General features: G+C 39.9%; 7 protein-coding genes across 15 annotated transcripts in view; 5 read left to right on the top strand and 2 right to left on the bottom strand.

The window, feature by feature from the left end:
- rimkla (ribosomal modification protein rimK-like family member A) overlaps window positions 1-3,428 on the bottom strand; it is a 26,147-nt gene extending 22,719 nt beyond the window's left edge. The window contains exon 1 of the mRNA XM_077586024.1: window positions 2,714-3,428. Within this exon, the coding sequence (XP_077442150.1) occupies window positions 2,714-2,876 (163 nt within the window). The 5' untranslated portion in view covers window positions 2,877-3,428. The remainder of the gene's footprint in view (window positions 1-2,713) is intronic.
- A 5,435-nt stretch (window positions 3,429-8,863) lies between these two features.
- On the top strand, window positions 8,864-86,325 carry LOC144063919 (forkhead box protein J3-like). Of its 3 annotated transcripts, XM_077585926.1 has the most exons (13): window positions 8,865-9,176; window positions 24,510-24,606; window positions 27,909-28,411; window positions 51,627-51,701; window positions 53,214-53,297; window positions 62,662-62,767; window positions 65,490-65,632; window positions 67,335-67,545; window positions 70,307-70,531; window positions 71,783-71,884; window positions 82,027-82,281; window positions 82,603-82,731; window positions 84,107-86,325. In XM_077585926.1, the coding sequence occupies exons 3-13, from the start codon at window positions 28,025-28,027 to the stop codon at window positions 84,223-84,225; spliced, it is 1,836 nt and encodes a 611-aa protein (XP_077442052.1). In that variant the 5' UTR covers window positions 8,865-9,176; window positions 24,510-24,606; window positions 27,909-28,024; the 3' UTR covers window positions 84,226-86,325. The 3 variants fall into 3 exon arrangements, with proteins under 3 accessions (XP_077442062.1, XP_077442052.1, XP_077442042.1); XM_077585916.1 differs by lacking the exon at window positions 24,510-24,606; XM_077585936.1 differs by lacking the exons at window positions 24,510-24,606; window positions 51,627-51,701; window positions 53,214-53,297 and having other exon boundaries at window positions 8,864-9,176.
- A 1,760-nt stretch (window positions 86,326-88,085) lies between these two features.
- On the top strand, window positions 88,086-104,798 carry pdpn (podoplanin). The gene is made up of 4 exons (XM_077552913.1): window positions 88,086-88,830; window positions 98,779-99,177; window positions 100,816-100,924; window positions 102,287-104,798. Exons 1-4 carry the CDS (start codon window positions 88,779-88,781, stop codon window positions 102,291-102,293), a joined length of 567 nt encoding a protein of 188 aa, XP_077409039.1. The 5' UTR covers window positions 88,086-88,778; the 3' UTR covers window positions 102,294-104,798.
- Window positions 104,799-112,137: 7,339 nt separating this feature from the next.
- On the top strand, window positions 112,138-120,921 carry prdm2a (PR domain containing 2, with ZNF domain a). 2 transcript variants are annotated; one of them, XM_077585867.1, is made up of 4 exons: window positions 112,138-112,236; window positions 113,260-113,319; window positions 113,854-118,267; window positions 119,221-120,921. In XM_077585867.1, exon 3 carries the CDS (start codon window positions 113,911-113,913, stop codon window positions 118,243-118,245), a length of 4,335 nt encoding a protein of 1,444 aa, XP_077441993.1. In that variant the 5' UTR covers window positions 112,138-112,236; window positions 113,260-113,319; window positions 113,854-113,910; the 3' UTR covers window positions 118,246-118,267; window positions 119,221-120,921. The 2 variants fall into 2 exon arrangements, with proteins under 2 accessions (XP_077441993.1, XP_077442003.1); XM_077585877.1 differs by having other exon boundaries at window positions 112,210-112,297.
- Window positions 120,922-125,285: 4,364 nt separating this feature from the next.
- On the top strand, window positions 125,286-263,417 carry kazna (kazrin, periplakin interacting protein a). Of its 5 annotated transcripts, none has more exons than XM_077585802.1 (18): window positions 125,286-125,606; window positions 151,177-151,337; window positions 174,413-174,602; window positions 218,521-218,628; window positions 237,754-237,945; window positions 245,073-245,209; window positions 246,480-246,650; window positions 247,067-247,150; window positions 248,360-248,549; window positions 249,693-249,829; window positions 250,700-250,823; window positions 256,355-256,563; window positions 258,041-258,159; window positions 259,013-259,244; window positions 259,336-259,437; window positions 259,531-259,697; window positions 259,810-259,951; window positions 261,437-262,056. In XM_077585802.1, exons 1-18 carry the CDS (start codon window positions 125,531-125,533, stop codon window positions 261,470-261,472), a joined length of 2,577 nt encoding a protein of 858 aa, XP_077441928.1. In that variant the 5' UTR covers window positions 125,286-125,530; the 3' UTR covers window positions 261,473-262,056. The 5 variants fall into 5 exon arrangements, with proteins under 5 accessions (XP_077441928.1, XP_077441912.1, XP_077441920.1 ...); XM_077585786.1 differs by lacking the exon at window positions 261,437-262,056 and adding an exon at window positions 262,070-263,417 and having other exon boundaries at window positions 125,287-125,606; XM_077585794.1 differs by lacking the exons at window positions 247,067-247,150; window positions 261,437-262,056 and adding an exon at window positions 262,070-263,417 and having other exon boundaries at window positions 125,288-125,606.
- Window positions 263,418-266,276: 2,859 nt separating this feature from the next.
- Window positions 266,277-276,773, top strand: tmem51a (transmembrane protein 51a). Of its 2 annotated transcripts, none has more exons than XM_077585834.1 (4): window positions 266,277-266,435; window positions 269,874-269,975; window positions 270,498-270,981; window positions 274,281-276,773. In XM_077585834.1, the coding sequence occupies exons 3-4, from the start codon at window positions 270,551-270,553 to the stop codon at window positions 274,669-274,671; spliced, it is 822 nt and encodes a 273-aa protein (XP_077441960.1). In that variant the 5' UTR covers window positions 266,277-266,435; window positions 269,874-269,975; window positions 270,498-270,550; the 3' UTR covers window positions 274,672-276,773. The 2 variants fall into 2 exon arrangements, with proteins under 2 accessions (XP_077441960.1, XP_077441969.1); XM_077585843.1 differs by lacking the exon at window positions 266,277-266,435 and adding an exon at window positions 267,282-267,534.
- A 328-nt stretch (window positions 276,774-277,101) lies between these two features.
- LOC144063890 (chymotrypsin-like elastase family member 2A) lies at window positions 277,102-281,721 on the bottom strand. Its single transcript, XM_077585855.1, has 8 exons — window positions 281,682-281,721; window positions 281,453-281,541; window positions 281,175-281,272; window positions 279,624-279,746; window positions 279,339-279,475; window positions 277,874-278,019; window positions 277,629-277,781; window positions 277,102-277,119 (listed from the first exon to the last, which is right to left on the bottom strand). Exons 1-8 carry the CDS (start codon window positions 281,719-281,721, stop codon window positions 277,102-277,104), a joined length of 804 nt encoding a protein of 267 aa, XP_077441981.1.
- Between the last annotated feature and the right edge of the window lie 6,637 nt (window positions 281,722-288,358).

Here is a 288,358-nt window from a genome sequence, read left to right as displayed (position 1 = left end):
TTGGTCACTATTGATAGATATTATAACATTTTTAATTCTTCATTTCATATATTAACCATTGTTACACATTATTAACATTTTAATTCTTTATATTAACCTTGTCAAGATGTTTTGTGTCCTGTGCAGATCAGATGGTGTTGATTTCGGTATAATCTGACCTTAAGCTGGGACATACTATGTAGTCTAAAAAAGTTCCTTCTCAGCGCTTTGTGCGAAAACACATTTGGTCCTTGAGAACAGAATCTGTTTCGAACACGCACTCCTGACTCTGTTTTCGCCATCGCTCATGTAAAAGTACCCAGAGAGTATGTTTTGTCTACAAATGAAAGAGAGGCGGTCGGTTTTAACTATAAGAAGCCATTTTACACGCGGAAGAGACACATTTCGACGCTCTGAATCCCACCTGTTTAAGTGATGAATTAGAGGCTGTTTGAGTGTCCAGAGATCTCTGTTAGATAAAATCATTTTTGCAAAGGTGTTTTTTCTTGCATTAAATCTGTCTTCAAGTTTTGGAACACGCAAAGAGGACAAATATTTTTATTCCTCTTTCACTATTTAAATCAATATTTATAAAATTTTCTTACCAATCTAGTGACATTTTTTAAAAGCTGATTAGTACATTTAAATTTCGCTAAAAACAGACAACAGGAATGGAAAATGTTTCACATTATTTTCCCTGTGATGAGAAAAGAACCCGTTGGAAGGCAACCACAGAGTAAACTGTGCTAAACATTTCCAAGCACATAGTGCTCAGTTGCAAAAGCAGTGATTTATGACATGCCTGAAAATTTGGACCTGAAGCATGTGCTTCAAATTCACTAATATTTTGCAGACAGCTGTACAACTCATACAGTAAAATGAGCATGAGAAAGACGTGTTGTGCATATTCAGGAATGTCAGATTGATGTTATATGTCATGATCATCAGGGCCCAGTTGTTCAAAATGAGTAATCTCAATCAAAATTATTTGGATTTTGGATTCCATTTGGGCTATCCATCTTAAATATGTCCCACTTGATTAAATCAATTTGAATGGGGTCAGTCTGTTCCGGATACAAACTTTTTAAAATGACCAAATCTGGATAATGACTGCTATAAATTAGACTTAATATCACATGGAAGGGTACTTACTGTCAGGTGTTTGTTTTTTTAAATGGTAGACTAGCTATCACTCAAAGATTATTAGATGACATAAAAAGCGCAGAAAATATCCAATTTCTGACATTTATCTCACAAAAAACAACTTAAGCAAATATATATCCCATGTCCTTCAAATATTAACGTGAATTTTTGACCTTGAAAGATACAAAAAATAGTAATAGTTGAGGCACTTTGCATGTCTCAACAAAAAGTATTTTATTTCATTCCTACTTTTAATGGTCTGTAGAGTTAACTATCTTAGAATTTCAACTGTATGGTTTGAAAAACAGTTGAAAAATATCAACACAAATATGTAGCTACTGCATTATAAATTTATTTATTTGACCAAATATAATTTGATTTAAAACAATCATTATTACTAGTGGTGTTAGAAAAAATCGATTCGGCAATATATCACTTTATTACAGCGCGCAATTCTCGAATCGATTCAATATGCGGGGAATCGATTTTTAAACATCAATTCTTCTATGGGAATATTCAACAAAACGTCTTGCTTAGGGTTAGGATTTACACATTAAGCATGGAAGAATAAATTATATTAATGGAACATTAAGCCTTAATCTTTGATTTCAGTGCTGTTCAAACATGAATTTTCAGATTAATATATTTTCATACAAATCTTACAGTGTACATGTACAAGTTTACTGATTTGTGTTTTCTAAATTTCAGTTAAAAAATCACATTAATCGATTTATAGATTCGTATCGGGATTAATCGGTATCGAATCTAATTGTGACCTATGAATCGTGATACGAATCGAATCGCCAGGTGCTAGGCAATTGACACCCCAAATTATTACTGAAACTCATCCATCCATCTGAACCAGACCCTAAATCCACCTAACTGCTGTGATCAGAATAATCCAGATTTTCAGGATCAAAGAAGATACTCCAGTCCTACTAAAAACACAAACTGAACCACATCTAATCCGATTTCAGAATCCAAATTTGGTTTTGAACAAGATATTTTCAATAATTGAGCTGATCCATTATCCAAAATCCGTTCAGATTACCCCTGAAAAACCTAACATCAGATCTTTTAATTAACAGGCCGCCCCAAAACAAGTATTTCTTTCAAATGACGGTTCGCGGACCCCAGTTTGAGAACCACTATCTAGAAAATGGATGGATGGAGAGTCAGCTGCCTGTCGTCGTGGACTTGGAGGCAAAGCAATCAAGTGTCCGCCCCTTCTCCTCCCCGATTTCTCACAGCACAATAAATACCGTACTTAAACCACCGCGAATTTCAACAACGCGACGTACAACAAAATGACACTTGTGGTTTGATTCATTAAGGCCTTTGTTCCGAGTCACGGCTAGAAGAAATCTTATTAGCTACAGCCAGCATCCCCTCGGTGACGAGGCGCTGGGAAAAGTAGGTTAGGCGGTCACACATTTGCTTTCATTCCGCCTCCTCTCTAGCAGGCGTACAATGCTAGCCCGCGACCCCCCCGGACACCAAACAACTGTTAGCAATTAGCATCGACCTGAAGTAACCGCTTGAAACAAACAATCACAACTGAATATTACAACAATGTTTTAAGTGCATTTACCTAATTGTCCCTCGCTGATGGTGAGGACGATCTGATCCATGAGAAGAGAACGGAATTCCACATCCTCCTCCGCGCAGCGTTCTTTCAATGCACGGAGGATCTGAATTTGGGGGTACTCCTGGCTGATACGTCGGTCGGTCACGAACCAAAGGCGGGAGCACATTACGGAAGGCTCGTGGTCTCTCCCCCCCCCCCTCCCCAAATAAAAGTAAGTCCAAAAGAGTTGTAGCTGCTGCGCTGGCGGGGAGGAGGGAGGCGGGGGACGCCGGGGGTTGGGCAGCAGTGGAAAATAGCACTGAGATGCTCACACAATGGAGACCTGGCGCGGTTAGAATCACGACCAACCAGCTAGGATGAAGACTCTTTATCACCTCTGCTTCTCTTCATTTGCAGCCATTCAGCAACGCCAAGACCGCAAATACCGCTCGCGTAAACTTGCCCTTTTAACCGAGCTACGGCCTTGTGGCACGGAACAAGCTCGCCACACGGTGTTTCCGGAGCCTCAGCCGAGTGATGAACTTTCCCCGAAAACGTAGCCTACGGCGCCGCGACTCGCACGTCGGATACCCCTCCCGGGCTGGCCACCGCGGTGCTCCGTGGGCTGCTATCCACACAGTACTAGTGCTGAAAGTGCACGCCGCTTTATTGTCGTGTAGACAACCCGAACGCGAGGTGTATACAACTCCGCTCCTCCTCGTGCACAGCCAGGGCTGGTCCCAAAATAAATATGATGGAGAGGCCATCAACCAATCACAAGCCGCATCTAGCGTCCTTGGTCAACGGTACGCGGGAAGTGTGGGCGTGGTGATGCTATTCAGACCAATGAGATGTGTTTGCATCACAAGGAGGCCGAGCCTAGTTGAGGGCGCGCAACGTTAAGGCGTCAATCAGTGCGTGAAGGCTCCGACGCGCGCTCCACCTCCAGAACCGGTTCAGACCAGACATTGCGGTCAGGCGAGGATTTGCCGAAAGAATCGACGATGCCTCCGCCGCCACAGGCAGGAAATCAAAATGCCGTCGACGTAATGCGCATTTGCCCAGGTCGTTGCCTGTTGAAGCCAAGATCTTCAAATGATATTTTAAGGGCGTTTGCATGTAAGCATGCGGAGAAGGCAAACGGGCTGGACTTTTTATTTATTTATTTATTTGTTCGACCGTGAACACCCCCAAAACAGTAGCTATACGGAAGTCAAAGCGGCCAAAACGGTTTGTCATCATGCTGGTCAATAACCGCCGCGGAGGAGAGGTGGGGGATGGACCAAGCGATGCACACTCATTCTTTCTACAAAAATTTGCTGCAGGTGCAACTGCCCGTCATCTTTGTTGTGTCATCGAAATAACGACCACGTATTGTATATAGCTTATGCTTCCGTCAAGTTAATGATACATGTTTTGGTTCTATTGAGGGACTAAGTGGTATGCGAATTGCACTGCACGACACCAACGTAAAAAAAAAAAGTACGCTCATCATACGTCGTTTTCCTATGAAGCACATCGTTACGTTTGTAACATTTCAAAAAGTGTCCCAGCCGTTACGACCATAGATGTTGCAACGGTTTTGTTTCAGACTACAGCGTCCTCTGGTGGTTATTTTACAATTTACAACAGTTGCATGCAGCCGTGAGAAAGTATTTCCATTCTTCTCACATTCTTACTTTTTTTTTTTTGCAGTTTCCCCACTTTATTGTTTAGATCACACAAAAAAAATCTAAATGCTATCAACAGCATCACACATCTGGTCAGCAAACACCTAGACGGCCCTAAAGCTTATGCACGTGTATTGTTCGTTGACTTAAGCTCAGCGTTCAGCACAATGCAGCCACACCTGCTTTTGGGTAAACTGAAGGAGATGAATGTGAACCCGTACATCTCGAGGTGGTATCACTCCTTCCTGACACAGCGCACACAGCAAGTCAGGGTCAACAGCTCCCTCTCGGAACCCAGATTGATAAGCACAGGCGCCCCACAGGGCTGCGTCAGCTCCCCGGTCCTCTTCACGTTGTACACAAATGATTGTGTGACATCACACCCAGAGAACTTTATCATTAAGTTCTCTGATGACACAGCTATCGTCAGCTTGCGGTAGCCCACTGGACTATTTCTCAGAAATAGAGAAATTTGTCCAGTGGTGTGACCTGAATCATCTTGTGCTCAATGTGGGGAAGACAGAGGAGGTGATATTTGATCCAAAAACTGTTGGTGACCACGGGCCAGTCGTCATTAAAGGCAATCACATCAGCCAGGTGGGTTCATACAGGTATCTGGGGGTCCACATTGACAACACACTCAGCTGGAGGGTACACGTTGGAAGTCTCTGCTCCAAACTCCAACAGCGTCTCTATTTCCTACGCAGACTGAGGGTCTATGGAGTGGAGCAGAGGATCATGCTGCTGTTCTACCGGGCTGCATTGGAAAGTATCATCAGATATGGCATTGCGGCCTGGTGCGGCAACCTGACTGTGCAGTTAAGGTCACAGATTGCCGGTCTGGTGCGGACTGCCATGAAGATCATGGGGGTCAGGAATCATCCTTCCCTACAGATGCTTTATGAGCGGTCCGTCACCAGACTGGCACAGAAAATTGTTACTGACCCGACTCACATTCTGCATGAGTTCCAGCTACTGCCTTCCGGCAGGAGATTCAGGGCCCCAAGAACCAGGCTGAACCGCTACAAGAACTCATTCCTGCCGACATTAACTCAGTACAATAAGATATATGGTGCAATGTTGTGTGTGTGGAATATATGCAGCTGTGCTGTACATACTCATGTGTATATATATATATATATATATATATATATATATATATATATATATATATATATATAGGAGTGTGTGTGTGTATATGGGTGTGTGCAGTCATCATGTATGTACTACACATGTATACTTCTGTGAAGACTTCTGGGAAGTCTTCTACTTATTGCTGCACTTCTTATTTAATTTTAATTTTATCTCTTTCTATTCTGTCTGTTGTTTTCTCTTTACTGTAAACAGCAGCTGGACGGAGTCCAGGAAAAAGTTCCCCACGGGGAAAATAAAAGTGTAACGTATCGTATCGTATCGTATCGTATCGTATCGTAAATATTAGACAAAGATGACCCAAGTAAACATATTAATGTAATATTTAAATGGTGATTATTTATATAGAACAAAATATTCAAAGCTTCCTGGCCCTGTGTGAAAAAGAACTTGCCTCTTAAATATAATACTGTAACTGGTTGGGTCACCCCCAGCAGCAACAACTGAAATCAAGTGTTTTCTATAATTGGCAAGAGCCATTCACATCTCTGTGGGGACACAGCATTTTGGCCCACTCTCTTTCCAGAATTGATTTATATCAGCAACACTGGAAGGCTTTCAAGCATGAATGGCTTTTTTATGGTCATGCCACAGCATTTTGATCAGATTCAAGTCGAGACTTTACCAATATCGTAATTTTTATTTATTTATTTTTAACATATTCAGATGTTGACTACTTGGTGTCTTCGTGGACCGTTGACCTGATGCAGAAGCCAAATGTGCCAAATTGTCACAAACTTCTGGCCAAACATTCTCCCTCAGGATTTTCTGGTAAAAAGCATAATTCATGGTTAAATCAACCACAGCAAGTCATCCTGAAGTAGAAAAGTAGTCCCAAATCATTATAATACCGCCGTCCGCCACCATGTTTGACTTATAATGTTCTTTTTCTGAAAAGTTGTGTTGTATTTACGACACCTGAACTGCATTGTTTTTGTTATTTTAATCAAGGGCATTGAAGTTTAATGATCCGGTTAAATATAAAATAGCTAAAATTGTGTATAACACAAGGCACAACTTGCTTCCAGGAAATATCCTAAAAATGTTTGTTAATATTATGATGGAAGGAAACTTTAAAAAGCCAGTTTTCCATAGCACATTGAAAAGCAGGTGCGTATCAGTTTATGGAGTGAAAATCATCAGTGGCCAATGAAGAAAGTAAATGTTGACCATTTAAAAAGAAGGTTCAAGAATGGAATGCATGTTAGTCCTGTCAAAGATAAAGCTTTAATTTAAAGCTTTATCTTTGACAGCACTAATAAATCTTGCCGTCAAAATTAATGTGTTAACGCTGGAGATTAATTTAAATGCTTTAAAGTGTGGAAAAAATAATTAATTTAGTTAAAATGGATGGATGAACTCAGTTTTATATACTTCCTGCCGTGATCTATAACCTACGTGTGCACCCAAACTTGGAGGAATCACTAGCGGGAAGATGCATAAAATACATATTTGTTTGACTTGCTTGACGCTTGTTGAATAATTCTTGAGAATTTTTTTTTAGAATTGTTTCTATGAGAATAATATAAGTAAGATGCTTGTAAAGCTTTTGATTGTTTTGTTCAATAGTTGTATTTTACATGGAAAGTGTTCTTTTCAATGCTAAATTTGTTTTTAAATTAAATACTTTTTATTATTCAAAGAGTTTTTGAATGTAAATATACTTTCTATTTGATGATTTTACATTAATTCCATAGCCTTTGCAAATGTCCCTATGATCCAGTAGAGGGCAATACCGAGTTGTCTTAAACACACGCACGCACGCGCACGCACTAAGTATTATCGTTGATCTCTTATTAAGTAAACGACAGCCATACTGCTAAAATAATTGGTGCTCTTGGGTTGGGGTTTGGGTTCCACAATAGACAAAAGCTGGAAAGAAGGAAAATAATGTAAATATGATATGTTTTGTGTATCATAACAGCACAGTTTCCGACCGATTTACTTCAGGTAGAATAAACTGTATAATGGTGTATATGCCACGGAGGAGGCGGGACTTCCGACTTCCGTAAATCACATACCTATGGTGTTTCCGATTACTGTTGCGACATATAGGCCACGTTCCAATACTTGCACTTCCACCCTTGTGCCCCTCAATTGCACATTCCCATTAATAGGTTGTGTAGTGAGTCTCAGTTCTCCGAGTGCGTCTCAGAGTGCTTCGGAGAACTGAGACTCACTACATACTCACACCCATCAACTAGGGATGCACGATAAGTGTTTTATTCCACCGATATTGATAACAGATAACTTCCTGCTCCTCCTCACCGATACGATAACTTTTTTCTATTCTTTTTTTTTGGGGGGGGGGGGGTCCAAATATATCTGATGTTACATCTTAAAAAAAACTGATAGCTCATTACAAAAAGCTAATTACTGCAATTGATAGGTAAATGCGATTAGATTAAAATAAAGACAGACAGAACTGTATAGATGTATCAAAGAATCAATGACCAAAAAAGCACATCAACTTAATACACAAACTACTAGGGGTGTTAGAAAAAAATCGATTCGGCAATACAGTATATCGCGATATTACAGCGCGCAATTTTTGAATCGATTCGATATGCGGCCGAATCGATTTTTAAACATAATTTTTTTATGGGAATATTCAACAAAAACGTCTTACTTAGGGTTAGGATTCACACATTAAGCATGGAAGAATGTTATATTAATGGGACATTAAGCCTTATATATTTTATTTCAGTGCTGTTCAAACATGAAACAGACTGCAACCTGTTTGTTAAATGTTAATTTTCAGATAAATACATTTCCATACAAATCTTACAGTGTACATGTACAAGTTTACTGATTAGTATTTTCTAAATTTGAGTAACCCCCACAATAATCAATTGATCAAATCCCCCACAATAATCAATTTTGGAATCGTGACCTATGAATCGTGATACAAATCGAATCGCCAGGTACTGGGCAATTCACACCACTACAAACTACATACATGCATTACTATCATTTCGATCATATTATGTACTATACAATATTAAACGAGTGGCTGACGATTGAGGCCATGTCATAGGAGTAAGCTAGTAGCCAATGTTAACAGGTTTACTGTTAAAGTTGCAGTGAAACATTGAGATGATACTGATGATTATTTATAATAATAATAAAAATACATAATATTACTTATTATTACTATTTTTTTTATTATTATTGTATAAAAATAATAAAAACAAATATTATGTATAATAATAGTAATAACAATAATACTTATTATTATTATAATTTCTATCATTACAGACGTGTGATGAATATTAGGGACTATATATTTTGCCATCATCTTTCCCATGGAGGTGTATGAATTCCTCCAGTGCGTTCTTCGGCTGGCGTTGCAAGTAGTTCCGGTGAATTAGCCGCGGAGTGAAGTCAGGAAAGCGGGTCTCCTCGGGTCTTACCAGCAGATTCGAGTCAGACGCGGACCTAGGGCCGAGGCGTCGGTCATGACAGTCGGATGACCACAGCAGCGGTTAGTGACACGCCTGCCGAGCACCGAGCATGCAGCCCCGGTGCTGACAGCAGAGAGCAGACGCCGACCGGGAGCTTTTGTCAACGAGTCACGCTGGGAAGTGAAGTGCAGTACCGCCACAGTCTGGAGCCTCGGAGCCGGCGTGCTTTAATTAAAACCCGGTTCGTCTTCACTTATCACGGTGAGTAGTGTGCGTTGCCAGTTAGAAATATGGCAGGGGCAAGTAATGATCACATCTGATTTTAGCGTGTCGGGAATACGGCGAGGTTTTAGCAAATTACATGTCACAACATGCATACATACATGCATGCAAATCATCGTATCATCCTTTTTAACCAAATACATGTTTGTTAAAGTAAACTTCTATACGCTTGCTGTAGTAACCTTTCAGCATTCCAGTTGTGTGCCTTTGCAGGTCTGCTTATTCAAACAATTGTCCATGTGGCGAATTGAAGTGCATGTGAACACAGCCTGCACAGTGCAGTGTGCTTCGAGGCGACCGCTTCTTTTCCTCATGACATCCAGCACGCTTGCTAGACGTGACCTTTGCGAATTCATATGGGGGAAAGTTACAACAGAAAGGTGAATAAGTCTGAATCACTCACACGCTTGTGCTTGTGATTTGATTTTTCAATATGCTAATTCAGATTTAAGCAATACTTTAATATATTGTTGAAACGTGTAAATAATGAAATAAGAATAAAGCCTTTTAGTTTCAATTTAGCAATGGCAGCAGGTGTTTGCTATTGATTTCCCCCTTGTAAGTCTGTGTAAGTGTGGCAGCAATACACCCACTGGGTCAAGACTGCCAGGGGTGCTTCGTACATTTAGGCAGGTGTAGCAAAATGAACGCCTTGGTAGTTACAATATGTAAGGTTTCTGGGTGAATATGACTACCGAGTTCTTATATTGCTTATATAGCTCAGTATACAATCATGGCTACTTTTAATAGTATAACTTGTACTTGTGTAGTAACTTAGTAATAACTGCATAGTAATCACAAAGTAGCAATGTAATGAGTAATGATATACCCATTCTATAGTGATTACAGTATGCTTGCGCAATAGCATGAGTACTTGTGTAGTCATCTAAACCGAAGTCTTGTCGTAATGACCACTTGGGCCACTGGGTGCTGTGATGACCAGTTCTGGTGCAATACTAGTCATAACACGTGGCCACAATTATTGATTACTCATTCAATGGAGCAATAGTTAATAGCATTTAATTGTAAATGGGTACTAGTGTAGCAACTGCAAAGACAGGCGAATACCTGTACGATAATAATCCCTGAAGCCTAATGACCGTGCATACTCTTGCAATAACATTGTAGTGACTGGCTTATTACTTGCTCGATAGTGTGGTAACGACTACTATATGTACTCATGCGGATGTTGTGATGATTTCTGGATAGTAGTGCAATAGTGTGGTAATTAAAAGTTAGTACCAGGACAACACCCAACTGCTTGTGCAAATGGATGGTAATGGAGTAATAGTGTAATAACGTGTAGTAATTACTGAGTTCTTAAGTGTGTAATAATTCCTGAGCACTTACACAGTAACGTAGTAATGACTACTTTCAACTTGTCTATATAATTGGGGGGGGGGGTGTGATAGCTGTTGAGTACTTGTGCTATATAGTAAAGACTACTGAGTACTGTACTTGTCTAAAAATGTACGGAACGTAACAACTATTACGTAACCGTCTAATGTGTTATAATAACGCTGGACTACTTGTGGTAGTAACATAGTAACTACTGCTTAGTGCTCATCTAGTAATGTGTAAGAACTCCTGAGGAGCTATGTTCAGAGATGTTTTGAAATCAAATAATCTCTAAGACATTTATGTTTAATGATCATTTAAACTATTAATTCATTTAATGTTGTGGACGTTTATAGTCGTCAACTAGAATTTAGCTGTTTATTGCCACAGACATATATATTCGTCAAGTACAATTGTCAATTGGTAGGCGTGGAAGAGGGTCATGTTTGTAAAATTCATGTTGGTAAACCAAGTCAAGACAATTTGTACAGCCCTTAATCATAAAAGAGTCTCAAAAGGATTTCACAAGACCACAGTTGATAAATATTCAGTGTTTCCCACACCATGTTAATACTTGGGCGGGCCATCCAAGTAAACTGGCCACCACCCAAGTAGATAAAAAAAAAAATGTAATAAAAAAATCAAATAAAAATTATATATATATATATATATATATATATATATATATATATAATTTTTTATTTTATTTTTATAAAATAATTTAATATTAAAATATTTTTATGTATATATATATATATATTATTTATTCATTTTTATTTTTAGTTTTTTTAATTTGAATTTATATATATATATATATATATATATATATATATATATATATATATATATATATATATATATCCTGTTACTACATCTCCTCTAGCCTCACGATCCACAAAGTGACGGCGAACTAACGTTACATACGGTATATCTGGTCAAGGCATGTTTTAATTTTTTTTATTTTTAATACATTTTCTTGAAAACTACAGTTTACTTGGGTGGCCCGCCCAAGTATTAACATTTTGTGGAAAACACATGATGCATTGCTTTGGATTTGATATCATACATTTTTTTGAGTAGAAGATAAAAATTAGGCGGTGAATTGCGGCTTGTCAAGTTGATTATGAAGGAGTGAATTGCCAATAGGTTGGAAGTCGAACAAGTTTAGGCACCTCACACTCAAACACAGTACAAGCTTGTGTCGCGTTAGGTAGAAGGGAGTGTATGACAATTGTGAGAAGAAAATGAAGAAAATGGGGCTGAAGTTCTTGGAGCGAATGATGAATGGCAAGAAAGCTACTGATGCTCAACTCGAGCTGTGAGATGGGTCAATGTCACACACGGCGTAGTTCCTAGTTGTACATCTGTAAATAAATAATAGATACAATAAATAAAAAAATAAAATGAATTATTTTGCAAACAAAGGCCCTTTCTCAGTCTTGTTTTATAGATGGAGGGGTCGCAAATGTAAAAAAAAGGGTCAAATTCACTTCAATGTTTCTTTTCACACAAAGACGATTTTGGTTCAGAAAATTATGTTTTTGGCGAAACAAATCCATGTGCCCAAAAATTTGATTCTCATAAGAATCGCGATTCTCATTTCGTACGATTCACAATTGATTTTAAATGTCCCAAAATCGATTTTATCTAAATAATTTTTTACCGTCTTGCCCTTGTTTGTGTGTGCCTTTATTGGGAGCGCTGTTCATGTTGTACACGATTTGGCCACTTACGGGCAGTGTGGTTTCCGCACAATCGCGACTGTTAAGTTGTAGCCACATTAGAGAGTAGTGGGAAAAAGTCACAATTACGTTATTCCAATAGAAGTAGTTTTTTTTGCAGCGTAGGAAGAGCGTATCCCGGTGAGTAATGTTAAGATGATTCTCTGTATACATTCCTGAAGTGTTTTGTATGTTCTTTTGAGTGATAAAAGTGCCACGAGTAGCGCGCTAATTAGCATTAGCGAGTCAGACTGGAGTAGATCATGAGGATTCTTTGCTCATCTATAAATTGAAGCAGAAATCATTGTTAATCAAATCATTTTGAATCAAAAATCGTTCTGAATCGAAAGTCGATTCTGAATCGAATCGCAGACCCAAAAATTGGAATTGAATCGAATCGTAAGACAATCAAAGATTTCATCCCCACTGATGAATAAAGAACAGAAAATATAGAAACAAACCTTTTTTTCTGGTGAAAAAAAGAAATTTGCTGTCTTGTATTTGGACGACACTTGTTCATTGTGCTGTTATCACCCCCCCCCCCCACACACACACACACACACACACACTCATATGTGTTGATGTAATGTGGTTACAAAGAGGGGTCTACAACCTCACTGTAGACAATGACAAACACTGCTAAAGAGTCATTGCCGTAAATCTTGTTGCAGCATGGAGATGGAGCTAATGCATCACGCTTTCATATCTGGAAGAGAAAAAAAAACACAGACAAGGTGAAGTGTGTGTGCCCGTCCGTGTGTGTATGTTTGTGTGTGACAGCGTTTAAGAGCGCGCCACGTTCTGGGTTTGGATGCGTCTCTAATTCCTATCAAGATGAGAGCTGTCTGAACAGATCTCTCTCATCATTATTTGCTCTGAGATTTACTTGCGCTCGTAAATGGTGTTGATTGAGGGTAATTTGGCTTTTTAATTGCTCAACAGCTGCCACACTCTCTGCTGATTGCCATTGTAGACTTTCTCAGTAGATCACTCTTAGACCCCCTAAATGCCTCATTAAAACATTATGCAGAATTGCGTGAAACGTGAAGAGAAGGAACCCTCATAATGTTTTACTGATTTGTGTTTTATCATCGGAAAGGTCGTGGTAATTATCGTGGATGTCAGTAAATGCTGTGTGCTAATGACTTTTTCAAAGTTGAATTAAGGGCTATTTGTGGATCCGCTACATGCGTCTCGTTTTCTTCGCTAAAGATGAACTCGGTATGAAACTCTCAATCTGTCACGCCTGTCAAGATATTCCTTTGTCTCCTTACTTATTCATTCTGACTTGCAAAATCATTTTAGGTGACTTTGCTTTTAAGGAAACGGAAACATGTTTGCGTTAGGACAACAAACTATCCATAAATGTCTTTTGGAGAGAAACTATTTCTGGGCAAACATATATTTGATCTATTTATTTACAACTCTGATCTTTTGCTGATATATGCATGCAATTTCAAAATGTTATATTTAGACATGTAGACATTTGAACGCCGTGTAGTACTGTGGCATGTTTTTTCTCTTTCCACTGCATCTTGAAGCTTCTGCTTGGTGTGTATCATCTCCTAATTAAAAGCCCAAAATAGACATGTGTTTGATGTGGGTAACTGCCTTAACCACTGCGCTGACCCATATATCGTACCGCTTGTATACTGTCCGCTGTATGTTCTCTTTTAAAGACCTTTTCATACTGCTACCATTTTCCTTAATTTGTGTATCATCTATTAGTAAGGCATCTGTCAACTGGGTAACATACTTAGGAAGAATATCCTTTTAGCATACACCCACACTCATAGTTGTGTTGCCTAATGCTGTGTTCTACGCTGTCCTTGAAAACAACACCGCCTTAGACCAGCTGCGGGAAAAAGTGACTAGTAGCTTTGCAGCTTCTAGGATAAGGGCAATTAAGTAAAATTTAAATGTGTATTGTTTGTTTGAATTGGAACCTCCAAAGTGGATGCCCAAGAAGTTTCATAATTCAGATTCCAATTTATTATTGGAAGGAAATACACATGTTTCGGTTCTGGCTGCTCAGCCCAATACTGCACAGTACAATTAAAGGGGCATTCATTAATTTCATATATTATATATATATATATATATATATATATATATATATATATATGTGTATATATATATATGTATATATATATATGTATATATATATATATGTATATATATATATGTATATATATATATATATATATATATATATATATGTATATATATATATGTATATATATATATGTATATATATATATATGTATATATATATATATGTATATATATATATGTATATATGTATATATATATATATATATATATATATTAGGGGTTTGAATTGCCCAGTACCTGGCGATTCGATTCATATCACGATTCATAGGTCACGATTTGATTCGATACAGATTAATCCCGATACAAATCTTTAAATTGATTATTGCGATTTTTTTAAACTCAAATTTAGAAAATACTAACCAGTAAACTTGTACATGTACACTGTAAGCTTTGTATGAAAATGTATTTATCTGAGAATTCAGGTTGCAATCTGTTTCATGTTTGAACAGCACTGAAGTCAAATATTAAGGCTTAATGTTCCATCAATATAACATTCTTCCATGCTTAATGTGTAAATCCTAACCCCTAAGTAAGACGTTTTGTTGAATATTCCCATAAAAAATTGATGTTTAAAAATCGATTCGGCCGCATTTTGAATCGATTCGAGAATTGCGCGCTGTAATATCGCAATATATTGCCGAGTCGATTTTTTTCTAACACCCCTAATATATATATATATATATATATATATATATATATATATATATATATATATATATATAAGCAATTCGTCATTGGCTTGAAGCGATGTTGTGAATGAACTGTAACCAATCACGTGAGTCACTGGCCGCATCGAGGATTGTGGGATTACTGTATGCAAATTGCATATGGCCATGATCCCCCCCCCCCATCATCCTCGTCATTGTCAATGTGGCAAACGGGGAGCGCGCACCTTGTAAAATTGTACCAGCAACATAAAATCGATTTATAAAGTTGGCCGGTTCAAGCTATGTCCCTTTGTCAATGTCTCGTCATGTTTTATCATGTATTCCTGTGCTTGTTCTCCCCATCCCTCGTGTTACCCAATCGGCTCCCAAAGCCACGTATGTCTTGTCCAGGTGTCTGTCGTTGTCTCGTTACTATGTGTATTTAGTTCCCTGCTTTCTTTCAACCCTGGTCGGGTCATTGTCATCATTTCCTTGCTTAGCTGTGTTCCTGTTTGGTTTGGTTATATATATATATATATATATATATATATATATATATATATATATATTAGGGAAAAAAGATTTAAAATAAAATGAATGGAATGCACTACAAAGTCAGCTCTGTTGATGTATAGAGGCTCACATGCAGGCAATAATCGTCTCTTCCAGTGTTTCTCAACCTTTAAGGAGTCAAGGCACATTTTTTTAACATTAGGAAATCTCACAGTACACCATCACCAACAGTATTACAGGTACTTTGTGCCATCTACTGGAAGATCATTTAATTGTTCTGCCTCTTACTATATGTTGCTGGCATAAATAAATGAAGATACATTATAGTAAATAAATAATCATCTCTGGGTCAATTAAGTGAAACTGGATAATTTCCTTCAGTGTTTCCCCCCTGTAGGTTTTAAAAACCAGCAGTTTACTTATTTTCTAAAGCACCATTTATGACGTTCACGCCCCTTCAGTAATCCCCTCCTGTCTTTCTTCCATGTTTGCGTCACCAAAGATGAGTCATTTTATTCTATTTGACCTATTCTTATTTTGAGTGTTAAGAACATTCTAGTTATCTGGTTACGTCATAATTGACTTTAAAGTTCTCATATTATTCAACTTTTCAACATACTAAAATAGTTCTCAAATGTGTAAAAGACACATCTGTGACATGCATTTGTCAAAATTGACTTTGGATCGAATATTTTTGCTGTCCATAAATCAGCCAAAAAGCGTTCTGTTCAAAACAGTTTTAGGGGCGTGTCACTTTTATGTAAATAGCTGCACCAGGCCACGCCTAGGCAATACCCTCTCGAAGGGGCAGTGTTTTGGGTCATGGTAGCCATGTGCTAATGTTGTGAATGGAAACGACTGGCCATGGCACCAGAAGAAAAGAAAAATACAGACATGTCTTTTACACATTTGAGAAATATTTTAACATGTAGAAAATTGGCATTACGTTTTACCATAAGAAAAAGTAGCATAACGTTACTACAGAGACTATGTTGTAGCGGTAGTTTGTGATTGTTTAGGCAATGGTTATTGTGCTGTAACCGGCAAATCTCCCGCAAACGTAATTTTGCCGTGAAAGTCTCCGATTTGCCGTGAAAGTCTCCAATTTGCCGTGAATGCTTGTAGACATTTACAACACAAATGTGCACATTTAGGCCACTGCGCGGTCGCAAAATGCAAGCCGTCTCATCAAGACCACTTAGCGGCCGGATAGCATCACAGAGTCATGTCAACTAAGTGGCGAGTTGCCAGTCATGGCAAATTAACCACCGCGGATTGTATCTTGGCAAAACAATACGCAAACGCTTCATATTATCCAACCACCGTCTGCTTTATCATATCTGACCTCTTGTAACCAAACAATTTCCACACGACAAATGTAGCTCCCACTTTAGGCACTAAAAATACACCAGTAATATGGTAGAAGGTGCACATCTCTTATTAGAAAGGATAGGAAGGAAGGCTAAATCAAAAATATTAAACTTACATCTTTCCCGTTTGCAGTCGTGTCACACTGTTGGGACTGATACATTATGTTTAAACGTGTTGCAAATCCAGCTCTGAACAGGCTTTCACTAACAAAACAGTCCTTTGAGAAATGATGTCGGAACACGTCCTTCAAAAATGAAAGTAATCCACGGTCTTCTCAAAGACTTGGGACAAAGGAAGCAACCATTTTTTTCCTGATCATTGTTTCCCCTCTCCACGGAGCATTTGCGAGCAGGGGGAGAAAAAGAAAGGAGCAGCCAGCTTCTCGAATTTCAGTGGGCGTGATAAACCTTTACCAGAGGTGGTGCCACTAACCCGAGGGGGCAGGTTCGAGTGCACTTCCGTGTCTTTTTGACGTAACCAAGTCACGGAAATCTGCCGGTTTGAATTTTAGAAAGGAAGAGAAAGCTAAAGAAGTTGCGGACTGACTTTTTTCATACCTGGTTGGATTGTAGACAGGCCGGGGATGCATATTATTGATAAAAAAGCCCACTAAAGTGCATTTTCATACTATGGGACCTTTAAATGTTCCACTTTATAGATGACACACAGAACATGTCTCAGAACATCTCTAGCAGAAAGATTCTTTCTTTCAACCAGCTCATCTGTATGCAATGATTGTGTGCTTGCCACAAAGTGAGTGCCTTCATGCCTTCCATACCTTTTTGAAGGAGCTGTTTAAGGCCCTTTGGCAAGTTTATTTATTTATTTGCTATCTGATGTTGCGTTAGAACATTAGAACACCATGTAAATGTTCAGTGTCTGTAATTTTGTCTCACGCTGAGGTAAAATACACAACATTTTAATTACAAAGCAGCAAAACCTTTTTCGTTGTAAACGATCCTCTTTGATTCTGCTTTGAAAGCATTGCTAGGTTTTATTTTATGGTAAGCGTGTCAAAGACAAGACAAGGTAAGAAAAACTGAACAAGGCAGGGCAGTGCAAATATTTCATCATGAGCCTGATGTACAGCCTGTGTAGAGTTTCTTAAACTTTGAGAGTGGTTGCACTCTGCTGGGTATGTTTTATTAAGTTGTGATTGTTGGAAATTTTGCATGTAAAACAATGTAATTCTAAACAACTACAAGAAAGCTGTTGTACTTCTAAAAAAAAAAATGGAAATGACTCTCCATTATAAAGCGCAACAAAAGCCAAGCAATGCCTTCGAGCCAGGGGCCTCTAGGTTTTGGATGCTTGCTTCCATTATTAATGCTATTCACAAGCCAAACTTTTTAGGTTGTTGCAGATGAGCGCTTTAATCTATTTTTGCTGTAAATTAATGAATTTTTAAAGAGGACTAGTCCTTGTTGAATATTGTTGGATGAGGGCTTGTAGTTAGAGCTGTGGCGACGCAGTGCAATAGCCCCCTTTACTGCGCTGCACCATTTCACAAACATCTCTCTCCTGGGACCTTCCGTTGGGGGAGTTTACTGAAATGCTGCATTCCTATGTTTTATTTATGACAAAATATGCCTTGTTAACTTTTTTCCATTTTTATCAAAATCTCAAATCACGATAGCTTCCCCCACAGCCCCAAGTCTGCTGTGGTAAATCTTCGGGGTCGGTAGTCCTTCTCTACCTCGGCAGATGTTTTCAGGTGTTATGCTCAGATCTTGGTGAGCTTTTAGTGACTTAAATGATTTATTCCAGGGCTTCAGAGGTTTACTTTTCTGCTCCCTCAATCAGCTTGTCTTCCAGCAATGATCCTGAGAAAAATGGCTAAGATTGTTTAGTACCTCGGCTAAGTGCAAAAGTGGTTTGTTTCCCACTCCTTGTTGTTTGGCTTGTGTGAGTTATTTAGTAGGTAAAATGTTGGCATACTTTGGAGCAAAATGTTTGTATGTGACTTTACATAGCTTTGATTGGAGCTCCCTTTTGTTATTGCAAAACACATTAATATCATTTTAATGGTGCTGATTATGATTTCACTATGAGGCTGTTCTTGACTGGTTAGTCTTAGACTTGACTTAGGTGTTTTCATTTCATTATTACAGTATAGAGACAGCAAACCTTTCCAATATTTCAATTACAATTGGGAGATACCTTCACAGTATTATATACAAATATCAATTTAGCTATCATACTTCACATTTTTCCTGTGTGTTGATATGCAGGCCGCACCTTATGAAAGAGCTGCCAGACGTTTAAATGTGGATGAATGATCTGCTACCTCTACTTATTTATTTCCCCTTTGGAGTATTGATATGCCTGACCATTTTCTTTAAGGACTATATCTGAAACATCACATCAATGGTCTTCTTTGAGAATAATGCTGACAGGAGCGGCTGATAATTACTCCACGTAGCCTCAGTTAGAAATGACTGAGCCGCCACCATAAGGGCAGCTTGATTTGCTTTCATGTACAAGCAGGGAACCTTTTCAGACTTACGTGTTTTGGCACTGAAGCAGAAAGTAATTAAAATGTTCAATACTGCTTTTTGGACTGCTTCTTTTGACACATTAGCCCAACCCCTCGCAAAGTGCTCCCTTCCCAGAGAAACCCCTTTTGCCAGACACGCTCCGGGTGGATATTTTGTCATTACTTCATTTTCCTCTGAAAATATTTTGATGCTCCTTCCTTTTGCCCCCACCCGCCGCTCCCCCCCCCTCACCCCCTGTCACTCCATTCAGAGTTCTCTCTATTAAAATGCAGAACTGTAAAACCTCTCAGTCTAAAAGCCTGCAAGCAGCAGGGGACTGTTAGCTGTTAGTGATGCATGCGGCTGAGTGAGTACATCACAACTACAAAGTCTAATGGGTGAATACATTCAATCACTCACACACCCTCAACTCTTCATAAAAGAAACAATGTTTTCGAGTTGGGTAAGCTCCAGCTACAGTATGGAGGGCAATCTACTGTATTTTGATTAGTAAGTGTAACATTATTACCTTTTCCTGAGATTCAAAGCCCAAATCCTTGCTTCCGTCTGGTGATTTATGCTTGTAATTATTCACAAGAATTAACAGCTAATGACTCACAACTGACAAGTTGCTAAAACTAACTTCTGAATAAGAAATATGAAATGCAATGTGACTTTCTTTTTGAGATATTCTCAACATGTTTGTATTCCTTACCTACTAATGCTTCACTACTGCAAAACATCCCGATCGCAGTCATCAACAACGGGAACATCCAACCAAAATGTTCGGTGTAATTACTTCTTGTGAAAAATGGCAACATTAAAAGAATTGTCATTACAAAACTAGAGAGGCGAAGGCAGGAACAAAGTGAAAGTTTTGGCTGCCAGCGAACTGATTGAGAGATCTTTCATCATTCAGCAGAGTACTGATCCAAAACATACCAAGGAATTAATCAGGGTAAGAAGTGGAAGGTTTTAAATTGGCCAAGGCAATCTCCAAACTCAAACCCTATGCAACATGCATTTTACCTGCTAAAGAGGAAACTGAAGAGCATTTACCTCAAAAACACACAACAGCAAAGCTACGGTAAAAGCCTGGAACAGCATCACAGCAAAGCAATTCAAGAATCCATTTCGGTATATACAGTATACACTTGAATTGATCTATATCATCATGGGTCACCAAACTTTTTGGGCTTCACAAGCCAACAGTTGACAAAGATTAGTTGTGATCCCCGATCTAAACCCTCAAAAACTCTAAACCCCATTTGATGAAAAAGAAACCTTGAAAATAGACCACAGATGGCGGGATTATCCCCTTCCCGGGTGACCAGACTGCAATGGATGCCACGTGGCATTTATTTAATAAATAGTATTGTTTGATACATTGTTAATAAATTGACAAAAAAGTCAATTTAGTGAAATGAAAAGTTATAGGTAGACACCTTCAAGGGAAGTGGCTTTTCCTCAGGTCGGTTGGTCTTAACACTAATGGTGGAAAATGTTTTGAAATTATTTATTTCGGTCTCATTTTCTTTAATGTCCCAAAAACCTGGCATTTGAACTGGGGTGTGTACACTTTTTATATCTGTTCTAAATGTATTTGTGTCATTGTTTGGCGAGTCCAGGGAGGAAAGTACAGTTGTAATTTCAAATTATGCTAGTGAATTTGTTTATGAAGATGATGCCAACAGAAGATTGGTGCAGCGGATCATCATTGATCTGTGGTCAGTTCGGATCAGGCCCGATTCATGGATTGGTTGGGAGGGGAGGGAGGCGGAGACAAAAAACAAAAACAACGAGCGCATTTACAGTCGAGTCACGTTTACCAAATACAGTACCATGGAGCCCTCAAGTTAAGGTGAAGTTCCGTTCCTACGCTGGCTTTAACGCTCCCCGTTAAAGTCAATATTTACGTCAAAATACTTTGTACAGTAATTTTAAAAAACTTATTTGCGCGACCCAGAAGAGCCGGAACCAATATTTTGTGTTTCCGCATGGACATTTATTGCTGACGAATGGCAGAGCGCCAGAGCGGAGCTAATTCAAACTTAAACATGGAAATGTGACACAACTTTAAATAACTTTAAAATGGCGTGATTACTGTGGGAAATTAACAAAAAAGAAGGTGCTACCAACGAAGCCCGGGCACCGAAACGACGTAGGCCGCGTACGACGTAACTCGAGGACTCCCTGTAATGCTTTGACTGCAATGCAAATAGCCTTAGCACACTTTTACTTTGAAATTCACCCACGTCGTGGCGTGATGGCTAGCTTGACTTCCCTTTTAGACGTTTCTTTATCGTAGATGATTGACATTGTAGTTGCGACCAACATCAACACAACTCAATCCCAAACTCATGTTCAATCGCTAATTTAGGATGCGAAGAAACCGCTAATTAATTACGTTGTAATTGTATGATACGACAGAAGTCTCCAACAGAAGTGGCTAGCGGCTAGCTGTTAGCATGACCAACAAGTGTCTGGCTGCCGGCTGCTAAGTAAGTTTGACAGCTGGTACCTGGCTTGCTTTAATTCTTTTTCAATATTCTGGACCAAGACTACTTTGTAATTCACTCTCCATGTTTAAAGGAAGGAAATGTGCCTTAAATTGCACATTGAGGTCTTTCCATTATTGAAAAAAAAAGATAAATACAACTTTGTCTTCATTTATTTTATAAAACACTTTTGCCCATTAAGAAAGAAAAACATTCAACTCAAAACGTCAAACTTAGCTGTTTAGATTATAGGAACACAACTTTAAGCCATTAATACCTTGTTATTTTAAACATAAACCATATAAAAAATAAGAAATTTTCTGCCTCATATTGCACTTAAAAGTTGTGTTCCTAAATCCTAAACGGCTATATTAGACATTTTTTATTGACTTTTTTTTTTATTTAATGGAAAAAGCGCATTACAAAATAAATGAAGACAAAGTACTATTTATCTTTTTTTATTTGTAGCTGATCCGAAAAACGATCCGATCCGTGACTCAAATCCGTGATCCGATCTGAGCCGTGAATTTTGTGATCCGTTGCACCACGAGAAGATTGTTTTTTTGCTGCCCCAAAATATAAACCTTTTGCATCTGTACACACAGTAGGGAACAGTGCAGTTATGAAGTCTTTGCAGAGCTGCACGATAAGATGGTGTCTGTGCACTGATAATTCTCCTCCCGTGAGCTCCTGAGGCTGTTGTGACACAGCAGGAAGAAAAAGGAGAAAAAAAGGCATGGCGTCTTTTTTTCTTGAGGTCAGTCCAGTCACAATGGGGCCAGTTGACTGAGTTGACTAGGTCATTGGTTACGTCTCGTTCATCCAGCAGGGCCCCTCTCCCTAGAAGTCAAGTCCACGCCCCTCCTCCGCTCATTATTTAACTCAACGACTGGTCAGCCATGCTGTGTGAATCGACACCGTGCCGCTTTTCAGACGGTTCCTGCTCACAACAAACCTCTTGATAACAACCACTGCAGCACAGCAGGTTTGTAGCTTGTGGTCGACTCATTTGTAGTTTGAGTCTCCTTTTAATGAGGAGAAGATCAGTACTTGTTGTGTCACTACCTCCTCGCAACCCATCACCGCTGCTAGCAATTTTACCTTTCCTCCAGCGGTGAAGGTTCATCAATTAAGATGACTTCCTGGGATGATATTTCGACCTGGACCTTGAGGATGAGCTTGGGGCTGTTGTTGTGCAGGTGGCCACATCGGCAGTTTCTTATGTGTTCTCTTTCTTTGCTATGGTCCCACTGCCTGGATTTATCTTACTGAGATGACTGCCAAATTATTATTATTATTTTTTTCCAATGTTATTTATTTATGTATTACATTTGCAATTAACAAGATTCTTGCTGGAAGTATTTCCCCTTTTCCCTCCTCCTGGTATATTGCCTCTCAAGGGGTATTGGATCAAAAGAGACACACGGTTGGTATTTCTCTGCCTAGGCAGGCTTACAGTATCTAAATTATCCAACCTTGGTCATATTCAGTGAGTATGAATGGGAAACGTGCGGACCAATGGGCTTTATGTTGTGCGCAAGGACACATGAATACTGTGTGGGATGCAAAATGAAGGTTCAGAGTACGTGTTGATATCCTTCAGAGGCTAATTGCTAATTATAAGGAGCGTTCTGTCTGTCTTTTGACCCACTCATTTGGCAGCATAATTTAGCTTTACCTGTACGCATCCATTGAAATTGAAGCCACAAATATTGATATTTCAATAGTGTAGTGAATGTGAGGTGTCAATATTTAAAAGGCAATTTTCCACAAAACGTTACAAGTGTGGTCAGTATGTCATACGGTTCTGATCCGTATGTCCTGATCGGGCTTATGTTTCCATTGTGGGATTTGTTGGTGGCAGTATAACAGGAGTGTCGCATTTTGCTGCCATGCAGTATTGTACAACCCGTTACATTGTTAATGCACGTTAAAATGCATACTATCTTGTGATTACCAGACGACCTTGGAAGATGATAAACAACTGGCTATGAAAAACAGTTTTTGTATAATTTAGTGTCAAAGTACAAAAAAATGGAGAGTACCGTAGGCCTATTAAAATTGGTATGGATACATCTTTAACTAACACAAACACTTGTAATTGTTTCTAAAAGAAAATATGCTTCAAATGGTATTTATTTGTAATTGTTTGTGCCTGTATAAGAAGAACATGTTTTTGTGTATTTTTCGGGAGGAGGGGTTCATAATAGTGGTGGTCAGCATAGACCTGACATAAGAATGAGGCACGTCAAACAAGTGGGGAATGGTGGGGTTTACGTATGGTAAAGGGGACGAGCTTCTCCATTCCTCCAGAGGCTTGGAATTCCTCCCGAGCTCCCCCCCCCCCTCCAACCCCCCACCCTCTCATTTGGCAGGCACTTGTGAAAACAATTCCCCAGCTTTTAGTCATTCGGCAGATCCAATTGCCATTTCCACTCTGGAGGCACCGAGAGTGAGAGGCAATCCAGATTGACAGAACACACAGCGAGACCGAGAGAAGAGTTGAAATCAGGTTGGACAGATGCCGAGGCTAGTTGAGCGCTTGCACAATATTAATATCTCATGAAGGCTGGGTGGCTGGCTGGCGGGGCGAGCTCACCGTCTTGTGTGGTTCTCTCTTTGTGCGTTGCAGCAGCACCAGGCATTGCAGAGGCTAAATGAAGGAGTCTACTTTTCACTTTGGTGACTTCCCCAGATGTTTTGGTCCTGCAAGAGGAAGATGCAAAGCCGTAAGACCTTTTGGTAGATAGTCCCAATTACGTCTTGCGTTAAAAAAATTTTGTCAATGGAATAGTCATTCCATCCATCCATTTTCCGAACCGCTTATCCTCATGAAGGTCGCCGGTTCAGGTTAAAAATCCAGGCATACATAAAGTCACCATTGAAAACAAATGGTTCAGTCATTAATTGGCTGGTAGTAGGGTTCCCTGTTTACCTTTTGGCAAGCCGACCACAGGCGGACCAATCACTATTCGCTACCCAGCCCAGAGACTTAACTGGCGGTGTATAAAACTATATTTTACAAACGTTGGGGTTTTAGCTAAACAATTTTATTGGGGAATCTACAAAAGGGATCTTTTTCCTATGTGCTATGTTTTCAAAAATTTAATTAATTAAATTAAATTAATCAAGATAACTGCAGGCTATGGACAAATCTCTCAGCTCATCCGATCGTCATAACTGCAACATACAGTTTGTTATGTGTCATTGTACAAGGGTTGGTAGATGAATAAATAAAAATAACACAGTTTAGTGTTGAAGAGATTTGCTCAAAATCTGCATGAGATGTTCTCTATAGACATGAATTAGTTCAAAACATTTGCCTGGAGAAAAGAAGCAGGGAAACTGGATGTTTCACATTTGAATACAATATTGCTTGTCTTCATTCTTACAGTAAGCCTGCCTGCTTCTGCATTATTAGTTATTGTTACCATCTATTGGGTGTTCAAAAGAATGATATGGTGGGCACATTAAAGTGCCATTTAACAGTGGCGGTCCACGTTGTCCATTTGATCAACTTGTGATGTCTTGTTCTTTTTGTTATTGGTACAAGGAATAACACAGCAACTCATTGGCATCCTAAAAATCCTGATTTGGTACATTCTGGAGCTAGCGTTTTGTTATGCATTAAGTACAAAGCTAACTGCTAAACCACCACCACAAGTTATGTATTTATTGCTGTTTTGTTTGTCAGTTTAGCTGATTTTAGTAGTTCCTTGAGTTCCGTGATACGGAAGTGGGGAACATGTGCTTAGGAACAACATTTTGGTTCAAACCCAGTAATGTTTTGTTGCTTTTGTTGACATGACAAGATTCCAGGCAGATTTTCTCAGTGAATAACGCATGAATTTAGACAGACCAGCAGCTTTGTCTCCCCAGGTTTTGTTCAGAACCCTCTATCCATTGCCCTCTGTCAATTTGGCGCGTAAAATCCATGCATCTTCATTAACCACAGTAGTAGTGCAACAAATTCTGTATTATATTGTTAATGAACTTGATAAAGTAAACATCAAAAACACATTTTGGTAGTGCACCATTCCAGGCATGTCCTGTTCCTGCATGGTAATCTGATTGATAGCGGAATGAACAAACTAAAAGAGACTACACAAAGTACATTTAGGTAGTTTTCAGTAATAAATTCTACTTTGTACATGTTTTATATAATATCTAAACTAATGGTGTCCCAACATTTTCCTTTAAATCATTCACTCCCATTGTGTTCTATTGCTATAAAAACATGGAACCTACCAAAAGAAAGATTAGAGTCTCTTCTTTCATCAGGAAAAAAGTATATTTCTATCAGTTTCCATTTTGCAGCAATTAGCATTGGAATATAGCTAAGTTTCATCATTATTCACAAATCTGTTTAGAACTGTGGGGAAATCAGCTTATTTGCAATATGGCCCTGGTTGATCTCTTAGGCCCCATCGACACGAAAGCCAGTTTCAATGTATCCTCACAAATTTCTTACCGTTTAGGCCGTTCGTCCACACGATGGCGCAATTTCATAGCATGAAACCGCTCACTTTTGAAACCAGGCTCCAGAGTGGAAAGATTTCAAAACGCGCCCCGTACGCGTTCGTCTGGACACCATATGAGGGACACTCCTCCAGTGATGCCGTAATGGTTGCAGCTTGATGGCGAGTCATTGTCGCAGATTGATGACGTATGCGCCAATTCTCGCGGGACTGCACGCGAACCGTCAGTCTGTCAACAGCAATGGCGGCTAGCCGTGTCGTAGTCGTTTTGCGCAGCCTCCTTAGCTTGCTTATGCTTTTGCAGCAAAATATTTTGCCACTTTATTTCCACGTTCAACAAGCGGTGTTGTACTTAAATCACCCGCCATTGTCACTTCTCCTGTGTTCATCTTTTTCCATGTTATTTTGATAAAGCCATGTTTGTTCTGTAGATTGCAATAAAGTTAGGGAAAAAAAGTGTTCGTCTTCTTCTCTGATTCTTCTTCTATGCTTTCCGTTAACTCCCTGTGGCTGAGCTACAGCGCCACTCCAGACTTGGCATATACATTACAGCCGTCCTCAGCGTCTTCTTTTGGACACATGCAAGTCTTGAAATGCTTCTGTGTGTACCAGATTTGTTTAAGGAACGAAGCCGGCTTTGCTTCCATCTGGACGGGCCTTATACTCTGCTGGCACCTGCTGACTGTTTTTGTAATAAGTACCATTGCTTCAACCATTCTCTGGAGCTGAGAGGCTGCATCAAAGCTGCTGTATGCTTTAGCATGAAAAACAACATTAAAAAAAATATATAAATATGTCTTTGGGACACTTAAAACATTTAAAATGGAACGTATTGATACGTTTTTGGGAGCAAATGAGTTAAGGACCATATACTGAAAAATCGAAGGGTGCAAGAGCCACCTTGACTTTATTAAAGCCAATAAGTCAAGCAATTATGTATTACAATTATTTTAGCATTTATTGTTGTTATTTTCATACCTATTTAAGGTGATAAGGCAAACAGTTTGGGATTTTTCATGATTTGGGGTATCCCACTAGAATAGCTCCGCCCCTGCCCTGAACAAAGCAAGGGTAATCAGTAATTAAGTGACAGTTTTTAAAGCAATGTTTACTTGAGGATTTTAGTTAATCATTAATGTATATGTTTACATAGAAAAAAGAAAGTGGTGGAAACAATTTTTGCTTCTGAAACTGAAATATCTTAATTCACGAGACAATATGAAGAGAAATACTGTATATTGTTACTATTTTAGTTGTAAATAGTTTATTTGGATATCTAGAAAAACTCTATAAATTTAATGTATTGTTATTAGTAGTTGTCAGGGCTAGGGGTGCCAGAAGTTAGTTTTTTATATATATGCTGAGTGCTGCAACAAAATTGATGGCGGGCCGCAAGTGGTCCCCGGGCTTTTATTTGGACACCACTGATCTCAAGAATATCACCCATTCCGAATGGAAGGGTATTATTTATGATCAAGGTTCTTACATTTATTTGACTGCCTTAAACATGGTCTGTATAACACGCAACACTGTTTTCTATTCTTATCATCCAGATGTGATGCAAGGTTGCAGCACCTCACCTATTCACTGAGCCCATCAGTAGAGTGCCCATAAAGCAACGTCGCTCAGCTGTTCACCTTATTCTTTGCCCTTTCGACCCCCGAACACCATGACCTCTGAACTGGAAAGTAGCCTGACATCAATGGACTGGCTTCCACAGCTTGGCATGAGGGCGACCATCCAGAAAACTGACAGAGATGTGGGGGGACTTCACCACGGTCACTATCATGGACATCACCACCCCCACCACCACCATCTTGGTCTCCATCATGGACATCACGGTCTGGGCAAGAAACTCACTCAGCTGGACCCAGGAACAACTTTGGACCAGGAGGAAAGTAGTCAACAAAGAGACGGTAAACCACCATACAGCTACGCAAGCCTCATCACCTTTGCCATCAATGGCTCGCCTCGCAAACGCATGACCCTCAGTGAGATCTACCAGTGGATCTGTGACAACTTCCCCTACTACAGAGAGGCAGGCAGTGGCTGGAAGGTAAGAAGGAACACAACTTTTTTATGAAAGAGGGGATAAAATGTGGTTGTTACAGCCACCGAGAAAGGGATATTTTCATTGCATGGTGTTGTCCTTGTTATTATTAGTTTGCTTGTGTGTGGCTGCTTTTTTCATGTATCCACCAGATATCATCTATTACATTTCAATGAGAATCTATGCGTTTCTTTGAAAATGTAAAGTTTAAAATGGGTGTCACTGTCATAATCAAATCAAAGATGAAATGTATGTGCGGCCAGGATCAGAAGCTCTGATCCCACACCAAGCTTCATGTGGATTTGATTCGAATCCACTTTCTATAGCGCTCGCTTGTCCTCATCAAGGTTGTGGGTGAGCTGGATCTCAGATGACTTTGGGCGACTGGCAGAACCCCCAATCAAATGCTGGGCACATATAAACAAACAAGCAGTCACACGGAATGTTTTCGATGAATGGAGCCTTACTATTGACTAGCAACCAGTGCGTGGTGTACACAACCACTCGCCCAAAGTCAGGTGGGATAGGCTCACTCACCTACTTCCCTAATCCCTAATGAAGACAAGCAGCAGAGTAAATGGATGGATGGCATGTTTTGGGAATATGGGAGGATACCGGAGTATGTAGAAAAAAAATCCAAGCACAGGGAGAACATACACACGACACACAGGAGTGATCTAATCTGATTCATTCGCTTAAGTTTAGCATGGGAAGTTTCATTTAACCCCTGGACGTTATTTTATTTTGAAATGGCTTGGTCAGAAGCAACAAAAAGCCAAAAAATGGTCAAATAACGCCCAGGGGTTAAAAGGACAGTGTGTAAATAAAAAATGTTTTCATTTTTTTTTTCATTTATTTAAAAAACACTTATTTTCAATAATATGAAAAAAACAAGTTCCATCCAACCTATGGAGAACCAAATGTGCCAAAATTAAATAAATGAATACACCAATAAGTAATTAAATAAATGTGTCATGAAATAATTAAATGTGTCATATAGTAATTAAATATGGAAATAAATAAACCAATAATTAAATAAATGTGTCTTTGATTAAATTACCTACATATATATATATATATATATATATATATATATAATTATTTCTGTATTTATTTATGTCATGTTCCTGTGTTGCAGTATTTCATGAATTTCTTTTATTTGTCAAACTCGCCCGTCAAAGTTAGTGGGAGGGGCTGATTCAGTCAAATTTTGTCGAATTGACTGCTTTGGCCTTAATAGGTTAGAAACATGGCAGCTAAGGTAATGGATTTTTTTGCTGATATAGATTGATCGAGGCTTGTTATTGTGCAAAACCAACATAAAAATAAAAGCGTTATTGCTACTATTTTGCTAAAGTACAGTTTTGACTTGTAGGTGTTTCCATTGAAGAGTGATTTGCTTCTGAGGCGCGAGATCTCGCAGTACTTGTAGGCGGTCACGTCACGCTAACGGCTCCTCATGAACGTCACGAGAATAAATCGTATGCGTGTATGGAGCCGCGGCGGCCTTGGCTCAATAAGACTTGTTGTCCCCTCAGGAAGCAATTCCAACACAAAAGCGAGTGGCCCTGTACTTCCAACTTCCTTTTCTTCCTTTTACCGGATGGGGTCACATGACTACAGGAAATGCGAAAAAAGTGACTTCCATTTCAACACGTCTCAAAAAGCACCTCATGAGAGCGTAAATCTGAGTCTAATGGTAACGCACCCATTGAGGTCAATAGCGCCACCCAGCCTATCAAATTGTGTTTACTAGCTACTCACTCTGCATCAATTTATTGTTCTGAAATGGGAGGTCCGACGCTGTCACAGCCGAGACGGGGACGGCCGCCAACCGGGAAAGGGCTTTGCACAGTCGTCCAATCAAAACGTGACGCTGGCACAGCTGTCCAATCAAAAACGTGGTGCTGGCACATTCGACGCTGCATTGTAAACAAAACATGCACCACCCAACACACACACACACACACACACATTCACTCGAGGGGAGCGCTGACGCTGGCGGGCCCTAGCAGAAATATAATCATTACTTTAACAGATGATTATATTTCTGTCAGATCTCATCAGATCACAATAGCATTTGTTGTGCTTAAAGCAACACTAAGGAACTTTCAAGTTTATGTTGATTATGGCGGCGCCATATGGACGAAAGCGGTAATGTTATGCCTGAAGGGAGACCACATTTCCAATGAGGACAAGCGCATTGCGTCGTTTTTTGGGGCGTCCACATTCAAATTGACTTCCGTCTTTGTAACGAATGGGTAAAGGGGGAAGTGACATATACCATAAAGCATTCAGCACATATGACATTTTGTGTGTGATAGTGTTCCTACCATCCTCCTCAAAGTTGCTTAGTGCCAGTAAAAATGATACAGACCCCTCAGGCCATGGCAAAGGTATCATTCAACTAGTTTTAAGTCAATGTTTCATCAAAACAGTTGTGAAAATATTTTATTAAGGTTGAAAAGTTCCTTAGTGCTACTTTAAGCTGGATTGTATTTCATTTTGTTCCTTTGAATCCAAAAGAGGCCACCGGTGACAGTTTAGTGGTTCATATAGCATACTTTTAAGCAGTTAAGTCATCCACTGGGATAGACTCCTTGCCCTGCCATGTGCCTGAGTAGAACAAGTGCTATAGAAATTGGATGGCTGGATAATTCCAGACAAAACTCTTATTTTCATTTAGAAACTATTAACTTCATAGATGTTTACAAAGATTTGGTTGATGTTGGCAGACGTTGGCAGTCCCTAAGTGCTCTTTTTGCTCTTTCACTATCACAGTGACTAACATTCTTGAATCCCAATTATACAAGATAGCAGGCTAATGAAGTAGCTAATTAACATCAATTCTGCAACCCGCTTGTCATAAGACAAAGAAACAGTCCTTACACTGAAAACTTTGGAGGTCATTAAGGCTGACAAGAAGTTAAGAAGTCGCAGTCTGCCGCCACGGTTTCTTATCGGCATTGTGAAGTGGGACCTCCACTTTTGGAGCAATTAGCTCTTGAGAAGGTGAGCAAAAGGAAGATGACACCAATTATATCATGCTTAAATTTCACATTGCAGATGCTCCAGTTGGTTTGTTTTTCAAGGTAGTAGCTACTTGAGATTGCATTGTAGTTGGAATTATTTCATACTATTTGTAGCAGTAACGTGTGTTAAGAGCTCAACTCTGATTAAATGATGTTTGTAATGCAGCCATATTTTTTAAGCGATATACTTTAGCTACTGTTATGCTTTCTGATGTGGGAAAGGAGAGCCACAGTCACTGATGGATGTTTCAGTCTTTTATTGAATGCAACAGTAGTAGCAGCCAATCGATCATTCTGTGGAGTCAGATCAGGTGGTCCTTGTCTGATTTTTTTTTCTTTGCATCCATCCTAATATCGAAATATTTTTTTTTCACTTGAGGCACGGTGCGTACCTCAGGTGACACTGAATTGACAGCCTGCAGGTGTCTTTTTTGTCATTGACTCACCAGTGGAAACACTTCGAAAAAGTGTTGTTAGCCTTGTTGTCTCCACCTCTCACACAAGCAAGAACCCCAGTTTTCACCACTGTAAAACTTGCTTTAGATTTTCAGGCCATTTCTCGCAACTTCAAGCCTCCTTGGTGAGTTTGATGATTTTGATGATTTCAGCAGATGATCTTTTGGAGGAAAATAGGGGCGTGTTTTATGCAGATTGCAGATTGCGCGCCTGTCAACTATAATTAATTCTAATTCGCTTTCTTTATTCAGGGAACTTGTGCCCCGAGTAACAACATTAAATGTGCATTGTGCAGTTTAAACAGGTAATATTAAAGCTTTTTCTACATCATGTATGCTCCATCAATGCCCAGATGATTACGAAGAGCCCTGACTGTTTTACTCTGACTGCACCTATCAGCTTTTATCTTCCCTTTATAGTAGAGTGTGCGGACCCTCACACTCACAGTTTCTTTGGGGAGGGGCGGAGTTTTTCTTACCTCGTTTGAAGTCAGGTCGTCGTTTGTCAACTGTGGCTGTCGCTTTAAGATGCACGTACGCACCATAAACTGACACAGATGTTGCAGTTCCGTTTTGGGCCAGAGGTGGTGGTCACGAGTAAAAAAAAGTGACTGCACAAAGATCCTGTAAGCTTACTCACACTCACAAGCAGATTCACTAACGGGACGTCACACGTGAGGCACCCGCCTCCAGAGGAAAAATCCAATTTCTATTGCAAATTATAGGTAAATACAAGTACAAAAAAAAGTAGGCAACAGGTGTGTATAGCTCTCTGCATATGTGATGTTGTCTGTCATACAGCAGGAAAAATAAACCTTATTAATGCATTGCCAAATAACATTATAATTTTTTTCCCAGTCGATGAAAGCAGGTAAATGCATACAGTCATTATTTGCATGAAATACTGTAATGTAGAGCTAAACTAACCTTCAATGTAGTCTTTCCACTGAGTTATGTTGACAAAGCTCTTTCCGAACGACCAACTAATTTATACATTTAGATGGAACCTTTTTTCCTCATTATTCCACCTGTCTTTCCCTGACATATCTCTTTTTTTTCTCCGTATGCTATTGCCAATTGTTCCTCGTCTGTAATCTTCAATGTGCTGTTTCCCGCCTGTGTGAAGATGCATGCCAGAAGTGGTGACACAAGCCAGGTTGACTTGGCACATCTTCTTACCTCCAATGCAGGATTCACTCAATTTGTTTCCTATTAAGCAAGTGAGGATAGAGCTTATTGAGACCTTTTAGGCTTTCTGTCAGTGCAGCTTATGACTTTCCCTTTTCTCCGATTGTATTCGGGTGCCAGAATGTTTTGGGATCCCATAATTACACCTCACTGATTTGCGTGCGAGGCTGCATTCTAGTAGCATCATTACAGCCACACACTCGTGGCGGATTTACTTTCACACGCTCTCGCATTCGCCAGTGAGATTGTTGCAGCAAATTTAAAGCAAGGAGCATAATAACCCATAGAGAGAGAGATGCTTTCCATTGAGGTCATTGCCATATAAATAATGCACATTACGTTTTTATGTTAGCATAGAATTAATAGAATATGCTGCTTAGAGTAGATTTAGAGATTTGTAAAGAGCTCCCGCTGTATTCACACTACTTGCTGTTGGTTTATAGTGGGAGAGGCAGTGTGGATGTTTTTTTTTTTTACTTTGGGTCGATTGCTGTGACTAGGAACCGTCTGAGAGAAAGTTATATAGAAAGTGTTATAGATTTGGCAGATGCATGTTTTTTTTTCTTCTTCTGGGTATACAAAATATAAGAATTATAAAATAAAGCTTATTCGTCTCTATTTGACCAGGGCTTTTTGAGTGTTACATCATTTATTTTTGGTGGTTAAATAAACACTAGTCAAATAATATGTTAAACAGTCAGTAAATAACATGGTGTAATCATAAAATGTATATTATACGCGCTTTTAAAATGCTAGTATCAATGCCGTGCAATACTTTTACAAACTTGGTCACAAACTACCCACAGCTATTGCAGTGCATTCTGGAACTTGTCATATAAGCGGTGTTTTGTACTGTACGTTAACTCGCTACATAATGCAGATGTCAAATGATATTTTGTGGTAAATATAAATCTACTTCTCAGTATTAGAAAACAGTGTAAGAAAATAATAACTCTTTTGAGTTACAGTAGAATGTTTCCTGCTACAGTATATTGCAGTTGTCCATTAAGCGCACACTATTATTCAAGCTGATTATTCAATGCTAGATACGAATATTCGTTTTCGGCCATAAGAACACTTCTGTATTAGTTGAAGTCCAAATTTGAAATTTAAATAAAATTAAGTGGTTTAGTTGGAAATTTTCAGTGAATCAGTCAACAATGTTAAATTCACTTTAATTTTATGTGTCAGTTTTGTATTAACTTTAACTGGGATTGACAGCTAAACAGCCTGATGCAAGAGAGTGTACAGAGTACAGCATCCCTGCCTCAGTGTTAATTCATAACCACTACAATATGTTAGTTGGGAGAATGTGTGACCAGGTGCTAAGGAAAACTATTAAGAATGTGTTTTGATACATTCAGGTCTGTGTTAATAAGTCTAAATGTGTTGAAAGCCTGTGAAATTCGTAATACTATACAACAAATGACGTGCTCGCTCTACTGTTCGTCACGGACTTTATTTCTCGCATGTGGATCTGGAACACATCTCAAAGTGGCTTCAATTTATTGCTATCACAAGTTGTGTGATGAAATTTAGGTCTTAAATACGCCCGAGCTAGTAAGTGACTCACCTCTGTTGATAGCAGACGTTCACACAGGCAGCAGTTTGCCATCATTGCTAATATATACACGTACGTACTGTATCAAAGTGGCACGCTAGTGGTTACCTTGAACTGTGATTTGATGCACTCTCTTTGTATGAAAAAAAAAAAGCCCAATAGAACAGGAGTGTAAAGAAGAGGCAAAGTGTTGTCAGGCAGCCTTGTCTTATACTAGCTAGTATGACCGTCGTTGGACGGTTACGTAAGTTTGGGTCATTCCAGTTCAGGTGATTGCTGTCAGCTGTATGCACACAAACACACACACATGGCTGGCATGTTGGCCAGACATCTTGAATTCACACTTGCGCACATGTAGAAAGACATGTTCTTAATGTACCAACTCAAGGCACGCACACTACACCACCCCCCCAAAACATACCACCACATGCTTTATTTGATTTTCACCCACTAAGTCATCCTCTTCTACACACACATGATTGTGCACCCGCCCAGGTAAGCAGAGTATACGTGTGTAGTCTGCAGATTACGCATGGGGAGCTCAGCAGGAGAGAGAAAATTGGGGCGGGGAGGAGCGGAGACTGTCAGTGAGTAGAGGAGACTTTTACTACCCAGCACACGCGCTCCGTCTGCTCTGTATGATAATGCGAGGGTGCAGGAGAGACAGAGTTGAAACCAGGACGACACACTCTCGCCACATACAAATTCATGTAATGGCCACTTGTGTTAGCTGTTATTACCATGACGCTTTACAAGGCCATGATATTTGATTTATAGGTGACGAATAAATTGGAAAAATGTTCTTTTTAGGCTGTGCTAACACTAGTACCCGCAACGGTGTGGCTGCTATGATCAGGTATGAACACAGCAACCAATTGTAACTGTCAAATGAACCAATCGTGTTTAACCCTCAATTACATGACACTGCCTTAACCACAGGTAGTAAACAGATGTAACCATCTTTGATTTACCATCCTGTTTGATAGCAGCATTTTGCCAGGACTGCACAAAAGGTCCTCTTGAAGTGCGCTCGGCTCTTTGCCAGCGCACGCCTGGTAGATTGTTCAGATAATTATTTAAATAATGATCATCGAAAAGAGCAATTATCCTTTTTTTTTTTTTGTAGCGCTGTTTCAGTTCCTTCTACAAACAGCAAATCATAATGTTTTCATTCCTGTGACCAATGAGAGAAGAGCGCATTGTGATGCATTTTGGCTTGCTGGATTTATTATTAATTTTATTTAAAAAAAAAAAATTAAGTAAAGAAACTGAAAGTGGGGAGGAAAGCAAACAGCAGTTTGGGACCAGAGAAAGAGAAAGGGTGTGGAAGCACCCTAAAAACAGCGTTTTTTTGCTAAGCCACAGCCTGAAAACACAGATTGGTCAGTCACACAGATGCATATCAGCTCTCTTTTCAATTTAACCATACTTTTTATTTTGGGGTCTTTTTTGTTGTTATTTTTGTTCATGTGATGTGCTAGAGGCACTTGCACAAGTGACACACATTATCTAGAGAGATTGGAAGGAAATGTTCTTTTTTGTAGTTCAGTTTCCAGAAATAAAAACAGTAGCCCATATAAATGCAAGCTCTAGATAAAGCTCGGATAAAGTATGTGGTTGACCCACATACTAGTTATGAGCATTCTTCAGAAATCCAGAGGCAAACCTTTTGTCTGCTTCAAGGTAGGCATTGTATCACATTCTGACGGTATGATAACTTTGAGCAAAAATAATGCGGTTTAACGGTATCACAATATTACAGCTGTGTGTTACATTTGAAATGTTTTAAACACACTCCTTAGGTACACCCTGTAGGTATATGTAAAAAGAAAATAAATAGATGAATTTTTCTAAATCCAATCGAACAGTAAAATTATCAATTGTTCAGAAAATAAGTAGCTACTTTTCTGCTACTTAGTGGAAACAAACTTATGTTAGCCATACTAGTTAGCTAGTAATCTTCCATACTACTTTTCCACTGGTCTCCCTGTCGCCATTTTCACACCCTGCACCTCCCACAATTTCCTATTTTAGGACAGTTCATTAATAGTAGGCACTAAATTAAGGCCAGACCAAAATAGATTTTTGAGGTTGCACCCAATATTTGGCAGAAAAATAACTGAATACAGATTAATCGGAAAATTAATAATAAAAAAAAAAATACATAGCACATTTTTTTCTAAAAAATGCATTTCAAAAGGCGTCAATTATATGGCAATTTTCACGATTCACGGGCGGGTCTGGTACCTATTCCCTGTGAATAGTGGGGGTCAACTGTAAATACTGTAGGTTGTGTAAAATAGTGACATCCAGGTCACTTCCTTGCACAACATGCTTTGCTAACCGAAACATTGCTTGTGTAAATTAGGATTTGCTTTGTTTTGAATGACAGGTTGATAGAGTGACCTTATCAATAAATGTCATTATAAATTTAGGGAAACAGTAGAACTCGTGAACAACTGCTGTAAATGGTTGGAGTACATCACGTTAAAAATAATCCTTCGGCTGATGACCGATTACTCGGTCGGGCCCTACACTAAAGTATAGATACATAGATAGATGGCACTCTTGAGCTACAGCATTAGCAAAAGCCTTATTTGTAGTCTCTGCTGACTAACCTGCTCTCGACCCACATCCTCCATCGCCTCAAACTAGCTTGCATGCAACCGGGTCTAATTGCCTGCAAATTAACATGAGCTAATGTTCTGTAGTAAAGGGTAGCGCTACCACAATGCCCTTTGGCCTTTGGCGGCGCGCGCAGCCTACGTCACTGCATCATCACCTGATATGAATCAGCAGCAAGGCATTATTTTGCCTGCCGTCCTCTCCTCGCGTCTCTGCGGGAGATCTGCGGTGGAGCACAGCGGAGGTCGGTGCACATTGTCAAGTGTACTCGCGTTTGGAGGAAGGCTGCTGGGAGTCATTGTGGCTCTTTAGCCGCACAAAGCCTCCTCGGGTCTCTTGAGCGCAACTAAAATATCATTGCTGCGTTGTTGTTCTGTGTTTCAACGGTATGCAGAGACAACAGTGCAATATGTAGAGAGCATGAGTGTGCATGTTTGTGTGCACGATGGCTATTGTCCTTAACACTGATTGCTTGCTGTAAGCTATTGACTATTGTTTCCTGCAATGTAGCCAGGGTACATGTCTATGGCTGACCGTGATTGGCCAGTATAAAGAAGAGTATAATAATAATAATAACATTAATAATATTAATAACATTAATAATAATAATAATGTGTCACTCAGTAATGTTCAGCTGGGTACTGAGTAAAACAGTGTCGCGTAAACTGAATTTGCATTCCTTTTGTTGTTTTGTTGTTGTTGTTGTCATCCATCATCATTATTAGCAATTAGCAAGTTTAGTGCCCACTCAATGATATTCCATACAAACCACTGCGAACGATAATGTTGAGGGACATATACGCATGTAGTCAATGCACTTACATGATCTAACCGGTTTAAATGTTGACTTGCGTGTGATGTCTTGTTCAAAATCACTATCAGAATTTAAAAAAAGCAGCACATACCACACTGCTTCATGCGCCAACATTCCTAGTCTATATGTCATGTTGGTAGTGTCTGTTGGCCAGATGTTTGAATGTGTGTGTGTGCTTGCAACCATGCTATGTGATTTACCTTTTAAAACGATGAGAGCAATGCAGCAAGTAGGCCAGTATCATTTAAGGCAAATGGGTAGCTGTCTTTTGTTGATAAACTGCTCCTTCAAAGTAGCCATGGCAACCTACATGAGCAAGCCCTTTAGTGCCAAACTGTTTTTTGAACAATTTTAGATATGCTGTGTAACAGTATAATGTATGACAGTGTTAAGGCGCGAATGGGTACTTTGGCAACCAGTTTGAAGTGGCTGCAGTTGTGATGGAGGCACTTAGAAAAAGTATTTGTCCACATTTTTTCCTACTACTGGCTATTTCGGGTTAAAAACGGAAAGCTTCCCATCATGTGGTGACATCATTAATAATGAGGCATCCATCAGGCGTTTTTTAAATATAAAACGGTAGATTCCCTTTGATGGACAAACTCCACATAGAGTCGCATGCATACATATACAGCAGCTAGTAATTATATTTCGACGTGAAACACTGTTAGAGTTTTTAATTACATACTAATCACTATTAGCAGTCTCGTCAGTTCTTAATTAAAACAGAGGAATTTTGAGTTATCTCCTAAAGGATTTGGCACCCATCCAACCCAGCATCTCCATCTTAAAGGAGCCATCCATATGGCTAATAATAGTCTAAGCCTGATATTTGCCGACCCGCGGGAATGCAACAATAATACTGCAGCTTATTAGCCATTGTTACTTTTATTTCTCTGGAAGCGTGACTGGTTAACGTCTTTTTCTACTTTTAGGATGTAACAATGTTAAAATATTTTCTTTTTAGTTCATAAACAATCACAAATACAGCGGTTTACACCTGTTTTAACCATTTGGCTTTTGTGCTTTAGGCAACCGTGTTATTCAAGATAATATTTGCCTTAAAGTGGATGTCAACACAAATATTTTCTTTATGACGTGTTGTTTGTGTCCCCACTAGTCTAAACACGGCATTCTGTTAATATGAGTTAAGCAGCAACATCCACCTGTTATTATCCATCTCAGGCGGAGGCCATTTAGTCACTTGCTGTCGACTGAAAATGACAAAATGGCTACCACCTATGATGGATAAAAACTAAGTTTGTGAAGTAGTTCTCCTTTGGGTATCCATAGCAGACAGATGGCGCCGAAACGTGTCAGGCTGCTGTAAGGCGCGTCGTGACCTATGCTATACTGTACAACTAAGCCAGGGGTGCTCAAGTTGGTTCCTCGTTAGCCCCTATCCAGCCTGTTTTCCATGTTTCCCTCCTGCAGCACTGCTGAATCTAATGATCAGCTAATCAGCAAGCTTTGCAAAAGCCTGATAACGATCCTGATCAGGAATCAGGTGTGTTAGTGGAGAGAAACATGTAAAACAGGCTGGATAGGGGCTCTCGAGTACCGAACTTGAGCACCCCTGAACTAAGCATTACTAGACTTACGGTTAAATATATAATTATTTAAAAAAAAAAAAATACTTTGTTTTTTCGCATACTATTGAAATTTCTAGTGGGTTTTTATGTGAATGATTTTCACTTCACCACTACATGGCACTAAATCCTACACATTGTCCTTTATGGCATATAATTCACCAATGCATTTTTTTCAAACGGAGCCATCAAAAAGTATTTTTTTTGTGTCGCCATTCGAGCCCTAAAGACATGTACATGATCAGCATTGTCAAATGAAATGTTGGTTGGCTTTCAGAGTTTCCTAAAAAGTTCCTCCATCTGACAGGTACGTAGGCAGGTTTTTATAGTCCTACTTACTTGGTTGATTTTGTTTATTTTTGCCAAATCTAGAAACAGCTTGTCTTTTGTAGTTCACAAACTCACTGTTGAATTGTCTTCATACTTTTATTCAATCTGAATGAAAGCCAAACCTGTCAGGCAGAGTTTTCGGGATGCAGAGTACAATCACACATCTCCGGTTCTCATCCTTCCTCCTCCCTTGCTCTCTCGCCTCCTCTTACGGTACGTTGCTGACAGAAGCTGTCACTTCTCCAGAGTGTTTTTGCTCGACACAACTATCAGCAGGAAGCGCGCCACCGTGACCTCTCGCTGCCCTGCAACCCAGATTGGTCCCGCTGTTATTTTGGAAAGACTGCGTTGGAATAAAGGCTGAGAGCATTTGTCTTTTTAAATCGGCTAAGCTGATGTGACACAAGCAGGATGGTTGCTAGCCTGTGAACTTCTTTCCAATTTTTGGCAGCACAAGACACTCGCTTCCAAGTAGGAAGGCTGCAGCCATGGAAGAGTTGCAAAAGAAATGTGAGGGCTTGTAAAATTAGTTCAAAATAATTATGTGCACAATTCCAAACTTTTTAATAGGACATTTCTCCTCAGCCCTTTAGAATTATTATTACGGAGTCTATTTGGTCCCTATCTAAATAGACACTACAGAATTTACTGTGTATGAGCTATTTTATTTTACAGTATTGTGACCTTTTTTTTTATTATATCACCAACCTCCCCACAATATTGTGATAATTATTGTATCATGACCTCCATATTGCGATAATATGGTATTGTGATGTTTATCGTATCGTTACATCCCTAACATTCAGCAGTGGGGGTGTGAATTCTTGAGCCAAAACGGTAGAACCACAAGTTTAGGTAACACGGTGGTGTCTTGAAATTCAAACACCTCAAAAGTTGAACAATTCAGATTTGACAACAATTTTGTTAATATTCCCCAAAGTTTACATTGTACAATTTTTGGACTGGGACTACCACAGTACAACACATTCCAGCCAGCATGTAGAGATGAGCTGCCTGTGGGTATATGTGTGTGTGGTTTTCCTTTTTCCTTTGGCTTTTTTTTATTTCTTGTCATTGTTTTTTTTTGTTTTCTTAAAAGTGGGATACAGTAGGGTGGTAAGAATAAAAGTGAATGAATGTGAGACACTGTGAAGATGAATATCCACTGACATTATCTTGAAATAAGATAATCTGAATTCAAACCAGAAAAGAGACTGGTAGTAAGTATTTTTGTCCACTATCACACCGGACCAAATAGTTGGTAATAACTTTTTGAGAGACCTGTATAACTTGTGGTCAGATCACTTCAATAAAAATAAAAGCACAATGTGACACCCAGCAAATGAGAAGGGGAGGCTTGCTGAGCCGTGTCACCTGTGTGCCCAGGTGAGCAAAGTGACTAATGAGGTGGGAGTGGCTGACTGGCAGAGTGGAGCAGTGGTGGGTAGTGATAATGACCACATGAAGCCACTTGGTTAAAAAAACTAAAAAGTTGACTTCTAAAGGCTTCACAGGCACAAAGACCCCCCTGCTCACCAAAACCTTGACTTTCATTGGAACATTTTCATTTCTGATGGACAATTCCATCGGAATATTTGCCAAAATTAGTCAATTTCTAAATAATGGGTGTAGCAATTAAATGAAATGACATAACATTTATCGAAACCAAGAGGACATGGCAAACCCTAAGTTATTTTTTTTTTTTCAGTTAAAAAGTATTTTCTTCTACGTTCTCGGACTCTCTTTGTCTTTGGAAATAATTTTTTCATATGATGCTCAGAAGGCAGAAACCCTGTACAGCTTGGATATATGATTGCGTAACTCTGCTTCTCCCGTTACTGTAGGAATCATCAATGACTTTTTTAATACATTTTTATTTATTGTACTCTAATATAATAAACAATTTTGCAAATAACTCGAAAACTGAATTGGAGCACGTCAAAATCTTAATGGCATATTCTGTTCAAGAGCCCTGACTTTTTTTCCTCCAACTGTGCCTATCAGCTTGTATCTTCTCTTCAGTGACTACGTTTACATGCAGGCAATCGGACAAGCACGTTTACATGCGCAAGTTGACAGAGTTACCCCCGTATACATGACGTTTGGAATAACCCGATGTAAGGGGGTGAAGGACGGACACCATCATGGCAGAAATAGACGTCATTTCCGCTTCTAACTTTAGACGGTCAATAAAATACATTATATTCATGTCACTTCCTACACTAAATAAAGTAGTCGGTTTCTTCCTTGCTCCAGAAGTGCCGTTCTTGTCACGCTAGAAGCACAGACTTACTTCATTTGGATAAAGTATTCTGGTTATGAAAGGAGTAACCCAAGGGGTGAATTCGGGTTTTTAGAAACCCGAATAAGAGCATATTTGGGTTATTGCACGTTTACTTGGTCTTTCAAAACCCGAATATTGCCAATATTTGGGTTTTAAAAGGGTTATTGCCTGCATGTAAACATAGTCAGTGTAGTTTCTTGAGTGGTGGAGGGGTGGAGTGGCACCATGCATGAGCTTAACACAGAGGCTGCAGTTACGCTTTAGGCCAAAGGTGGCAGTCACGAGTAAAAAGTGACCAACTCCACAATGCTACTTTAAGAAATGAAACCATAAATGAAATTATGTTAAATGTTACGATTTTTACTATGAACTGGACACCGTACAGATTAGTCTACTCTACAATAAGGTTGAGAGCTTGACATCAACTAGTATTCACTAACCACATGCTTTTGGCTTGCAGAGGAGCGCTGACTACTGAATAAAATGAGTCTGTCACCTGAATAGATTTCAATGGTTGTGAATGTGTAGCTTTGGTCAGTCAGTGATGAGAACCAGTAAAGAGGAACAAAATTATTAAAGTGGAAGGAAAGTCACTAATTATTCCAATGTACACAAAGAGGTCCTTGATTTCTAGAAACAAATTGTAACGGCGTCCTTTTAATGACGTCACGCTACAGGATTACCACACCAAGCAAGAGGATTTTTTTCCCCCAGTCTGAAAATATCATCACTCGACCCAGCCGAAGTCCTTGCTCTTGTATTTTATCATGAATGTTCCACTTATGAGCTGTATTGTCTGTGAACATTGATTATTGCAAAGAATTCCCTTCTTCTGTGATAAAAAAAAAAGCGTACTGAAAAAATATCAACGACGTCATTAGTGACTAGTCAACGATTAGTATCGACTTTAAAAAATCTGACAGTCCCAGCTGCTCATGATCAGTGCTTAACACGAGCGAGGCTATTCTGTCAGCTCTCGGGGATTTTTATGCACAAAAAATACTCTAGTAATATTTGCTTGTTTTTTGGCACCGCACACTTTGTTAAACCCCTACATATTGTGTTTTGTGCTTTGCTTACCAAATACAATAGCGTGGAACCACATGAAAACATTAGTTAAGTCAATGATTCATTCTTCTTTTCAAGCGCCTGACAACATCCTGAAAATGTCTACTGGGAAGCATCATGTTAATCTATAACCTTGTATTTTTAGTTCTTTTGTAAAGATGTGTTAATATATATCTATTGAACTGGACCTCATGAAACGGTGCATGTTATGACTAATTATTTCACACACCTGATTATGAACGTACAGATTTGTGATACACACACACACACACACACACACACACACACACACGCTAATGATATACATGTATTATGCAAATATTCCGGTTCTAAACACAAATGTATCTTATAAGAGGACTTCTGTGAAGGGAACAGGGGGACCTATTTCAATAATCTGAATATGTATTATACAAGCATGCTTCTCCGCAGTGAACCTGTCACTCTATCATTATTAGGGTATAATAAGGTGCCTGGGTGATGCTGAGAACCCTAGACACTGTGGCATGCAAGCTTTTTTTTCCCTTTATTGCACAATATCATGTGCAAACTAATTGTTTCGGCTCCTCTATCATTTCAGGTAATCCCACCCCTTTCCTACCACACAGAAATGATTAAAGGTTTATTCAAGGATCTTCTCGAAAAATAGAAGCCAAACGTCCGTTTGTCACTTTTGAAAAATGTGCATGCGGAAGACCATCCTACCAGTTCTGCTTGTCCGGGGGAAACACCTACGCTGTAAAATGGAGTGATATTTACTTAAAAAGGCCTAGTAAAGGTTGATACACGCCGACATTTTAAGTACATTTTACAAAGAGTTTATCTAGAAAATTTACTTTTTTACTTTTTTAAATTATCTTTTTTTCAAGTAAAGCCCGTCAGGAACGTGCAAGATCATCTTCATCTTCATCAGTCTCTGCAGCCGGCCTCACTTCATAGACGGATGTCCTCTTGCGGCTCTCAGCCATTTTCAAAGTATGCGCTGAGATTGGTGGAGCTACAACGATGATTGGCTGAATCCGAAGCTCAGCGCTACATGCTACAAACACTCGAAGTGCGCATGCGCAGCGAGGAACTAGCGTGCACGACCTCGTTACGACAGATTGGTTGACGTGATCAAGAACCAATCGTTACGATGACGCACCCGGAAGACGCAGCGACAAAAGATCTTTGAATACTTTGATAGTAATCACCTTTGACACACTTCAGCCTGGATACAGTACTTGCATTGATCACTTTCTTTAGCTGATCCACACGCAAAGCTCACAATCAAGCACACACACACACACACACACGCACACACACACTCCACCCCAAAGCGTGTCCCCCAAACCTGACTTTTTGTCACACATCACATTATATCACATTGCATTTTGTCAAAAAGTCAGCCATGCTTGTCAAACGTGCCTTATGTAACCAACCTCCTCAAGTCCAGGAGCCCGCACCCCTCAGCAAACCACATTAAGCAGCACCAGCACCCGCAACTTGCTATGCACACAGTCATCATTAATAGTGAGTGCTCTAGTTCCAAACGCAAGCTGCTGGACCTCTGATTTGTTTAAATTTGGAATCAATTTATTCACATAGGAAATAATCATAATTAATTTCAGTTATAAAACCTTTCACTGTACACACAATATCTTTGTTGTGGAGTAACAAATATACTCTGTTACTCTGGTTGAACTTTGATCTGCTTGTATTTTTCTTTTTACTGTTTCTATCCACTTGCATTGCATCAAAAGGGTTACTGACCTGATCTGTCAGATGGAGCTCCAACTGCTAGGCTGGAGTGGAATAGTATTGCTTTTTGCACAATTTCTCAATCTAACAAGTCAGCTTGTTATTTAGGATTGTTTGGCCAAGGCAGAGGTCTGTGCTCTACTCAGTGCTAATGCTGAGAAGCTCAACAGCTGCAGTTTTTTTTTCCTCATGGAGGAGCGTGTTATGGCACAGGTGGACCAGGCTGTTCTCTTCTACTCGATACAGAGGCTCAAACAAAGGCTGTGTGGAAGGAATAGGGAGATGTGGTGGAGAAATTCTTCTTCCTCCTCCCCAGTGGTATTAATTAGCAACAGCAGATGAGTGGAGAAAAGGAGCCTGAAGGGAGAACAGGTTCATGCAAGGTTAGCCTGCAATGATATGAGCCTTCTTTTTCTCTTTTTTTTTTGCACACCGATTATGAAATGTATCGATGCTTTGCCACAGAAATAGTGGAATAGTCCCTGTTTTCAAAGTTGTTCTTCCAGTGTTCCAAAAACCACCAAAAAGCCTCAGACACTGGTATCACATATGCCAAATTGTTTATCTAAAGCCTCCCACTCCATTGGTTGTACTTTTCAGTCACTTGTACGTAATTGTCAGGGCAAAACCAGACTGGTACAGTTGTGAATACCTGGATGAATGACAATATTAACTCATTCACTTCCAGCCGTTTTCACTGAAGCAGCCCCCTTTGCTCCCACCTGTTTTAATGGATTTTGACTGATTGCTATAAAAACATGGAACCTACCAAAAGAAAGATTAGTGTCTCTTCTTTCATCATGAAAAAAGTATATTTGTATCTGTTTGTGTTTTGCAGCGATTGTTAGTAGAATATAGAAAGGTTTCATCATTATTCACGAATCTGTTTAAAACACTGGGGAAAAGAGCTTTTTTGCAAAATAGCCCTGGTTGATCTCTTATATGCTGCTGCCACCTGCTGGCCATTTTTTGTAATAACTACCATTGCTTTAAGTGACTTCTTCAGGTCAGAGGATGCATTAAAACCTTCTGTAAACTCTAGCATAAAATAACATGAAAAACGTATAAATACGTTTTTGAGACCATGGTAATATTTAAAATAGAACGTTTTTATATGTTTTTGGGAGCAAATGAGTTAATTGGCATTTTACCTGCGCATGGCTGTGACCTATCGACCTTCAAGTGCTAAATTCTATGCACCCACGTCCCACAATATGTTTCACTTAATTTCAAATGCAAGCAGTGTAGATTAGAATTGCACTACGTAGAACTACACATAGGGCTCTATTTTCATAGACAGATGCACGTGCTAACTCGTTATGCCCACATTGATTGTTACAGAGCATAAAAATCAAGGGTCAGATTGCTGAAACAGTTTGAAAAACGGGCAAAAAGGATTAGTAAGTAGATCATTGTGATGTATGTTTGACAATCCGCCAATTGTTCTGTTGGTAGTCTCCAGTAAAGTAAAACTCATGCATGCGCAGTGGCCGCTAGCAATGAACTCATTTGCTCCCAGAAACGTAGAAAAACATTCTATTTTAAATATTGCCATGGTGCCAAAAACGTAAAAAATAAAAAAAAATAAAAAAAATAAATAAATATATATATATATAATGTTTTTTTTTTATATATATTTTTTATGCTAGAGCATAAAGAAGGCTTTGATGCAGCCACTAACCTGAATAGGTCGCTTACATACGACGCTTAGCGACATAATTGTTTTAAAAACCCAATGATCTCCGCCACCCTGACTGCTTGGTGGAAGGCATTAGAAATTACAAAAGCCCAAGTGGAGCCCTGTGGGCTTTCTCCCCTATGGCATAACCCTGACTTTCGAATTAACAACCAAACGTTTTATTTAGGTGTGTGGGAGCAGAAAGGAATCACACATCTTCACCATCTCTTCTCAGATAATATGTTTATATCATATACATCTTTGCTCCAAAAATACAAAATAACAAACGGAAATTTTTTACATTATCTGCAAGTTAAAAATATGATAAAGAAACAAATTCCAACACTTCAGGGTACGCTCCAACCGCCTGGCTTAGCTAAAGATATTACCAAGCTCTCTCCGACAACAACAAAAAAACTTTCAAAAATATATAAGTTACTTTCATATACGGATAAAATGTCTTTACCCATCTTAAAATGGGAGACAGACTTGTCTATAGCTCCGGAATCTGACTTTTGGATTCAAGTTTGTGAAAATGCATTTAAAATGACAAAACACACAAATTTACAACTTATCCAATACAAAATAATCCATAGAACATACATTACTCAATATATGATGAAGAAAATGGGCCTCTCCGACTCCGACATTTGTCTCCAGTGTTTACAAAACACTACAGACACTTATTTTCATGCTTTATGGTTATGCACCCCGGTTATGTATTTCTGGACTAAAGTCTTAGAAAAACTTTCCGCTATCTTGGACTATAGGATACCTTTATCTCCAAACTTGTGTTTGCTAGGTGACCTAACAACAACTGACCTACCACATAAACAATTTCAATCTACACTTGTAGCCCTTACTATCGCTAAAAAAACAATTCTTGTTAACTGGAAAAATAAACAAACTCTGAATATCGACCAATGGTCTAACCTCCTTATAAATCACATTTTAATGGAAAAAATATCGGCCTCAAATAAAAAACAAATATCAAAATTCATAGAAATATGGTCTACGTATATAGAATATTTTAACCTAATTCTGGTTATTTAATTCTGCCTGTTAGCGAGAGCCACCACATTGTGATAACTTACATTGATGTCTCTGCATTTGGCAGTTTGTTACTAATGGTTGTGTTTTTATAGTCAGGAACCCAGTTGCTGCCAACAGGATCGAACAGATTCACCTCCAATGGGCACTAAAGGCTAATATTCGGATTCACTGCATGCCAGGGGACTAACGCTACAGGTGCTGTCCCCCCTGGCTGGGCGTGGGCGGGTCTGCCCCTCTGTTGGCTGCTGGGTGGCGGCTGCGTCTTGGTCGTTCCCTGGGTCTCGTGGTGGGTGCTGTGTTGCGGGGCTCTCCCTGGTGTCCGGGGCGGCGCCGCCCCGGCGCGGTCCGTCGCTCTGGGTCCGGCGACGCGGGTCGGGGCCTGTGGGCCGCCGGGGTGCCCCGTGGTTCCCTCTCCCCTCCCCCTTCCTCCCCCTTGCTTCCTCTCCCTCTTCACCTCTCCCCGCCCGTCCTCCGCCTCCCTGTCCCTTCTCCCTCGTCGCCCTTCCTCCTCCTCTCCCCCTCTCTCTGCGGCCCTGCTGCTGCCTCCTGCCCTTCCTGTCGTCTCCTTCCCCCGTCCCCTCCCCCTCCCCTGTCCGCCCTCCTCCCCCTCCCCTAGGCCGGGGGTTCCGTCCGTGGCCCGGGTCTCGGCGCTCCGGGAGCCGGGGGAGTGGGCGGGATTGGTGTTGTGCCCGCCCCGCTCCGGTGGGCCTCCGGGCACTTCGGGCGGGCCCCGGTATCCGGGGGGCAAGCCCCGCCGGGGTCCCGGTGGGGTGGGTGGGGGTTTTGGTGGGCGGGTGCGCCTCCCCCCCCCCGCCCGGTTGGGGGGGGCCCAGCTGGTCGCTCCTCTTAACTCACTGCACTAGTTTTGCACAATACATTTTAGGGCACATAACACACTTTGGGGGGGAGTGGGGTGGGGTGGAGACACCGTCTCCGCCCTGCAGCTCCCCTCCAAATTTTAATGCACCACACAACTGGGGGGGGGGGGGCATCGGTTGGGGCGGCCGCGGTATGAAGCAGTGCTGCGGTCGCCTGTCCGTGTGCACCCCCCCCCCCCCATTAATTTATTTTAATGCACCACATACGCTCATTGACATGCCTGGGGGGCGGATGGATCGGAGCAGGGGGGGATATCATTTCCCTCTGCTCCGGTTCACCTGCCCCCAATTTTAATGCACCACACACACACACTTATGTATATACACTGGGTGGGGTCACACACACGGTTTAGGGGTAGAGTTCGCCAGTCGGCGAGCTGGCGAACTTAGTAACAGGGTTAGTTTTTCACTTTGATCGTTGGGGTGACGACCGGGGCCTCTCCCCGCTGGGCCTGGGGTTCGGGGATGCCGCCCGTCCTCCGGTGCCCCCATCTCCCCTTCTGCCCCTGGTGTTCCGTCCCTCCGCGTGGTGGGGTGGGCGCGGGTGCCCTCTCCGCTCCGCTGCCCGGCCCCCTCTTCGGCGCGGATGCCTGGGTGCGGTGTGTCCCCGGGGTCTGGGGTCGGGGGCTGGGGGGCTGTCGGTTGGTGGGGGTGGGGGCGGGGGGCGGGGGCGGCTTGGTTGGTGGGGGGGTGGTGGTGGGGGTGCCGGGGTGGGGGGTGCTGGGGTGGGGAGGGTGTCTGGGGATTTGGGGACCTGGGGGCGGTTGGGGCTGGGTTGGGGTGGGTGGCGGGGGTGGGGGGCGGGGGGGTCGCGGGGGGAGCGGGGGTTGTGGGCCGGTGGGGTGCCTGGTGGGCCTGCAGTGCCCCGTCCTGCTGCGTTGGGTTGGGGGCGCGGGCCGCGTTGGGGTGGGGGGCGCTCCTGCTCCGGGGTTTGCTCTCCGGCCGGTGGCCCCTGCGGGGCCCGGGGGTCGTCCTTTGGCGCGGCCGCGGCCTGGGGGGCCCTGAGGTGTTGCGCTTGCTCTGTCCTGGCGGAGGTCGACGGCTCCCCTCTTTGGTGGAGATTTTCATGCATGCTAGATCCACCACACCAGCATCTATCGAGACTCAGACACAATTTGTTTCTCCCTCAGGTCATTGATTCGGTGGAGGCTGGTGTCTGTGGATCTCACTCTGCTTCGTCTGTCCTTTCTACCTTTCCTCAGTTTTTCCTTTGGGCCCTTGAGGTTTCCCTGATTTGTTGGAGTTGGGATGTCTTTGGGGTTGGTGAAGGTTAGTGGCCCGGTGGGTGGTGTCTGGTCGGTGCTGGGCTTCGCTTTTCTTTCTTTTCTTTGGTCCCCCTTTGGGTCTCCTGGCGGCCCCACGACTCTGGCTGGATTTTGAAGTGTTCGGTTTAGGTGAACGGTATGGGAATTCTTATTTATTTTTATTTTTTTTCGCACGCACGCACGCACGCACGCACGCACACACACACGCACGCACACACGCACAAACACACATACAAAAAAAAAAAAAAAAAAAGGGAGAACAATGATGATGACATTTCAAATGATCAATACTGAGATCTCCCAAAAAAAAAAAAAAAAAAAAAAAAAAAAAAAAAATGAATAGGTCGCTTAAAGCAATTGTAGTTATTACAAAAAACAGCCAGCAGGTGGCAGCAGAGTATAAGAGATCAACCAGGGCCATGTTGGAAAAAAAAGCTCATTTTCCCAGTGTTTTCAACATATGTCTAAATAATAATGAAACTTAGCTATATTATATTGCTAATTGCTGCAAAACAGAAACAGATACAAATATACTTTTTTTCCCGATGAAAGAAGAGACTCTAATGTTTCTTTTGATAGGTTCCATGTTTTTCTAGCAATAGAGCACAATATTCTGTGGGCTTTGCAAAAGCAATCAAAATCCAGTAAAACAGCTGGGAGCGAAGGGAGTTGCTTCAGTGAAAATGGTTGGGAGTGAATGAGTTAAGTCTTTAGCGAATGACTCAAGACTAACCCTGATTGCCACTAGCCTTGACAGATTCACATCAGCAGCGAGGAACAAGGTTAGCGACACAAAGCGAAGCCAGATTATAATGTACAATAATGCACAGGCAAAAAACTCTGTGCTAACAAGAACTTTGATCATCATAGAATAACAAACACCATGCCGCTATATACTATATGTTGTAAATACTTAATTATCGGAATACACCGGCTTATTAAAGTGTTGGTATTGGTGAGTGATATTTTAAAACATTTACATGTCGATGCTTGAAAACATGTATGTGAAGGCTATGTGTGTGTTCATGTGCATGTGTGAATTGTTCATTGTTGTAAAGTCAGTGATAAGCAAATATTTTATTAATTGTATGATTAATTTGTTAATTATGTATGTATGTATGTATACTGCAATAACCGTCACATGCTCATTGCTCAGTCTCACGATATGCGTCTGGTGTAGCCTGCCTCAATTGTGACCCTGAACAGGATAAGCCTTTTTCTCACATCCCAAAATATGCTACAGGCACATTAAATGTGTTTTCAAAATTGCAATACTTTCTCTCTTCTAACCTCACAGATGCCTGCCTGGCTGTGTGGGTGGACCACACAAAAGCCAATGATGACTCAATGTTGGAGACATCTTGCGTCAATTTTGGTCAAGTGGCCTCGTCCCCAAATTTAATCCTCCGTTGAGATTGACGATATTGACCAGCCTCCTGAGTAACAAGGAAAATCACTTCTACACCTCCACAAGGAGGCTTAGAATTCTGTCACCCATTCGAGGTCATGCAATATTTTTACATCCGTCTCAGGGCAGCAAATGGAGTGAATGTAGTAACCTACAAGTGCAAATGTAATATGTATTGTGTTAATTATAAGAACTTTTTTCTCCCTGATGCTGGGTTACTTCTTTTCACAGCATTCTTTTCCCTCTCTCTCTGCAGAATTCAATACGACATAACCTGTCCTTGAACAAATGTTTTCTGAAAGTGCCTCGCTCCAAAGATGATCCCGGCAAAGTAAGTCAATCTCCAACATGGCTACCGTTACTTTTTACGTGTTTAGTCAACCTCGTGCCACATTTGTGCCCTCGTCAGGGGGTGCGCCATGCTGCTGGGATTTTGGGACCCTTGAAAAATGAATTAAGAAGGAAGAAGCTTTTAATAATTCAGAGTGAATCCTTGAGCTTGAGTGGAGGTCTGCAAAGACACAAAGCGAGCGGCTCCCCCTTGATTAGCCCGGCTTGGACCTGACCGGCACCTTAATTCACACCCCGGATCGAAGTGGTCGATAGCGCAACACGGTGGGAGAGAACTTGAACGTAACATGGGCTGTTTGAAGCCATTGAGGGAGGCGAGAAGCTAAATCATGCATGTGCTTACGTTAATTGGCTGTGTACTGTTCAGTGATGTGGGACTGAGAGACAGGGGGAGGAGAAAGATGGGGGAGTGGAAGGAAAAAGGGAGGGAGATGTGTGTGCGTCTAGATGTATGTGTGCGCGTCTGCTGCCTGGATCAACCTCCTGAAATTCCATGTCTGCTGCTCTGGACCTCTTTGGGAGTCAAGGAGAGAAAATGAAAGGGAGATTCCGGGAGGAAATCACAGAGCAAATTGATTTACTCCTCGCTCTCATTGTTTATTTGCGAGTATGTTGCCGGGCTTGAGTGTTGTTTATGAAGGATGGAAAAGGAACTTGGTTGCGGATATGGAAGAACAAGGCGCACACACTTTCCCCAGCATTTACACCCCAAAAAGAATACAATTTAGGAACACATATGTTACTCATTTTTTCATTGAAAGAGTTAATCACACAAACCTGTTAAAAAAAAAAATCCCCAAAAAGCTCTTCACTCTTGCATGTAAAATTTAATTAAAATATCACATGATTATATATTGCTAAAAATGTATGCAAAAGTGGTAATTGGAAGGAAGGAAGGAAATAAAGAAAGAAAAGGGAAGAATGAAAGGAAGACAGAAAGAGTACCAGATTGCCATTAGACCTTGAAAAGGGAAGTGCATCCATCAACCAACAAAAAATTCTTGCGATATGCTTTACGCAGTCCCACTATTCTAAACACGGTATGAAATATGACTCTAAACAGTAAAATCCACCCATTTTTATCCATCTCAGGGGGGCGGCCATTTTGTCACTTGCTGTTGACTGAAAATGACATCACAGTTGCTCAGTGCTCAGGTCACGGCTGTGCTTATGAACGTCTTATGACTAAACTCAGAAAACAGGTGAGCTGTGATTGGTTGTTAACTGAGCAACTGTGACATTTTCAGTTGACAGCAAGTGTCAAAATGTCCGCCCCCCTCCCCCCAAAATAGCTAAAAACACAAACAGCGTATTATAAATAAAAACATTTGTGTTGACTTTTCCTTTAATCTTATGCCATCCCTGGTGGGCACTCGAGCTCTCCAAGGGGCCCTGTAGAATTGAGATCAGGCCACTAATTGAGCCCCTGAACACAAATTTGACATAAAATGGCCATTAATCGTAACTTTCCTCTCCTGGCGTCCTCCCGCAGGGTTCCTACTGGGCCATAGACACCAACCCTAAAGATGACGCTGCACCCAGCAGGCCGAAGAAGAGGCCGCGCTCTGGAGAAAGGGTAAGTTGTGTTTTCACTTGCATATGATGGAATGCAAGCGCTGGGATTGTTTTTGTACAGAATACAACATCGGACCATAATCACCATTCACTCCACAAATGCAAATTTTGTATTACAAGTAACTGTACTGTTCATTGTCCTTGGCAGACTTGCTACAATGATACACTTGACGGTTAAGGTCACTGTGACCTCACATGCAACACATTTCTCATGAAGGTGTTATCTAAGAAACCTGAGGAGTTGAATTCCATTACATTTGGAAGCAGCTTTCCCCTCAAAGTAATTTTGTTCCTGGGTGCTTCATTTTTTCCCCAGCTTATGTTAAACAAGCAAGAGGTTGCATTTTTGGAATGAAGAAATGCCTTTATTAATCCGAGAGAAGGGATATTCAATTTTGCCGATTTTTTTACATTAACATGAACATGTTACGCTCACACACCTCAGTAATACAAACTAAATCGTCTCGAAAAAAAAAGAAAAACACAAAATGAAATTTTACAGACATTTTTTGATGTCTGAATGCACTTTAATATAATTGGTTTGAGTGACATTGACATCCCCACCTACACAAGTCAGCCACACGGAGCCAATGGAAGAACTTTAAAAACAACTCTATCTTGATAAAAGGTATTAATGTTCCTTTTTGATTGACACATTCCAAGGGCCTTTCATTGAACATTATGTTAATTTGTGAGGTTGTAGTTTACACTGGTGTCATTTTAGGTAGAAAACCAAGAAAATCACAATATTAGAAACAGCTCTTAGTATAACCGTGCATTTGAATACCTATGCAACAACCCAAATAATAAACATATACAGTACAAGTTCAATTTTAAATGACTACCTCTCTGTCTGTTGTAAAGGCAGATTTTAGGCCACAACTATTCTCTGGAACCCCTTTAGATTGTGTATGTAGTCAGAAGGCTGTTCTTGACTATATTGCACGCCCTCTAGCAAGCGTGGCATCTCATATGCACACCTTACTTGAGCGGCATGCTATTTTCTTTCAGATCAAGCAGGGTTGACCCAGATGTAAGTGTGCGCTAATTGCAGGCTGGTAGACTTGTTCCGTGCTCAAGACGCCACAGAAAACAGCAGGTACAAGCTTCTGAGTAGATGCAAGGGGGAATGAAAATGTTTTTTTGGGGGAAAGTGATTGACAGCAGCCGCGGTTATAAATATATGTAACCCTGCATCAACCCAGCAGACTGCGGCTGGTTGAGTCGTGAACTTGTGAATGTTAATACAAAGCAAGCAGAGCGAGCTCTCCATTCCAGACGTCACCTCGTTCTCTGGGTATGCTCTGATTATTGTATCTTGTAAAGAAGATTAGATGCGCTCCTCAGTGCACCAAAAGGCTCGATTTGATGTAGTGCAGTCAACTACGTGTAAAATTGGTATTCCTTTTCGACCACCTTCACAGAACTGTGATTGATGAGCTGAATATGAAGGGTCGCAATCAGTCAATTCCCTCTCTGAAAAAGTCCATTGATGTACCTTTAGGGCTATAAGGGCTTGTCATGTTGTTACTAATTATTATATATTTGTCTTTTTTTTTGAGAGAGAGTATAAAGTATTATATATTTGTGATGTAGTCTTCCATGGATTTCTAGCTAAATTCTGCCTTATCGTGTACAGTTGTGCATGTAAGTTTACGTACATTATGTGAGAGAAATGAGTGGTGAGAAAAATGCCCATAAAATCCAAAGTACTGGGGGAATTGTTTTGATATTTTCAGAGGTTGAAGTGGACATGAGTAGACTGGTGACGATTCATAGCATTTTTGTGTCATTAGGTGACGTTAAGCTTGTATTCATAGATTTTTTTTCCGGTCTTTACTGTGTTCAGTTTTTGGGTGCAGAAACTGTTGGAAAAAAACGTTTTTTTTTCAGTTAACTACTACCTTAAATTTGATGTACCACTTCTTTTGCGGATCAGTTAGGGCTGCAATCATGTCGCCATCGTAATGAGTGACCTGTGCAAACTCATTTTTCGCTGCTGCTTTTAAAATCCAATAATGCCACTTTTTTCTACACATTTGTGCAGGCTACATTGCTGCTACAGTTCACTTCCTCCCATATCCCAAGATAATGAGACATTTTGGGTGGGCATTACATTGGCCTATATGTGTACAACATCCGAGTGACTGCATTAATTGGCCCTGGGGTTGGTTGAAGTGGATGAGTGGTTGCGGGTTAGAAGACACTGTGGATGAATGGAGCCTTTTCAACACGGGCCAACGCTAGACATAAATGGTTGCACTGCTAGTAAAGCACATGACACAAAGCCTCACACACTCTTCTCTGTGCAAGGCGTCTGCGGTATAGGGCGATACAGAAATTAAACTTTAATCGGCCTGAAGAAAGTAACTGCGAGTCTTCATTGTATAATTGTCTTCAGTGATATGGCGCCACTTGAAATGGTGTCTCGAGTGAATTTTCCGTTCCGTTGCCTTTTGAGTGCGCTCACAGTGCCGAGTTTAAATTCTACTACTCTTGTCCTCATGCTGCCTTAAACAATTGCATTGTTAGACCATTGGTTCTCATTTTCTTTTTGTAGCTAAGACGTGACACACTTTAGTAGAAATTAAGAACAATTAAAGAAAAAGTACTGTTCAAGAATAACCTGTCAAAACCGATGTGCATCATATTTAGGGGTGCAGCTATTAACCGGTTTTACGATTACCGTGGTTTTTAAACATCAGGATTATATAACCACAACCGTTCAACAACACCGGGTATTTCCGCTCACAACAGTCCGTCAGTTTAAACTCACGTGAGGTGCAAAGTTCATAGTTCATAGCTCTTCTGTTTCCTCACGGCACATTTAGTGACCGCACAACGACACAGGGCTCAGCCATAGGCCGAGATTTTGAAGTGGGACTCCCATAAAACGTATCTTGGCATAGGCTATTTTAAAAGCCTATGTCTAATCTGTACGTATTCTGCTCGCGAGATGGGAGCAGAAGGGAAATACATACCATTAAGCGTATTATTTATGTTTGAAATGGCAGCTACTTTATATTTTATTATTATAGGTTTTTTTTCACTTGTTTAAAATAAACCTAAAGTTAAAAGCAATTTGAGCTTTTCAAATTCTGAAACTATATTTAATTGTTTTACTTATTTGTGTGCTGTATTTGTTTTAAAAGGCAGCAGCTTTTTAAAAATGTATTTCCAATTATTTATTGTTGTTAAAAATAAACATTTTCAAACAATGCTGATGTGATTTTTTTTTTAAATATCTATAAGAATAATCATAAAACCGCGTTTTTTTTAGACTATAATCGTACACCAAAATCTGAAACCGTTGCACTCCTAATATTTTAACTACGTATGCTTAGCTCCATGTTCAAAGAGCACCACAGAGCTTATTAAGAAACTGTTGACAACCTCAAATACAAAATGTATTCTTAACATCGATGTCTGTAATAATGAGATATCATATGTCTGATACTTTATCCAATGAGCGACATTTAAGTGTCACAACAACATTATACATAAACACCCACAGTCATTAATCATATAGTACAACTAATAAAGTTCAATATACTATTAACAGAAGGAGGGATTAACAGAAATTTTAATCTTAAGTAAACAAGAAAAAAAGTTTAACATTGCATGTTCATATATGGCAATTGATAAATAACGTCTAATTATGCTACAGCAATATTTTTACAGTAAGTGTAAAAAGGAAAGTACATTATTAATGATAATGATGAATTTATACACTGTGTATGAAACATTGGTTGATAGTTTCCCTGAATAGATGTGCAAGGGTGATGTGAAGGGAGGATATTTGGGGGTGCACTGCCCCATTAAACCCACTTTACTTAGGACGGGCTGGTTGTAGCCCTTAAATTGGGAGGCAAGGACAGAATGACATCACAACCAATTAGTGGTGCTGCAAGCAAGAGTGAGATTTTGTCCAATGATGTTAGAGGCGGATGGACAGGAAGGTGGGACAAGTCACAGTGCAACGGAAGAAGGCAGGAAATTAATTGCAGACTGGATGCTTTTTGTAAAATGTCAAAATTGGATAAGACCTGGTAAAAGAGGACATGTAGTCACCTTGAAACAACTGCGCTAGGGTACCTTCAGCATTGAAAAAACATAATCTCATGGCAGGCTAACGTTCATTACCTCACAGTGGTTTTAGTTCTGTATTATCAATGTCTGCCTGCCTAACACACACACAAGCACACACACACAAACACTGTCATTTCATTAAAGAAAACCATCCCTCTCTTTAATCATAGCAAGTCTTGTGCATTCTTTTCATCGTTTGTCTTTGTCTGTGTTGCTGAATCTTGATCATTATCTCTCGCTGTCTGTCTGCCTGTGTGTCTGTTTGTCTGTGTGTGCGTGTGTGTGTGTGTGTGTGTTTGGGCTGCATACCTGCCTGCTCGCATCTCCAGCGGGAGGCATTCAGGCTTCAGGCGGGATTGCAGTGACAAAATACGCAATCAGACTTTTTGAAGGTAAAAGACAGAGGAGGCAGGAGAAATGATGGGAAGGGGCGAAAGGAGAGCATCCAGAGAGAAATTAGACGATGAGACGGAGAGGAAAAAGTCACACTGCAAGGGGAACTAGATAACAAGGAGATGAGGGAGCGGAGGGAGAGTATTCCAGTCTTATGTTCCAGTTAATTACCACACAAGGCCTCAGGCTGCCGTTAGACATATTTTCTTCACCGGGGACTTTTTTTTCTTTTAAATTACAAACATTAATTAATTCCGAGGCTTGTCATCTCGTTTTATATGGATGGGCCCTTCGACCCCTTTTCTTACGCCTCGCTTACACCGCTGGCAGACACACCGCAGGCTGTCACATGGGCTGAGGGGAGGCAGGAGGGTTTTAAGTGCAAAGCGTTATCATCAGGAAAGGGGGAGAATAAAGGTCTGCTAAATACGTCTAGCTGTTTCTTTGCTTTAAGTCATCAGGATGCAGGGCTAAACAGCGGCTGTATGCATGCATTGTCTAAATGTGTAGACAGGCAGCCTACCTGCATCTCTCAGCTTAATCACGCTCTTTATTTGCTTCTCTCTGGGCCTGTCTGCCACCACTCAATTATCTCTCTTCCCTTCTTCCACTCCCCTCCGCATCCCGTCGCCGTCTGCTTTGTAACTGCCTCCACCAGGGAGACAGCATCCTGTTTCTTTGGGAGTTTATCATAAATTAAAGATTGCATTGTTACCAACCAATCCTCTTACTGTAAGCAGTTTGGGAAGGCAGCACAGAAAGCAGCCTTGAACCCTAAAAGGAGTCAGGCTCGAAAAAATATAATCCACCTTTTTATTTTTTCTGAGTGGCAAATTTTCCCCTCATTGATCTTTGGCTAGTTCCTTGTAGCCTCAAATTCCGTTAACCCCTCCGAGGACACAAAGCAATGAACTCTCCCAAATACATTCGCCACGCTTGAATAATGCATGAGGATGCCTTGATGCATCTCAGTGCGTGCGATGTGTCCACTTTGTGGGTCGCTTAAGTGTCCGGCAATTTAAATGAAGCGCGCCTCAAATAGTTCACACTGGTTGAAGCCGCGGGCACTCTGGTGATTCAGGAGGCTCCCGACGTAATCATAAATTTGCAACATTCAGACATTTCTTATAAGCAATGTCACATTTCATTTCTTCCCTCATTTTTACTCTCACCCTCCTCTGCATATTTCTAATTAACAGTGATCATATTTGACCTATTCTTTTATGTATGAGTAAACGGAAGAAACACACACCGGACTCATGCAAAGATCACGACCTCATACGAAACATGTACTATCAAGTTCTAAAACTCAAAATTTGGACCAAAATTGGGTGAAAAATATCCCCTGGAGTTCTATTTTCTGCGTTAGAACCATCATATTACCTCAATAGTGTCCAAACTACGGCCCGCCCACTGTCTTTTGGTGGCCTACGGCTTTCATTAAAAATAATATTTAACACGGCTCACAATGCTATTAAAAAAAAAGGGGGGGGGGTTAATTCATTCACTGCCATTGACAGCTATAGACGTCAAAAATTCATTTTAACTATTTTTATTAGTTTAACATTTTTGTTTCCATTTTTGTTAACAAGAGTATGAAAACCTAGATTTTTTTTTGTACAGATAGAAAATTTGTGATTAATCGTGAGTTAACTAGTGAAGTAATGCGATTAATTATGATTATAAATTTTAATCACCTGATGCCCCTAAGTTTTAATAACCTTTTCTTCATTTTTTTTTCTTTTATGTTTTTTTTTTTAAGAAAAAAAATATAAAAAATTAGGGGCGTTGGGAGATTACAATTTTTAAACGTAATTAATCACATGACTTCATTAGTTAACTCACGATTAATCACACATTTTATATCTGTTCTAATACAAAAAAAAATCTAGGTTTTTATACTTTTGTAAACCAAAGTAGGAAAAAATGTTAAACTAGAAATAGTTCAAATGAATTTTTGACGTCTATAGCCGTCAATGGCAGTGGATGAGTTAAAAGTGTGGCTGTCAAAAAATGTGCTTGGGGGATGTGCTTGATGGGGACTACAATGCCACATGAGGTGCAGAATTTTGACCCAAAAGCAGACAGGACAGGGGAGTCTTTAATCACCCCCCCCCCCCCCCCCCAAAAAAAATTCTTATGTGTTTACTTGAAAATGTTTTAAAGTTTTCTGTTAATGTGTTTAAACGTTAGTAGTTTTTGTAAGCTACTTTTGTTTTCTCTGATTTGCTTCTGAATGTCATTAACTGTTGTGCCTGTTGATGCTTGTAGGTGTTGTGTCTTTGCCTGTGTATGAAATGTACCATAGAAATAAAGCTGCCCTGCCTTTATATACAAAAATATCAAGTAACAACAAAGAGCAGGGCTGAATGCAGATCGTCTCGAAGAAAACACTTGACCAAGAAAACTTGACCAAGAAATCTCGGGCAGGTTGCAGAACACTTGGAAGCCAGACCTAGCCACTGGTGTGTGAATGTGTGTGTGAATGACTGAATGTTAGGCATTGTAAACACTTTGGACACCATATGGTGTAGTAAAAGCACTATATAAAGCAGTCCATTTACAGCTACATGGAGGAACCTCGACCTCCTGACAAACGTGTCACTGAGCAACTCCAGCCAGGGCAATGCACAGTTTTTTATGACAGAATAAAGGCATATATGACAAAATAAGGGTGACAAATACAAGACCATAGCAACTGCATAGTAACTGACAACATCACAATGACCCAATTATGGATCCAACCCAAAACCCAATCACAACACTCCTATTTTTAAAGATTTTCTAGATATGCAAGGACACATCTACTGTACAGCTAAAATATTAATGGAATCTCTGTGGAGAATAGTTTTAATTTCTTACAGATAATCACAGTGATATGATTCACAATTTTTATGTGATGGTAAATATTAATCAAAATATTTGCAGTACATGGCTGTGGAGGGCCTCATGAGTTTGCCCTGGGCCCCCAAATGACTAAATACACACCTGGTCTGGTCTGCATAACACGCAAGCTGCCAGCGCAAATTTACAAAACCTCATTCCAGCCAGAATCAAAGGATTAACTCTGCCTGTTATGAGCTTTTTCCTTTGGCTTTTTGTGGCGCTTATTCAAAATGAATGCCGGTGGTCTGAGAAGACAAACTTGATTAGAGGAGAGGAATACCCACTTGAAGTTAGCATAAAATAAGCAGACTCACGTTTGAAGCTAAAAAGTTTTGTTAGCAAGAGTTTCTGAGTCATGATAGTAAGATGGTCGATCACCAGTATTCGCAGAGGATTTGAGTAATATTGATTATGTGTATTGTTATTATTGGTTTTATTGTGTCGGGCGAAACTTCTTGCTTTTGCTTCATTGCCCATTTGGTTGAAAGGACTGCAACTCAAAATTTTTGTCAACTAAGGTCTTTCTTATTGATGTTTTGTGAATAGTGTCATGCATTTTAATCTAATGTACTGTTTAAGTGTTTTATGTGTGTGTTGTTTTTAAATGCTTTATGTTAATTACATTTAGGTTCCTCGTTCACACTGTATATTGTCTTTTTCCCCCCAACTATTGTTTTTTTTATCTTTTTTTATAGAAAACCAAAATTTACTGTAATGCCCTCGGATGTGGGAAATGAACCACAGTCGCCAATGCACTTTTTTAGCTGTTTGTTCAACACCGATTGAATAGAAAATAAAGTAAGGGCACTCACATCAAAGCTGCTTGTCAGCACAGATTTCCCACTTGGCAATGTCACATGCCAACCTAACAGGTCCCGCCTCTTAAATGAACATCATTGTACGCAGATACTACATTACGTCGTCATACAGTATAGGGGTACAGTCTTAGTATTAATAGTGTTTTTTGCTTGCAATTTGTTTGTTTTTTGTGTGTGTTCAGACATATTTGCAATGTGTTTAAAAATGGTGTTTCATAAATTGTATATAAGTTGATTGTTAAATATGGTCACTTGGGTCTCTATTTTCGTAGACAGCTTGGGCTTAAAAACAGACACATCTTGATTTTCGTGCTGGTGCCAGTCTAGTTCAGTGAATTTGGCAGACCGCACTGTATTCCGGTGGACCAAGGGGCGTTTTCCATTACACACCTCCGGCGCACGTGAGAGTTTGGTGGCAGAAACAAGACTAGTTCAGAATTTGAACATTAGCCATTAAAGTTGCTAAAGGATGGGGGTAATGTGATGGGAGGAGGAGCTTTATGTGATGACACATGCAACAGCGTCATGGACCAGTTGAAGCTTATGGAGGGACTTGCGAGGGAGACCAAAGAGGAGGGAGTTCCAGTAGTTAAGATGGGATGTGACAAGGCTGTGGACGAGGATAGAGGCGGTCAGGGCGGTCAGGGCGGTCAGGGCGGTGAAGGCGGGGCGGAGTCGGTTGATGCCTCGTTGGTGGAAGTAAGCTGCCTGGGTTATGTTATTGATCTGCGAATGGATGATAGTGAGCTGTTAAGGACGACAGTCATTAGCTCTCTGGTATCAAACTTGATGAAGGTTATAGCATAACTTATGAAGGAAACTGCTACATAGACTTGTAATTAAACATCCGTCGTGCGGTAGGGATAGGATACTACATTTAGCTAATTTTGAATGGGCTTTACCTCTCTCCTCGCAAAGTTTTTATTTTTATTTTTAATAATGTTTTTTTTTTTATTCTGTTCTAATACAAAAACAAATTCTAGTTTTTTATACTTTTGTTAACAAAAGTAGGAAGAAATGTTAAACTAGAAATAGTTCAAATGAATTTTTGACATCTACACCCGTCAATGGCAGTGAATGAGTTAAAAGTTGTGTATTTCCTTTAACTGAGTAGAGCTGCAATACACAACAGTTCTAATGATCGTTATGAAAAAGCAATTCTTCCTTCTGTCATTGCAGGCGTCAACCCCTTACAGCTTGGAGTCGGAGTCGCTGCGAATGGACTGTATCATGTCAGGTGGAGGATCGCCCACTCTGGCTATCAATGCGGTGACAAACAAGGTAGGTGTGTTTTTCAAATCTGGAAAAACAAGTGAACCGTTTTAAAAAGTACACACCACTGTGGTAACAAGTGATGATCTAAATGGTCATACTGGAGAAAAGTATCAGGGAACTGCCGAAGTCTTCCTGCTTTGATTATGACCAGCAAGAACCCTCACGTAATGCAATGAAGCACACAGTGTCAGAGAAGCTGACCTGGGTGAGGTCATGTTGTGTGTGCGTGTACGCGTGTGTCAGGGTCAGAGGACACTCAAGATTACGCACACCCATAGAAACACGCATGCAGTGACGGTGTGTGGTAAATGACACCTGACCTCGATCAAAGAGAGAATTTGTGCCGTAGCAGCAGCAGCTTTCACAGCACGTCGTGTGTTTGGACCTGTTGTGAGGGTCTTGACATTTTCCATCTTCTTCCACACGGGTCTTGACCAGTCTTTTTCGCTTAGGAAACACACCATTTCTCAACTATTAGGGTTAAAAGCCGAGTTTTATTTTTCTCAAGTGTTTAGACCCGATGTTATAATGCAAAATTATTTTCCTAATGAAAACACGCATTGGGAAAGGTTGAAAGGCAGGCTTGTAAACAGCAGTGGTGCTGATAATGCATATGTGAAAGGTTTTCTTGTCTTTATTTGTGCCCTGTAATTGACTGGCAACCAATCCAAGTAAGTTGTCTGCCCTTTGCTCAAAGTCAGCTCGGATAGGCTCCAACTTGCCACGACCCGCTATGGGATAAGAAAATAGACGAAGTGGAAGGGAATTTAATACATGCCAAGATGGATCGACAGACGTGCAGGGAGTGCTTACTTGCTGGTGTCTGAAAGCGGTGCACAACATTGCTCTCTTTTTTTATTTTTTATTTTTTATTTTGTATGTGCGTGAGTATGTGCATGTGTGCGTGCGTGTGAGTGTGTACTCATTAGTTCACCTAAAACCTATTAAAAATCCCATACCGTTCACCTAAACCGAATACTTCAGAATCCAGCTAGAGTCATGAGGTTGTCAGGAGACCCGAGGAAGGATCAAAGAAAAGAAAGGAAAGTGAAATCCAGCACCGGCCAGACATTACCTACGAGCCACCCAATTGGTGCACTTCTTAATTAACGTACTGCACCAGGTGATGACTACTTTGGAAAACTGAATCTTGTCCCTACAATTCTTTCACACCTCCAATTATCATTATTCGATTGACTTGAGTTAAATGGTTACACATCATGAAATTGAATGCCCTTACTGAATAAACTTTCTCCGAGTCAGTGATGAAACCTGACAATAATAAGCTCAGGTGAGAACCAGACAAAGATGTAAAAGCATGAAGAGATTATTGCTTCTCTTGAGCAGTTCAGTATGTCGCACAGCTGCCAATTCACAATGATCTTCAAGGACAGCTTGTCGTAGACGCTGACGCACTTTGCCGTGACAAGGATCCAGTGATTGGAAGGATGATGCCCACATCACTGGTCCCCTCCCTCATCCTGACAGACAGGTGGCCACGGACGTGTCACACATTCGTCAAGTGGCATTTGCATCTAAGACAATCTCTTACTACAGTTGCAGCAAATAAATATCAGTCAGTGCCTCATCCGCAGTAGCAGTTTTGGGTGTACCTCGACTCGCGCCATAAGTCGGCTGTATTGGCTGCAGCCCATCCCATGACCTTGAAAATCATCAGCAAAATAGACAGTGAATGGATTGATGGCATTCTGTTTCTATGCAAACCTGAAACGCCCTCATAAATCACTTGACTGTACATTCTTGCTGTGACAAGGCCCATACTTCAAAATACTTGACTGAGTGGCGCACTGCAACAGACTTTGATGTACTTGTTGTCTCACTCAGAGGCTTTGTCTCTCATTTGTCTGAACAATTAAATGTAGCTCGAAGGCTCCGCTGACGCTTGTTACACAACTCTGACAACGCAACGAAACAAGATTTGGGATTCAATGCAATCCTGAGCCGTTGGTTTTTAAAAGCTTTCTAATCGGTCCCCACCAGATAAATCAGAAACTGTAGAGTTAGCTGTGGTTAAGCATGTTAGAATACATCAGATGAATATAATATAATAGATATTCTGTACAGCAAGACAAGTCAGGGTAGGGCAGCTTTGTTGCATGCATTTCATACATAAGGTAAAGTGTAAGTGTACAGCTTTAAATGATTAAAAGTACATTTAAAAAGACATCTTACAAAGTACAGGCATAAGAGATAGCTTACTAAAATTACTCAAAGAATGTTAAATGCACGAAAAGTTTTCATTGATTTAAAATGTTTTAAACAACCTCAATCATAAGCATGATGGGGGAAATAAAGCAGTTTTTAACCAGGACTTAAAAACATTCATTCATTCCATTTGTGTGCAGCATAACAGCTAAATGCTGCTTCACCATGTTTGTGTTCAACTCTGGGCTACAGTAATTGAACTGAGTCTTCAGACCTCAGAGCCCTTCTAGGTTTATATCCCATCAACTCTTTCTTCAATGTAGTCAGGACTTAAACCATACAGTGATTTACGGACCAGTAGCCGAACTTTATAAAGACTTTAGAATTGCAGAATAAGGATCATCATTATCAGCTTTTTCACGTCAGGAATTGCCACTTCAAGTCACTTGAATGATATACGGTATTGGACAGTTTTTACACTGGAGGTCATTGATTGCCTGTGTAAATCCCTACATTGTAAAATAAGATGAAGACACCTGTTTATGTGTGCGTGTGTGTGCAGGTAGCACTGTACAGCCCAGAAGCGGATGACTGTGAGAGTCCCGGCAGCCTGAGCAACAGTCTGTCTGAGAAGAGCATGACATCCATCAACCTGAACAACATGAACTCTACTGTGAGCAGTGGCAGCAGCATGCACAGTTACACACCGGTAGGACATTATTCTTTGTTTGAGGATTACTGCAAAAGAGCATTTCCCTGTATTTGCTTTCTTTATTCAGTTCAAGCATGCAAAGTTGGATGCATGGAACGAGTCAATGCAGGCATCATTTGTGTTGGCCACCCCTTCAAACATACGTATAAACTTTTAAGTTTAAAAACATTTTCATCCTAAAGTTGATGCAGCGCTCAAGAAGAATATCTGTTAAGTTGCCTTTGCTTTGTAACAGTCACTCACCTTTTTACCATCTTTATCCGCTCACCTCCCACCTGCACGAGCACAGGTCAGTGCAATCTCATCTATCGCATTAACCTCTCATTCCACAAGGCCATATTTTGTATTCCACTACCCCTCCGCCCTGTTACCGTCCAACGCCATCTTTTCACACCTCATCTGTGGTCTGGCCGGACGGGCTCGGGGGTTAGTTGGGCCTCATTACCTGTCGTAGGTGATCCCCTTCTGGCTGACTGTGATTACTGATGGCAGAAAGCGTGCAGGCAACGATGTGCTTAAAGGAAAGTCCGCTATTATTGGCTGGAGATGGAATGCGAGCAGGATGCGTCATGATAAGTGGGTTTCAAATTGAAAAGGGATAAAAGCAAAGTGCTTTTGTAGAAGGGTTGATGTTGAGGAAGATGACAGCTGGGATGAGGGGAGTAAGTCAGCAGAAAGACAGTCTGTATTCAATTCAAGAACAAATGGCCTTTTTTTCAATAACCACTGAAATACAGCTCTTGACAGGGGATAGGACCGGGTCTGTCCCCGAATAGTGAAAATTTGTGAATATTTGACACCCACCAAAAAACGGTGGTAATATCCTGTGGATGACGTAAGACGGCAGCAAAGCACTTACAACAGAGATTGGTTTTCCATTTAAATTGGAATATTTACTGTGGTCTGTAATGACACAAAGAAGAAGAATCAGCAAGTATGAACACTAGGGGTGTTAGAAAAAAATTGATTTAGCAATATATCGCGAAATTACAGCACGCAATTCTCAAATCGATTCGATATGTGACCGAATTGATTTTTAAACATCTTTTTTTCATTTATATTTTATTTCAGTGCTGTTCAAACATGAAACAGACTGCAACCCGTTTGTTAAATGCAGTGGCTCAGTTATAAGCCTGAATTTTCAGATAAATAAATACATTTTCATATAAATCTTACAGTGTACATGTACAAGTTTACTTACTGATTTGTATTTTCTAAATTTGAGTTAAAAAAAAAATCGCAATAATCAATTTATAGATTTGCATCGGGATTAACCGGTATCGAATCGAATCGTGATAAAAATGGAATCGCCAGGTACTAGGCAATTCACACCCCTAATGAACACCATGCATCTATTCTAGCATGTACACAATCATGACCCCATGTTACATAAATCAACTCCATTCAGTTGTTCAGTTATTCAAATCAAACAAACCACTTTAACATGAGGCTCATCAGTAGTAATAATGAGCAAATTAGCCTACCGTAAATAACACAAAACTACCTTGTTCAATAGCTCAATCATCTGAAATCTATTCATTTTTAAAAAACAATGTATAGGCAATCATAAACATTTTTAGGGTGGCTCAATTACTCACATTGTTGCTGTTGCGTTACTCCATTAGTGGTAGTTTACTGGATAATTTTATAAAAATCTCTCCACCTATTAACTAACATTTTTTCCTGTAACCTCCCACAGGTCAATAGTCACTCTGAGCCTTCGTCCCAGTCCTTGAGTCTTCAGCAGCCTACCCAGCCCACGCGACCTCCTCCTCCTCCACACCCCCAGTACGCTCTGCCCGTGCCGGAGTCACGGGACAAGCACGTCTGCTTCTCGGACTTCGAGGACCTCAGCGCGTCTTTACGAAGCCTGTACAAGTGCGTCTTTGAGCAGTCGTTCACGCAGCAAGGTGGGTGTCAGCGATTTTCTTGTCGGCCGTCTACATTTTATCTGCTCGTGTTAGCCCGTCGGACGTCTGCACTTCAACTCGTTCGCAGAAGAAGAAGGCGAAGAAGGGGGCAAAAAACGCTGCATGTCAGGCTTCCAGCACATAATTAACTGTCAAGCTTAAGCTCTTGAAATTGATGTGCAACTTTAATATTGCTTTCACAGCACGGGAAGCGCTGCTGCATTAACCTCCCAGCACACACTACCCCTGCCTCTATTGTATTTTAATAAACAAACAATCTGCTGTTCCGCATATCTGCATTTTACGGCCCGCTCAGTCAAACGAGCAAAGGCAATTAAGAGCGAAGAATTCATCGGAAGGCGAGAAAAAGACAAACACATCTGCAGCTTTGATAGAAGCTAATTAGATAGCTTCTAAAGTTTGTGAAGCATCTCGCTAATTGCTTCCTGAAGCTATCAGGTCAGCCGGCCTCCTCCCACTTGGGCCTTCCCCGCATCCCAACACCCTCTGATCAACCTCCCCTTTCGCTCTCTACTTTTCTCCAGAGGCATGCATCCTCTTGTTCCGAGGAGAGTAATGCGCTCTGCTGGACTCACAATGACGTTTCTTTCCATTTCTGGCCTGAAATGCACATACAGGAAAGATGCGATGATATTCATGCACATCTAAGGAGTTCAAATATATGGATCTAAGCCAAATGTGGACAAAATGGCTCGAAGAAAGCAGTGACTATGTTAGACTAGAAATCCAATGCCTCATCGAAGACATTAATTGCATATCTCAAATCCACTGCTAAATTAAAAAAGGCATTTATTTGATCTTGAAAGCCGTAAGATGAAGACATAAAGCAAAGCAGTCAGAAAATACACAACAAAAGGTTTGGTAGTAAAAAAAAAAAGAAATGGATTAAAGGACATTAAAGCAACGGGCGAGTTGGCAGAGAGCAAAGAGGATAAAAGAGCGAAAAAAAGAAAAACACTTTTATAAGCAGGTAAAACGAAGCGACTCTCTGTGAACGTTCCCACTCGAGGACTCGTCACACTCCTCATGAACTGACGGTCGCAAAAGGAGCCGCCATCCTCTTGTTTCACTTCAGTGATCTTTGACGAGGTATGAGCTGTGCAGTTCAGACAACTGTCGTCAGCTCCGCGATGGGCGAGGACACCAGTCGACAACAGGTCGGCAAGGTGATGCTCATGTGTCAAGTGAGCCACATCTACAAAGATTTGATCATATTGAGGGCAGAATCACACAAAACATCATGAAATGGGTGTTGACGGATAAGCATTGATTGAAATATACTGTAAATTCCACTTTTGGTTGTGAGCAGTTTTATCGGAGCCCATCACTGTTCACAATGTATGGCACAATCTGAAAAGGTCAACTTCTGATACTTTATACTATACATGCATATTTTCGTAAGATCAAAAACGTAAATTAATGAATTTTGCATATAGGATTTAAGTTAAGTAAACTTTTGAGTTTTATCTTTTTGGGGTATATTTTCTAAATCGTTTCTCTTGAATCTAAATCTGAATTTCAGTTTAGATCACTGATATCAATCTTAGACAAGTTTGATAATTAGTTTCCCAGACGAGCCTACATCAAGGTAGGGTGAGTTCTTCATGCAAGGCTGCGCACAGTAAAGAGGAGGCAGAGTGATGATTGGAGCTGGAATAATGCCAAGTGAGATGGTAGGCACCTTTAGGAGGCTAGAAGGTATCACAATGATCCAATTACAGACCATGTCTTATCATGGTATAAAAAGGAGAACCATTTAATTTGGGAAAATGAACAAAAACATAAATTATAGCTTGGAAAAGATAATATACTTATAAGTAGGGATGTTCGATAACACTTTTTCTCAGATTTGTGCTCAACTCGTGTAGTCATCAATAGTACCAATACCAAGTACCGATACCACTAATACTTTTGACAAATACCCCCCAAAATGCATTGACAGATGATAATTAAAAAAAAAAAAAAAAAAAAGACCTACATGTGCCAATATATTTTCCCTTAAAAAAAGTGTGAAATTTTTAGTTTCTAGTTTTTGATCGTAAAAAATGACCACAAGCGGTATCGGCTGCCGTCTCGGGTACAAGTATTTGTACTCGCCCATCCCTACTTACAAGAGCCCTTAAAAACTTGATGAGAGCCTCCTTTGGAGACATCACAAGTAAAGTTGAACAGTATAAGCAGTAGCAGATTAAATATGATGACATTTTTACAGGGTTAGTTTAGCTTGACTTGGTTTACTTAGCTGACCTAGCTTGTATTTGTGCGCATATTTGTGCAATATTCACAGAGAAAATAAAGGAAAGAAAGAAAGAAAGTCAGTCTAACAAATCATCTTTAATGGCCCAAAAGAGAGCACGTACCTCCGACCAATTTGGATCCAAACCAAATTGCAAAATGTATCTTCTGTGCTGAGAGTACCCTCGTTCTCACCCATTGTTTTCTGCCTGTGACTGATGCATACAATGCATTGTTGTTATCTGCGTTTCTCACAGTACCAATTTGAAGAATAGGTCGAGCCGGTATTGCGCCGTGGAAACACATCTGCAGTCATTGCAAGTCATTCAACATGTTTTGACAGTTCTTTTCAGTCCTGATTTAATTTCCCTCAAAAGAACCAATATCAGTAGAAACTCTATCTAGGTGTCATTTTATGATTCATCATGATTAGAACACAGTATTTTCAGGTGTTTGTTGGCGATGTCATTGTCATCCTGAATATGTTGTTTGCTGTTCCTGACAGCTTTGATGGGTATGCCCGGCGACTCGAACCATTCGACTCGGACAGCCTGCTCTTATCAACACTCACCCGGAGCAGGGAATGGCAGCGGCGGCACGGGGAGTGGCAGCCACCATCATCAACACAACCATCACCACGCCCACCACCCTCAGCATCATCTGGCCACCCATGGCCGGCACCCGTCCCTCTCCCACCAGAGTCACAGTGGACAGAGCTGCGCCACGACAGGTGAGGCGGACAAGGTTTAGCTTTCTGTCTGTCTGCTTTATTGTTACATTTGAGTGTCGCCAGCTGGAAAGTAGACAAGTAAACAAACATGATAATATTAGCTTAGTGCAGTTGTGGATGCTTTGGTATTCTACACTTTTCTTCACCAGTGCCTTTTCATTATGCCACCTTGAATCAAATACAGCTCCTCTCTATGGTCCTCTGTATGAGTATATATTTAATGCTCAAGAGAAAAACTGTACCACAAAAGTATAAGGAATACAAAGACTTCTATTTAGAGAGGCTGACATGCATGTCAAATGTCGTCCAACCTGGCTGGGTAAAATGCAACTCTGCACATCACTTTTTTCCCCACTATTGTCAGTTTCACATCTTTCACAGCGAAAATAAAAATAAACTGGAACCGCACTGTGGAGTTTGTTTCTCTCCATATCTTTTTACTGATTCTTGTAAAAGCAACACTGCCTGCCAGTGCACATTATCGACTATGTTTCATATTTAATAAATATTGATGCCACTCAGTGCCAAGCAGTAATTCTACCCTTATTCCAATGCCACTGTGTGGTTCATGTTATCTCTAAGTGTGTCTTTCTGCACGCGTTCATTGCTTTTAGATTGCTCTCCTCTCTTTGTCTCATCTCACAGAGGTTCATATAACTGGGATGCGTACGAGTGAGGCTTTCACCAACATGTTTCCTTCTCAAATCGTTCCTGCTTTTCTGCATCACCTCATTCTGTGCACGTGTGTCTGCATGTGGGTGTGTTATCAATAAAGCTCTTTGACGGGCACATTGGCAACTATTCGCACATTATATATAAATCTCAGTTGGCGGTTTTCTCCTCTAAGCTGAGGATGAATGTGAGCTATCCGCCCGTCTTTGCTATGAGGCCTGAGCATCTATTGTTTTGTTTGTGGTTGTGGGAAGCAGCTTCACCTTTTTATTTTGCACAAAGGCACAGAGCTGTGACTGGAATATTTCTGTGTGGAGCTGCGCCTCCTTGTGGTTTACTCTGGAACTGATGTCAGAACATGACTGTGAAAAGATAAGGATAAACATATAAACAATATGCGGTTTCCACAAAATGGGGGAAATGGGAGAAAACACCAGATAAACAAAAAATGTTTTTAATTGAAAAAATACTGAAAACAATGGGGCGTGATGGGTAATCTACGATTATGGGAATCCGCAGGTGCTTAACCGCAAATATTTTGAACATACTCACATGTATTTATCTTGGCCTTTCTTCCAGGCATGACTTCAGATTGGTACCCAAATCTGGACTGGCTGAAGGAAAGCTGCCGCATCGCAACCAGTTACAATTGGGCAGATGTCGACCTCTCTCCATTTCAAGGTAAACACACTCTTACTAACAGGATTACAGAATAGGAATATTCAGTATGGTAATAGCATACCAGCAAAACTACTGCAATCTCTTCTATTCTCCAATGTGCTTTTACTTCAAATTTCATCATCAGAATTGTTCGTATTGTTTTCCATAGACACTTTGCACGTTGTTGGTCCAAAAAAGTACATCAGGTTCAATTGGATACAGTCGGGATGGGGATTGGGCCGGCCTATGAATGGCAAAAATCATTGAATAATTGACGGCAATTGAAATACATTGGGGAGAAAAGTAAATACATTTAAAAAAAAAAAAACAGCCCTAGGGTGTACCCCATCTACTGCTCGAAGCTTGGATATATATATATATATATATATATGTGTGTGTGTGTGTGTGCGTGTGTGCGGGGGGTATTTTAATCCGGGAACATGGAAATCCACAGGTGCCGAACCGCAAGTACTATTACAAACAAAAAAAGCAAAACAAAAAACAATGAAACTGATAAAATGTCACTTTACTTAATAACTTCTGCGAAAATAAAATGAATTATGGCTCAGTCAGTGAAAAGAAAATCTATTTACTTTATAGGAAGTGATAGAGGGAGTAGATAGGTGTCTGCTAAGCAATACTGACACCTAATGGCCACTGTATGTATAAGGTAAAGGTTTTCAAATTCAAATTCCACTGATTGTCACACCCATCTAAGTGGGGGCGAAATTCGTTCTCCGCTTTTGACCCATCCCCTGAGGGAGCGGTGAGCAGCAATGATTGCGCTCGGGAATCACATGGTGATCTAACCCCCCAATTCCAAGCCTTTATACTGAGTGTCAAGCAGGGAGGCAATGGGTCCCATTTTTATAGTCTTTGGTATGACCCGGCCGGGGATTGAAAGCACAACCTCTCAGTCTTAGGGCGGACACTCTACCACAAGGCCACTGAGTTGGTGATAACTGGTTGGTGAAATATAGTACAGTATGAGACAGTATGGACTACTTTAGTAGGCTACTTACTGTACATGCTTAGCTGTAAGCCATTTGTTTTAATGTTAATATTGTAAAATGAGTTTGAAATGATATATTTTGGGATCTTAGTTGGGAGTATATTTAGATTTAGAGCATAAAAGGGATTTAGAGCTTAAACTACTTATATAGGAAATTGTAAAAAAAAAAAAAAAAAAATTGGGAGGGAAGTATACTATTTGTGATTTTAAATTGTTTTTTATATGCTATGTTACAGCCTCATTACAAAATTGAATAAATATTTGTTTTGCCCCTCAGAGCTCTACGCACAAAACCCCATAATTACAATGTGAGAAAAGAAAAGAAAAAAAATAGTTTTTTTTGTGCAAATTTATTGCAAATAATTTAAAAAGAAATCACATGTACATAATTATCAATTAAATGTGGATTTCAAATAATTTAAATTGTAATTATTAATAGAATGTGGAAAAAGTGATGTGATGTGAGTACTTGATTTGCTGAAGTTTTTGGTGACGTATGATGAATAGTTTCCCTGACATTTTAGGTTCCACTCCAAATACTATTACTTTGGATGGGTTCAACTAACTAATGAGAGGTTGTTGTTTTTTTTTACTGCATCCGCATTTAGAATTGGTTTACTTCTTATGAATCTCGTTAGTTATTGTGATTTTACTATGATGATGTCTCCATAAAATCTGGCCCTTGAGGCACAATATTATAACAATGTAATGGTGCTGGCCTAATAAAGGTTATTAGCCTGTGTCTGAGAGGTTGCTACCCCCTGTCCACACACACACACAGACATACACATCCACACACACACACACACACATCAAGTCCACCTCTCTTTCGCTCTCTCAGTTGTGCGATGTAAATAATCTAATTAAGGCCGTCTCAGTAACAGCCTCTTATCCTGGTCAGTGCACAAAGCCGGCAACATCCACGCACGACTGGGTGATGACAGCTGGTCCCATAACACCCGGCCGGCCTCCTTCCATCATCTCTCTTTCCTGCTGCGCTTGACCCCACTCACACTACCGTCGCGCCATCCGGCAAGCCTGTATATAAACCTTGTGGAGCAGGAAGCACCGATGGGACCAAGCATGAGCACTTTACAATAAGCGTGTGTGTAGTGGAAAAATAAGACCTCAGTGAGGGCTTGTCTGTGTTGGGAATATGAGCCGCTCCATCAATTTTAATGAGAAATCTGAGTGATCAACATGATTGGGGTTTAGTAATGAGGTTATACTTTAATCCACTTTATTTCCACATGCCATTCATTCTTAAAGACGTAATCAAATCAACAGCCATTTTTGTTGACCTGCTCAATTGAGTTTAAGTTCACGGTTATGTTCTCAAGTCAAGTCAAGTTTATTCATATAGCCCTTAATCACACAAGAGTCTCAAAGGGCTTCACATGCCCTCAGTTGACAAATAGCAATGACATCCCCTAATCGAACCACAAGAGGGCATGGAAAAACTAAAAAAAAGTACTTGAGAAGGGACCGCAAATGTGGTAATCCCCCTTCCAAGATGATTAGGTTCCAAAGGGCAACAATTTACATAGTTTGCGATACTCAACATTATTAACTAGAATAGTGCGAAAGCCCATTGAGGAAGTTGAAGCATAGCAAGAAGACGTCAGGGAAGTGGGTCCTCATCCAAATCCAGCCCGGTTGGTCGAAGCAGCTATCTCCATGGCGGCATCTTCAAGGTGATGCTCCGCCCCGGATCGCATCCTGGTCAACCAGCGCAGAACCCGTAAAGCAGCATCCAAATCGGTCAATAACACCTAACTCCCTCTCCAAGCCGTGGAAAAGGGAGGAAAAGAAAGAGGCGGCAGTCACCAGGTACACATCATTCAGCTAAATGAAAGAGTATAAAAATGAGTCTTAAGACGCGATTTAAACGTTTCTGCAGAAGTAGCCACTCTTACCTCCGATGGTAGGGCATTCCAGAGCACTGAATTCCGAATCGAAAACGCTCTAGAACCCGCGGACCTCTTTTTGGCTCTTGGAATTACCAAAAGACCTGGATGTTGCAAACGAAAAGTTTTGTGTGGGAACATACTGTACTATTAAATTGGCAAGATAGGAAGGCGATAAGCCATGTAAAATTTTATATGTAAGTAACAGAACCTTGAAATTGTATTGCAAGTGGACCGGAAGCCAATGCAAGTTGGCTAGTATTGGGGTTATATGATCAAACTTTCTCGTCCGCGTCAAAAGTCGAGCTGAAGCATTTTGTCCTAACTGCAGACTTTTAAGACTGGTCATGGGAAGACCAGAGAGTAATACTTTACAGTAGTCGAGGCGAGACATAACAATCACATGAATTATAATTTCTGCATCACCATTGGACAAAATAGGATGAATTTTAGCATTATTACGAACGTGGAAAAAAGCAGTTCTAGTAATATTTTTAATGCACATTTGAAAAGAGAGAGTTGGGTCGAATTTATCAAGGTTTAAAGAGGTATTTGTAAACAAATGCCGATAACAGGCGGGCCTGACAATCAACGTCTCGGTTTTATCTGGGTTAAGGAGCAAAAACGACATCCATTGTCTCCAGGGTTAATGTCGGCGAGGCACAGCAGTTGTGCGGATTTGTTATTTGTAGCGGGAAATATAATTTGTCATCATAACAGTGAAAGTTGATGTTATATTTACGTTTAATATCACCAAGCCGAAGCATATAAATGTTAAACAAGAGGGCCAAGTACCAATCCTTGTGGGACTCCATACGTAACATTACATAGCTGAGATTGCCTGTGCGTTCTCTCTGAGAGGTAAGAACAAAATCACAAGAGTGCTAAGCCTGAGGCCATGTATACACGTAGCTGGGTTTTTTGCAAAAGGGAGATATTAATTCTGTGGCTTGCCCTGTCATCCACACGTCCGCGGGGATTTTTTTTTCATTAAAAACAAAGGTTTCTAAAAACTCCGGCCAAAGTGAAGACTTGCGTATTTCTCCGGCTCCGCGGTCACGTGTGCCCGTCAGTAAACAAAGTTTTACGTAGTCCTCTACACACGTCACTCAATCACATACCTCAAATTGTTTAAAAAAAAAAAAAAAAAAAGAAAAAGAAGACGGCATCATCGGCGAATACGATGTTTGTATGTGTGTGTGGTGAGTGAGTGAGTAGGATAAAAAGTTGTCTAAAAAAGACAAGTGAAGCTTTTTAAGATTTTGTATTAATCCTCTTTGTTTTCCTCTATGCTCCGTTTATGACATTGTGGCAGTAGTAAGGAGCGTAAACGACTGACTGGAAACATGTCTTTATTCACAACTGCCAACAACAGAATGGCGAATATTGCGCCAAAAACCATTATATCAAACACACCCCCTGCTGTATGCCTACTGGGTGAGAGGCATGGTCCTAAAGTCCACCACACAGACCCCCCCCCCGAACACCCAGAAGAGCACTCAAAAGGAAAACCTCACAGGGGGCTTCACCAGCCTGCCACTTCGACTACGCAGCCCATCTCCCGGTGGAGCAGGTGAAACCTGTTGACCAGGGGGGGCAGGCGAAAAAGGAGCAGGAGAACACTCCACATCATCGTGCGGAAACGAGGCTGGGGGCTTCGAAGGACGACCACAGCGAGGGACCCGAGCTGGCAACGGCACATCGCCCACAACCAAATGAGCTGGTTTGAGCCTATCCAACGAAACAGACTCCCTACGCCCACCCATATCAAGCACAAAATATTTAACCCCATGCTCAAGCACCCGAAACGGGCCGTCATACGGTGGCATGAGGGGCGACCGGTGGGCATCGTGGCGCACAAAAACAAAACGGGCAGACATGAGTGTCGACGGTACAAAAACCTTAGGAACACAGTGGTGAACCGGTGCAGGAGTCAGGGGCATCCCCGACAGAAAGGGCCGCGCGTCGGGACCTTTGGGCAGAAATTCACCCGGGACGCGAAGAGGCTGACCGAACACCAACTTGGCCGGGGCGGCGTTAAGATCCTCTTTCGGAGCCGAACGCAACCCGAGCAAAACCCAAGGAAGACGATCGACCCAGTTACCGTCGGAAAGCGCAGCCCGCAGCGCGGCTTTAAGCGACCGGTTAAAACGTTCACACAACCCGTTAGCCTGTGGGTGGTAGGCAGTAGTGCGGTGTACCTGCACACCCAAGGACTCCGCTAAAGCAGACCAAAGTCCCGACACAAACTGGGGCCCCCTATCCGAGGTGATATCGGACGGCGTGCCAAAACGCGCAACCCAAGACGACAGGAACGCGCGGGCTACGTCCACCGAAGTTGTGGAGGACAGGGGGACAGCTTCCGGCCACCTCGTTGTCCGATCTACCATAGTGAGCAGATGCGTAAAACCCTGCGACGGAGGGAGGGAGCCTACCAGATCAACGTGCATGTGGTCGAAACGCCTAGCTGGAATTGGAAAAGGTTCGAGGTCCGCCCTGGTGTGCCGGTGAACTTTGGCACGCTGACAAGCCACGCACGGCGCCGCCCACTCCCTGACATCCCTACGCAGTCCAGGCCAGACAAACTTGACACCAACCAGCTTGGCCGACGCCCGGACGCCAGGGTGTGAGAGGGAGTGAATAGAGTCAAAAATTTTCCGACGCCACCCCAAAGGAACCACAGGCCGAGGGCGGCCTGTGGACACATCGCAGAGGAGAGCGGGATCGCCTTCGCGCATCACCACATCTTCAAGTTTAAGAGCCGTACCTGCCTCTTTGAGGTTGCGGATGTCAGGGTCGTTGGACTGTTCTGCAGCCATCTCGGAAAAATTAACCCCGAGCTGGACCGAACATACAATCGCGCGCGATAAACAATCCGCCACAGAGTTACACTTACCGGCCACATGCCGAACGTCTGTCGTAAATTCGGAAATGGCCGCCAAGTGGCGCTGCTGGCGGGCCGACCACAGTTCAGTAACCTTTGACATCGCAAACGTAAGCGGCCCATGATCCACATAAGCCGTGAAACGGCGCCCTTCAAGAAGGAAACGAAAATGTCGCATCGCGAGATACAGCGCCAGCAACTCCCTGTCAAAAATGCTATACTTGCGTTCATTATCCCGCAACTTACGACTGAAAAACGCAAGGGGCTGCCACACATTCGCCACGAGTTGCTCAACCACTCCCCCTACAGCTATATCGGACGCATCTGTAGTCAAGGCCACCTGCGCAGTGGAGATCGGATGGACGAGAAGGGCCGCGCTCGCGAGGGCGTCCTTAGCTTGCTGAAACGCCTGTGCCCGTTGCGGAGAGCACTCGAGGGGGTCTTTAGCCTTTTTGTTCCTCAAGGCACTGTAAAGAGGCTGCAGGAGGTGGGCTGCACGCGGAAGGAAGCGTTTATAAAAATTAACCATGCCAAAGAACTCCTGCAGCGCCTTAACCAAGGCTGGGCGGGGGGAAACAATCACTGCCTGTACCTTGGCAGGTAAGGGAACTGCACCCTGCGCCGATATACAGTGTCCCATAAAATCAATCTCAGTAAGACCGAATTGACACTTAGCCGGATTGACGATTAGGCCATGTGAATAGAGGCGCTTGAAAACCTGCGTTAAGTGCGACAGATGCACCTCCGGTGAAGGACTGGCCACTAAAATGTCATCAAGATAGACGAACACGAAGTCGAGGTCGCGCAAAACACAGTCCATCAATCTTTGGAAAGTCTGTGCTGCCCCTTTCAGGCCAAAAGGCATGCGCAGAAATTCGAAAAGCCCAAACGGCGTTATCACTACCGTTTTGGGCACGTCTACCGGCTGCACAGGCACCTGATGATAGCCACGGACCAAGTCCACTTTAGAAAAAATTGTGGTACCCGCCAGACGCGCGGAAAAATCTTGAATGTGTGGAATGGGGTAACGGTCATGAGTAGTAACACTGTTTAGCCGACGAAAATCACCGCAAGGCCACCAGGAACCATCGCTTTTAGGCACCATGTGTAAAGGCGAAGCCCACGGGCTGTTAGAACGCATCACAATCCCCAAACGCTCCATTGTAGCAAACTCCTCCCTCGCAATTGCCAATTTGGCCGCGTCAACTTGGCGTGCGTGGGCAAAAACTGGCGGGCCAACGGTGGGGATGAAATGCTCCACCCCGTGCTTAGTATCGGCGGTGGAAAAGGCGGAAATCGTCAATGACGGAAAATCAGACAGCAAACGCCGATAAACATCGCCCGATGCCCAAAAATTTGCGTGTGCTAATGGTCCGAGTCCCCCAGCCTCACATGGGAAAGTGGCGAAAGAAACAGCGTCAATCAAACGGCCGTTAGCAACATCAACAAGCAGTCCATTTGCACACAGAAAATCCGCGCCAATAATTGGAACCGTGATTGAAGCAACAATAAAGTTCCACTGAAAATCACGTCCATGGAAGCACACAGTCACCAGCCTGGAACCAAAACTGATAATGGGTGAGCCGTTAGCTGCACACAGTGAAGGTCCGCTGCTACTGGCCGCCTTGTCGGCGCCGGTGAGTGTAAGCAGGCTAACTTGCGACCCGCAGTCCACCAGGAAACGTCTCCCTGATGACGAGTCTGTGATGAAGAGCAGCTTGCTTTCGTTGCCGGCGCCCACAGCCGCTATGGAACACCGACGTTGGAGTTTCCCGGAGCCTCGAAGGTGCAGGGGGGAACACAACACAACGCCTAGCCTTGACGCCGAACCGCTGGTGGAAGAAACAGAGAGCCTTACCGCGCCGCTTCCGTGTCACCACGCCGGCCACCACCGTCGGGCCCGCGTCCTGCGTCTCCTCCAGGAGGTGATCGGCTGCCACACTTTGCACGGCGAGTCGTCTCGTAGCCAGCAACACTCGATCCGCTTCTTCGGCCAAGGCCCGATAATCGCGGGACGCCAGGCAAACGGAGTTAGCCAACACCACGCGTACCGTAGGCGGTAGCTGTCGGAGGAAAATGTGCGGGAAAACGAATCCGCCTTCATCCGAGCCTAACAACGACAGCATCTTGTCCATGAGGACCACTGCTGTGCCATCGCCCAACCCGGGCAGGGAAAGGAGTCTGTCTGCTCTCTCCGAGTCCGACAAACTGAACCTCCTGAGCAGAAGTTGTTTGAGCGCGGCGTATTTCCCTCTCTGCGGAGGCGCGCGCAATAGCTGCATAGCACGACGTGTAGTCAGTTGGTCGAGGGCCGCCACGACCATGTAATACCTTGGCTCATCAGCGGTGATTCCTCGTAAGTGGAAAAGCGCTTCAACATGCTGAAACCAAGAGGCCGGGTCGCTCTGCCAGAACTCCGGCAGCCTCGCGGTAGCGGCGACGGCTGCAAGTTGCGGGAGTTGGGGCGACATGGCCGAGGAGGACACCTCTTCATCCGCTGTTCGAAACATTTTCAACGTCGGGGTCACCAATGTGGCAGTAATAAGGAGCGTAAACGACCTACTGTCTTTATTCACAACTGCCAACAACAGAATGGCGAATATTGCGCCAAAAACCATTATATCAAACACGCCCCCTGCTGTATGCCTACTGGGTGAGAGGCATGGTCCTAAAGTCCACCACAATATACTCATTGACTGTTTACAAGTATTTTTTTTAATGAATAAAAAAACAGTATTGTGTGCCTTGACAGCACTGATCCGCATATATACAGATCAGCGGCTGATAGTCCGTGCTTGTGTGATGTATGGTGAAGTGTCGTCAAGAGACGAGCAGTATTTGTCTAACTACTGCCACCTAGAGGCTTGGCATGCATCTCATTGTAGGCCCAATTTGTGAAAGTGGCGTGGCCAGACGCAGGCGTACTCTGATTGGATAGGATTTGGGGAACTGTTGCCACCGTTTCTGGCATTGTTGTGAACGTCCTTAAAACGCATTCATGCAGTTAGCTTTTCTACAAACGTGGTGGTGTGGACGCTATTTTTTTCTACACTGTGAGGAAGGAAATATTCTTTTTTTTTTTTTTATACCCTGCTACGTGTGTACATGGCCTGAAACACCAATACATGTTTGGAGACGTTCTAATAGTATGTTGTGATCGACGGTATCGAAAGCGGCGCTTAGATTGAGTAATAATAATATTGACGAGGTATTGGAGTCCATTGCTAGGAGAAGATCATTTGTCACTTTAGCAAGGGCTTTCTCAGTTGAGTGAACGGACCTGAATCCTGACGGAAAAGGTTCATATTGATTGTTAGCGGCCATGTAATAATTCAGCTGTTGCACAACAACTTTTTCAAGTATTTTTGCAATAAACGGTAAATTTGATATCAGCATATAATTACAGAGACTTTCTGGGTCGTTTAAGTAGAGGTTGAATAACAGCAGTTTTAAAAGCTACTGGATCAGTGCCAATAGAAAGTGATAAATGTATAATATTTAAAACAGGAGGTCCCAAAATAGTAAACAATTCATTAAAGTTTGCCCGGGAGAGGGTCACGAAAGAAAGTTGTTTGTTTCGCTGCACTAACCAGACGTGTAAGGATTTCAAGCGATATTTCATTGAAATAAGAGAGCGTCGTCGGACAGTTATTAGCTAGGCTGTTATTAGCCATGTCAAGTAATAAACTGAGCAATACAATAAAACATTTTGAACTGTGACATTAATCCATCCATTTTCTAATCCCTGCCACTTGTCCTTGTTAGGGGTTGTGAGCACGCTGGAGCCTATCCCAGCTGACTTTGGGTTGAATACTTTTATATTACATTTTAACTCATTCACTCCCAGCCTGAAGCAACCCCCTTCGCTCCCAGCTGTTTTACTGGATTTTGACTGGTTTTGCAAGGCCCACAGAATATTGTGTTCTATTGCTATAAAAACATGGAACCTACCAAAAGAAAGATTAGAGTCTCTTTTTTCATCAGGAGAAATTTTATTTGTATCTGTTTCCATTTTGCAGCAATTAGTATTAGAATATATTTAAGTTTCATCCATTTTTACATTCCTGGTGAGAACAACGAGGCCCTGGCTGATCGTTTAGACTCTGCTGCCACCTGCTGGCCATTTAAAAAAAAATAACATACCATTGCTTTAAGCCACCTCTTCACGTCAGAAGCTGCATCGAATTCTGTATGCTCGTGCATAACAAAAACACAACAAAAAAAAAACGTGTAAACACGTTTATGGGAGTGAAGGACAAAGTAAAAGTTTTTACATATTTTTGGTATTGAATGAGATAAATAATTGGATAATTGTTTCGATTTGGATTTCCTTCTCACCCTTTCTGTCCATCTGAGGCAGGCCTGAAGGAGAGCATGCGTCAGGCCCAGCTCAACAACTGGTCCCTGGATGCCTCTCAGATAGCCGACCTGTGTTCGTCCGTCAACCAGTTCTTCACGGCCACGGGCGTCATCCCCCCTCAGGGCGCTGCCCTCTCCCAACCTCAGGTCGCACACCCAGCAGCGCCCCGGGCACCGCAGCACCCGGCTCAGCCGCACGGCGCCATGCACCCCAAGGCCAGCCAGCACACTCAGCACGGGCAAATCATCCGAACAGGTTGGTACAAAAACAGGTGAGGGCTCGAAAATTGTCTATTGGTGCTGTTCCACATGTGACCATGGACGCCAAGCTCGTTTTTCTGGAGTTGAGGCCCTGAAGTTGAATTACAATCACGTCTTGCTGTGTGCCATTGTGACCGTGTTACACATTCACCAGGGAGTTGGGCAAACTATTACTCACAGTTGACTGCTGGGAAATTATGGCAGCGGAATCTTTCAGCATACACAATAAATGTGTGTCTGTGTATGTGTGTTCTGCTCAAAGCAGAATGCTAATATAAGTGTTAGTCATTGGGCCTTATTGTGTGTACTCCCACAGGGAACATGTACATGGACTCCAGACAGAACATTCCGTCTCTGATGGGCCCACCTGGATACCCCCACATGCCTCCCATTAGCAGCACAGCTCCCACAATGACGGTGGACTCCTCCATTACACTCTTACCAGGTGTGTGTGATTGGTGTTGCATGGTTTTGAGGAATAAGATAACAAATCAATTACATTCAATAAATAGTCACTATGATCGTAAAGCATCGGTAAAGTATAACCCGTTCTATTCTTTAATCTGGCCCACCAAGCATTACATGGTCAAAAATTTAGTAATATTGTAATTAACTCATTCACTGCCATTGACGGCTATAGACGTCAAAAATTCATTTGAACTATTTCTATTAGTTTAACTTTTTTCACTTTTGTTAACAAGAGTATGAAAACCTAGAAAAAAATTATTGTACATTTAGAACAGATGTAAAATTTGTGATTAATCGTGAGGTAACTATTGAAGTCATGCGAATAATTACAATTACAAATTTTAATCACCTGACGCTCCTAAATTTTAATAATCTTTTCTTTAAAAAAAAAAAGTCTGGGTTTTCATACTCTTGTTAAGAAAATAAGAAAAAAAAGTTTAACTAATAGAAATACAGACGCTCCCCACCTTACGAACGAGTTACGTTCCGGAGGATCGTTCGTAAGGTGAATTTGTTCGTAAGTTGCTTCAGTGCTATATTTTGTATTATAATTTATGTTTAAAGCCTATATAAGTATATTGAAGGTTTATATAAGTATGTTTAAGGCTTGTACAAGTAACCTGCATTGGTTTGTACTGAAAAAAACTTTTAATAAAATGGAGAGAATACGTACAGTACTGTACTGTACTACGTATGTTAGAGAGAGAGAGCGAAAGACACACACACAGTATGTACATGTACGTAATAAGATAAATAAAATGAAGTTTAACTTACTTTTGGAAGATGTACTCGATGCTTAAGGAGATGATGGAGGAGGAGGAAGAGGAGGATTTTATATCATGAGAGATTCTTCGTCGTCGCTGGAATCGGCTTCAAAAGTTATTTCCTGCTTCATGGGGACCGGCGTTTCTTCCTCCTCCTCCTCGCCACGTTGCTCAGCCTCCAATGAGCTCTCACAGCGCCAATCGTCGGTATTAGCGGCGGAAAGAAGCACTGCGCGCAATACAAAATCGAACTTACAGCATTTCTTTCCGAACATTTTTCGACATACTGTACGCGCAAAAATGTTCGTATGTACCGTTGTTCGTAACTCGAATGTTCATAAGTAGGGGAGCGTCTGTAGTTCAAATGAATTTTTGACGTTTATAGCCATCAATGGCAGTGAATGAGTTAATATTATAATGTAAATTTCCCCCAAAATTGAGTAATTATGATTAAAATATATTTTGTCATTATTAAAATCAAAAAGAAGCAACAAACTGTGGTGTTTATATAGATAAAAAAAATATATAGAATTTTACAACTTAATCACTACTCTGTATTAAATGTAAAATGACTATCTTCTTGTCCAGGCCATCACAGCCAACTGAGCCAGCTGCAGCAGATGTTGCCTCCAGGACACTTCCAGGTAAGACGCATGCTGGCTACCGACGACATCCAGGACGACTTCGACTGGGACTCCATCGTTTGAACAGGAGGTCAGAGACAAACAGTGATGGCGGCAACGCAGGTACGAGACTAGCCTATCAAAAACTCTGAAGACAATCCAAAAGAATGGAGTATTTTTTTTGGGTTGGGGGACAGAACTAGAGACAATCAGTTACCAAGTGGACCAAGTTGTAAAACGACACTGATCAAATTGTCTTATCATGAGTCACCCCTCTCTTGTGTTGACATGGGTGACAAAGGTTTAAAACTGTCAAAATATCATCTGTGAAACGTTTGCTTTTGTTTTCACCTTTTTTTTTTAACAAGGAGTATTTGGGCCACACTGAAACCAAACAACAACAAAAAACTGACAGATGCTCCATATACAGGGAGGAATTTTAATAATAATAATAATAATATATATATATATAAATATATATATATAATAATATAATAATATATTCTAATTATATTGTCATTTTCTTTGCCTTGCCTTTTTTTGTTAAAAAAAATAAGATTCTAGAAAAAAGATTCTAGAAAAAAAAAGTAATCTTTCTCATAACATCACATATACACCCCACCCCCCTAAAATATGTATTCCTGGGATAAAAATAAAAAACAAAAAATTATTTTACAAAATCCTACTTATTAAACCGATAACTCTTCTCATAATATGAGTGTTGTAGAGGAAGAACAAAAATATTGAAAAGATACCACTTTATTCTCTGAACTGTGTTTTCGTACGCCTTGACATTTTTTCAAGGTGAAGAATTCTATTCTTGGGGGGAAAAAAAGACAAATATATTCCTTGTAAAAATACAATTTCATTCTCATAATATGACATGTTTTTGTCTGTAAAGAATAAAACTAAAGACTTTGCATATTTTTCCCCATTTATTTTTTCCTTGTACGATTACTACTTCAATTTAAAGTATACAGTAATTGTTTTTTCCTTTCAGTGTGGCCCAAATACATCTTCATAGTTTCCAGCTGCAACTCTTGAACATATTTTCCTTAGCAGAAGGATATTTATTTATCCCCTCTTTCAAAATCAACTACTTGAAATGTTTTTCTTGTTTGTAATTTCTCTGTCATGAATCTATTACCTGGTATCTTTATGAAGACACATTTATGGCTTGGGCGCCACCTCCTGGTCAAAAGGAGCATCACAACACATCGTCTCACAATTATTATATGCATCAGTTCTCCGTTCCAAAGCACTCATGAATTTTAGTTTTTTGGTCGTTTTTGTCTTATTGTTTGTTTGTAATAGCTGTCATGTTCTCAGGGTAGTTCAATGATTCATCATTTCAAGCCATTATTGTGTCGTAAAGTGACTGCAACATTCAGTTCTTGATGGCCCCTGACAACTGTGACATTTGTCATCTTAAAAACAAAACAAATGCAGTGTAATAAGCTCATGCAACACTCGACAGCATCTAATTCATGTTTTTTGTTTGTTTGATTTTTCTAATGGTCAAATTATTCGTGCTTATTTATGACAAAGGCCAGACATGACTTATTTAGGTGAAGACATGCATTTTTTTGCACAAATATACAGTAATGTTAAGCATCTTGCAGGATAATAATGAAACAAAAAAAAAAACGGATGATGACTATTCTGATCAGGTTGTAGGGAAACAGAAGTTTTTTTTTCTTTTTGTTTTTCTTCCTCCATTGTGATTTAGTCGGTGTGAAAAAGTGTTTTTCTTGAGTGTACAGCTCCACGTTGCTAAAAAGAAATGAAGTATCCGTACCAGTCTGAGGGGAAAATGCGAAGCAAAAAGTCAAACTAGTGTTTAGAGGGGGAACAGAAAAAAAGCTGAATCTTTAATATTGTCATTATTGCCATTGATGCTGTATTACAGTGACCAGCATTATATAACTTGTATGTGTGTACGTTGTTGTCTTCTTGTAAATAGCACTAAGTTTCTTCTCTGTTTTCCCGTATGAAAAAGAAAGAAAAATGTAGACTGGTGAAAAGAACAAAGTATTTTTGTTATTTGTCCTTGAAGGAGACACTGTGTGTAAATATCGTCATATTGTACATATGTGATTTTGGTGTGTCATAAATAATAATCTGTGTATGCTTCAACGGTTGCACATCTGTTTCAGTGTTTATTAAAATACTGCCCGAACCTTGTTTCTGCTATTGCTACTTTGCTTAATTTTCATTGCTGTGGGGATATATATATTTTTTTTAATTACAGGTATATAACAGTATTTGCTGATTAATTATAGATACACATAGATTAAAAAAAACACAATAAATGATGTGCAAACAGAAACATTTAGTAACATATTTAAAACAGCAGAATATATGCTGGGAATTCTTAAAAATTGACCTCCAACGTAACATATATTATAGTAGGCTACCCCCCCCCCCCCAATGTATTTATTTACTTTACTTTAGTAACTCTACAGTATTAATATATATTTATTTAAGTAGGCTTTTTGTTTATTTTCCATATAAAGAGAAAAAATCTCACTCGTGCACACATTTAGAGCTGATGTGATTGCTCTTGCTGGGTATGAGACAAAACCCAATCAGGCCCAGTGTGTATTTCAACAGGTGTCAGCCTCGTGCCAAGCAATGCTATTGTCTGCCCCCCCCCTTTAGCATAATATGTGCCGACCACCCGTGCTTTTTTTGCCTGTGAGAAAGTTACACCGTGTCCTAACTGTGTTTACGGCTGCTTTTCATGGGGCTGGGGGGGATTCAAGACCTGACTGCTGCTTCTGTCTGCAGCAAGAAGACTTCTAGTCATTTCTATTTGGATATACAGACTATACTGTTCAAAAGGTTAGGGTCATTTAGAAAAATTCTTATTTTATTGTTGTTTGTATTTTTAAATCTTTTTTTCATGAGCATTTAATTAAATCAGCCCATGATTTGAGAGATTGATTATGTCGTTAAAAAACTACTGTTGTTGTTGTTGTTGTTGCTTTTAATAAGTCCATTTATAAATTATAAGTGACACACAAATCTTTGAATGGTAGACTGAAATTGTAAATACCACACACACACACACACACACACACACAGTGGGTTTACATGTCTAGTGGGGACATCTCATTGACATAATGCATTTCCTAGACCCTTACCCTAACCCCAACCATCAAAAATGATTGCCTACCCCCATTCCTTACCCCAACCTCAACCATAACCCAATTCAAACCTAAACTCTAAAACCAAGTTTTGACCCTCAAAAAGAGGTTTGGACTCATGGAGACCACCAAAATGTCCCCACAATGACACGTGGTCCCCACATTGATGGTAAAAACCCAGAAAATAGTCCCCGTGATGTCATATAAACCCGCACACACACACACACACACACACACACACACACACACACACACACACACACACACACACACACACACACACACAATTAATCGCATGACTTCAAAAGTTAACGATTAATCACAAAGATTATATCTGTCCGAAATGTACAATAAAATGTACAATATAATATTTTTTCCCCTAAGTTTTCATACTCTTGTTAACATAAAAGTGGGGAAAAAAATTAACTCATAGAAATGTGGTTGCATCTTTTAGCCGTTGATACAGTAATTTCATAATAATTCATAAAATTCCGTTAAAATAAAAAAGACGTACTGTATTGTAAAAAACGAGTGTGATATTGATTTGTGTTGAGGTCATTTTTCTGCCACTAGATGGCATAATTGAATTTGTAAGACGTTGGTGACAGCTCAGTGCATTTTTCTTTTCATATTAAGAGCTATCTAATCTTTAACATAAAGCAACTTGTGAAATTCTGCACATTTTTAAAATTGTAAAATACAACTTGACCCCAGTCTCTACAAATATATGCATTATTATTAAATTTATTACTGTTAAATTTTGACATGGATGTGTCTGCTGCGTTGCGACTGGAATTCCCCCAGTACAGGCTTTCCAAGTAAGGTCATTAATCGTGTGTCAAAATAAAAAATAGTGGCGTTAAAGGAACTTTTAATTAACTCAAAATAAAAAATAAAAATAAACTGCAACTTTACAAAAGCTAAAGGTCACTTATTGACACCAAAATGCTATGAACCAAAATTCACACTCACATCTCTACTCATGTGTAACTCCAACCTCTGAAAATACCCTTGACACCAACGGCAGGTGTGTTTTCACTGTCCCCATGGCTCATCATATTTTTCTTCCACTTGTCCTTTCAGAAACATCTAAGAAAAAACCCGAAGAGTGTGCGTGCGTGCGTGTGTGTGTGTGCTTGAAGCACCTCTTAACAGTCAGCCTCCTCCCAACACAAACCTGCCCCCTGACAAAAACCCACCCAGCACACGACCAGTGCCCACACCCCTCCTCCACTCTCAGCTCACAGTCTCCCTCTTTCTTTCTCTGTCTGCTGTGGACCAGCCTCTCTCCTCGCCCTCCTTCACTTCCACACTGCACCTCTCTTATCCCCACTTCAAGGGTTTCCATCTGGATCGCAGCACTTTTTTTTGTTGTTGTTGTATTTGTGGAGGGGGTCCCTCTGGAAAAGCGGCTTCTGCGTTTGACGCTGCGAGGACATCCAGTTGTCGGGCCGTCATCGTTAAACCAAGGAACCAGACTTGACCGCCATGAATGTCCAGCTGCTGCTCCTGTTGGCCTTCTGTGCCTTCACACATGCAAGTGAGTAAACTTGTCTCCTCTCTCTCTCATAAAAAAAAAAAAAGTTGAGTCGCCATCCTGCCGTGAGCACGCCGTGTCCACTCTTGCTGCCTCCATGTGCCCACGCTGCCTCTTTGTCTGTTTGAATCCCTCGTTTTGCCAGTCTAGTGTGCTAACACTTCACAATAGGGCGACCCTTATGATCTCCTTATAATTGGATACTTGCTAGATCAAGATTTTATAAAGTCTTTCAAAAAAGTCATTGTATGAGATATGTTAATTTGCCTCTTAGATGTATAATTAAGGCAATAGTGAGCCTGCATTTATTATTAAAAATGGTCACTAATAACAAAGAGCTCATTATTAACCTAATCAAGTATAGAATTTCTCAACTCAGTATGATGCTTAAAACTTCTGCCTCACAGTCAACAGGTCCCTGGTTTGAATCCCTGCTAAGACCTTCCCCGTGCTTATTGGTTAATTGTACATAGGTGTTAATATGAGTGTGAGCGCTTGTATGTCTACATGTCTTGTGATTTACTGGCCACCAGACCCTGGTGAACTCCGCCTCTCACCATAAAACAGCTGGGATAGGCTCCAGCAAACCTGTAGTCATAATAGGGACAAGTGCTACTAAAAATCGATGAATTTGTAAAGTCTTTCTAAGTTTTCCCGTCTGTCATAGAATTTTGATATTTATTCAAATCAAGTCATTAGCTATGGCGAGAAATACCTATTAGCCAAATAGTGAGTCTGCACAGACCATTGAAAAGTATGTTGCAAAAAAAACTCAATATTTACTTGTTTATAGACAAAATGGGAAGGAGGGAGGGAGAGAGAGAGAGAAAGAGAGAAGGAGGGAGAGAATGATGTAATGAGAGGAGTTCTGCTGCCTCATTTGAGCCCCCTCTAATAATACAGGATCATATACAGTACATATAGGCTTATGTGTGGGTATGGAGGGAGAGCATACGGTCCACGATGGGCTCCAAAAGGGCAGCCTGCCCTCCTTTAACCACTAGGCATTCCTTGGCCTGTCAAAATGCTGTTAGCCTGTGTTATTTTAAGGTTAGAAGGTTAGTCTGTCTGTCTGACTGTTTGTCTGTCTGTCTATCTATCTATCTATCTATCTATCTATCTGATGTCGATTTTGCCCTCCCAAATCGAGGAAACAAAGAAAGCAGCTCATGATCCACACAATTCATCGTTTTAGTGTAAACGCCAGCGCCTGTGCATCCCATAAAAGCCCACCTCCGCCGCCTGCCTCCCTCCTCTAGTCTCCTTCTTAATGAGTTTTGTCTGCCTCTGCGGGCTAATAACATGGTCGTCACATCTGGCTGCTGAAGGAAGAGGTCAGCGGCCCCTTTGGTCAGCGGCCCACTTTTAGAAATGACTCAAATGTGGAGCTCATACTCCAAATATGAGGCTGGCACAGAAGCTCCATGTGGGAGAAAACACCAATTACTACTTTTCTATTAGCCAGGGCTTCGGCACATTTTTTTGTGGCAGCTTAGGGCTTTCCAGAAAGAGCACCAAAACACAGTTCAGAAAAAATGCATCAGTATTTGTGTACCCCACTTGATTTAGGCTTAGTTTCACAGTGTTTATCGACCACTACTCAATTGGTAAGTCGATGAAGACCAAAGAAGGAGCGTTGAATAGATTTACACGACTGACCACAGCTGTATGTCTCATGTGTCTGGCACGTCCTGTGCGTGTGCTGCTGGGTGAGGCATAGAGTAAGGAAAAAAAAAAAAAAAGAGCCGCTGACTCAGGAACACATTACTCAATTGGGTGGGCATTGTACGCCGCATGTGATGCTGGAGTTTGGATTAGAAATGGATTAAGAAGCTTGATTTAAATCTGTTGTTTTCTTGAAACTTATTTTTTCATCTGATCAAAACCTTTTGGGCAATTGTATGCTTCCAACATTGTGACGGCTGATTTAGGAAAAGTCTTTTTTTAAGTTCTGTCTTCCTGCTTCCTGACCAGACCAGAGCCATGTCAGATAATTATACAGTAGCAGCAAGATTTGACCTGATTCAGTGTGTGTGGGTGCGAGTCATTAAATGCAGATGATGCAGACTATTTTGAATCGTTGAGGGAATTGCAGATTACAGCACACATCCCGAAATTTTTACAATAGCATACAAACAATCTATGATGTATCACAGTCTACCGTATGAAACGAAAGGAAAATGGTGACTGAAATATGACATGAAATATCTTCAGAAATCTTCCATTAAAATAAAGTCTGATGAATTCCAAAGTAAATGTTGTTTTTAGCAGCGGCAGCATAGCGATGACGTGGTTATCAAAATTGCTTCACAGTCCTGAGGTTTGGGGTTCAAGTCCCAGCTCTGTTAAAGTGTCGTCTCTTTTCTGTTTCTGGTGCTAATGCTAATAAAACATGATAACAGTATATGAGAGATATTCATGTACGTTAAAAGTTTGCATTGTTTGAAGTTGGGTGCCTTGTTCAAGGACACATCAACAATACTGTAGACCAGCATCTCCAACAACTAGATTCAATTAGTTTTTGTCCGCAGCAAGACTTGAACCTTGATGCGGCTGTAATTGTAATTCACAGTTGTTGTTTTTTTTATAGACTATAACAAGCATATGAGGCAACTTACTACATCTTTGTAGCTATAATAAAACAAATAGTTGCTGTTTGTTTTGTAAAAAAAAAATAATAATAATAAGTACCAACGTTTAGTGCAGAGTAGGCCTATTCAAATCCTATCATTTGAAATCTGCTGTTTTGGCATTGTCTTGTTTAAAGGTCCTTGACTGTAAGTATTTTAGTCATGGGAATAGGTAGAAGTTCTTTCCAAAGGGGTGGAAACTCCATGTATTATTTTACGTTTCCTGTATGTGTCATGTCCAGGGGTACTAGTACTTGTTTTTATAAGTGTTAGTCAGAAGTTAAAAGGCCTGTTGTATCTGCTGCCAGCTGGAATGAAGCGCATCCAGATGGGACATCTTAGGACCTTCATTGTGTTGTGATTACACCAAGGCTGAGAATATTTCACCCGTGGGTTCAAATCACATCTGCGGTGCATGGTACGACCTGGTATCCCGTCTAACACCTACTGTATTAGTATATGTGGGGTGTCTATCTCGACCAGCACCCTAAAAACATTCCTGAGGTTAGACGCACACACTCCCTCACACCTCTCAGACAACACTGTGACTTATGAGTGCACACATACACATCAGGCGGGGGCCTCAGTGACAGCTGATTGTAATGGATGCAGACTGTTATACTCCCTTCTCTCATGTTTTTACCGATATATTATCTCATCCTCCCAGCGAGTGTCAAACTTAAGGGCAATGATTGATGTGGTCTACGAAAGCCGTTGCATTCTAGTTTTTTTCATTATGGCAGAAAATTTCACCAGCAATTGCAATTTTTCCTCACTTGGATGCAACAAGAGATTACAAGGAAATTACACCTTCACCTGCCCTTGGCTGCCGCCCAACCCACTATGCAACCCTTTGGCCCCTCCCACCGGTGGTGAGCCCATGGGATGGGGGACCCACGTTGCCTCTTTGAGCTGTGCCCGGCCGGGCCCCTTGGGTGCAGGCCCGGCCACCAGGCGCTCGCCAAAGAGCCCCACCTCTGGGCCTGGCTCTAGAGGGGGGGACCCGGTGACCCGTGTAAGGGGCAAGGGAAACGTGTGCTGCTGACCTCGACTCAGGACGTTGTGAATCGGTGGGTAGAATACTTAGAAGACCTCCTCAATTCCACCAACACATCTTCCTTTGAGGAAGCAGAATCTGGGGACTCCGAGGTGGGCTCTCCTATCTCTGGGGACGAAGTCACTGAGGTGGTTGGAAAGCTCCTCAGTGGCAAGGCTCCGGGGGTAGATGTGATCCACCCGGAGTTCCTAAAGGCTCTGGATATTGTGGGGCTGTCGCGGTTGACACGCCTCTACAACATCACGTGGACATCAGGGACAGTGTTCCTGGATTGGCGACCATGGTGGTGGTCCCCGTGGTGGAGGGTGTGCTCCAACTATAGAGGGATCACACTCCTTAGCCTCCCTTGTAAGGTCTATTCAGGGGTGCTGGAGAGGAGGGTCCATCGGGAAGTCGAATCTGGAATTCCGGAGGAGCAATGTGGTTTTTGTCCCGGCCGTGGAACAGTAGACCAGCTTTACACCCTCGGCAGGGTCCTCGATGGTGCGTGGGAGTTCGCCCAACCAGTCTACATGTGTTTTGTGGATTTGGAGAAGGCATTTGACCATGTCCTGTGGGGGGGCTTCGGGAGTACGGGGTACCGAGCCCCCTGGTACAGGCTGTTTGGCCCCTGTACGACCGATGTCAGAGTTTGGTCCGCATTGCCGGCAGTAAGTCGGATTTCTTCCCAGTGAGGGTTGGACTCCGCCAAGGTTGCCCTTTGTCACGATTCTGTTCATAGCTTTTATGGACAGAATTTCTAGACGCAGCCGAAGCGTTGAGGGGGTCCGGTTTGGTGGCCTCAATATAGCATCTCTGCTTTTTGCAGATGATGTGGTGCTGTTGGCTTCATCAAGTCGTGATCTCCAACTCCCACTGGAGCGGTTCGCACCCGATTGTGAAGCGGTTGGGATGAGGATCAGGACCTCCAAATCCGAGACCAAGGTCCTCAGTCGGAAAAGGGTGGTGTGCTCTATCCGGGTCGGGGAAGAGATCCTGCCCCAAGTGGAGGAGTTCAAGTATCTTGGGGTCCTGTTCACGTGTGAGGACAGGAGGGAGCGGGAGATTGACAGGCGGATCGGTGCAGCGTCTGCAGTTATGTGGGCTCTGTATCGGTCCGTTGTGGTGAAGAAGGAGCTGAGCCAAAAGACGAAGCTCTCGATTTACCGGTCGATCTACGTTCCTACCCTCACCTATGGTCACGAGCTGTGAGTCATGATCGAAAGAACAAGATCCCGGATACAAGCGGTCAAAATGAGTTTCCTCTGTAGGGTGCCAGGGCTCTCCTTTAGTGGAGGCCCCGAGGCCCACCCAGGACACGCTGGAGAGACTATGTCTCTCGGCTGGCCTGGGAACGCCTTGGGATCCCGTCTGAGGATCGGTCCATTTTCTATCCATAATTGGGTTACTTTTGACCCAACTGTGTAAGTATATGACTTATGTCCAGTCTAGTTTGTAATTTTCTTTTGGTCTGTTGCAGAAAATCCCTCTCAAAGATGGGATGTTGGAAATGGAAGGATATTCAAGGCTTTTTTGGCAGTTTTTAAGGCTTCATTGCCTCATTTAGGAGCCTGTGCTATTTTGCAGAGCAGGCTTGATTCCGGAGAGTCACCTACTGTAGATAGTGAAGAAAACAAATTCTATTTCAAGTGAGGCTGCTAGAAGCAACTCTTCGTGCAGAATAATTTTTCTTGGAAGTTGGAGGCTCTTCTCTCTCATCATTTTGGGCTTTTCCTTTTTCAGAAGAAGTTTTCCACTTGCTTTTATTAACATATCCTGTGACCAAGATGAGCAGTTCCACATTTAAAAATGATTTTAAAACGTCTTTTAGAATGGTGATGAAGAAAATATTCTGTGTTGCTAGAAACACTTCTGCCTGTTTCCATGCTCCTGGTCAATTACCTCCGCCTGCTTTTATGTCTGCTTGAATCATTTCGGTGGGAGCTCTCAGTTGTTAGTTTGGAGTGATGTCTGTTGATTATACTTTAACATGTTTATTAAATATTAATCATTATTATTACTCAATATTATTGTTAAAGATGTTGAATACCAAAACATAATGCTCCGCTAACTTTCTTTATTAATCTGCGTCTTCCTCAACTGAATAGAATGTGTCTGATGTCACGTGAGTGACGCAAGGGTGTACTGGGGGAAATGCCTCCTATGAAGGCTTCAGCTGCCATGGGGCGCTCCTCAGGGAGTGGCAGAGGAAGAGTGGCAGCATGTAGATTACAAGGCATCGAGAGCAGAAGGGATGTATGCACCATTGATCTCAGAGCCTTTGCGTGCCCACCGTTGCCGGCACTGTGAGAGGAAATACTACTCAGAGCTAATTGTGGGAACTGAGCACATAATGAAGCGATTGTTGGGGGTGGTGGTCTGGGTGATTACACATAGCGTAAGGCCAATTTATCATTGCTTACAGGCAGTCCAAACAAACAGTCTGAGGCTCCGTTTGAACCCCCCCCCCCCCACTTCGTTTTCAATAGGAACAAATGTTTTCTTCTATTTACCCCGCCTTTTGCAGCCGGCACATGACCAGAAATAGTTGCACTTCTTGTCAGACAAGATCACCAGTTATTTTGAACCATGTAAAGAATTTTCAGTTATTTGAAGAACAGATTTAGATCCGGGATGGGGAAAGTATGGCACGCTGGCCACTTACAGCTGGCTCCGTTATTTAATGATGAATGACCTCGCCCATTTGTCCCTTTTAAAAATCAAATGTGAGCACAAAAGTTTGCCCAGTCTTGAACTAGACTAACTGAAAAAGGGAGACCACGTTTTGCCAACTCATTCAGAGTCTGTGCAGTAAGAGTCAAGCGTGTTGTTTTTTCCCCTCTCCATTGAGAATAAGTCATTTCAGGCCAACACATGTTGAGTCTAGTCCGTAATTTTGGTGCAGCTGAAATGTACCCTCCTTCATTTGGACGCGACGCTGTCCAGGCCAAGCTTTCAGTTGTGGTCGCGAGGTTGTTGAACATGGCGGGATGAAGCTCGGCTTATTGAGGGGTAATGATTAGGTTGAGTTTAGGCGGCTTCATAGCGCAGACCTTGATGAAAGACAGTAGGATAAATGCATGTCTTCACACAGCTGCAAAACTCATAACGGAAGATTCCTTTTCCTTTCAAAGCATGGCCATCGTCAAAGCTCTGAATAGATACAGTTGGCTTTCATATGGAAACATATTGCACAGCCATTCAACTTCTATTAGAAAACAACAATTTGACTTCAACAGAGTTTTATATATTTACTAACAAGTCAAGAATAAAGCCCAAGTAATACTTATGCAATATGATGTTATATATGTAATAGACACCCCACCCCCTTTTTTCGCCTACCCGCCCCTTTCACGGGTGTCTTCTGTTCTGTTGTAATGTCTTCCATTATGTGACTGCGCATGGAGGTTTTTTTCCCAGGCGCATACTCTGGCCTTGTTTTTTTTAATTTTTTTTATGCCCTCTAAAACACGGGGCACTAATTTTGCGAACCGCCAGGCTTCCCATTCTGTCTTCCTCTGTTAGTCATTGTTATTTTTTATGTTTCTTGGACATGTTGTGACTAGAGACAAAAATCAATGTGTGTTTTTACATACTTGGCCAATAAATCTGATTTTGCAACTTTATTTTGATAGCAGTTATTTTAGCATAGCCCTAATACCACTCTTAAATCCTTCTTCTGTATCAAATATAAAACAAATAAATAAATGGTGGCTGTCTACTGTTTGGCATATAGTCACCACTGGAAAAAATGGCAGACCATTTTTAAAATTAACTGATTTTGCTGAGACGGTCTCTCTCTCTCCAAAGCTACAAATTATCCATTTGTGGCACCTCCCTTGAACAATTCCACATTTCAACTGCAGAGGCTTAATACGGCTTCCCGCACTCTCCTCATTCATCAACTTGTGTAGCGTGGCTCCGTCCACAGGAAATGAGGCAGAGGATGTGGCGTGTTAGAGCGCACAGGGCCAGAAAGACAGGATGAAGGGATTGCTTGAAGATGTGCGGCGTATTACATCACAGGGTGGGGTGGCTGCTTTGTGGTGATGGCGGTGTATCAAACGCAGCCATGTCACTGCATTACGATGTGTTCCAAATGCCTCACAGAAATGCTGTTTGGGGTGTGCTGGTATGCACTTTCATAGATCTTAATTTCAAGGAAGTGCCACAGGTTCTCAATAGGGTTGAGGTCAGTTTTTTTTCCTGTCAGCTAAATCATCGTCTTGCATGAGAATTATTTTACAGCAAACAGTACAGTAAAAGGCAGATTTTTGTTCTTATATAGGAAGTGTTTATTTTAGGCACCCTGGCGGGGCCCACCATCTCTCCACCAGTTGTTCCAGCCCAAAATATACTCTGCTTCCTTGCTGACGTCACAGCTTTGTTGAGGCATAATGGCGGTGGTGACTGAGAAGGATCACTTTGGTGTGAGTCGGGCTTGTTGGAACACAGGCCAACATATGAGGCAGGCAGGCAGTCATCATGGCAGCTCTAGTCCAACAATGAATACATTCACACACAAGGCTGAAGTTGTCCAAGAGGGCAGTAAGAGGAGAAGAGTGGTATGTGAGGTCCGCAGCTCCAAAGTGAGCATTAGCACTCGGGTTACCCTAAGATTTGCGAGGCCCACGGAGACTTGCTTGACTTGTGACCAGCTTATCTAATGCATCGTCGGCATATGGTCGCTGTTTGTCTACTATACATTGTAAGGGCCTAACATGCTATGCTGGGCAAATGGAAACACTTTGATCTGTGTAAATGGCACATTTGAAACAATGGAGAAAAAAAAGAATGATCATTTGTGAAATGGACATAATTAATATATCTTCATGGGAACAGTATTACACTGTAGCTAGATAAAATGCCTGGCAGGAGGGAAAACGTTAAAGGGTAATTAAGTGTTATGCAATTAAGTAGATGCGGCTTATTAGTTTTGATCCATCAGAAAGGCTCAGTGGTGATTATAAATGGAATTAAAATTGTGTAGTTTGTCATTTACCAAAAATTGCTCCAAATCACATACTTGACTAATCCCAGAGTGAAATTGGTGTGTTAAAATGACACAGGGAAGGAAAGTCAGGAAATAATCACTTACACTCTAAATAATCACTTAGATTCTAAAAAGTATTACAAGTTGAAAGTGATTCTAAGAACATATTAACTTAAAGGAAACCACAAACTGATTTTGGAAGTTGTTAGCCTAATAGCATAATTGACATTTCTGACTAACTGCCACAAAGTCAATGGAAAATACTAATGTGAGTTCCAATTTTATTTTATTTTTTCCCCCCACATCTGTTTAGAATGTCAGTCATCCTCGTCAAGGTAGTTTGCAAAGGTTAAATCGAGGCAATTATACTCTTGTTTGTTGAATTCGTTGTGATATTTCTTATTTTCTGAAATATTAAAAAAAAATACTTGGGTAATTAGCTAGCTAATGAAATCTTGCAATAAAATGAGCAATTAAGTTAGGGCTATAAGGAAAAACAGAATGACCATTTGCAAGAGAACCACAGATGTGTATTAAATATAAAATAATACTGTATTGGAAGGAAAGAAAAACTGCACTATCTGAGCATCTCTAGCCATCAATTCAAAACCCCCATTGGTCACTATGTTGTCACACTAAGTACTGGTAGTTTATGTCATGTCTTTTAATTGTAAACTGTCAGGGTCAAATGACAAATATAGCTTACAAACAATGAGGAGAGAAGACATTCCTGTTTCAGGTTACTTGCAAGGAGAACAGGAGAGACTGTGTGCAAATCTCATCTATTCTAAAACAGCCCTTCTATAAACCTCTCTTTTTATTCCAACTTGAGGTTCCTAGGCTACATGAGGTGATGCCTCTAAAAGGGGGTGGGTTGATTCAGCAAGCAGGCATCACCCTATGCTTGTTTACACTTCTTGCTTATTCGTAGAAATTTTTTGGCATATTTGTGGAATTTACCAAATACATATATCTTGATAAGCACTTTTAGCACGTCAATTCAGCATATCATTTAATAGCAGAAAGGTCGTCTAACGCTGTTTTCTCATAACTCTGATCTCCAGCAGGTCGTCAGTTGAGGCCAAGTAGAGAGGAGCAGGTTTCATTTCTCCTCATTCTGACCTTTGCACAACCCTTTCACAGCAATCGTTAAATGTATAATAAAACATAATCAATCAGTTAAATCATAATAAAATCATCTGTTCCAAATTTTATTCCTACATAAACATACCCAAAAAAAACATCGAATCACATCAAACGCGTTGACATCTGTCTAAATGGTTTCTGTCCAGGCCCCACAGTCTACCCAACAGACCATAACATTGTGGCGACTGACTTCGTAGCAGACGCCACCCGTGACGCCACAGAGGCCAGCAAAGAGCTTGACGACATGATCGTCATCACCGGTTCGCCGACAACCCACCCAGGGACAGCCGAACATCAAGATGCGGTGGACGTCACGACCGAGGGGCCGTCTCCTCAGGTGACGCCCGGTACTGAGGAGCCCACGGTCGAGACCGAATCCCCAACACCAGCTGCTACTGAAGCTGCTGAACCCTTTAACACTGAGCCCCCTGCTGTGGAGACCGCCCCCACGAAGGCTTCCGAAGAGGCTGAGGTCATCCCTCAGTGGACGGAAGCTGTCAAGGCGGACACGGAAGACGAGGTCTTTGTTGAGGACGGTGCAGAGGGTGAGCAATGAATGATTGACATGGACAATTATTACTAGTACCCAAGTTCAAACACAGCTAGGTTGTGTTTAACTTTTTCGTTCACATTTAATTTTAAAGGTGGGGTCTTAAGTTTTCACTCAGAAATAAACACTGAATGTATACACATGAAATCCTTCTCAATCAACACCTCTGGGCTTCTGTTAATGTGTGCTGGTGATTTTGTCTTCAACCACCCCCTGCCCAGCCTGTATTTTGCCATTTTGTTGTGTTTTGCCATAAGAGGGACGTTTCTGGGCTGAGAGTCAATGTTTACCCCTCCAGCCAATCACGCGAAGGGCGTGTCGCTGAAGGCAGGCACAATGTTGACGAGAAGAGTGCGGATTGAGCCATGGGTTGAGCCATGGGAGGAGTCCGTTTTGAGTTGTTTGTTTACAAACACAAACGGTAAAAACTTAAGATCCCACCTTTAAAAAACGTTTTATTTTTAAAGTTTTATTTTTGTACAATTATTACCTTATGCGCATTACATTATAATTGAATCAATATTGATGTTTTTCTCTTTATTGTCCTACAAGTAAGCACATTTTAAATGTTCCAACTGTGCTTAATGTGACAGTGGTTTACAAATATATGTCAATATACTCTTTAGGAATGAAACATATGAACACTTCGGCATACTAGGCACCAGTATTTTAATGTTAGTCATGATGGTGGTACTTAGATGGCTAAGTGTTTTATTTACTTGAAAAAGTTGGGCTCACCACCTGTGGGAGGGGTCAAAGGGCTCGGGCGTGCAGTGAGCTGGGCGGCAGCCAAAGGCGTGGACCTTGGCGGTCCGACCCCCGACTACTGCAGCTCGCTCTGGGGACATGTAATGTCACCTCTCTGGCAGGGAAGAAGCCCGAGCTGGTATGCGAGTCTCCACACACAGCTTGGGTTCTGGTACCAATATTCTCGAGAGAGGTTGGACTTTCCTCCACTCTGGAGGTGACCACGGTGAGAGTATTTTGGGGTCTTGTTCAGGAGTGAGGGCAGGTTGGAGCGGGAGATCGCCAGGCAGATCGCCAGGCAGATCGGTGCAGCGTCTGCAATGATGCGGACTATGTATCGGTCCGTTATGGTGAAGAAGGAGCTGAGTTGAAAGGCAAAGCTCTCAATTTACCTGTCAATCTACGTTCCTATCCTCACCTATGGTCACGAGGTGTGGGTCGTGACTGAAAGAACAAGATCCCGGATACAAGCGGCCAAAATTATTTTTCTCCGCAGTGTGTCCGGGCTCTCCCTTAGCAATAGGGTGAGAAGCTCTGTCATCCGCTATTCATCCGTGTTGAGAGGAACCAGTTGAGGTGGCTCGGGCATCTGGTTCGGATGCCTCCTGGACGCCTCCCTGGAGAGGTGTTCCGGGCACGTCCTTACCGGTGGGGGTCCCGAGGACCACCCAGGACACGCTGGAGAGACTATGTCTCTCGGCTGGCCTGGGAACGCCTTATGATCCCGTCGAAGGAGTTGGTTGAAGTGGCTGGGGAGAGGAAAGTCTGGGCTTCCCTTCTAAAGCTGCTGCCCTCGCGACCTGACCCCGGATAAGCCGTAGATGATGGATGGATGGATGGATGGATGGAAGTTGAGACTCACTGTTCTAACACTTCTGTTTTGCAGAAGGCCTGAGCTCGGGCCAGGTCGTTGGTATCGTGATTGGCGCTCTGTTGGCCGTCATCATTGTCATCGTTGTGGTGATTGCTGTCGTGAGGAGGATGGGGAAATATTCGTGAGTACCTTCTCTCAACTTCGAATTATAATCATGTTGACCTAGTCATGTTTTTTTTTTCTCCAGTTTTTCTGTGAAAAAACCCCCACCTATTAGCAGTTTTTGCGCTCGTTCCCAAAAGGCCAAAGCCACCAAAAGCCCCTTCTAATTTAAAATTTGTGTCAAGAGAGTATATTGAAGCTTTGTGTGACAGGGAGAAACCACATTTTCATTTCATTTAACCTTTATTCAGTTGGTGCCGTTCACATTAAAAACCTATTTTTCAAGAGAGACCTGGCCAAGACAGGCAGCAGCAAAAGAACACAAAGTTTAGTTCCCAAGTTCATATTTTAGAAGTACTGTATATTTTGATTAATGGAAAAATTTGTATTTGTTTGTTTATATATTAATTATTATTATTATTAATGTTTTTTTTTTTACTTTAATTGTTTGTTGTCCAATTGTTTAATGAATTTGTTAAAAGGAGTTGAGTTGAGATTAGAGCGAAAACATATCCAAACCACTGGTGTTCTGCATGATGATGCAATCGTAGTTGTGATGTGCCTGCTTGTGTGTGTGTGTGTGTGTGTGATTGCGTTTATGTGTGTGTGTGTGTGTGTGTGTGTGTGCGTGTCACAGGTCTGCCAGCAGGAAAAGGCCAGTGAAAAAAGAAAAAAGTGTAATGGTTTCTGAGATTTTTCTCCATTTTGATACCTTCATCTAATCAATAACAATATAACCACACATGTAGGAAACTATAGACAAATTAAGATTTTATTTTTATTTTTTTTTCCAGGTGTGGTTTATTTTCTAAGTTGCACAGTTAGACTTTCCCATTGGAGTAGTATTTATAATCCATTTTATACTGACGCTATAAGTTGCACAATGCAAGAGCTGGTGTAATGACATGTAGTTGAACAAGGAATCAAGTTAAGAGGTCATTTTGTGACAACAATCAGTGGTACAGCAGTTTGGTTTTTCTCTTGGTTAGTTAACTGTAGAAAACAGTATTACCTCCTCAGTTCCCGAAATATGGTGACCTTAAAACAACATTTGATGAAGCACTTGAAACAAAAAAGTAAACAACTCAAAGTTGATATTGTTGTGAGTTAATAAGTTGTCAGTAATAAGACGTGTGTTTCGCCTGTTACACCAACATGACCATCAGTCAATTATTAACATATTTAAGTTATTTTGTTTCTTGAGCAAACACATAATTGCCCACGTAACAGTAATAACCGAACTGCAAACTAAACACCAATGCCCCGCAGGGTCAACTTACAAACCCGCCACCAACCACACACTAACTGGTCTCATTACAAAAAATTAACCCTTGCAACCTTGTCTCTTGAGTGACGGTGCCGCTCTCCTTGTCTTCCACAGCCCGTGAAGAAGAACAAGACGAAGGCGGCCAAGCAGCAGGAGCCGTCAAAGTTCTGGAAAATCTGAATCTGAACTACTGAACTGTGACGTCAATTACTATCATTAAAACAACAAACAAAGAAAAAAAATTGTAACACGGTAACACCAGAACTTAATGATTCTAAGCAGGACTCGGAACTGTTGTCCAAAGAGAAGGATGGGAGGCTTGTCTGTGTGTACAGTATGTATGATGTGTATGTAAGAAAGCGCCGTCACATGCTGCGCTCATTTACCTCCATGACCCCAAAGCCAATAGAGTGATTCATATAAACACAATGCACAAAAGAATTTCACAGTAAGACCTGATCTGGCATCAGCGCGATAGTGATTAGATTAGGCTTTGTTTTTATTCTGGCATGGAGAACCTTCCATTGAGACTCGCGTCAGTTTGTTAGTTAGCCTATGTCCTGCTTCAAGAAAGCTGACATAAGACTTTAGGAATAGGTCAAAAGGACCCTACCAATTTGCATTATGCGGTAGGGGGAACACTTCTATGGTGAGTTACACTGTAGACTAAAAAAAAAAAAGTAAAAAATATTATGGAGCAATAGCACCATATTTGTCTCTTTGTTAGTTAGCAGCTATACTTCCTGGTTCAAGAAGACTGATGTAAAAATTAGCTGAAACAGACTCTAACAATTTGCATAGATTCGGGTGAAGGGAATGATTCTAACGGGGTTTACACTGTAGAAATAAGTGCCATGCTTTAGAGTTTGTTTGTTAGTTAACAGGCTGCTTCCTGTTCAAGTTGAATGACGTAGCCAAAATATCATGACTAAAATGGCAAGCACACAAAAAAACATGGAATGTAGAAATAGATTTTTATGTGTCAGATCGTTTAGCCTGCAAACAACTTCCTGGTTCGAGAAGAATGACGAAAGCCTTTAGGAATAGACAAACAAGACCCTACCTACCTGTACTTGCATTCTTGGGCAGTTGGAACGCTTGAAGAAAGAAATACGTTTCCTTAAGAAAAGTGAAAATCATTATGGAGTGCCATATTTGTTTTGGTTTGTTAGTTAGCAGGCTATTTCCTGCTTTGAGAGGACTTGGCCAAAACAGACAATACATTCGGGGACATACTCAAATGTCAAAAAAGAGAGAGTAAATACCATTTGTGTACCGGAATCAGTTTTTTTTTCATTTTAGGTTAGCGGGCTACTTCCCGTTGAAAAGAATGGCATAAGGCTGAAGAAGGACTAAAGAAATGCATTTCTTTATCAAAAGTGAAATACATGACACTAGGTCTACCCATTCTGGGGCGATGGGAACGTTGCTATTGTGTTTCAAATGGCAGAAAGAAGAAATATATTTCTCTAGCATAAATTAAAATGCGCTAAAAGACTCATATTTGTGTTTCTTTGTTTGTTCACAAGAAGGCTACTTCCTGGTTCAAGAAGAAAGACGTAACATCTTCTGATTAAATGAAATGGAATCAGCAATTCATATACAAGAGATTATTGTATATAATGTAATAAATATCCACATGCTTAGCCAGACTTGCTTAACATTTCAATGAGTTTTTGTTCTGCATTTGTGGGAAACATTTTCTGTGCTAAATACTGCTAGCTAACAATCAAACCAACAAAGGATTTCAAATGAGATAATTCACGCAAGCAAGAAGGAAAGGGCAATATAATGAGTAATGATGGTTACAAATTAGACACAATATCTCGGGATGCCGTCAACAGTGATGTAGCACTTGCATAAGCTAGCATTCGTGACTCAGACATACGTGGCACATCCAGACATGCTAGTCAGCATTTCCTCATTTAGCCCCAGTCACTGACATTTTTTTGGCCAACTGTATGAATATATATATATATATATATATATATATATATATACACACACACACACACAATTTTTTTTTAAGTCAACGGTGATGTGACATTCTCCCTTCCTTAACACTGACATCTAAAACCCCCTAATACATATCTGTGACATTTAGCAGAAGGGTTTTGCGCCACTGACACTGGTAGATCGGAACCATGTAAGAGTGCATTATCAATGTGAACTGACTGAACTTTTTCAATTGACACCTCTTCTTGAAAAGAAATAGCTGTACTGTTGAAGTCTCACACATATCCGCCATTGTTGTAACAGCTGATAAGTGGAATGGCCGTTCAGTCTTCAAACTGAGTACAAGTGCAACAGGCCTGCTTTGTTCTGTTCTTTATGCATAAAAGAGTGTACAAATAATTAAGTCTTCGTTTGGCTTTCCTTGCTTTACAAAACTTGCATAATGTGCACTGAATGAGTGATGTAATCAGTAATGAATAGGCTTTTAGACACAGCAAATGTTTGCAATGACGTGTTTTGTTTTTCCTTCATCCCGCTTTGCCATGTGCCGTTTTTACCAACAGGTCTCTAATGTCTGACATCTGATTGGTTTGAACCCTTTTATTTAATTTCTTTTGTTCATACTGTTTCAATAAAAAACAACAACAAATAAATGCATAAAAATACACCATTACGTGTGAAAAGTGGCCTTTTGTGTTTCAAAGGCTTTTTTTTTTTAATCCTCGTCCTCTTATCAAGATTAAATGGTTACCTTGGCAACCCCAAAAGCAAGAGTCTTTAAGGCAGTAATTCACATTTCCTGTGCCGTGGCACATTAGTGTACTGTGAGAGATCATCAGCTGTGCTATGGGAAATTATACATTTTCATGTAATTGTTCCCAAAAGTATTACCTGCTTATTACAAAATATGTATCTTTGTTCATATATGCCAGCAACATATAGTGACACAATAATTAAATGTGCCAGAAGGTACAATTGACCTGTACATCCAATAGTTGCTACTCATACAAAGAATACAGTAAAAGCTTTTCGTTCAATTAAACAGGCCCAGATTTTACAATGTCATTAAACAGAGAGAAGGTCAATATTATGTTAGGATACAGTAATTTCTGGACGACAAGGCGCACCTGACTATAAGCCGCGCTAGCTAAATTTGGGGAATTCTCGAGTTTGTTACACATATAAGCCGCACCCGACTGAATGCCGCAGGTGTTTTAATGTTACCGCGCCGGTATATAAGGGTTTCTGCTACTTTCTTTTCCATAATGAGGGCACAAATTGTTTCGCTCTCATTCTGTCTCTCCTACCGTATTTGGGCTCACTTGGTTTGTTTTGCTCTGACTGACGCTCTTGCACTTCCTTTATAGTGCGCCCCCTTGTGATCTGATGGATAAGCCGCTCCTTTTTATTAGCCGCAGGGTCGAATGCAAGTGAAAAAAGTAGCGGCTTATAGTCCAGAATTTACTGTACTGTTTTTGTTTGGTAGTGTACTGTGATATTTTTCTATGCCATGGCTCAATAAGGCTACAGACATGGCAGTAAGGAATTTTGCGGTAGTTGTAATCTCATTTTTCTCCTCCACATACTGGAACTTGATCAACAGCATCCATGGTGGCAACGTGGGGCTGCCAAACCAGTACCACATCATTTCATCTAACACTAGTCCACTAGCTTAATGCTAACATGTAATGGAAATTGGCATAGATGATCTAATGTAAAATAGCATATATAATATGGTATTTATAAACCTTCAAACAACAGCTTCTTTAACACGCACGTAACAGCAAGACATACAAACAAATCATGCAAATGAGAAAATTAAACATTACATATTTACACACAGAAATGTTCAACCAAGTCATATTTTGTTGAACGAAAACCATTAGCATAATGCTAGCATATAATGTGGATTACTATTGATGGGATAAAAAAAATGCAGTTCCTATGGTAGCTAATTTTAAATCTTCAAAAAACAAACGCTATATAGCTGGAGTTCACTTTACTGCATGTACATCATTTATCATTTGAGTGACCTTTTATTTAAAACAATGCAGAGTGTAGTTTTGTGTATTATGGTAAGTGAATGAACTGATAAAACCCAAAATATTTGCAATTTAGCCTCACCCGTCCATCAATCAGACAAAATCTCTTGAAAGAGTTAAGTTTTGAAGTAGACTTAGACATGACCATAATCAACCCAAAATGGCTGCTACACACCAAATGGACAGACTTCCTGTGTCTTTTGAAACCAAACAATCTCAAAATGCTGTTGCCCTGCAAATAACCCTCAGGCCTAACAACCTTCATTTCAGAGTGCCACCAAAAATGGCAGCGCAAGCAGCCGTTGAGTCAGTTGAACCCGCTGGGCTGCGCTGACAGTTAGGTGTTTTTCTTTCTTTTTTTTTAATGCCATGTTGTGGACTTTTTCATACGTTGCCGTTGGGCCAAGGCAGGGCTCCAGCAGTCGGCAGTGCGTGGCACAGTGATGCTCTGTGTCTGCAGGCTCCCCTGTGTGGTTTTAGGCAGCCGCCCAATGCCCTGCGCGCTCTGCCTCTGCCCCATGGGCCCGCGTCATGACTGCCTTGAGCTCAGCCTCTCTCCTCACACCACAGGGAACAATCGAGGCTTTTCACAGGGGCAGATGTGAAGGGGAAGCACTCAAGCTCAACTCGTTAGCTTAAAAAAAAAAAAAAAAAAAAAGTCCGGGGGGCGGGGGGTTGTTCTGTGCATCACGACAGGGTGGAGTCACTTCCTGGGTGGGCCCAACGTCAAACGTTTACACAAATGCCCTCATAGAGCTAAGCCTATTTCATGTAAAAACAAATAACAGTCCCATCGTAATGTCGGTAAGTACGTAAGTCGGACTTTTAGCACTTGTTTATGTGTGTAGACACGTCAGTTTAATTACAAAACAGTGTTTTTGTGGTGTGCACATGAAAATATGTGCAGAAACTCACCACATCTTTGTGTGGTCCATCATATTTGTGGTTAGTGCATGTGTGTGTGTGTGTGTGTGTGTGTTTGTGTCTGCGTGCGCGTGCGTGTGTGTCTGCGCATGTACACTCATTGGCACATACAGTCATTGGCCGTTATTTTAGAGTGGGAATAAACGGTTCCTGCACTAGTCATTTTAATTAGGTCATTAGTTTATCTTAAATCAAGTGGACAAGTTTGTACTTGTTTTCCTTTTGGGTTCTCATGATGTTTGCTGCTTTAGAGCTTACTTTGAGCTGCTTGGGTATTGCCAGTGAATGATATACAGTATTCTAGTATTGGTTTGGTTGTCAACATTTCTTCTGTCAACAGAGCTCTAACATAAGTAACTATAAATAAATTAGATAATCCAAGTAAGCAAAAGAAGCATATTTCTTTCTGTAAACATAATATAGCATGACACACACACACACACATGCACGCGCGCGCACACACACACACACGTTTGTTTGGCGTAAGTAATAATTGACGGTCATTTTAGGTCAGTTGTAACCAAATATTTGTGATCAAAGACATTGTATGTGTGTATTTCTGTGGATTTTGACTGATTTTGCAAGGCCCACAGAATATTGTGTTCGATTGCTATAAAGACATGGAACTTACCAAAAGAAAGATTAGTCTCTTCTTTCATCAGGAAAAAAGTATAGTTCTATCTGTTTCCGTTTTGCAGAAATTAGCATTAGAATATAGCTACATTTCATCATTATTCACAAATCTATTTAAAACAGTGAGTAAATTTGCTTTTTTTCCAACATGGCCCTCATTGATCTCTCTTGCTCTGCTGCCACTTGCTGGTTGTGTAAAAACTAGCAGTTCTTTGCAGTTGAGAGGCTGCATCAAAACCTTCTGTATGCTCTAGTATTAAAAAACAACAACATAAAAAAATGTATAAATACGTCTTTAGGACACTTAATTATTTTTTTTTAAAGATAGAACATATTCATACTTTTTTGGGAGCAAAGGAGTTAAGCGGGTATTTAGACCATTTTTCAGATCACAATGGTAACAAGTAATTGACAGTGCATTTTCAAACACTGTCTTCTAACTATAGGGATGAGAAAGTACAGATTCGTCCTTACTTCTAACCTTAAGTAGTTAAAATTTGACGCACTTTTATTTTGACCTCTGAATTGCTCTAAATTTTCCAAATTGTAAACAGACAAGAAGCTCCTAAATGCATTGCAGTAGTTGTGCGCCTCACAACGTCATACAAGTAAAAACTGACCCCCCAAAAAATACAAATACAATAAAATCAGTTGTGAGTTTTTATAAAGACCTCTCCTTTCATGAAGAAACACCGACTTACTCTATAGTCGGTGTGTATGTTCAGGAAGTGACACGTCAGGCCCACTGAGCACAGTGATGTCGTGATGAAAATATCATCCTGGTGACTCATGAGTTTTGACTGCAGGTGACAGCTGGGTCACACACTCGGTGGAAATGGAGCGGGGTCAGCGGGATTTTTTTTTTTTTGCAGAAGCTGCAGAGGTGAGCATATGGAAGCCGCAAGGAAATGTGCTTGCGATATGTGGTAGTGACACTGTAAGCGGAGGAGGGAGCATGGCACGAGTGTGGAATGCAGGGAGTGTATGTCGTGTCGGTGTTTACGGCGTGTTACTCTATGGCGCATCTCTAAATGGGAGCGTGCAGGAGTGAGAGGAGGCCGTATTGCGTTGTTTTCACAGACATGCATACAGAAGTTTTTGTTCCTGTGATGTACACGTTTGTCTTTGTGCTCACACACATTTGCATGAACACGCTTTTCTGCACATCTGGCTCATGCGTGTGGCCATAAAATGTCATGTCTTTTCGGATAAAGCTTTGTTTGTCATATAGTCTATGACAAATCCTTATTGTTTCATTCTGTGTGGCGGTCTGAGCACATACACTCGCTGTAAACGTCCCTCATTGTCTCACAGTTGCTATATGTTTATGCGGATGTTAACTGTTTTATTGGCACCAGCAAGTGCCCGCTGCCATGTTATACGCGATACAGTACATAATCTCTGCTGTTTCCTGTTTGCTTATAGTTCAGATCCGGAATATTGATTGATGTCCTTTCGTCAATATTTAGTTTCTCACATAAGCACAACTGTTTTAAACCATTTTCCATTTCCTGGTAAGACATGCAGTACATAGTACTCATAGAGTTATGGATATTTGGCTTTCTGGTGAAATGTCATTATTTATTGGTGAATTTAGTATGACCTTCTCCAACTGTTTAATGTTTAAGTACATTTTTCACAACTTGATTTTCTCTAAAAAGGTGTTGACATCCACCACTACGCCTTTCTGTGACTCTTCCAGTTTCTTCCTAGATCTGTAGCAAACTGCTGATGACATTCTGTGATACTCAAGGATTAGTGGCCACTGGCTCAAAATGATCGGAGCCTCACAATGACAACATACTGTTGATCAGTTAGGTGTCGTTTTGATCTCATGCAACAGCAATATGGAGAGGCCTATTTAAATACTAACTCTAATTTGGAACCAGGATTAAATCCTACATGTGAACAACTGTTGTGAATGTTTCCTTTCAGCTACTTGTTAGAAAACAGCAAGTTGTGCAATAAGCACTGAAAAATTGAACAATTGGACATGCATTCAAAATTTTAGAATATCAAATTAAATTCCCCTAGAAAGGTTACAGTGCACTTTAAGTTCCAGCTCAGTGGTAGAGTGTCTGCCAAGACTTGGAAAGTTGTGGGTTCAATCCCCGTTCAGGTCATACCAAAGACCTATTTGCCGCCCTGCTTGAAACTCAACATTACGGGTTGGAATTGAGGGGTTAAATCACCAAATGATCCCTGCTGCGGCTCACCTCCCTCAGTGGATGGGTCAAATGCGGAGAACGAATTTTGCCCCCTTAGATTGGTGTGACAATCAGTGGTTAAAAAATAAAAATAAGAAAGTTTATCCTGAAATTTCAAACAGCTTTTTGGTTGTAGTGTATAACCACCAACCACAGAAATATTATACCCCCCCTTTTTTTTTTTTAAATAAATAAAAAATAAAATAAATACAAATAAAAATAAAACAGTTGACATACGTTCCTCAAAATACCACATGGATCAAGAATTATAGCATGCTGTTCAACTCCTATTTTTGGCTCGCTGAAATTAGGCTGACATGGACATTCCTGTTATGAACCTGAGTCACTGCTCACCCCGTCCCAAGCTGGAGCAGATCAAATATCAGCTATGGCTGTCATTACCAGGACTACTGGGGCATTGTGACTCAGATTTATTTGTTTAATTTCCCACTTGGCGGGTGGGCAGGCACTCCACAGATCCAACTATTTGTTGGATCTGTGGAGTGCCTATACAAGTTTTCGAGTTTTTGACGACGATACAAGTGAAGTAAATTTCCTATATGTCCCTTCTAAATACAACCCAATGAGATCTAGTAAGACCAGCATCAAAATAGCTGCCCTTACAAAGATAATAATGCTCCGTTCTGACTGATGCAGTATATATAATTTATATATATAACAATATCCATCCATCCATCCATTTTCTTAACCGCTTATCCTCACAAGGGTCGCTGGAGCCTATCCCAGCTGGCTTCGGGCAGTAGGCGGGGTACACCCTGAACTGATTGCCAGCCAATCGCAGGGCACACAGAGACAACCAACCATCCACACTCACAATCACACCTATGGACAATTTGGATTGTTCAATTAACCTGCCATGCATGTCTTTGGAATATGGGAGAAAACCAGAGCACCCGGAGAAAACCCACGCAAGAATGGGGAGAACATGCAAACTCCAGCCAGGCCCAGGAAGGCCGAAGCCCAGACTCGATCTCACATCCTCTGGACTGGGAGGCGGACGTGCTAACCAGTCAGCCACCATGGCTTTATAACAATATATATAGCAATATATATTATATAACAATGTTTATAATAAGGCTTGTGTCTATCATCCATGTTGTTAAGGGGGACGTTGAGTATGCCATGTGTGCAGGGAGCATGGCAAAAAAACAACAACAACAACAACTTGGCACTGATGCAGGTTACACACACGATATGGCAAGTCATCTGCCTCTCGTGGCAAACTTCTCAGAAGTCATCCATCTGAAATATCATATAAACGTTAACACATTTACTGTCCTTACGCTTACATGTTGACAATCCATATTTACAGTTGCTATGCATTTATATTCTCCATCAGCCTATACAGTTCAAGCTTCTGGGTTGGTTTCAGCTGCTTGGATGACATGTTTGTTGAACCAGCAGACCCAACAGTGACCTTTTCATCACAACCCCACAGCTGCAATTCCCATAAAATATGAAGAGGGCACCAGGGCTCATGTGACCGAATAAGAAATAGGACCAAAATGACATTCATTTTGGGGCAAATGGCAGGGTAGGAATTGGATAGACAAACAACCATTCACATTCACAGCTAAGGGTATTTATTTATTTATGTTTAGATAATTTAATAATTGTCTTATGAATGTGGAAGCCCAAGTACCCGGCCTGAGAAAACTCACACAAGCACAGGGAGCAAACGCAAACTGTGACTTCACAGAGAAAGGTTGGAGTTGACCTTTAATCCCGAACCTCTGAGCTGTGAGGCCCATGTGCCAACCAGTTTCCACCAGGCCCATATATATTTATCTCAGATATTTAAAATGTTTATAATGTTCACAGAATGTATAAATATTCATATTGTATACTTAACAAGTGATGGGCAATAATCATCTAAATGAGCAATCATTGCAGCAGTCCATACACGAAAATTGTGTTATTCCGCCATCTGCAGGTCAAAGTTAATACATCCAATAAGAGTGACAATAGCTTTACTCTTTTGTATAATTAATATACCCATACATGTTGTGTTAATACGCAATATATAGTAAGATATTCGTTTTTATGTAATTATTATTTTTAATAGGTCCTACTTAAATCTGTCGAAAAGCGCTGCCTTTTGCGATGTTGTCTTCCTGTACATGAACAAACCTCTCTCCGATTGGTTCAAAATTGACATCGTCTTTCCTGATCCAATCGAAATGCATGTTTGTCGCTGGTGCATTAGAGAACACACAGCTGTTTACAACCTGCACGACAGGGATATATGAAACTACTGAACGACAATGTGGTCGTAAAACAAGTACGTAAGTGATAAATATTCAACAACGAACGGTGTTATGCGGACAAGAGCGTTATTAAAGGTCCTGTGTCAGTCTAATTTCCGTGATGTATCTTGTAACCAAGATTTGTGGGCTAAGCTCAAAGCTAGCTGAAGCCTGATATTACAGTCATGATAGACCTGCGCAGGTGCATATTTTTTACAGTTGATTGTCGAAAATATGTTGCATAGTCGTTGCCGTTGTGTTTATTAAAAAATCTCTAATAGTTAATATATTAAAGGAGTCGGGTAAATCCTTGTGCACTGCTCACAAGAAGCCTCTGTCGTCAGAGCTGGAAATGCGACGTGTCGTGTGGACAACAAGCAATGGTGCAAGGACGTCAAGCGTCATCAAATCAGTTGTGGGGAGAGGCACTTGAACGCATCACCACCGCAAATATGATTTCGAATTAGCTGATTAAAAAAACCCTCCCCCGATCGCATCCGTATTAGTTAGAAACGGCAACTTAACATTTATTTAATTGCTTTGTGTGTGTGTGTGTGTCCAACATAGGCTTTTGTTTTAGGCAATGTCCAATTTACCAAATGGGTTTAGCTCTTGTCGTTTTAGCTGTTTACATTTTGGTTCGGGTTCTCTTGCAATGTACAGTATACGTATTTCAAAATATAAGTTGAAATGCCTGTTTAGAGACTCGACGTGCCATCTACCTGGTCGTTTACAAAAAACAAAACATTACGTCACGGTGTGATATTATTGTAGCGCTGATGTGACATTTGAATGTGATAATAAATTGTTAATGCAGTAAACCCCTCTGACTACAATAGAATAATAATTTTGCTGGAATGATGGTCTTTAAAATGGAGAGGATGTTAACCTAAAATAAAGAGAAGTCTTTGGTGTTTGATGTGTTTGAGTGAAACATTAATACATCATATTTTAGACAAAGACAACAATTATGATGACAACAGTGACTTCTTTTTGTTACATTACATCAATACAGAGGAACATCCTCATGTATTGTTTAATGTGTCTTCTTTTAACAGTTCGCAAGGCCAGCCATCATATTAAGGCATGCCGATCCTTCAGCACTAACTGCTAAAATGGTAAGTTAAAACAAAGCTATAATGATGACTTTTATCTAGTAAAATAACACAGAAAATGTGTGTGGAGTGACTGCATAATTGTCGGCATGCCAAAGTATAAAAAAATACAGCTTTCTGATGTTAGTTTGTGTTACATTATGATTTTTTACTTTTAGTTACAATTATTATTAATATTTTTATGGGATGGGCAAATCTCTCCAAATGTGAAGAATTGCTGTTTTAGTATTCAGCAGAATAATAATGTTGTAATGATCTTCTTTACTGGGTTTACGACAAAGTCTTATCACTAAACTATGCTATAGCATTAGTGAAGATAATTACAATAAATAGAAAACACTCAAATGGAAAACTCTTAGTATGGCACTTTACTGAGTGTTGTGACTTGTGACAGCGTAGTTTTATGGCATTGTACAAACTAGATATTTGTTCATCATGCGCTGTTTGTAACCTTTGTCCCTGTGCTGTTCTCACCTGACTTTTCTGTTACGTAATTTGTTGGTTTCCTGACATGACAACTATTTATTTGTTCATCAGGTGTGACAACAGCAACAAGTCATTTCTTCAGCGAACTGGATACAAATTTTAGGGAAAATGGAGCCAACCCCTCACTTCTCTGACTATGGAGATGGTGAGGATCTACAGCAGGAAGATGATGACATTTGTCAAGAGAACACCAGTATGGAGCCTGACATGCCTGACGTTCATGATCACCTGGCTCACGCTTCTCGCTGTGGCTTGGAGTCGTTTCCCTGTCATTACTGTGAGAAGTGTTTTACCAGCCAACAAGGCTTGGAACGACACACGCATAGCCACTATTTGATAAAGAATGTGCCACATACATATAAGAGTAAGAAGGGAAAAATTGCTTCCGATTTGAATTTCGATCAGATGCATGACAATATGAAGCTTTCAGTTTCAGTAAGCGCAGATGCACCACTTGAAAGCAGTAATATTTCGGGACACAGTATTGTGCTTTCCGACGAGCAGGTGTACAAGCTTCATGCTTGCAGCTATTGTGAAAAGAGATTCTCGACACATAGCTACAAGCAGCAGCATGAGAGCACAGTCCATAAGCAGCTTGTGCAAAGTGCACATGTGGAACAAAGTGAGCCAGTCCATGAAGAAAATCTTCAGCAGATAATCATTGCGACGTCAAATCACGAAGCCGAGCTTGCTGAAGAAGTAGTGGAGAATGAAGTGGAATGCACTGGAAACTACATGCTCGATGTCTCCAGCAGTGTCTCAGAGAATATCAGCTTTTACTTTGACGGAAAAATAGTGTCAGCAAGCACATTGAGTGGCTGTGAAGCAGCTGAAGTTCATGCTGCTTGCTCAACTTTGGTTGGACTGGATGCCCTAATACTGGATCCCACTCAATTAAACCTGGGGTTAAGTATGGATTCAATTCTGAGCAACCAAGAGCTGGCTGGTCAAGCACTTGCCAAGAGAAGAACAGCAACACCTCCTGCGTTACCCCAAATTCAAACAGAACTGGAGTCGGAGGTGGTGACGTCGTCAAACTCCTCGGAAGTAGCAACTTCGTTAATAGAGAATCTATTTCCTCAGACTACTGAGTCTTCACTTGTACCCCTAAACTCAACTACTGTGTTTCTGTCCTCCCCGTTGAATCAGCAACAAGAGAAGCAGGACACTATTCTTCCAGATGGCCAAACATCTTGCTCATCTGAATCTTCTGCAGCAGGCAGGTTTAAAAGAAGGACTGTCTCTCCACAAAATTCTCCTCAACACATTACATCAGAGGAGGAAACACCAATGGCAGATATGGAGGGTGATGCTTTTAATTTAAAGCCCATGGACACCCAGTACAGCTTTCTTATGCACCAGGCTAATAAAAATGGAAATGCATCCCAAAATATTGAGGAACCTCAAGCAATTGCTGTTTCAACAGAGAGCTGGCCTCCGGTGACTGCCGGCAACTGCTGTAGTCAGCAACCACTGGATCTCTCCAATACAATGAAACGAAATGAAGTTGGGACTTCAGATGATGCAGCGCTGGATTTAAGTTTGCAAAAAAGGAGCCTTGAAGAATCTCAGATCACCTCAAATTCAGTGTCCCCCTCAGAAGATAATTTAAGTGTGTGTATGCAGGAGCGGGCCTTCCTCAGTGTTGGAGAGCAAAATATCAGTCTTGCAAACCTTGAAACACCTCTTGTGTCAGACCTCACCATTGTTACAGGTTCAAATATGGTGGACTCTGTCGCAAAGGGACTTGTGTATGGACTTTCACTCCCCTCCTGTCCTCTGAATTCTGCACCTGCCACTCTTACACCTCTTGGTTTTCCACCAGCTACACCATGCACTATATCATTTGCACCCCCAACTACGCACCCAGTACTATCCACCGCCCCATCATTAATCACAATTCTGGCACCACCACTCTCTATTCCTAGCCCCTCAAGCCAACCACTTCAAGTACTGGCTCCTAATATGTCACCGGAGCCGCTGGTACTCTGCACAGAAGATGCCATAAATACTACACAATGTGACTTAACCTCTGCTTTTGCAGCTACAAATGCTGCAAACATTGTCACGCTCTCACATCCACTTGACCCCTCGCTAAACCTACCTGGACACATGTTTCTCACTGATCAAATTTCTCTTAATCCTCCTTTAAATGAAGACCATATCATGTCTGAACTGCCATTCACACCCACTGCAGCATTAAACGATCCCCTCGTCAATTCGTACATCACCACAAGTAACACAGTACTGATAGAATGCACAATATCCCTCGAAACACCAGGGAATGTCCCCGCTGCCGTTACCATGCAAGGCAACACTGAGCCTCCAGTGTCCTCGCAGATGCTTGTCAATCACATAGAACAGCAACACATCGTGTCATTACCCAACACAATTGTGGACGACTCCACCGTTCTCATGTCCTCCATTGAAGAGTCCGTCACATTGTCGTCAAGCGCCTCGGTGATGCCGGGTTGTCCTGTCGAGACTGAAGAACTAGAAGAAGAGCCTCCAAATGCGGCTGAAGAGAAACCTGTTGACACTATTGATTCAGGCGCAGAAGTCAATCCTGATTACTCGAACCATGTTGAGAAGGTTGTGACACAACCACCAAGCAACTCGCCAGGTGATGAAGAGCAACAGGCTTTCACCACAGAACCACCAAGTAACTCCCCAAGCAGCTCGCCAATACACAAGGAGCAACCAACTTTCACCACAGAACCAAGAAACACGGCAAGCAACTCGCCAAGTGACGAAGAGCAACAGACTTTCACCACAGAACCACCAAGCAATTCGCCAAGTGATGAAGAGCAACAGGCTTTCACCATAGAACCACCAAGCGACTCCCCAAGCAGCTCGCCAAAACATGAAGAGCAACCAACTTTCACCACAGAACCCCCAAGCAACACGGCAAGCAACTCGCCAAGTGATGAAGAGCAACAGACTTTCACCACAGAACCATTCAGCAACACGGCAAATGACGGAGAGCAGAAGACTTTCACCAAGAACTTCCTCTGCAATGTCTGCAACGTACTGTTTCACTCGATGAAAGAACTCGGCCATCACGTGAGTGAGCATGCTGAAGATTGGCCCTACAAATGCGAGTTCTGTGTTCTGCTCTTTGACAAGCCTTCTGCTTTACTGGACCACCGCTCAAGCCTACATGGTGTTGACAAGACTTACGTTTGTAGTGCTTGCCCTAAAGACTTTGTTTACCTTTGCAACCTGAAACAGCATCAGGAGGAATTGCATCCTGCCCAGCAATGCACATTCACTGAAGAAGAAAAGGGAAAAATAAGACCTCAGAATTACAACTACTCCGCAAAAATCAGCAGAGAGCCCTCATTACCTGATGTGTCGGAAGAACAGGTGAAAAAGGAGGAGAATGAAGTTGATGTGGCTGCTGAAGAATTGTTTACGACGATTAAAATCATGGCCTCAGATGGAGGCAAACTCAAAGTGCCTGATGTCCGTCTTGGCATTAACCAGCACTACCCCAGCTTTAAGCCACCGCCCTTTCCTTACCATAACAGGTCACCTGCTGGGTCGCTGGCCTCAGCCACAAATTTCACCACCCACAACATTCCACAAACCTTCAGTACGGCTATTCGCTGTACCAAATGTGGAAAAAGCTTTGATAACATGCCAGAGCTGCACAAGCACATCCTGGCTTGTGCTAATGCCAGCGATAAGAAGCGGTACACGCCCAAGAAGAATCCCATCCCACTCCGCCACTTCGCAAAAGGCCAGAACGGAGTCCTGTCCATGACCAATTCAGAAAATGAATGTAATACCTCAAACAGAGCCAGACAGTCCAACAGATATACCACAGAGTCATCAGTCAAAGTGAAGTTGAAATTACTGAACAAAAGGAAGCAAAAGCTGGTCCAAAGGGTCATGCCCCAGAGGAACAAGTCCTTGTCAAACAAAATGTCCCCTTCCCGCGTGCAAGACAATGTATTTGTTTGCCCTCACTGCAGCAGGGAGTTCACAATGCGACGCAGCCGAACCAAACACATGGCAGTCTGTCCCAAAAAGCCCAGGGAAGGGAGGACAAGGAAAGAGGGAGGGATCTCTGTGACAAAAGAAAACGACGGACGACTTCATAGAGGGGCCCCCCACGTTAACGAGCAACAAGCCTCAGCTCATTCTAAAACCAGACTGCAGACGTCAGGGCCAGCTAAAAGGCCCGCCACGCCTCCTGCGCCAACGAGCTTTTCAAACAAGAGGCCTAAACAAGCCATAAAGGAGGATTCCAAAAATGACATTTCCACTTTAAACGAATTCCCCGTGGTTCGTCCTTTCAACCCTCCTCTCCGTCAGTACACGCGAGTGCATCACGCCGTTAAACCCACTCCAGCGAAACAACAACAAAGTGAGCCCCCCACGCAGAGCCGAGAGGAAGCAACTGCTGGCCGCAGCTCTGAGCAAAGCGCTACAGCTTGAGACCTCTTAACTCCCCTGTCAGGTAGTGTAAACAGTTTTATCAATGAAATAATCTATGTAGTCATAACTTTTTATGGCCTCCGCCAGTTGGCGCACTCACCGGGCCAGTTCTAACAAACCATGCTTCAACGCCTTTACGTGCGCAATCATTTAATGACGAGGCACTGCATTACAACTTTACTGGTCTTTCTGTTTCTTCCTATTGGTCAAGGTGGCACGTATGGTGAATTGTGTTAAGTAGCTGCGGCACAATAAATACAGAGCAAAAGATTATAGGTTTGACTCCTGCCTAGCTAGAGCAAATTTTGGGCAACTGTGGCCCAGTGCTTAAGTTTAAAGCAACCCAAAAGAAAGAAACCCAAAACTACACACTACTCCCAAAAAGGTGGTGATATTGGACATCTGCTTGAAATTTTATGATGAACCTAGGATGTGATAGAACGTTCACATGTCAACTGAATGTGATCGTATCGAAAGTCCAATTGTTCAATGTTTTTGTAAAAGCTGTTGTTCTCCAACAAGAAGCTGGATGAAAATTCCCAACAGGTTTTTAGTATGTAGTCAAGCCGTTCTCTTCATGATATCTATTCCTATCATGAGACCAAAATGACACCTAACAATTGATCAACAGTATTCAAACAAGATGCTCTCAGAGGGAAGAGCACAATCCATAGAAAAAACAAAATGTTATTCTGCTCCTTGTTAGAGAACACCAAGTTGTGCTGAAGTGCTAAAACATTGAACATATACATTAAAAAGTTTAGAGAGCACGTACACTAGACAAATGAAATGTGATTATTAGGGTGTCAAGTGCACTCAAGTATGATCTAACTTGCATAATAATCACTTATCATTAATCATAGAAAAACTCCGTCATACAGCTATAATGGCTAGTAAGAAACTAAGGACTACTTATAGATTTGATTTCTATTTGAAACTATTGAAACAATTGAATGTATGTTGTTTCACTTTTAGGCTGATGCACACCCTTGACACCTGTTCATCCAGCAAAGACATCATGTCCATTACACTGTACGAGAGATGACGATAACCCAGGGCAGGAAAAAATGAACGCAGCTGAACTACTTTTGTGAGTAGAGACTATGTGAGGGCTGTCGCAGTTTGGAGGTTGGTTCAGTTCTCCATTTTGTCAACTTTCCGTCAACATCCTGGATTTGCACTTTGAAGTTAATCTGACAGCAACGTGTTGTCGAGGAAATGGGGAAGCATTGAAGCTGAAAGGCTTCTCTCATTTCTCGCTTGGCGAGCTACTCGGCGAGGATGGCAGGCAGCAATCACTGTCAGCATGGATTTGCACTACTTTTTCCCTTATCGCTCATATGTTGCCTTTTGGATTTAAATTCTTTACTGCATGTTCTGTGTTTGTTCTACAGTTGGGTGGTATTAAGGCAATCGGGCCTTAAACAATGAATATGACTTGCCAATAACCTTAAAACGTTTGTCTAATCCTTCAACAAAGCACAAAAGTATTAAAGCTTCTCTTCAATATTATTCAGGTTATAAGCACTGTTAGTAATACAAGAAGCGATTATTTTGAATTTATTATTTGGCAAAAGTTAACGAGAGAGAGAGAGAGAGAATTTGAGTAAATCTGGTTGATCTCCTATGTGTATTTATATTTAGTTTAAAGGGGAAGTCAACCCAATGTATGCTTTACAGTAATATGTCGTATATGCCCCCACTTCTGTAAATACATTCGAATGAATATAACAGTTGTAAAATATGAGTTATTCAGCAAAATCGATCCTGTTTTATCCATTTGGGCATGGCCATTTTGCCACTGTCTGTTCACTGAAAATGACAGCACAGTTGTTCGGGGCACAGGTAACAATCAATCACGGCTCAGCTTCAGAAAACAGGAGAGCCGAGAACATTATTTTGGGGTTGACTTCCCCTTATATAATTTATTATTCTATCTTATACTCTTAGCCCATGGCATACAAATCACAAATAAGTGTTGTCTTAATGCTCTTCTTTTCAAATGATATAAACTTATTTGTTCATTCAGTCGTTCATCTGCAGTACTAAGTACTGTGCTTGAAAATATGCGGCAAGCTCATAGGGCACACAAATTCTCAAAAGTGGCGAAAAGCAGTACTCTGCTGCTATCATATAATACTGTATGTATTTTCTTTCTCTTTTTTTGTATAAATGAACTGTAGAATACAAGCACTTCATCCAGGCCTACTGTCTGTGTAACATTTTAGTGTTTCAGTTGTAATGTGAATCCAACATGTAAACTTCAACTTTTGTTTTGAAAATGACTGTTGAAGATCACATCTAATCTCATTTGCATATATATATTCATAAGCTACTAGTTTAAACAGGGTACTTATGTAGTTATATCGATATCAAATGCATTTCTAATTTGTGGGAACTAAAACAAGTGTGAGTACATAAAAAAAAAAGGAATATATAAACCTCTGCAACTCTTGTAACTCTCCCACAGACTGCATTATGTTGGATGTACAGGGTCTTCGGGGGACTGCTATCTGACTGTGAACGTTTGTGTAGCATTTAAATATTTGAATGAAGTTATGTATATTTATCATTAATTTAAAACCATGTAATGATTTTGAAGAGTCGGAAGACATTTGATTTGCACTTTAATTTCCAAGTGTGTGGTCAAAATAAATGCTGAATGTTAAGTCTGAATTCTGTGTGTGTGTGTGTGTGTGTGTGTGTGGTCTTGTTTTTGTTACACATTGGGGCCAATATATTGGGATTTCACAGAGTTGTGGGGCCCACCCGTCCTTCTGGGGCCATTTTGCTGGGCCCCACAAGTTTGGACCTCTTTATGAGGGTCAAGACTTGGTTTTAGAGTTCAGGGTTAAATTGGGTTATGGTTGAGGTTAGGGTAAGCAATAATTTTTGATGGTTAGGGGAAGGGGCTAGGAAATGCATTATGTCAATAAGATGGCCCCACAAATATAGTTGAACAAACTTGTGTGTGTGTTTGCAAACAGATGCTAATTGCCGAATGCTCTTGAGCAAGTTATTGGATAATTCAACAATGTCCAGAAGGTGGTGCACTTAAGTCACTTAAACTAAAAATGTTTGACATGATTTTGTAACATCACTGCAAGTGTCTTGCCCTCATACATTCTCATAAATTCACAATTATATCAGTTTAAAAAAGTGACTTTAATCTAGAAATGCATTCCATGGTTGGCAAGTTAAAAAATATTGTTAGAATATATTTTAAACCATTTGAGCGAAATATTAAAGCTTTACATTACAGTTAACAAGAAAAGGTCAATAGAATGCATTCAAGATTGTGCGCAATGTCTTGAGCTTGTGTTACTGCCTGGTCTGTTGCTGTCATGGATGTGCTGAGCCTCATGCATGCACCTGGCTCCCATTGCAGACAGCTTGGCTTTTAGAGGCAGGAGTATTGTTAGTGCTGCACCAGTTGCCTGGCATTTTTTTACACCACCAGTCTTCCCTCGGTGGTGGTGTTAATTTGGTAGTTTTCTGCTCTCTGTCACATGTACGCATTTGGATGAAATTAATGGCGAACCTTGTTAAAAACAACCCCAAAAAAAAACTGGTTACAGAAATAAGTTGAATCTGATCGTTTTTGACGCTGTTTCGACACCTCAAACATACATTTTTACTAAGACAAGATATTCGGGCGTTTGGCGTACTTGGTCGGGAAGGCGCAAAATCCGGACAAAAATTGCTTGTACCCAGCCTTAGCCATTTTTTTGTGTTTTTAGCTTTGTTTGGGTCATTATCCTGTTAAGACCCGTGACATGCGACTGACCAAACTTTCTGACACTCGACTGCACGTTGCTTTCTAGAATAGCTTGATAGTCTTGCAATTTCGTTGTACCTTGCACAGATTCAAGTCACACTGTGCCAGAGCTAGTAAAACAGCCCCGGAACAAAAAAGAACCTCCACCATAGTTCACAGTAGAGACAGTGCTCTTTTCTTGGAATGCTTAATTTTTGCTGCTGTGAACATTGAGCTGATGGAAAAACTCCCAGAAGCTTTGTGGCTGGTCAACATGCAGTTTGGCTAATCTCCATCTCATCATGTGCGCATGATGTGATGCCGTATGTACTTGAGTCTGCTTCTGGCATTGTGCTAGCCGTTCAAGGCAGAACAACAGACATGTTAATGAAAGCATTAATAAAGGATGCAGATCCATTTTTAATGTCAAGCTGGCCTCTTTAGTTTGGGAAGGGATTTGTCGGCCGTGGAGAACTGCATGCTCTAAATCTGCGTGAAAGAGGAGCTCACCGTTGTTATGACATGGTGCAGAAAACCTGAATGTTTTTTTGAGTGACAGTGCACTTAATTTTTGTCTAAATTTAGAAGATCATCTTAGGTTATTAGGCACTGTACATTGGAAGTTTGCTAGCATTTACCCGGCGTTAGAGATGAGTTGTTGCTTTCTTGTCGACTTGCACGAAAAAGAATGTAACCGCTTTCATTTCAAGTGAAATTACATTAGAAAAGCAAAACTTGTTTACTAAACAAACATGTAAACATTCACAGTACAAACCAAGTTGAGCTTCCTTTGGCAACAATAAACTCAACCAAATGCTTTCTTTACTTGCAGATAAGAATTGCAAATGGTTAGGAGGCATTTTGGACCATTCCTTCTAAAAAAACGGTTTCAACTAAGCTACATTATTAGAATGTCTAATGAATTGCTTGAAGTTGGTATACAAATCGTCTTAAAGTCCCTATGAAGTGAAAATAAATGTGTCTTGTAAAACTGACACACCATAGAAAATAGTATTATTAAAAGTGGTAGTGACCACCAAGAGGGGTTTACACTTTCTCAGCATGGACTATTGTGAGAGAGCAAAGTAAAGATCCAAGTGCTGGAGTTGGAAGTGTTAGTGGAAGGCAAACAAATAATGAGTTACAGAAAATATAAATATTTCACTCTGATAATACTGTATTGGTGAAGCTAACAATCGCTTGAAAGCTATGTTTTGTTGATATTAAATTTAAAGCTTAGGGACAGCAGATCTTAAAAACTGCTGAGGTCACAACAAAGCAAATGTCACACCCGATGAATTGACCCAAATGCAGGGAGATGCAGAGTTGATCATTTTGTCACAGGTGACTGGCTCCAAGTCTGCCCTTTGACTATTCAGCAGCTCCAACGTTGCATTGCTGAATAGACAACATGCCACGATCATTCTTGTTTCTAGCGTTTCAAAAATGTTTACACACGTGGAAAATATCTCAATGTTTACTCTCGTTTTGCTTGTGCCTCACTGTCAGCATTATGCTCAGTAATACCGTTTGTACCTGACTTTTAGATGCAGCATTTAGAGACACGAAATCAGCTTTTGCAATTCGTATCTGATTTGATGAATGACATTATGTATGCTTAATTACTTCTGTTTGAGGCCCTGTCCACACGAAAGCAATTCAATGTATCCTCACAAGTCTCTTACCGTTTTGGCCGTTCGTCCACAAGATGGCGCGGTTTCGGAGCTTGAAACCGATGACTTTTGAAACCGGGCGGGCTCCAGAGTGGAAAGATTTCAAAACGCGTCCGTCTGGACACCATATGCAGGATACTCCTCCAGTGATGACGTAATGGTCGCAGCTCGATGACGACGCATTGTGGCAGATTGATGATGTATGCGCTAAAAAAAAGCATAGATTTCAAAATAAGATATTTAAACATCACAACAGCTTGAAGAATACTTAACGCTTAGTATATATATGCCCTAATGTTTTTAGTCTAGAATTGGGGGATTTAATAACATTAATAACATTGCGTGGCTGTAAATAAAGTAGTACTATGAGGAACTTTTTTTTTTTATAGGGTGTGTAGAAGGCGAAATGAGGGGCCAAAATGTGACTTGTTCCTCAAACGAATTAAACTATAAACAAGTGTATGCGTTGAAATTTCATTCATGTTAAACTCTGATGTTAATTATTTCATAGACTTTGAATGTTTTTGTACAGTGTTAATTAACCGCACATTATGTGCAAAAATCTCCTGCATGCTTAATATGTACTTAAATATATTTCAACATTTAGAGACTCCGATTGAAATTAATTTATTATGAAACGAATTATTTGGCATAATCTTTGGATACCCTGAAGCATCGTTGCCCCCCCCCCCCCCATTTATAAAAGTCTGGTGCCGCCAGTGCATACGTCGTCGTCCTTTTGGTACTGCAGCATTGACCAATAGCGAGACGGAGTGAAACATCAATCATAGCACACAGGCTCCTTTTTTTTTTTTTCCTGGATAGCTCATGGGAAAGGTCCAGACAGGTGCAACACATTTTATTTTTTTACCCTGCTGCCCCTGGAGCTCACACTATAGTGAAAGGCAGCGCACGTATTGTGCGATATTTATTTTCTTCGTCCCAAAATCGTGATCAAGCTTCACCAAATGTGCACAGCGGTACTCATGCCCGAAGCATACTCTTAAAATATAAATTATTTTTTATTTTATGGATGGCGAGCTGCACCTCCCAAAATTGCCACCGTCAGAGGCAACGGTAACGTGAATAGTACAAGAGTAAAAAAATCAAATAAAATCAGGACTGTCATTCAAATATTTTTTAGAGTAGCCAACGATTTGGGCATAAGTAGGGATGTAGTGAGGATCGATCATGTCTTTGGGACTGACATATAGCTTCTATCTTTTTATATACGTCAGGCCAGGTGCTGCTGCCTTGACAGTCGTGCCGCTATGCGTCTTCAGACTTGGATTTGAGCCGTTATTGAGCCAAGGCACAGTTCACCCTATTGATAGTTGACGCCACAGTGTTTGTGAATCACAACACTAGTGGAGCTTCTCAATATAACCAATCAGGGATTTGCACTTAAACATCTGTGCAGTCGTCTTAAGTGATTCTGCCCGCACCAGAGTCACCAAAAGTACAAGCATCAGTTATATATGACATTAAACCTGGCACATCTCTCCTCTCTTATCGTCAGGGGAGAGCGCGTCTACCCTGCTGCAGTCGTCTTCTTCTCCCCACCATCTCTCGCTCTCTCTCTCTCTCGCCCTCTCATGCACACACTGTCGCACTAATGAGCAAGCCGAGAGCTACCCGGCAGCACTGATCTCTCGTCAGCGGGGCTACAGCCCAACATCAGAGGAAGCCAGACACAAGGCTGATCTGCAGTCGGCCGGGTGCAAAGCCAAAGGAAGATTTTGTGAGGCAAAATAGTCAGTCAGAGGAAAGGAGTTGATCCACCCGCAACTGCCAACCTGCACTTTCTTTTCTTCTTTCTTTTGCCGAGGACCATTTTTCCTCCCCGCATCCCAGCATGGAGGAGATGCTCACCTGCAGCCGAAGCCCCTTCTCCCAGGTGTTTGGGCGCCAGGGTCAGCTCATGCAAGCCAGTGAGTGTTTCTATCCAAAACATGTTGCCTGATTAGGAGTAACTTTGTTGCATGAACTTGTGTTTTTTTATGTTGAACACAGTTGAGTGTCCGATGCAATGTAAATCAAGCTGTGATACATTGAACTTCTATTAGGCTATACATCACTTGCATTTCTATTGCCAGTCCTTGCATATCATGTCAAACATGTCTCGTGGCAAACATCAATATCAGACAGTGTATTGCGGCATGGCACAAGATGTGTTCGAGGTGATAGACTGAGACCCTCCCATCATTCTCAGGAGAGTGGAAAGAAAATGTGTCGGTGAATTTGCATCCAAATGGGTCATCGGAGTCCAATAAGGTGATATCTGGCCGGCAAAATGGAAAATAACTCATCAACCAGGCTGAAATTACATTTAATATTCACGGCTATAAAGAGGGATGCTGCAGTAATACTCCTATATTAAATACTGTTATTGGTATCATGATGTTTGGATTTTGCAGCAACTTTATTGAACTCAGGGGCACCTTAATTGATTTTATTCAGTTCATCGGTTTTTTTCCAAAACAATACAACAAAGGCAAAAATACTCTATTCAAAAATAAATAAGCAGTAGGTGTATCTTAAAAAAGAGCTTAACACCTACATTTACATTAAAAAAAACAACCCATATATATATATATATATATATATATATATATACACACACACACACACATTTTTTTTATTATTCTTTTTACATTCGTTTAAATCTTTAGCAAAGATGAATGTTACTGAGGACCTCTTGCCAGAACTGCTAAGCCTCATTTTAAACAACCTTTGTATACTTTGCGCTGTCCTTTTTTTTTTTTTTGCTTTGTTGTGATTTGTAATGTGTTATAATCAACTAAGTCTTACATTTCAGTATGTGAAATCTTATTTAAAAAGTGGTTTAGATGGTTATCTGTAAGATTTCACCCCCCCCCCCCCCCAACAGTTAAGATCACCACCCTTTGTTGTAATAATAATAATAATAATAATACACTTTATTGTCTGTATTTGTCCTGCACTGTGCGTTTTGCCAAATTTCAACACATAAAATCATGGCTATGATGATTTCTGGTTTTGAAAGCCTTTCTTTAAAACAATACAATACATTAATTCAGTGGAAGCTGAAGAATCCCGACCTTTCCCCCACTCTTTTCACAGAAGTCGTACAAATATTGTGTTTGAAACATCTTCATACACATGTTTGAGAAAAATGGATGACGTTGGCGTCAAAGGGATTCACTGGAGCACGGTTGCCGCAAAACACCCACTGACTTGCCATATAGTGTATGTGGGTGCACATATGAATTATTTGTTTTTGGTCTTGACTTGAATCATAGAGCCCAGAGACTGCATGCTTCATCCAGCATCAAACCTTCTCGCTGCATAACAAAGGTGTCACATCCTGTAAAACAGAAATAACACCCTCGAGGCAAGAGTCCGTGAACTCTTGAGTGCGGGTTTATTGAAGATTTTTTTACTCACATGCTTATGTTTATCTTTCTTTTCATCAATAAATAATTGTTATCTTCAGGCTGCAGCTTGACTTGAGCTAGGAGAAAATATGTCTTTTGACATACTAGGACTGTTATAATGATTGAAATCCTACAGCAACTAAAATCTCTAAAGGTCATTCATTTTTTTTGTGCCCATGTCAGGTTTATCTTTGTCTGGGTTAGGTCTGCAACCCAGTCCCTATGCATTTAAGGCACTGGCCCACTTAACATATTAACACATTAGGTTTAAAAATAAGTTAACCACTGTGTCATAACAGTATCAAATTTCTGATATGAAAATACATGATGAAGGCGTGGCATCTGGGCGTGACAAGGCTTGCGGAAGTCATGCATATTTTTACATTATTTATTGTCATGTGTTTAAAAAAAATAAAAAGTTAATCATTGTACTGTAAAATAACACTAGAAGAAGAATGAAGTATATGCTCACCATTGACTGATGACACGTGGTGTAGTGGCAAACATTTAAAGTGAGGATGCTGGTGGGGGCCGAGGAGGCGATGATGATGATTGTAGATACATTTGCGTTGCCATTTTCTGGTCCATTGCTGAATTTGGCGTTTTTGCAAATTTTGAGTCCTATTTTCGGCCCAAAAATTAGAAGGTTCTAAATGGTGCAAGTAGTTTTGTGTTCTATTTTGTACACTGAGCTGCTTTTAGCCAATGAACTGTCTGTGTGTGTGTGTGTGTGTGTAGGCTTGGTTATTATTTGTTTGTTTGAAGTCTTATCATGTCTTTAAAAATGTTTAGTTTTTAAGTGGTTGAGTTAATGAATTGAAAATGGGCAAAACAGCAAGCGGTGCAACGTGAGAATTTAGTAGTAAATCTTTTTTTTTTTTTCTAAATAAGCACTGCACGATGTTCCAACTTAATTAAAATGCATCAACCTACTAGCTTTTTCTTCCAGAACACAAATGTTTGCCAAGTTCAGCAATGTCAGCGATGTAATACAACGAATGCCTTAAGGTGGCGTCAAATCAAGCTATTAGTAATAGTAATTGGTGTCAAGGAAGTAAGACACCAAACACCGAAAGAAAGAAAACTCCACCCATGCTAACAGTCAGACTGCACTTTGTGTCAGAATTGCACTGTGCATAAAAATAGGGCCCATGATGTTATAGTTTGTGTAGAAAAACTCTGATGCTGTGAGAAATACCTTCAGTATTTGTTTAGTGTTGAGTGACATAGCAGGGTGCACTAAACCCAAATGCCACTCTGAGAAAATGATATTATCATTGCATGCGTTCTTATGAATTACAGTCTAACTTGAGTCTTAGCCCCTCCAAGTTATCTATGCTCTTTGAAGCTGATGCTGCAGGCCTACGATTTGGGAGAAGGAAGGCAAGCGGGGAATAGAAGGCGGGAGGAGGAGGTATAGGGTGAGAAAGTGTGAGAATAAGAGACGGGTACTATTTTTACAGCCGCAACCTAACATCGTGTCGCACAGCTCATAGAAGACTAATCCGCAGTAGTGCTGGCTTGCAACATCTGAACAGTAATTACAGTGGGATTTTTGTTATCTTTGGCTGTCACCCATCACTGCATCACAAGTCCCTTAAGCAAAGACCTGCCTGTGGGAAAAATCCACTGAGAGTTGCACATTTCCAAAGAATATTAACAGCCTTGTGCTGGGACCTTGGCAGAATATATACACGAGGCTCGTAGAGTATGTGGCACGTGGTACTGCCAGGTGCATAATCCTGTAACAATTCTCTGGCTCCCCACTGGTGCTATGATCTGTTTTCTGCTCACTGTTGTGATGTGGCGTCAAAACTCCCCCGGCACACGCTGCTCCCATTTGTCATCAGAGCGTGACAGCTCGCCTCCCTGGCTTTGAAACAGTTAAAAAGAACTCGGGGAAAGTTGTGTTTTGACACTTGCCATTTCAAGGTTTGTCCATTTCAGGTACATCCCTGAAGTTGATTTGATTGGTTTGGTTCACACCTTTGCTTAATATTTGTTCTTGTTTAAAAAAAATTGTAGACACTTGTACCCCTTAGAGTAGATTGTTGTGTACTTTATACATTATTTGTGCAATTTTAAATTCAACTAAGTCGTAGAATTTCATTGATTTAATAAATAGAGAATGAGTTGGCTCTGTATATTTTGATTGAATAATATTTCTTATGGCTCTTTTTTGCAGTTTGAAAACGGGATCGGTATTTGTTTTATATGCGTTTCCCCAGATTTTCACACAATAGGTCAGATATGGTAATAATAATAAACAATATAATGTGTATAATGATTTCTTATTCAGGACATCCTTAGTTATAGAGAGTATCCTTATAATTTTTTGACATTCTCCTTTTGACATTATCTATGTGTGACTTCCAACATAATTTTTCATCAATAACTACTTCAAGAACTTTATTTTCATACACTCTTTCTATTTCAATTGAATTTACCATCATTTTTTACCTGTTGTGTGGTTTGTCCAGTACCAAAAACTATAAACTTGGTTTTGTTTAAGTTTAATAATAATTTGTTTAAGTCAAAGCCAGTTTTTTTGTATGTGTTCAATTCATTCTCCACGGTAGTCAGAAGCTGCTTCAGGTTCTCTCCTGAACAGTAGAGAGTTGTGTCATCGGCGAATAAGACACTTTTGAATATTTTTGAGACACAACAGATATCATTTATATACAATATAAGTCATTTGGGGCCTAGCACAGACCCTTGGGGGACTCCATGAGCAATCTTCAAGTGTTTTGATTGTATATTGTTAAACTGTAAGTACTGATATCTATTATCCAAATAACTTTTCACCCATTTATATGCCAAACCTCTTATGCCATATATTTCCAATGTATTCATTAGTATAAAATGATCTATAGTATCAAATGCTTTTTTTACATCTATAAAAATTCCAACAGTAATTTTTTAATTCTCTTTTGTTAGTAGATATTGCTTCTACGAGTTCCATGACTGCCATTGTGGTGGTCCGTTTTTTTCTAAATTCATATGGATTTTCACTTAAAAGCTTATGTTTTTCAATAAAATTGTCTAGTCTATGTGAAAATAATTTTTGTATAATTTTTGAAAACTGTGGCAGCAGTGATATTGGTCTATAATTAGTGAATATATTTATTTCTCCATTTTTATGAATAGGAATAACTTTGATGGAAATCTACCGGCTTTAAACAACAAATTACATATACTGTATACAGACGCTCCCCTACTTACGAACATTCGAGTTACGAACAACGGTACATACGAACATTTCTGCGCGTACAGTATGTCGAAAAATGTTCGGAAAGAAATGCTGTAAGTTCGATTTTGTATTGTGCGTAGTGCTTCTTTCCGCCGCTAATACCGACGATTGGCGCTGTGAGAGCTCATTGGAGGCTGAGCAACGTGGCGAGGAGGAGGAGGAAGAAACGCCGGTCCCCATGAAGCAGGAAATAACTTTTGAAGCCGATTCCAGCGACGACGAAGAATCTCTCATGATATAAAATCCTCCTCTTCCTCCTCCTCCATCATCTCCTTAAGCATCGAGTACATCTTCCAAAAGTAAGTTAAACTTCATTTTATTTATCTTATTACGTACATGTACATACTGTGTGTGTGTCTTTCGCTCTCTCTCTCTAACATACGTAGTACAGTACAGTACTGTACGTATTCTCTCCATTTTATTAAAAGTTTTTTTCAGTACAAACCAATGCAGGTTACTTGTACAAGCCTTAAACATACTTATATAAACCTTCAATATACTTATATAGGCTTTAAACATAAATTATAATACAAAATATAGCACTGAAGCAACTTACGAACAAATTCACCTTACGAATGATCGTCCGGAACGTAACTCGTTCGTAAGGTGGGGAGCGTCTGTATGTGAAAGGTTGCACAACATATTCTATAATACTTTTTACTAATTTCATATCAATATTGAAGCAGCCTGTGGATTTTTTATTTTTTAATATTTCACCAACATTTAATACTTCTGTATCATTAACAGTTGAATAGGGAATTCTCTGGTCAGGTACTTTCGATGCTGCTTTAAATCCATTCATCCATCCACTGTCTATTTATCTTCTTCACGGTCAGGGGTTAGCTGGAGCCGTTCCCAACTGACTTCAGGCGACAAGGCCCACAACACCCTGGACTACTCACTAGTCAGTCACAGGGTACATCCAGACAGACAACCATTCACTCTCACAAATCTCACCATCAGTAAGTAGAAACTGAACCCATGCTGCTTGCTTCGAAGTCAGTGACAGATCTCATCTTTTAATTATTCAAAGCTTTTTGCACACAACTGTATTCTGCTCATCTATAGTCATCTGCAAAAGTTGAATCGAGGTAATTGGATCCTTCCTAGTTGTTTCAGTTTTAGTCTTTTCCTGAAGAAACTTCTGCTTTGTGGAGTTTGTATTTTCTCCCTGTGCTTGTCTGTTTTTTCCCGGAGTCCTCTGGCTTCTTCCAACATTTCAAAATAATGTATGTTGGGTTCATTAAAAACCCTAAATTGTCCAGAGTTGTGAGTGTGAATAGTTGTTTGTCTCTACGGCATGTGCTTTGTGATTAACTGGAGATCAGAACAGGGTGTTCGCCGCCTCTCGCCTAAAGTCAGGTGGGATCGGCTACAGCTCATTCGCAACCCTCATGAGGATAAGCAAAAATTAATTGATGGGAAGATGGTTTGTATTTTTTGCATCCATTTAGAGCGTTGTAGTTCATCCCAAACGTATTTGATAAGTTTGAGGCCAGAGCTCAAGTCAACTGTTCCCACAAAATGCTTTATTGACAAATGGATCCCATTGACTGACACTCAGGCCCAGGTGGAGATTTCTTTCTTTTTGCTTGACTAGAGATATGTTTTGAGTTATTATGCGCTGTTGTGGGATGGAACACAGTCGACTCCAGCCAATCAAAGAGGCTCCTTTATAATCAAGGCAGTGGAAGCTCACACGTTGGACATTCTGGAAGCTGAAATTGACTTAAATATGATGATAATAAGAATTTTTTGTACTATGTTGCAGAGTGTTCAATACATGTTGTTATCATATTTATGAATGAAATATGATGACATCCACCGCATTCGTCCGTGGAGCTCTAAAACTGCCAGCACCTTGATTAAATCCACCAAAAATTTATTACACTGCTTGCGCCACAACTTAGACATACTTTTAGCTGGTCTAAAGAGTAGATTATTTCTGCCACCATACTTTTAGCTGGTCTAAAGAGTAGATTATTTCTGCCACCAAATTGTCAAGTGCATCAGTGCGGTCTGCCAAATTTCCAAACGCCCTAATTAATAGACCCAGTGCCATGAAAGCATCACGATAGCATACTTGTAAAGCCAACGTTAAAAAACTTTTTCTACTAAGGTAGTCAAGGTCGGTTTCTTTTCTCACTCTTAATACCGCCCATTAAGAAATGGGTTCATAAAGCACCGGAGAAGTGGACCTGATATGAATGTTTAAAGTGGGACCACTGCATGTGTGTGTGTCTTTGAAGAGATGAATTCCACTTGGTCTTCCGCATGCGCATGCATAGATTTATCTTACCTCCTTGCTCTCCTGCAGTGAGAGATTAGCTTCCTACTCCTGGTGCTGTTAATCATGTGGAAGAGTCACGTTGAAAAAGTTTAGCCTGTGAGGTCAGCTGTTATTTTTAAATGTTTTTTTTTTTTTTAAAGCAATATAAGACTTATAACTCATTCTCGGAGTTCGAACACCCAAGCAAACCAAGCAAAGCCGAACGTACCTTGAGCGGGTAGCCGAGTGAAGCCGGGCAAAACCGAATGCTCACGTTGCGATCGTTGAGACGACGCGCTGCTCATTTCAGTCAGAGCGGGTGAATACTCCCGGAGGTGCTCCGTACATTCGCGGGTGCATTTTGATCTTTTCAGGATAATTTATTTCGACATGGGCCCAAAGAAAGACAGCAGTGCCAGTGGCAGCAAAGAAAAACAAACAAACCACAGTGGATTTAGGAAGATTATCGCGCTGTTGTAACTACTGTGACTACTTCCGTAAATACTGGCACAAGGACCCCCTTTAGCTGTTCAACAATGTGCCCGACGCTAAAAAGCGCACAAGGACCCCTCAGTAGTCTACTAACTCAGCACTGAACTAAAGCATGCATTAACACAGCATTTTTCATCCACTGATGCCATTACACCACAACAAAAAAGGTAAGGTATTTTTTATTGTATAAATACTGTACAGGGTGTACATGTTTTTTGTTTTGTCTTGTTTTTAGACTTAAATAGAAATTAAAATAGGAATTTTCTGTTTTTGGAGCTTGGGAACGGATTAATTACATTTACATTATTTTCTCTGGGAAAAAATGTTTCGGAGGTTGAACAATTTGGACTTTGAACACTTCACAGGAACGAATTGTGTTCAAACTCCAAGGTACGTATTGGATTAGGCATTGTGCACAAAAAGTAAAAGTGCAAATATCTCTGGCATTTTATTCTCTGAATTTTCTTTTAAACCAATTAAGTACCAAAATAATAACATCCCGTGGTGAACGCCATTATCCTGGTCACGTGATCGTGATGACGTATCTATGCGTGCGTAAATGAAAGCCGCCGTCGTTCATTTCAATGGGAGTTTGCTGACATAATAGGCAAAAAAAGACCGTTTTCTATCCCAATTACTGCGCCAATTCTGATCAGACTAAAAATCCTCAGCAGGTCAGGTTTCATGTCATTCCGTGGGGATGGGGCGGTGGGGTGTGGCCTCTCCCAATGTTGGCAAAAGCGCGCTTAGCATACATGTAGCTTGGCCTAGCAAAGTAAAAGTCACCCGGATATTTACTGCCCAGGTTAGGCACCGTCCACAAATTATATTTCCAGAGTGAACAATGTCAATGGTGACTTGACCTCTACTGCTTTTGAAGAAGTGCTTCTTTGCTAGAGGGCGTAAGTCCACCTTTGATGTCCGCCGTGGGACGCAATAATTCCTCGTGAGTGGCTTTGTTGTCATTAGCGGCCATGTCCAAGTACTTAATGCAAAAATATTCACAAAAAGTGCTATAAAATCATAATCACTCAACATAAATTGAAATTTTTCTCAGGAAAGAGATTAAATTAACCATTTCACAGAATAGTTGGTTAGTTTTTCATAAGTCTTGTATCCTTTAATGTCTTTTTATTTACTTGTTCTTATGGTCCAGGTACAGGTTTTACAAGAGCATTCACATTCCTTTGATTTGTATGTACATGATGCAGAGAAGCCAAGGGCGGTATATAGTCCAGTCCCTGAGGGAAAACATTTCACCCCACTATAGGGAGCAAGGATGTTTATTTACACCGCAGAAAGAACTGTAAAAGTGACATCTTTTCAGGTTTGCTGCGTGGCGTTAAAACCATGGTGATGTATACTTAAAAAAAAAAGTTTCATTACAGTCTAGTGGTCGCTGAAAAGGAATAAAAGTTTTCTAGATGTGGAACTTTTAAGATGTTGAAATAACCCTGTTTTGGGGTGGGTGGGTTCTGTATGCAAATGAGCAACAGTTCACCCCACCCCTACCCTATAGGACCAACCGTTACTATGGCAACCGTGGGATAGGACTTTATGGCTCTGCAAGACAGCGGCTACTTGTTCTAATGCAGCCCTGAGTCTGAAGAGAAAAGTGAGTCCACATGAAGATGAAATTAAATCATCACTTATATTATCCCCCAAGCTGCTAAATTACACTGCGGATCTGTACATGTAGAAGACACACTTTGAAAACCAAGTATCTTAACATTGACAATATAAATGGTAAATGGACTGCATTTATATAGCGCTTTAACTAGACCCTATGGTGCCCCAAGCGCTTTACAATGAAGCCTTACATTCACCCATTAACACACACACACTCACACACCAGTGGTCAACTGCTGCCATGCAAGGCGCTGCCAGGTCCAGTTCAGGTTCAGTGTCTTGCTCAAGGACACTCCGACATGGTCACCAGGGGTGAGGATCGAACCCAAAACCTTACGGATGGGAGACACTCACTCAACCACTGACCCACGCCGCCCCAATATTTATTGTCAATGATCAGAAGTTGGTCATTGTTTGAAAATAGCAGATCTGTCTAGCTAAGCTACCAAGTCATGGATGGAGACACTCACTGTGAGTGTGGTTTATGTGAATTGCACACAATGTCACTTCAAAAATAGGCAGAAAACAAAACACTACTTGGATGGATGGGCAGGCACATTTTGTGTGGATGAAGACACCGTGAGGGATCGATAATGGACGTTGCAAAATCATTGGTTGGTCCGTCAACTATGGAAGTTTGTGGTGCATGATGCTGCATGTAGCTCACACTATAGCAATGACTCCCTTGCTTTGTACTGCCTTTTGAATATTACATTCAAAGGCATATCTGAACGTCTGTTCCATATAGTTTCTTATATTTCATCTCTACATGATAACCGTGTTTACATCCTCACAGTCTTCAAAGAGAATACATAACGTTGCATTCCTTCAAAGAAAGGGAATCTCCTTTTGCTTATCACCAAACTGCAAGTGATTCTGTTTTTCACTGCAGCTTCACTGCTGTGTTTTGTTGTTATTGTAGCACAAGTCAGATAGCATTAGCATGACAGCATCTTAGCTTCAGTTCACTCTGCGGTTTGCTTAAGCAGACAACTTTTATGATGTCAGATTACTCCTTTGGGAGGGTGGGGGTCGGGGGTGAACGTTCAACGTCCTTTTATGTCTATTTTCAAGGAAAAGGTTGCAGCATGATAGATTTCTTATCAAGAACAGTTACTGAACGGTCCATGAAATTGTAGACATTTTTCTGCACCAGTGGGCCCATTTCAGCAGGATGGACGTCGGCATGAGTGCAGCCAAACATCAAATGAAACACGCAGCGTATGTCCAGACCTGTTACTCATAGATCAGTCACAGATGGAAGTGCATCATTCTTCTGCACCACAGAGCGACTGGTACTTATCATGCGCAGCCTCTCCAAATATAGAGATTAACCTTCACTTAGCCACTCATGGTTCTTGATATCATTGGATGGTGAATTTTATGTTCTTCCTGAAATCTGAACGTACCTTGTGAGCAGAGAGTCAAGTCATGCCTGTAAACATGCCAATCATTAGCTTTGACGTTATGTCGTAGATGGTTAACTTATATGCCATCAGTTGGAAGTGAACACTAATAAAGTGTAACCTCAATTTAATGGACTAATTGGGGATGGGGTTGCTCGTTAGAGCTGATTGTCTATTACATTGAAGTACTATACTGTATATATATATATATATATATATATATATATATATATATATATTATATGCTTTGTTTTTCATAAATTTTTAAGTTTTTCATTTATCAATTTAGGATCTTCTTCCTTTTTTGGACATTATGGCTATTTTTTTTTACTTTTTTTCTGCCTTTTTTTACATCAATTTCTGACTATTCTTGCCATTTTCTGGCAATTTTTCAGGATTGCTTTTGTTTTTGGAAATGTATAGTTTTTTTTTAATGTTTTTATTTCTGCTTTTTAAAAAAATTAAAAAAAATCTGTTTGTTTTGGGCAATTTCATGGGCATTTTATGGTAATTTTCTGCTTTTCCTTTTTTGACATTTGGACAAGATACTTAATGATTGTTAAATTGTAGTTAGCAGCCTTTTAGGTGGTCATACTTAGCTGTACTTACTTGCTGATTTCAGAGTTTGTCCATGTAGACTTTTGGTACAAAATAAAAATGATTTAAACCACAAAAAAAAAGCAGAACATCACAGTTAGTGTGATCATAGAGCTTTAAGATGTATTGTTGGGCCAAATGACTTCCGTCCTGGCTCCTTTGTTAGGCATCTGTAATCCTCACTAATCACTGCAAGTTGATTGTAACTATTTCACAGCGCGTTTCCTACACTTTGCTATTGAAATGGCACATTCTTTTTCTCCGTCTGCATTTATCGCTGGTGGCAGGTGGACGATGTGTCAACAGTGGCAATGCAATCCCTCTGCCAAGCACATCAATCCCCGTTTCTAATCCCTCACTTTCTCGTTTCTAAATCCTTACTTGAGGCATCGGTAGGCTCCCATCTAGACAATCCATCTGTGGCGAGCTGTGAGACGAGAGACCATTGATCGGTGATAAAGGCTGAGCTTAATCCCAAAAACATACAGGATTTTGAAACAACTATTGCACATTTCAACTCAATAAAAAACCTCTGATATGACTTCGAGAGCACTGATTTTGGAATGTTTCTTGTTTGCTTGCAGTAATGTCTGCTTAAATTGGGGAAAGTTACCAAACACATTTGACAATCCCCATAATCAAAAATTTAGTGAGTCCCATTTTTTGCAATTATTTTACAGGCTTCCAGAGCACAGCTGGTCTCATAGTTATTCATTCTGACAGATATTTCTCCTCAGTCGATATAGAAATAGCCATCCGGTCTTGTCTCAAACCAGAGTGTTGAAAATGGAATGAGGACTCACAGAGGGCCTGCGGCAGAAATGCTGCTGTGCTCTATTTTATGAGCATGACATGCTATAATTCTGCATTGGGGAAAGTCTGGTCAATCCCCTTTTGTCACACCCTGAAACGGGAGAATAATCATCTTTATTTTCATTACAGACAAAACTTTATATAAATGAAGGGCAATATATTCTATATGTATCAAGACGAAATATGTTAGTTAACCTCTAAGGCTGAGCAAATTCTGTAAGTAAAACATAAACGACATAAAACATAGTACAAACATTTCCAGGGTCATGGTAGCCATGTGCTAATGTTATGAATGGAAACAACTGGCCATGGCAGCCGGAGAAAAGAAAAATACAGACATGTCTTTTACACATTTGAGAACTATTTTAATATGTGGAAAATGTTTAACCATAAGAAAAAGTAGCATAACATTACTACAGAGACTATGTTGTAGCGTTAGTTTGTGATTGTTTAGGCAATGGTTATTTTGCCGTAAACCGGCAAATTTCCCGCGGACGTTATTTTGCCGTGAATGTCTCCGATTTGCCGTGAATGCTTGTAGACATTTACAAGCGGTTATGAATAACACAAATGCGCACATTTAGGGCACTGCGCGGTCGCAACGTGCAAGCCGTCTCGTCGAGACCACTTAGTATCACAAAGTCTTGTCAACTAAGTGGCAAGTTGCCAGTCATGGCAAATTAACCACCGCGGATTGTATTTTGACAACACAATACGCAAACGCTTCATATTATCCAACCACCGTCTGCTTTATTATATCTGACCTCTTGTAACCAAACAATCTTCACACGACAAATGTAGCTCCCACTTTAAGCACTAAAAATGCACCAGTAATATGGTAGAAGGTGCACATCTCTTATTAGAAAGGATAGGAAGGAAGGCTAAATCAAAAATGTTAAACTTACATCTTTCCTGTTTGCAGTTGTGTCACACTGTTGGGACCGATACATTATGTTTAAACGTGTTGCAAATCCAGCTCTGAACAGGCTTTCACTAACAAAACAGTCCTTTGAGAAATGATGTCGATGCACGTCCTTCAAAAATAAAATTAATCCGCGGTCTTCTCAAAGACTTGGGACAAAGGAAGCAACCACTTTTTCCTGATCATTGTTTCCCCTCTCCACGGAGCATTTGCGAGCAGGGGGAGAAAAAGAAAGGAGCAGCCAGCTTCTCGAATTTCAGTGGGCGTGACAAACTTTTACCAGAGGTGGTGCCACTAACCCGAGGGGGCTGGGTCGAGTGCACTTCCGTGTCTTTTTGACGTCACTAAGTCAGCCCGTTTGAAGCACACATTTTAGAAAGGAGGAGAAAGCTAAATAAGTCGCGGACTGACTTTTTTCATACCTGGTTGGATTGTAGACAGGCCGGGGATGCATATTATTGATAGAAAAGCCCACTAAAGTACATTTTCATACTATGGGACCTTTAAAATAAATAAATTCATTCATTTATGCAAGATAAGAGTTGCATGCTGGTTTAATGTTCAACAAATATATACTAAAGGCATACTTTTTATTTTTTTGTAGTTGACTTTGAAATTTGGTGTTTTGTGTGTGTTGTGCTATTAAAAATTATATATCTGTATATTTTATTTTGTTATTTATGTTTTTGCCGTTTTTAAATGATAAAACTGTTTGTTCGAAATCACACACATTGGTGATCAATGAAAATAGCTTGAAAAATCCTGCTCATTTCCAACTCAAATGGTGTTGCAAACCTTTTTTTTTTCCTGGAGAGCTCAGTATTGTTCATTCGGTAATTTTACCGATTTCACATGTCATCATCATTGCTCTCCTTTTCTTTTTTTTTTAAATATATATATATATATATTTTGTATTTTTATTTTTTTTGTATGTGGGTGAATATGTGTGTGTGCGTGCGTGCGTGCGTGCATTCATTAGTTCACCTAAAACCGATAAAAATAAATAAAAATCCCATACCGTTTCCCTAAACCGAACACTTCCAGCCAGAGTCGTGAGGCTGTCAGGAAATCCGAGAAAGGACAAAAGAAAGGAAAGTGAAATCCAGCACTGACCAGACACCACCCACCAGGCCACCAACCAGGGTCCTTCACCAACCTCAGAGACATCTAAATTTCAGCAAATCAGGGAGAACTCAAGAGACCAAAGGAGAGACTGAGGAAAGGAAGGAAGGACAGACGAAGCGGAGTGAGATCCACAGACATCAGCCTCCACCGATTCAATGATCTGAGGAAGATTGTGTCTGAGTTTTGATAGATGCTGGTGTGGTGGATCTGGCGTGCATGAAAATCTCCACCAAAGAGGGGAGCCGTCGACCCCCGCCAGGACAGAGCAAGCGCAACACCGCAGGGCCCCCCAGGCCGCGGCAGCGCCAAAGGACGACCCCCGGGCCCCGCAGGGGCCACCGGCCGGAGAGCAAACCCAGGAGCAGCCCGCGCCCCCAACCCAACGCAGCAGGACGGGGCACTGCAGGCTCGCCAGGAACCCCACCGGCCCACAGCGTCCAAATTGTTCAACCTCCGAAACATATTTTCCCATAGGAAATAATTTAAATGCAATTAATCTGTTCCCAAGCCTCAAAAATAGAAAATTCCCATTTTAATTTCTATTTATGTTTTTTTACAGTACAGTACAGTATTTAAACAATAAAAAATACCTTACCTTTTTTGGTGTGGTGTGATGGCATCAGTGGATGATAAATGCTACGTTAATGCTAGCTTCAGTTCAGTGCTGAGTTTGTGTATTTTACATTGGGCATATTGTTAGACTACTAAGCATGCGTTGTTTAACGTCAGGCATGTTGTTGAACAGCTAAGGGGGGTCCTTGTGCCAGTATTTACAGAAGTCACGGTAGTTACAACAGCGGGATAATTTCCTTGCTAATTCCACTGTGGTTCGTAGCACTGTATGTTTTCCTTTGCTGTCACTGGCACTGTTGTCTTTCTTTGGGCCCATGGCGAAGAAAATTGTCGTGGAAAAATCTAAATGCACTCGCGAGTATGGAGCACCTCCTGGAGTATTCACGATCTGACGAATGAACAGTGCATCGTCTCAACTACCGCAACGTGAGCATTCGGCATCGCTAGGCTTCACTCGGCTTCACTCAGCTACCCGTTTTCAAGGTACTTTCGGCTTAGTTTGCTTTACTTGGGTGTTCGAACTCCAAAAATAAGTTCAAACTCCGAGGCATTTTTTACTCCGATTTTTTGGTTGAAGTCCGAATTGTACGAGTTCCGAGACGTTCAAACTCCAAGGTTCCACTGTACTTCCTTATTTGTGTTACGCTTGCATGCTTGCAGACATTTGAAATTGCACCTTTCACTGTACTTTCATCAGGCAGTGGCGAGCTGTTGCGTTAGTCTCACACAGTCCAGCGAGAGTTGAGCTGTTAGACGGAGCTGACCCCGAAACGTTGTCTTATCCAATCATTCCAGCAATCAGGCTGACATTTAACTACACTAAAGCTGCCACTGTTGCTCAACTCGTCGTCTCCAAGATGAGAGTCAAACTAATATCTAAATTGTTTTTTCTCAAGCCCCAAATGTCCTATTATCAGTCTAATAAATACCTGTTTCTGGTTACCATTTTTGAAATCAGGTGAACATTTTATGTAAACCAAATATGATACCAGACACTGTTGTATTAGCTCATAAATTAGGGTGCATGTTTACACTGACAGTGGTGTCTTTACATTTTTATTAAGCAGTCCACAACCATTCAAATATAATGTAGTTGGACAGCTGCAGCAACAGGAGCGGTGTAATTTTTTATTTTTTTCTCTCTCGAATCTTCTAAATGAAAAGCAAACACTTTTTACTTGACAGGGGACTGCTGTTGTGCATGTAATCCTTTTTTGTTTGGGTGATGTAGTGCTGACAGGAGCTTGCAGCTTCCTCAAGCCTCATCGGTGCTGATGACTGGGAAACAAATTGGTCTCGTCAGGTGTAAAGACGGCCCTCCCACCGCCTCCTGGCGAAACGAGGGACAGGCATTGTAATCACTTAATTCTAAAGAATTATCTTGTAATTGAGGAGCAATTGAGTGCACTGCTTGGCTGCTACCAGCAGGGGCGCTATTGACTCACACTCGGCTTGTTTGGGGTCTAAAGCAGGAAGAAAATTCCAACTCATTCATGATCTGATTAATAGAAGCTTTGTTAACTAAATTCAATTGATTTATATCACTTATGTGTCTATCGTCGTTAGCTGATATGCATTGCTTCCACTAACAACATGGCTGCCAACGGAGAGACGTTTGTTTACAAAAGTACAGTCAGTGTTGCTATCGAATCAATTTGTTCGCCATATTTAGCACATTTTTGGACCGCTGTAGTGACTATTTTCCACAAAAGCAATTTGCGACTTTAATTCTCGCACAGCATACATTTATATAAAAGCAGTGATTTGTCTACATGTTGAAAACTTTTGACCTAAAGTATGTGCTTTCAAGACGTAAATATTTTTGCCAAATTTGTCGTGCCTTCACTGGTACGACTCTTAGCTAAATTAAGCTAGCTAAGTGGCCCAAACTGAGGTAGGAAGGAGTTTGTGTAATAAATGAATGTTTGCATAGTTTCCTATATACATTAGTTTCACTGGGACGCTGGACTGGGGGTTCAGGGACTTACCCCAATTTGAAATGCATTAGTCAACATTTGATCAGTCAGATCAACATGTCAACAATTGAACGTTGAACTGCATCCAGGCAATTGCAACTTGCGAACAGGAGTTTAAAATTTTCAGAGTGATTCTCCTGTTCATTATGCATTCACAAATAACAACAATTCATTGTTCATTTTCACGGTGGTAGATCAAGGCAAGCAGTTTTTGTTCACTTTGTGGTCTCCCAGGAACCATCAGCTATTATTGAACTTACAAACCACAAGAGTGCGATTACGTGTTTGCTTGCTCGATATATAAAACATGAACTTATTTAGGCCACTTTCCTCATCAGTCTGAATGTTTTCAAAGCTTTCATTAGCTGCTCCGCGTTTGCTAATGCACTCAGCATTAGCCAAGTTCTGTTCATCTACGGGTTCAGACAGAGTGCATAATCCAGTTAGAGAGGAATCATTTCACACCGAGAGTCGCATCAGCGCAAAAAAATAAAATAAAATAAAAAATCCAATACAGCCTCGTGTGGATGCGAAGTTCAACTTCTGAACTATTTTATCAGGGTTGGTGTGTGTATGTTAGCAAGTTGAACAAGCAAAATGAACGTCTGCCATGACACCAAACACATGCAAACATTCCTTTGTCTCTTGACACTTGGCCCAGTTCCAAACTTTGACAGCATTTACAAAGACTTGTCATCCTGTACTTGAGTGATAAACTGGATGAGGCTCATGCTCAGACCAGGATCAATGAAAAATGTCCTCAAGATCCCGAAGATGTTAAGTTGACATAGTCGTTATATCATGATAGATCTTGGCAGTGTTTGGTTTGCTGTTTGTTCAGGTCATGACCAAAAATTGTGTCTTCATTCCTCTCTTTTGTGTTAGGGTGCATGTCACTAAGGCTGGGTCAGATTTAAGGTTTTTGTCACACAATCTGATTGATTGAAAAAAAGCAAATTACAATAACATTATTCATCAATAGTTTTACTCAGTTTTTTGTTGTTGTTTCTGTTTTGTTTGATGTTGTCTGATGCCAAACAAGCTTTGAAAGTATGTAAACACGCTATATAATTATTAAAGGTGTTAATCAATTACGACTCACCAACAATCAAATTAATCAATAATTATTTTGATAATCTGTGAATTGTTTAGAGAAGTTGTTTAATTTAAAAAATGTCCCCTTCATCAGTAGATTTCAGATATCGGTAGTCCTCCATGAAAGCAGACTGATTATTTTTGTGTTGATGATTTATCAAAATATATAATTTGCAAACATCTGCTCTGATGATGAACAATAATCAAAATATTTGCCAGTATTATGAGATGTTGCCAAATTATTAACTGAACCTTATTTAACCTGAACCTTTTTCCCCCACACCTTAATTTTTTTTTTGTAGAGAGGTCAGAAAAGTCACTAAATGTAGTGAGAAAAGCTGGCAAAACTGACTGCTCGTGTAAACTGGCTCCTTTCTGTGAACACGTTTTTTAGTGGAAGCAACACACTTCAGCGGAGACAGGCTTTGAACTACAGAAGCTGCAACCAAAATATATATAATAATTAAAAAAAATCACCCTGGCAAATTAAAGCTATAGTAAATTCTTCAATAGACCTTTTTTTTTTAAACAATATTTCTATAAATCAGTCTTCTCTGTTGTTTCTCTTCTCTGTTTGTTAACCGATATAATGCCTATTCACTTCACACATAATCACTTAAAAGTTTCAATTATGTGGAAGATACATTAGATTTAACACTGAATCACTTTTGTCCTGTCTGAAATTACAGGCTTCCGTTTTTTTGTCTGGAACCCAGGTGACAGTTTCATTTGGAATGTGTAATACATTATAGTCTGCATTTCTATGTCTAATTGGCTTTAGGAGGATACTCAAAACAAGGTCGTAGCAAACAGAGCTCTTACTGTTAACACACATATAAAAGTTTATTTGAAGCTGTAATGATTTTGATACAGATCCACCTGAAATTGTATTGGTTTTAGAAGAAAAACATATCCCATACATAATAATATAAATGAACTACTCCTGCCTTAACTTCATGACAAGTGAAAAGTGAAAGTCGAGTATATACTGCAAAATGTAGCTTAATCGGGGTTCATGATGGTCCCAAATTTATTAAAATAACAAATTAAAAAAAGCAAGACTACATTTCTTTAAAAACAAAACAAAACAAAAAAACTGGTGAAGCTGAAAACACATTTTGGGGACCAAAAAAACTGAGGCTTGACTCATGATGCAAATGAAGCAAACAAACAAACTGCTTAATGAAAACACAAGCTCCCTAATGGAGATAGCTTGAGGCTAAAACTCATTAAACATTCCATTAAACTTTGGCGCCTGGAGTCTGTTTATGATCCTCCAATGTTTATAAGGTCACATTATGATGAGATGAAGTCGGTGCACAAACATTAATCCGATTTTGTCGCAGCTGTGCCTTTTGTTGCAAGACATCAGATCTTAGAGTTATTATTCTATTTATTGCACTAAAATGGGGCAGAAGCTCAAGATGCTATGTAATCCCGCCAACAATTGCGGATGTTGTTTCAAGTGCATCACAAAAAAACACAAGAATGAGGACAGCGAGACGACGCGAGTTGCTGTGCGAAGCTCAGCAGAGAACAGATCAAAAATCAAGAGGGACTCGTCAGCTGCCGGAGGGGCAGCTATGATGAGTCGGGTTCTGTTCTATCACATACACTCTACACACACACATACAGTGACACACATAGCATTTTGAAGCCAATCACCTAGGAAGCCTCGTCCCATATCCCGCTTGTCTGTTTTTGTTGAGCCCGTTCCGGTGCTAATGGATATGATTAGTCGAATCTAATGAGCTCCGCAGAGAGGAGAGTTCTGATTGCAGCTACAGAACCCCCTTGGGTACTGCTGAATTCAGCAAATGATGTGTATTCTGACTAATAGCACTTTTTTTTTTTCATTTCTGCAGATAAATGTTGTGTAGTTATAGGAAGATGGATGTAGACGCACCTGTAGGACTGCATGTGTGCATTAAGTGAACCACTTCGGTACGGTGTATGAACATTCGAAATGATGGACCACAATCCACTCCATAATGCAGTTCTATTTGGAGTACAGTCAACCGAGAAAGAGCCCTGCTTTGTGACAAGTGAAGAAAACGTAATTGATGATTGAATTGAAAATGCGTGCGTACATGCACATGCCTCAAAGCTAAACTTAGCTCTTCCCCATATTTTAGTATCAGTTGAGACGTATCATTGTAACATACTTCCTTGACATTGAGGATTCATTTCCTATTAGTCTGGGCTTTGGTGACGTTTTGTGGCATCTTTTAAAGAGGGATGTGTTGGCAGTGGTCCAGTATCAGTCCGCAGTTTTCAAGCTCGTCTCCACCTGTTGAGTAGAAGCCAATCTGTTTTCGGGTTTTTAATTTGTACTGTATTGCTATAGAGTCGCCCCCTGGTGGCGAAGATGCACACACCAGAAATAATACAATACAAGCCAATGGTTATTGAAATATGAAATCAGGATAAGCAAACTGTTCAATTATTTGCATTCTGTGTAATTGTTATCACTGTAGGTTTTAATAAATTACAATACTGCAGAATGCCATTTTCTAATAAAAAAAATACATTAGAAAACTTTTTTTGTGCGCGTTTTTTGTTTTGTTTGTTTGTTTGTGGGGCTGGAATGGGTTCGAGACATTTCCATTTATTTTAGTGGGAAACGATTATTTGGGGTGCGAGGGGTTTTGAGTTAAGAGAGTAGTCACAGAATGAAGTGAACTCATATATAGTCTAGGTGCTACTGTACTTTGACACCAATCACTATTTTGCCACTAGCCAGGGCTTAGGGTGCCATTTTGTGGCATATGACAGCACAATTTAAAGAACAGAAACGTGCAAATATGTGATATATATTTTAGTGACTAGAGAATATCATTGACATCACACCGTAATATATATATATATATAAAAAAAAAAATCTTAGAGATTAATTTTCAAAAATACTAACACTGTATAGATTACCTATGAGTAATAATTGAAAATCCTATAACAAAAGGCTCTTTAAACATTTTCTTATGAGAGCTAATAAATGATGCGTCATTGCACCTGAAGCATGTCATTCAAAGTGTAACCTTCAAAATCGCTCTGTGTGTTCATTAAACACTAAGATCCTTTTCAGCCATTTAATCGAAATGCATGACTTCCACTTTGTTCATGAGTAGGCCTACTGCATGTTGATGCTTACAACTCCCCAAAGACTTCATCTTTGCAGAATAAGGTGGCAAGCTGGCAAAACATGTTGAATTTCCCCTTGTAAAATCAATGAATAGTCCCCCATGAGACAACAACTCTGAATTAAAGCATAACATTCCTGTTTTCAGGCCTAGTGGCAGACTTTTATTTGGATTTTTCCATCATTTATGAGGTCAAAGACTGGGAGTCGTCCTCATTCAAGTGATCTGACTGGTTTGCATTTATTTTACGGTTTGATTAAATAGAGTGGGAGTGCTGCGCTTCAAAATTAGCAACAAGCTGATAAGCACGGTCTGGCCAATTGGGGGCAATGTTGCACAGCACTTTCAATTCCTTTTGCTGCTGCATTTGCTCCGTAAAAGAAACCATGTGTGTCTCACTCCAGGATTTAGGATGAGAAATTGTTCCTTTATCACTTTTTTTTTTTAAAGATACATAAATATGTTCCCATTCATAGAATCTTCCTGCACTGTAGAAAAAGCTGACAATTTAATTTATATAATGGCCAAATGGCATTTATTTACTAAACTATTTAAAGTACATATATTACCACCCAAGAACAGCAAATGCAAATGTTGACATGACAAGACTTGTGCTTTATCACTCTCTATGTGTCCCTTTGATTTGTGGGTGTGCTGTGATCAATTTGCCATGAAATTAGCCCATTTTTCCTAGACTCCATCCTGGGCTACTGCATCGTATGCCATGAGGCTTACTGTGTGCATTCTTTTCAGCATTTTTCATCCGTGGTGATCTTTATTTCCCCTGGCAGCCACTGTCTTCCCTCGTGAAGATAAGAGCCCGACAGGCAGGGCGCTGCTGTGGCTTCTTCTCATTTTTCTCGGCACCGCCTGCTTAATAGGAGGACATGCAAGGCATTTTGACAATTCAGAAAAGGAGAAGGCGGCAGACAGCAAAGGGTGAGACGATGCGGCTGAGAACTCCAAACTTGAGCTCTCTCAACTAAAGGGAAGACACAACATTCTGAAAATATATGGCACATTTTGTCAACATTGTCATAGTTTCTCAAGGAAATGTTTCACTTTTTTTTTTTTTTTATATATATAGACAAGCCAGTATCATTTTTAGAACATGAGGATGTTGCAAATCTGAAAACCAGATTAAACCACCCAAATGTAAAATGTATAAAATTGTCTCTTGGCAAAGTTGAAGTATTTTGGCATCAATAGTTTTGAAGACCAATATTGCTCTTGTGTTTTTAACTGAACAGCTGTTCTAAATAATGTGTCCTTATAGTCTTTAAAAAGAAGCAAAGTGGACGGTTGCAACATATATGCCCAATTAAAAAATATACAAAGTAATCAATAGGTTACAATGTATATTCTTATATGGGCCAATGAGAGTGACCAGAATGAGAGCAGCGACATATGTGAAAACTTTACGTGAATAATAAATACCGCATATGTAGATTAAGTACCTGGCAGTAACACTGTAACTAGCAAAATAAATAGAATGAATAGTTAAATAAAAACTACATCTAAATCATAAATCTACCATTTCTATCCATCTGTTGTTAACGACAAGTTCAATTTTGTTTAATTTCTGTACAAAATATAGATTTTGGTATTTGTTTGTGTACTTGACTTGACTTCATTAACATTTTTTATTCATCAGATAATGTGCGGAGCATCTAAATCAATCATGTTTAGCCGCACATTGTAGGTTCAAAGGTGTACTTTGCTGGCGATGCCCACGCAATCTATGCCTGGAGATCACTATGTAGATTGACATTTAGTTTGACCCCAACTGCTGCTGTATGTTTGTTTATTGCAGCCCCGCGACTGTGACGCAGGTCTCGTAAATAATAACTGCGAGCAGGAGGTCAATTACAGCATGCTTATATTTGATTATTAAAAACAAGCTTCAGATGACCATTAACCTTTAGAATTTCACGTTTTTATACACACTCTCAAAAAAGTTAGGGGTATTGGGTTTTCGTGTTAAAAATTTAGCATCGATTTAAAATCCCCGCATAAGCTTTCGAGGTGAGGGTTAATCTGGCGGTAAAACTTTTGAATGGCCAACTGTTCAGTGAATCGACACTTTTTGTGCAACTCGCTGTTGTCTAGCAAGGAGCTGAATTGTGTTGGATTCACAAATCAACCAACCTCTACTATGCATTTTCGGGACTCTTCTAGTCTCTCTGTAGTTGTTGCAACATGCTGATGACACTCTGTGACACTCTAAGTAAGTTCAGTGGCCACTTGACTCTGAAAACGTCCTATTTGAAACCTCGCTATGGCGAGTTATTGTCGATCAGTTGTGAGGTGCCGTCACTCAATATCAACATGTGAGAAGCGTGATGGAGAGGAACTGTTTGAAAACCGACACAAATTGAACCAAGAAATGTATTTGTCCATTCATGGATCAAACAACTCTGGTGAATGTTGCCATTGGGCTCCTTTTTAGAGAAGAGCAAGTGCCAAAAGTAGGAAAAACTAGTGCATCAGTACTGCTATTTTTCCCAAACCAAGAACGAGTACACGTACTTACATAAGAGTACTCGCAAATACCAAGTACAATGCTTGATAATGCTATCATGTCTTGGACTTGAGAGGAAAATGTGTTTTAAGAAACAGTATACATTTCACTCAAATATTACTCTTACACAAATACATGACATGATCACGTTTAAACATATATCTTGTGTGCGTTTGCCTTCAATGTAGTGCACAAATAAAAATATGTGGATTTGACGACAAGACACAAAAAAGAGGCTAAACTTCAGTCATGGTACTTTTACTTTTTTTTTTGCACGGTAGAAATTATATATGCTTGTGAATAATGTTTTATCTGATTTCCCTCACGGGATGTATAACGTATCTACAGTTGTACCATCCATCATCTATCCATCCATTAGTCTAAACACAATTTTCTGATTATATTTCATTTGTGGAACATGAATGAAGCAGAAAAAGCCACCTGAGGGGGCGGTCATTTTGTCAGTCACTTGCTGTCAACTGAAAATGACATCACAGTGCCTAGGGGCTCATGCAATGAGCGTCACGTCATGGATCAACTGTTTTCTGGCTTTGGTTATGTGATGTGCACAAGACGTGGCCATAGGCACTGTGATGTCATTATCAGTCACCAGTATGTGTCAGTAGAAGGCAAAGTGGCCACCGATAGATTATTAAAGTAACTAAGTAAATAAATAAGACTATTGTGTTTAGACTATTGAGGGCACGTAGAACACGTAAATATTTTTTTATATTTTACTTGACTTTGACTTCCACCAAGTTCAGTTTCTAATGATCGAATTGTAGGTTTATCATTATCCAGAAACGGCAATATGACAATATAATATACCTACGTTTTTGTGAGCAATCTACATACTGTAACCTTCAATTCAACTTGAAAGAAAGTCTATGGAACCTTTTACAACACACACCTTGAAGATGAGTGAAATAACTACATGCATTCCCTCATCACATTGACCTGCATATGCATTACAAGCCCACTAGAGGGCAGTAAGTATAAGCAACTGAAATGTCTTCCCATATGTATTTTGGTGGCCTTTTACCTTTTAGCCTGTCATTCAGTAAGTGAGACTAGACTCCTCACTCAGTGTTTGGTCCTCACAAGCAGCCCACTCACACATTCAAACATTTGATGTCTTTTCCACTCACCTCGAGGGGACACGGCCCTCTCCAGCCCCCTCATTTTCTCCTTATCTCTGCCGCCAAAGCTTGTTTGCTTGGAAATGTCAACCACGATGAAAGAATGTTGGTTACGTAAGGCATACATCCATGCTGCCGTTGCCTTTCTTGTTTTGTTTTTTTAAGCGTGGGATTTTGTGTGGGAGAAAAATGCTTTATAGTTGCAAACCCCGCTCAAATTCCAAGCCAAATGCATCCCATTCTGTACAGATTTAGCTGGTTGTATTTCTTTATTTAGGAGTGATTTAACAGTTGTCCTTCTAGCTCAACACGAGCGATGCTTAACGTCTTTTATAGGTGACACATTTGTACATTTTATGGTTTCAATGCTGGAAACATGGATAATGAGGAATTAGGGGTTAGAACAGTGCCTTATAACAAACATAAATGGATCGTTAGGAGAAAAATACTGCACATAATATGGAAATTACTTTTTTTCCTGTCACTGCGTGGGTGACCTGTGAAATATTTTCAGTGACCTTTCAGAGACTAAAGAGGGATTAATGGTAAATGGAAGAGGGTTGAGGAAGTGTGTGTGCTGGAAGGAGGAAATACATTCGGGCTGGCTACTTTTCACTGTGGGAGGCAAGCTGGGAAGGAAACCTGAAAGGACACACCAGGGTAAAAACTTGGGAACAAAAACAGGATGGCTCGCAGGAACATTCGAGATGAGAGCTTGTGTTGATAGCCAAGGGAGTTGGTGACAGTCGGAAACCATGTTTTTACTCTGCTACTTAGTGCTATGTTGTTCCTGGCTAGCAAGAACATGGAAGACAATATGGACCTGGTCCACCTTTGCATGTTAATCAGCCTTCACTGTCTGATGGAAATGTTCATTTTTTCAGAAGGTTATTTATAAGAGAACAACAAGAGATTGAAGATGGAAGAACAAGCGTCACGGCCATTTACAATCTCTTGTTCTTCCAAACCAAACTCCTCCAGTCATGCCTTTATGGACCATGCTTTGTGTACTATGAGCAGAAAAGGGCCTTCACAAAAACTGTTCCCACTAACTTGGAACCGTACATATGTGTCTCAATCTCTTTGGTGCAAGACAACTCCATGCTGTTTTTTTGACACTTGTGTGTCTGTCTCCCTCTAGCGGTGCAGTCCCTGAACAGCCTGAATGATCAGATCGCAAGTTTCATAGTGAAGGGACCCAAACCACAGCAGGATCAAGATGATCACGCATATTGCCCCCCTGAGAAAGAGACGCTGCAGAAGTCAATGACCTTGATGAGACACCTCCTCGCGGATGCTCAGGTATGCAAATATGACTTCTTTAAGAGCAACATGGGGCTAGAAAAAAGTGTTTTATAGTATTTGTGCCTTTTTTTGTTAATTAATGTAAAGAAAATCTCTAAGCAGCGCCATTCATTTGGAGCCACACTGAAATATTTTCCCGTAGCCCTGCATCCCGTTTCAACAAAATTTTGTAGAAATTGCTTTTTTAGGGTCCGTTCACCGAATCAGTGCCATCTACTTGTTGCAAGTACTCGCAAAAGGAATTTAAATTTCCGTTTTTTTCCCCAACTCTAAATCTGTTCTTGCATATAAAGAACTACTAAAAATGTGTATTGGCTCATCTTAGTTTTATCGCAGTAGTTATCAAACAAGTAGCCTACACCAAATACTACCTAAAATAAATAAATAAATACTTAGATGTCCAAGTAGCACCTTAATGACATACATTAAAATACAGTAGCGTAGTAGGCCAAGGTATTAATTGAAAATGACACTGATATTTTATTCCTAAAAAGCATTTTTGATATTATTGTAAGCCACTGTAACATTATGTAGTTTGAACCCCTTGCGCTGCGCTTAAATATCTAGAAATAAACTGTGATCAGCAACCTAATTTATTTGCTGAATGGAAAAGTGTTAAAGGTAATATCAAGCCAAAAATGTTATTTACAGTAATATGTTCTATGCAGCCCCTATATAGTTTAAACATGGTATTCTGAATAATATTGTGTTTGTAGAATATGAGATAGGCGTCAAAATCCACACATTTTTATCCACCTCAGGGGGCGGCCATTTTGACACTTGCTGTCGATTGAAGATGACATCGCAGTTACTCAGGTCTCAGAAAATGACCAATCATGGCTCACCTATTTTCTGAAGCTGAGCCGTGATTGGTTGCTATCTGAGCCCTGAGCAACTGATATCATTTTCAGTCGACGGCAAGTGGCAAAATGGTCGCCCCCTTAAATGGATAAAAACAGGTGCATTTTACTTCTTAACTTGTATTCCACAAACACATTATTAATGTGTTTAGACTAGTGGGGGGCACATACAGCAAGCAGTAGCACACATACCCTGTCACTTAAAAAAAGTCAACATCTTGCTAGCTCTTAATATTAATCTGGAAGGGACAAATATTTTTCAACTGCTCACATGTTAATCTTTGTTCATATGTCACATAAAGGACAAAGTGGGCACTTTTTCTCCCATATCCATTGTCTTTGCACTGATGTTTTCACCCGTGTTGATAATTTTACATAATCTTTGTGTGGGAAGAGGATGAAGAGCCCGAGATGAGAGGCTGGGAGCTCCAATTTGAGGCCGCTGTCGAAGAGGCAATGTCAAGAGTGTGATTGAGCTGTTTATTCAAAATTATTTAAATGAGCTTGATGAGTTGTTACACACCCTAATCCAACATCTGTCGCTGTGTATGCACACTGCACAACAAAATGTTACTTTTCATACAATTTGCGAGTTTGGTTGAGGAAACAGTTGTATAACGTGGCATCAAGTCAATGCAAATGTAAATTGAGTTGATCCTCCTAGGGAGACATTTACAATGGGGCTGCTTAACAATTACAAGTACATCCTTCTGACATTGCAATCTTTTTATGATGTTGCCTCAAAATCAGTGGATGACACCTATAGAGAATTCCCAAATGATCTTGTTACACCCATTTATTGCCATCAAGCGCATTAACATGGACATTTCAATAAAACAAATTAAAACAAATTTCAAACTAATAAATTACTTATTATTTGGCTGGTGGCCACCATTGAAATTGGTCCCACTTCGCAGAGACTCCGCAGAGGTGTGGCAAATTTACTAATTTAATGAGTCAGCAAAATGACCTCCACAACTCTACAAATTCATTGAGAAGATTACTAAAGTTTGCCGTATTTTAATGAGCCCCTTGGAATTTTCCTTTACTGGAAAGTCAGTAGAAGCAAAACTTCACGTTGCCTCTCCTTGGGCTTCATTTTCTGTGTATTGTGCAGTCGATCTTGGAGGAAATTTGTTGCTGAGCTTCTGAGCCTTTGCCACTGACCTTATCACTATCTCTCCTCCCTCATGCTGGAACCAGCTCTGACTACATTAGTGGAGCTGTCAGTCATGTACGGTTGAAAACAGGGGGTAGGGAAGGAGTTTGGGGCACAGGAGGATGTGGATGCATCTAAACAAGTCCGTGAGGGTGACCGAGGAGACGCTGATAAATAAGATCTGTGTGACTCCCTGTGACCCTCGTGCTGATGTATTCATCAGTGAAGAGCTGCTGACATGTCTCTCACTCTTTAAGAAAAGTACACTGAGAAGTATACACTGTGCATCAGCAGAAAAACACCATAGCTACAGTAGTTTTTGTTTTTCTTCAGTGTGAGCTGAGCCCTTAGACCAGCTGGAGGTACTGATGAACCGTTCCAAGATGTCAAGAGGAATGCAATCTTTCACACGGCATAATTTAATTTTAATTTGTGACGTCAAATTTTTTGGGGTTTGGTCACGTGACATTCTCAATGTGAGCCTATGGGCACTTTGATTAGGGTGGCCAGATTTTCAAAATTAAATCTGGAATACAACAATTTTGCTGAAAATCAAATATCCAATAAATTCTCACCAGGAATTATTTAAAACAAATTAAACCGCTAATCAATCTGGTTTTGTTATTTCGTTAGCTTTTGATAAATGCTATCATGATTGACAGTTCAACAGCTGTAAATAATACAATGCACCCATTTCATCCAACCTTTTTTTGCTGGGTCTCGGCGGTTAATGTAAGATGGTTGTGCCATCTACCTCGCAATGGTCCTGCATTATAACATTGAAAATATGCTGCCAGAAAAACCCAGCTTCCTTTAGATCTGACTCGCAACCGCAGCATTACGCTACTAGGACTACATTTGCCATGATTCCTAGACACTGAAGCAGGAAGTAGTTCGAGTTCAAGTATGACAAAAACATACCTGGTAGCGATTTAACCATAGATATCTCTAAGAACACTAAATGCCTCGTGTGTCAAGGAGCAACGTCGTCACAAAAAAAAAGAAAGAAAAAAAATCAGCCTGAATCGTAGTCACATTAATATGGTTTGTAATAAACCTATCCGTTTGTAAATCCATCAAGAATTTGGCAAGGGAGATTCATCTTCTTAATTCTTATTCCAACAATTCAATATTCATCAGAATTCCCTGCTTTCACTACCGGGGGAACATGGAACACATTATTGCAAAGAACGTTTTTAACTTGATTTCCACTTTCAAATGTTAAAGCACCCCAACCTAGATTAGCGTTAGCATTAAGATAGCAGGGGGGAAAAAAGGCTAAGCTATGTACGTGTAATTATCTTTGTTTTAAATTTAGTTCATCCGTAAACTTTCACTGAGGGAGGCATTTAGCAGCGTGAAACCTTTTTTTTTTTTTTTTAAGAATTATTCACTATTTGGTATCATGCTTCTATTGAGAAGGAGTTCACTGTCAAAGCAATAAATCGGTTGAATGTCGCCTCATATCTGAAAACAACAACTCATAAGTTAGGTTACTTGTATCTCAAGGGCACCAGTGTATATTAAAGATAGCTGTCACTGTTATCAGTGGGTGATATGGCAGTGTACGCTATTATATCACCTAAATCTGTTTCTCTCTAGAGCATCTATTGAGCTCGTCTATTTAGTTTTATGGATGATACGAATGTTCAGGTTATTCTCCCTGCTGCCACCAACCTCATTTCCTGATGCCAGGGGATGTTTTCATCGATAAAACTCAAATAAATATGAATATAGAGTGCTACACACTAATGGGCTTGGAGGATAGAAACACACCTCCATAGCAATACGACTTTTGCTTTTGAAGTTTCATTTGTCCGCATTGTACACAACCTTCAAATAAATCCTTTATTTTTTTGTATTTTTATACCAAGTTCAGTTGATATACAGGTGCTCGTCCAAAAATTTGAATATCCTTGAAAAGTTGAATAATTTCCATAATTCCACTCAAAAAGTCAAACTTTCATAGATTATAGATTCATGGCCCACAATTTAAGTGATTTCAAGTATTTATTTGTTTATTTTTACATTATTTGGGCTCCCCGATCATAAAACCCACAAAAACAGGATGTCAAAAAATTTGAGTAATGTGAAGAAATCACCATGCATGCTTCCCAGTCTTTTGCATGGAAAAAAAGGTGGATGGATGGATGGTATTTTCAAAGCGATAAGTAAATCTTCAATAGTTGGTTGGATTCCCTTTGTTTTAACAACTGCCTCGATTAGCGGTAGCATAGCCTGGGGTTCTTGGAAGCCCAGGCCTTTCTTGATGCTTGCTGTCATCTATTTGTTTTTGGGTCTGGTGGCCCTCATTTTCCTTTTGATACTATTGCATTAGAGTAAAACAAGGGCCATCAAACCCGAAAACAAAGAGCTGACAGCAAGCATCAAGAAAGCATGGACTTCTAGGAACCCCAGGCAATGCCACGGCGCACCCAGGCAGTGATTAAGGCAAAGGGAATTCAACCAACTACTCAAGATTGACATAATAATAATATCATCCGTCCATCCATACTTTTCTGCATGCAAAACACTGGGAAATATGCATGGAGATTTCTTCACATTATTCAAATTTTTTGACATCCTGTTTTTGTGGGTTTTATGAGTTGGAAGCTCAAATAATGTAAAGATAAACAAATAACTGCTTGAAATCACTTAAATTGTAGGACCTGAATCTATAATCTATGAAAATTTGACTTTTTGAGTGGAATTCTGGAAATTATTCAACTTTTCGAGGACATTAAAAAATTTTGACGAGCACCCGTATATTTACAGAATGAATCACATCTCCTTCTTCGTCCTTTGAGATAATAAAAAAAATTGACCCCAAAGGTTTTAAATGCATTGGTTCCATGATGGTGCAGTCTAGTTGAGTGACTTACTGTTCCTTTATCTTTGTTGTGTTCTATCTAATCTTGCATCAAGCAATAACATCAGCATTCTGGCCAACACAGTAGCTTCACCACAAGAGCCACACTTGAACAGCAATCCCACGCCAGCTTTTGCACTCTGGACTTCTTTTCGTGCACCTGTTCAAAAAGCAAAACACAAAAAACAAAAAGTTGCTAATTTTCTGTATGGATCTACAGCTACAGTAGATCCTGTGAGGTCATTACTTTTCCAAACCCCTGCTGGCAACTTAGCGCCTGCCCATAGCGTATTCCTGCAGCACTTTGTTTATGCTGTTTGTTATTCTGTAACAATAGGACACCAGAGTGAAGGTATCTTGCCAGCTACTGCCAATCAAACCCAAAAGGACAAATAATCACTTTCCCCCAAAATGCTGTTAAAAAGCATGATAACATTGTTTTTGACAACAATGAAGGATGGTTAAAGACGGCCTGTTCATTTCAGCACTGGGTTGATTATCATCTCATCCACATGATAGTCAAACTGATAAATGTGCATTATCACGCACCTATCCTGGAAGTGTCCTATTAAAATACAACATATCTGAATCACTTCCACATCTATGTGCTAAATGTGCTCGGGTCAGGGAAGAGTGCATCCTGCTTGCATTTTCAAGACCACTGGGGGCACGGGGGGTGGGGGTGGGGGGTGCTGAAGAGGGATTAAGTATGTGATGGGTTTCGCTGGGTCAATCTCTCCCTCTCTGAATGGGACCTCAGCTGGCCCACCAGGACGTGCTTTCTGTCTATGCATTATGCATCACCTTGGTCACGTCTGCCCTCTCCACCATCCCCTGACACCAGCAGACCTCTGTAATGCACCAATCAAATCTTGCCACCCACATTTTGTGATTTGTGTAGATCCAATGGCTTTTTCTTCTGGGAGTCGCCGGAGCCATGACTCGAAACCACACCTGATTTGTTATGGGATGTGGGTTAAGTGCTTTTAGTGTGACTGGTTGCCTTGAATGATGATTTCGCAACCTTTTGGGTATTTAGAGTTGATAGGGCAAGGAACCTAAATTTATAACTTAAACTAGAGTAAAAATTTACACCCATATGATTCATGCCAAACAATCACCACCAGAAGAAAGAAAAGATGATAATAATCAAACTGCTACACTTGAATAAAGTGAATGAAGAGTTTTTGCTTTGACTTGCAAGCAAAAATGATAAAAGCAGTGCATGGTGGCAGTGAAATCCACTCACTTCACAACAAGCAGCAGTGTGTCTGATAGACAAGTCTTCAAAATGTCATTCCCAGTTGAATTTGACTGTCGAACTAAACATGAAACCAAGGGAATTGCACTATAGCATTAAACAACTACATAACTTTACGATGTCCTCTGGCTTAATGCTAACTCGTAACGGGGAAATGCCATCGATGGGCTGAAGAATAGCATTGGCGTTGCGGTCTTACAATCTATTTAGCAATGGATATTTAAACACAAATTGCGGAATAACACTTGTAAATGAATAGAATATTCACAGGCATATTCTTCCTCTGCGTATAACGACTAATATTACTTCCATACTGATGATCTGAGACCGTCTTCATTTACTTTTTTTTCTGTATGTCTGTGTTGTGCTGCCCCCAGGTGGTCAAGGTACGCACATTAGAAGGATCAGCACAATGTCTATTGAATTGAAATCTAGGGAGGGGGAGTGCCAAAATTGTTTACTTTTTTACATTTTACTTAATTATGTCAATAGTGTATGTCTTTATACACTACAATATTAAAAAGTGCTATTTTTCTCATTAAAAAAATAACATTTTTGGTTTTTGGGATGGGAGGTTCTGGCGGATTAATGGTATCTTCATTCATTTCAGTGGGGAAGGATGATTTGAGATACGAATGTTTTTAGTTAAAAGCATGGTCACAGAAGAAGTTAAACTCGTATCTCAAGGCACAACTATTATAGACTACTGTCCGATCGTTCTAACAAATAAGAATGATAAAGCCTAAATTTGACAATCAACAGCTTACAATATTTTTTTCTCACATTTATATAATTCTATTTATATGCTTGGAAAATGAGAATCCTGTGGTTTATGGAATGTAGTTATTTAAAATACCCCCCCCGCCCCACACACACACACACAACCCGATCCCCCCCCCCCCCCCCCCAACCCTTTTCGTTGTTGGAATCACCTTTTTAGTACATGCAATAACTAATGCAGATTTGAAACTTTATATGTATGTAATACTAAAAAGATTGTAAAAAAGTGTTCTTATTAATTCCCTAGTTAAAAAGAACATGTTAATGCTAAGGTTCAATACCTAAAATTAGCAAGTACTTTCTTTTGTTACAGGTCTATGCAGACACAGAATCAATCCATTCATCCAATATTCAAAAGTGAGCTATAAATAAATATTACAAGCAAGAACATGCTTTGAAATTGACAAGTCTGTTGAAGAGAAAACTTTTTCTTCTTTTTTTAAAATCCTTAAAATAGCATCAATGGCACAACTCAAACTCCGGTTTAATAGAATACTGTTGTGGTGTTCAGGGACGCACAAGATAAACCTTAAAAGACTTCAATTCCAAGCTTGATGTTAAACTTCATTGGATCAGATTGCACTTCAAGCAGTCAGTGTCTTAAATAACTCTACTTTCATAGACAGTGATGTTGGCAATGAGTGATCTTTATGCATCAAAATCACTTGGGAACCTTGTGTCTTTGCAGCGATGTGGTACAACACAGAGCGGTTGTCAGGTTGTAGGTTGTTAAATATAAAATAGCTAATATTATTATTTATGCACTGTCGCTACGTTCTGATTACCTGTTATGATTCATTAGAATCTTTCATGGCAGCGCCCTCAATTCATTAGGAATGGATGAGTATTAAGCCCTGTTTGACTAATAGTTTTAGAGTTATGTTGACTAACCCAGAATGTTTTATTAAAGAGAAATTTGAAAGTCCTTCATGTAAGCTCCAGGGCTTTGAATACAAGTATTCCATAACATGACACGTCAAACTGCGGTTGCTTGGCGACAGTTTGTCTGACAGGCACCATCACAAAAGCAATATTTAGATCTGTTTTTCTGTATTTCATGGAAAATGTAATTAAATGATTCATTAATCTTTACAATCAGTGATATGTTTTGCTCATACATTAATTGAGGCCAATCCTCATTTCAGCAGTTCTCTGTTCTACAACAGTGGGAAAGCAATCTCATGAAAGCTTTAAGATAAGGATATTGTATCCACTTTTCACTGCTAAGTGTGTTATGCACTTTGGAACATATTAAACATATCATGTGGTCTTTAAGGAACGATAAGCCATGGTTGGAACACTTTAATAAGTTAAATTACATCTTGGAGCAATTATCATCTAATTGTATAGCGAAAATTGTGCTACTTGATCTATCCTCTCTCTCTCTCTCTCTCTCTCTCTCTCTCTCTCTCTCTGGATGTATTATACCCGTTTAAATGTGTTTGTATTATTTTAAAAGTGTTTAAAGACCTTTTAATATCCCAAGCTAAGCCTCAAACGTGGAGTGTTGCAATTGATAATTTAAAAAGAAAGAGCCTTCTGCTCTCTTCAATTACAGCCAGACCACGCCCCAACCCTCTCCCCATTCCAAGTCTTAATGAGGGGTGGAGCAAGAGTCTGACTTCCTGTTTAGTTACCCTTTAAAAAGCAAGAATACTGCGGATAACATTCAACACAGCAGTTGTATACAAAATCTGTATTTCAGGAATGTTCCACAGTACAATTACATTACACCTGCATTTTGTAGGAACATTTCAAATATTGGATACATGCTACTGGGAAAAGTTCAGTTACATTTCCCTTTTTGTTTTTAGCACATATGCTAGCTTCTAGAGATGGTTCTAACCCTGTATGTTGTTCTATGTGCAACATTGTTGGTGCGACAAGATTGCAGGGGTAAATGGGTTGCTTTTCGTGGGAACACATTTGGAGGAAGGTAACACATATTGCGAAGCATCTAACGATCTGGCATTAGATGCTGGTTTATGTGATTGGGTGCAAGTCGCCGTACTGAACGCAGCTGGAGTTGTCTCTTATCTGTGAGGCTACAAGCATTCCTCGGATTGTATTGTGGGAAAACAGCTTTAATGTCCCGAGGGATATATGCAGTGTGCTGTATTATCAATCAGTGTTTGATAAATTGAAATATCGCATTGTCTCAGTGGCAGTTGTGCTCATTACCTTGTTCTCTGTTGCATTTCTCATATCCTCATCTATCTCTCAATTGTTGCATTGTCATACTAACTCCATTCTAATGAGTTTATAAATTGTATGTACTACATGTGCAATGTGTGAGTATATGTTTAGAAAATACCTGTAATAATTTATCTACCATCCCATAATATATATGCTCATGCCCGTTAATTTGTATTTTCCTTTAGTTGCAAATTAGAATTCATAGTACCAAATTGTATTGCTTGATGGAAACGTGGACTTTACTGCTTGCCAGATGTACAAACCTTTTTGGATCCAATGCTGATCTTTTCTTTTTCTTGCAATGTTATTTGATGATCTTCTGAAGAAAAATTTAATATTTGAAGCAGTATCTGTAATACCTACATTTTAACTCATTCACTGCCAAAAAAATTGAACTATTTCTATTTTTTTTCCCACTTTTGCTAACAAGTGTATGAAAACCTAGATTTTTTTCATTGTACATTTAGAACAGATATAACATTTGTGATTAACCGTGCGTTAACTAGTGAAGTCATTTGATTAATTACAATTAAAACTTTATATATATATATATATATATATATATATATATATATACATATATATATATATATATATATAAAACTATATGAAAGATTATTTAAAAATTAGGGGTGTCAGGCGATTAAAATGACTTCACTAGTTAACTCACAATTAATCGCATTAATCTAATTGTATAATAAACATTTTCTTCTAGGTTTTTATACTCTTGTTAAAAGTGGGAAAAAATGTTAAACTACTAGAAATAGTTCAAATTGATTTTTTACGTCTATAGCCGTCAATGGCAGTGAATGAGTTAATAGGCTAGATTCATACTGCCGGTCTTCATGTCCATTTCCAATTTCATGCTTATCACATTATGTTTAATTGTTCACATCTACTGTACCTTCAAGCAGTCCCATCTGTGTTAGTAACTACAGTAAATGGAGAGTAAAGCTTGTCTCAACTGGAAGTTGACTTGAATCACCAGTGTCACCAGTGTTGCACCACACCACACCACACCACACTACCACACCTTTGCATGTCAAACTTTTTTGCTAGAGTCAAGGCGTAAAAAATTGTGCGCGGCAGACTGGAAATACGTTATGAAATTTAGACAGCAGAGATGAACAAAGCAACTTTACTCATTACTAACTATAGACACTATACAGTACTATACAGCAGGGTTCACCAATTCCGGTCCTCAGGTTTTAGATTGTTTCCGCCCACTAGCACACCTGATTCATATAATCAGCTCATCAGCATGCCTGATAACGATCCTGATCTTTAGTATCAGGTGTGTTAGTAGGCGGAAACATCTAAAACCTTCAGGATTCCGGACCTCGAGAACTGGAATTGATGAACCCTGCTACACAGTATATGCTGATCTATCTACAGTAAATATAGATGTAGCCTACATATCATGTGAAAGATTTTTTTTCAATCTCATTAAAAAAAAAAAAAACATTTTCATCACTGGCGCTCACTATTGACTAGCTACCACTGCTTTCAAGTGACTGGCAGACACAAAGAACTGGACAATCCATCCATTTGCTACGCGCGTATCCTGTTCAGTGTCATGGAGCCTTTCTCTGCTGACATTGGGCATAAGGCAGCCTAGCCATTGTACTGGTTTCCAGTCAAAACCAGTGCAAGTAGACAAATGTAAAGATGTATGTGCCTATATGTCAGTCTTGGCATTTTTCGAGGTAAAATGACATTGGCAGTTATTTGAGACATATCAGATTTTATCTTTAGTTGTGACAGAGATGTGATTTTGACATACGGATATCAGATTTATTTATTTAGTTATTTCTTTTTCCGAGTGAGCTGTGATAACTGATTTCTGAATCCAGCCACATGGAAGAAAAAACTCTTAATTCTGTTGCCATGTGACTAGAATATAGAGAATATCATTCTGTTGCCCAGTAGGGGTCTGAGATGTACAGACTTGGTTCAATTAGCGGTGCCCAGAGTTCAAAGCAAACATGGTGAATCAGCAGTAATCTGTTATGGCGCACACAAGTGGAATGAGCGGCAAATAGAAATGAAGTCAGTCCCAAATGTGAATGTTTTTAAGTCCAGATTGAAAATGGTTTCTTACAACTCATGCTTATTATTAACCTTTTTTTTTTAAAAAAAAGAAAAGTTTTTATCATTGTTAAAATCTTTTTTACACATATATATTTTGCTTGCACAGTAGTAATACTAATTACTTTAGATAAAACAAAAATCTGTGCTTTCTCTATAAATGTATTTAGTTCTTTGTTATTAACTGCTTCATAACATTGTACCTGCAAAGCTCATTGTTACTACCTTCAGGGTTGGGAGGGTCACTTTTAAAATGTAATCCATTACAGTTACAAGTTACCTGCTAAAAAATTTAGTAAATAATGTAATCCAAGTACCATAATATTAAAGTAATGTAACTGGATTACTCCAATATTGAGTATGCTCATGAAGACAAAATAAAAATAAATATCACCACAATATATATTCTATACAATGTGCCCCTGCTATTTGCGGGTGATAGGGACCCGGGCAGCCTACAAATAGCAAAAATCCTTGTGTAATTAAAAAGCCTGTAGGCTATTGATTGATTGATTGATTGATTGAAGGCCATATGCTGTTTTCGAACTGTCACTGAAACCACACCTTACAGTTAGATAGACAGACAGATAGATAGATAGATAGATAGATAGATAGATAGATAGATAGATAGATAGATAGATAGATAGATAGATAGATAGATAGATAGATAGATAGATAGATAGATAGATAGATAGATAGATAGATAGATAGATAGATAGATCCAAGATGATGATGCGTGACATCAAATGCAAAATTAACTTTTATCCCAGTCACAAGTTTAGCCGTGTATATGTTGTACATGATGTTTAAATAGTGAATTGGTGGGAGGAAGATTTGTTTAGAAGGTGTAACTCACATTATGGTTGTAGGCTAGCGGGCTAGCTAGCAAGAAGCTACAGCGCGTAGCATGCCGCTGGACTCTTAGCTCAAACTTTCGCTACGAGTAAATTCCAGTGAACACCGGACGCCATTTCCTCCTCCTGTCCGTGAAGTGTGGAGGACACGACTAGTCAGTTCGTCCGTTCCCACCACCCCGACATGTAGCAATGGTCCCACTCGCGCGGGCGTGCACGTGTTCTCTCTCACTCTGTTGCTCTGTCCCTCTCGCTCTCTCTCTCTCTCTCGCTCTGTCTCTTTCTCTCTCGCCCTCTTTGGGCACTCTCTCTCATAGTAGAAATTGTAATCCCTCGAAGTAATCCCCATTTTTAATAAATGTACCTGTAATCTGATTACACATTTTTTCCTGTAACTGTAATGTAATACAGTTACTTTTTTTTTTTCTCATTATGTAACGGCGGTACATGCTTTCCGTTACTCCCCAAGCCTGGTTACCTTGTGCTTGAGATACACTGCATTCGTAGACGAAGCTGCTCGTGAATATTCTCAGTCATCCAGGTTTTTTTCTTTCCAAAGGTATTGAATCAATCAGAACCGGACTGTTGTGGTTGTCTTAAGACGTGTTACCTCTCATCTGAGTAGGCTTCATCTATTGTTGCTTCCTCAGTTCATGCAACAAGGCTTGGTTAGGATTGCACCAGCCTGGCTCCTGAAAGGCGAAATGCCTTCAAAGACAACCACAACAGTCTTTTTCCAATCGATTTAATGCCCTGAGAAATAAATAAAGCTGCCTTGCCTTGACTTGTCTAATGTCAAAGACCATTACTTTGATGGAATTGAGCTAGGACCACCCAAAATGTCACAGGCGTTTGCAGCATGAAAACATCCATACTTATCTTTGGATGACATTGAACACACACAAAAAAAGAAAATGATCTCTCCAGGGGTCACAACTTGGACAATTTGGTTAAAAACATACCTTAACCTGAGCATCCCAGCAATAAACATGATGCCTTAAATTTTTTGGTGCAGTATGTTAATATGAGTCTGATTGGAGTGACTGCATGAGAAAAGGTCCCTGAAACACAGTTTTGCAAAATCTGCCGTCAGCAGCAGGGTGACCTCTCTTTGAAGGCAACAGCATTCATTATCAAAAAAAGGATGCGCTTCGCTTGTAAATGGATATTAACAGCTCACTTTGATTTCCATTGAAATTCAAGACAGTACGTGTGAAATGAGTCATGCACACAGCAAGAGTCGGTGAATTGTGCAGGAATATGATTGACATTTTTCAATTAATACTGCAAGATGAATTTGATATGTGTTGTGCATTAATTAACTGGAGGAAATGGAAGTTTGAGAATAATTTGCATATTCTATGCAAGGTTCTGCTGAGATCCACTGGCTTCCACTGCGGATTGTGAATTCATAGACTTTTTTTTTTTTTTAATAAATGTCAAATGTCATTGATTTTGATAAAGTCTGAAAACCTTGCCGTCAAACTCATCTCATACTAAATGATAAAAAGTGTTTCTATGGTGCTTCTAGTCATCGAGGTCTTCTTTTCGCAGCACTCTCCTAACTCCCACGCACTCATTCTTTCCACTTTTACACTGCTCTGAATAATCCATTTCATTGGTTGTATCATGTCATGTAGGAGGAGTTACATTGCACCTAATTAATCTGCAAATTTGCTGCAGTCATAAATAATAATAAATCAGATACTCAAAGATGCTTTACAGTGGAACGGATACATTATTCATACATTTCCGATCATACAGACTTGAAAAGCTGGCAGAAAATACTTTTCGTAAGACTATCCATAACTTGGGCTAGTTTAATCACTGTAAATCTTTTTTTCTTGATCAGGACAGTAGCAATATTGATACATTATTAAGCACTTTCAACTTAATTATGCCTGATTTTGGCAACATGTTTAGTGTGTTCAGTCCTCACTGAATGCATTTTACGTTTAAAATGTTCCTTTGCTGGGAATGTACATTTAAAATTACTTGTATTTTTCTGCTACAGACCATTGATTTGTGATTTTGATTGACTCATCCTGTGAATATAGCAGAATATTGATCACTTTTCTTAATTAAAAGTCTCTGTTGTGGATACTTTTTATTCATTTACAGGTATGTTTTACTTGTCATATAACTTTGCAAAAGGGGCGTGGCCAGATATTTTCCATTGGGGTGGCCAGGGTAAAACCATGACTCATATAGGGGTGGCCATAAGTTAACCGTGCAGCCATACCGTTCGCATGCCGACTTTGGGCTGCGAGCACCGACCAGTGGGCTGCATGAAATAATATGTTATGAATTCAATGCATTGGAGCTGTTACAATTGTCAATGAGTTGCTCAGTTACAATAGAGCTTTCTGCCACTTGGCGGCAATAAGGCAAATGTCAGTTACTGATCTGTACACAATAAGTAGAAAAGGAAACCCAACAGGTAAATTCACGACTAAGTATTTAAAAAAAAATAAAAATAAACTATGTTGATGCCTCACTTCACCAAAAAACGATTTATTCTCCCATTGTTTTTCCTGTGGTAAAATCTATTACCTGTACTTATTTTTGTTTTAGCAAACAGGACTCAAGACTCTGAACTTGATTTGATGCAGGAATTCTTTGCCTGTTTGGCATCTTGTTGGATGTCAAAGTTCACACATTAATACATGTCTTTTTGATTATCACATTGTTTCATGTTATCTGATATTGTTTCAGCTTTTTACAAGTGGATTTGATTTAATAATTGACTACAATCATATAAGTTAAAAAAAAAAACCTTGGTTTTATTATATTGTTTTCTGTAGTTCTTATTTATTAATTGTTTTATTGTGTCCTTTTAAAATATCAGCTTGTTCCTACTGTACAAGATTGATACATCAAATGTATTATTTTTGTGTCTGATTTGACAAACATTTATTTGTTAAAAACACTGAACATTAAACATACAAATACATAAATAACAAAAACAAGTAAATTATGCCTTTTCGTGGACTAACATAGCACTTGACATTCACATAGGCAACATGACAACTGTGTCCAAAAACACACTCACAGATGCGACACAGTTGTTTGTTGACTTAAAAAAAAAGAAGAAAAGAAAAGAAAGTTTAGAATAATAAATTTAGGTTTGTGTGAAAGCCACATGTTTCTATCTGCTTCAGGAGCTTATTATTTAGTAGGCATTGACAATATTGTTGTATATCCAGGATCCAGGGGGGCGTGCGGTGGCTGGGGAGGAGGGGTGGGGTGGTCAAGGCCACCCCTGGCCACCCCTGGCCACCACGTGCCTCCACCATTGCTTTGCATGTGAATAGTCTTCACCACAAGCTGTCTCTGTCTCTCTTCCCCAAACTAATGATTCCCTTTGCACTACACCGTTGTTGATTTTCTTTTACCTTGGTTTGGGTTCCGTCTTCTATCTCAGATTTAGACACAAGTTGTAAATGGCACCCATCGAGACTATTAATCATGCTCATTCGTCCTCAGACCAACCCTTAGCAAGATTGATCACTTGCTTGCCTTTAAAATCCACCCGTGTGTCCTGTATTGTAGAGAAATTACATACAAGTATGGGATCTGACTTACATAAAATATCAACTTACAGTAAAGCATTTTATTAAGATAATTTGAATTTTGGAGCTCTGGTTGCAAGCCTTCTCAAATGAGTTTTGTGCCAACATTTTTGCAGCCAGGTTGACTGACATTATCTTATATAACGCTGTAAGGAGGTTTTCATAGCATTGCTTACTATCAACCAAAATATTATATGAACATTTTCAAGCGGATTAACCAAAACACAGTTTGATGTGTATTTATCTGTGGAAAAAGGTATAAATAATAATGACAACATAAAAATGATTCTATGCTTGACTGAGTTACATTTGAGTGCTCATCTTTTAATGCACCAGAGTTTAAAGTCTGACAAGTTGAAAAAGTTGTCCCTATTTAAAAGTGAATGTTTGTAATTAGAACGAGCAGAATTTGTTGACGCAGGATTGATGCGCTGAGTGATGATGTAAGTCATCACAGATCATTTAGTACTGGCCACAGGCTGGTTCAACTGAGGTCCTTTGCCGAATTTAAACAAATGAATAAATAAAATCGCATCCGATTATTTCATCACGGTCCCTTGGTGTTTTGTTGTCACGAAGGTCCTAATGACTCCTGATGCTTGCCACATCGGCGCATCCGTACAGAATATTGTAGACATTTTGCTTGGGGTTTGCTTCATCTCAAGATACAACTTTTCCATTAGTAATTTACATAGCATTGGGGGTCTTGACGTGATTACAGGTTTAGAAAATGACTTTTTTTTTAAATACACAGCTGGCCTACTAATGTGTTATAGACTGGACTGTTAACAGCTGCAAGGCATCCTCGAACACTGCCGCTTTATCTTCCAACTGGCACAATTTGGATTAGTCTCTGCACGACTGTTTTTTATCATAACTTTCTTCCATTATTTTCAAAAAAAAAACGGTGATATTTTTCCTCATTTGGATGCCAAACCCGTCCATATTTTGGATGTCACTTTGGCACTTTGAAGGCAGACTGAACTGATGTGTACATACAGAAAAAAAATATTTTTATGATATGTCAGTTTTATCAAGATTCATTCAATATATTTTCATCTTTTTTTCTGATTAGGAATAGGCAGGGTATCGGGATAATTGAATTTTGAGTGGAAGTGGAATATAGTGCAATGAACAGCTGCAGCCAGCAGAGGTGCTGTTGAGAAAAGGATTCCAATACTAGATTGTGATTTCCAATCAGCAGCAGTACTCAGTTTGACACTGATGATTGAGTAGTAAGCATGTTTTCATGTTGTTGACATGTGAAGCAGCGTGTAACAGCTCCGGTTTTGTAAAAGTAGGGTGTTGTCGCTACTAATCTCTTCTTATTAGCATATCTATTAAAAGTAAGTTAAATGTCATTTCGTGTTGCTTCGGTCTTTCAGAAAATAATGTGTGTCATCTGTCGTGTGAGGCTTTTTGAAGGAAATTGGTTTGGAATAGCTGCATCAAGCAGCCAGCTTCAGCCCCCCTACAGCCTCTAAACAGAGCATCTCTCAATCCTTGTCACTGAGATGACAGCTGCTGAATACTGAGCAGAGGAGACAAGAGCTGCCCTCAACCTGAAACACACAACGACACTCGCCATCCTCATCTTTCCCTTTTTCTCAAACACGCACGCCCACACAGGTACACATACATGCAGATGTACACACACTTCAAACAAACCACATGCAATAGATAACTCACACCTACGCGGAGGTTTTATTCAGCATGACATTCATCATCAGATTTGCAACCACACTCCCTTTTTCATCAAGAACAAAATATTTATCTGTAAGCACTTGAGGCCAACAGCCAATGAATGACTTTGACATGTTTCTGTTAAGCATTCCATTTATTTGGGCTTTTGTTCGTATTTGCCTTATTTATTGCATCTTAGGAGTTGTCTTTTTCAAACATGCACAATTTGTGGTGAAGTTCCCAAAACGTGAGTTTTGCGTGCAGGTGACAACATTGTCAAAATGATTCCCATTCACGCAGAGCTTCCAAAACGTTGTCAGCCACCTGCCCTCCTGATTTTACCCCTTCACGTGCAACTGGAGCCAACATTTTGACACGCAGTTGTGTTTAGTTTCCAAAATGACAATTTTATTAAGACGCCACTCTTAATTTATGAGAAAGTTGCATACGTCCTCTTGTAGTAATTATTGTACAATTTAGTTTTTATTGGCGAACACACGTGACATTGTTTTAAGTACATGTCAAATGGTCATGATGATTTTGATCAATAATATCACAACTTGTCATTTTAAAGTCTCCCCTGTGTGAGTTATTTGTCCATATTTGCTGTGGAGATTAAATGTAAATCTAAATTGTGGTGATAGGTGTTGCGATTGGTCCCAAAATTCTGTCATCGTTGCCTTTCTGTGTTGCTTGTTGACAATGGAAACAGAAGGTGATGAGGATGTGACCAAAGGCTGAGCTGAGAGTTGAGAAATTTGTCATGTAAAGGGAAATTGTTACATAACTTTCCAGGAACACATCCTGTGTCTAAACACATGGAAATATGTTTCAAGACTTTTTTTTTTCTTCTTGGATGATGCATACCTCATACTTAAAAAGAAATATAATAATTTCAGCAATCATAAAATAAAACAACCATCTGGGTAGTTAGATCTATTTTTATAAGAAAACTTATTTTTAAATAGTAAAACTGGAGCTAGAATCACATGACAATACAAATTGTTTTAAGTGACATACAGCACGTCATCCATAACGTAATGCTAGTATAGGAAATCATCAATTCACTGTTTATCTGATTGACACATGGAGGCAAATAATATATTTATCATTTTGTTTCGGTTCAGTAGCATTGGTTGACTTTAACTGTTGATGTTTATTACCAAGTTGTGAGACTTGAGACGTGAGACAGGCAGCAAATACCTTCAGTGTGTATGCAGCATTAATGTTATTGCTAAGCAACACAATTCAGCTCTTCTTTGTTAAAGGTGGTGGTGGGGGGTGGGGGATAAATAAATAACCTCAGTGTCATAATAGCTGTTGTATAAATAAGTGTTCCATGATGCACTTTTATTTCAAGACTTAAAGCAGAGTTGGTGCCTTTCCTTGGCTGCAAAAGGTCTGCAATGTATGGACACATCCTGGACTGCAGCATAATGAAGGATGTCTGCAGACTACTGAGTCCGCTCGCCACAGGCTCCATTCACATGCAAATCCGAACCCCGCCACGCTCTCTAATTACAACCCGTGCGCCAACAGGGACTGATTCACTCCACTGACCAGCACACGCATTCAAGACCTCCGACTTCAGCAATGGCATATTCATGCCTTGCCATCTGAAAGATATACAGTAGAATGGAGCTTAAATCACAAATGAACCACGATTCATTGGAGGTTTAATTAGTGTTTGCAATGATGCTAATCTGAAACATCTATGCAAGATATTTTCTAATTGCACATTGATAATTATGCACAAACAGGTGATTTTAAAAAGGATATGGAGTCTATTGTGAAAACAACGGATGACCACAGTCGCCATAATCAATAGCAAGCAGTAGACCACATCCACATTGATATAGTATTTCCTTATATAATGGTTGGGGGCGTTTATTTACTCAGCTCCAGTGAGATGACCAGACATCGATCAGGGTCCAGGAGGAGGCATTTTGACACAATCGTAGATTAGAGTAATATATGTTTAATCTTTTAGCCCACAGACAATGAGCCCAAGTAATATTAGGTGATATAATGTCAAGTGAAATGATGGATGTATTGTGCTAGGAAACAAATCATGTAAATTCAGAGAAATATCCAGAACTGAGCCAGGCTGCATTGAGACGTACTGGGCAGAAATAATGCTATGTTTACACTACAGTTCAGGTTCCCGATGGCAATTGCAGCCCCTTTTGCTTAAAACGTAGTGTGCCAAGGGATTTTGGCCCCTGATTAAGTACCATAGTCTGACTGGGTGTAGTAGTTGACAGTAACTATGACACACTTGAAAACTTACATGACCATAAAAGGTAGTGAGTCATGTAAGTCACATGATGAAAGAGAAGGAATATTCTTTCATAAGCGCTTGACATCAGCCCATTTTTCACACATATTAAATCTTTCAAATCACAGTTATGTGTGTAACAGCGAGCTTACTGTACAGTACTGTGTGGTTATACACACTCATAAATACTTCATGTTATTTTTCCGGTAGCAAACGCTAATCTCTTGTCAGTTGACAGTACGAGGCTCTTCCAAAGTCATAAGAAGAATCTCTTTCTTTGTGTCATGGGTTTTGCAAGCAGTATTTATTAACTTTCTGAATGAAACTAAAAGCATGAAGTTTCACATCGCAGTTCCCATTACTTGCAGACATATATTTCTCTTTTAAGCTTGGCAGTGGACAATGATAAGCTTGTTGTTGTTGTTTTACACATTACTTGGGCGCGGGGAAGCAGATGATTATATGCACTAGTTTACAAAAAAAAAAAAAAAACGTGCATATTGAGCTGAACTGATTATGAGACTTAGAAAACAAGTGCTGCATCACAGCATGTCATCGCTGTCTGCTGACAACAGTATATTTCACTTAAAATTTCCAGGAACAATAAAAAAAAAAAGCCATACAGAAAAATCTTTCTCATGAAATACACAATCAACTGTGATTGGTGTCGTTATCTTCAACAGTCATAATTGTATTATATATATATATAAGATGTTTAAGATGTACAAAGTGTAATGGGTCAATTATGTACAGAACAGATAGCTGTAAAACAGCAATTCAATTTTTTTTGTCATTCATTTATTTCAGGCAGCAATCAAAATCAACAATTTATCAATTTCTCCATACAATACTCAACTAAACCTAGCCTTTTTGGTGGTTAACTATGGTCTTGTGGAATGTGAGGGGACTCGGTCATGTGATTAAAAGAAGTAGAGTTTTTTTCACATTTAAAGTCACTAAAGGCGGATATAATGTTTCTCCAAGAGACACATATAAGTGCAACTGAACAACGAAGATTGAGAACTAACTGGATCTCTCAGGTTTTCCAAGCACCTTTTTCTCGTAAAGCAAGAGGAGTTGCTATGGCCGTATGAATTCCTTTCCAATAATTATGCTTAATATATATCGTCCAAATGTTGATTGTCCTGATCTTTAATTTGGTCTCAACTTCATGTATATATGTCATTATTGGAGGGGATTTCAATTGTTATTTGGATCCACAGTTAGATAGACTTTCAAATAAGCCACATCCTAATATAAGATCTGTTCAAACTTTGAATGACTTGATTAAAATTAGGAACCTGATAGATGTTTGGCGATTGCAACATCTTAAAAATAAAGATTTTTCTTTTCATTCTCATGTTCATAAGTCATACACCAGGATTGTTTTCTTTTTTAATTTCAGTTGAATTGTTTCCCAATATAACAAGCTCCACATACCATAACATTCTGATATCGGACCATGGTCCAATTTCATTGCAGTTAAATCACATTTTGTCTAAATCCAAATATAGATGGCGTTTTAATCCTCTACTTCTGGAGGATAACTCCTTTGTGGAGTATATGACTGCGCATATGGATGAGTTTTTGTCAACTAATGACAATGGGGAAGTCTCCAATATGATTTTATGGGAGATTTTCAAGGTAGTAATGAGGGGTTATGTTATTTCATTCGAATCAAGTAAGAAACAAAAACTTAACACCCAAATTAGAGAAATTGAACAAACATTTTCCACGCTGGGAGAAACATATAGAACTACTGATTACAACAAGATCCTAAAGCTTAAACTTGAATATCATAAAACGTACCAGTAACATTTTGCTTAAACTTAAACAGAAACAATTTGAACTGGGAGAAAAACCTGAAAAATTGGTAGCAATTCAACTTAGAAATGAGCAAGCAAAACTTACTATTCATTAAAATGAATTACAAATCAGGGAATTTGGTTACTAATTTAGAAGACATGAATTGTTGTTTTAGAGACTTCTATGAATAACTTTATGCAAGTAAGAGTACTGTTACTGTAACTGAAATTAGAGATTTCTACAATAATTTAAATATTCCTCAATTAGACATCAGTTCAAGAGATAAACTTGATTCTCCAATTCAAGAGGCAGATCTTGCAAACGCCTTTCATGCTTTTCGCTTTTATGCTTCCGGAAAGACATCAGGGCCAGATGGGTTTGGCTGTGAGTTCTATAAGGCTTTTCAGAAATATGTGATTCCTCTCATGATAAGAATGGTGAATGAATTAATAAAATATAAGAGGCTTCCCAATTCTCTCTATGAATCAAATATTTGCTTAATTCCAAAAAAGGGAAAGATGAAACTGACCCTACAAATTACCGACCTATTGCTCTTTTAAACTGTGATAAAAAAAAAAATATATATATAACTTAAGTGTTGGCCATGAGACTTGGTAATCATATTTCGAAGATTATACATCCTGATCAAACAGGATTTATCTCGGTCCGGTTTCTGTTTAGTTATGTTCGATTACCTTTGAACACATTATATTCCACTCATAAAGATGATACACAAGTTGCTGTACTATCTTTGGATGCTCGAAAGGCGATCAAATCGAATGGCCATTTTTATTTGAAACATTAAAACTATTTGGAATTGAGGAACAATTATTATTATTATTAGTTCATTATCTCAGGATTTTGCATTGGTTAATACAAAGTATTTTTTGGTGTGCGCATCTTCACTTAACTATTGTCTAACTCTACGGTATATCATACACCACATTTGGATGCAAATGCCTGTCAGCATCACAGCAGGAGGGAAAACTTGCTGTGATGGAAGCTTTGTTTGTGAAACTATAACTATTTTCACCTTGCTACTGTTTATTTGACAAGCTAATAAGTCTCTTTCCTTTGACCACTGAGGGAAGGACACACACAGAGAAGGAGGAAAAAACATTAGTTTCACTTTAATCACTTCCCCCCACATTTTGTAGAACTACTGTCATGTTTTACTTCAAACACTAATTCCCCACAACCTAACAGCAGTATCTTAACAAAACAGCTGTGAAAAAGACGTGTGACTTCCCTGAGCTCACATGAGTAGCGTGTCCTCCCCCCTCCGACTCTGTGCGCAAGTGGTACAGTCCATTTAAAAAGGTGCCTGTCATCTCTCAATGCTCTGTGTCCTTTCAACAGTCAGCTGCGGGGAGCACATTTCACGGAAGGGCAGTGCGGGCTAACACTCACACATGTGCTTTCAGAACTCACAGGCACGCGCACACACAAGCGCACTGACACTCTCCTGCCACGCACAAACTCACACACATTCCCCTCCAGTAGATTTCCCCAGAGGTGGATGACTTTTTGCAAACGAAAGGACAAACTGCTTTGAGGATTTTAACTCGGCGTTGTCGTCAAAAGACCAAAATAAGGATTTATTTGCTTCCACTGGAAATGCACAAGTTGTCAGCATGACACCTTTCCCGGATTCTCCTCTCCGCAGGCAAAAATCCTGAAAATGATGGATGACAACAAGCAGCTGGCTCAGCGCATAGACGGGGCCATTCAGTCGGCCAGCCAGGAGGTGACCAATTTGCGCTCGGAACTGAGCGCCACCAGCCGCAGACTGACCGAGCTGGGGGCTGCTGACCCGTCCGGCAGCATGCTCGAGACCCTGCAGCACAACCACAACGGTAAGCCCGGTGAGAGTGGACTGTGTGCCGAGAAACGGCAAACATGTGGCGACGCGGGCTGATGCGGTTGTGGAGTGCGATCAGACACGAGAGCACGTGCTGCAAAGTGTTCGAAAACGCGCACAATTAACGAGTGAGTTTGAGCTGAACAAAAGCGATGTGCTGTTTCTGTCTGCTTGTGTCCACTCTCACCCCCTGCTTCCCTCCTTGTGTTGAATAATTAACCCTGTGAACCTTGAAGGGGGTAGTGCTGCACTTTGGTCAGACCAGAATGGGTAAAGTTACACCCTCTTTTTATGTCTCCTGCCACTCTGGGCTGCCAGTCCATTCATGTTGCTATACAGTATACTGGCCAATGGATGTGTGTCCTAAAGTGGGGGGTGGCTTTCAGGTTGCCGTGGGTTACTGTTACCCAGAGCTCTTGAATAGTTGCCCAGTCTGTAGAATGCTGTATAATGTGTGTGCGCTGTTCTTCATATACTCAGTTGGACTTAAATAGCTGACAGATGTGTGTATTTACACATGGTCGGTGACATAAGCATGGCCGGCTTGCCAAATCCTGGCACACACACGTACTTCCACACTATCGCCGTTTCCATAGCAGTCAGCTGCTCCAGCCAGCTGTCTGTCTGCAGTATGCTTTCCTCCCCAACCAACATATTTGAGACACCTCTGAGGTCAAGCTACACTCTGCACTACTTCCTCTTTCACATTCACAATGAAAAAAAAAAAACGAAGCTCAGCAAACATTCCCAGCTATGCAGCTAAAAGTCATGTAGTCTTTGTTGACCTCTGTTATGAGGAAACGTTGAACACGGCTGGTGCATGACACAGCTGGTGACTTTCAAATTGCTCTGCCGGCAAATGCTTTGCGTTCCTCCACCCCCATTTTCATTTTTTTGGTTTGAAGTGTCCTTTTTAACTCCTGACACTCCTGCTGTTACCATAGCAGTGTGTACATGTGTGACGACAAGCGTTCCTCTGAGAGCGCTGATGTCATTGTCCCTCGAACTGCTTGGCTGCTTAGATGAAATGATGCCCGCGAGGTTCATGTGCAGTGATGGAATCACATGAATCTCAATTCTTTCAACAATTCTTTCTGACCAAAATACTATTTTAAGCAGCAGATGTGTGTGCATAGATCTTAGTTCCGAAACTAAGTGCTTCATAGTTCCCAGGCTGAACATCATTTCGAAATGTCTTCCCTTTTATTTGACCTCTTTACCTTTCCATTCTAAGTCAAACGCGTTTATTTTTGCTTCGTGTCCACCTCTCGCTATCTGTCCTTTCTCCCCGGAGCTGTCCTTTACCACCCGAGGCGTGTGCGAGTAATGGCAGGGGCTTGGTGGATTAGGTAATTTATCATCAGAGGCTACATTTGGAAGGGAAGGGAAGTGCGCGCTAAGGGTCGTCGGTTCATTGCACAGCCGGCACAGCGCGAGTCCTGAGGGAAGAGCAGTTGCTGCTGGTGCTACCTGGCAGCACAGCAACAGAAGCAGCAGTAACCTCGCCAGCAGGAGAGCTTTCTTCAATTACATTGCTTCTACTTAGAGGTTATATATTGTGTAACACTGTGAAAAATAACAATAGCATAATGTATCCCATATTCTGAATGTGTACTAATACACTTTATGAAAAGCTAGACTTTTTTAACTCTTTGACTGCCAAAAACGTTAAATAACATTTAGTAAAATCCTACGGAGGAGCGCCAAAGACGTTAAAAGACGTTCACCAAGTTTTTTTTTTTTTTTTTTTGGGAAACGGGTGGAGGAAAGCCTTGGCCAGCTGTGCTGAAAGTATCAAGCAGATCTAGTTAGTGTAATGCTTATTTTTGGCCCCTAGATGGCAGCGATGACTCTCTTTGGACAAGATTGGGTAGGTGTCAGTAGAAGATGTGAGGCGGAGCTAGAGTGTTGAGGGGACAATGGCTGAGGAAGCCATAATGGCGACCGGTTGCAAGCAGCTCACGCTTGAGCATTTTTTTCAAAGACGAAAAGCATCGACCAATGCTAAAGAACACATTGATGACGACGATGATGATGATGGTGACTCCGAGGTTGACGCCGAAGTTGGAAGCGTTGACGCGGCGGCTATGATCACGTCATAAAGCCTCACCGGCTAGCAATGCTAACGCCGGAAAACGCGGAGCACAACCGAGCACTTCTGCTCAGGCGGACGTTCAATCGGACGATGAAAAGTGCCCCGAGTCCAATGCATATTCATCGGAGGAGTGGGTACAGTCTGATCACGGAGAAGACACTGGTTATGGACTACGATGCCACCATGAATGGAGCGGATAAGATGGATCAACCACCCGGTATAGGAACTGAAGGACATGAGGAAGCCAGACGTAACACCACCGTAACGTCACCGTATCATGATCCTTAGAGTAGACTTGATGGCAACATGGCCAAACACACACTGCAGTATATACTTGCTATTCCCCGGAAAAAAAGGCCGGCAAGAAAGTGTAATGTCTGCACTCGAAGGAGCCATCGCAGTGAAACTAATCTTTTGTGCAAATCCTACTGCGTTCCCTTGCACGCATGGGAGTGTTACAAAAAGAAAAACTGTATTTGAAACATCCACACAATTGTAAATATTACCACGGTTGCACACATTTGTAAATAGTTTGCCAAATTGTTTTGTCAAATTGTTACACTGTTGAATGTAAATAAACGTATTTTGCTATCAAATAACACTTTTTCATTGTTGGTGGTAGTGTTTTACAGAAGTAAAGCACTGTTTAGGTGTTTGTGGCATCATTCATGGGGAAAAAAAGGTGTCAAATTCACTAGAGTGCATGAAATAATATCGTTTCACAAAAAGCTTGATTTCTCTGTATTTTGTTTCAAAACAGAGCATTTGGGTGAAACTAACCATTTTCTATTGTTGATTACTGAAAAACGGAATAAGGTAGAAACAAACTTTTTTTTCTGATGAAAGATGGGAGTCCAATCGTTCATTTGGTAGTATGTGTGTTTCCATATTCCAAACACAAAATTTTCTGTGGACCTTGAAAGATCAGTCAAATTGCTTAAATCGGCTGGCACCCACGGCATCCCTTTTCTGAAAACGTCTGGCAGTCAAAGAGTTAATGTATCTCCATAAGATATTTACAGCAGAAAAAAATGGCACTGCTTTTGTTCGGGCCTTATTCGGTCTGGCGTCCATTATCTTTTCCTCATACAATACCTTCCTCGAAAAAGATGACCATGAGCAAAACTCACAATTTCAACAAATTTGATGTGCACGCTATTGTGTTTGAAATGTTCTTGTAGTGATTAAACATAAGAAGTGCATAAATGCGGTTTTCAGAGCCAACCTTTCTAAATTCCTCTCACTATGAAGGCTTTTGACATGCTGTAATCAATACTACCAAGGTTCTAGATCTCTATTTTCAAAGCTTCGTGGTTAGTTAAATCCTTCTGTGGTGAAATTGATAGCAATAGAATATTGACTAAGCCAAGCGAGATCATCAGCTTTCCAAATTGGTTGGAATTTGTTTAGGTGTTTCTCTATACCAGGGTTCAGGCCCCAAATGTATCACTGGGCACTTTTTTTAGCCATGAAAACAATTTACACTTGAAAATGGCGGCTTCCTACCAGAGTGTGTCTTTTACGGGAGAGCTTGTTTGAAAATAAATGTTGTTAATAAAAGTGTACAAACAATTGCAACTGTTGTGCTAAATGGATGACTGAAGTCCATCTTGTTAAATCATGTGATGTTTACATGTCACATATGTGATGTTTTTGATGTGAGACTATACTTATTATACTGTCCGAGCTCTTGAAATGCTACATTAGGTAGCACGTAGAGGGGCCCCAAGTGACAGACGACAGAACCTGGTGACTTCCTAAAAGGCTGGCCATTTAGTCCGATTTGATTACTTTTTAGACTATTTGTTTGTCTGTCACCCCTCATAAGTAAACCGGTGTGGGCTGCTTAAGATGCTGTTTGATGGTTGCCGCTCCCTCTGCCTTGAGCCTTTAAAGTTCTTTACGTTTCGCCAATTGTTCTTCAAATGAAATGCCATATTATATTTGTTTTTTTCCAACCTTATAACATCCTCTCCCAAAATAAGGTAAGGTACGTTTTTGTGGCATGTGTTGCGGGGATTCAAACGTATCATCACTCTCGAATCACAAAAAAATCCACATGGCAGACATGTTTGTTTTGTTTTGTTTTAGTGCACCACTAATGTAAACACACATCTTTGAACTGACTACTGGGTCTTTTAAGTTACAAATCTGTTTTGTTCCTCGCTGTGCTTGAGAACCTTCATCTATAATATTCATCTTCATGAGAGTGTTAGGCAGAAGATCAGAGCGGAATTAGCCCCATTATATTATTTAGCACAGGGGATTTACTGGCTACATGCATCATTAATGAGGGGGCCATATTTAAATATTAAAATGGTATTAAGACTACAGTCTTGTACTTCTGCTCATGTAAAGTCTCCCTGGCTACTGACCTTGGAAATTAACTTGGATATTACTGTTACGTCAGGAGGCTGTCTCAGTGAAAAGTAGTTCTGAATAATTAGTCCATTAGACCAGTTCAACGGAACCTTCTTGATGGGAACAATGAAAGAGTCTGCTTGCTTCTTAACTAATTGATTTAATATTCACAGTGTGGGCCTTACACACCTCAATAAATTAATGAACCATTTGGGGGTTGCAATAGCCCCGCCTTGATCTCATCCTATTGGAATCAACAGTAGTGAGAATAGTGACATTTATTTGAAATTGCATGCAAGAGAAGTGTTGCATTTTGTTTATGATGTACACGGTGCAGTTATTGGCTACAGATTAGTTTAGGTTTAACTTTTTTTTAGGGAATATTCAGGGCAATTCTCGGGATGGTAAAAGTGGTATGTAGCGTAAAATTTGGGAATGGCGGCTATAGATTTTTTTTGCACATGTAGTGTAAATTAAACGAAAATGAATATTATTCTTTAGACCGCCTATGTTGATTGGTGGTTGGTTGTGGTCCTGCCAAAATCCCATCAGATTTCTTAAAGTGTACAATTTCCTGAATTTAGTTGACATGTTTTTGCTTGAACAGCATTTATCACTGACATTTTATAACATACCGTCATTCTCATGCTTTTTTATGAGCACAGGGACTAGGTCTAAACTTACTGTCACTCACAGCAAGCATTTGGTGTGGAATAACCACAAAAATACTTTTTTTTTTTCTAAAGGCGGAGAAACCTATTTGGACAGCAGTCAATTAGCTCAAGATGTGGAAATAGCACCGAGTCTCACGTGTCATATCTGTCAATGAGGATGGAATTGGAAATCTACTTGACAATGGGAATCAAGACAAAAAGACGATAGCCCTTTCCAGATCTGATGTTTATGACAGGATTAACAGACATTTTGGCAGTTGCTGTCCATATGGTTACTCATTCAAGCAGGCAAACACCACCGTTTCCTTTGGCTGACTTCATTTAACACATCTTCTGGAGTAGTTACTTCCCTAATGAATCTTACATTAGGCAGGAATTGCTGCCCACCAGAGATAGTATTTCAAATGAAACAACCCATGTTGGTATAATTATTGCGACTAAAACCTTAACATGTGAATAAAGGTAGTAATTAGTTGATGAATGATGCTGGTCTGGACCCATACCATATGCTTCCCAGCTACTCATTTAGATATATTGTCTACGTAGGACTCATTGGAGGGAGAGACAAGACCTTGTCATTTAGATTTACAAGCCATACAAAACTGTAACTTAGTGTTAACCACATTTTGGGTGTGTATTCACATCACTGTTGCTCTCACACCCCAATGTGGTCTAATACTGTAGGGAAGATGTTAGTCAGCCACTGGACCTGTTCTCAAACCCACAATTCTTTACTCAAATCTTTTTGTTGACTTTAGCTAAACGTCATTGCAATTCGATAGGTCAAGCTTGTCTGAATTGTTAGATATGTTTTGATGAATTAGTTTGAGTGGCTCTCCAATATGTAAATGGTTATCACTCTCCGTCTTTCCGCATGTATTTCGTGAAGAGTGTTTCTCGAAGCACGCTCAAGCAGATGGTCCAGCAGAGTATGCTGTGTTTTTAGCGATACCATTGAGACAGGGTTGGGTAGAAAAGCCAAAAGCTGTTATGACTCAAGTTTAAAAAAATAAAAATACAAATATTTGATAACATGAGGAGTGAGTATTCAGTGAAAAACTACTCAAGTACTGAGTAATTGGTAATTTCAGATATATATTTTTTGTTTTAACTAAAGCAACAGACAATTTAATCATTAGAAAATAACATACGGTAAATTAAGGAAAATTCAGCCTTAATAAACAGTTCTAAATTAACTTAATTTGTTTACACTTGTGAAACAGCACAAAAGGCAATGGTTACTGTCGATAGAAAACCAGGAACAAGGCAGTTCACCACCACATCTGTTCTTTTTCGTAGGTTGTAAAGTAAACATATGGAACATGAGGGCAGGAGTGTTGTGCCTCTGAGTTCTGACTAAGGCAAGGGCAAGGCAAGTTTATTTGTATAGCACATTTCATACACAAGGCAACTTACTGTGCCTTACGCAAGAAAATACAATATCTATATGTATCAACAAACACAGTAGCTAACATAACATTCACTCAGCAAAAAAAATAGAAAACAAAACTAGGTTACAAAATTTACTAAAAGAGCTTAGACTGACAATGTTAAAACATTAGTCAACAAACATTAAAAACATTTAGCGTAAGGATGTTAAAAAAAAAAAAAAAGATTTTAAAACTGTTTAAAAGACCTTTCAACCTGGATTTAAAAGCATTTACACTCTGGGCTGACTTCAATTCTGTTGGCAGCTTATTCCATTTGCGTGCAGCATAACAGCTAAATGCAGCTTCACCATGTTTACTTCGAACTCTGGGTTCCACTAGTTGGCCCAAGTCTGTAGATCTCAGAGCCCTGCTGACCAGCACACTGTTGCTGCTGTCATGCGCTACATGAATTAGTCACTTTGAAAACTTTGCTTGTGTGTGGGGCGGAGTCAAACATCACTTGTGGTTACACCAAATTGGTGAAACAGATTAATATGAAAGTGCAGCAGCATCCGCAATATCCCAGCATTATTACAGTGAAGCCAATTTGCAATTTTGGTACAGATTTCAGCAAGAACATGACATCGATGCACACAATTTGCTTTGGCAGGCCACGTCAAATGATAGAACCAGAACTGGCGACTGAGTTTGACACCTGTGGTCCCCAAAAAATATTCCACAAGTGTAGTTATACTTTTCTTTAGCTTTGTGAGTGTTTTTTTATGCCACCAGCAAAGGTACAAGTGAGGGTATAAAAGGGAGAGTGAGAAAAGTGGGATGTGGCGAGTACAAGATGGTTAAAAGGATAATGAATTGATATCAATAATAAAAGAAGAAAAAAAACAAAGTGTGTTTAGGGTTAAGAAATGCTTCTCCTAAGCTAACGCAATCCTGCCTCTTCATGTTCGTCACAACTCAAGTTGTGAATGCTTATCAATTTGATATAAGTTAGAGATGCAATGGATAACATACTTTTTTTTATTTTAAGATGGGGGGTTGCTAATAAAATTGACTGTCACACCATTTCCTAGCACTTATCAAATAGTGAGTAGTTTTAGTTTATTTTTATCATCATTCTTTTTTCAGTTTTTGGAAACAATGTCAAATTTTTTTCCTTAACAATCAATACAGGCTTCATGATTTTGCCAGATTCACACTAGAACGGAATATTTTCATTTAAATCATAATGTGAACAATTATTTCGAAATAATAATTCTGAGGTTGTTTGGCAGCATCAGGTCTACTTTATTAGAATGCAAATGTAACCCCAAACTTGCTATGTCACACGGAAATGATACAGAACTAAAGTGCATTATAAATGTCAAGCCATTTATTATTCTGCACATCCCTGAAGGTGACAAGCCAAAGTGAGTTATAGTTTACCAAATAAAGAAAACTACTGTGACCAACGATTTAAAGTCATCCTAACATGATGGAAAACTTTGTAGTTTTTCCCATTGTAAAATTTATGATATCCCATTAGTCTCCATGGCCTACTTTTTTGTTGACGCTTAGCCAAAGGCCTGACAGAACAAATTAGTCCTTCCGATACAGTGGAGGAGATTAATGTAGTTTGGATCTATCATTGCCAGCAACAATAAAAGCAGCAGAAGTTGGACTAGAAGTTGTATCACATTCAGGGACTTGATAGCCTGCATGCTCAAAGCCAAGTGGCCTGCGCCGTAGCCCCGGCCGGCCGTTTGGCTCCCAATCAGCTGAGAAACGCGGGTGCTCGTCAAGCACGGAGTCACCCCCAGCGGTGGTAGAATGATATGATGTGATGAAGCGTGTAGGGAGAACAGGAGAAAGGCTTGTATAGGGCTTGCTGCATGCAGGGCCTTCAAATATATTGTCACCAATTATTCACAGTATGGTGCATGCATACTAGCAGAAACCACAAAATGACATTTCCCTTGTTCATCTAATTTCTGGTGCTTGTAGATTGAATGGATGTGAGTCTCGTCTATTTCTGTCCTCTGTTCCATTTCTGGAAGGCTCATACTGTACATGTGTTTGATGTGACAAATGCTAGTGCGGTAATATTTGGGTATGTCGATGTGTCATAACTTCTTTTGTGGGTCTAGCATGAACCTATTGAGGTTTTTAAGGTTCCAGTGTCAGGGTTCAGGCATCCATCTAACACACAGCTGTTCTCATAATGGTAAGCTTACAGTCAGTTCAGCCTCTTATTCAAATAGTGTGTATTTGTAATGTGTTTGCGCAGGTCTATTTCCCTACCATTGGATAGGAATAATTTTGGACCCTATAGCTGAGGGCAACAGAGCATGTGAAATCCAAGATGATAAAGATATTTTTGGCACTTGTATAGATGAATAGAATGCCTGCATAGCTCTGCAGATGGTTTGCCATGCCTTGGAGCACTTTCATACATATGCACATATCTCATAAGCAAACTGCAAGCATTTAAGAGCTGACAAATACAGCAGGGTATTGGATCAGCCATTCTGTGAATTCACTTCAGAGGACAGAGGCCAGGAAAGCTGTGAAGGTTTATGGAAGACCGGCCTTGGGTGCAAGATGGTTTATTCTAAGGCTAGAGGACAGCCAATGTTAACATGGATCAGAAAGAGTGATGATGCTAATATTGTGTAATAAACACTTCAGTGGTTGGAAATCTCCAACATGACTTATGGAATGTTGTAACTTCTACATAAACCACTAGTATTCACTAAAATTCCATAATCTGCTTGTTACTGGTAGATGACATGCTTTTACAATTTCTGGGGCTGCAAATATGTATTTTTACATTACTCAAAAGGGTTTGTGAACTCAAAAACTGCCTAGGTATTTTTAGATCAGGATCAAAAAACAAGGATTTTCCATTTATTTGTTGTTTGATAGTGTACCGTGAGATTTTGCTCATGTCAAATAAGGCTTTTGCTGAATAAGGCCTTTGCGCAATAAAGGCTAGGAAAAACAGTGACTTGGACTGAACTTTGCCAAAGGCACGAGGCCTCATTCATAAACAGAGCATACACATAAATGTGTGCTTAAGTCGTGCATACCAACATTTAACACAGACATTTGTGATTCTTCAGTAAGTTCCTACTTGAATTTGTTCTTACTGTGTAAACAAATTTTAGACCTCCACAATCATACCCTGCACACAAATAATGAAGGATCAGCTCATAAAAAAAAACGTTAAACGTTTTTACCCAGAATGCACAATTTATTGACACTATATAAAATTAGTCACAAAAACAATTGAAATTGACCTGGGACAACAACCACCAAAAACCTCAAAGTTGAGTAAGATATTCTTTCAAATCTCAGTAATAAATTGAATTCTGTACCCGCGACTCCAGTGAGGATAAACAGAAAATAAATGCATATTTTTCTGTGGTTCTGCTCATTCTCTAAACTTAGTTTTTTCTATGCATGTTTTGAGTGCCAGATTTTCAGATTTAATTTCAGAATGGATTCATTAAAAATAATTAACATTGCTGTTGTATGTTTTCAAGTTCTGCATTTAGCAGGCTTTCCAATGAAACCAAACTTTTACAATCAGGATAAAGAAAGTTTTGGGGTTAGCAATTTCAATCTTCCCCACCATTCCGGTTTTGGCGCATCAACCGGATGCCATTTTTACAGGGAAATAGGGGCACAGTTTATGCAGATTGCAAATCACAGACTCAAGCATAACAATTAGAATCAATTGTATTGTGATTGTCTCTACATATGCAGGGTGGTGATTAGGAAAATTGGCCAGTGCACACTGTCACGAATCCGGCAGTGATTGTGTGTACTGTATACACTGAACTTGTGCTGAGCGTAAGAACCGTTCTACACATTTTTTTCATGAAAACTTGTGTCCAATTTATACATAGGCCTACATTGCAAAAGCAGGGACTTATTGACCCCGAGGTATGTGCTTCCAAGCTGCAAATATTTTTGCTGAGGTGAGGTTGCTTGGTCTTATTTGTGCAACTCTAGAAATGAGTGTTAAGAGTTGCAAGGCGTGCAGCATTACTTACTCATACTTGTACATCTGGACCAGCCAAACTATGCAATTTGATAGCTTAATTTATTAAGTTAAATTGTGGAACTTTTGCAGATTATAATTGATTAAAGATTGTGTTTATATGGTAAAAAGCCTGTTTGGCATCAGGAATATTAAATCAAATCCCAGAATGGGGGAAAAAACTTGTTTTGAATGACATTGCCATTTTCTTTTTACATAAGGGGTGGGGGTGGGGATTTGAGGGTTTATTTTTAGGCCATATTGTCCAGGCCTAATTTGAGGTATTTTTAAAAACACTTTTTATATCAAAACTTAGCTTTGATCATGGTTTCGCAGACTTTCAGCTTCTCCACAGAAATGAAGAAAGAAAAAAAAGCCCAAACAAAAGTCATATAAATAAATAAAGAAAAACAAAACCTATATTTTAGCCTGCTTGTCAATAAATAGCATACGCCATTTGACAATTGGTGACCCAATTAAAACAGACCCATTTTACCTGACCCATTTGGAAAAGGGTGGCTTAGACAAATGTGTTGCTCAAGGTACAAAATAAATTATATTGGCCTTCATCTTCGTATGAAATATTAGTTTAAAGTTGCAAGAACATGAACTTTTTCTGCCGTTTCCTAGTCCTGTCGTGTGAATTGGTGCTTTTTTTCAGTTTGATGGTTATGGCCATTTTAAAAGTATTGCCACATTACATGTATTTGTGAAACGTTCAATTCAAAGCACCCAGAACATACTCAAAGACTGAACTGTATATTGAAGTGAGGTGTGGTAGCTGTGAATCATTCGGCTGTAAATTGTCCATTTATCAGCATGCATGCTGCCCAGCCAGCTGGTGCCTGCTGGGGTGAAGAAGCAGATTGAACTCGCCTGGTTGTCGCAGTGGGTGCAGGTGGGCCCTGCCATAAGATACCAGGATGCTCACTGGGACAGACCGGCCCCATTCAGACCTGCTCCATGGGGAAATGGACAGGGTGTGTTGTGGAAGAGTGAAGTGCCAAGCCTGACAAATTGGATGTAGTCTGTCGGGGATAGGAAGACAGTGCCATTGTGAGGTTGTTATAATATGAAGAAGCAGGTGTGGGATCACGTTAAAGAGGAGGGGACATTATTTATATTCATGCAATTTAAGGATATGTGTCAAAAGTGTGTGTGAAAGTGAGATAGGAGAGGAGAGGAGCAAGACTCAATGCCAGTGGTGCTATTTTCGCAAGTGCACAATGTCTGTTAGGTGTACTGTCAATAGCTATTCCATGCGTCATTGACCACATTAGTTGTTTTGTTCCAACAAGATATGTATGAAAATTACTTTTAAATGCTGATGAGTCGCTTTCATACCCATTAAGGACGCAGGAACAAGTATGAGTACATTCTCAGCAATATGAATAGGATGCTATTAAATAGCACATTATATGTTCTCCTGTATTGTAAATTGATTGCAAACGCCCATTGATTCCCTGAGTGCGGCTAAGAGTAATAAGCTAATGTGTTTGGGGTCAATACGTTGGATGGAACTATAATGACACATGACCCTGCATGCTGGACCACATGTACCTAAAGCTGTAGTTGTGATTTCCTCATGCAGTCATTTTGAGCATGGTCACCACCAGTGCCCGCTGAGTTTAGAGCAGCAGAAAACTGCAAACAGATGAAGGGTCAATGAGAGAAGCACAAGAGAAGATTTCGACCCAAGTTTATTTACATAACTTCCCCGCTGGTTGTATAAGCATCAGAACCAGGCTGTTGTCATATTGAAATTTTGATAATCTTGTCAAGTAATCACTATCCCTCCTGTTTCTGACCCAAGCCACACCCCTCAAACAACCACAATTGATAATGCGATTATGAAAGTGTGCCGTTGTGACTCATGATACAGAAAACAGTCACAGAGAACACACATCCAGCTTCAACAAAATAGCTAGCAATACTTAGCTAGCATTAGCAATATAAACAAGCTGATGTTAGCCATGGCTGCTACATCGATAGCATGAGTTATTAAATGTTATCAGTTTGAAGTTTTTTTATTTTTTATGTATTCTTCAATTAAAAATCAAAGAAGTGATATACTTACCTAGCAGAAATGTTGCTAATTCCACCTGGCTTCCAAATCCTTTAAGCTGCCTCAGGTCCCTTTGCTCTGCTTCTGTAAGGTAGTCTAATTCCCTGTTGTTGGAAAATAAAGGATGGACATTTTTTTATTTTCTGGAGGTGGATATTCTGCCCTAGTTTGAGTAAACCTCGTGAAGCTAAAGGTAAAGGTCAGCGCAAAACCACGGGAGTGTGCCGTGAATCTATGACCAATGTTTGACAACTCATCAATAAGCGTAGCATTCTGATTAATTGTTTGTTCTGAATTCTGAATCTCTGATTGATTGTTTGTTCTCTCTTTCTCTCTCTCTGTCTGCTGCCATGATGCTTATCTAAATTGTGACACTTTGGAGAATGGCCACTTAAACCATGTGGCATTAATCCATGTTAAATTATGTTCTGTCCTTTGTGTGACCTTTTCATATAGCTTTACTCTGGTTGCGGACAGACACTTAGAGTGCCACACAATAGTGCCTGACTTTGTTTTATTGCATACAAATGTTATGTGGTTTATTTGTTGTCTAACGGTTGTATACTTAGTATCTGAGCCATAAGCAAAGCACAGTTATTGCCAGCTTCTCTGACAGTCTCCAAGGAGTCATGACACGTCATCTCTCTTGCGCAAAGCGGCTTTGTCTTGTATCTCTGAGCATCCAAACAAGTCGAGTTCAACCTGAGTTCAAAAGCAAGTTTAGAGAGAGGGCGAAAGGTGTTTGCTTTACCCTCACGCCACTCTCTCTCTCAAACTTTGGGGATTTAGCTTTTTTTTCAAAAAAAGAGGACACTCAGCCCAACCTTGAGTTACAAGATGTCATACATTCAAACTATTTTAGCATATGCCTCCTGTATGTGTAGAAAATATAACAACAAAAAAACATTACTTTCTTTTAACGTCTTACATTTTTTGCTTCGCAATCTTTTTATTTTTTACTTTGAGCGGGGTTCGTACCCATCGCCTCCGATGCGGCAGCTCAACATTTGCCATTCAGCTAAAGTTGTGGGTCGTCGTCACAGCCAGTGCGCGGTCTGCCAGCCACGGTAAACATTGCATTGCACTCCGCCTCTAGTCAAAGTCCTTTTGTACCATTCTTTGTGAAAGGTATGAATAATTATTTGTCCTCTACCTTGCTAAAGATCCGGTAGCTAAGTCGTTGGTCTCCCATCCTTCAAAAGCTGACGTTTTTCCTCAAAAGAAAGACGTGAAAATAGTTTTATATTATCCATATACCGCTTTGCTGTGCACTAAGTGTGTTATGAATTCACGAATGCACTGTGCAAACGTACATTCACATATGAATAATATAGAGACGTAAAAAGGCTGACTACGTATGCGCAAACATACATCGCTATGCGGACAGGGCTGGCAAAAGCACAGTAGCGGTGTGCCTTCAGGAGGATAATTTTTGCAGCATTTTTGCCTGCAGGCCAGACGAAGTAATGAGTCATTTTTAATTGAGGTATGAAAATCACCAAATGTTGTCACTTTGAAATGTATAGTAGTGTATGCTTTCTGAAATTAAAGAAATTATTAAAATAAATGGAAAAAGCCAAACGGTTTCAACTTTCGTTTCAGCCTGGGGCAGGCAAGGTGCCTGCCCTGACCGCACGTTACTGCTTGAAAGACATTGGGGGGCTCTGACTCCAGCTCCGGTTGACCAATAACCATGCAGTTAGTTCAGTTTTAACGTCACCTCCATGCCCCTTTGACAATGTTTTCAATTTGATTTAGTGTTTGACTGTTTTGTCATTTTGTTGACAGAAATTCTTGAAATTGCAATTGTCACTCGCTCGCAAAACAAAGAATAAAGAAAATTGACGAAGTGATGGCTTGCCACTTGAAAACATACTGTAAGTCAAGGTACCAAATGTATAGTCGTTATAGTCAACATTAAAGAATTCTTAAGTGCAGTGCTTTGAAAGTTTGGCATAGCAAATAGTGATTTAACCACTTGCGTGACTCGTCTCTTCCCGCCGACGACGATGCCCACCTTTCAGCAAGTGCACAATGACGCGAAAAATACATGGGCTGAGCGCCGACTGAAGTACGTTTGTATTTTTGCGAGGCTTCGCGTCATAAAACATTTGGCATGTATGCGGAAGCACTTGGCGAAAGGTGGGCATCGTCATTGACGGGAACTGACAAGTAATGTAATTGCCCAGCTCTAAATTTCACCAGCCAGCAGCAACATCGGTAAGGAATTTATTGTAGTCATATTTAAAACTGTGCAGTTCACATGCAGCTTTTCTGCTCACTACTTAACTGTAGCAAATTTTTTACTTTACATACACAACTTGGCCAATCACAAACTATGAATTGAAAGTGTTTTAAAGCTGTTTAGGTGACATAAGTACAGATTGTTTATTGCATAATGTTACATTTCACCCCAAGATATTACAACAACTGACCCGGGTTGGGGGGGGGCTGGGGGTAATTTGAAAAAATTCACTTCTTGAGTTTGAGATCAAGTCACACATTTCCCATTGTGTTACACAGGCAATGTCTATGCCATATATTAGTAGACAACTAATAGTAGTAGTAATGGCAGTAAATGAAGTTTACATAACAGTTTGCACACCCTAGAAGAGAGTTATAAAGTAGACACAAACGTTAACAATGTTTAAAATGGCTTTATCTATGACTTTCTTCTTCGGTTGACATTGCTGACAAATTTAAATGTCAGGGTGACTTGCTTGAAAGAAATCCTACCAAATGTATTGTCTGCTTTAAATGTCAATGATTTCAATTTTTTCCTGTGGCAGCTTCATAGCCAATGAATAGGAAGATCGTGCTGTGCAAAGGGGGTAAATACACACCAGTTTTCTAGCATTTTTATTTTTTAGTTATTTATTTGTATTTGTGGGGGACAGGGAAAAAGCCCTGCCACAACTTCCCCGTTTGGATGAGTCAACAGCACCTCTGTTGGTTGCAGCGAAGTTTTTCATTGATATTTGGCCTCCGATTCTTCAAGACATAATTCAGCAATCCCACACAATTGATTGATTTCTGAATGATCAGATAAATTAATCAAAACAGATTAGATCACCTGACTGTAACCCCATATTCCTGCAAGGGTGCCGGCTCCTTATCCTGTGCAAAATCCTTATATTCTATCTGAAATGGATTGGGCTTCAGCTTTGCAAGTCTTAAGATCAGGACGTGTCCCCCTCTGGTTGTGCTCAGCACGGTTATCGCAGCTTCATGATCACACTATCAAAGCGCATGGCCACGCTCCTTTTAAGATTTTAACAGCGGCACAAAAATGGAGAAAAAAAAAGCCCATTTGTGCCACATTAGGTGTGTCTGATGGTTGAGCCGCCACGGGAGCTCAGGGACAGCGTCCGTGTGAGATAAGCGTGTATGGCGGCATGCTCGCCAAAGGGCGCGTGCGTCGGCTGCTCATTAGGATTCCGCTGGCTGCTGAACGAGACTCAGATGAGAAGAGCTGATGAGAGGACAAGCAACGGAGAGACGGAAATAGATCTAAACTAAAAGTGGACACGAGGAGGAAAGGAATGTTGTCTTTGTAAGGGTAGACGTGTTAGATGAGGCGCCTAACTAGAGACACCAGGAAGAATTAAATACTTCGCTGCACTCTAAAAATGGATTGGTTAAAAAAAAAAACTACCAATCTAGTAGGTTAAGATCATATTGGGTTGATTAACCAATAGATTGGTCAGACATCGACCATTCCGGGTGGTTATGGGCATACCAATTTTATTGGTTAGTCAAACAACCAATGGAATTGGTTACAATAGAAAGCAAGTCTAGATAGATCACTTGGAAATATATTTATTGTATCAATTTACTGCATTATAAATGTATTTATTAATTATTATAAGTGATTACAATATATAAATAATATAGTGTTTAAAAATGGAAATGTGTGTCTAGATAGATGACTAGGCGTGACCAGCTCAGTGGGCTAGTTGTAGAGTGTCTGCCCTGAGACTGGGAGGTTGTGGGTTCTACCCCTGGCTTGGTCATACCAAAAACTATAAAAATGCCCATTTGCCTCCCTGCTTGACACTCAGCATTATGGGTTTTAATTGGGGGGTTAGATCCTCACGGCCCCCACTGCTGTTCACCGCTCTCTCAGGGGATACATCAAATGCGGAGAACAAATGTTGCCCCACTTAGGTGGGTGTGACAACCTTTTTTTTTTTACGCGGTATTCCCAATATGTTCTATGCAGCCCCACTTGTCTAAACATGGTATTCTGATTAATATTGTGTTTGTGGAACATGAATTAAGCAGAAAAAGCCACCCATTTTCATCCATATCAGGGGGCGGCCATTTTGCCACTTGCTGTCGACTGAAAATGACATCACAGTTGCTCAGGGCTCAGATAACGACCAATCATGGCTCAGCTTGCAAACTAGCAATATGACTAGACTGAGAAAACAATTAAGATGTGATTGGTCGTTACCAGAACTCTAAGCAACTGTGGCCAAATGGCCGCCCCCTGAGATGGATAAAAATGAGGGGAATTTTACTGCTTAATTCATACTCCACAAAGGCAATATTAATCAGAATGACGTGCTTCGACTAGTTGGGTTGCATAGAACATAATTATTGTAAATGTATTTTTTTTTGGGTTGACTTCCCTTTTAACATTTCAGCAACCCTAAAGCTTTTCTCTTCTCTCACTTTGTCTATTTTCTCCCCACACTTTGGCCATTCTAACTGTGATTAGCAGAGAGATAAGAAGACCATAATTCTTCCATTTTCTGCTCCATTAGTTGGCCTTACTTGACACAGTCGGCCTATTTCAGTGTTCGGGGACCGTCATCTTTCTTCTGTTTTTTCCACAACCTCGCATCCAATAAACAACTCTGGAAATTACACGATTATATGACGACATCTGATTGAGCATCAACACTCAAACCTCTACAGTATCTTCACCACAAAAGTTCCTTTGGACATTTCTGTGGTAGTCTGTTAAATAACCCCTTGAAAATGTGTCTCACTCTCATGTGCTGTTGTGTCTCAATAGACCATTAACACTTTGATGGCAGTTCGGGAGCTCGTTTGACATTTAAGAGACATCGCCATCCTTTTCACTTAACCTTTCTCTACTTCTCCTGTCCTCCTTCTGCAGTCTTTCTTTTATTCACCTTTTTGCAATTCCATGTGTCCCTTTTTTTGAGCTCCCCATCTCTCCGCTTCTCTGTCTCTCTGAATGAGAGCAAATGGAGTAGGGCAGCGAGGTGGAACCTCCCGCCTCATCTGGTAATGAGTCTGGAAAGTTCCCAGTCCAAAGCACACTGTCACCATGGAGATTGAGGTAAAGTTGTTGGCGCTGCCTCTTTGAACGCCGCGGCGAGAGCAAACAATGCCAAGGTCAACGCTCCTAGGGGTCTGTTTTACCATCTGCAACCACAAAGACACGCCGCATTCTTTACGGACTCACTGGACCACCCTAGTTCTGGAATACCACCCGCTTTCCTTTGATTTATCACAATCCTCTCTTTTTTTGAACACCTTTGTGAAAAGTCTCTCACAAATGTGTTTCAACCCTATTTTTAATAGAGCCGTTAATGTCAAACATAAACTCAAAACAGTTAGGTATATATACCATCTTTTTTTTTCCTTTTAATCATTGATACTCTTGTCAACAACAACTAAATAACTGAGTGCAAAATCAGTGATTCACTGTTCAATTTTGACTTTGCTCATCTTGTCCAGTGTTGGACCACAAAACGATTCGAGTTCACACGCTGTCTTCGTGTTCTTGTTGATTTTATTCCTTTCCTTAATGCTGTTACTTATCTGAGTGCCATATTTCACTGTCTCCTTCATCACCCCCTCGGAGGCCTCCATTTATTGTTACATTTTCTTATTAATGTTCAGAAGTCTTGACAAGGAAACAATAGCAATTGTGTCTTTTTTTTCTTCTTTTTTTCTTAGCTTTTGACTGTTGCACAGGTTCGACTGCACACAGCAGTTGCAAGTCTTTGCTTGTATGCTAATTGCATACAGTTGTATCGGCCCACACACTGAACACAGGAGGAGGTTCTGTCAATATTTCTTGTCAAGATTGACTCTCGCGGCGTGTTGTTTCTTTTTTTTTTTTTTTTTTTCTTGTGGCACCAGAAGCATTTAATATATTAAATATTAGATGCAATTTTTGGTAAGATAGTGTGCACAATACAAACAATGCAATACCTCTCGGAGCATGTCAGTCATTGTTGTATCCCACCGGAGGATACTATGGATTTGTAGTAGACTGTCTACCACAGAGATTGATTGTGCATAAAAAACAGGTCACAGTTTTATTTGGTCCCTTTCAACGGAAGCGTATTGCATTCATACCAAAAACTCAACAATTTTTTGGGGGAGCTGTGGTTTTTTTTGAGTATTTTTTTTTCTGTTTTTCGAAATGTTTTTTGACAGAAAAAAAATATAGGCTGAAAAAAATATTTAGAAAAACAGGAGGAAAAATTAAAATTACTGTGAATGCAATACGCTTACGCAATCAGACTCCTTATTGATTATTTTATAGATTAAATTTATTTTTCTCCCACCTTTTCTCCAGTTATTCATAAAACAAATTTCAAATATAAAAACTCTCTCTGCAGTCTGTCAGTGTGACTAAGACTGTTTATGGTTTAGGCTTGTGTTGTATGGCAGCTCTCCACGCAGCTCTGTTGTCGGCAGTGGTCTGCCAAGTTTTGTCTATCTTCTTCCATTTCATATTTCTTTTTGCAACATCTTTATATCTAAGTCTCGGTCTGCCTTGATTTCTCTTGCCATTACAGAGTTGTGAGTACAGCAGTTGATGAGGGAGCCGATCTTTATCCATCCTCTGGACGTGTCCTAGCCATCTTAGGTTTTTCACATTGAGGATATCGTCCATTGAGGGCAGATCGGCGCGTCTCAGGATCTCTGCATTTGTGATCCTGTCATACCACTAGATGTCCATTATGTCCCTCAGTTGCTGCATCATGTATGCATGCATTGAATTATTGAATTAATTTATTTGTTTTGAGCAGATCAATAAATCCAAACATAGCAATATATTGTAACAAACGATCAGAAAATAGTCAGAGCAAGAAAAAAAGAAAAAAACCATCATGTATACCAGTAGCAATAAAGAAAGCTCAACGTGTGCTTCTCAAAAAGGAGTGGGAAGAGGATAACTTATTAAATCCCACCGCCATCTTCCAACAAAATACACAGCATTCATACAGCTTCAGCTTCCCTAATAATTATATTACCTCCATACAAGTCCTACTGGTCAATAGCATGTTAAAAAAAACTGGAACAATATATATAGATACAGTACAATCTAAATAATAATTGACACAATTTTAGAATACAATATGTTGCCGCAATAATTGAATACCAACAATGGTAATAAAACAACAACAACAACAACAAATCAATATCAACAATGGTAAGAAAAGCCAGTACAGGGCAATTAATGGTGTAACCCCAGACTGTTCCATAGTTTTACCCCACATACAGACACACAAAAACTCTTCCTGGTATTTTGGTAGTGTAAAATTCTTAAAGCCTCATACCATACATAACCTACTCTCTCTAAGTTTTAAAAAAAAAAAGTACATTATTTAGTAGCGATCTACCAAACACTTTAAATAAGATTAATAAGGTATAATATTTCACAAGGTCATGTAACTTAATTAAATTTGATTGAATAAACAAAGTATTTGTGTGTGCAATAAAATTTGAGTTTGTGTATAATCCTTACTGCGCGTTTTTGCAATATAAATAAGGGCTGTGTGACTCATACTTCAATACAATAGGTGAGATATGGGAGAACTAAGGAATAGTATAATATTCTGAGAGCATCATGATATAAGAATTCCTTTTGTTTTATTCATGATTGAGAAGCTTTTGGCTCTGTGTATTTTCAACTCTGGATTGCTTTTGTATTTTACAAATATCAATACTTTTGTTTATATTCAGAATTAATTTGTTGAGTTCCATCCATTTCTTAATTTTTTTTGTATTTACCGTACTCACAAGTTCGCTATAATTGTCACTACTATAGAATATATTTGTATCATCTGCAAACAATATTATTATCAATAATTTTGATACATTAAATGAGTCATTTATGAACAGGTTAAAAAACTGAGGACCTAGCACTGATCCCTTGGGTACACCACAAGCAATACCAAGTTGATCAGATTGATGTTCACCCATTTTAACATATTGTGTTCGTTTGGTGAAATTACTTTTTAACCAGTTCCCAGCTATCCCTCTAATCCCATATTTCTCCAATTTATTGAGTAAAAGTGAGTGATTTATGGTATCAAATGCTTTTTTAAGCTCAATAAATATTCCAACAGCATGCTTCTTGTTATTCAGTGCGTTTGCCATTTCTTCAACTGCTTCAATCAGAGCCATTGATGTTGTCCTTTTAGCTCTGAAGCCATTTTGGGCTTAATTTAGTACTTGGTATTTTTCTAAGAATTTCTCTAAAGAGTTGAAGAGCTTCTCAAGAATTGTTGAAAACTATGGAAGCAATGATAACATTTACCAAAAACTTATTGAAATAATTTACAGTCAGTTTTATCATAGTTTGGGCCACACTCATCCTCAAAGTACTCTGGATAGAGGATAATTGTTTTGCAATTTAACAATCATTTTGTACATTTTCTTTTTCTTATTTGTCCATATCATAATTGATCATAAGTGCAGTTTATGTACTAGATGTGCTAGTGAGAGAGGTTAGTCATGTTACCTTAGTTCCGTGGTTGTTATTACTTGTCCAGGTCTGTAATATCTCTCACCACCAACACTTTTGCTTCTTCAGGTGTTCCATTTCATTTAATGAATATTTTACAGTTGGATACCCAGGTGTGTTGGATCTTCTTTTTTTTTTAGATATCTTGCCCTTTTTGCGATGTCAGCATTCCGTTTGGTCAAGTGATCATTCATGTAGATGTCCGTTCCCTTCGGTTTTCGTCCTTTTTTTCTAACAGTGCCGTCTTTGCCATAAGGAACTCAATTGCACGAGACCTAGAACAGGATCCAACACCGATCACTGACTGACTGAATGACACTGAGACTGCCGCTTTGAAGAAAAGGCTTCGTGACCATTGTGAGTGTGTATGCTCCGACTATGATAAAATCCTGAGGAAAACGGGGAAGAATTCTACAGTGACCTGAGAGAAACCATCAAAAATATGCCCACTACAGATAATCTAATAATTGCTGGAGACCTTAATGCCCGTGTGAAATATAAAAACAGTCAGATGGATTAAAGATTTAAAACAGCATCCGAGACTTTACCATAACAACACCTCTTTTTCAGGTCATCCCCATCATTGGTCCCCCATTGGCACAGCTAAAGAATTTATGTAAATGCCACTATTACACCGATGTAACTATTAGCGTGGGCTGATTAGTCATGCCTGAAGAATGACGCACAAAGATGACTTAAAAAAGAAGGAAAAATAAGTGAATGTCGTGTTACAGTCTCAAATGCTAAAAATAATTGACAAGCTGTCATCGGGGAAACAAACATTTCCCTGGAGCTGAAATAATGTGAACCGGTTGTCAAAATGTAACCAGTTTTCATTTCCCATCCTTGATTGCAGTTGGCATCAAAACGTATCACAGCTTGATTACACAGACAAGTAAAACTTAATACGGTATCAATTGGAGGGTTTAGATTATATTGCTGTTACTGTTACGTTTTACGTCTACATTCTGGTCTGATGGTCTGCATAAATTGTATGACTCCATTTGTAATTGTCCCAAATGCGAAGTCATGCCTCACCCTTAATTGGGACTGAGGGCAGACCCAATACAGCTGGTATTTGCACTGCAGGATGAAGAGGATTTTCTGGGTTTACCACTTGGTGCAGCAAAGGGAGGAGAGATGGGACAGGAAATTGGAAACGAGAAATTGCCACGATGGAAGGTTGAGAGTGGGCTGAGAAACAAAGTGACAAATATTCAGTGAGGGGATTGAAGGCAGCAAATGGAAGGGAGAGGAAAAAACTGAGAGATGGATTACTTCAATACATAGACATTGGCAGAGCATGTAAAATGTCTGTGTGGTAATTTGTTTCCCCACACTTTGTCTGATAATACAATGTATCCTTTGGTAGACTCTCTTGGAGAGCCTTTTTTGTTTTGTTTCAGCCAATTCCCGTCAAGTTTAAGTGAACCCATTTGACTTTTACCCTGATCTGTTTCTTTGGACTAAATTATAGATTGAAATTTTGTTTTTAGTTTTCTCTTAGTAAGTCATTTTGGGCATGGTCCAATTAAAATACTATAGGTTGACTGTCTAAAAATCACTTAAGAGAAACCAACACATGCTCAATTATGCACATTATTACTGATGATTATCTGTGACCATCCGTTCACTGAAACACTTGTCAATTACTTCTCTTACAGTGCCACCAATTTTCTTTCAGAATTCTGACGTAAACTTCAAAATATATTCAATTATTTTGGTTGAATGCTTGGGATTGGAAAGCTTCGAGGTACCACTTGTCTTGACTGAAAGCATCCAGCAAGTTGTAGCTTACCTCTGAGAACATTTAAATAACAGGAAGCACATGCTCCTCTTCCGCATGGTATGAGATGTTCTCCCCTTTAAAGTATGTAACGTATAATCACCTCTGATAGAATCTCCTTCTGCCTTGTAATGTGCAAAGTTGACTTGATGAATGGTATGCAATAATGTGTCTGGGCCTTCCATCAGTCACAATTAAAAGTGACTGATGATTGCATCTTAATCTACTGTAGCCTTATTAGCTGTGTGCTATCAAGAAGATAAAGGACTTTACACACTAAACTTGGCGACAGCAGGAATAGTAGGAAAGTCATCACGGACCACATGCGCCAAATCCTATTTGTCGACAGGTGGGCAAATTGTCGGTTGTCTTATTACTTTAGCTAATATTAACTCATTTGCTCCTACAACTGTATAAATACTTTCTATTTTAAATGTTTTAAGTGTCCCAAAGATGTATTTGTAGATTTTTTTTTATTTGTTTTTTTTATTATGTTGGAGCATACACAAATAAGGCTTTGATGCAGCCTCTCAACTGCAGAGAACGGTTGAAGAAGTAGTAGTTGTAGTTATTTAAAAAAAAAAATGGCCAGCAGGTGGCAGCAGAGCAAAATAGATCAACCAGGGCCATGTTGAAAAAAGCTCATTTATCCACAGTTCCAAACAGATTTGTGAATAATGATGAAACTTGGCTATATTCTAATGCTAATTGCTGCAAAACGGAAACAGATAGAAATATACTTTTTTTTCCTGATGAAAGAAGAGACTCTAATCTTTCTTTTGGTGTAGGTTCCTTTTTTTTATAGCAAGGGGTTGCTTCAGTGAAAATGGCTGGGAGTGAATGAGTAAAATGCTATCTTGGTTGACAGTTCAACAGCGCTAAACAATGCGATGCACTCACCATTATCCAACATTTTTTTTGCAGATATTGGAAGCTGGATGTGTTGTTTACCTGCGCCGGTCCCGCATTGTAACATTGGAAATATGACGGCAGAAAAACTTGCGTTTGGTTGTAATGCTAAATATTATCTTGGTGGGAATTTCAGAAGTGCTATTGGAAATGCCGTTTACCTCACACATTGTAACATTGGAAATATACCACCAGAAGTGGGCACTTGCATCAATCGTCAATTCCCGTCAATGTTGATGCCCACTGTTTGCCGAGTGCTTCCGTGTTTTCAGCGAATACTTTGACGCAAAGCCTCACAAAAAATACACGGAATGAGAAGGACTATCTGTATTCGCCCCAATCAACGGACGCAAACCTGCTTCAGTCCGTGCTCAGTTTGTGTACTTTTTCCAACGCTTTGCATCATTGTGCACTTGTCGAAAGGTGTCATTGACAGGAATTGAGGATTGACAGAAGTGCCCGCCTCTGTATACTGTTAGAAAGCTCAGCTGTGTTGTACGGGGCGGCATGGCTCAGTGGTTGTCTCCCATCCGTGAGGTTGTGGGTTCGATCCTCACCCCTGGTGACCATGTCGAAGTGTCCAAGACACTGAACCCCGATTTGCTCCCAGTGGACCTGGCAGCGCCTTGCATGGCAGCAGCCGACCACTGGTGTATGAGTGTGTGCATGAATGGGTAAATGTGAGGCTTAATTGTAAAGCGTAGTTAAAGCGCGATATAAATGCAGTCCATTTACCATTTGTCTGATCGGCAGGTGGGTACCACAGTGGGTATTAGAACTACATTTCCCATTCTTAGATGCAAAAGCAGGAAGTAGTTCTTCTAGTTCTGATCATTGCCTATTGCCTGCTACCAATTAGATGCAGATGCAAATAAGAACGCAAAAGTGAATTTAGAAGTTAATAGGAAGAAATTTAACAGTTAAATTTTCTTTTATTGGGTTTGTCGTATGAATCGGTATGCGTAATTGACATATAGAGTAGGCCTACATGCCAAAAATCGGGACGCCAGGAAAGGACCTGCATAATATCAGGACAAAACAATGAGGTTCGTGAAATCTGCCGGGACACGGGACCCAAGGCTCTAAAGGCGACTGTCCCAACCAAAATGTGACATCTGGTCACTTAATTTAAAACAACATAATAACTTTACTAAGTTCACTAGCATAATATTAACCACACAATAGTAAACACCATAGACAGGCTAAAGATTAGTATCTATGCAGCGGTGGTAAAACTCTTTGCACGACTGCCTTATACTGTTATACGAGCAAGGTGACCAGTTAAGCTTGTAAAGGCACTACTGTATTATGTAAAGGATAGAATATTATGCTCTCCCTCAGACAAACCCCATTAGGGTTTCCCGGTGGATCACCATTTCACTCTTTCTTTCTCTCCTAGCATTAGCACATTTATATTTTACACATCCGTGCAATCCCTGCTTGCAATTGAAGCTGTCAAGTCACACACTCTTTTTCAATTAACTCATCCCCGATATAGTACTCACACCTGCTCACCTACAACCTGACACAAACTTTGTTGCGTTGCAGCTCTCACAGCTAAGCCTTCATTTTTCCCTCTGATTGAACATCTCTGCGAATTCTATTGAGTTGTGCTGTCAGTGGAAAAGTCTGCAATATATGGTGCAATTTTAAGGAGACTGACTGTGAATGCTCCATCTTCAGGGAATAGTTATTAAATGGAGCAATGGTCCACAGTGCACTCAGGAGACATTCTGTTAACACTAATGGTGTGTGGTGCACCCATGGTCCCACCCATTTAGTTTAGGCAAATTTGCCTGGTGGTTGCAATAACATAGTTGGGCTATTTGAGGGAATTGTGATGTACGGTATAGCTCTCAGTCTCTACTGCCAGTGACCCGTATCAGTTAAAACGTCGTAAACCTGAATGAAAGTGTAATTTAATGTTCTGCATGCCATCTAACTCTAACTTTGAAGAACTGTCAAAAACGTGGTTGGACTAGCATTCTTTTGGCATGCGTGGGCTCCGAGCCCAATTCCAGTCAGTAGTCTAATGGATTCCGCTCTGTTCTTTACAGAGCGAAAATATATTCAAATGAAGGTGAAAAGTGCATCCGCTGGGGCTGAAAATGTTTCCACTCGAGTGAGACTTTGCAGTTATCCTCAGATGAATAAATGAATACATTTGTTCGCTTAACTCTTCAATCCCGGTTTGGGAGCCTCAGCCTGAGCTACGTAATGCTATTTAAACAGTTTCCTCACTCTTTTTATTTATTTATTTATTATTATTTATTTATTTTTACTTTTGATGTCCTCCTGGACCTCAGATTATGCTCTGCTGTTGTCTGGTGTCAATGCAGAGAATATTTCCACAAGTTGTGAGTTTTCATAATTTTGCCTTTATACATAGCCTCAGTGAATTTGAAAGTGTTGACTTTTAGCTTTCAGAAACTTCATTAAAATATGGCACTTACCATTCCTAAATTATTGGCATTTTATGTAAAACGTCCACAGAGCACAGATTTTTGACTCGGGTCACACACTGGCCGTGGCCTCCAGCTATCCACCACACACACTTGTGACGTTTGGCCTCTGTCATGTCTCTGCTGAACGGAGTCTTTTCCTTTAGCAGTTATTCATGGCATGTCATAACACTACCTCCACCATATTTGGCATATGATGTGGTATTCTTTGGATCATGAGCCGTTTACTCCCTTTCTGCATACTATTCTCCTGGCATCATTATGACCTTGGTTTGATCTGTCCAAATACGCTGATTGCAGAAGACGGGAAGCTTTTTTGGGGGGGATTTTTTCTGACACTCTAAACAGGTGGAATGTTATTAGTGGTTTGCACAATCTTGAATCCTCCGCATTTGCATTTGTGAAGCTGTCTATTAATGACAGATTTAAAGATTTTGACAATGAAACATTTACTTTCTCAAGATTTGACTTGATGGATGTTTTTTTAATTGTTTATTTTACTCCATAAGGAAATTATCCTGTGATCATTCACTTCAGTGGTCTTACTGTGAGTTACTGAAAAGCACCCAATGACCATTAAATGGAAAATAAATAGAATATTGTTGAATGGTAAAGTCAGTGGTCTGTTTCCAAACGGATAAAGCATAATGGTTATATTTACAAAAGCGCCAAATACCTTTAAGCCCCTGAAAATTGGTGTGTTTTGCACATAAAAAGGCTATAATTCCTCAATAGCAATTGTCAAATCTCTTAAATAAAATCCTTGATTCTGCACTTATTCTTACACAAATAATTGTATGTATTATCACATCCGTATTGTCTTTTATTAAGCTTAAATTGGTCTTTCATGGTCTTTGAGGCACAGCGTCCGAGGCGAGAGCCTTCCTGTGACTTGGGTGTATATTTATCATTCACACACACAGATTAATGGGGTAAGCTGTGCCACTCATCTGGCATAAATGCAGTCAGAGAGAAGTGCAGCTGAGCAAACTGCTCCAGTTGGAGACAGAGAGCAGAGGGGAATGTAAGTGAGGTGCAGCAAAGATAATGGACTATTCATGCCAGTGTCCCGTTAGTGACAGGCTGCCACGGTGGATATGCATCAGCCATGAACCAAAGACTGTGGGAACCAATGGCGGTAATGACAAACATATTCACTTAGATATCAAGTATGTTACCGTATAAGCCGGGATTTAATATTTGAACATGCGGATGGATGAGTGAAGCTTTTGTTTTATTGTTTGTAGAATTGCAATGATGGATAAATAAGGGCAGCAAAGTTTTTGTGACACGTCAAGACTCATTTTATGTTCTCACAAGAATTCACAATCCTATGAAGAGTGAGGATGAAGATTCACTCACACACCATAATGGTAATATTACGGTGGACTTGTTTAGTCTTGATTGTGAAACAGAAACCCCCAAACCAAAGGAGAGCTCAGTCGGGTTGATACTGTGCAGTGTGCAATGGCTTTAGGGGTTCTACATTTAATTGTGGTTGATAAATTGATAGTGATTTCCAAAGATTTGCAGACTTTTGTAGTTTTTATATAATGTATTTGCTCTTTGAACATTTTCAACCATATTCAGGAGAATCATCAATATATTTATTTTCGTGGTGGATTCTCATTTAATGTTCATATGTACAGTAGTTGTATACTATTAAATGTTTGCCGAGATGCTTTTTTTTTAAATTCACTTGTATTTTTTTGGGTAGAAAAGTAAGCCTGCACTTGGTATTCAAATTCCATCAAACTTCATACATTGTTTTTACTGAAGCGCCCCCAGCATTTATAACGTATGCTGCATACAACAATTAATGAAGTCTGTTATTTGATAAGGAGTCTGTTTATTATGCTTGCAGATTCAAACGTGAGTAATTGCTGCTAATTTCATTTTCGAAAATGGGCATGTTTAATTAAACAAGACTTTTTTTTTCCTATGTCAAACCAAGTTTTGCCAGGTTGTAATTTGTCCCTTGTATTTTTGTTCGCTTAAATGAAACAACCTGCTTTTTAGTTGTCATGGCTGTTCAATTAACGGATTTCACAAGCGAAAAAAGTTTAAAAGCTTTCCTGTTTGCTCTTCCTATCTTATTGCATGACCGCCATGTCGCTGGACATGATGGACTTGGGGGGCAACAATTATTAGACTGTAGACTTCCAGCAGATGGTTTGCTCGGTAGTGCAAACGACAGGAAGTTGCATATGTTCACAGATTGTTGTTCAGACCTGTTTGCACACGTGCAAATGATTTTGCTCGTCTGTGTGTGTGGCTGTGTGCACTTGAATACGCTCACCTACTCTGAAATAGGACAAGCCGACTGTGTGTGTGCGTGCGTGTGCGCAGCGCTCTCTGTTGTCTCGCATCATCACCTCAGCAGATTGGAGCAGCAGCTGATGGCGGTTATCAAATCCCGGCTGGTTCTCCGTCAGTCTCTTTCCATTCTTGTCCTGCCAGCGTCTCAGGGGGTTCTCCCTGCTTAAGCAAGGGTAAATCAAATCACTTCCCACAGCCACGCCATTAGGGCTTGCCAAATTGTTAATCATCCAGAGAGGTGGTGAAAAAGGTGCATAGCAAAAGGCAAAAATGAACATTTTCAAGGTAGGACTGCATCAGACAATCAATTTCACTCTACATTGTGGTGTGGTTTCCTCTATAAGAATCTGTCACAGCAATGTGCACACACAGACTTTGCTGTGTAAGCATTTTGTAACCAACATTTTATAATTCTATCAAAAACAGACATTTTAACATGAACATTAAATCACACAGCACTACAAATGTACTACTCAGTAAAAGGTATTCAGTTTACAAGTGAAATTTCAGGATGAACCTAAAATGCACTTTCATGTAGATAAAAACTTGTCATGTCTCTCTCTCTTATTTAATCCACTTTCCGCAGTGTCTTTTATTTTCTGCCTCATCAGGCCATTTTAGCAGACTCATCTAAGATTAGGTTTCCTCTGTAATAGCTATTGTGGGACTTCTGCAGCGTTTCGGCCTTGTAACAGGAAATTCTCCAGAGGGCTTGAAGAGAGCACTGGGTCACTGTGACTTTTGGGTCAGCGGAAATGTGTCTGCACAGCAAGTGTCTCATTATTCCGTGGTCAAACGCTTCCAATTGGCGTCAGCAGCAGGCCGACATTCACGCGGTCACTGAAGTATATTGTCAAACCTTTGCAGTGCACATGCTGTTCAATCTTACCCGTGGGATGGGATGAGCTGCTCATGTTCTAAACTTTAGTCACATTTTAATCTGCCCTCACTTGGCTTTGACGCAATTTCAAGACCCTTCTTTAATCCATCCAAGTCTGCGAGCGGTCAGTTTAAGCTGCTGGGTCACCACAATTGACATGTTTGCATGCATTGTGATTTCCCTCCTGGTCCAGCTCGTTTGCTGACCCGATGCCGGATGTGAGCGGTCCCGAGTCACATCCATTATTTACGTAGCTAATGGTCATGAAGCAGATGCTGGGAGACAGTTATCCCGCTGGGAATAAACAGTTTTTTATGTTTTCCGGTTGGGAATCAAGTTTTTGTATCTCAGGAGTCTTTCTTTTGAATATAGAAGACAACAAACATGCAGTCTTCATTCACTGTGCTTGATGTGAAGTTTGTGGTTGTTTTGTAGGCGATCTCCTGTCTACAGATTTTGCTGTACCACCTTGGATTATTATTTTTTAAATCACTGGTAGCTATGCTACAAAGTTACATTATTTTGGTGTCAGTCAGCTGGTGTTACAGCAGCAAGATGTTGTACTCACCAATGTTTTGAACCTTCTTGTCATCATAAAGCCATGACACTTACCACCTGCACTTTTGTTTTCCTCCCATACAGCTACTACTGTGTTACGGAAGTAAGAATTAAAGGGATAGCTGTGTGTCTTACACACACATTTGTACAAACAAAAAATCTTACAACCTTACTTCAAATAAACACCTGTAATTTTCTGCAGTCAACTACACAAACACTGCCACTCTTTGAGGAAATGAGATGGCATGTTCTAATACTGTCAGCTTGTAATGGCGTGTTGTTTTGGATCCAGAAGGAATTCTGGAGTAGTATCTGGGAAAATCTGTTCAAGTTACTGGACTTTTACTCATTTTATTGTAGCATAAAGACGTTACATCATCCATCTCAATTTGTGAGTTAGTGACCTGCAGCATGAATTTATTTTGAGACGTGAGCTTGAAATGTAATATTGCTAATTGTAGTCATTAGCATGACTGTGAAGGAAGAAACTTGAGCATTTGGACACGGACCTTCGTGGCTGTGCTGCTCAGTTCCCTCCAAAGTGAACTGGGGCACTATCGAGTGTTGGCCGGGGCAACTGGGATGTTTTAATTAGCTAACTGGATAGAGCTTGTACCCTCTTGAGCATTCCCTTTGTGTGCTGCCCTTTTCTCTGTATAACTTCATGTGTATGCCAGTGTCCATGTCTGAATGTGTATATACTCCAAACACTGGGACTGTAGCTAATGAGACAGCCATTTGTTAAATGTAATCACCCGCAAGTTGGTGTCCCCCTGGCACAGGAGCCAGAGCCGTGTTATAAAAAGGGCGTGTTTGAATCCCATTAACACATCATTCCCCATCTCTGACTCTCTTCCCCCCAACTCCCTCATCACATGCTGGATGCGATCATCCAGGCTGCCAATGCACTAGCCAGCCAACACTGAAGCCATTCACATAAGGTGCGACCACAGCTCTATCCATCTCTTTCTGTGCCCCTGTTGTAGCTTTCACTCAAATAGATTCACTACTGAAAAAAGCACATTTTCCCAGCACATTCAATACAGCCAAGTTGTTTGGGTTATACACGCAAGCTTGTTGTTGCCACTCATGAAATGTGAGAGGTTGCCTGATAGGAATGAAGCCAAATAAAAAAAGTAAAAAAAATAAGAATTCTTCTTCTTAAAGTGTGGTCTCAGATAATTGTTTCACATTAAGGAGGACGGAACATACGGCGGGCATAAAGGCCAAAGTTTTATCCTGTATCACATTCATATGGAAGGAGTACTTAAAATTTAGACAAAAAACAGTTTTTCTCACTTTTGATGAACACATTTGTGCCATTGATTCAATTTTTCATCTGAGCTTTATGCGCCATCAAGTTGCCAACATTGGCAAGTTCACCAGAGTGAAGGGTGATGAGTATTGAGTATCAGTTTCAGGCCGATACCAGCTTCAAAACTTAGGGCAAAAAAATCTGACATCAAGTTCTCCTCGGCAGTAGTTGGCGCTATACCGTGGCAGGCAAATCATCAAAAAAAGGTCTGTTCACTAGGGATGTTCTTTTCCCAGACTGATACATTATGTGTAACTCTTGTAGGCAAGTACCGACACCATTAGTACTTTTGATACAGAACGTTTCTATTAAACCAATGACGAATAACTTTAAAGAAAGACCAAAATATCTTACTAGCATTTTTTTTTAAATTGCAATAAATTAATGGTGATTATTCAATTATCATTTTTCCATTTGTTCAGAAAAAAAAATATTTTTAGAAGACCCAATAAAATGAATGAATAAAAAAATAAATAATCCAGTTGCTAGAAAGAGTTCCAATAAAAATATGCTGTACAACTTCATTCAACACATACAGGTAACCGTTGCTGCCGACGCACAGTATCAGCAATACTGATACATGGTACTTGCCCATCCCTACTATTTTGATTTTTTTGTCATTGTGTTAAATGAAATTTTTATACATCAGAAGTGAAAAACTGAAAATAAAGAGACATCAAACATCTCTCGTAAAGTCATAGACATAGTTTATATTCCTACATTTGTCGTCAACATTTGGTCCAACTGTTGCCTAATACAAGAGCTGGTCCAATCAGAAAGCAAATATGATGTTTTTAATCTTATTTTTTTGGTTCTCGTTTGCAGTGATGTGGTCATTGCAACATTTGTTTTGTTAAACTTATTGTTGAATTATCTCTGATACAGTAGGCTACAGAGAATTTGTGTCTTTGTGAAAGCTCAATATTTGCCAACCACTCCACCGACTAAATTTGATGAAACACTGATACATTATTTGCGGAATTATCAAAATGAAGATGGCTGCTATTCACTTCACTTCCTATTTTGTTTTTTAAAAAGTAAATAAAAAATCACAGGCTGCAATCACATAATTTATTGATTGTTGTGAAAAGTACATTTACCAAGAAGTTGCCTTCGGGGATTATAGCACAGTAGGGATTTGTAGGGTGGATATAAGGTCATGTTTTCCTTCCGAGTAGTGAAAGCCCAGATGGTACAGTCAGTGTATTATGTCATATTGGAGCTTAAAATGAGGAACATAGTCTTGCATTGGAGGCACTACCTGCACTGAGCACAATAGTGAGCAGGAGTGAGAAGATTATGCTCTTTGTATGCATACACAATGATTTATGTAACAACAGAGTAGATACAATATGATGTGTAAGGCCTTCCTGTGTAGCGTTTCTTGTGCTTTTGTGGGTTTTCACCGGAAATACAAACTTCCTCCCATATTCTGACAACATGAATGTTAGACTCATGTCCCAATCCATTTTTTGCACTTGAGTTAAAGTCAAGTCACAAATTGAGTATTTATGTGATATCTTGACAATACGTTAGAAGGAGGGATGGATTGATACGTGTTGTCGTTTGATTTTTATTTGAAGGTAACTCACTCCAATGTTGCGTCACATCTGCTAACATGTCACTGTTTGAACTCCGGCGATGCTGCCCAGTGAGTTGTTTGGCTGTACTGTTAGCTCCTGTTTGTGTGGCTTTGTGGACTTAATGTAGTTGTTAGTATATTTCGGCTTGCCCCGACTGTTGTTGCCAATTTTTTTCCACATCTCACGCTGCATGTGTTTCTTACGGACGAGCTGGAAAGCTTGCGGCCATTTCGAACACAAGATTGGTGGACAAAAAGTACCCTGCTCCTCACCTAATATCAGCTGGGAAAGGCTCCAGCTCACCCACAAACCTAATGAGGACGAGCAGGATAGAAAACGGATGGATGGGACTCATACACCTGACAACAGAGGTGTTCACGTTTTTATGCATGTACAAGAAGTATTTTCTCACTACTAATCATAAAGTACTTTTCTCTACTCTTTTATCTTCCAGAGCTTGTGCAGCGCCAAACTCTTGTAAACTGAATTTGCTGCAAACGCGATTTTGTTCAGGAACTTCAGACGTTCCTTTTAGTCCACAGAAGCTTAGATCAAATCTGGCAGGAAAGTGCCTTTTAATTTAGGATTCTCTTGCAAAGTTTGTCGAGTCGGCTTCTTGGAGAATGCCAAATATACTCTCCTCACCACCTTTGTTGGATCATCAAAAGGTCTGGTTGAGCTCCTCATAATTATTCTCGAGATACTCGGGTCCCTGTTGAGTTCAATATAGAGACTAGAACTGATATCTCTGTGCAGTGGATAAACAGACTGGAGTAAATTGCAAATCTAGATATGGAGTTAATGTTAGACAACAAGCTCTCATCTTTCAATTCAAACATGGAGAAAGACAGGCAAGTGAGAAGTACGCCATGAAACCGCATGTGTGTCTGGACAGATTTCTTATAATTGAAGTGTTTATTAATGCAGAGGGCCTTAGGCCAGCTGAGTCTTCCTCTTGGGGCTCACTGTCCTGTCAATGAGGGTCAAATCAATGCCTCAGACTGGGACAGCAGCTGGCTGTTCTCCCCCACCACAGGAGAGGCCAGCTGCCTTTTTTTTTTCCTAAATAAATGATGGCGCATTTTAAGGGTGCAAACAAAAGGGGAAGGTCATGTGTTTTGATATTATCTGTCACTCATCAACTGATAATGATGATTTAGTCCTTTATTCTTTATAATAATAAAAAAAATCATATTAGCATATTTTCATTACCTCCTCCAATTTCAGAAGTCTGAAGAGGAGAGGTACTGGTTTTGTGTTGTATATATTTGCTAAAAGCTATCCATTTTCACCTGACAGGAATTATAATTGAACTGTAGTATTGTTTAGCATTATGCTTTTGGGCATACAGTATCTAGGCTGCTCCCAATAGACATCTCCTTACAGTAGTTGACTAAATAAATGCCTCTGGCCACATTGGCCACAAATCCTGCTTGTTGGCAGAATTACGCAAACACAATGCATCCTATTTCATATTGGCAGGGTGACACGTGCCGAACATGATCCCAGATTTGTGCGCAAATAAAATGATTGTTCACCCCCACACCCACGTTTATTAGCAAACCCAACCATCATCATCATTTGCTCCTAGCTTGGGGTTGTACTGTATACAGTAGTGATACTACAGTGAATGTTTTCAGGTAGTGGCTGTTTTTAGAGATATTCCTCCACCTTGGTCTACCGTTAATACAACTCATGATATTGTAGTTTGACATATGTACTCCAGTGGTCAGTTTCTTCTGCTCTCATTGTATTTAAATTGCCCAAAATGAGAAGCAGAGCTGCAGAAAACATTTAAGTAGTTTAACCCCTAGGTGTTATTGTGACCATTTTTTGGCTTTTTGTTGGTTCTGACCAAGCCATTTCAAAATAAAATACTGCCCACGGGTTATAGTGCGAGAAAACAAAAATAAGTTCAATGCTTGGGTGATTTATTTTTGTGTGCATTTTTTAAATGTGATTATTTCTAGCATTCATTGTGGCCTTGTAAGCATGATGTTCAAGTGAAGCACATTGGTGCCTCTGTTTAGATGGTTAAGATGTATAACCTAAACTATCACAGCAATGAAAAAATACTTTGAAAGCTGTTTCATTATTGGCTCCTTATAGTTTAGTGTTCCTCCTGGGAGAAAACAATTAAGATATAACTGCTTATATTGTAGGCTATGCTCTCACTTTGATTTCCGTAGGTTATTAGATTCTGATGATGAGTATCACATAAATGTCACCTTGCTTACCTCAGTGGCATTACCTTATGAACAAGCACCTAATTTCACAGCAAGGCATTACATGAAAAAAATATGTCAGGTGACCTTCTTAATCCATTTGTAGAATTGTTCTATTCTCTCAAGCAAATGAGTGTGTATAATCTGCCCACTTTTAAACATGCAAAGACAACCTTGAGAGAGCAAGAGTGTTTCTTTTATATCAGTCAATACTCAAGCTATAAGTCAAGAGTCTTTGTTGAATTTTCCCAAAGCAATTTGTCGAACATATTTGCTTGCTGACTGATTGAGACATAGAATGCAAACAACCAAAGTAACGTAAGAAATTACTGTTTGATTAGATAAAGTAATTTCTCTGGGAAGAGCAAGTCACGTGTATACACTAAAACATGTGTACTTTTTTTTTAATCTCTACTATGCTCAAAGACAGATACTGCAAAAGAGAAAAAAAAGAAAAAACTTTGCTTTGAAACATCTTGCTACATCATTAAATTAGCATAGCATTGTTGTATAACTTGGAGAGCATTTTCTGTTATTAAACATTTTTGTTGAAAGTACTTATTAAGATAGGTTGGGTGAATTTATATAATTTTGCTGGGCTGCCATTCATCAGCGCTCTAGACACACTTCCGTTATTGTCAGTCCGTCATTTTATTTTAACTACACTTCATCACCACTATTTTAGGACTGACAGGCCGAGGTGGGCATTCCATCAATCAGTCAATCGTCACCAAAACGGCCATCCTGCAATGATGGACTAAGAGGTCTGTTGGTACTTGACCCAGTTAGTGACGAGTATGTCATTCTTTTGAAGTTTCTCATCATTTGTCAGCAAAACGTCTCTTCTTCTTTCCTTTTCCGCTTCTCCGCAAATAACAGGGGTTTACTGTATACGATACGATACGATACGATACGATACGATATACTTTTATTTTCCCCGTGGGGAACTTTTTCCTGGACTCCGTCCAGCTGCAGTTTACAGTAAGGAAAAAACAACAGAATAGAAAGAGATAAAATCAAAATTAAATAAGAAGTGCAGCAGTAGTTTACTGTAAGAAAAACAACAGAATAGAGAGAGATAACTAAAATAAATAAGAAGTGCAGCAATAAGTAGAAGTCTTCACAGAAGTATTTGCATATTGTCAGGCTTTCACAACAACTTTCAGACAGGTTGGTTTTAGAATGTAGTCCAGTAGTGCTTTTATTTATTTATTTATTTATTTATTCATTTAAACACAGCGTCGGCTGAACCGTATGAGATGAATTTGACGTTTCCAAATCAGTCAGAGTTGGAATGCTCACACATGACAGATACCACAGGTACTCTTCATTTCACCACCAAGAAAAACAAACTTGTATTTTATTTTTATTTCCATTCCTTTCCCCATCAGGATATATGACACTCTTCTTCTCTTAGACTAGAGAACAACTGACTGTATGTTGTATATTTAACAGATAAACAGCAATGGCCACAGGAAGTACACATTTTATTTGAGAGGAGACTCTGGGCAGCAAGACTATCATCTAGCAGATGTGGAAAAAGCAGCACAGTGACTAATGTTGACAACCAATGTCTGACCATTAGTTGTGTGTTACCCGTGGATGTGCTGGATTTAAAAAAAAAAAGTGCCATGTAGAGCTAACTTGAGTTCATTAGATGCTATATAGTGAAATGTTGGTTTAGATCTATGTGGGTGGTACGGTCGTGTATGTGGATGGTACTCTACATGTAACACACACAAAAAGTACTCTGCCCTCCAGATAAAAAAAAAAAAACACCGTGCATGTAAGGTTGAATAAAAACTTGCAATTTTCCATTGGTGCCCTGTGAGTGACTGGCCGCCAGTTCGGTGTGTCGTCAGCCGAGCTAGAATCCAGTTCAGCCGTGACCCCCCCAAAAAAAAAAAAAGGATAAGCGTCCGAAAATGGAGGGACAAATCAATGAGGACACTCGCTGTTAATGTCTAGCACCCTCACATCGCCATTAAAAAAGGAGTGTCGCAATATTCCACAGGCCACAATCGATACTTTGATTAACTCCATGCAAGAGATTGCATTTATCTTACTGCCGCATGCCCCCACACTTGTTTCCCTACTTCTACCTTTTGCGTCATCTGCTGCTCCTTGCTTATCTGCAGTGGCGAGTGAGCTTCTGCTCTGGGGCGGTGAGAGGTTAAGTGCCTTGTTGAACGCAACCTCAACCCACACGTCTCAAACCTGATCCGAAGCCATTGGACTGACGCTCTCTGCTTGGATGTCACCGTGGGGGTCGCAGAACACTCACTCTCACTATATTTTTCACTGCACTGAGCTTTAAGCGGAATGTTCAGTTTTGTCCTCCTTTTGAATGTGTTTTTTTTTTTTTTAGGTCTCGGGATAAAGTGGAAGAATTTTCAGCACTATTTCAGGGCTTCCTGTGTAGCTGTCAGAAAGTCAGCTAAATAAATATAGAAATACAAAAGCTGAAGCTGTCAACAGCAGTATTTTTGGATATCAGATGTCTAGACTTCACAAAGTGCATTTCAAATCCCCAACACTAATTAATTAACAAACACCATGCACGTGACATGACTTAACTTTAGAAAATAATTAAATTAAATCTTTTCAATGTTTATTTCTTTTTCATCTTCTGGACAAGCTTCTCCACTAATTTAGCAAAGCTAGTTGAAAAGAAACATGTCATTTTCTACAGCATGCTGCCAGCTTGATGTCTTGGCAGATTGGAAAGCTCACAGCAAGCATTATTTTCCCCCAAAATGTTTTCTTGATTATATTTTCTCTCGATGAAAGTGGTGTTTTCTTATCGACTTTAATGTGCAAAATTAATACTAATAAAAAGTTGATTCTATAGTAATAATAGGAAGTTCCTGAAATTTGATTACCAAAATTAAGTAATTTTTACACATTACAAAACTTCAAAATGAATCTCAGTAATTAAAGTAAAGTTAATTGTTTGTGTGAAATGTTACTTGGCTTCAGTTAGTGGTTTGGTTGACCTTTAGTTGGAAATGGGATGAGAATCATTTGACTAGAAACTAGAATTCAACAAATACGAATTCCTTCTGCAAGAGTCTTGGCTACATGTAAACTACATTTTTAAACAATATTAAATATATCAAAGTGATCAGCTTGATCACAGTAATCATCTTTTAACCTTTCATTTTTATTTTCTTATTTATGCAGCATATAGGCACACTAGACCAAAGGTGGACTTTAATTGGTAGGTACTTCATGCCAGATCAGAGATCAGGGTCTGCATGTTGAAGAGGCCAGAGAAGAAAGTGTAAAGTGGTTGTCAATGGCAACAGTGACAAAGTACATTCACAGTTGTTCACCCCCGTAACCCAATCACTCCAACGTGTCTATATGTTAGCACATAATGTCATGCTTGAAATGCTGATGCAGGAAGTGGGAAGGAAAACAGACCTATCATAAACAAACATTTTGTACTTAATAGTAAATGTATGAGCTTACAGATAAATCACATCATGAGTGTGCAGATTCACATCAAATTTCGTTGATCAACTATGAAAAATAAATGACACATTCATCAGGTAATTAATTATTTTTGGTGGGGGTGAGGTTCAAGTTGATTGCTAAGTGTGAGTGTGCTTCAACATTTATTTACATTATCACTATGCTGTGATTGCTCTCATTCCATTCCATCAGAGTGTAGCGTTGCATTTGAAAGACGACCAAATCTGAATCTCACCTTCCCACAATTAATGTCTTGTTGTTGATTGAATCAAAGTATCACTGCTGGTTGTTGTGCGCTCCATTTTACCTCAATGGCTTTAAGACTCAATTCATCAGCAGTCAATGCCACATCATCAACATAATTCTTTATGATTAATCAGTCTAATAATTTATTTTGATAACTGTGACTTGGCAATCATGGATTTGTTTGTGGTGCTTGTGGAAAATGAACATCAGTGTAGTGGCTTTAATGAAGTAGCTTGATTAAATACACCGCTGAGGAGCTGTAATATGATTTGTCATTCATCTGCTCTCTTTACTTGAAAAACCTGTCTGCTTATAAGTAGCATTGATCTCTGTTTGAACGCATGGAGATGCCACTTGCCAGCGTACAATCGATTGAGCTTATAAATGCAGCATGGACACGTTTCATTTGCTTGGGTACTTTGATTATAGGAATAAAAAAGGTATTGAAGTTGCTGATCACAGGTCTGTTAAAAAGAAACTGTCTCCTGCCAGTCGAACAGCTGGACAAAAGGATGTTTTAAAGCTCATGATCGAGTTGTGACGTTATTTACCTATGATTTTCACTGTAGTAATATCTTCTCGTCATCATTCCTTCATCCTCCGCCTTCACACACAACACGGGTACGTTCTGTGATTCTGACGCCGTTCATTGCAATATGAATTCAGATCGCAGACAGTTGGCGTAGGCGGCAAATGTTAACCACCAGAGACCCGCTTCAATCACATTCCGAGACCATTATTATGTGCTGTGTATTTAGACGGACCCTTAAATTGGGGTCTTGAGGTAGGTGAGTGTAATTAATGCATGAATTGACTAGCTTTATCTCAAGTCCGGCAGCCTGTAGTCCAGGGGATGTCGGTGCAATTAAAGGCACGCGGCAGGCGTAAGAGAAGCGCTGCCTATCTGCAGATTGCAGACCGACTTGAAGAACGCGGGCAGCTCAGTGAAGGTCCCGGCAATAGCGCCTATTCAGTCCTTAATCACCTCCACTAGTCATTAGGGCCTTCTTTTGTTCCACCCGCCGCTTTTTCCTGCAGATAAAATTTGCCTGGCACAGTAGTGAGAAGCGCTTTGGGAACACCAAAAAAAAAGTCACAGAGAAAATGAGGGAGGAGGAGAGGTGAAGGAGTCAGACAGGAGGATTCAAGGGGACAGACAGACCATGAGCACTTAAGTAATCTATTTCATTCATTCCCTTTAGGAGGCTCAAATGGGAAACATTTTATCTCGGAATCATGTCAAGTTCGGCTCATTGCAGCCGTGTCGACTTGATTTACCTTTAAATTAATGTTCTAACTTTGAACTCAGTGAGTGTTGCGCACTGGGAGCTATTGCAGGGATTTCAATATAAAGTACAACTTTTATTGAATCATTCTATATCTTAATAGAGCATCGGAGTCCCCTCACTGCTCGTTGTATGATTTCATTGATCATTTATAGTGTGCTTTTGTCATATTGTGAATTTGGAACCGAGGGAGCAATGGCTTTCTCGATGGTCTGATTTTTATAGTGTTCAAGGGCCCATAAAATACAGTATATACACTGTGACATTCAAAGGGAAGCACATTTACTAAGCAGAGAAAGTCAAATAAATGCATACATTATGTTTACATCAAGTTATGAATATTAACAGATTAAGCATGGAAATAATTAAAGTTCATTGTAACATTCGGGAATAGTCTGCTAGAAAAGTAAATTCTCTACTTTGCTGCAGTGGTTTGCTTGCATCTGCTTGTCATGAGCAACAGTCAGTCACATTATATATTATATGTTGGAATGTCCCCGTTCTGACAAGGCTGTTCCAAAGCATGACAAGTAAAAAAAGAGGCATCTTGTTCTGTCAAAAAGGGGTCCTAGAGAGGGATCAATAATGACTCAATAATGTATTTCACCCTATAAATTTAACCAATAAACAACATCATAATCCCACCTTTGCATTTTTTTTTAAATACATTAATGGAGTGATTTTAAGTATGTTACACTCTTTCTTACATTCCTTACTTTATTCAGAAACGTTGTCTAACGGAAAAATATGTATTTGTCTTGTCACTGTAAAGCAGATACAGTATCTACGCTTGAATGCTAAGCTTTGATTGAGAATATTGTAATTCTGCTGCTGTTGGCATATTGGGAAGATAAGGGCTGAAACAAAACATAAGATGGAAGCAGAGAGGAAATTGTGTTCTTATTTCAAAGCCTTACTCGATTATCCCACATGGGATTTATGGAACAGGTGTATGCAAATGTGCCGGGTGTCACATTCACTCAACGTAGCAGGCATTTGAATGCAAGCGGCTATAGCAGAAATCTTTCAATACATTTAGTGATCTGAAAAAAATGCTTGTGATTAAACAGGCTATATATATATGTTTTATATATATATATATATATTTATTTATTTATTTTTTTTTTTTTTAATCATGATCACTAAGAAAGCTTCTCCCGTCCAATTAAAAATAATGGAAATACAAAATTCCATCCATCTAATGAGTGTGAATATTCTGCATAGCCCATCGAGAGAATTTAGTAAAAATTTCCATTCCTAATGGTCACAAAAGAAAACATCTATCATAAGAATGAGTATATGGAATTCACATTAACCGCTGCACTTGACTTGACAGTTAGAAGGGTTGTTTAATTTCTGTCAAAAAATGTTTGTGTGGAATAATGTGGTTGGCCGTGAACTGTTAAAAGCAGCACCTCCATTATGGAATAATGCTTCAATTAATTGTAATGATCTTCGAATCACATTACCAATAATGAATTTTGTTCATATCATTATACCGCCTTTATTGTGTGAAGGCTGAATGCCTATGTTATCTCTATTTTTATACTCCCAACTTTTTTGACGAGCATCTACTTTCACATAACTCATCCGATTGACATAATTCCATTCTCAACATATTTCAAAAATTCACACCATGGGGGATAGTATTTTTCTCATTCCAAATATTCAAAATGTTTCCAAAATTCAACATTTGTCACCCAAAAATTCTCCATTTATCTCCAATGGCACATTCAATATTACACAAGTACATAATTCACATTTTTGGGAATTTTAATCACTCAGCTCATTCAATTTATCTTGGGAGAGATTCTTTACATGCCAAAATTTCCCAGTGACCAACAATTTAATATTTTTTACTTAGAGTGCCCACAACAAAATCCCTAATCATTCACAATGACACATTCAACAAAAACAGTCACATCTTTAAATTTGACATTTCAATCTTTTAACTGGGAACAATTTTCAAAATTTTGCACATACAAAAAATTTCCCATATTAGGATGTACTCTCCTCTCTCAACATTACTTGACAAATTTAAAACATTCTGATTCAATGTTCAGAGCAATCTTTCCTATTCACCAAATTTTCAAAAGCCCCAAATTAAAAATATTTACAGTTGCCTCTCATATTCTAACATATTAATCCCTTTTCTTTTTATTGTGTATCATCCCACATAATTCCATATAATTAAAGTCATTGCAAGTAATTTCACATCATTCCACATACTGCAATGTTGTTTTTTTTTTCAAATTCAAATTCAAATCATTTTGAGCGTGTTCACATTTGAGTAAATTTGACCACTACTGGAAAAGCTTAAAATCAATCTAGAGAGTGCTAGGTTGAATTTATGAACGCTGAACAATAGTTATAGCATATGATCATTTGCAGCATCAAGATAAACCAGATGTGTGTTGAGTAACAAAAAATAATGGATGCTTTTGTGGGCTGATACATTTTTCATATAGTCTGAGCAGCTGATGTGCTCAAAGCAATCACTTCAATCTGGACAGAGAGCAAGGCTGTTATTTGTTGCCTAATAAAGTCCATTATTGCAAGCATGATGACTAATCTTGCGATAAAGGCAGTAGCGCCCCTTGACCCCATGCATTTCCCCCCCAGACACATCAGTTTGTAATTACCACATATAGTTCAACCACTAATGGCTTTCTAAAAGCTAGGTAGTGGGTACTAATGGCAGTGTGATGAGCAATAGAGTAGTAGAGCGAAAGGAAGTGGATGTGTGTGTATTTATTTTTTATTTTTTATTAGGAGTCACAGCGTGCTTTGTAATAAATACATACTAAATGTATCGCTGCATGTCGTCACCACCATACAGCAAACAAGCGAGGATCCGCGTGAAAGCGTCCGTGCGTCAATAAAGCCTTCAGTGGTTACTGTCTAAGCAGTATGCTCCTACTTTATTAAAATGTGATGTCCACTTTGACAAAAAATACACTCGGAACGGTCGTGCTCATTTTTATTTAGATGAACAACAAACGCTGACTGCGCTCGCTTGCAGTTTTGTGAACACTTTGGGGAGCTGGCCTGGAGCAATGCATTTGTTATGCTATCACTATATGCCACTGGTGGTTAACGAAAACTATATTAAAGCCACTGAACCTCATCAGAAGCAAATCAAAGTCGAGTCATAAAAATGCTAATATTTGCGTGACGGTGCTGAGTTTAGGCTGTTTTCCATGATGTTGCATTCATGGCCTGCGGTAAATGCTGAATAAGCTTCTCGAGGGATAGCATAGAATGTGGAGTGAAATGTGCATTGAGAGGAATGCTCTACTTTATAGGTGACTGGTGTAGTGTGATGCATGGTCCTATATGTCCTACTACAATGTTTTCTAATTGGTTGTTGATTATTCACATCATGAAGCAGTTAAGGAAAAATTGATTGCGAGCCTTTGAGTCGAATCGGTTTAAACTTTCATGTACAGCTGTAAATTATTTGAGCTTTTTAAGTCTTGCATGTTGAATTAAAAATGTTTATTTGTTTTTGTCCCAGATACCTCTCTGCACACAAGGCAGAAGGCGCCCGCCACAGACCTGTGCTACACGGGTGAAATCAGCAGTCTGATGGACTTCAACTCTCCTGATGCCTCCCTGGACAAAGGTAATACCCTGCACATGTCCAAGCCTAAATCTAAGCAAGGTATACTGTACAAATAAACTATGAAAAAGTTTGCACAGGTTGAAAATACTTTGTTCTTTCCGTCTGCATTTACTTGTCATGAAGTCAATTATTTATGATTCCAGGGGCCTCATGTACTAAAACTTGTGTGGCTTTCATACTAATACACGCCGTACGTCCATATCCAGAAAACGTCGCACGCATGAAAAAAGTTGTACGAATCTGTGCGTACGTAATCCAAGCACATTCCTTTCATACATCTCAATCAATGCGCAAATGTTAGAGTACGAGTCCTTCCTCTCCACGCCCGTACATAAATATGCAAATTAGTATAAACAGGGCTTGCGGGTGGGAATAATTACGATAAGATAATCACATTATAAAGCATGAGGCACAAATGAAAAAAAAAAAAAGTGAGCTGGAGACACTTGTAAACAAATAGAGGCCCGAAAAATTACGATTTTTGGGAGGCTGTCTTCGGAAGTCAATAACAACCTCCGTGATGAAAGTGCCATCAGAGTATCTCAGCTGTCGCTGTTAGTGGCTGAATGCTGAAGGGGCATCAAATTGTGACCGTGAGGCTTTAGGTTTAATTTAATACAATAATATAAGACAACCCTCCGCCGCCGCTGATACCGGATGAATGGCGTGTTTAAGGAGCATTGATCTGATTGTGATCGTGTAAATCGTGGAGAAAGACGCGCACGACCACCCCTCTCCGCGCGCCCCTCAGTAACAATATTTCGTGGCATGTTCGCCGTTTGTGATCGGAAAACATTTAATCTAGTCATCATTTATCTGATTTGTGTATGAACTGCAGTCTGCAAATATCTGCAACTGGTGCAACAGTCACTTTATTTCCATTGCTGTAGCAGTTTCAGAAATCAACCTCTTTGATGATTGGAGGTATATTGTTTAATAGGTCATTTTATATGTCATGATGGCGTATTATTCATGTCAACATAATAGCGTCATACAGGAATTTTTTTTTTTTTAGGTCAATCAATATTCATTGTAGTTGTCTATAAAATATGTACATTGCACACCATTAGTGATATCAGTATGTAATAATATCACACTGCACACGTTCACACTTATAGTTTTGCATGATTGTACATTATCACCCAATTTGCACTATGGGAATTCAGATTTTTTCTTCTTTTTTTTTATAAAATTTAATAAAACTGACTGTGGTACATTAATAAAATAATCTCTGAAAATAAATCATCTTTTTCAGGCCCCATTGGGCCTCCTATTTTTTATTTATTTTTTAAGAACCTAACATGCTCAAAACACAACAACCAATCATGCCTTTTTTTAATTTGTTGATGGTTTTAATTGGGCTTTCCCCCCAAGTTACTGTATTATGCTGTACTCTTATTTGTTTACATGTTTAAAATAAATTATTACATAAAAAATACATAAGGTGTTATTGACAAATTGTAAATATTTGCTGTGTACTTGCGAGCGCACATATAACCGGTCCCCGCGGGGTACACACCCGCATCCTCATGCTGATCAGGAGCTTTTTTGAAACTATGATTAGTGAAGTGAGGCTACATTGAAATCTTGCTAGCACTTTTAATATTGCAAACTTCCCTTTTAACTCGCAATGATTTAACTGTTTTTGTTGTTGTTGATTTATGATTTTACTTCTTTTGTTATTGGGATGTAATCAGGGGAAAAGTTGGAAACAAGATTAATTGCATGAAATCATTAAAATGTTCAAATTGGTCATATCAATGCTACTATACAAACCAAATGTCATTGCAACCTGTAAAACAACCACAGTACAAACTGTCCATTTGTGTGTAAATGCAATTGAAGGTGAAAACATCTTCTACTAAAGAACTAATAAAAAAAAGGGTGAATGTGGTATTGAAAAGTATTTTCAAAAACATCTTCACCCACAGAAGCCCCCTGAGCCACAGAAAGTGCACGTCAAATTGCCACCATTAACAATATCCAAGCATCTCCACTGTCCTTTCCATGCAGGTAATAGTCTCGCCAATATCCTCATACACAATGGCTTAATTCGGCATTCTACTTCATATGCCGCTTACCTTGTAATTATGACCCTATTGGACTGGCAAGAAAAACTCTTGTGTTGTTGTTGATGATGTTCATGGTCACTTTGCAGAGTCTCCTCTTTGCTTGTGTGCCTCTTCTATGTCATCCTCTCAGTTAGTTTTAGGGGGGCTGTGTCAAAGGGATGAAAAAAATGAAATGAAATTGTAGTAAAACGCTCATCTATTGAAGCTATTGTTGGATCTAATGTATGGTGCTTTAAATGTATTGCATTGATTGGGAAGACAATCCTTGACATGAAAGGTGAAAGGGAAAAAGTATGTTATATGGTTGTCAGTGACTACGTTTACATGCAGTCGATATTATGGTTATGCATGGCGGAAAGAGTTACTCCCGTTTACTTGCTCATTTGTGCTCGATTGGATTAACCCGTTCGGACCCCCATGCGCGGACAACGTAACTACGTAAATTGCGTCATTTCCGCTTTTAACTTACTATACGTTCAATAAAAGGCATTATATTTATGTCACTCACCACGCTAAGTAAAGTGGTCGGTTTCCTCCTCGTATCAGAAGTGTGGTTCTTTCTTGCGAGCGTCATGTTTGTTGACAATGGCTTAAATATTTCTGGTGGGTTACACGCCAGAAGCACGGACTTATATACTTGTATTTACTGTATGTGTATATAGACCCAAACTGTGGCGTTTTCGCCTTAGAGACACAAAATAACGTGAAAACGCAGCGGAGAAATCAATGTATTCAAGGGAGGCTCCTTTAGCAAGTAGGAGGCAGCTGCACATACAAGTCGTGACTACATAGACCTAGACCAAGATTCCTTGCGAATCAAATCAGCGAAGAAGAGAAGAAGACGAAGAAGAAAATAGCGAGTATGCGCACAGCGAAAAACATTGCCCCGATCGCATCCCGGTGCGTTCTCCGTACGGCATCTGCACGGACTGCAATTCACACCGTGTGTGTTGCGTGAGCTGTCTATGTCCGGAAATCTGCACCCGCCAGACCACAAGATAACGGGGGTTGGAGAGTTGAGTTCACGCGATAACTGTGTACAGTATATAGAGTCCTATTTGTAAACAATAGCCACACTTGCTTGCTATCACATCGATATGCTTTTGGACATTATATCTGGGACTTCTACCATGGGTAAGTACGTTTTGTGTTTAAATAGTGTTATTTTGTCATGTTTAATTCATTCTGAGCTTGTTTTTTGTCTTAAATGTCCGACTCATGCTATGTAGTTAGCTAGATTCCCTCCCCCCAAAAATGAGTTCACAAAACGGTTTTATTTTTAAATATACCGGATCTACCTTCATGCCGATGCTCGGCTTCCTGTCCGGCTCGTGTAATTTCATCAGCTTCATGAAAATCCACTGCACTGCAGCTGGGGTGAATTGACACTTAGACTCGCTTTCTATTCCTTGCGGCGGCCGTACGGAAAACGCACCGCGTCCGTTCCGCAGACAGTCTGAATTGGGCGTTATTTGGCTTTTTCAAAACCCCAAAAAGAGCATATTCTGGTTATTGTGCGTGTTTACATGGCCTTACAAAACCCGAATTTCGCCAATATTCCAGTTTTAAAAGGGTTATTGCCTTGCATTTGTGCCTGCAGGCCAGAAGAAGTTTCACTTTCAAAGCTAGGCAATGTAGGCTTTCTGAAATTATTATTTATTTATTTATTTTTTTATAAATAGAGGAAGCCGAATGGTTTCATTTCAGCCTTGGGCAGGCAGTGCCTTCCTTGCCTTGTACACATTTTAGTTTTACGTCAAAACAAAAGACTTGTAGTTGACATTTTATTGCTGACCCACACTGCCCATTTACGTTCTTTGCCTGAGGAAACGTAGTGAAGAGGTGCAGGGTGAGACAGCGGTCGTGGGAGAGGAATGGACATTTCCAAGACTTGAATGTATCAAATCCCAGCGGTTATCCACTGGAGATCCCTTGTGGTGAAAAGTACATTGTGCAAGTTATGAAAGCAGGAGGAGTGAGGAGTGTGCTGACATGTACAACAAGTTTCTTGTCTCCGGTCATGCAGCGATTCACAAATGGCGCTGCCACAGAGAAACTAGCAGATCGACACATTTTGCAGCAAAAATGTGTTGAGTATTTTGAAAAGTATTTTGCTAACTATTGATCTTATTGGCTGCGATTGGCTGGCAACCAGTTCAGGGTGTACCGAAGCCAGTTGGGATAGGCTCCAGCACCCCCCGCGACCCTTGTGAGGACAAGCGATTAAGAAAATGGATGGATGGATGGATGATCTTATTGGTGTATGGAATTTTGCAGTGCAGAAAAAACACTCACTCAGTTTGGGACATAAGTAACTTTATATTACGCTATAAACCCCTGCTCGTAGTAATTATAGGATTATTAGATGTACCAGAATTGTAGGGCACTTACAATATTTTATACAAAAAATTGAAAAATATTGTATCTGTTGCAAGCTCCGTAGAAAATAGTAATTGTATAAAATGTGATTAATCTGAATTATTTTTATTTTTATTTTTTAAGGAGAACTCAGTGTTATTCATTTGGCCACCTTTCAACAAATAACAATTTATTATTTTTTTTGTTCTCTTTAATTCACAAATAATCTCAATTACGGGAAATTGAGTGATTAATGAGTTGAAATAAATGTAATTACTTGACTATTAAAAAACACAAGTCAAAGAACAATAAGAATCCTGTTCATAAAGAAGCTGTGAATGAAGCCGTTAGTGAACTCCACCAGACACCATGACCAGCACATTAGTTAAGTAGTTTTCCATCCCACTGGGAGACATGATAAATTACACTATTACTGCTTTTCTCCAGTTTCTCCTTCTTGCAATTCTAAGATATTGAGTACAAGGCCAATGCACTTCAGATCCTTTAGAAACAATTTCTTGCTGACTTTAAAACTGTAATTGTTACTCCTCTTAACATTGCTTTAACAACTTCTTTAAAAAAAAAACAAAAAAAAACAACATAAATTTAAAAAAAAGCTTTGAACCAAAAAACTATTGGTGTTCATCTTACAATGTTAGATTTCACTGACACTATAAACATATGTGACCATAACACCAAACCTCACATTCATCCAACTCATCCAGTCTCAGAATTTTCCAGCAACAGATGTGCTGCTTTTAACATCGTGACATGTTGACGAGGATGTTTTAATATTGCGATATCACGATATTGCCGTGAGCGCGGCTCCTGGTGCACCTCACCGCTCCCTCAGGGGATGGGTCAAATGCGAAGAAAGAAATTTGCCCCACTTAGGTACAGTAGGTGTGACAATCAGTGGTACTTTAACTTTAACTATAGTCTGCCACTGTACCCACTGCTAGTGCAAAGACATTTTAATGTGCAGAACATAACTTTATTTGATGACATCATGCCTAATTATAACATTACTTGACCTCACTATAAGTCAACATTATTGTCTACGTATCTTTTCTATGAATTGTGAAAAATAAAATTGCAAAGGGATTAAAGCAACTTGGCTCATATTTGTGCTTTCACAAACTGCATATTGACTGGTCTTATCCTTGTGGGGTGCACTTAGTGTGAAAATAATCGACTCACAAAGAGGAATTGGAAAGTGGACTGGGTCGATACAGTCCAAAACAGAACTGCAAGATTGTTCTCATCTAAGAAAGTGAGTTTTATTTGAACCCACCATAGGACGACGACAGTCTGTTTACCACATCGTGTGCTCTAAATCGAGGCATTATTAGCATAATGTTTGTATAGACCCTGAGGCAAGTCAACAGCTGTCAGGCGTGTTGCTGTGTGGCCCGCCGTAGTAAGCACGCATTCACACTCACCTGTTTGCAAACCAACACCTTGACTTGGCTCCGCCCCTCATCTGTGTATCCGTGTCTCTGAGCGTGTTTGAGCAATATGGGAAAATAGTCACGGCCCCACTGAGCTCAGTCCACTGTTTGAATAAGGGAGGAGGGGCCAGGGGCACTGTATGGCAGAAGCAGTGGGAGTCGCCGTAAACAGGTACACAGGGCGGCAGCAGCACCTGGATATTGGATATTTCCTGGAGCCAATGGAATGCTAATATAAGCACTTGTGGTGGCTGTTAAATATATTTGTTTAAAAGGGGTTTTGTGCATTGTCAAAGGCTTCGGCAGACTACTGACGGATCCTGGAATTCTTTGGAGAACTCCCCTCTCAGAAGGGGATGAAGTCAGACAGGGAGCAGACGAAGTGCGGTGAGTGTAAATGACTGGCGCAGCCGCCACACTAGACTGGAGGATGAAGTGATGTTTTCAGTCCTCTTTTACTCGGGTTTGAAATGCAGTGGGTCATTATTTTTCAGAAGGGAGGATCCACCAGCTTTTTCGCATGTCAAGTAACTCGCTCCTGTGTCCACAGGGGCTTTATCTGATGGTGAGTCTCTCATCTAGTCACCTGCTTAATGGTCGGGCCGTTGGGAGACTTTAACCTGCACTCACCTGAGTGGCGTTCTTTTAGTCTGAACTCGCTCTTGATATGGAGTTCCGACCTTTAACCTACAAATTCAAATGACTGAACAGCACAGAGAAGATTGGAGTTTTGCACTAGCGTTCAAGGTTTTTCACGAGGTCACACTAGAATTGTGTAAAGTGAAGTTTGTCCTCAAACAGTTTGTGTGTGTGTGTGGCCTCACTCTCCAAAAGGTCACTTTGTATGGTAAACACATTAGCTGTTGGCCCGATTGCACATTTCTATTCAAACTACTGGTTACAGTTTTTATTCCTATTCAGAATAACCATGTTCATATTTTATACTGTTTATATTTTGTACAACTTTCTTTTTCATTTGTCTTGCAGTGTTCTGGTCATTTATCTGTGCTTCAGTCTTGACAAAAAAATATTCATAACAGAGCAGCAAAGCAACCCTGCTTGTCACAATTACTGAATACCATTTTTATTGAGACCTACGAGCTTAACGTAAAGGTGTGGTTGTGACAATTAGTGCTTTCGCAGCAAAACAAACATCTTCAGGCTACGGATTGCTGTCTTTGTCTAACCACTCCAAGTGTGGTAATGCATTTGCAATTGTGCTCGATGACTCACCTTTTCTTCTCAGATTTCTGACAGCGTCTGTGATTTCCGATTAGCTCAGCTGTTTGGCTATTTGGCCTTGCAAAGTAGAGCTGGACAACATTGAGGATCGGGTCATTATTGCCAGTAACAAAAGCAGCATTTTATCGAGCAGCCTAACGTGGAAGAATGATGTTTGATCTTCAAGTTAAAGCTAACTCCAAGACTTTCACTTTCACTGACACACAGAGAAAGAAGCGACAGTGTCAGCATTGTAGTGTTAACAGCTGAGTGAGTTTGTCGTGTAATTGCCTTCTTTTTCTTACTGTGCTGCAGGTGATAGCAGCAGGAAGCTCCCTCGGGTGTTGGTTACCTTCCTCTCGTTGTGGCTTGCTTAATTAGATTAGGAAGTAAGATCATTACTGGTCAAGTAACTCACATTTATCTTGGTTAAGGGAACTTTCACTGTTGGAGTCTTTAGTTCGTTTGTGAACATGACACATAAACACCGGTGTGGAACAAACCAACGGTTCTAAAACGTCTTGTAAGAGGAGGTCCCGGTACAGCTCTGAATGCTACCTAGCATGCTTCGCAACATGGTCTGAAAGCCATCCAACCTCAAGCCACTGAAATATGAAAAATGTGAATATTCACATTGTGCCGTCTTGAGGATTAAGCATATTTGTTTTCCAACTTTTCTATTCTTCGACACAACATTTGCATAGTAGACCAGTGCAACAACATTAGCGATAGCTTTAGCGGCTAACAGGAGGAAATGTTGCTTTACTATTATGCTCCCACAACTCTAGAATTATTACATAACTACAGTTGTCATCTAAACAGAATAAACTGTTTACTTTAGCAAACAGTACTTTGGTTTAGCGTGTTTGTGGTTAGATATTATACTCAATATTTCACACTCACTTTTATGCACTTGTGGGTCCGTTACAGCTAACCTTCCTCCGGTTTACATTGTTGTCATCCATTAGCGGTATGACATGGTTTTTCGTGACACATTTGTGTACACGTGGAATTTTTTCATGTGAGCAGAAAGCGAACTGGAGGGGACTAACATTGTTTACAAACCCATCAACTGCTACATCTTTTTGAGACAGCGGAATGATTTTGTAAGTGTACAGATGTGAGGATATTTTGGTTTCTCATCATAATGTTTTATTTGATTCAAAAACTATTTTTCTTTGATTGACTGTCAATCTTAGACACCGACTCACTCAATTCTAGTAATTCCATAACCGGACCTATATTTCCTATTCAAACCTATCATTTTGGCATTTTTAGCAACATGATTGATATTCAGTTTTTATTTATGTGAGAATCATGCGCCCTCCTCCTCAGGCTAGATTAGGAATAACTGCACCGTTATCCTCGGCTGCAAAGGTTATTTCTCTGCAATGCACTATGCAGATAGTGTGCTCACACCTGCACTGTCAGAAAAATATGAATCCCCCTAGCATCCCGTGTAAACTAATCTATTCGTACACATAATAGGATTAATCTGTCAAAATGTATCCACTTTCTTGGCTGGATTTGGTGCAAGTCTCATTGCAGGGATATCTTGCAGCAAAACAGACAGTATTGTTTCTTCTTTGCTCTGTATTTGACTCACACTCCTACATAAAAGTATCTGAAAACTACCGCTACCACTTTATTGCAAGATGCCCAACACCTGGGGTGAATATGACATTTTTAAAAGCTAAATGAAAAACATATTCTTACAGCAGCACCCGCTGCAATTAACTCTCTCACCATGTCTGGTAAAATAAAAGACAAATTATACTCACAGAAACCATCTTCCCCAAAAAATACCATGAATTTCATGAATTGCCCAATATTGTGTTACTAAACATCCTTCAGATAAGCACACAGAGAGGAAACATTTTTCGCCTTATGTTCTGCTTAGTTTGCATCATAATGCCATTGTAGGTAGTCACAAACACTGGTTGCATTTCTCCCGTTGTATGTTAAAGAGTCCAAGCAACAGGTATATTAATCTCAAACAACAAATGTGTCCCCATGTCACAACTACAACCTCGTTCCAGTTTCTTGGAAGCGCTGCTTAATCTTGCAAAGTAAAAGGATATCAAAGGATTACTTTTAATCCACAGTGCAGTCTAGTGCTCAGCCTTCAAAGAATTGTCCAAGGGCAAAATTAACTAGCAACCACTGACTCATTGTAAATTCATTTGTATAGCCATTTTAGATCCCTCCCAAGAACAAATTACATTTGTAATAGATACTCAAATAGATATGTTTAAACAAAGAAAATTGTGGAACAGAAATGCAGAACAGCAAAATGGTACGGCTACAGGCTCAGAGCTAAGTGCTCTTTACAGTCAAATGCAAAACTCTAATGCATAATCGTGCCTTGTTACACATGCTACTTACATGTAACCAAATACATTTGCTTAAGAACTGTACTGTACTGGCAGTTAAATTCAATTTTGACAAAAGGTGAGTATATAATTGAGGCCACTTGTCCTGCTTTTAAAGGGACAGCAGTGTGAAAAATCAACTTTTTGGCGCTTTTATCCATGTTAAAATGCTAATTCCTCACCAAAAACATCACCTAAGTGATGTTTCCCTCCATTTGCCCCTCTACAAGTCATTCTGCTCTCCACGCACCAGCCCCTCCCAACCTGAGAAAACAAACTGTTGGCACTTTTTGACGTCATTAGGAGCTGATCCACAACCCGCACCACCTCTGCGGACTAAACACACGCCCACTTTCTCTGAGACCTCCATTGGATAGTGACAAAAGTAGCCTTTATCAGTAAACATTCTGTCCAAGTGAATTCAAAGCAATAAATTATCCTTCACATTTGCAATGCCAAAGTGCAAAGACAATAAAATCCCAGAAAGGGTTCTGGTTGTGTAAACAAGTAAAACTTTTTGTGCTATAGAACATAACTGAAGGAATGGTGTAGTGGTTAGCGTGCATACCCTGTGAGCTGCAGGTCTCTGGTTCTTGACCAACTCAAGGTTGTCTTTTTTTCTTTCTTTCTTCCCTCTTCTCCCCTCCTCCACCACTACGATTTATTGCGGCAAGGAGCCATTTTGTCTCCAATGTTTATAGAAGAATTGAACATCCATTCAATTTCCACATGTAAAGAAGACACGGTTGTACTACATGGCTCGCCGGTCTTGCGTGGCCACACAGCGCTCCTTGGCACACCTGGAGAGGCGGGGTTTTACTGAATCGGGCGTTTTACTTCCGCATTAGAAAAATACCCAGCAAAATATCTAATATTTCATTAAAAAAATTATGTCGCCATGGTGTCAAGGGTAAGACATTATATCATCATCATATGCCTATAGTTAACTAGTTTAAATTCCATGATGTAATCCCTTTAAAATCTGTTACAGTCATCTGGCATTCTTAAGTTACTATAGTTAAATAAACCGTTCTCAAAAATTCCCGTATAGTACATATTTATCACTAAAGATTTGTAATATTTAATCATCAACTAAAAATGAGAACATTCTCCCATGTTCTGAGCTATCTAGTCTGTAAAATCCTGCCTGAGGATTTTTAAGCAAGTGACTCATCTCAATGCTTTTGCCGTAATTGATCAACATTGAATATTGTTTACCATTTTGACCGCTTTAATACTGTAATTCTTCTCCACTACATCCTGACTGCGGTCACACATTTGTCACTGTGAAAACTGTTGATAACTTTTGTAGCTTTTAATGTGTTTATAAGCACATTTTAAATTGGCGAAAACTTCTTTCATCTGTTTTTCTGAGACGTCCCTGGAAATCTTGGGGCCCAGGAAACTGCCTATGTTTGCCAAACAGTAAGTACGCCTTTGATGCTGTAATAGTTTGAACATGGGGCAAAACCTTGTTGTGACGAACGTACATAACTAAATTACACTTGGCCGACCAAAGTCTTCATGGTCAAACAGAAATCGATCCATTGATCATGCCTGTCCAGTGTACAACTCTAAACAAATAGAGGCCTGACACAGCATGAACAGGATACACCTGCAAAAAAAAAACAGCAATTTATTCTTCCTTTTTCTTTAGATCGTCCAAATTCCAAATAGATTTCCAACACTGTTTTCATGTTATCTACCTCCAGCAATGCAAGTTGTAGACATTATAAATGATAGCATCAGCCGCCACGAGGCAACCACAGAGATTGTTGTGGAATGTGAAGATTACAGCCTATCTTTTCCTCTGATCACTTTTCTGCTCACAGTCAAGTCGAGTGTCACTTTAACCCCACTCTCTCAAGTTCAGTCGTCATTGCTGCAAGGGCTTGAAGCATGAAATAGTCTCGCTTCAAGGCACGCGGACGTCAGATGGTGAGATGTAGACCTCTTGATCTGCCGAGTGACTGATGAGAGGGGAGCCAGTCATGTACTGATCAACATTGTTAGTTACAGGCCTTTGATGTGAAACATTGTATTCTGCTCAATTCATTTATGAGAGAGGGGGGTAGCAAAAGCTAAAAAATTAACTGCTCTTTTAATGATGTTCATATGGGAAAAAAAAAAAGAGTGAAGTGCTACTCCTTTTTGTTTTTTTAATTTTTATTTATAATACATTGAAATATTTATATTCAACTGCTGAAGCATGGAGGTTTACACTAGGACTAATAATATACCATGTGATTTTTCTGTGTGTCTTACATCATATTAGAGTTGTGCTGTATGTAGTACAGAACTGTGATTCTCAAATTATAGTTAAAATAACCCCACTTCTGATCTAGATTTCCTACTAAGTAGTTATACAGAATTTATGTTCAACAGTGAAAGTTGATAATAAGTAGACGTTTCATTACAGTAATACAGTACTCCAACAATTAACTCGATACATGAATTCATCATATATTTTTTCTCAAATCTGCGAATACACGGGTTCCAAACTGCAAATATGAAGGGGTTGACTGTAATTAGAATGTGTAATATCACCATTGACCACTAGATGGCAGGCGTGGCTTCACCATTCACCACTAGATGGCAGCCATGCCTTATACTGCCCAATACTACAATGTGAGTAGGCCGAATAATTTTTTGGGAGGATTTGAAATGATATGCAGGATGCACATAGTACATCAATAAACTCAAAACAACTTTTGAGTGAGTTGATTTTTGTGGAAAAAAATGCACAAAGTTGGTTTTCTGTTCAGTAGTGTTGTGCCTGCCTTGAATGTTAATTCTTATGCAAGAGAGACATTTTGCACTGGATAAAATAAAATTAAAATAAAAAAGCTTTGTTGTTGGTTTAGGATAGTGGATCTTTCATACATGCATTGATAAATGTATTCTAAAAAATATATATATATTAAGACAATTTTTTGCATGTATGCACATATTTTGTCCATATTTAAAGTGACATTGTTGTCATACATCTGGTTAGGAAGTGTCAAACATGCTTAATAACAGGTGCAGACCATAGATACTAGATACCACCCCCCCCTCCCACATCCCACATATAAATAGCATTTCATTTCGAATTCAATACCTTTCAGTTTCTCCAGTGATACCAAATATTACAGTTTGATTTCTGTAATTAAGTGCCCTGAGGCAAGTTGTTTTTTTCCTTCCATCTTTTCTCATTTTCATCAACTGTGACCCTTTCATTCCCTCCAGCGACACAGGGAGATTGTTCGGCTCATGAGAATTGACTCGCTAATCCTGCACCAAGCACCCGCAGTCGATCTGTGAAAGCCCCCTTCATCACTCACACCTGCTATCGTCATGAGCCACTGATGAATTTGCTATCAGCTTTGCAGTTTTTGGTGTAAATGTAGTATACAAATCCACTTTATAGTTTTTATAGAGGTCAAAATTCAGGCAGCTGTACTCATAGATTATTTTAACATTCTGTTCTTTTCCTCTACAATCTCTGCTGTTTTCAGCCAAAAACTGATACAGATTTAAAGTAGAAGCTCACGTTTGAATGCTTCTGAAGTTCTGCAATTGGTACAAATATGCCTCACACAAGACTTCCAAAATTAAAATGCCGTCGTGCAAAATGTCACACAAGACTGACACCTACCTAACCTCCAGGCCTCAGTTCAGAGTCTCAAAACCAGAAGTTGATGTTTTATTCTTGGCCTTGTTTTGGGCCCTCCTAAGTCTCCCGTCCACAAGAGCACCAGCCTCAACTAGGGAAAAGAGTGCGTGTCACCACGCGCTATATGTCACTTGTTATCAAAGAACTTGTTTTGAAATGCAAACTAACTGGAGGTTGAAGAGCTCGTCTTCCACCAAGCACTGCACTGCATTTCACAGCAATGTGTCATGATTTGGATTTGAAGTATTTCTAATGGTACATTGTCTTGGAATGTACCTGATTCTTGATCTTGCTGCCGTCAGATGTCCTAATTTAGTGGTCTAAAATACTGAATTACTGAATACTGTATGCTATTAATCAGTTCAGTAAAACATGAGATGCACACAAACCATATAAACCCATATGCATCTCCGAGGGCATTGAGTTCATATGAAAAAAAAAAAAAATCATATTGAATGTATGAATATATATTGATTGATGGCGACTAAATCCAGGAAATTCCTTTGCTTGATAACAAAGAGATTGACTCAATGTCAAAGATGATTCATTAGCCTGGCTGCTTGCTAAGTTGCTTCCCTGTGAGATTTTTGGATTAGCGTCTCTTGAACAAAACAGTCACTACTCATCGCATCAATGGAGTTTGCACGATGAAGTGTTTTCTCAGATGCATTTTCTCTGCCATGGTTGTTGCACATTTTCAGTCCAGAGAGTGACTGAATGTAAAAGCGCAACCTTGGCTCAACCTTGACTCGTCTCCAGACTTCAGACTTTCTTTGCTATATATACAGTATTTGATGCTTTAGCGCAGCACTGCTGCTCCCAGTCAATAGCATTGAATGGCGCCTTTTGCAAAATGCACTGGAAAGTATTACCATAGACAACATTTACAGTACAAATACCCCAATGTAATGTGCCTCCTCAATTGCCATACTGTGATTGTGCCAGGAACAGTCAAACCAGGTGTCTGCAACCTTTCCTGCCAAAAGAGCCATTTTAGACCAAATAAATAAGCAACAATGTGCGTGGAGCCGCAAAACATTTTTCAGACTGTGATGAAGTAAACTGTGTGTTAGTGTTAGTCTAAGAGGACCCTAATTAGAGCTGCACCACAACACAAAAATATGACAGCAGCATCCAATGTGTACACATAAATTTTCTTTTACCTTTCCTCTTCCCTTTTTGATTTTTTTTTCTTTTTCTATTTTTTTTTTCATACTTCTACTGCATTTTTAGGCTTTTCTTCCTTTCTGTCAAGTTTCTGACATTTTTTGGGGGGCAATTTTATGGATACATGTATCGTTATAGTCTCTTCTTCCTGTTTTGTATATTTCATGGCAATTTTTTGACATTTTTTATTCCTTTTTGTTATAAATTTTCTGACATTTTTGGAAATGTTGTGGACCTTTTATGATGATGTTCTGGATTTTTTTTGACATTTTATGGTTATTTTTTTTGAACATTTTATTTTCTGCCTTGTTTATTCAATTCTCTGACATTTCTGACAATTTCATGGACGTTTTATAGTAATTTTTGGCTTTTTTTTCTTCCTTTTTGGATATTTTATGGTCCATTTTGGACATTTTTAGGTAATTTTTCAAACATTTTCATCTCTTTTTCTGACAACTTACTCGAACTCCGACATTTTTGAATACTTATGTTTTTTTTTAAATCAAAATCATAAATTGACTTAAAGAATATTTTATCTAAAAAATAAAAATAAATGTGTAAAAACAAAATAAAAAACCTGTTTCGAGATCCACAGGAGTTGGACTAAAGAGCCACATGTGGTTTCACAGCCGCAGGTTACAGACCGCCCTGGTCTAAGTGCATAATGTCCGAAAACCAAGCGTCACCTAATGTTCTAAAGCTGTGATCAATCGTCACCAACATCTTTGTTGACATCTCTACTAATGCGTGCTTCAACCTCCTCAATAATAGAAGACAACCCAATATTACCGAATTTTATGGCTAAATCTTTTTCCTCTTCATAGAGACCCTCACTATGGAGGCTTTTGAAAATGAAACGCTTTGTCTATAAAATACCAAATATGGTCAAATCGTGATATTTTCAGAGGTTGATGAGTGATTGCGGTTTTCTGACATATTATTCTACATGAGCTATTTTCTACACTTAAAGTTTTAGACTGTCCCATTTGCAATCTTACCGCAGTGTCCTCTTTTCTCGTTATTTACAAATATGTGCATATTTTACAGACATGCCATGCCACATTACACAATGCCACACACACAAAAAAAAAATATTTTAAAAATGTGCATGACTTTTGCACGCCATTATTCGTCGCATATAGGGCTGAGCACCTAAGATTATTTTCAGTAAGGCTGTGATAGGTTGTTGTTGAGAAGACTGGCCTTCAATCAAACAAAATCACACCATCATTTTATTTCTTCATATTCATATTGTCTCAGTGATAATCAACTCAACTTTGGTGTTAAATGGTTGCATGTATATACACAAAGATGTTGTTGTTTGTCTTTTGCCTTAGTTCCTGTCAATCAGAGGTTGCCAAACTATTTCCATTGCAAGTGCTTTATTGTTTCTTCTGAAGGGCACGCTTGGCATTAGTGAGAAGATTATTCCTCCCAAGTGCAACACAACAGATGGAACATCACTGGATGTCGGGAAAAACATCATTGCCGGTGTTCTTTTTCTTCCCTCCCACCCATACAGTGATATATCACCATTTAATATATTCCCCTGAGGAAGCCTTTGAAATCGGCTCTGGATAGAAGTTGTCATGGCTGATAAGTGTTGACGGGCTCCATTGTAGCTTTGAGAATGCACACATTGCTACTACACGGCTGCATTCAAGAAATTCAGATACAGTGAACCCCCACTAATCACAGGGGAAATGAGATGAGCCCTACTAAGATTATGGACCACCCTAGAAAAAGGAGTCTAATTGTGCCGACAAGATGGCAGTTATGCACCTAAAACACAAAGGATCATAAAGTATCAATGCCATGTTTCTATGGAACTATCAACACATGTATGACTGTATTAAGTAGTTGGATTACTTAACTATCTTCACAAATGGGTCATTAATAGCATTAGCTAGCATATCAACCTAAATAATGCAACACATACATACATAACTAGTACTTTGCACAAATTGTATGGTAATGTTTTGGCATTTAAACACAATCGTACATGTGAGGGGAACACAAGCAAATTGTAACGGTCAAATAAACTAGCAACATACTTTTACTTTCACTTTTGACGGCACACGAGGTGCATTTAAGGACCGCTCCAAAAAAGGCCATCTCCCACGCAGACAAATATACACTATCAGTTAATTAAACCTAACAACAACACCAAGATTCTACCAGATGGCGCCAAAGTAATACTTTAATTGGTTTTACCTTTTTCAGTGAATATCGACGGGCAGGTTCCAAATAAATCTACAAAAATGTGAAGTCACTGGTGCTGAACGGGAATATGCAAGGGTCACTTTATTGTTCTTCTTTGCTTTTCTTGTGCCAAAAACAGTGGACAAGTCTAAATCAAACTAGCTGTAAAATCAATATTTTTTTTCAGGCAGTCCTAAGCAATTCCACTCCTTTTTTTTTTTTTTCCTGAGGATACGGTGTTACAGCATTAATCTTTGCTGCGTATTGTCATCAGTGCGTGGCTATTAAATACTGCATGCCCTGTATGAAGGCAGTAGCTTGTTGTGGTGAGTTTGTTGCCATGTAACTGTAGTCATCATCATAACAATGTGCACAGTAGCACATTGTTCTAATTAAGGCTACACAAACATAATGAGTCCAAACTACATTCAAGTAATCTCTGGAGGTTTCATGTTAGTGCCGCTGCTCCATCATGTCATGGCAGTTAATGTGTTCACGCTTTCTGTACAGACGATGTGGAGTTACTGCAGTGCCACCAGCACAGATCAGAAGCACACACACGCACCGTGTCATTCACTATCAGCTTCTGACCTCCAATCTCAGATCAGCCAAATCCAATTTCATATGCCTCATGGCCACTGGCCTGTGTGACAAACTGTTGGATGATTTTTTTTTTAGCTTTGCTTTCTAATTTCTTTTTTTGTGAAAATGGGAGGAAAAAGGGTGATTGGTGTATCGTTGAAAAGCAAATTTCTCTGTTAGAGGCACAGCAACCAAGGCAGGCATTGTGCAGATGTCATTAAAACACCCATGCTGTTTAAATAGGAAAGTAGCAGTAGTTGTAGCCATCAGTGCTCCTAAAATGAGGTTTGGTTATAAACAGTTAGTTACCGTATTTATCCTGCTGTTTACCTTTATCGCTGCTTCCCCTAGCAATCAATGCTTAACTTAGCTTCTCTCCAATTTACTAAGCTTTTTGAAATGTGTTTGTTCAACATAGTTTCTTGGCATCAATGTACTACTTTCCTATGAGACAGGAATTCAACTGCTTCTTTTGGCATCTAAGAGTGAGCACAAAAACCTCATCAAACAAATATTAACCACATGCCTTCAAAAATGCCTTGCCCCTGCTAGATGCTGGATACTCTCCGCAATTAAACTTACCGTTTACTTCTGCAGCAACTGTTTAAGTAAGGAATGGTGAAAAATCTCATTCTGATCAAGTCAGAAAGACACAAGTTTCAAAATGAATTGCAAGACGTTAGCTTAAAAACTGGCAAGCTGTATAAAGATGAGTCGCTTTTATGTTTTCAAAAATGCTCCATAGTCTCCTCACATTTTTGATGTGAGACGAGAGGATGACAGATTGTGTATCCCAAGAGATGCACTCATATTTTAAAATGACTTTGTGCATTTTCTGCCGCTGCAAAACAGTCCCACAAAGGCTGTCGTATTATTTAAGGGGTCAATTCAATCTATTTTAGCTAAACCATACAAGTAGGAAACGGCAGCAATCACATGCATAATTCACTGATACCAAGTGCAGGTCTGCGTTCTGGCTATTGTGCAAGTGTGCAGATTTACATGAATGGCCAAAGATGGAGGTTCAATTTACTGTTTCAGTGAGCCATAATCACAATGGGCCTGAGCCTGTTTAGGACAGTCAGATGGAATGGAGGCGGAGATGGATGACAGCGAGTGTGCATATTTGTTTGCTGGTCCATGCGCAGACAAAGATCAGATGCCATTAGCCTCCATTTGGGCCATTTGTCGCTTACAAAAGTTCCTCAAATATACCCACACTGCTTTTTATACTCTATTAGTTGGCAATGTTACTAGAGGTGACATTTAGATTGCTGTCATAAGTTGGTAATTTTTTTTCCTTTTCAAATTTAGCATCAGAAAAAAATACATTCTATTTTATCATCTTTTTGACAGGGAAGCATTTTTTGTCATCCTTATGAGCATTATTAGCTTTACTATGTATTGCACTTACCTTCTGTACGTAGAAACATAACTAATGTACTACAACAAAAACGAAAATAAAAACAATGAATGTGGTGCATGTTAGGGGCCCTACAGAAAAAAATACAAAATATTTCCATACTCTTGGAATTGTGAGCCAGAATGAAGTTGGCATCTGCAGCAGGTTGGATGCTGCACAGGCTTGTGTACACCTGCAGGGGGATGCACACATCAGCGGGCTCCCACTCAGAATGTCATTTGTTATGTGCATTTTCAGTGCATGTGTCTTTGCCAACCTGGAGGCCATGTGGAAAAATAGGTGGCTGTCCACTATTTCCAACTCACTGCAACTTTAGCCTGCCTTATCTGGAGAGCTCACATCACACTCATGCGAATATCCATTGCAGTGTATTTAGACAGTGAAGCTATCGGATATAGTCGGTCTTCTTATTGGTTTATCCCCACCAGTAATGGTTTGATAAATGGTTGTCTGGTGTTAATTTAACAACCTTTATTTTACTTTGCATTCTTGTGCTCTCTTTTTGTTTTGTGATTTACTGCATACAGTTGTGGTGTAATATAAGAGGAACATACCTCTCAAATCTTTACAAAAAACCCATGCAGCCTCTTGACGCTCCACCTTCCTGTACGTGTTGTTGTAGTTCTACTTCGTGAGGAGGTGGCCCAACTGCAGGAAGAGGTGCACCTGCTGCGCCAGATGAAGGATATGTTGAGTAAGGACCTGGAGGAGAGCCAAGGAGGATGTTCGGCCGACGTGCTTTCTGCCACCGAGCTCCGCGTGCAGCTGGCCCAAAAGGAGCAGGAGCTGGACCGAGCCAAGGAGGCTTTGCAAGGTCAGAACTTAGCATGGCAACAAATAGCTGTGTGTGTTCTTTAAAGCAAAACAAAGTCACCTTTATGATCTGCTGTAATCTCAGTCCTTTAAATGGTTGAATATACACTGTCAAATATATATATATATATATATATATATATATATATATATATATATATATATATATATTAGGGTTGGGAATCTTTTGCTGTCTCACGATTCGATTCAGATTTTTGGGTCTGCGAGTCGATATTCGATTCAAAATGACTTGATTGACAATGATTTCTGCTTCAATTTATAGATATGCAAAGAATTGTCGTGATCTACTCAAGTCTGACTTGCTAATGCTAATTAGCGCGCTACTCATGACACTTTTATCACTCAAAAGAACGACTATTCATACAAAACGCTTCAGGAATGTATACAGAGAAGCATCTTAACATTAGTGATCGACATATGCTCATCCTAGACTGCAAAAAAAAAAAAGAAGCTTTTTTTGGTATAACTTGATCATGACTTTTTTTGCTTCTATGTGGCTACAACTTAACAGTGTATCAGAACACGTGAAACCACACTGCCCCTAAGTGGCCAAATCATGTACAACATGAACAGTGCTCCCAATGAAGGCACATACAAACAAGGGCAAGACAATATAAAATAATTGGAGAAAAAATAATTGATTTTGGGGCATTTAAAATCGATTCTGAATGAGATGAGATGAAATGAGAATTGCGATTCTTATGAGAATTGATTTTTTGGGCACACCCCTAATATATATATATATATATATATATATATATATATATATATATATATATATATACTTCACAACAACATTACATGCTTATTATTGTGATTGTAGTGCCCATCAAAACAATCACTGAATATTGATGAGGTTTGTTCCAGTACATACGACATTAAAGCTCAACACTTAAAAGAGAATGAATTAATGCCTGCGGGTTCTCTATTTATTTTTTATGGCCAGACCTGAAAGCAGGGCATTATTTTCATGTCACCATAATGATAACGAGATGTGTTAACTGCTGCATATCGGTTGTATTATGGACCACTGGTCAGCATGTTGGCCTGTGAGATGCTGCTGCAGTTCATTGAGGCACATGTGCAATGCTTTCAAATTTTCCTCAAACTTAAAAATATATTAGTAAGGTTGATGCAATGATGATGATAATGCTACAACTACTAGTATGTGAAAATGACCTATAAATTACTGGGATGTCCTTTGGAACTCTTTATTAGGACTTTGTATCATACCAAATATTTGCACTGGGAAGGAATGTATCAAGGCAGACTGAAAAACCAACCCCACTGTGTTGTGACAGTAATCAGCTGTAAATGAAAGCTTCAAAAGGAGGATTTGGGTTGGCTTATAAAGTCCGGAAATGTCAAGTAGGGGGGGGTTCTGCTCTACCAATAAGACAGTGTGTGAAAGAGGACAACAGGAAATTGTCAGTTAGGCTGTTGGTTGGAGGTGAGTTCAAAAAGGCAATGCTGATTAACGTGCGTAAGTTTTGGTTGAGGGCATAGCTTTATTGGACCAACAGAACTGCTATGAAATTTCAGTCCAAAATTTGAGCATTTAGAAGAAAGTTGGTTTTGTGCCATGTATTCATAAGGTAATATTATAAATACATGTACTTTAAAACTTCAGCTTTATTTGAACAGTGTAACAAAGTATACTATAACTGTTTTCCCCCCAACAATTTCAGTGTTCACCCAGAAATTGGATTGTACATTGGTTGGAAGCTGCCTTGGCTTTTTCTCAAGCAAAGCTTGTTTATCATCTGTTTCCATCTTGCTGCAAAAACATGGCCAACTCATCGACATAGAAACACTTTTCTGCCGGTTGGTTCTGACGACACAAAACACACCCTCAATATTAGATTATACAACATGAACAGTGATGCTTCCAAAACTCAACAGAACACATAACCTAATAATAGCACTAACAATGTGCTTCTGGAGTTAAGATATTAGTGACATTAGGCAATGTGTCTTTCCTCAGTGGTGATCTAAACATGGTAGGTAATGATGGTTTTTGCTTTTCAGTGTTTTAATGAGGCGCCATCATAGGATCAAAAGCACAACTCATACATTGACTCGCATGTGTCACAGTAGACACTAACATGCAAATGGTGACAAATGTGTGTCCTAATTGATCTAGTTTTAATTGGAGCTCTAAGCAGCAGCACTAGGGTCACCATCAGATTGTGTGGCTGGGTGTCTATGGATGCACATGACTTTTTTTCTTCTTCTTTTTTTAACTAAGATGAATGTCTGATTTATTTAGCATTTATTTTAAGTACTGTAGCTTTTCAGTGTTAATCAGCAAACTAGCACTGATAATTGCACAATCCATCATGTTCCAATTTGTGGTACTTACAATTTCAACACTTTATCTGATTTGATTCAGATTCAGTGCCCTTCAAAGGACAGTTGACTGCTTCACTGACATATTTTACAGTATCCTAAGCAGTAGAGGATTTCGATTGGTTCATTGTTGTGTGGTATAATCATACATTAATTGATTAAGCAACTGGTAATGGTATACATGGATGGCAAGATTCCACTGTTTTTCTGTTGAAGACTACACTCACAACAACCTCTCCAAAGAAGGCATTTTGATCATCCAAAATCACTTAAGATGAGTCTTGCGAGGTTGGAGCTGTTTGTTGTGTCAACAGGAAAATGTAGAGCTTAGCCTTTTATCAACTCTCTGAAGTGTCCATATTTCCTGTTTGGCAACCAATGATATACAGTACTGTATCCCTTCCTGTGTGGGCAGTCGAAGCTGTTCAGAAGCAAAATACCATGAAAGCCGCCAGCACACAAACACATTGCAGTAACGGATGCTTCCATTAAACTGTTTTGGCAGTGGGAACTATAGGTCACTTTGGAAGGAGATTCGGGAAAAGAACTATGGCAGTTATGTTGCATTAACTCTCTATACTTGTTGTAAAAACTTACCTCCGTCTTTTTTTTTTTCTGGAGAGCTCAGTATTGTTCATTCGGTAATTTTACCGATTTGACATGTCATCATCATTGCTCTCTCTCTTTTTTTTTCTTTCTTTTTTTTTGTATGTGGGTGAGTATGTGTATGTGCGTGTGAGTGTGTATTCATTAGTTCACCTAAAACCTATTAAAAAGTCCCATACCGTTCACCTAAACCGAACACTTCAGAACCCAGCCAGAGCCGTGAGGCCGTCAGGAGACCCGAGGAAGGACCAAAGAAAACAAAGTAAAGTGAAATCCAGCACCTCCGTCTTTAGATCTCACTTGTGCCACTCATGTCATGTCTATCTGGGGATAGTTATCGTATACCAAGAAAATGGATTTAGATCAGGTGAATCCTGATTAAGCATGTGCATGTCAGTGGGATTGTGATAAGTTCAGTTTTCCTAAAATAACCTGACATTTGAGCAATAAATAAATTCATGCAGTGGTACCTTTGTGGCAGTTCAGGTCAACATTTTTGGGGAAACACAATAAATTGTGTTTTGCACTGAAGTGAAGCATATCCAAGCTCTTAAACACCCCACCAAAAAGTATTGAAACAGTGATAAACTTTTTACTGTTTTGAGCTATTGTCTTGCTGCTGGATGATAATCATAATTACTTGATTTTACCCACTAGTAGCTCCATGGTTGTCATGTTGGTTATACCTTTAACTTGTATAAATGTAGGTTTCACAGGAATTAACTTAATCTGAAACTGAGTGTAGACATTCAGTGCATGCAGGAAAACACACATGGGCATCAACACACACGCTCGATTACTTTTATTTCCATCCTGAGTTATTAATCAGATCCAAATGTAATTGCTTGGAAATGTGAGCTGAAATATCTTGTCTTACATTCATATTGTGATGTCAAACCTTTTTAAAAAATAAAATATTATAGAGTAAATATAAAGGAATTGTTTTCCATGTTCCAATACTTTCATAGAAGAGTGTACACAGTAAATTTGACTCTATTTAGAGTGGGACCAAATAGATTCAGTTTTAGAGTAATATTTACACTTGCAAGAGAATGAAATAAAGAATTAAAAAAATAAAATAAAAAATAAGTCACTCAAGTTTGGGAGACAGACAATCTTCTCCCTGAACCACGCAGGTCCTGCTGTATATTGCTCGTGTTAGCTGAAATCTTCCTAACTCCAAGAGACCAAAAATATTTTGGTCTCCTTTTGGAGATAAGCAAACAGTTCAAAGGGCATAGCTCAGGTGGTAGTGTGGCCCAAGCTGAGGGTCGTAATTTTGTTCCCCAACCCTTGAGTGACTTATTTTTATTGTTTCCAATTCTTTATTTTACTCTCTTCCAATTGTAAATATTAGCCTACTCTAAAACTGACTCTGTTTGGTCCCACTCTAAATAGAGTCAAATTTACTCTACAGAATTTACTGTGTACTTTCATGGTACCCTCACAGGTGCAACTTTTGTACCCTTATTGCTGACAAGGCAACATACCTATACTTTTTTATTCCCTGGAAAAGGTGCAAAGGTTACCATGGAGTTCATGAATTTGACATAAACAGCTACATTAGTGTTAAATGTAGTTCAGAAACACCTCCTACTGCAACTAGTGTAAACTATATGTGGAACTTGGTTATCACAAAGCCAAGTAGTATGCGAGGGAGTTAATATGGCTGTCAACCATTGCTTTCCCACACAGTTCATCAGCATGATAATTTCACCTTCGTCATCTGTATTCATTAAACATGCAAAGGTTGCAGCCCTACTAGCCGTCAATGGTCCCTTTTACCGAGTCACAGTGGGCGTCTTGTCTTGTTAGACATCAGGCGGATGGCTGTTGCCCAACAGTCACAGGTGCAGGATATGAGAGAGCCAAAGTGTTGTTGGCTCATCTCAACAGCATCTTTGAGTTCACTGAGGCAGGTGCAACGAGGTTTCCTTTTTCTCTCTAGCCATACGGGAGATTTTTGGTCTTCATTCACGGGCCTCTTAGTCTGAGAAACATGTCGTCATGCAAACATGGAGAAAGGGAACTGGGTTATTTTGTAGGTAATGAACATTGAAAAGGAGATTACATTCTAAAATGACTCATTTCCAATAATATTGCCATTACTCCTGTCTTGTATTACTACTAATATTTTTACAATTGCCATTCAACTTTGTGATAGAGCGTTAAAGATGTGACGATTCTCTTTGCTAGTGACGAAAATTAACACGATCCCAAATGAGCTCAGCTTCAGTGTGCAAACCAAGCGCAAAGCAGGGACAGCGGATATATCAGTAGCTGAAAAAGAGAGCTGCCAGGTAGGCAGCAGAGGAAAACCAAAGAGTACATTTATAGACGTGATGTGAGAAGACTCGTAAATAACTGAACTTAGAGCAGAAGAGGCAGAGAACAGGGAGAGATAGAAAAGGATGAGTCGCCTCGGTAACCCCTGAATAGGGTTACACCGAAAGAGAAAGAAAAAAGGTTTGCATTATTTTCCAAGTAGCTTCCCAAACATTAATCACACTGTTCTTATCTCGTTAGAAAATGACAGACGTTGTCCTTGTACAATATTACTGCTCCCCAAACAGCCTCCCCAGATGCATCTTGTGAAAGTGGAGCTGTTCAAAAGTTCATTTACAAACACACAGCTGGCTCCGAGCACAAACGAGGTAAACAAAGAAAGGTGCATCAAGAGGAAAAATGATGTGATCCTTTAAAGCACCCGACAGTCACGGGGCTTCTGTACACAAACAATAGCCAAGTGATGAAGACAAAGATGGATGCACAAAGTGCGAATACGCAGAGCGTTTACAATAAAAGCGCGCATTGGAAGCTGCCGGCAAATGTCTGGAAAACTAAAAAGATTGTGTCAATCTGCGTCACTGACAACAAAGGGAGAAAATTAGTCAGTGTTGTCTTTGAGACATTTGAAGGCTCTGTGAATAAACAGGTTGAAACATTATTTATCATCATGCGTCATCCACATAGGGAAATATGACAGCGAGACTCAAGTAGAGACACCAAGTCAAAATGTGGAGATGACTGCCTGTGCTAAGCATGCAGCCGTCATATATAGTTTAAATGTTACTTCCTCACTTCGTTAAATGCTTGAAAGCATCCTATACATGCAAATAGATACACACACACATGCATACACAAGCATCAGCAGCAAGAAGTGTTGAATCAATATTAACCGTGTTAGAAGATTGAAATTGCTACCCTGCACATCCCGCAGCAATGTGCGAATTGGTGAGATACCGCACAGCTCCCAGTAGTCAAATAAAGCACAATGATTAAAGTGGAGGGTTTAATCAGAGTTTCAATTCTGTGTCCACATTAGAGTTCAAAATGGATGCCATTTTCTGACTAGTTTAACCATTTATATTGCACTCATTACTAGAAATACTTTATTCTTTCAAAATATACTGTAATCTTACAGCTTCAGGGGAATTCAGCTGTAGAATCCATTGTATTATAATATGTTATTATTATATTATTATTATGTACAGCAGTGCAAAGGCCCTTTTGAAATGTGTTGTTACTATTACTTTAGGTTAATTTAATTGTCTTTTTGAACGCTTTATTATGCTCAAATTAATTTTCAGCCATGTGCCCCTAGGTGGATAAGAATTTTTTTTTAAATAAATAAAGTTAAATAATGTCTTTGTTACTGCTCAGCTGAAGTCTTTTAAAATTCAGTCCCTGAAGCTTGTTTGACTTGTATGGCAACATAAAAAGTGGCCGTCATGTCTATCAAGGGTAGAGCCACAAAAGCTTCAAGGCAAAAAAGGTAATCAGAATCTGCCATTTTATTTTGAAGTGAAACAATTCATGTCAATTTGGCCATTTACAACAATCCTTTGTCTTACTCTAAATAGCAACAACCATGTATGTGAATGATCCCCATCTTGAAGAGATTCAAACAGAAGCACCACCAGAGATAGCAATAACAGTCTCATAGTTACTTAAAAGTCTGTATCTAAAAAGAACTTGAGAAGGCACTGTGTAAATACTGCACCCAATGATTTAGGGTTATTGTGTGTGAGAATGACCAATACTAGCCCTGGGAATTTCTGGTGTTGAAGAGGTGCTCTAACAAATGTTTTCTCGTGTGAAACTAATGGGCCTGTGCTAACCAATTGGCTTTCTCCCCTTCTTTTCTATCAGCCATGAAGTCAGACCGTAAGCGTCTTAAGGTGGAAAAGGCAGATCTGGTGAATCAGATGCAGCAACTTTATTCCACACTGGAGAGCCGAGAGGAGCAGCTTCGGGATTTTATCCGCAACTACGACCAGCACAGAAAAGTACAAGAAAATATGCATAAACATCTTCTTTTTTTTTTCCTTCATGCGCATTGATAGGATGCCCAATGAGTGGACAAACTTAGGTTCTTTGTTCATTTTGTTTAGACCAATTTTGGAGCAAATGTGGGGAGTTACACTACAATATATCAAATTCAGACTAAGAAGGCTTCCCCCCCCCCCATGGGATTACATTAAACTTGCATTTCCCAGCCTTTATTCAGTCATATTTTAAGCACATATCTTACTTTAAAAAATAAATAAATTGGATGGCACACAACCAAACAAAAATGTCACCAAAAGCACATACACTGAAATAAATATGATCTCATTTCAATTTACTCACAAATTTACTTACTTAGAGCAAACTTTTTAGTTTAACATGTTATTATTCTGCATGAATAGCAACAGGTGGATACACAGGTGAATTGTATTTTTTGCCTTCTAGTGCAGGGGTGTCCAAACTTTTTCCTCTGAGGGCCACATACAGAAAAATGAAAGGATGCAAAATCCACTTTGACATTTGTTTTTATTTTTAATTTATCAAGCACACCAAAATCAGTCAATCAAGCAATAATAGTGTCTTTTGAAAAACTGTTACCTGAACAGATTTCTATGAGGCAAATAAATTAGAATTTTACAAGACTTTTGGGTGGTCGACTCGACACCATGTAACCTACTCAAAAACATCTGCAACCGCACTGAACAGCGGCCGAATCCCATCTCAGCATTCGGAACCAAATCAGGTATCATTCATGTGATATTTTCAAAATTTGGATCCTGAAACTGAGCCAAAAGTGGAGGAAACCATTTCGGCATTTTTCTTTTATTCACCACAGACTTGTGAAGAGAAATGTTGTTACTTGTTTAATTGTATATAGTTCATTTGCATATTTAGAAAAGCTCTGCAGTTTATAAAGCAAATGTATTTGTAACAGATGCCATTTTTAATATATGCAACAGGCCGCTTAAAATTGGATGTGAGACCACATATGGCCCCTGAGTCCTAGTTTGTACACCTCTGATCTAATGGAAGAGCATTTAACTGTTCTGCCTGTCACTATATGTCGCTTCCATGCACACAGTCGATGAACAAAGATACATTTGTTGTAAAGACATAAATTTCAGACCAATTAAGTGAAATTGGATATCAACTAATCAACTGCTTACATTCCCATGGCAGCATATTTTCACAGTAGCTATGGATTGCTACCTGTTAGCAATATGGGCATTTTCCAGGGAACTTCAACTTCGGGCTCTTGTTGTCCACCAGGAGAGCGAGGATGCAGTGAAGGCACTCGCCAAAGAAAAAGACATGCTGGAGAGAGAGAAGTGGGACCTGCGGCGGCAGACCAAGGAAGCCACCGAGCACACGGGAATGCTGCGCACACAGCTGGACCTCAAGGAAAACCGCATCAAGGAGCTGGAGGCTGAACTGGCCATGGTGAGATGGAAGATTAAAAATCAGGCAATCCTGAACTGAATTTCAATTTGTGAATGATAAACACTATAGTGCAGTTTGCCATGTTTGTGTTTCTGTCCATCACTTTATTAGTAAGCAGGCTACTTCCTGGTTCATGAAGGATGACATGACAGATGGTCAGCGCTCATTTGATTCTTGATTAAAATACAGTATTCCGCTTTTGGCAACAATTCCCCAATCCCACAAATCAATGATTACTTACGCCTGTTCTTTTCATTGAAAATCATTTTTGTAGTTTTTGTATTATCTTGTTCATAAACAAACATGATGAAAAGATCACTTCATACCACCACAATATTTGACATAAATAATAAATTAATCACAAAATAATTTGAATGTTCAGTATGGACCTCCCTCATGTCTCCACCCCCCTTCAGATCAGTAACTGTATCAATCAAAGAATGGAGTTCCGGGTGTTTGAGCGGCTCGGGGACAGGGACTTCTCCCCGAGGGTTATGGCGGTAAGATGGAGCCCCGCCCTGTTCAGTTATGACTTTAACTTGTCTTAACCCCCCACTCGATCCTTGGAAAGATCCCCTTATGGTTGTCGTGGATACGTGTTTGACTAATCCCCAGCTCACCCCAATTGAACCCGGTCATTTGACCAGCAGGTATCCCAAGATTCCCCTGTGATTGATTAGAATTTGATTTAGCTGTAATTCAGAAAGAGGATGTCATTATTGTGACCACTAATGAAGGATTGTGATTCCGTTTTGTTTTGCATGTCAGCCCTGGTGATTGATGATTGTTTGACCGTTGGAATGAAGTGGAACGGGTGTTGATTTGCATCCTCCTGCTATGTATGGGGAAAAACAATACATTTCAGGCATAATTTAAAAGCTGACATACATATCAGAGTTTAACACAGAAAACTGTTGACAAAATCAATATTCAAAGGCTCCAACATATTATTGTGATTCTTGTTAAAGTACCAGTGATGGTGTAATGATGTTTTCAATAGAAAAGCATAAACCACATAGTTGCGCTGCACTATTGGAAAACTACAGTCCTCTCTTTTACAATGTATATCGGATGTGCTTTTCCCAGAGTCCAGTATGATGATCATGTTATAAATAGCACGGACAATGTAAATCACTTGTGATATTTATGGAGAAACTTCCCAACTATAATACGTGAATGTGTCGCCATCCAGCAAACGCAGCAACGCAAATCAACACAGTTCTTTCTCCTGGCCACAGCTCACCTGTTTTCTGAAACGGAGCCATAATATATTTTTTTATTTTATATTATTTACAGCCAAGGGCAAATGACAAAATGGTCGCTCCTTGAGATCGATTCTACAAATACAATATTATTCATCAGAATGTCATGTTTAGGCTAGTAGGGGCATCTACAACATATTATCGTTTGGAGTTTCTTTTTCCAGACAAAAATAAAATAAAATTACAATAAAGAGGGAATTCTCTTAGATTTGGGGGGCGTTATGGAGAGTCTTTGCCGCATGTGCATGTTTTTGCTGTTCTGTGTGGCTATTAAAAACAACTGCTGGACAATTGTTATTTTGTTCAAATCAATTCATCTGTATGCCAATCTTTTTTTTTTAAGGGTAATGATATTTATTTCTTCTGCACTTTTAAACAGATGAACTATCTTGGGCTCCAGTGAAAAATGCTCCTAAATATGATTTGTCTTTCTTCACCTCTCCCAAGGCCAAACAGTCACTAGCCACGCTTACCAAGGATGTGCCTAAACGTCACTCCCTGGCAATGCCAACAGAGACGGTTGTTAACGGCAACAACCAGGAGTGGGTGATGCAGGCTGACCTTCCCCTCACTGCTGCCATCAGACAGAGTCAGCAGACCCTCTACGTGCACACGGGCCATCCCACCGACAGACAAGGTAGCAGTAGCGTCATTTACCGGCCGCACGCCATGTGCTCATGTGAGCGTGCTATTTATTACCCATCATTCCATGCGCTTTTTGGATGAAGCAGCAAGCTTACGTATGTGCCTTATCTTGCACCTTGTCTTTGGATCGCAATAAAGTTCAAGAGATCGCCGGAATCAAACCAAGTAGGATGGCCATTGGCCAACTGTTTTACCTGTGATATAAAAATAACAATTTCTTATTGGTTTGTATAAATAATTGAAAAAGGGAAACCAACTAGGGGTGTAACGATTGCTGCTATAGTTTTAAAGTATTTATACCAGCGAGACCAAGGGTCTGGCTGCAGGGAACAAAGGCAGCGGTGAAAAGTAAAATCCCTTCTTCTTTGCCAAAACGGACTTTATAATAATGCACAGACCTTACTGTACGCTGTCCAATTAAAGCAAAAGTGAATAAAAACAGTGAAACACAAATGCCACATTTTTTTTTATAGCCTGCCTAGTGACTACAGTGTCCTGAATTACAACACGCTGGTTTCAGGATTCATACTAATTACAACATCTACAATTGGCGTAATGGCGTTTTGTTTTTTTCATGATTCTATACCTGTCTTTCAAAATACAAAATGTCTTTACGTGAAACTGCCCCCCCCCCCAAAAAAAAAAGGGGGACGGCTGCTTTGTTGAAATTAATTATCCATCAATCAATCAAACTTTATTTATATAGCACCTTTTATACATTAAAATTATTGAATTCAACTCGACTACATTATAGTCAACTGCTTAAAAAAAAAAAAAAAAAAGTCATTCAACCCCGAGTGTGTAGGTGTTGTGATTTATGCTGTTCAAATTGGTAAATTAGCGCAAAATAGTCAAGACAGAAGATGAAAATAAATGAAAATATGCATAAAATCACAGTCGTACCAGCCTGACCGGTAAACGCTCACTCACTGTTGCTTGGCAACTGCACATGATTGCATGTATTTTCAGGCTTTTGATTTGGTATTATGTCTATATATGACTGTAAAGAATGTCACAAGAATCCAATTTTACCAATTAGTGGCATTCAGTGCCAAAGACCATGTGTAAAAAAAAAAAAAAAAAAAAAACACAAAAAATCAAAAGCTTTGCCCCCTCCCGCTCTCATCCCATTTAGTGGCTGCTGTGCGGGTGAGCCCTTGCCACTCGCGTCAGCCCTCCATCATTTCCGACGCCTCAGCTGTGGAGGGAGACAGGTCGTCCACACCTAGTGACATCAACTCTCCACGTCATCGGACTCACTCACTCTGCAATGTAAGCGATGCCCGCCAATGCCGCAAACTCCTGCACTGCCTCCTCACTAGCTGCGTGGTCACGCTGAAAGTGGAGATTTTCTTGCTGCCCGCAGTCTCCTCTTAAATCAACGTTGTCTCCAATATGCCGAGCATGAAATACAACAGACCTTTATTTGTTTTTTTAGTGCTGCTGTTTGAGGTTAATGAGCGTGATTTTTGCAGTTTCCCGCAATGATTTGAAAATGAGATTAAAATTCAATTTTAAAATGAATTCCACTTGTGAGCCCTATTTTCATAGTGGTTTCCACCATTATACAAACACCGCTGATAAAATGGACCACTGGATTCAACAACAGTGTGGAACATTGCCGTCTTCCAATTTATTTTTTCAACTTATCGACTGTCACTGGCTTTGCGAGATCAACCTTATCGGCTTCAAACTTAGCCTCTGCTGTGAGCAGCGGTGCGCCGCATTGGTTGGTCGCTGTGAAACTGTCATCCAAATCTTATTTGGACTTTGCTGATGTTTTTGCACATTTAGAAGCATTTATGGCAAAAACAGAAAATAGCAGCAATAGCATCCCGGTAAATACATTTTTCGGGACAGCCTGTGTTAATTTGTATTCATTTTGAGGGTATGCCATAGGTTTTTCTAATATAAACTTTGTCCCTTGGCTGAGTAAAAGGTTGGAAAAAAAGTCCCCCAACGTTATACATCTACCCCAATACATGCTCGTCATATCAGTGAGTCAAGCTGTTGTGCTTGCAAACAGGCTTTCTTGCTGCGTTTGTATGTGCTCGCCTGGCAGCATGACAAATGTCACCTCACTTCAGACAGACAGCGTCTTTTTGCCCTCTTTCTTCACACCTCCTTTTGTTTGTCCGTCAGTCTCTAGAAGATCTGGAGGTGGCGAAATGTAAGAAGAAGAAGGAGAAGATGGGCCTGGGCTCTTTGTCGCGAGTCTTCGCCCGAGGAAAACAGCGCAAGTCCCTGGACCCGGGTCTGTTTGATGGTACTGCAACACCCGATTATTACATAGAGGAGGACGCAGACTGGTAAAGGCCACAGAGCGTCTGTGGAAATGTTCAGAGGACAGCGTTGTTAATGTATGCGTGACAGAGAGCATGTATGAAGGTGTGAGTGTGACCTAGCGAATTACACTTGTATGTATGTACATTCTTGTAAATAGAGCGCAAAGACATGGTGGATATTAGTTTCAATTCTTATTTTGATTTTCACTCAACTGCAAACTTGAAGGACTGCTGTACGTGTAAATAACAACAGTTGATGTGCACTTTGTGTGTGTGTGTAATTTTCTCCTCGTCCTGAATGCCTTTTCTTATTTTTGATATGTAACCCTGACTACCTTTAAACTCCCCCCCCCCACTCCCGTTTACCGTCCTGCTTGGTTCATTCCCCGTCCTTCCACACTACCATGACGAGATTAGTTTTCCTGTGGGCGACATGCAGACCCCTCAAATCCATCCCATTCTGTCTACAGTCAGGAAAACTGCGCAAGCGCCTCTTTTAGCGGAATAAATCCTCCACTCAAGGCACTTTGTTCCCTAGCAACACGAGGCCCAGCAGGAATTGTGGGAAATGTGATTTCTATCTTTTCAGATAGAAGCGTTTGTACGTGCCATATTGTGCCATGCATGCACATACTGTAGCTCCTCTCCCACAACGCATGCGATTCCACTGTCCGTGAAATGAACTAACAACTGTCTGCTTTGAGAAAAGAGAGGTCAGTTACTCCCGACACACTTTTGACTACGTTTGTCAAATGGTCAGGAACTTGTCATCCATTTTAACTAAACAAGTGCAAGGCTTCTTCACAAAATTAGACACACGCAGTGACGAGTAAACCAATGAAAAAGTCAACCATTTTAAGAATGTTTTAAAAAAAAATTATAATAATGTAGTGCATACAATAATATGTTGCAGATAAAAATGAAATAATTTTTTGCATAGTGGAACCTTTTTGTATGACTATTTTTCACCATAATTATGTTTCATAATTATGGTGAAAAATAGTCGTTTTTATCCAGGATTTAAAAGTATTTACATTTGAGGCTGGCGTCACTTCCTGTTGCCAGCTTATTCTATATATGTGCAGCATAACAGCTAAAGGCTGCTTCACCATGTTTACTTTGAACTCTGGGCTCCACTAATTGACCCAAGTCTTGGGTTTATACTCCATTAGCATGTCAACATATTCATGACCTAAACCATTCTGTGATTTATTCACTAGTAGAAGAACTTTAAGGTATATTGGAGTATTTATTTCTGATCTCCTTGTTCTGGTCAGAACCCAAGCTGCAGTGTTCTGAATGAGCTGCAGATGTTTGATGCTCTTTTTAGGGTTTTCAGTCAGAAGACGATAACAATAATCAAGCTTACTGGAGATCAACCTCTCCTGGCCTTCCTGGAGCATGCAACCCTTCACTTTAGATGTATTTCTGCTTTCAACTGCTTCAGTTGAGTGATTGCTTGACTGCTGAACGTCAGATCCCAGCTATCAGCACACCAAGGTTTCGGACTTCATCAGCAATTTGCTTTGCTTTGTTGACAAAAACGTTTACCTCAGTTTAGTTTTGGTTTAGTTGAAGGAAATTTTGGTTCATTAAGTTATTGATTTAAGACATAACACCTTACTTGAACTGTTGTCATTTGAGGATATTGTTAGATATAGTGTAGATGCGTGTCATCAGTATTGCCAAGAGAGTATTAGAGTTCTGAAGAATTTGATCGATAGCATACTGCAGTCAAAACCAAAGTGGTCCGAGGACTGAACCTTGAGGGACCCCACATGTCATTACCATTCGATCAGATTCAAAACTTCCAATGATCAAAAAACAAACAAACAAACAAAAAAACTCCTTTCCTCCAAGTAGGACCTGAACCATTTTAGACTGTTCCCTTTAACGGTAGTCCTACCCAAGTTTTCAGCCTGTGTATTATGATCTACGGATCATCTATCTGGTTCCCCCCAAAACGCAATCAAAGTTATGCTAAAGGGTAATAATACAAGGCGGTTAAGTGAAAGACAATGATAGCGGTCAGATTATTAGTGTGCTTTTGCTGGATAGAGCTGGAGTCTGCATTGTCTCGCCCCCAGGAAATCTCTTCTGATGTTGAAGGGGAAGTCAAGTCCAACATTTTCTTGACAATATTATATTGTATGTCTCCTCACTAGTCTTAACACGGTATTCTGATTAAGATTGTGTATTTGGAATATGAATTAAGTAGAAAAATTCACCTGTTTTTATCCGTCTCGTGGTGGCCATTTTATCTTTTACTGACACATGCTGGCGACTGAAAATGACATCAGAGTGCCTAAAGGCTCATCTTACGAACGTTGCATGACCAAAAACAGATGAGCCTTGGCATTTGTTAACCGAGCTCTTGCATTGTGATGTCATTTTTGGTCGACACCAAGTGGAAATTTGAATCAAAATCGCTGCCCCCTGAGATGGATAAAAACAAGTCGATTTTTCTGCCTAATTCATATTCCACAAATGCAATATTGATCAGAATACCGTGTTAAGACTAGTTGTGGTACGTAGAACACATTATTGTACAGTATTGAAATGTGTTGACTTGACTTCCTCTTTAACCTTACTTTGCCTTGCTACACTACTGACTGCACATATTACTGGGTGTGTGCAGCGGTCGGGGCATTCAACCCAAAAAAATGAATTGGATTGCATGCATAATCACTCCCAGCTGTTTATTTTATGAAACATTTAGGCATTCATTTTGAACTCTTGCCAACTTTCAGAAGAATCCAAGAGGTCGTTTTAAAGTTATTGAGCCCGTCTGTGTTTGTTTTTTCCCCCTCAGATGTTTTACTTGTTGTAAATGGGACAACAATACAGAAAATTTATATTATGGAAGAATTTTATTTAAAAAGGACAGCAGTTCAACAGACTGTGAGGTCTTAAGATGTGTGTGTGTGACATTTCAAAAGGCATGGTTAAACTAAAGGAAAAGAAACATGGTGGCGACATAAGATCTAAATAAGATTATTTTAAAATAAAAATAAATCATGTTGAATTTTCATGTGGCTGTCCTCTCTTTCCCTGTGTGTTAATATTTGTGTGTGTTCATTTGCCATGGCTCTAATCTTGTGTACCTTGTGTGTGCATGTGTTGGAGGATGCTTTCAAATGGCCTCCTTTCCTCTCCCTCCAAATGTGAGCGCACATCTTCATCGTTGCAATCGGAGATGACATTGAGAGGGAAAGGACACCATGCTGGAAACACGTGACCTACTGTAACTCGTTTGCACTAACTGCAGTAGTTCTCAACTGTTGTGGCCAAGCGGCAAACCACTCTTATAGAAGCTCAAAGCAAAGGAAATGTAAATTGAAAACAGACACTACTGGCTACTGTTAGTCATTTGTAAGAGCATGATGCAGAGAACCGTTTAAATAACAACTCGAAACCAACCAGGAAATATGTATATTAGTCCATTCATGGATCAAACCTCTATTGTGAATTTTGCCATTCAGCCCCTTGCTGGAGAATAGCAAGTTATGCATAAAGTCCTGAAACCCTTAACAGGTAGATATGCATTCAAATTTTTAGCAAATTTTTTACAGTAAATTTTAGGTTCAGCTTGAAATTTCACCTTAAAGCTGAATAGTGAATATTAGAAACTTTACGCATGCCAGTCAAAATAATGTTAGGCAAGTGTGACCCGGGACGTTTGTTAAACATTTCACTGCAGGAGGCCCTCATGCAGTTTAAAACGGAGTTTGGCTCCTACAGTGGCAATGTAGCTCAAATTCAGTATGGTCATAATTTCAGTAAATATTTGTATTGTATGTAAACAATCCAATGAAAAACTCAACACTGTGGTAAATGAGAATTGCCTTTTTGTGCACCACTGTGCAAAGTAAATACATTACGAGCTGTTTGATCCTTCATGTCCGTGGACCCCAGTAAAGTTTTACGATGTGTCCATCACCCACTTCTTGGTCCCAAACCCACCAGTTGAGAATCACTGTTCTAACACACTAAAAGAGAGCTTTTCAATGTTTTCCACAGAACACAATTTCACAATCATCCTGATATTGTGTGCAGAAGATGGGTCACAGTTTTTGTTGCTTCAATTTCCAATCTTGTAGGGTGGTAAGAAATGGTAACATGATCAAAAATTGGTATCTGTTTTTTCCCCTTCAGTTCTGATGATTAGCTTTGAGAGAAAAATTATTACAGTTTTTGGTATAAGAAGAGTAGTATGGTTTATTAGTGCTGCGGTTAATATCCCACAATGCATTGAGTGATGATCTACTTACTATATGGGTCGATTAATATTGATTTGTTTTGAACCTATAGGGGCAAATCTTCATTTGTATCCTACAGAAATCAAAACAGGAAGTGTTTTCCAACAGGCATTTTGAGAAGCATTTCATGTGTAGTTTATTTTTGGCATCAAAACGGTATCAAACCGGCAACACTTAATACACAGGCAGGATGAAATGCATATTGGTTTAACAAGAAAATTGTTTTGCACTGGGGACCACATGATTTATGATGATGCCTAAGTCTGTAGTCTCCTGCCTGTTGGACAATTATTATTAGCTCCACATTACCACCTACTGGTGAAGATCTTGTAACGTCAACGTCACAATGCAAATGAAAAAAGTTCACATTGTAGTGGTTCTAACCCTTGGTAAAGCAGGTAAAGAGAAAGTAAAACTACAATACAGTACCACAACAATTATGGGTTTAAAAATACACACTTCCTAGCATCTCAACGAGTGCTCAAAACACAACAAGATTGATATGGAAATAATTAATATATATACTGTATTGTACATGAAAACTATTGCCAGATTAGATTCTATTGAATAAATTTGTATAAATATAAATAAAAAAAGAACTTTAAAGAACGAATATTAGATGACCGATTATTATTCTTATTATTTTCAAAAGCATATTTATAACTACTAAACCCATTGTAGAAATAGTGCATACCATAATGTAATCTCATTTTTTTTTAATTATTGGTAGTAGTAGTAGTATTACTTGACTTGAGATACAGTATATCAATTAAGCTCTTACCTTGAGGGCAGGAATGGGCATGTACAGACCTCAGGCTGCATAAGGCCTGCTCCGTTCTTTAATCTGGCCCACTAATCATTTACTTTAACTAGCCTTAAAGTACTATAATATTCATTGTATTAATTTACATATATTTTACTAAATTTGGTCAATTAAAATATTTTTATATCAATCAAATGTTTTTTGTTTTTATTATATTTGATTTTCAAAATTGACTTTTAGATATTTTATTTATTGTTCATTCTTCCCACAATTGACTGGGCTCATCTGCCCTTAAAAAAACAAAAAAGAAAGAAAGAAAAGAAATCCTACCTAGTTATGCCCACCCCTGCTCTTGAGAAACTTTGTGTGATGTCACTGCTCACCAGATCCACGATGCCACCTCTGCCCTCACTCACACTGCCAACCACAACACCCACATGTCCTTCCCCCGTCTCCCCGCTCCCTCCCCCCCATTCACCCACTCACCCAGACTCGGACGGCCTAGCCAGCCCCACTCGCCTCAGCCTCAGCTTGCCGGATGGCCCCGAGGAGCAGCTGGACCGCCTGCAGCAGGTGGAGCTAGCCCGGAGCACACCCATGTCCCAGTGGAGGGCGGGCACCGTGCAGGCCTGGCTGGAGGTTGTCATGGCGATGCCAATGTACATACGCACCTGCTCAGAGAACGTCAAGAGTGGGAAGGTAAGGTATACAGTGAATCCCCTCCTATTCACGGGGCGGGGGTATATGGACTGAGCCCTGCCACAAATAACACAAATCTGTATGTAATTGATGCACCGTTAACATAGATTGTAATGGCCTACTACTGCTTATGTCCTAATGAAACTTCTGTACTCAACTCACTTCATAGTTACATTTTCCAGCAAATAAAAGAGGATGGGTGGGTTACAAAAATAAGTCCGCAAATACGTAACTTCACGAATAACAAAACGCAAATATGCCGGGTCTTATTGTAACTCAAGAGAATGTGAATAAATTAGAAAGATATGGCACAAGAGGTTTAGCATATAAATGAATGAAAAGTTATTTTGACGATAGATATCAGTAATTACAGTTCAACAATGTACAATCAAAACACTTGAAGATCACTCATGAGTACATTTAAAATTGGTTTGACACGAACAAATGATCATTAAGCTTAAACAAAACCAAGTTCATAGTTTTGACACTAGACAAATCACTCAAGTCAAAATTATGGTAACCTCAATTGAAATAGAAAGATAAATAAATAAATACAAATAAATTTCTTAGAGTAGTTATTGATGATAAATTATGTTGGTCGCACAAAGAAAATGTCAAAAATCATATGGATATTCTCTAAAACTAATGATGTCCTGAATAAGAAATCATTATACACATTATATTGTTCATTATTATTACCTTATCTGACCTATTGTGTGGAAATCTGGGGAAACTCATATAAAACAAATGCCGACCCGGTTTTCAAACTGCAAAAAAAGAACCGTAAGAATTAATAATTGATCAAAATATACAGAACCAAGACATTCACTATTGATTAAATTAAATACAATGAAATTGTATGACTTAGTTGAGTTTAAAATAGCACAAATAATGTACAAAGCATACAACAATCTACTCTGCCATAGTACTCAGAAGCTATTTGAAATTAGAGAGTCCTTGTGACATAAGGGGTACACTTTTTTTTTTTTTGCTGACAAACTGTATAAACTGGTGTCTACTAATGCTGTCTAGATATCCTAGTATTATTTTTTTTGTTTGTTGATTTTTTGGTGCATGTTTGTTGAAAGCTTGAATTTAGGTAAAAAAAAAAAAAAAAACGTGTTTGGTGCCATCTTGAGGTTTAACACTGGGATAAACACAATTTGACTGTTTGTCCTCTCATTACATGAGAAGTGGATAATGACGTAGTCGCCCCCGCCACCCACCGGCTCACTCGTACACGCCTCCTTAAACGCCTTCTTAGCGAGTTGCTGCTGTCAATCACAGCCAGACCAACCCTCTTCACATTTGCAAGTTCCCAAAGGTCCTCCAGTCAACCACCCCTTTAAGCATCGATTTCAAATCTTAGTGAGGGTTGGAGCAAGAGTCTGATTTCTTGTTAAGTTACCCTTTAAAAAATGAATACGGAAGTGAGGTATGTACTGAGTTGAGTTATGTTGACATGTTTGTATTGTAGGTGTTATTGGGGCTAACGGATGAAGACCTGGAGCTTGGTTTGGGCGTAACCAGTTTGATGCATCGTCGTAAACTGCGTTTGGCCATTGAAGACTACAGGGAGGCTGAGGATGGAAGAGGGTGAGGAAGGAAGGACTACATTACAGGCATTACATTGCATGGAATGGAGTGTTGCATTTGATGGTTAGTTTTGGTATTCGGCCAAATTTTCCAGGTTCGCTGTCCAGCAATTTCGCTTATTTTATTTTGTACAGCTAATCGCTTTAGTTTGGTCTGATGCGTGTTTAAATCTGGTGTAATTCTACTTTCAGTCACTAGATGTCGCCAAACTTGTTTGAATACGCCTCAACGTGAAAGAAGAACAAAATAGGAACTACTATTCAGCACAGCCTAATTTTTGTAGAAAATTATTGAATGTAATCCTGCTTTGGGCAGTAGAAAGTGACACCAGTAGGTTTATTTTATAAGGTACATTTCAGGCCATGATTATTCTTATAAATTGTCACATGATGTTTGTTGGATTTGTGTAATGTCATCGCAGAAGGATCAGTAGGCCTACACTGTTTGTACAATTTGTGATAGCCATCGAGCTTGCTCTTTGCTAATATGTTACATGTTAAATGTGTGTATGATTGTAAAGATGTGTTAATACGTTTAAAAGAGTGTCATGAATGTTATAAAACCATGCCTAGCGTATTTAAATAAGGTATTTTGATATTGCGGATTTAATTTATGCGGAAGTGGGTGATGCAGAGGGGATTACTATATCCGTCTGTCCACACACACACAATGTTATCATCTATCTGTCCCTTCAAATGTGCACACAATGTGAATGTCTATTTACATACACAACTAATGCAAACATGTCTACCATTCACACAGTACACATATTATGCAAATATGATGAGTCTAAACAGTAATCAAATGGCTGAGGCGGCTATGCACGGCCAAAACTGACACTGCCCTTGTGCAGGTTGTCCAAGGCTGCCGATATGGACCACCACTGGGTGGCCAAGGCCTGGCTCAGCGACGTGGGCTTGCCGCAGTACTCGCAGGCATTTCACACCCACTTGGTGGACGGACGCATGCTCCACTCCCTGACCCGCCGTGACCTTGAGCGCCATCTCAACATCTCCAAAAAGTTCCACCAGGCCAGCTTGCTGCTGGGCATCGAGTTGCTGCACTCACTAAATTTTGACAAGGACGTAAGTGGCAACGCACGCAGCACATAACCTGGCCCCTAAAACTTGAGAGAATCTCACTTGAGTGAAAAGTGCCTGTTGAAATGCTCGCCAGGCACTGCAGGCCCGCCGGGTACAGTGTGAGCACCAGAACATGGACCTTTTGGTTTGGACCTCTCACCGTGTCATCAAATGGCTTAAAGACATTGACCTCAAGGTGAGGATAAGGAAATGAGCAATTTCACAGTGAATTTGCTTCTTTTTATAGCCAAATTTCAAAATCGCTAAAGCCTTGCGTCCATCTCTGCAGGAGTTTGCAGAAGGTGTGGTTAGCAGCGGCATCCATGGAGCCGTCATGGTGCTGGAACCCAGTTTTTCCAGCGACACCTTGGCCACAACAATGGGAATTCCCAGCAGCAAGCACATGGTTCGTCGACACCTTGAAGAAGAGCTGATAAATCTGTTAGGCCTGGCCAGGTAAACGCGATCCAGTACATTTTTGTTTTAGCACCCACTTCCTATGAACTCTATGCAAACTTTGTTAAGTATACTTCAGCAAGAGATGTTAAATTAGTCTTGAACATTGCAGGGCAGATGCCAAACAAGACTATGAGCGCATAGTTTTGGGAACGCCGCCAACTCCCCTTCGCCAAAACTCCCCAAGTAGGTCGCCCGGCTCTGCCAGTCGACACACGGATGATGAGGGCTCACTGAGGAGGAGGGCTGTCAAGGTGGGTAAAAGCAATGAGCTCATCTTGCCATCTTGATCCAAACACAATGTACAATATATGTAAAGCGTTATGTGCAGTAATACTAACTTCTCTTTAAGATGCTTCTGAAAGATACTTCTGCTAAAACAACTGTGCAGCTATTAAACATTGATGGCCTTTAACAAGAATGGTGCCAATTATATTGCCAAATAATTTTTGGGGGGCCGAAACCGAAAATGAGAAAAGCTTGGCCGAAAACCGAAAAGCCGGGAAAAAAAATATTATTATTATAATTAATTAAAATTAGAATATTCTTCTAAAATACTTAGGCCTATTTAGCACGGGCATTTTAACAAAGCACAATATAAATTGAAATGCGTCCACAGCACAGACATCAGAGACATGTTGGCGAATGGCACATTAAACACCAAATGCGGGGTGAGCAACTGAGCATTCTCTGGCGGTGCAATTGCACTTTATAGTCAATGTACAGTAGTTTGCACTGGCGGGTACGAATGCGTGCGGATGACGCATTTGTAGGCTATTTGGAGCAGGAAACGGTGCGGCGTACTTAAAATCGGCACATTCACATATTCACCAACGTTTAAAAATAGATAAATTTCTTTGCACCAGCCAATCGGCTATGGGAACGGACTGCAAAGTCACACACGCCGTCCTGTACAGATCCGTGGTCACCCGGAGATAGTGGTAAGTGTTTACTTGTTTAAAGCTGTTGATAGAAAAAGTGCTAACATTAGCTAAAGTATTTAGCACGGCCACCTGAATGCAAGTGAAAAAGTGAAAGTGCTCAAGGGGCTCTCATCAAGGAAAAAAAGGAAGATGCTGCAGGAGAAAGAGTAGCAGTACTCAGCAGCGCTCTCTTTTTTGACATAGTATACCAAGCGACCCTCTCCTTCTCCGGTGTGCATAATGAAGCTGCCGGTACTCACAAACGGCAGCGAGCAGCAAGGCGGACACTCACTCCCGTGTTTGGTGTTTAATTCAAACATGCACTTGCTTACAGTGGGGGGGGGGGGGGGGATCACCACAACATGCTCTTTCTACCATATTGTTTCAGCTTGAATTTTATTTCGGCCAAATGCCGAAAATGCTAATTTTTGCCATTTCCGGTGGATGAATATTCGGTGCATCACTAGTGCCAATACAACAGATACAAGTGCTAATAATGGGGCATAGTCTCTCCCGTTCACGCTTAAGTTGGGTTTTTTTTTACGCACCGGGCATGCACACATTAAAGGTGCGGGGATTCTCCTGTTTAGACTTAAGTTCTGATACACGGTGAAGTCTGAGGGTGGCCCTAATTTGGGGATTGTGGAAATCTTAATTATATTGAGAACTCATTAACATGATAAGTGTCTTCACATCAATTTAAATCATTATTAACTCATTCGATCCCAAAAATGTGTAAAAACGTTGTTGTTGTTTTTTAAAAATATGTCCTTATTCCCCAAAACTTGTTTGTTTGTTTGTTTGTTTTTATGCAAGAGCATACAGAAGGCTTTGATGCAGCTTCTGACATGACAAGGTGGCTTAAAGCAATGGTAGTTATATCCACACAAAAAATGACCAACAGGTGGGAGCAGAGTATAAGTGATCAGAGAATCTCACCTTTCTTTTGGTAGGTTCCATGTTTTTATAGCTATAGAACACAATATTCTGTGGGCCTTGCAAAATTTGTCAAAAGTAAATCAACCAGTAACGAAGGGGGTTGCTTCAGTAAAAATGGCTGAGAGTGAATGAGTTAATAGTAACATATAATACAATTATTAAAGTTAATTTGAGAAAAAAAATATTTTAGAAGTATGTATCAAGCTGATTGCCCTTCTCATTAATCAGTACCCAAGAAGTAGCTCACAGTTTCCAAAATTTTGGTGACAACCGAAGGGCCCTGATTTAACCTGTGTATCCACTAGTTTCCAATAATCCAACATCGTTGTGTGCAACTGAACAGGCCCAGATTTAGCACTAAGTGAATTGCGAGTAAATTGAGTTAATTATTTCAGTAATATTTTTGGTTGTTTGATTTTGCTAATGTAAAATATGTGCCTTGGCTCAATGGAAGCACTGCTACACGTATTCCTCCTGACTCTGTAAACGGCACATTTATATTTGTTATAGCCGCCAACAGGATTCAGTCCAAAAGCGCGCAATGGACGGGACTTGAGCTACCACAACAGCTATGGGTTGCTACCTGGTGAGGTCAGAGAGCAAACACCTCCAAGGACACAAGGGAGCCCCGTCCGAGCTTACGCCAACATCGGGGTGACCAATGTGTGAGGTTATCGGAGTGTGACACGGCTACGCTGTCCACGGGATATGAAGAGGAACCTTTTGATAACAGATTGCACTTATGTCTTCGTTCAACTGTCTGTTAAAAGGAAAACAGAATCTCCTGGAATATGTGACTTCTTTTTTTTTTACAGAATGAAAAGATGGAGAGCTGAAGCTATATTGATTATTTTTGTACATGTTGATTGTGTGGACTAATGGGATTTGTATGGTGAATTTGTATTCAACGGTACTCTGACAAAAAAAAGAAAGGTCTTATTAATGTAAAATAATCATTCATACTTCTTTGTAGCTCTGATGTGTGTGATGCCTTGTCACTGTACCAAGTCTCAATTAACAAAAAATGTTTGAGTATAATGTATGTTTGTCATTTTAATTTTGCAAACACCCAAAGTTGTTGACGAATGTTTGTGTGAATTCAAAATGAATATAAGTGATGTATGAACGATAAAGGTCTTTTCTTTTCTTTTTTAAATCAAATATAAGTGAATTATGTGTGCTGCGTTACAGCCAGCAGGAAGTAGAGGCCAGACACAGGTGGTAAAAGTGACGCTAAACAAGAGTGATGCAGCCTCCAAATAGACGGTCACAGAGGGACATTATATTAAAAATGACAGCTACATTACCTTACTTGACATATGCAGCTCCACAGTTTGTGTTTTTCTCTTAATTCTTTTGCCAGGTGACGGGACTCATTGGGACTGTTTAACAAATAAAAAAGAGGTGCATTAATTAACTTTGCAGCTCCACAGCGCCTCAACTACACAACTATTAACTTATTATTATTCACTGACACTGTTTTTACTTGACATCTTTAAACCCTTTTCTAAACATGTGTCAAAAGTTGTATGATTTGAAGAGCAAATACTATTGAAAAATACAATAACCACAGAACAGGAAATTGAAAGAATTGTGACAGTGATGTTACATGATGTGTTACTCTAATATGACCACATTTTCTGGTAACTAGCCATCAGTAACAGGTTACACTTTCCAGACCAGTAATCAGATTAAAGTTACTTCTCCAATTCACTGTGCGTTACTATTTTCATCATTTTCCCTTAAGGTGGTATCTCACTGAGTGGTCCCGTCTTGTGAGTGTAGCAAATGTTGGTTTTCGTCAGGGTTCGTTAAAGGTTGCAAAGACATTCACCAGACGTTTTTAATTGTAACTGTCCCAGCCGGGGGTTTTACTGTACTGTATTGCACACAAGTCACAGTCATGATTTCGTGTTTGCAAATCAATGTACAAGTGCTTGTCCTCATTAATTTTTATACATTATTTGGGCTTTCAGCTCATAAATCCCACTAAAACAGGATGTCAAAAAATTTGAATAATGTAAAGAAATGAGGAAAATGAGGGCCACCAAACCCAAAAACAAAGAGCTAACAGCAAGCCTAAAAAAAAGCCTGAACTTCCAAGACCCCTAGGCAATGCCGCGGCGTATCGAAGTAGTGGTTAAGGCAAAGGGAAGCCAACCAACTATTGAATATTGACTTATCGTTTTGAAAATACCATCCATTCATCCATCTTTTTTCCCCATGCAAAATCGTGGGAAGCATGCATGGGGATTTCTTCACATTATTCAAATTTTGTGATATCCTGATTTAATGGGTTATATGACCAAAAGCCCTAATAATGTAAAAATAAACAAATAAATACTTGAAATCACTTAAATTGTGGGCCCTGACTCTATAATCTATGAAAGTTTGTCATTTTGAATGGAATTTTGACGAGCACCTGTATTTGACACTCTTCATGCATGAAGACTCCCAAAAACATGCTCCTTATGTATACCACGCTTTTGTAGACGGGTGAACAACAGGGCTGGCGTGGGACTCATTTTCAGTACCGCTTTATGATGGTAGCAGTTTCTGGAATGGATATTTCTATTTACACGATCTGTTGTGGGCAGAACTGTTAGTAAAATGTAACAAATCTGAGAAGACAATCAAGTGGTACTTTAACTTTTAAGTTGGATACACTTAACTGATGCTGTAAAAACACAAAAAGTACATTTACACATGAGACTGCAGTATTTTGATGAATCACTCACATATCAAATCACAGTTGCAGGTTAACTAAATTCCCCATTAGCATGTTGCAACTTCCTCATCTTACTCACAATGACTAGCCAGCGTTTGGGTTTTCGAATGGTGACAACTTATCTGGAAATCTTCCACAGATAGAGAAATTAGTCAGATTCAAATATTTGTTGCATGAATAAAAAATATTTTATGTAACTACCAATAAGTTTACTGTATAATATTGGATGTAGGTAATTCAGTAAAATAACAATAATTTAATTTTAGGCTATATATATTTTTAAGAAAAAATATATATACAATATATATAGTCTGCAAATATACAAACTCCATATCCAATGAAGTTGGGGCGTTGTGTAAGACCTAAATAAAAGCAGAATGGGCTACAATGATTTGAAAATCCTTTCCAGCCTAACTGTATATTCAATTCAATATACTACAAAGATGAGATATTTAATGTTCAAACTGATCAACTTTGTTTTTTTGTTTTTTTCCAAATATTCACTCATTTTGAATTTGATGCCTCCAACGCGCTCCCAAAAATCTTGGACAAGACAGGTTGACCCATGTTACACTTCAACTTTCCTCTTAACAAACCTCAATGTTTGGGAAATGAGGACATATATTGTCAAAGCTTTGTAGATGCAGGTGCTTTCCATTCTTGCTTGATGTACAAATTCAGTTGCTCAACAGTCTAGGGATCTCCATCATATTTTGTGCTTCAAAACGTGCAAATAGGAGACAAGTCTAGGCTACTGGCAGGCCAGTTTAGTAGTTGAACTCTTTTACAATTGTTGTAACACATGGAGTGCATTCAATTAAATATAAGTTGGAAAGGGGAGGGCAGGAAAAGGAGAAGAGCCTTCAACTTCCAACAAATACATTTACAATCCTTATCACTAAACCACTTCAGCAGCTAAATACCTTGCCTCCATTACCATTCCATTTTCTGTAATGACGGAAAACAAAAACAAATCATGGAGCAAACTTAACGTAAGCGCTAGACTTCTGGTGTCATTGTCTCCCATTACTCCAAGACGGGACCACCTAGTTGAACAGAAACAAGCACAGGGCTGCCACTATTTACCACAACTGATTCAGTGTAATGATGAGTATTTTTGTTTCTAAACCAGTCTGTGGAAATATTGATTTCATTAAGTGTGTGGTGCAAAAATAAAATAAAGTTAGAGACCACTGATTTATAGCTAACATGATTTATTATTATATATATATACGCACATTATATATATATATATATATATTATATAATATTATATATATATATATATATATATAATATTATATAATATATATTATATAATATATATAATATAATGTATATATATAAATATATTATATATATTATATATATAATATATATTATATATATAATATATATTATATATATTATATATATAATATATATTATATATATATTATATATATATAATATATATTATATTATATATATATTATATATATAATATATATTATATATATATTATATATATATAATATATATTATATTATATATATATATATATATATAATATATATATATATATTATATTATATATATATATATATATATATTATATATATATAATATATAAATATACAATATATATATATATATATTATATATAAATATATATATATAATATATATATATATATATATATTATATATAAATATATATATAATATATATATTATATATCAATATATCAATATATATATATTATATTATATTATATTATATATATATATATATATATATGAATTTAGAAGCTTTTGAGTTTAAGGCAAAAAAACACTAATCCACAATGCTGCCAATTTGCACATATTTTTGATTGAGATGAAGCATTAGATAAAAATGCCATGCCACTTTATTAATGAGGAGCTGCCAGTTTGAAGGTTGTTGTCAGTAAAGGGTTAACCCTGAAGTGGAAGTAACCTCCTTCCCTGTCTGGTTGTGTGTCTCTCTCGCTCTCCCTCTCCCTCTCCTTCTCTGGAACAGTCTATTTCAAAGCAAAAACAGCTCGTTCATTTCGGTTGTTTTGTCACTAAAAATGTGATGTCGTCGACTTATTTGCACATCACATTCATTCGATGACCAAATGCAGACAACGAAGACCATTTTAGTGGAGGTGAGTGTACAAAACAACATACCACTTTCTTCGGCCGCAGCTCACAAGTCACACGGTACCCAAAGTTAGACAACGAACCTTCTTTTAACTGGAAAGTTTCCAACTACCGCAGGGTGTGTCGCCGTTGATCGCTGTGACGTAACGTAGTTTTTTTTTTTTTTTTTTTTTTTGTATTACGCGTCCAGAGTGTCTTGTGTTCCATTGCCGAATGTAGCATCTTACAACTCTAACAAGGACTCAACTTTTGTGTTTAGTAGTTTGTCTTTGCGTTTGGGACAAACCTCGCCCTTGAGCATTCCAGTCTACTTCCCTGTTGATGGCACGTAAAGCCCTTCACTGCACTCGCTAAGTGTTAGAGTCGCGCGGCAACACGAAATGTTACCACCAGCATGCCCACTGCCCATATGTGGACGTAGTAGCCTAGCAGGAAAACCGATGCTGTATTAGAATCTCCATCTATTGCATGAAGTTATTCGGTGAAATGTATGAAATGCTTGCGAGGGGACATAATGAAGGGACTTTACTCAGCTGTCCACGTCATAATTTGGGCTCATGTCACACATTCTTTGGTGATCTGCAGTGTGCGTGTGTGTGCGTGCGTGTGTGTGCGTGCGTGTGTGTGCGTGTGTGTGTGCGCGCGCGTGTGCGCGTGAGCTAACCATCCCTCCAAGTAGTTGTGTGCAAAGCACAGTATATATGCCCTAGGTCAGTGGTCCCCAACCACCGGGCCATGGGCCAATTTGGACCGGGCCGCACAAATGAAAGAATAAAAAACGTACTATACTTCCGGTTAATTGATTAGCCGAGGCTTAAAAATATTTTATTTTGAAAAGTGACCGGATTCTCTGATTACGACGGACTCTTGACGCATGTCAAGATGCTAATTATCTCAGTCGCGTAGTACTGATGCTAATCGACAAGTTAGCAAAATTAGTAAAAAACAGACATATTTGGAAAGTTTCTTTGTAACGGAGAAAAGGCCCAGTGATGAGACAACACAGGAGCCTATGACCAAGAAGAAAAACAAAGGTGCATGGACTTACAGTTACAGGTGATTCCCATGGGCTCTGCTGCGAGCGGCTCTTGATTTAGTGTTATGGTGAGTGAGTTACTCATGGATTTTAGATTTGTTCTGCGTTGCCTTGTTATATTGGCGCATTTAAGGGCGCTGCTAATATAGTTACATAAAAAAAATTGGCTTAATTCACATTTATTGTTATATATACGAAATACCCCAGTTTTTGTGTTGCTCTTTCATGTTTGAACAGCATTAAAATAAAATATTAAGGCTTAATGTTCCATTAATATAACATTATTCCATGCTTAACGTGTGAACCCTAACCCTAAGTAAGACGTTTTGTTGAATATTTCCTTTAAAAAATTTATGTTTAAACATCGATTCGGCCGCAGGCACATAACACTAATTAGTGAATTTGCGTTTGTTATTATAGCCTTTAATTAATCAGCCGCCGAACAGCCAAGCATCTCGTCTCGCCCTCAACCCACTGGGTTGCCGGTCCGCGAAAGTTGTGGACTTTGTATGAACCTGTCCGTGCGGGGAAAAAGGTTGGGGACCACTGCCCTAGGTGAGGGCCTGATTGTGGGGGCTTTCAAACTTACTATTGATAAACAGTACATCCGCCATCTGATGGGCTTCATGCCATCATGTCCAAGACGGACAGATGACCGTCTTTTTGTTTGATGCCTCTTTCATATACGGTTGTCGACGAAAGGTCAGGGAGCCTGGGGGGAATTTGGTTCTGAGTGTGGATGGCCCCTGTCAAAAGCTACTATTGGCCCCATATATCCATAATATAATACTTCAAGCTTTCATGATTATCTGATATTTAACATCTTTATACTGTACAATTGTGTCCATGGCCAGGCTTGGGGAGTAACGGAAGACATGTACCGCCGTTATGTAATCAAATTCCCCCCCAAAAAAGTAACTGTACTCCATTACAGTTACAGGAAAAAACATGTAATCAGATTACAGGTACATTTATTAAAAATGGGGATTGCATGGAGGGATTACAATTTCTACGATGAGAGAGCGAGCGAGCGAGACAGAGAGAGGGACAGAGCGAGAGAGTGCGTGCTCGCCCGCGCGAGTGAGACTGTTGGTACATGTCGGGGAGGTGGCAACGAACGAACTGACTAGTCGTGTCCTCCACACGCGGGCAATTTGAAAAAACTTCACGGACGGGAGAAGGAAATGGCGTCCGGTATTCACTGGAACTTACTCGGAGCGAAAGTTTGAGCTAAGAGTCCAGCGGCATGCTACGCGCTGTAGCTTCTTGCTAGCTAGCCCGCTAGCCTACAACCATAATGTGAGTTACACCTTTCAAACAAATCTTCCTCCCACCAATTTTACTATTTAAACATCTTGCACAACATATACACGGCTAAACTTGTGACTGGGATAAAAGTTCATTTTTCAGTTGATTTCACGCATCATCATCTTCATTGGATCTATCTATCTATCTATCTATCTATCTATCTATCTATCTATCTATCTATCTATCTATCTATCTATCTATCTATCTATCTATCTATCTATCAAACTGAGGTGTGGTTGCTTTCACTGACAGTTCAAAAACAGCATATGGCCTTCAATCAATCAATCAATAGCCTACATGCTTTTTAATTGCACAATAATTTTTGCTATTTGTAGGCTGCCCAGGTCCCTATCACTTGCAAATAGCAGGGTCACATTGTATAGAATATATATTGTGGTGATATTTATTTTTATTTTGTCTTCATGAGCATACTCAATATTGGAGTAATCCCGGTTACATTACTTTGATAGTATGGTACTTGGATTACATAACTAACTACATTTTTTAGCAGGTAACTTGTAACTGTAACGGATTACATTTTAAAAGTAACCCTCCCAACCCTGTCCATGGTTATGATCGGTTGCGAGTGGATAAAAAATTTACTCACACTGTCTCAAATTTTTTGGGGAAATGCGACCATTTAGGGGCATTCTGTGAGTCTGGTGTAGCACAACTATGCATATGAAGTCTGCGGCGGGCACAAGGCTAAAGCCAAATACCATCGCGCACCCAAGTCAACACAACAACTTTGTCGGACATTCGAGTGTGTGTCAGTTTTTAGAAACTAACCTTGATAATGCTTTTCTTAGCTAAAGTTAATCTCTGCTAACACTGGAGCTGTTTACCTTTTGTCTTTGTGATGGTAATACTTCCATGTAGTCACTTGAAGTTGGTGGATCTTTGCCTCACATAGCTGCCAGGTCATGGCCAAAGAGACTAGTGTGGGGGCATATATTCAATATTATCTAAATTACTTGCACTGTTATATCAAAATGTGGCAATATTCAGAATGGCTTGATTACAGAAACATGTTCAGAAATTAACAGTACATAGAAATTTCTCAAATTCTCATGACATTTGTTAAATTGTTTTGGTCAAGGTTGGCAAAAGTCCTAGCCACTACCATGGACGAGGTGGCATTTATGACCTATACTGCAAGCAGTAGCAGTGGCAGGAGCCAAGCGAGGATCAAGGTTTTTTGGTAAGATTTCATTGTGAATATTGTGGCCGTATGTTTGTGGTATACATATATTTAGGTCTGAGGATTGCCTGCCCACCCATCAAGTGTAAAATAAAAGAGCCAGCAGTGCTTCCCAAGACAAAACATAATCAGCCATATTTAATATGGATGAATACAATATAGGAAATTCTATGTTGGCTGTTGTGGCACGTATGTTGTGTTTTTTGGGGGGGTTTTACAGTCAGTGTGGCAATATTAAGTGAGCTTTTTTCCTCATTGTGGAAAATAAGTGACTTACCTGTAAATCTTTGACTATTTAACACACCTTTTGCATAGACGTGCCAGTGGCATTGTATGTCACTTTGTTTTATGGCTCTTACTCTGAAATGTGGGCTTGAATTCCCATAAAGTGCAAAACTGAGGGTGGAGGCAGCTTGTTTCCTCATAGTTTTAAGTCAGACCAGTCAGAGCCTCTTGCCACATAGTTGTAAGCATTTTTTTTTTTTAAAGCAATGTTAAATACTTGTGTGTTTTTCTCTTTAGCTTTTTGACTTCATTGCACTTGATCGACTGATTTAATTGGAGTGACTGTCAAGATGCGTTCCAGTGCGGATGGACAATCCAGCCCCCACAGCAGAGGACACACAAATGACAATAACAACAACAACAACAACAATGGCAGCATCAATGAGAACAATGGGAATTCTGGTTCTCAGTATGCCCTCTGCGCTCTGGGTGTTGGACTCGTGGCCCTCGGCATTGTCATGATCGTATGGAGCGTGGTGCCTGCAGGCCCGACTGGTAACAACAACAACAATAGTAGTGCAGGTGGAGGAGAAGGTGACTCTTCTGGGAACAGGAAAAGCAAAGCTTCCTCTGTGGCCTTTGTCCTGGTGGCCTCGGGGGTGGTCATGCTACTGTTGTCCTTGTGTCTGGGGATGAGGAACAAGCAGAGGGAGCAGCGGAGGCTTCAGGAGGCCCAGAACCGCAGAGGTGTGACAGCCAGGGAGAATGGCGATGTAGAAAAGTACGTGAAATCTTCTCTTTTTAAAAAGACATCACAATGCAGTGTTGAAAATAAATCGAGTGTACAGTAATCCAGTTGTGATATTGTGCTGCTCTTACCAGTGAAAATACAATGAATGCTTTTAGTGTATTCATCATCGCTCGTTTCCTTCAGATTCTGTTTTGCCGCTCTCGCAAGTAAGTAGTAAACGCTCACGTTTTCCTCTGCCCCCAGTAATCATGCTACTCAAAGCCTATGTTTTGGAACAGCTTGCTTAAGTGAGCTCAATGATGTGACTACGTTTATATGCAGTCAATATTCGGGTCAAGGTCAAAATTTCGGTTTCTGAAACAATCGAGGTAACACGTTTTTATGCGTGGAGGAAACAGGCTCATTTACATGCTCATTTGTGCTCGATTGGAATAACCCGTTTGGATCGCGACGCGCGGACATCGTAATTACATAAATAACGTCATTTTCAATTTTAACTTACTATACATTCAATAAAAGACATTATATTTATGTAACTCACCACTCTAAATGAAGTAGTCGGTTTCCTCCCCGCTCCAGGAGTGTGGTTCTTTGCTGCAAGTGTCATGTTTGTTGACAACGGCTTGAGTATTTCCGGTGGTTTCCAGAAGCGCGGATTTATATACTTGTATTTACTATAAGTGCACAGTTGTCGCCGTAGAGACACAAAATAATGCTTTGAAGAAATAAGTGTATTCAAGGGAGGCTCCTTTAGCAAGTAGGATGGAGCTGCGCATACAAATAGTGACTACATAGACATAGAACAAGATTCCTTGCGAATCAAATCAGCGAAGAAGGAAAGTGAAAAACATTGCCCCGATCGATCAAAATATTCCGACTGCGTTTATATGAGTAACCCAGGGCTCTTATTCAGGTTTTTAAAAACCCGAATAAGAGCATATTCAGGTTTTTGCGCGTGTTTACATGGCCTTAAAAAAAACAGAATATTGCCAATATTCGGGTTTTTAAAGTTTTATTGCCTGCATGTAAACTTAGTCAGTGACTTAGTTGCATGTGACACGATCGTCCGCCTTTTCAAAACAGGCGTATTTTAGAGAGGCTTTGCAGCTTTCCTGGTGACTTTATTTCTTAGCAATTTACTTACCAAGAAAGAACAAAAAACAATGTTTACCTGTGTGAAAATCCACTGAATTGTCCGACACTTTTGTAGTCTGGAATTAACTCCAGCTCTTCTTCGACAGTTTTAGGAATGACTTCCGACTGTTTCTGGTACATCAGTGACACTGATTTCATAACAGTTTTCATGATGACAGAATTTTTGCAGTGAGCGGTGTCCCAAAACTAGGCGCAGCCGACCTCCTCCAAATTTTATATGTACGACTCTAGGTTCTAAAGATAGGATGAAAAGTGTGCTGTTATTCTTGATGCTTTGAGGTATTTGGACGAAAGTGTGTCCCATATGTGTCTTAACTCTTTCACTGCCTGCCAATTGTAAAACCAGCCATTTTAGACTATTTTGACTGATCTTTCCAGACCCACAGAATATTGTATTCTGTGATATTATAAGAACTGAACCAACCAAAATAAGAGCCTCTTCTTCCACCAGAAAAAAAAAAAGTTTGTAACTTTTTTGATTCCTTACTGTGCTAACTAAAATGAGGATAAAAATTAGTGATGCACCGAATATTCGGCCACCGAAAAATGTTGGCCGAAAATGACTATTTTTTGCCATTTTCGGCATTCGGCTGAAATAGAATTAAAGCCGGAAGAATATGGCCGAAAATACGTTGTGGTGACGTAAGTAAGCGTCTGTTTGAATTAAACAGCGAACATGAAGGTTAGTGTCCGCCTTTTCTTCTTGCTGGCTCAATCGGATCGAAAATAGACAGAACTGCCGTATACTGCAGTACAGGTGAGCCGCTCTTTCTCCTGCAGTGCTTCCCCCCTTTTTTTTTTATAAGAGCCCCTCGAACGCTTCCACTTTTTTACGGTGGCCGTGCTAAATACTTTGGCTAATGCTAGCACTATTGCTATCAACAGTTTTAAACACGGAAACACTTACTGCTATCTCCGGGTGGTGGCAGACCTATACAGGACGCTGTGTGTAACTTTGCAGTCCGTTCCCGAAGCCGATTAGCTTGTGTGACTAGATGTATTTATTTATTTTTAAACTGTGGTCAATATGTTAGTGTGCGGATTTTAAGTGTGCCACACCTTGTCCACCTGTGCGAACTACATTGACTATCAAGTGCAATCGCACCGCCAGAAAATGCTCAACCCTCGTTTGTTTAATGTACCATTAGCCAACATGTCTGCGGTGTGGGCACATTTAAATTTATATTCTGCTTTGTTAAAATGCCAGTGCTAAATAAATATTTTATAATAATATTATAATTTTAATTAATTATAATGAATGCAATCATAGTAAAAATTGGCATAATTTTTTTTCGCTGTTTCAGTTTTCGGCCAAGCATTTTTCATTTTTGGTTTTCGGCCCAAAATTTTAATTTCGGTGCATCACTAATAAAAATGAGCCCGTTGTAAAAAGATGTCAAATAAAAAGATGTTTTTATTTTTTATTTTTGTGACACCTCAACTAAAATAAAAACAAACTTAAAAACTCTGCCTTTTCCATCACTGTGCAGCAGCCACGTGGCATTATGTCGCCTCAAGATTGAACGTCTGGATGTTTTTTTTAGACAATACTGAGTGAATATACAGGTTTTTTTTTCCTATGTAGAAAATTTGTGCATTTGAAGGGCTATACTTTAAAACGTCGCCATATCATGCAACGGAAATTCAGATTTGGAATCCTGGAAAAAACAGTGGCCAATACTTCCCACTAAAATGTTATGGCAGAATCGTTTTAATGAATCACTGCTTTAACATGATAATAGTAATATTCTGTGTCTATATGTTGGCTGCAAAAAACGAGTCAGTTAATTTACAGAATACATGCACGTCATGGTGCATGGTCACAATTAAGGATGTTCGATACCACTTTTTTTTCCAATCGATACTCAACTCTTGAGTAGTCACCAATACTGATACCAGATATCAATAGTAACTAAAATTTCCTACCCAAAAATGACAGATGATTTTAAAGAAATAACTTTATACCCCAATACATATTTTATAACAAGATAGACAGATCATTGGGCCACTGTAGTTTGTCTTCATGTGGGCTCTTTGCCTTTCAATCTATGTAGTGTGCTGACAGCAGACCATAAAATGTGATCTGTAAGCATTTTGATTGTTTCAATCACCAGTTTAGCTTTTTACAATCACCAATCGTGCTATTTATCTCTTCTTGCTTCTATTTTCTGCAGCGCCGAACCAGACACCCAACGCTACGCTGTGCCCACATATGAGGAGGCGGTAGGCAGTAGCCAGTACCCTGTCCGTCAGAGCAACCTTCAGCCCAGCAACTCCCAGCTCCCCTCCTACGATGACTTGGTCCAAGTTGATGGGGTACAGTATGAATTTGAAGGTCCAGAGGTTGCGGATCCTGGATCGCAGCCTGGCCCCACCTCCGGTGCCACACCTGCGGCTGCTTCTGCCTCAAATCGGAAACCTGGTAAAAGTGCCCGCAAGCTTCTCCCCATCAAAATCCGGAGGATCAAATCGGAGAAGGTGCCCAATTCTCAACCGGGTGCTGGGATCACAATAGAACCTCTCACCCCGCCACCACAGTATGAGGACAAGGTGCCTCCCCTCTGATGTTTACTTTCAAACTTGGACAGTAACTAGAATATTCCAACAGGACCAGATCAGGACTGGCTTTGATGAATGAACTCATACACAGCACTCCCTCATAGCATCTTCCTGTCAGTTATGGTAATAAGTTCATGTCATGCAATCGTTCCAATCAAAGAACACAGACTTGTACTTAGAATTCGTGCAACATATGAGTCTGAGTTGGACAAGCACCAAATGTAGTTTCTCATCATACCTATGTAGATTCATTTGATGGAACAGATCATGAGACTTCACTGGGGGTTCTATTTGTGCGCACATGAGAACCGGGAGCAGAACCAGGAGCAGCTGTTCAAGCGACTCTCCCGACTCCAGCCAGCAGAGCGAGTGGCGTTTGTCTCTGCAGGCTTGACCCCATCTACCATAAGTGTTAACACACACCCACAACCTGAGTGGCTGTGATATCATTGCTTTTAGCGCTTCGCAACAAACACAAGACAGCTTGGATCGGTGTTGGCTTCTGTTCAAGCAGCACATCCTCTTACTATGTAAGACCAACATGCCTTTCATTTTGTCAACTCTGGAATGGAATTCAGAGGGAATTTGTACTAAAATGAGCAGCAGTATTAAACATTTTTCCAGCACAGCAATATGAGAATGGTCACGTTACCAATGTGACCCGCAACATCACATTCCAACAGGAAGACATGCATTCACACATTATGCTAATTAATAATTAGTGCCTGGTAGGATACATTGTGCTCTTTTATGTCCATGCCTTTCTACTTTTTCTAACGTCCGTTAACACATATACACACACAAACTTTTTCCAGTAAAACTGTACGTTATATTTACTGTACTACAGAGTGCAGAATTTTTCCATTCGACCCCATTCTGACGACGTGTCATTTGTTAGCATTTATAAAAGAAGAAGAGAAGTGTTTCCATCAACTTACATGTTGAATTTGAAACACATTTTTATAATATTTATACATTTTGTCATTTTTGTTTTTAACGATGTTTTGGAATGTTATTTTTTTTCACGGGGTGGTGGTGGCGTGGTTAAACAGAAATGGGAGTCTATCTATATATAGTTTACCTGTTACAAACGCATGATTATTTTTCCCCCCATGTAGTCTTTCAATTATATGCCCATCGTCTCTACCCCCACTTTGCATTTTGATGGCCCCTACTTCAACACTTACTACGCCCTAACTGACTTCTGCTGTTCCCAATTCAGTGTCAGTTGTTCTCTTGAAAACATCCTGCATGTAGGGAAAGAGGTAAACAAGGGAACAATTGAAGAAGCTTGTGAAAAGCCAAGGGCCCGGCTTCACGTAATCGTCACGGGAATAGCAGTCAAGCTCCCACAGCAGCAGCATAGACTCCAGTCCACTGTAGGCTTTTTTTGTGTGTGTGTGTGTGTGTGTGTGTTGTCGTCTTATTCAAGATGACCAACAGAGAGTCTCTTTGAGTGTGCAGCTGCACTGTTCTAACAGCAAGGCTTGCTCATCAACCAAGGCTTGACTCACAGCCCTGTTTTCACCTCCGAGCATGCTGGCAATGAGCCAACACAGCACAAGGCTCTCCCTTCAGCGGCAAATGTTGCCATTAGCATGCAGTCTTTTATCAATACCTGCCAAATGTCAGATGAAAACAACACACGTGGGAATAGATGGATCGAACTTTGCAAGTGTTCTTTTGCCCTGTGTTCGAATGGAGTGGTGTAGTTAATGGGAAAAGAGGAATAAACGATACATAGCAAGCATTTGCGTGAAGCAACAAAAGTCAATTTAGTCACTAATATCTCCTGGAATTACCGTTCTCTGTTGTATTTACTGTTTGTGGTCATGGGACCTCATTTCCTGGTAAGATTTTATCTTCCTGAATGATTTTAATATGTTGCTGTTAATAATGTTTCTCCATGACGAACGACGATGGCAGAAAAAGTTGTTTTCCATTGAGATTCTGAACATATTTATGCTGTTTCATGTTTTCTAGGACTTACATTCAAATTATTTTTGATGTATTGTGAAAATATTTTGGTTAAAAAAAAATCATTTTCACCACTGAACGGAAAGCAATTTATTTTGAGTATTATATTGTAATAAAAATATTTCAGTGAACCATGTTTGCTTTTATGTATTATGAACTTTGAAAGAGGAAAATAGTGATATTGTATGAGTAGGATAAGTGTAGTAAGCTAGTAGCTTTTAAGATTGCTCAGCTATGGTCACACTTAACATTTTTATTTCTTACGATAAGAAGAGAGATTAGGGTGAGCTGAAAACTTTGCAAAGCAGACCCTGGAATGAAACCAGTCATTTTATTTAGTGTCACATTGTCATTTAAAAGACTGTGACAATGTGACTGAAAGTTTTCCATTGCTGTGGTTCGAATTAGATCATTTCAATTTGCCATTTTCCTGATGACACAGTCATTTGAACAGCTGCATCAGTAGTTGCTCTTAACCTGCAGACACAAGAAGAAGAAAAAACATTACTGTCATACACACCATGTTTTTGCTACATCGGGATAATGCTCTATTTGAGTTGGAAAGTCGGATATATCCCTCTTGGATTCTCCCAGTTCCAACCTCAAAGCTTTTGATGCAAATGTAAACAACGAAGATGGCTGAATGCGGTAAATAGCTTGTTGTTCTGGTTCCCACAGACATTCCAAATCACGTTGTGTTATGTGAATCTATTTCAAATAACCAATTAAAGTTACAATACATTAATATAAATACATTTCTGTTTTAAATTTTGTAAGTTGTAAATTATATTTTGCCATTCACAGTCTGTCTCTGCATGGTGCTCGCCATTATTGAGTGACGTCTAATTTAAGCCAGTGACTGAGGTCAGTGACGTGGGTTTCAGTTTTTTTTTTTTTCTGACTTTGCAACTGGAAAAGTCCGACTTCCAACTTTCCACGAATGCAGACTGGTGAAGGTGATTCACTTCACAAAATCCGTTACTTACTCTATCTATCCAGTCCAGATAGGAGCTGACTTGAGTAAACACAGTCGGCTTCTGGAAGAAGTTACAGTCCTGTCCTGAACCAAAGCTCACCACGCCATGTACGGTCCAAGAGCCGTCCGGGTTCTGGCAGTTTAAAGGGCCCCCAGAGTCTCCCTGTAAGTCATACACAAATCACAAATCCAACATGTTCCACTTATTTGTTTACTATCTAAGTGACTTAATTCACAGATTCCTTTTCAGCTCACATTGCAGCCAGCAGTGATGCCGTCTCCACCAGCGCAGACCATCTTGTCAGTTGCCAGGACACCCCACCAATCGGGCTGCGAGCAGGTGTCATGGCCGATCACGGGAAGGAGAGCCTGCTGCAGGATATCAGACGGCGCACCTTCAGCTGGGAGAAACAACCGACATGCTAAAACGCACGGTTGGGAGGGTAACTTTTAAAATGTAATCTGTTACAGTTACAAGTTACCTGCTAAAAAATGTAGTTAGTAATGTAATCCAAGTACCATGTATTAAAGTAATGTAACTGGATTACTTTTGGATTACTCCAATATTGAGTATGCTCATGAAGACAAAATAAAAATAAATATCATCACAATATATATTCTATACAATGTGCCCCTGCTATTTGCAGACTAGTCAGTTCGTTCGTCCCCACCTCCCCGACACGTAGCAACGGTCCCACTCGCGCGGGTGTGCACGCTCGCTCGCTCTCTCTCTCTCTCTCTCTCTCTCTCTCTCTCTCTCTCTCTCTCTCTCTCTCTCATCCTCTTTCACAATCGCTCTCATCGTAGAAATTGTAATCCTCGAAGTAATCCCCATTTTTTAATAAATGTACCTGTAATCTGATTACATGTTGTTGTAATGGAATACAGTTAATTTTTTTTGTAATCTGACTACGTAACAGCGGTACATGTATTCCGTTACTCCCCAAGCCTGCTAAGACGTCAGTAGCTAAGGGATTGTGGTGTTGGTTCTGCCGTATGACGAAAATCCTTTTGATTCAGTTTATAAACATATCCCGAAATAGGATCCCATAACACTTTATTACTATTTCAATTTCTTTACTGTATCATTCCTCTTTCACAATCTCTCTCATCGTAGAAATTGTAATCCTCGAAGTAATCCCCATTTTTTAATAAATGCACCTGTAATCTGATTACATGTTGTTGTAATGGAATACAGTTAATTTTTTTTGTAATCTGACTACGTAACAGCGGTACATGTATTCCGTTACTCCCCAAGCCTGCTAAGACGTCAGTAGCTAAGGGATTGTGGTGTTGGTTCTGCCGTATGACGAAAATCCTTTTGATTCAGTTTATAAACATATCCCGAAATAGGATCCCATAACACTTTATTACTATTTCAATTTCTTTACTATATCATTCTTAAAAATAAATGGCTTACAGTTGAGTTGCTTAAGCTTTTTAATAGAAGCATAGCAAAAACATTCAAATATGGCAAATATGTTTAACTGTCCTCCACGAACAGCCCAGGCTAAACGTAGCTTGTACCTGATATTGGCAGAAATTTGGCCTTTGATTTAAGTCTTAAGACAGCCCGGTCCTGCTTGAGATAAACTGAGTTTGGGCATTCTCTGAGTAGTATGGCCATTACTAATACTAGTATACATCCTCATACTACTCCACCAAACCGTCTGCAATAGCGACTATATTAGATGCTGACAACCATGGACAGAGTACTCACTGGACAACCGACCCCAGCCAGTTATGTAGCATGCAGTGCCATGGGGAAGGACGACATTACGTTGAGGGAGGCAGCATGGCATGATTGTGCCAGTAAAGACCACGGGGCTGGAGAGCTTGATCAGGGCAATGTCGTTGCTGCAAAAGCCACATGCAGCATGACATACAAAGCAAATCATTGTATGTTAAAAATTTGAATGTTCTGGCACCTCAACAAGATCTCTTTTTCATATGAGGCTCTTCTGATGTAAAGTAATGTGAATGGTTGTCGTGTGGATGCTGTTACCGGCTGAGCAGAATGTTGTAGCCCTCATGGGGGATGATCTGGGCCGCACTCCGAGCTACCGAGTTCTCCTCACTCGACTTTAAGCTGTGCTTACCCAATTCCACTCTATAGTTGTAACGGCCACTGTGGGATGGCACATGACAGTGTTTCCTTTGTGAGATTAGACGGGAGTATCGACTTGTTCTGTCTGTTTGTTGGGGAAAATCTAAAAATAAGGAGCCACTACAATTATGCCGGTACATGATCTTTTCTCCTAGATCTAATCAGCTCTCAAGCAGCAGCATTTTGCATCAACTGGAGAGAGACTGGCTCAAGTCACACTACAGTTTACATAATTGCATGACATCAAGAGATTTTTTCTTTTAATAATCACGGTGATTACAGATGTGTGACATTGGTTTTGCTTGTTGCTGGTGGTAACATGGCCCCAAAGTCAGGACTGCAACTAAGGATTTGTGATTTGTGAGGGCAGGAATGTTTCTGTGAAGAACCCCCTCATTGACAAAGGTGCCAGGAAGGCCCTTCCTAACTACATATATGATGCTATTAAGTCTATTGTTTGTTTGTGATAATATATGTCATGAGGTGGGGGAGCATTCATGGCAATTAAATACTGGTCCCCAAATTTGGTGCGGGATCCCCCACGTCACTTGTATTGAACCTGACTGGGCACTTTGTTCAAGGTTTTTAGAAGTAGCTGAGGCACTCATCATAGTTATTTGCTGCCACCCTCTGACCATATAGTTCTACTACAACAGATAAATCAACTGTTCATTTTATTCTTTGAGAACTAGATGGAAACTAGCATTGTGCTAAAATCTGGTGCAGCCATCTTTTAATTTTACTGCACACTGTCCTTTTAATAAACTAAACTCAAATTCACATACAGTCCTGGGACATATTTTCCATTAATCTCACGACATATCACCTAATAAAATTGTCGCAAAAAATATGATGTAATGAAGATATTGTTTCAATTTAATCACAAATGTATTTATTTTCTTAGTATGAAATTTGAGCCCGCTTTGTTGAAGACAAAGCTATTGTATGAATGTCAGCAGGTGGATACGCCGGTTAATTGTAACATCTGACAGCCTGAGCATTGAAATATTCTGCCTGTCACGATCTGTTGCTGGAGTAGATAGATGAACTGAGATAACTTACTATAAATTATTCTCCCGGCTGGCCTTGGGCAGTAGTACACTCGGGACTGGTCGTCAGCCAATCACGGCACATACTGACAAGCATCTAGTGACCTATTGACAAATTTAGGTCTTCTGCAAAACTGGCGTGCACATATTTTGAGTGGGGAATGAAGTAGCTTGTTTCTCTCTGGGCACTCAAACCAGCACAAAAATGAATTGAATACAGTATGCAAACTTCGCTCCGAGATTCAAACCTGAGACCGTTGGACTGTCAGGCATATATGCTTACAGCACCACCATGCTGCCTTCTAATAAGGGTTCAATAGTTGGGAAGTACTAGTGCTAGTACAGGTTCCACATAGTCTGTTGATGAAAGTGTCCACATTTCTCTTGTGTTCAGTCTTACTTGATGCAATGTGCAGCAGTGAGGACCCACTCGGTTGCAATCAAGGTCCCCCCACACACATGACTCCAGCGCCCACTGCTGTCAGACTGAAGAGAAACCTGTATAGTACAGCGAGACAGCATGCAGTTGTATATAGTAAACATATTTTAATATTGTGACAATTATTAATAATATTATTGTAATTAATAAATAATTAAGTATTTTTTATGGAGTGTTGCTAAAATGGACCGTATTTGAAAAACTGTACAGACAAACACATGCCAATAGTGGGACTTCACCTGCCAGGGCCAACTGTGTGGCTTGGCGTCCACACCTGCTACCACTCGACCCAGCACAGGAGGGTAGGTGGGAAGGCCGCATCCACAGACTAAAAACATGTCAGCAAAACAATTTAATGTTCCTTTTTGACACGATAGCAACATCTTCTAATCAACACAATACTCAAAGCTTTAACATCAAACTGTAACATTCAGGCAATATGTAACATAAAAACGTCAACATTCTTACCGTCAACTACCATTAAAGTGAGAAGAACCAGATTCCTCATGACTGCTCTGTGTCCAAATGGCTGTCCTCAGAAAAACAGCGCCATATGCACAGAAATTCAAACAAATGTTAAGCAGGGAGCGAGGACTCAACATGTGGTGAGTGGAAGCATTTTCCCATCACTGCTTCTCTTAGGGAACATTGGGTTCTTTGGTTTCCGTAATTGTGTCATGAATGAGAATTTTGTACAATGAAACACTTAAAATAATGAATGGAACTAATACATGGTGACATATATTACAAAGTAGAATATTGTATGAATGATAATTCATTATTTTAATAACTTAATTCAAAAAGTGGAAGCACCTGATGGATCGATACATTAGATACACATAGAAAACTCATTTTTAGAATGTCAAGTGAATTTCGAGAAATCATTTTTTACGGTTTCCACAATATTCATAGTTGCTGAGATTCACCTGTATGTTGCAAAGTGACATAACCTTTTTGTGTTAAGGAACTGTACACCTTTTCTATATAAATGTACCTATAATTTCTCTCTCTTTTTCCTCTCCCACACAATTATAATCTGTCTGTTAAAGTCAAATACAGTATTAAATCTTTCTTTTAGATGCCTGACTGAGACATCTGTGAGGTTCCCATGGAGGTTATCTTTGGCACACAAAAAAAACTCCCAATAGTAAACACCTAAGCTCTACCTATATTCAAGGTTTATTTCTTAATTTTTTCATCCAAATCAACATTTGGTCAAACCGGAAAAGATTTATGTATTATATGCCAACGGCTCACCCTGCCATCCGGATGATTGTGGAATGAGTTTTGTCAATTGGTGATTGTATAATTCTTAAACAGCATTGCAATACTGTACATGGCTTTTTAAAAGGCAAGTCAACACTTCTTCAATATGCCAAGCAGAAACAGACATTTTCCATACACAGATATATACTGTAACATGAATGTGCAGTAAAGCACACCCATAGCCATAACATTAGGAACAACTACAACCAAAACATACATTTAAATTAGAAGTTTTACTACATATAATATTTGAATTATATTTAATAATATTTCAATATAAAAAAAAACAATTCTCCGTACTACATGAAGTACCTGATGTGTGTATAATACTCATTTGTTGTATTATCTTCTTGAAAATAACTCAAAACATATTGTGCCCGCATTGGTAGTACTGCAGTATGCCACAAGAGGGTGACAAAGAATTTTATTTAGCCTTGTGAAAAGACTCCAGCATTTTTCTCCAGGTACAAAAAAGTGTATTTTACTTACTCAATGTATTAAATGTGGTAAAATTACAAATGAAACATATGTTAATTACTTTATTAAAAGAAAACTGATCAATGTTGACTTTTCCTTTGTCCAAGAGCTGCAAGAAAGTTCCTAAAACAGGGGTCACTAACTCCTTTCCTGGAGGGCACCTACATATTTTGGATGTTTCGGATCGTTATCATGTTACTGCAGAGATTGCTAATGAGCTGATAATATGAATCTGGTGTGTTGGAAGAGGGTAACAGACGAAACATGCTGTATAGGTGCCCTCTGGGACCGGAGTTGGTGACACCTGGCCTAGAGTTATGGCTACATATCCCCCCCCACCCCCCCATTTTCGCTTACTTGAAGTTTTGTTCATTTCTTACAGATACATTTGAGTAGTTTGTATATTAATATTGGTATCACATTTTATCATCATTAAATCTTTCATAACACACAAGACAATTGGTCGACCTTTGACCTTGTGAAGTAGCATTATTAAATAAAGTTTTGTGTTTTATGGTGAGTCATAAAAATATGATGGAAAACCCACCAACCCCCCTCTCCTCCACTATTTAGTGCCATCCATCTGGTCTGTGTACCTCGAATGTGATAGAATTGAAAAATCAAGCAACACATGAAACCACTATTGACCATTTGCACCGAGGTCATGTGATCACGTAACTGCCCTATGACGGACGGCGGAAGGAAATGATTGTTGAATAGAAGTGGACGTGACCCGGGGCGACTTGTTATTGCTATTTTACAAATTAAAAGTTATTATTGCCCATAGAGCTATGGAATCTATTACTTCAACCAAAGTTCGCCTGTCAGTCGAAGTTGCACATTTAGTTGGGACTCATAGAGCGCGATATTTACTTAAGTTGGAGATGGCTAGTTTGAAACAGCCCCTTACCTTCTGTCGACTGCTGTTTTTACCAAGTTAATCAAATCGCCGACTTTGCCGGAATTCACATCGCACGACCTATATCATTATGTAGTCAATGCCGTCTCTCCTCCTTACACCGGGGCTGATTCAAAAGCTTGTCGCTGGCTGAGTCTCTGGGACGAGATGCTACGCTCACACCGGGGGACAATATACCTCTTAATGCAAAGGTAAAACTTGTTTATCATGCTAACTGACTTATTTTGAAATAGCCCGTTCTATAATGAAACGGTGTGATGATGTTATGTTACTATGTTTACAAGCATGGAATAAATGACTATCGTAGTGGCAAGTTATGCAGTCATTTCATGAATATGACTCCGGCTCCAGAGTGAAAAACTCCAAGCACAAAGACGAAATCCGCCATTATTAAACAGTCAAATGCACTTAATAGTTTTGAAGAAGGTGCATTTTAAAACTAAGCTGTGTGTTCGTGCAGTTGGAGTGGACGCTAACTATCTGGCTCATTAATGTGATTTGAAACACGCAATTCGACACCTCTGTTACAATCTTTGTCAGAGTGTGCGTTTACTAGTAAAATGTATGAAAATGTATCTATTAATCTCGCAAAAAATGATCGCTGCAAATCCGTGAATACTTTGTGGGCTGCCGGTCCTTTGTGTTGATTGTTGCTGTCAATCGATGTCATTCGTCTTCATTAGTAGGTATGTGATAAAAAAATGGGTTTACTCCTTTGTCTGTCTGTACAACCGACCGCACAGCAAGACATGACCATTTTATAAGATAATCGATTAGATAAAGGACTTTGGGCTGTACGAGATTCAATGGTTACAATACAGGCAAGTAAATGGCTCTTTTGCCGTCCAGCGTCCCGTAGGGGGCGTTCCCATGAGGGCTGTTACGTCACATGCAAAATGTCAATAGGTTAAGTTCATCTTTGAAGGGCCCTGTGAAATGGCTGATAAAAACACTGACTTTGGGAGCCAAATTTTCAAAACTTTTTTCTTTAACAGGCTGATCTTGGCCCTTACCTTTGGTCTTAACAATATGATATTGCATTGAGCATACATCTGTGTAGTCACAGTACAGTGAATACCAAACAACATTAATACAGAAAAAAATCTTGGTATTGTGTCAGACCTCAAGTTTGGTGGTTTCACTATTGCAATGCACCACATACTTAACTCTTTGACTGCCAGACGTTTTCAGAAACGGGATGTCGCCAGTGCCAGCCGATTTAAGCATTTTGACTGATCTTTCAAGGTCCACAGAAAATGTTGTGTTTGGACTATGGAAACACACATACTACCAAATGAAATATTGAACTCTCATCTTTCATCAGAAAAAAAAGTTTGTTTCTACCTTATTCCGTTCTTCAGTAATCAACAATAGAAAATGGTTAGTTTCACCGAAATGCACTGTTTTGAAACAAAAAGCGGAGAAAAAGAGCTTTTTGTGAAACGATGTTATTTCATGCACTCTAGTGAATTGTACATTTCTTTTTGTCCATGAATGATTCCACAAACACCTAAATAGTGCTTTACTTCTGTAAAACACTATCACCAACAATGAAAAAGTGTTTTTTGGTTGCAAAATACGTTTATTTCCATTCAACAGTGTAACAATTTGACAAAACAATTTCGCAAACTATTTACAAATGTGTGCAACTGTGGTACTATTTACAATTATGTGGATGTTTCAAATACAGCTTTTCTTTTTGTAACGCTCCCATGCATGCAAGGAGATGCAGCAGGATTTGCACAACAGATTAGTTTCACTTGCGATGGCTCCTTTCGCGTGCAGACGTTACACTTTCTTGACGGCCTTTTTTTCCGGGGAATAGCAAGTAGCAGACTGTACCCACTCCTCCGATGAATATGCATTGGACTCGGGGCACTCTTCGTCGTCCGATTGAACGTCCGCCTGAGCGTCCGCCTGAGCGTCCGCCTGAGCGTCCGCCTGAGCGTCCGCCTGAGCGTCCGCCTGAGCGTCCGCCTGAGCGTCCGCCTGAGCGTCCGCCTGAGCGTGCTCGGTTGTGCTCCGCGTTTACCGGTGTTAGCATCGCTAGCCCGTGAACCTTTATGACGTCGTCATAGCCGCCGCGTCAGCGCTTCCAACTTCGGCGTCAACCTCGGAGTCACCATCATCATCATCGATGATGATCATCGTCGTCATCAATGTGCTCTTTAGCGTTGGTCGATGCTTTTCGTCTTTGAAAAAAACTGCTCGACCGTGAGCTGCTTAACCGGTCGCCATGTTTTCTTCCCTTCCCCAGCCATTGTCCCCTCTAGCTCCGCCTCACGTCTTCTACTGACGCCTACCCAATCTTGTCAAAAGAGAGTCATTGCTGCCATCTAGGGGCCAAAAATAGTCATTAGGCTCACTAGACCTGCTTGAAACTTTCACCACAGCTGGGCAAGGCTTTACTCCACCCGTTTCAAAAAAAAAAAAGGGTGGACGTCTTTTAACGTCTTTGGCGCTCCTCCGTAGGTTTTTGCAGAACGTCATTTAACGTCTTTGGCAGTAAAACAGTTAAGCATGCTGGTCAAACCGAGAGGGTTAGCACCCTAATCGACAAGGGCTTTAATAGCATATAGCTGAAGTCATCATCGCTGTGAGTGTGTGTGTGTATGTGTGTGTGGGCATCATGGGACAAAGTAGCCTTTATGCGGTGTGCTGAGGCTGAGCTCCAAGGCAGAAACATTGTTGAGCATTATAACATTGTGTAACTAAAAGCACATGTTCCAAAGTGGAGGACAGACAAACACAGACTGACTGGACTGCTACTCAACGTCAAAAAACGACAGTTGAGTACGAGGAGGGAATACAACAGATGAAGATGTTTGACTGACACATTTGTCAACGGCCTTCCCTGTTGACGTTAATTTGAAAAATAAAAAATAATTACGCAAAAAAAGCGATGCCATTATGGTAGCCACCGCTTTACTAATTGTTTGATGAATTATGATTTGCTTGGATGTGGATTAAGGTTGACTTGACTGACACATACCCATTGTCCATGTGTAAGGTCAACGTGCCTTACCCAGTCTTGTCAGTCTGAAGAAGTTACAGTTAGTATAATTTTTTTTATGATTAAAAATGTTGGACCCTGTTACAAATTATTTTCATTTCCATTATCTGTTATGGGAAAACATGTTTTGAAACCCCAAATAGCTTTCCAGAAAAAACTGTTTTGTACCTTGGATTCCCTCGAAGGTGAGAATGATAATTTTTGCAGAATTCATTATCTTAGCGGACCTCACAGGTCCCTCCGAATCACATTGGGTATGCGTGTCTCAGCTCAAGATGGTCTCCAGCTCTTTAGATCTACAATACTACTAAGTCGTCTAAATACAGCTTTGTTTGATTATCAGAGAGTTTGTTGCATGCTTGCGGCCACACAAAAACCGAATGCCCTGACCGCCACCTCCACTGCTGCTCTGCCATCTCCTCCTCTCAGCTCAACTAAAGCACCATCTGACTCTCGTCAGATAATCAACTTTTCCTATATAGGAGTAGGATTTGCCTTAACGCCAAATCCTTTAAGCACCCTCACCTTCACCTTTCCAATGACCTCACAGTGCTTCTCCATCCAGTATAAACACCAGAAGATCCTCATAGTCTGTTGCCTTGCTTCCTGGATTCTCAACAGTATCCCCACACCCTCCCATCCCTAACCATTCCCTGACCACCTCAGCCTCCACCTCTATATGATACGATATGCCAATCCCAATCTAATTCATAGAATATTTTGGCGGTAACTGTATACGACAGCAGGGGAGATAACATCTCCAGGCTTCTGTGAGGGACAGGAACTCTGCTGTATGTACTTAATAACATGAACTGCTGAAAAGGACCTGGGCCGGCACTTTTGCAGAGGAGCACGTCAGTGAGATGGATAGAGAGTGGGGAGGGGGACACAGTGTTCTGGGGTGGGGGGTAATTGAGACCATGTGAGCCCCCCCACCCCATACATCCAATGGACTGGATTAGAGAAGAAACGAAACCCTCTCAGACCGAGCTCGCTTTCAATTAGATGCGCCCAGAGCAAAGGTGGGTGAGACTAGCATAACCTGAAATATGCAGGTCTTATCTATTTATTTATTTTTACTATTAATTACCAATGGTTGTGTTCACTTTTACATCGCCAAAGTGGCTTTGCATTCACTTCAAACTTAAAATTTTCCCACCTGGATGGCTTGGTTTCCCCACGATATATGCTGAATTCAAATTAATTTACTTTGCTCTTCTTTGTTTATTTATTTAACTGTTTATATTAATTTCATTTAACTAATATTTCTTTATGACTTGAAATTAAGAGTAAATAATTTGTTGAATTTAATTACTGTATATTGAAGGAGAATTTTAGCAAGTCCAGAGCACTCTTAGCATCAGGCTATCTCGTTGAATGGATGAGCTTGCCCCGAACCTAAAATCTATCATCAGTATTTCTAGTTGAGTTTTCAATTGCCCACACCCCCTTCATTTGCCGCCTCCCTGC

The sequence above is a fragment of the Vanacampus margaritifer genome, chromosome 1 (assembly GCF_051991255.1).
Source record: "Vanacampus margaritifer isolate UIUO_Vmar chromosome 1, RoL_Vmar_1.0, whole genome shotgun sequence".
NCBI classification, from domain to species: Eukaryota; Metazoa; Chordata; class Actinopteri; order Syngnathiformes; family Syngnathidae; genus Vanacampus; species Vanacampus margaritifer.
The sequence above is the reverse complement of the archived record's forward strand: the minus strand, read 5'-3'. Positions and strand labels throughout refer to the sequence as shown.

Bases quoted from the DNA above. Each gene is read 5' to 3' on its own strand.
- LOC144063919 (XM_077585916.1), top strand. From the start codon at position 28,025: ATGACCTCTGAACTGGAAAGTAGCCTGACATCAATGGACTGGCTTCCA. The intron at 67,546-70,306 runs GTGGGTGTCAGC...TGTTCCTGACAG, and splicing joins GCAGTCGTTCACGCAGCAAG to CTTTGATGGGTATGCCCGGC. The intron at 82,732-84,106 runs GTGTGTGTGATT...CTTCTTGTCCAG, and splicing joins CTCCATTACACTCTTACCAG to GCCATCACAGCCAACTGAGC.
- tmem51a (XM_077585834.1), top strand. From the start codon at position 270,551: ATGCGTTCCAGTGCGGATGGACAATCCAGCCCCCACAGCAGAGGACAC. The intron at 270,982-274,280 runs GTACGTGAAATC...TATTTTCTGCAG, and splicing joins GAGAATGGCGATGTAGAAAA to CGCCGAACCAGACACCCAAC.
- LOC144063890 (XM_077585855.1), bottom strand. From the start codon at position 281,721: ATGAGGAATCTGGTTCTTCTCACTTTAATGGTAGTTGACG. The intron at 281,542-281,681 runs GTAAGAATGTTG...ACATGTTTTTAG, and splicing joins CACTTTAATGGTAGTTGACG to TCTGTGGATGCGGCCTTCCC. The intron at 277,782-277,873 runs GTGAGCTGAAAA...TATGACTTACAG, and splicing joins GCATCACTGCTGGCTGCAAT to GGAGACTCTGGGGGCCCTTT.
- kazna (XM_077585786.1), top strand. From the start codon at position 125,531: ATGGAGGAGATGCTCACCTGCAGCCGAAGCCCCTTCTCCCAGGTGTTT. The intron at 245,210-246,479 runs GTACAAGAAAAT...GTTGTCCACCAG, and splicing joins ACTACGACCAGCACAGAAAA to GAGAGCGAGGATGCAGTGAA. The intron at 247,151-248,359 runs GTAAGATGGAGC...ACCTCTCCCAAG, and splicing joins TCTCCCCGAGGGTTATGGCG to GCCAAACAGTCACTAGCCAC.
- prdm2a (XM_077585867.1), top strand. From the start codon at position 113,911: ATGGAGCCAACCCCTCACTTCTCTGACTATGGAGATGGTGAGGATCTA.
- pdpn (XM_077552913.1), top strand. From the start codon at position 88,779: ATGAATGTCCAGCTGCTGCTCCTGTTGGCCTTCTGTGCCTTCACACAT. The intron at 88,831-98,778 runs GTGAGTAAACTT...GTTTCTGTCCAG, and splicing joins CTGTGCCTTCACACATGCAA to GCCCCACAGTCTACCCAACA. The intron at 99,178-100,815 runs GTGAGCAATGAA...TCTGTTTTGCAG, and splicing joins TGTTGAGGACGGTGCAGAGG to AAGGCCTGAGCTCGGGCCAG.